Source organism: Rattus norvegicus, chromosome X, assembly GCF_021556685.1.
Source record: "Rattus norvegicus strain SHRSP/BbbUtx chromosome X, alternate assembly SHRSP_T2T, whole genome shotgun sequence".
Taxonomy (NCBI): domain Eukaryota; kingdom Metazoa; phylum Chordata; class Mammalia; order Rodentia; family Muridae; genus Rattus; species Rattus norvegicus.
The window spans coordinates 20,837,120-21,070,208 of NC_141554.1; the positions used below are offsets into that span (position 1 = coordinate 20,837,120).

General features: G+C 45.9%; 11 protein-coding genes, 3 long non-coding RNA genes, 1 other non-coding gene and 3 pseudogenes across 43 annotated transcripts; 9 read left to right on the forward strand and 9 right to left on the reverse strand.

Moving 5' to 3' along the window:
• Positions 1–14,453: 14,453 nt before the first annotated feature.
• Was (WASP actin nucleation promoting factor) lies at positions 14,454–23,203 on the forward strand. The gene is given in 12 exon segments (NM_001398747.1): positions 14,454–14,647; positions 14,957–15,097; positions 15,626–15,712; positions 15,801–15,903; positions 16,036–16,077; positions 16,171–16,224; positions 17,129–17,303; positions 18,143–18,185; positions 18,387–18,540; positions 18,990–19,399; positions 19,618–19,732; positions 22,963–23,203. Coding segments are annotated over 12 exon segments (1,512 nt in total). The 5' UTR covers positions 14,454–14,515; the 3' UTR covers positions 23,019–23,203.
• LOC120099411 (U6 spliceosomal RNA) lies at positions 21,478–21,582 on the reverse strand. The gene has a single exon (XR_015647271.1). It is a non-coding gene; the product is annotated as a U6 spliceosomal RNA (small nuclear RNA).
• A 7,244-nt stretch (positions 23,204–30,447) lies between the features above and the next one.
• Suv39h1 (SUV39H1 histone lysine methyltransferase) lies at positions 30,448–43,341 on the forward strand. 2 transcript variants are annotated; one of them, NM_001402447.1, is made up of 6 exons: positions 30,448–30,633; positions 32,730–32,875; positions 34,044–34,706; positions 40,693–40,839; positions 40,925–41,054; positions 41,786–43,341. In NM_001402447.1, the coding sequence occupies exons 1-6, from the start codon at positions 30,615–30,617 to the stop codon at positions 41,917–41,919; spliced, it is 1,239 nt and encodes a 412-aa protein (NP_001389376.1). In that variant the 5' UTR covers positions 30,448–30,614; the 3' UTR covers positions 41,920–43,341. The 2 variants fall into 2 exon arrangements, with proteins under 2 accessions (NP_001389376.1, NP_001100426.1); NM_001106956.2 differs by having other exon boundaries at positions 30,565–31,057.
• A 12,418-nt stretch (positions 43,342–55,759) lies between these two features.
• Positions 55,760–140,793, reverse strand: LOC102554502 (uncharacterized). 4 transcript variants are annotated; one of them, XR_015646923.1, is made up of 4 exons: positions 140,716–140,793; positions 133,141–133,209; positions 58,689–58,954; positions 55,760–55,925 (listed from the first exon to the last, which is right to left on the reverse strand). It is a non-coding gene; the product is annotated as an uncharacterized LOC102554502 (long non-coding RNA). The 4 variants fall into 4 exon arrangements; XR_015646922.1 differs by lacking the exon at positions 55,760–55,925 and adding an exon at positions 126,359–126,498 and having other exon boundaries at positions 58,425–58,954; XR_015646921.1 differs by lacking the exon at positions 55,760–55,925 and having other exon boundaries at positions 58,425–58,954.
• Glod5 (glyoxalase domain containing 5) lies at positions 83,567–98,244 on the forward strand. 2 transcript variants are annotated; one of them, NM_001106957.1, is given in 4 exon segments: positions 83,581–83,669; positions 86,163–86,300; positions 95,751–95,906; positions 97,929–98,244. In NM_001106957.1, coding segments are annotated over 4 exon segments (447 nt in total). In that variant the 5' UTR covers positions 83,581–83,642; the 3' UTR covers positions 98,055–98,244.
• LOC147998153 (uncharacterized) lies at positions 95,684–97,449 on the reverse strand. Its single transcript, XR_015646926.1, has 2 exons — positions 96,357–97,449; positions 95,684–96,244 (listed from the first exon to the last, which is right to left on the reverse strand). It is a non-coding gene; the product is annotated as an uncharacterized LOC147998153 (long non-coding RNA).
• On the forward strand, positions 119,409–120,797 carry LOC147998154 (annexin A7 pseudogene; annotated as a pseudogene).
• Positions 131,041–149,269, forward strand: Gata1 (GATA binding protein 1). 4 transcript variants are annotated; one of them, XM_087599148.1, is made up of 7 exons: positions 131,061–131,161; positions 143,465–143,703; positions 144,167–144,544; positions 144,642–144,787; positions 145,820–145,945; positions 146,390–146,594; positions 148,425–149,269. In XM_087599148.1, exons 2-7 carry the CDS (start codon positions 143,484–143,486, stop codon positions 148,451–148,453), a joined length of 1,104 nt encoding a protein of 367 aa, XP_087455274.1. In that variant the 5' UTR covers positions 131,061–131,161; positions 143,465–143,483; the 3' UTR covers positions 148,454–149,269. The 4 variants fall into 4 exon arrangements, with proteins under 4 accessions (XP_087455272.1, XP_087455274.1, XP_087455273.1 ...); XM_087599147.1 differs by lacking the exon at positions 131,061–131,161 and adding an exon at positions 138,548–139,537; XM_087599146.1 differs by lacking the exon at positions 148,425–149,269 and having other exon boundaries at positions 131,041–131,161; positions 146,390–147,270.
• LOC120099530 (U2 spliceosomal RNA) lies at positions 147,784–147,967 on the reverse strand (annotated as a pseudogene).
• An 11,106-nt stretch (positions 149,270–160,375) lies between the features above and the next one.
• Positions 160,376–182,156, forward strand: Hdac6 (histone deacetylase 6). 5 transcript variants are annotated; one of them, XM_087598921.1, is made up of 29 exons: positions 160,376–160,469; positions 161,537–161,656; positions 161,747–161,875; positions 161,997–162,085; positions 164,069–164,153; positions 164,247–164,287; positions 165,112–165,208; positions 165,362–165,459; positions 166,647–166,751; positions 166,863–166,931; positions 172,369–172,495; positions 172,589–172,654; positions 172,747–172,806; positions 172,884–172,973; positions 174,091–174,197; positions 174,287–174,354; positions 174,548–174,716; positions 174,804–174,932; positions 175,095–175,263; positions 175,478–175,611; positions 176,182–176,250; positions 176,366–176,558; positions 178,157–178,306; positions 180,038–180,212; positions 180,312–180,814; positions 180,899–181,000; positions 181,119–181,265; positions 181,361–181,489; positions 181,744–182,156. In XM_087598921.1, the coding sequence occupies exons 2-29, from the start codon at positions 161,567–161,569 to the stop codon at positions 181,810–181,812; spliced, it is 3,459 nt and encodes a 1,152-aa protein (XP_087455047.1). In that variant the 5' UTR covers positions 160,376–160,469; positions 161,537–161,566; the 3' UTR covers positions 181,813–182,156.
• Positions 182,157–183,691: 1,535 nt separating this feature from the next.
• Eras (ES cell expressed Ras) lies at positions 183,692–188,079 on the forward strand. 2 transcript variants are annotated; one of them, NM_001109375.1, is made up of 2 exons: positions 183,692–183,830; positions 187,153–188,079. In NM_001109375.1, exon 2 carries the CDS (start codon positions 187,191–187,193, stop codon positions 187,872–187,874), a length of 684 nt encoding a protein of 227 aa, NP_001102845.1. In that variant the 5' UTR covers positions 183,692–183,830; positions 187,153–187,190; the 3' UTR covers positions 187,875–188,079. The 2 variants fall into 2 exon arrangements, with proteins under 2 accessions (NP_001102845.1, NP_001421311.1); NM_001434382.1 differs by having other exon boundaries at positions 183,698–183,830; positions 187,119–188,072.
• A 1,660-nt stretch (positions 188,080–189,739) lies between these two features.
• Positions 189,740–193,167, reverse strand: Pcsk1n (proprotein convertase subtilisin/kexin type 1 inhibitor). The gene is given in 3 exon segments (NM_019279.1): positions 189,740–190,072; positions 190,461–190,933; positions 193,033–193,167. Coding segments are annotated over 3 exon segments (783 nt in total). The 5' UTR covers positions 193,147–193,167; the 3' UTR covers positions 189,740–189,876.
• A 2,077-nt stretch (positions 193,168–195,244) lies between these two features.
• Positions 195,245–199,328, reverse strand: LOC147998155 (uncharacterized). The gene is made up of 2 exons (XR_015646927.1): positions 196,585–199,328; positions 195,245–196,005 (listed from the first exon to the last, which is right to left on the reverse strand). It is a non-coding gene; the product is annotated as an uncharacterized LOC147998155 (long non-coding RNA).
• Positions 199,329–202,840: 3,512 nt separating this feature from the next.
• Positions 202,841–203,294, forward strand: Rps19-ps7 (ribosomal protein S19, pseudogene 7; annotated as a pseudogene).
• Positions 203,295–206,022: 2,728 nt separating this feature from the next.
• On the reverse strand, positions 206,023–213,106 carry Timm17b (translocase of inner mitochondrial membrane 17b). Its single transcript, NM_001108249.1, has 6 exons — positions 213,032–213,106; positions 211,540–211,639; positions 208,959–209,022; positions 206,682–206,810; positions 206,490–206,600; positions 206,023–206,393 (listed from the first exon to the last, which is right to left on the reverse strand). Exons 1-6 carry the CDS (start codon positions 213,055–213,057, stop codon positions 206,305–206,307), a joined length of 519 nt encoding a protein of 172 aa, NP_001101719.1. The 5' UTR covers positions 213,058–213,106; the 3' UTR covers positions 206,023–206,304.
• A 151-nt stretch (positions 213,107–213,257) lies between these two features.
• On the forward strand, positions 213,258–217,787 carry Pqbp1 (polyglutamine binding protein 1). 8 transcript variants are annotated; one of them, NM_001434005.1, is given in 7 exon segments: positions 213,258–213,349; positions 213,816–213,908; positions 216,251–216,362; positions 216,537–216,649; positions 216,756–217,034; positions 217,219–217,282; positions 217,438–217,787. In NM_001434005.1, coding segments are annotated over 6 exon segments (792 nt in total). In that variant the 5' UTR covers positions 213,258–213,349; positions 213,816–213,841; the 3' UTR covers positions 217,595–217,787.
• A 53-nt stretch (positions 217,788–217,840) lies between these two features.
• On the reverse strand, positions 217,841–226,378 carry Slc35a2 (solute carrier family 35 member A2). 8 transcript variants are annotated; one of them, XR_015646101.1, is made up of 6 exons: positions 226,261–226,361; positions 224,776–224,958; positions 222,212–222,363; positions 219,427–220,160; positions 218,876–219,157; positions 217,841–218,122 (listed from the first exon to the last, which is right to left on the reverse strand). XR_015646101.1 is itself a non-coding variant. In XM_087598805.1 (5 exons), the coding sequence occupies exons 1-5, from the start codon at positions 226,349–226,351 to the stop codon at positions 218,095–218,097; spliced, it is 1,272 nt and encodes a 423-aa protein (XP_087454931.1). In that variant the 5' UTR covers positions 226,352–226,361; the 3' UTR covers positions 217,841–218,094.
• Positions 226,379–227,273: 895 nt separating this feature from the next.
• Pim2 (Pim-2 proto-oncogene, serine/threonine kinase) lies at positions 227,274–232,555 on the reverse strand. Of its 2 annotated transcripts, NM_001172103.1 has the most exons (6): positions 232,305–232,544; positions 232,068–232,177; positions 231,202–231,252; positions 229,184–229,556; positions 228,446–228,622; positions 227,274–228,348 (listed from the first exon to the last, which is right to left on the reverse strand). In NM_001172103.1, the coding sequence occupies exons 1-6, from the start codon at positions 232,363–232,365 to the stop codon at positions 228,185–228,187; spliced, it is 936 nt and encodes a 311-aa protein (NP_001165574.1). In that variant the 5' UTR covers positions 232,366–232,544; the 3' UTR covers positions 227,274–228,184. The 2 variants fall into 2 exon arrangements, with proteins under 2 accessions (NP_001165574.1, XP_087456162.1); XM_087600036.1 differs by lacking the exons at positions 231,202–231,252; positions 232,068–232,177 and having other exon boundaries at positions 232,305–232,555.
• Positions 232,556–233,089: the final 534 nt, after the last annotated feature.

Genomic DNA, 233,089 nt, shown 5'->3' on the forward strand with positions numbered 1-233,089 from the left:
TGTATGTGTGTGTGTCTGTGTGCGTGTGTGTGTATATATATATAATATATATATTATATATATATATACACTCTGTGTGTGTGTGCGTGTATGCATGCCACAGCACACATGTGGAGGTCAAGCAAGGTAGCAAACATTAAACGATCAGGCTGGTCCCTTTGTCCCATCTTTAATCTTCAAATTGACTTCTGAGCCTGCCTTCTTTCTTCTCCCTCCCTTCTTTCCTCCTTCCTCCCCCTTCCTTTTTTCTTTTTTTTTTTTTAATATTTATTTTATGTACAGCATTCTGCCTGCATATGTGACTGCAGGCCAGAAGAGGGCACCAGATCTCATTACAGATGGTTGTGAGCCACCATGTGGTTGCTGGGAATTGAACTCATGACCTCTGGAAGAGCAGTCGGTGCTCTTAACCACTGAGCCATCTCTCCAGTCCTCCTTTTTTCTTTTCATTTCCTCCTTTTTTTTTTAAAGAAAAGATCACATCATGTGTTGCTTCTGATATTTGGGCACAAGCAATCCTCCAGTGTCAGTCTCGAGTGGCTGAGATTACAGGCAACACACACACACACACACACACACACACACACGCATCCATACCCACACACATGCACACACATCCATATCCACACACATGCGCACATGCACACACACACACACACAGACACACAGACACACACAGACACAGACACAGACACAGACACACACACACACACAGACACACACACACACACACACACACACACACACACACACACACACACACACACACACACACACACACACCCCTGTGGCTTCTGCATCCCTTTTCATTGTTGCTGGATCCTTCTCATGACTCTAGAAATGGCTGACAGCAGTTTCACAGCCAGGTTTTGCAGTTTCTTCTTGTTTAACTTCACCGCTTGCGATGCCTCACAGCTTACTCTTGGTGGCAGTGTTGCCCTAGAAACCAGAAAAGCTTTGTAATCCTTCACCCACTCCCCAAATTGATGTTCTCTTTTCCCACCCTTTGGGTCTGAAAAAAATGCTAGGGAAGCAAGCAGGCTGAGAGTTGGGAGATAGGCTGCCTGCCAGTAGGAGGGCAGCTACCCTGTGGGTAGCAGCTGTGTTCCTTTAAATTGGAAATCATTACAGATCCAAGCTGCAGATCCTAAGATGTCTTTTGTAGAATTGCATTGCCCTTTGTGAGAGCTCCTCTCAGTTCCATGATCAGGTGGTCAGGCTAAAGAGGCTGCTCTCGGTGCAGAAACCTGCGAACACTCACCTCAAGGCCTGCGAGAAGTTATCACTGACCATGGAGCCACATGGTCCAGGGCCTCCATGCCTTCTAACTTCCACTGCTATTTCATGACGCCTGGCAATAAGACAGGGGTCCTCAAAGTGGGGTCTTCAAAGGCTGCATCTGCATTATTGGGGAAGTTTTTACTGACAGTTTCCCAGACCCTAGCTCCTACTTTCTAAATAAACAATATGAAGATGGATGGATATACATCCCTGCCCAGCAAGGGACTGTGATGGCTGCTAGAGTTTGAAGATTACTCTGTTGGCACAGGTGTACTCAAATAAGCACAAACCCCCATGGGTGAGACAGGGTCGCACTGTGTAGCCCTGGCTGTCCAGGAGCTCATAGAGGTCCGCCTGCATCTCCTTCCTGAGTGCTTGTTTATGTTATATAACACCACATCCAGCCTACCTTTAAGTTTTTAGAAAAGAAAGTATACCCTGGGAATATAGCTCTCTCAGGTGCTCTCTCTGTCTCTGTGTGTCTGTCTCTGTGGCTCTGTGGCTCCGTGGCTCCGTGGCTCTGTGGCTCTGTGGCTCTGTGGCTCTGTGGCTCTGTGGCTCTGTGGCTCTGTGGCTCTGTGGCACTCTCTCTCTCTCTCTCTCTCTCTCTCTCTCTCTCTCTCTCTCTCTCTCTCTCTCGGGAAGTTGTAGAGTATCCCAGGGCCTTACACACAGAAGGTAAGCAGCCACTAAAGTGAGAAGATACACCTTTAATCCAGACAAGCTGTTATAGTTGCTACAACTGTTGTCCTTATGCCCTGCCACCAAAATGCCCACCTCTTACTTTATTGTCTTGTCACCCAGTATAAAGAGGACATGATGTCCTCATGATTATGTTAAACACCTGGAGGCCGTCTATATAGTCCTATAGAGTGGGTCCAAATTGATACTGAAAGTTTCAAATCATGGATTTAAGAAATCCAGTGGAACGGGGTTGGGGATTTAGCTCAGTGGTAGAGCGCTTGCCTAGCAAGCGCAAGGCCCTGGGTTCGGTCCCCAGCTCCAAAAAAAAGAAAAGAAAAAAAAAAAAGAAATCCAGTGGAGGCTGGAGAGATAACTCAGTGGTAAGAGCACTGACAGCTCTTCCAGCAGGCCATGAGTTCAATTCCCAGTAACCACATAGTGGCTCACAACCATCTGTAATGAGATCTGATGCCGTCTTCTGGTGCGTCTGAAGACAGCAAGAGTGTACTCATATACATAAAATAAATAATTCTTTAAAAAAAAAAAGAACTCAGTAGGCCTCTCTCCACAAGTCCTGGGAAATGGATGGCTGACAGTTCTTTGGCCAGTTCAGTTATCAGCTCCTGCCACAGCTGCCGGCTCCGAGTTGCACTAAGAGGACAGATTTGGTGTTTAGTCTGCTAAAAGTCCAATCAGACCAAAGCAGGCCCACGCTCACCTCTATCTAAAACCAAGTCACCTGTTAATGCTGAGAACCCAAAAGACAACACTGTTATCTAGCGCTCTGTTAAAACAGCTACTATGATATATGGGGGTTGGGGGAGGGCAAATTCCATATCTAGGGGATTTCTGTGTCTCTGTAAGAGTAAGCTGTATTCCTCACTCCTTCATAATTAAAAAAAATTAGCCTGGGCTGGAGAGATGGCTCAGCGGTTAAGAGCACCCGACTACTCTTCCAGAGGTCCTGAGTTCAATTCCCAGCAACCACATGGTGGCTCACAACCATCTGTAAAGAGATCTGATGCCCTCTTCTGGTGTATCTGAAAACAGCTACAGTGTACTTATATATAATAAATGAATAAATCTTTAAAAAAAAAAATTAGCCTACCAGGGTCAGTGGGTAAAATTCGCCTACTGCCAAGCCTGACCACTTGAATTCAAGCTCGCAAAAGCACAAAAGTAAAAAAGAAAGGTTAGCTTTTTTTATAAAAGGAGAGCTGCCCTGGCTACTGCGTATCAACAAGGTGCTGAGGTGTGAGTGTCCGTGCATGCGTGCATGCACGTATGTGTGTGTGTGTGTGTGTGTGTGTGTGTGTGTGTGTGTGTGACATAGGGTGGGTATGCATTCATATGCAGGTGCAGCTGAGACTACACTGAGGGGACTCATGATGTTACAAAAGCATTCTACCAGTCACATTCCTAGACTCTACAACTTAGTTTAAATGTTTTACATTTATTTATTATTTTTTCATTTCTTTTTGTGTATTTGTGTGTGTGCATATGTGTGTACACTTACCAAACTTTGTGTGTGTGGAGGCGAAAGAACAACTTGCAGGAGTCACTTCTTTCCATCATGTGGGTTTCAGAAATTTAAGTCATACCATCAAGCTAGACAAAAAGCATTTTTTTACCGTCATAACTATATTACTGGAAGTTGTTTTTCTCTCCTCTTTCTTTCTTTCTTTCCTTCTGTTTTTTTAAGACAGACTTTTCTGTGTATCTGTGCCTGTCAGGAACCTGCTGTGTAGCCCAGGCTGGCCTCAAACTCTAGGAGATCCACCTGTCTCTACCTCCTGAGTACTGGGATTAAAGGCATGAACCACCACTACCCAGATGCTGGACCAAATTTTAATATTACCAGTTTGATTCTGAAACCAACTAAAAATTTTGAGCCCTCTTTGGAAGTGGAGAGAGTTTTATAATAGAATGGACAGATACACTAAAATAGCAATTAAAATGTTTTAAGTTTTCTTCTATGGGAATGTTTTATCTACATGTATGTCTGTGTGCATACATGTTGCCTGCAGTGGCCATTAGAGGGTTTCTGATACCCTAGAACTGCAGTTACAGATGGTTGTGAACCACCATGTAGTGGCTGGGAATTGAACTCAGGACCATTGGAAGTCAATGCTCTTAACTGCCGAGCCATCTCTCCAGCCCCAGGTTTTTTTAAATCAATAAATGCAAACTGTACTAATTATGTACATGCAAGGGAGATGCATGCAATATGACATAGGCATGAAGGTCAGAGACTGTGTGCTGACCTGTTCTCTCCTTTCATCTTGGGATCCAGGAACTGAATGAAGCCATCTCACCAGCTCCACATAAGCAATTTAAATGTCCTTTTCTCCCTACACCATCAAAGGTGCTGTTTTCATTTTTAATAATTAGTTCTGCCTGTTCATTTTTTTCTTAAGATTTATTTAATGTATATGAGTACACCATAGTTGTCTTCAGACACACCAGAAGAGGGCATCGGATCCCATTACAGATGGTTGGGAGCCACCATGTAGTTGCTGGGATTTGAACTCAGGACCTCCGGAAGAGCAGTCAGTGCTCTTAACCGCTGAGCCATCTCTCCAGCCCTGTTTTCACTTTTAAAGTCAGGCCGCACCTTCCATTTGGTTGTTTAGACCAATAATTACGTATTTAACCTAGATAGCAAATTATACCATGTCTTGTCCATTAGTATGCCCTGTAGATACTCCTTTGGTGAAAGTTTGTCTTTTTTTACTATTTTTTTCTGGTGTTAGGGACCAAACCAGGGCACTGTAAATTCAGTCTACTACTGAGCTATATCCACACCCCTCATATCAGCTGAATGGTGGTCTCCTGCAACTTTAATCTTAGCACTCAGGGGGCAGAGACAAGCAGATCTCTTAGTTCAAGGTTACCCTGGTCTACATACAGAGCAAGTTCCAGGGCAGCCAAGACCACACAGAGAAACCCTGTCTTAAAAAAACAAAAACAATAACAAAAAAATTTAAAAACACTTTACAGCCCAGCCCTGTGGCTTTTAACCCCAGATGTCCAGTGGCAGAGAAAGGCAGATCTCTAAGTTCAAGGCCAGCCTTCGCTACAAGTTCTAGGACAGCCAGGGGCAACACAGAGAATTTCTGTGTAAGGATTTTTTTTAAAAAAGACAAAAAATAGGACCCAGGATGTACCTCTGTTGCAGGATACTTTCCTAGCATGAAAAAGGTTCTGGCTTCATTCTGTAGTACTTAGAGAAAATGAAGAAAAAAAAAACAGTATTTTTCAGTAAAAAAAAAAATCAAAGAAAATTCACAAGTAAAGTGCTTCAAAATGTTTTCTGTTGTCAGTTGTAGTGACCCACATTTAATCTCAACATGGTAGACAGAAGCAGGTGAAATTTTTGAGTTAGAGTTAACTTGGCCTCCACAGTCAGTTTCAGACAAGCCAGGACCAGAGAGAATCTGTCTCAAAAAGAAACAAACAAAACCCAAATATTGTGTCAGCTGTACAAGAAGATAATTGCTGGCAATAAGTAAGATTTTAAAGCTTTGTAAAGAAAATACTTTTTTAAATAAAATTTAAGTTTTGAAGGAAAACGTTGCTTTAATAACTGTACTTTCAGAATGGGTACCAGACAACTCTTACTTTCAAAGTGCACAGAGAAGACATATCTGAAGTCCATATTTCAATTCTTTTCAGGGGTTGGGGATTTAGCTCAGTGGTAGAGCGCTTGCCTACCAAGCGCAAGGCCCTGGGTTCGGTCCCCAGCTCCGAAAAATAGAAAAGGAAAAAAAAAAAAAGAAAACCTCAATTCTTTTCAGATTCATCCAGACTACACAGAATTTTTAGTATTGAGAAATGTTTTCCTTGTGCTTCCAATCCCTGAGGAGCAGATGTGTGCTGACTGTTTTGATATAGGTGTTCTGAACACCAAGCCGGGTCTGTGGAACTAGACTGATCACGACTTCAGTTGGTAGACCCTGGAGTCTCCCTTTGGTGTCTTTTGTTTGCAGGAGTAGCAAGATTGCTCTTTTGTGCTCAGAGGAAGATTTTACTATTACCATAAACGTTCACTCTCCTGTGGCATGTCTTTTTTTTTTTGTTTGTTTGTTTGTTGTTTGTTGTTTGAGACAGTTTCTTTGTGTAGCCCTGACTGTCCTGAAACCCTGGGACATGCTCTGTAGACCAGGATGGCTTCAAACTCAGAGATCCACTTGCCTGTGCCACCAAAGCTTAGCTTCTGCTACACATGATCAAGGATCACTAAGAAATTACCCTGTTTGAAGAACAAAATTTACACTGAGCCCTGTCCTCAAAAGAACCAAACAACAAAACGCAATTTTAAAAAATTGACTTGGGCTGGAGGATGGCTCAGTGGTTAAGAGCACTGACTGCTCTTCCATAGGTCCTGAGTTCAATTCCCAGCATCCACATGGTGGCTCGCAACCATCTGTAATGATATCTGTCGCCCTCTTCTGGTGTGTCTGAAGACAACTACAGTGTGTGTATATATATAAAATAAATCTTTATATGACCCAGGTTGGCTACTAAAGTATTCATTGCAGAAGTCCTAAGCCCCATAGTGCGAGCTCCCTAACCTTCCAGAGTAAACAAGTGCCCTCCGTTAGCTTTTTACCCACGACTAATTTTACAGACTGAGGTGGTATTTGAATCCACTACACAAGGTCCCTAAACCTAAAGCCCGACTTTGGCAGGATGCCGAGTCACAGGCTACAACCATTGCGCATGCACCGAGGCTGTCAACAGGAACTGGTGCAAACGTGGAGGCGGAGCTACGCTATTCCTAGGGCCGCAGCCTGAGAAAGGAAAAGTCCCGCCTCCATCTGACTAGAAACCAATCAGAGATCACTATGGCAGCCTCGAACCAATCAGAAGTCACCAGGATAGCTCCCGAGCCAATGGCCTGCGCGAATGCCTTGGGAACAGGTTCCAAACGGAAGGATAGGGGGTCAGAGGAAAGCTGGTGAACGTGGAGGGTGGGACAGAGTCCTTCCGCCGACTCGATCCTGCCATCCGCCAGAGTCAAACGGCAAACGGCAGGCCAGGACGGGGTCGTGTGGCGAGCGGACCGGTGGTCGTTTGGGGCCAGGCGCCGCTTCCTCGCTCCTCCCCCATCAACAAGTGGACCGTTCCAAGATGGCCGCCCTCCGTAGTGGCGCGAGCCCCGGCTGCGGCTCCGCTCCCGATCTCCCCCCCACACCCGACACCCCTGTGGTTCAGTCCGGGCGGCCGTGCTTGTGCCGGGCCGCAGGGGCTGAGACGTGGGCGCCCCTCGGGCCACGCGCAGTGGTTTGATCCATGCTAGCGTCACAGGCTTTGAAGTGGATACTTCCCTTGAACACAAATTCTCAGGGTGTTTTCAGTCCTGAGACCACAGACGTTTGTGACAGGGAAGACTTGCTGGGAGCGACCTGGCTTTTAATTTTGAGGCAGGGTCGCATACTATGTGTGTCCAAGCTGGCCTCGAACATACCATGCTGGCCACATTCGCCTCAAACTCAAGGATATCCTCCTGCCTAACCCGCTGAGCACTGAGATATAGGAGCGACCGAGGAGGGCGGGGAGAAGCTTGGAGTAATACTGAACATTACTCGATGTTTTATAAAAATGACAAATAATAACTCACCCAGGCTTGTTGACTGACACACACTGTGACCCCAGCACTCAGGAGATGGTACCCATCTTCAACTATATAGCCAGTCTGGGCTACATAAAACTGCCTCAAATAATAATGATGATAATATAAAACTAAAATAATATAATTATTTTTTTTTTTTGGTTCTTTTTTTCGGAGCTGGGGACCGAACCCAGGGCCTTGCGCTTCCTAGGCAAGTGCTCTACCACTGAGCTAAATCCCCAACCCCATAATATAATTATTTTAAAAAATAATTATAACCTGACAGATTTCGCCCGCATCTTCATCACATTACACCAATGGTCTTAGTCATCTTAATGGCCTTAACGACTATTATTTTCTTTGCTGTGGAAGAGGGAACTGAGGTACTCAGAGCTCACCAGAAAGGACAGGGATGACAAGAGGACAAGAGCCAGAGCCCAAACTGTATAGCTCCAAATTTAGCTTCTAGCCCATTAGCTACCGAGCTGTGTGTGTACGTGTGTGTGTGTGTGTGTGTGTGTGTGTGTGTGTGTGTGTGTGTGTGTACGGTGTTGCTCAAGATGGACTTTAAAGCCTCTGAAACACAAGGCAGCACAGAGTTCAGCCCTCAGCACAGCACAAGTGACTCTTATCTCTACAGATATTCTCTGTGCACACCCGGTTCCTCACTCACCGTGCCAGGACTTGAGGCTTCTAAACCACTCACTTACTCCTGGCCTCAGGAAACACCTCAGGAGTAAAATTTGCCATCTCACTCTCATCTAGTTCTTAAGAAACAGTAGTTGGCCCATCCCCATGTGTAAGTAAATTTTCAGGGTGGACTCAGTTGTATGGTGGGAACCAGAATGTAAAGATACCCAATTCAGGGCTTGAGGTATGCAATTGGGATCTTTTAGGCAACATCTTTACAAATTATAATCATTCGTTGTTTTTCTTTTGACACAGTCTTTGTAGCCTTGGCTGGTTTAAAACATACTACATAGATCGGATGGTCTCAAGCTCCTTGCAATCCTCCTGTCTCAGTCTCCTGAATGCTAGGTTTTTGGCCATGCCAGCATACTTGACTCCCCCATTGTCATTTGTTAGGGGTTAGGTCCATCCTCCTGCTCCAGCAGATACCCTGTTCCTCCAATGACTCTCTCTTTTGTATAAAATGATGTAGCTTTTACATATACCTTCCTATGTAATGCAGTATGACTCAAATCCTACAATGTAATGCTCTGTAGAGAGTTGCTATTCTTATTTTTTTTAGTTTTTTTAATTTTTAAATTTTATTTACGTTATGTATGAGTGATCTGCTGCACGTACACCTGCATGCCAGAAGAGGGCATCGGATCCTTTTATAGATGGTTGTGAGCCACCACATGAGTGCTGGGACTTGAACTCAGGACTTCTGGAAGAGAACAGTCAGTGCTCTTAACCACTGAGCTATCTCTATAGCCCTTAGTCTTGTCTTCCTTTTGGAGCAATGTCAATAAAATAACTGCCCATTATTACCACACCTACAGCACTCATCTTCAAGAGAATAGGAGATTATTCTGAAGACATTCTGAGTGACCATGGTTTGGGAACACAGATTTAGTTGGCCCCAAATGTCAGGTTCCTACGTGGAAGCAGTTTCATCCAATTTTGTAGTTTCACAGAACAAAGAGTGTCATAAATCAAGACAAGTTTAAAACACACTGGTGGGTACATCAGAGATGGCAGAAGCTTTTTATCAGCCCAAGGTGCTATCTGATAGCATTCCTAGCTTTTAGGTGGAAACCAAGAAGTCTGCTACATCAATAGATTCCCAACGGTTTTATCTTTTACTAACAGGATGTTAGTTCTGACACAAAGGTGGGCAAGAAATGGCTGGCTGCTCTAGGAGTTAAACCAGCCCAAGGATAAGGTAATATCCAACCTCTCCCTGTCTGTGCAATTTTATCCAGTCAAACAGGTTCTGGATTCACATCTTCTTTCCAGGAATTCTCGAATATTCAGACCATATTTAATACAGAAGCAAGGAGGGTTTTTTCATTTATTTATTTATTTATTTTTCAGATATTTTTAAATCCTTTATTGATTAAAGTCACAGACATGGAAGGCCAATCGTAAAGCAGAGTAAGTACTAGCTAACACTATAAACAGGAAACAAGCTGGCCACGGTGATACACATCTGTAATTCCAGCTATTGGGAAGCTGAGAACCATGAGTTTGAGGCTACTGGAGTTATAGCTCAAGTATTTTACAAAATAAAAGACAAAACAACAGCCACAATAACAACATCATCTAGCTGGGCTGTGGTGACACACACTTTGATCCCAGCACTTCGGGGTCAGAGGCAGGAGGATCTCTGAGTTCAAGGTCTACAGAGCAAGATCCAGGACAGCCAGAACTACACAAAGAAACCCTGTCTGGAGCATGGTGGGGTGGGAAACAAACAAGCAAGACCAAAACTGGAAGCAGTTCCCCACCTGAGGGCCCTGGGGGCTGGGAAGAAGAGCTGATCATGGAGTCATGGAGCCTCTGGTGGTGTATCTGCACACACACACACACACACACACACACAGAGGTAATGGGATCCGATGCCCCCTCTTCTGGTATGTCTGAAGACAGTGACAGTGTACATTAAATAACTAAATAAATAAATCTTAAACAAATATATGATTTAGGTTTTCTTTTCTGTTGGTGGTGGTGGTGGTGGTTTTTTTTTTTTTTTGTGGTTCTTTTTTTCGGAGCTGGGGACCGAACCCAGGGCCTTGAGCTTCCTAGGCAAGCGCTCTACCACTGAGCTAAATCCCCAACCCCCCCCTTTTTTTTAGAGAAAAAGTATAAATTTTAATTCTGTCTGCTACTTACAAATAAAAGCAGAAACACAGCCATAGTTAATTTTCTCTTTTTTGAGACAGGGTTTCACCAAATAGCCTAAACTGGTCTAAAATTTACTATGTTGACCAGCCCAGCATTGAGCTCATAGAGATCTTCTCTGCCTCTGCCTCTGCCTCTGCCTCTGCCTCTGCCTCTGCCTCTGCCTCTGCCTCTGCCTCTGCCTCTGCCTCTGCCTCTGCCTCTGCCTCTGCCTCTGCCTCTGCCTCTGCCTCTGCCTCTGCCTCTGCCTCTGCCTCCCAATTAAAGGCACACACCCAGACAGAATCACAACTATGCAATGTTAATTTTAAAAATCCCAACTAGCAGAAGCATGGACGTTTGACGTCATGTCTATAGAGTAATGGGGGCAGCTCTTGTGCTTCTTATTACAGAAGCAGTAAGAAGATGAAGAAGAAAAACCCATAGGAGCGGGGCAGTTGATTTTAATCTCATGCATGTGAGTGTTGTGCTTGCATCTATGCCTATGCTCTATGTGTGTGCCTAGTGTCCATAGAAGCCAGAAGAGGGTGTTGGAGCCCCGAAAACTGGAATTTAAACAAGCCTAAGAGCTCACACTCCACGAATTTTATCATATCCTGGGGGTGCCTCCTAAGAGTTTAGGAACCATTTCTTACAGAGCTGGCATCAGCTTCATGACCACAGACAGTTTGTGCTGCAATCTCCCTACCAGGAAAATTGTTGCATAAGAACTGTGCCTTTTCCATAGGGTTACCTGGGAATACTGAGTGAGTTAACAGACAGTACTTTTTTTCCTTTTTTCTTTTTATTTATTTATTTTTAAATATTTATTTACTTATTTTATGTATGTGAGTACACTATAACTGTCTTCAGACACACCAGAAGAGGGCATCAGATCTCATGACAGATCGTTGTGAGCCACCATGTGGTTGCTGGGAATTGAACTCAGGACCTCTGGAAGAGCAGTCGGTGCTCTTTAACCTCTGAGCCATCTGTCTAGCCCCAAATCAAAGACTATTAGTCCTCCCATTTATTCCTTCAACACATTTTCTTTTTGAGACAGGGTCTCATGCAGCCCAGGCCAACCTCTAATTCACTATGTAGTTTTGGCTGACCATGAATACCTGATCCTCCTGCCTCTCTTTTCCAAAATTTTGGATTGCATGTGTGTGCCACCATCCCCAATAAACATATTTCTTGAGTGTTTACGTTTGGCTAGTTTCTAGAAATTCTTAGTAGACAACATTCAGTACTGTTAAAATGAGAGAACTCTAGCCAGTACAGCTGTTGCTTGGCACAGGATGCCCTGGGTTTGACTCTCAGCATCCCAAAAATCATAGTGGTACATGCTTATAATCTCAGTACTTGGGAAGTTGGGGCTTCAGGATCAGAAGTTCAAGGTCAGCTTCAGCTACATGGAAAGTTAGAAATCAGTCTGTAATACATTTCTTGTAGAAACAGTTTAATTAATTGAGATGTTTACCTAGAAATGTACACACATACAATACAGGAAATGTAAACCACAGCTCTAACACACTGGGCCACTCGCAGCCTGGAATGTCTTTTTCTTTCTCTTCTTCTTCTTCTTCTTCTTCTTCTTCTTCTTCTTCTTCTTCTTCTTCTTCTTCTTCTTCTTCTTCTTCTTCCTTCTTCTTCTCCTCCTCCTCCTCCTCTTCTTCTTCTCCTCCTCCTCCTCCTCCCCCTTCAGCCCTCTTCCTCCTCCTCCCCCTCCCCTCTACCTCCTCTTCTTCCTCTTTCTCCTCCTCCTCCTCCCCCTCCCCCTTTCCCCCTCTTTCTCCCCCTCCCCCTCCTCCTCCTCATCTTCTTCTTCTCCTCCTCCTCCTCCCCCCTCCCCTCTCCCTCCCCCATCTTCCTCCTCCTCCTCCTCCTCCTCCTCCTCTTCTTCTTCTTCTTCTTCTTCTTCTTCTTCCTCTCTCTCTCTCTCTCCCCCTCCCTCTCTCTCAAGAAACGGTCTCACTGTGTAGCTCTGGCTCTTCTTGAATTCACTATGTAGACCCCCTGGTCTTAAAATCAAAGTGATCTTCCTGCCTCTGCCTCCCAAATTCTGGAGATAAAAGTATGTGTCACCATACCCAGCATCCTACAATGGCTTTTTAAAGACAAATATGGGGGTTGGGGATTTAGCTCAGTGGTAGAGCGCTTGCCTAGCAAGCGCAAGGCCCTGGGTTCGGTCCCCAGCTCCGAAAAAAGAAAAAAGAAAAAAAAAGACAAATATGTACTTGGAAAAGGCAAGGATAATGGTATCTATAATCCCAGCATATGAGATGAGGTAAAGACGGCTCAGCAGTTAAGAGCACTAACTGCTCTTCCAGAGGTTCAATTCCCAGAATGGTCAGAAGTTTAATATCACCCACAATGACACAAGTTCAAGGCCATCCTGGACTAAGTGAGACTCTATAGGTCCCACTCTCTCCCCCCAAATGAAAGACAATAAATATCAGGTTGTAAGGTGCTTCAGATCCGGAGATGTCAGTATTTCTGTGTGTTGTGGGCTCCATAAACTATTAGGAGACTAGGTGAGAGGGTGGAGGAAGTTGGAGGACTCATCTCAACAGTCATTTGAAGCCTGAGTCCAGGAGCTAAGACCTTGTGCCTGCAGGCATAGAGAGTCAAGTTCCAGGCAGCCCTGGGGACATCCAATTCAAAGGTCTTTACCCACACCTGAGACCTGTTCAGCGTGTCAAACTGCTGTCCCTACACCCGAGATCCCCCTCCCTGGCCTCATCCCTGAGGCAATGGAATGAGAAGACATGAGGGTATGGCTCACTGTTACAGCATGTACTTAACCTGGTCAAGGCCCTGTAGCCAATCCTCATCACTAAAAGATGGAGAAATTTAAGCCTTCAAAGGTTACATACTTTCAAAAAGTCCCAATATAATAAAAAAAATCAATCATGATGTTGTTTTAGTATTTATTTATACTGTGAAGTCCTTCCTTCCAGAATAAGGTTAAAAAGAAAGTAATTAGGGCCAGGGGCCAGGCATAGTGGCACATGCTTTTTTATTTTATTTTATTTTATTTGGTTCTTTTTTTTTTTTTTTTTTTTTTGGAGCTGGGGACCAAACCCAGGGCCTTGCGCTTGCTAGGCAAGCGCTCTACCACTGAGCTAAATCCCCAACCCCTGTGGCACATGCTTTTAATCCTAGCACTCAGATGGCAGGGGCAGGTGGATCTGTGTGAGTTCCAGGCCAGCCTGGTCTATAGAGTGAGTTCTAGGACAGCCAGGGCTTTACACAGTGAAACCTGCCTCAAAAAACAAAATAAAACAAAACAAAAACCAAACAAAATGAAAACAAAAAAGGGTAGGGGGTCTGAATTTGGGCTGGAGAGAATGCTCAGTGGTTAAGAGCACTGACTGCTCTTCTAGAGGACCCAGGTTCAAATCCCAGCACCTGCATGGCAGCTTACGACTGTGACTCCAAGATCTGACACTCTCACACAAACGTACACACAGGCAAAATACAAATGCACATAAAGTATAAATAAATTTTTAAAAAGAAAGTAATTAGGGAGCTACAGGAGGCAAGTGTAAAAGATGGGGAAGTGAGTCAAGGCCTTATATTATTGGCAATGTCCAAAGCTAGAGATTGGTTCAATATGCCTTTAAAAGGAAAAGCTGTAATGCAATGACCTGTTAGCACCTGGAGCCTTAGACACAACCTCAGGCCAACTCAGTGCTTTTGGAAGACGGAAGGAGGCTACACAGACTTGTGACTATGCTCTGTGTAGCTACCCTGCAGTAGAAGCACTACAGATGGCTTAACTCTCTCTCATTGTTGACTAGAGCAAGGTTGATCTGAGCTTGTCAGAAGGAAATGGCCCCACACAGAGAGGGTTAGAGGGTTGGGAAGAAAGACGAAAGGAAGAAACCCTGAGCTCATTACACACAGGATCTAGCCAGGCAAATGGAGGAGGGCCCAAGCCAGTCCTAGAGAGGAGGACAAGCCCTCTGGGGGCCCCTGGAGGACTTATTTCCCTTGTGGTTTATTGTACTTCCTGTTCCCTTGCTCACTGCGGAAGTTCCTCTTCTTACCCTGCACCCAGAGCTTTCTTAGCTGGAGAGGACTAAGGCAGAAGGCACCATCATGAGTAGTGGCCCTGTAGGAGGCAGGTCTGGGGGCCGAGGGGGACCAGCAGTTCAGCAGAACATTCCTTCCAACCTCCTCCAGGACCATGAGAACCAGAGACTCTTCGAGCTTCTCGGCCGAAAATGCTGGGTGAGTTCGGAGATGCCCTGATCCTCCCAGTCTCCCTCCCTTTTCTCCTCTTCCTCTATACCTCTGTTTCCCCTTCTGCCTCCTCCTCCTCTTACCCATACTTCCCTGCTCCTTCTCCTTCCCATCATCCCTCTTTTCCCCTTCTCCCCATCTCCTCTCCCAGGATTCACCCCCCCATTATCTTGCTGTCTACTCACCTTCCTCCTAGCTATATCTCTTTTCCCAAGCTCATGACAGCCACAAGCAATCAAGGACCAGGCCTTGTTACCCATGAACAGACTCCACTGATCCCGGGCTCTCCCCTCCTAGACACTGGCAACTGCAGTTGTTCAGCTGTACCTGGCACTGCCCCCTGGAGCTGAGCACTGGACCATGGAACACTGCGGGGCTGTGTGCTTCGTGAAGGATAACCCTCAGAAGTCGTACTTCATCCGCCTTTATGGCCTACAGGTGACCCCCATGCTCCCTTGGACAGTAAAGCTAGTTCCCAACTCGAAAAACCAGTTTGTTTTTTGTCCCCAAGCCCTCATTCATATCAATGACCCTCAGAGCTCCAGAACCAAAGACCAATACAGATCCCAAGTTGTGTTTTTCTCATTCTGAAGACTGACCTCGTTATCAAGACCCTCATCTGCGTCACAAACTTCCCCAAAGCACCATATTTATACCTGAGCCTCAACTTCAACTCTGTTTCAATCCAACTCTTAGAACTAGAATCTTAAATTCACAATTTAGAGCCCTCAACTCCTACATGTAGGCTTTGAATCCCAAACCTAAATCTCTCACATGGGTATCTGATTCTCAGAGTGTACCCCAATCCTCCATATCAGACACCTAGACCCCAAACTCTAATATTGAGCCAAAGAGCTCTAAATAAAACCCTGGGACACCAAATCTGGGCACCATGCTTCCTGGTCAGAAAGCAGAGGTTTGCTACCCAGGATTCATGGATGCCAGCATGTTCTCCATCCTCTCCAGGCTGGTCGACTACTCTGGGAACAGGAGCTATACTCACAGCTGGTTTACCTTACTCCTACCCCATTCTTCCACACCTTTGCTGGAGATGTAAGTGAGCAGTCTGTACATCCTTGTGGGGGAATGGGGGGTTGGGGGAGGGAGTGCTAGAAGTTTGCTGACCTCAAGGTATGTATAGGACTGTCAAGTAGGACTGAACTTTTCGGATGAGAGTGAAGCCCAGGCCTTCCGGGCCTTGGTGCAGGAGAAGATACAAAAAAGGAATCAGAGGCAAAGTGGAGGTAAGGAGGCCTTGGTGGGAATTGGCTCGAGGAGGGAGGGGGGCTGGGTTAGACAGAGGTGGCTTCATGGGTGTGAGGCTGGATAAACCCCTCTCATGGTTTTGGCTCTCAGTCCACCCTGTTTCACTACAGAAAGACGCCAGCTACCACTGACACCAGCACCAACCAATGAGGGTGAGTCCTCTAGTTCAAGTAGAGGTTATGAAGAACTAACCCAGAATCCTGGGGCAAGATTGGGACAGATATGAACTCATTCCATTTTACCAGAGAGAAGAGGAGGGCTCCCACCTGTGCCCCCACATCCCGGTGGAGATCATGGGGGTGAGTGGTGATTCTCATGTCTCTGGAGAGATGGTGGGGGGGTTAGTAGATGAATGAGGGCTTGGGTGCATCTGTATATGCCTAGAGAGGTAGATGGATGGCTAGGTGGATGGAGGAGCACATTGATGGATTGGTGGCAGGCGTGACTATTGAGAGATGAACTGATGATGACTTACAGAGAAATAGGGGAGTGAGTATTTGGGTAAAATGAATATTTACTTGTATTTAAGTAATGAATAGATGGTTCAGAGAATTAATGGATGGGCACGTAAACAGATGAATAAGGAATAAAGAGGGCTTGCCGCCAAGCCTAGAGACCAGAGTTCTAGCCCTCGAATCCACATAAAGATAGGAGAGAAACGGAGTTGGGGATTTAGCTCAGTGGTAGAGTGCTTGCCTAGGAAGCACAAGGCCCTGGGTTCGGTCCCCAGCTCCGGAAAAAAAAAAAGATAGGAGAGAAACAATTCCACAAAGTTGTCCTCTGACGTCCACACATGTGATTTGTATGCATGCATGCAGACAGACAGACAGACAGACAGAAACACACACACACATAATAATACATTTAAAGAATTAAATCACAAAAATGAGATGAGGTAATATTCTACCCAGGGAAGATTAAATGATTAAGTGAATGAATGAGTAACTTAATAAGCCTTTGAGCCAACGAGCCAGAGAATGAATAAGTACTTGAATGAGAAAGATACATGAATTGGTGACTCCGTCAGTGTTTCTTGGGGATCCATCCACCATTCTATAGGCCTTGCATAGACCTCTCTCATCCCTGTCCTCCACGACCATTGAACAGATCCACAAACTTTGCCAATGGTCTTTCTATGTCTTGCCCCTGTGCTTTGGTTAGTAGGTGAGTTGGTCAGTGGTTCATTCACCATGTTTTCCACAGGCCCATCAGGTGGTCCACTATCTCTGGGACTTGTGACAGTTGACATTCAGAATCCTGACATCACAAGTTCACGTTACCGTGGGCTCCCTGCACCTGGCCCTGGCCCAACTGATAAGAAACGCTCAGGAAAAAAGAAGATCAGTAAAGCTGATATTGGTGCACCAAGTGGATTCAAGTGAGAACTTCTTCCCCTAGGATCCCGGTGGGTGGGGACGCATCTGAGCAGGTGGATAGCTGAGCAGAGGGAAGGATGGGCAGATGGCTGAGTGGGTAGCATTAATTAATTCATGGGTCGAAGAATGAATGGGTAGGGGATTGGTAGGAGTGGGCAGGTAGCTGGATGGGTGAGTGAATGAGGATGCAGACAGTTATGCAGATTCATTGTTTCACCCACATAGCGGACAGGGATAGAAAACTAGACAGTCAAGAGAATGAGGATAGTGTATAATGAGTGAACACACGTGTGGAGAGAACATGTAAAACAGCAAATGGATTGATTGCCAAGTGCGGTGGGGCACTTCTGTACTCCGGCACTTTTGAGATAGAAGCATTAAGGACAAGGGTTCACGGTGCCTCACAACCGTTCAGAATGGGATCCAATGCCCTCTTCTGGTGCGCAAGCGTAAGGTGCACATGCAGATGGAGTACTCATATACACAAACTAAATAAATCTTTTTTAAAAGTAGATGGAAGAAAACAACAACCCGTAGACAAGAAAGTGGGAGAAGGGAAGAGGAAGAGGAGGGAAGAGCAGTAGGAAGGAAGGAAAAGTAAATGTAGGAGTAGATGGGTAGGAAAAGAAGAGAGGAGAGACTGGTGGGCAAATCCGGAAACAGGTATGTGTAGGCAGATGGAAGGAGGGACAGAGGCATGGTCCAGCCAATGGTCTGACGGATGAATGTGAACCAAAGTATTTGCTCACTTGTTCTGGCCTTTTGGACTCCCTCTGGGAAGGAGAGGGCAAGAGGTAAAGAAGACCCTGGGGCTTGATTGACATCCCCTTCCCTTCCCTAGACACGTCAGCCACGTGGGCTGGGATCCACAGAACGGATTTGATGTGAGTAGCTCCAAACACCCCCTGACTCCACCCAGTTTCCACATACTTTCCCATTGCCCAAGGCTCGGAGCGCACGCCCAGCCCCTGCCCTTCCACAGCCCTCTTGGGTTCTTCGTTTTTATGGTTATGGTGATAATCTGTGCCCCTTCCTAATTCTCTTTCTGCTTTTAACCCCGCTCTGCTCTTTTCCCACTTGAACAGGTGAACAACCTCGACCCGGATCTGCGCAGTTTGTTCTCTAGGGCAGGGATCAGTGAGGCCCAACTCACTGACGCAGAGACCTCCAAGCTCATCTATGACTTTATTGAGGACCAGGGTGGTCTAGAGGCAGTCCGGCAGGAGATGAGGCGCCAGGGTAAGCTTTCTTTTCTCTGGTCCTGGGGGTTGTTACCCTAGAAATATATAAGAAAAAAAGAAATGAAGGGCTGGAGAGATGGCTCAGCGGTTAAGAGCACTGATTGCCCTTCTAGAGGTCCTGAGTTCAATTCCCAGCAACCACATGGTGGCTCACAACCATCTGTAATGGGATCTGGCGCCCTCTTCTGGTGCGTCTGAAGACAGTTACAGTGTACCTCTATACACAAAGTAAAAAAAAAAAATTTTTTTTCCGGAGCTGGGGACCGAACCCAGGGCCTTGTGCTTGCTAGGCAAGCGCTCTACCACTGAGCTAAATCCCCAACCCCAAATTTTTTTTAAAAAGAGACTTTGTTTAAAAGAAAGAAAGAAAGAAAGAAAGAAAGAAAGAAAGAAAGAAAATGAAGCTCAAAACTTATCAAACTTACGTGTTATTTTACCCCTGTGCAGAGCCACCACCACCACCACCATGCCGAGGAGGAGGAGGAAGCCAGCCCCTAAGACCCCCTGTTGGGAGTAATAAGGGTCGCTGTGGTCCACTGCCCCCTGTACCTATGGGGGGTGCTCCGCCCCCACCAACACCCCGAGGGCCCCCACCCCCGGGCCGAGGGGGTCCTCCACCACCACCCCCTCCAGCCACTGGAAGATCTGGACCACCACCTCCTCCACTCCCTGGAGCTGGGGGACCACTAGCGCCACCGCCACCTCCACCACCACCACCACCACCTCCAGTCTGCCCTGGAAGTGGGCCAGCCCCTCCCCCGCTCCCTCCTACTCCAGTGTCTGGGGTGGGGCCAGCACCTGGTGGGGGCCGGGGCGCACTTTTGGATCAAATCCGGCAAGGAATTCAGCTGAACAAGGTAAAGACGGGCAGGATAGATAACGGGGGTCTGTGTAAGTCGGAACATTGTGGGCCGTGGTTGAGATGCCGGCTTTGGGGGACCCGGTGATAAATTGGAGATTGGTGTGGTCCCTTGAAAGAGACTGGAGTGTGTGAGAGAAGAAATGAGGAAAGGGCAGGAGAAATGCTCTTCTCACAGTCCTGAGCCCGCCTCTCTGCTCCAACCTCTCGCTGCAGACCCCTGGAGCTATGGAGAACTCAGTACCGCAAGCACTCCCTCAGCAGTCAGAAGGCCTAGTGGGTGCCCTGATGCATGTCATGCAGAAGAGGAGTAAAGTCATCCACTCCTCAGGTGAGCCCACTCTGCCAGAACTGTGACCTGACCCCCGGAGCTAGTTAGAACTGGCTTGAAAACAGCTCCAGATGTCACTCTTACTGGTGACACTAGAGGCCCGTGCATATGGTGATATATGTGATGCATATGTGTAACCCAGTGCTGGAAAAGTTAAGGACGATCTTGCATTCAAGGCCAACCCGAATCAGAAAAATAACAACGGACAGAGGCTGGTGTTAAGAGCTAAGTGGTCCAGCAGTTGTCTAGCTCAAAGCCTTAGGCTCATGTCTATTTGCAGCAATGAAAGCTGACAGTCACCATCTGTGGATAACCGTAGAAACATGGATTTTGAAGGCCCTTCTCAGCATGTTGGCATCAAGTCGTCAGGCAGCAGTAATATAATTAAGTGCATCTTTGGCAATAATATTAACATTTGCCAGGGTATGCCCACAGTATGAACATTAACCGCATGTGTTCAGTGATACTAACTTTAGTTGTGTGACAAGACTTTTCTCACCCTAGATAGGGAACCCATGACAGACTGAAGGACAGATAACACCAAAGTCCAACATGGTGAATCAATGGATTTTATTAGGGTTACTTACAGGAATATGGATGAGGGGTCACTTACAGGAGCAGATATGATTCAAGACAGCTGTATCACCAGATCCCATCCCAGCATGGGTGACAGCTCATAAAAGTTGGGAGCCTGGAGCCTGCAGGCTGATAACAGGCTGGGAAGTGTCTTTCCCAAGTGACTCTGGTCTAAACCTTTTCCAGGCAGCGGGTCTGGTCTTCTTTGTGGTTGGCATGTCTTGAGAGTGACTCACGGTAGCCTGTATTGCTTGTTCTGAGAGGAAGGGGCCTGGTGAATCTGGCCACTTTCAGGGACTTGCTGAAGCTATTTTGAGTTGTTTACCTTCGGGCTTAAGCAGATGAAATACTTCAATGTTCATCTCAGAGGAAACTGTCAGACAGCATTAGCTCACCATGTGAAAATGCTGTTATAAAGAACGCCATCTTTGGTTAAGAGATAGCGGCTGTTCCAAAGGACCTGGGTTCAATTCCCACAGCCCAGATGGCAGCTCAAAACTATCTATAAACTCTAGTTCCAAGGGATCCAGAAGAGTCTTCTGGCCCCCACAGCCACCAGGCACATACTCGAGGCACAAATGTACATGCAGGCAAACACACATGCGTAAAATAATAAACTTTAAAAAAAATGAAGACTCCATCTTTCCTGAGCTTGTGTACGTGCCTTTAGCCCTGCCACTTGGGAGGCAGAAACAGATGAGTCTCTGTGAGTTCAAGGCCAGCTTCATCTACTTAGAGTGTTCCAGAGCTAGCTAAGGCTACATATGAAAACCCTGTCTCAAAACAAAAGCAAGTGGGGTTGGGGATTTAGCTCAGTGGTAGAGCGCTTGCCTAGCAACCGCAAGGCCCTGGGTTCGGTCCCCAGCTCCGAAAAAAAGAACAAAAAAAAAAAAAAACCAAAAAACAAAAGCAAGGCGTTTAAAGGTTGGCTAAAAGGCACCTGCTGCCAAGCCTGATGACGTGAGTTTGAGTGACATCCACCATTCATTTGGTTCCTGCAAGTTATTCTCTGACTTCTACACTCATACATGGGCCCACACACAAATGAGGAACGACATAATTTAAAAAAGAGAAACCTCCGTCTTTGGCAGTCACATTAACATTAAATCCAATAATTCACAGAAACACATCAACTTATGGCGTGCTAATATAACTAGACATTTTGGGCAAAAAATATGGAATGATGCATCATAGATGTCTGTGTCATCGTTCCACAGGGGCCATGCTAATCTTCTCTGTATCCTTCCATATGCTCTGTGTGTGTGCTGTCAGACATTAGCCTAGCCTCTCTACAATGTTAAGAACTGGATGTGCCAAATTATATTGTCATTAATCCAGAATGTGGGGGTGATACTGATCTCGCTCTAGTTCCAATAGGTTGAAAGCAGGTTCCCAATAATGTCATTAATTCTGACTCCACAATAATATTAATATTAACCTAAGTTTGTCCACAAGACTAATGTGAATTCATTCTGTGATGATATTTTAACAAATGTCATTTGACAATAGTCTCATTAGCTTCATTCTGAATCAGCAATATTAGCATTAATGCACCAAGAATTAATAATAAATTACTCCACTTTTGTTAATGTTTAAACCTGACAAAGGCATTAGCACGAATATTCAGACTAAGAACATGTTTGAGGCAAGGTCTCCTGCAGCACAAACTATATGATATTGAGCTTCTGATCTTCCGGCTTCCCCCTCCCTGGGGCTGGGATAACAGGTGTGCACCACGACTCAAGTTTATGTGATGCTGGGACTCGAACCTAATGCTTCTCAAGTACTAGACAAGCTGTCTAAGAACTGGGCCACATTTCTAGCATGCGTACTTTTGCATTCGTTTCTGTTTGTTTCTTTAGTGTCTGTGTGTGTATGCTGGTGCATATGTGCATCTCATGTGTGTAGGGTTTCTCCTTCCACCTTATGAGTTCTGGGGATCAAACTACGGCTGTTAGGCTCAGAGGCAGGTGCCTTTATTTTTATTTTTAAAGATTTATTTGTTTACTTTATGTATGAGTGCTCTGCTGCATGGCCTACACCCCTGAAGAGGGCATCCAACCCCTTTACAGATGATCGTGAGCCACCATGTGGTTGCTGGGATTTGAACTCAGGACCTCTGGAAGAGCAGTCAGTGCTCTTAACCACTGAGCCCTTTTTCTTTTTAAGACAGAGTCTGACTATGTAGCCCAGGCTAGCCTGGAACTCATTATGCATAAGCTAGCCTGGTCTCAAATTTATGATCCTCTTGCCTCAAGCTCCTGCATGCTGAAGTTATACAAATGCACCAGTGTTTGCAGCTCCATTAACATTTTTTGTTGTTGGTTTAAGATGGGGTCTCACTATTATATAGATAGCCCTGGCTATCCTGGAACTCTAGGCTGGATCCACTTGCCTCTGCCTCCAGAATGCTGGGATTAAAGGCATGTGCTACCAAACTCAGCCTGACCATTTTTTTTCAGTACTGCATGGACTTGAAATCCACTGCCTCAACATAATCCCTATTTTGCCCAAGGTGTGCCTTTAGCAGAAAACTTTAGTCTCTCCGCACCCACCTGGGCCAAGGCTTTATCTCCTAGGTTGTAGGACCTTTCTCACGGCCTTCGAACCTCCCTTCCTATCCTGAGTAATACTCTGAATCTTTCTTCCTCCAGATGAAGGGGAGGATCAGACCGGTGAGGATGAAGAGGATGATGAATGGGACGACTGAACTCATCTTCCTTCCTGCAGGCCAGTTCCTCTCACTCCACACTCACTCTGCCATCGAGATTCCTCTTCACTGTCAGCTTCCAAATTCATCTGTGGTGAATTCATTCAACCTTATACCCACTCTAAACTCAACACCGCGTCAACCTTTACTTCTTCCCACGCAGGGATTAAACAGGATGAAAATGAGTCTTTGTGTCCGAGTGTGTGTTTGTTCCCATCCTAAATGAGTGGTTTGGGTTTCTTCCCCTCACAGTCCTTTCCGGACTTTGATCTCGCTTTGTGTGTTGTTTATCAAGCCTTTTGTGTGTTTATTCATTTATTCCTTTAAGCTTTCAGCCACTTAGCCTGTATTTCTTTTCTTCTCCCTTCTCCCCCCTTTTAAAGAAGCTTTAAAATTTGTTATGATTTTGGGGAAAGGGGCTACAGTAGTCTCAGTACGTGTTTCCTAGGCTTTTCCTCAAACTATTGGAGTTATGTAACCCTCCTGCTTCAGTCTTCCAAGGGTTGGAGCTCCAGACATCACATCCTTTGTGTGTGTGTGTGTGTGTGTGTGTGTGTGTGTGTGTGTGTGTGTAAAACATAGAAAGTATGTGTGGTGTGTGTATGCATATCTGTATAAGAGAGAGAGTGTAGTGTGTATGTGTGAAGATATAGTAGGGTGTGTGTGTGTGTGTGTGTGTGTGTGTGTGTGTGTGTGTGACAGAGAGGGGGAAGGGGGAGAGGGACAGGGACAGGGACAGGGAGAGGGACAGGGAGGAGAGAAATTCATAAGCGAAAGGTTGGTGTTGAATATTGTACTGGTTGGTTTTCTTTCAATTTGATACAAGCTAGAGTCATCAGAGGGACTGTGGGCACCTCAGTTGAGGAAATGCCTTCATGACATCCAGCTGTAAGACATTTTCTCAGTTAATACTCAGTGTGGAGGACCCAACCCATTGTGGGTGGTGCCATCTCTGGGCTGGTGGTCCTGAGTGCTATAAGAAAGCAGACTGAGCAAGCCAGTAAGCAGCACCTCACCGTGGTCTCTGCATCAGCTCCTGCCTCCAGGTTCCTGCCCTGTGTGAGTTTCAGTCCTGACTTCCTCTGGTGATGAACAGTGATGTGGACGTGTAAGCTGAACAAACCCTTTCTCCCCAACTTGCTTTTTGGTCACAGTGTTTTGTTGCAGCTCTAGAAACTCTAAGTAGGACAGATATATTCCTCAATTACTCTTTATTGTGTAAGACATTTTCTTGGTTATTTGTTTGTTTTATTTTATTTTGTCGTTGTTGAGACAGTCTCTCTATGTAGCTCTAGTTGTCCTGGAATTTGCTGTATAGATCAACTGGGCTTGAACTTACAGAGATCTGTCTGCCTCTGTCTCTCGAGTGCCACCATACCTGGCTACATTCATTCATTCATTCATCTGCTTGTTTCCTTTTAGTTCTTTTTTTTTTTGTCCTTTTTTTTCCGGAGCTGGGGACCGAACCCAGGGCCTTGCGCTTCCTAGGCAAGCGCTCTACCACTGAGCTAAATCCCCAACCCCTTGCTTGTTTCCTTTTGTATGAGTGCTGTGCTGCATGGTCTACATGCCAGAAGAGAGCATCAGATCCCTTTATGGTTGTGAGCCACCATGTGGTTGCTGGGATTTGAACTCAGGACCATCTGGAAGAGCAGTCAGTGCTCTAAACTGCTGAGCCATCTGTCCAGCCCTTTTTCTTTTTCTTTTCTTTTTTTTTTTTTTTTTGGTTCTTTTTTTCCGGAAGCTGGGGACCGAACCCAGGGCCTTGCGCTTCCTAAGCAAGCGCTCTACCACTGAGCTAAATCCCCAACCCCTTTCTTTTCTTTTTAAGACAGGGTCTGACTCTCCAGCCCTTTTTTAAATCTATTTACTTTTATTGATTTATTGATTGATTGATTGATTGATTGAAGAGGGCTTCCTGGCTGTCCTGGCACTCACTTTTGTAGACCAGGCTGACCTTGGCCTCTGGGATAAAAGGAATACACCACCACTGTCTGCTGACCCCTTTTTTTTTTTAATGTGTGGGTTTCCATATTAGACCTAAAATCTTCACTTAATGGGCCCGTATCAATAAACTCAGCCTAATACAATTTTTATGTTCCCTCCACATGTATCCCATACCAATAAAATCTATTCCCACATATATCCCCCAGATTCTATTTGAATGAATTAGCAAACTCATTAAGCTCCTTAGTAGTGGAGCACAGTTCCTCAGAGACTACACTTTCCACCTCTCCTCCAGGACCCTGCTTAACCTTTAGTCTGGTATAGGTCTAGAGGCAACTGTTGGTGGGTCCTGAGGGACGTCAGCATTGTCTTGCCTGGCATCAGAGAAATTATCTATTGGTTTAGCAGACAATGAAGGATTAATTTCCTCAATCAAAGCTGAAAAGGCTTTGTGGGTGTGGGATGGGGTTCATCTTCTGATGAGTGTGGAGAGAGACTACTGCCCCAGGTGAGGTAAACTCTTGAGAATCTGAGAGTTCTGGCTGGAGAGATGGCTCAGAGGTTAAGAGCACTGGCCGTTCTTCCAGAGGTCCTGAGTTTGATTCCCAGAAACCACATCTGTAAAGAGAGCCGATGCCCTCTTCTATGTGTCTGAAGACAGTGACAATGTATTCACATACATTAAAAAAAGTGGGGGGAGAATCTAAGGGTACAACGTTCTCAGCTCCAATAGGGTCCTCCCACCACATATCCCCATCTCAAGGTACAAGATCCCATTCTCTACCAATCAATGCCCTACTTTAACTGCCAACACCCTCCAAGGTTGGGATTTGAATTTTCACTGTAATTTTCGTACTGAAGACTTCAGTTTGACTTCCCACAACTTGAGCTCTGTGGCTGCTGGAGAGAAGATTCTCTTCCAGCGCACACTCGGGAACCTTTAGACTGTTTGTGAGCATCTGGAACAGGTCAGTTTCTATCACTGAGTTCACTGTCACCATATCCGGAGATGCTAGAATGCTGGTTGGTTAATTTTTATCATGGAACGCACTCCTTTGTCAGTTTATCCAGAGATGCTAGGAGCAACCAACCGGCAGCAGCATCTTCCTTATTTTTCCACAAATTGTCAAAAGTGTTATATCCAGACTCACCACTTGTGGATCAGGATAATCAGGCACATTTTTCTCCTTAAGTTTGTAAAATAGTTCATACCAGGAGCTTTCAGTAGTCTCCAACCTTCCAAGGGAAGCTTTAGTAACTGGAGGAGCTTTGGTTACTATACGTGCTGGCAAACTGGAAAGCCTATTTCAGACATTTAAGAAATTAATCCAGGGTTGGGGATTTAGCTCAGTGGTAGAGCGCTTGCCTAGCAAGCGCAAGGCCCTGGGTTCAGTCCCCAGCTCCGAAAAAAAAAAAAAAGAAAAAAGAAAAAAAAAAGAAATTAATCCTTGGGCTGGAGAGATGGTTCTCCAGCACTGACTGCTCTTCCAGAGGTCCTGAGTTCAAATCCCAGCAACCACATGGTGGCTCACAACCATCTATAATGAGATCTGATGCCCTCTTCTGGTGTGTCTGAAGACAGCAACAGTATACTTATAAGTAAATAAATCTTTAAAATAAAAAAATTAATCCTTGCAGGAAAGTGGTCGTACATACCTTTAATCCCAGCATTCAGAAAGCAGGTGGATTTCTGTGAGTTTGAGGCCAGCCTGGTTTACAGAGAGAGTTCCAGAACAGCCAGAGCTACACAGAGAAATCCTGTCTGGAGAAAACAAACTGAAACCGCATCATATACTTTCATTTCTCTAGAACCACTTGATGAACAGAATTTACATTTAATTATATATGTGTATGCATGCATTTATTGTTATATATGGGGTTTATTGGAATGGTTTATAGGCTGTGTTCCTGGTAGTTCCACAGTGCCTATATGGCAGAATCCTGAAGAAGTAACCTTTGAAGCCAATGAAGGAGCAGGGAGAGAGAGAGAGAGAGAGAGAGAGAGAGAGAGAGAGAGAGAGAGAGAGAACAAGCTTCCTTCTTTTATGTCCTTCTTGTAGGCTGCCCATAAAAGTAGTGGCCCAGGGGCTGGGGATTTAGCTCAGTGGTAGAGCGCTTACCTAGGAAGCGCAAGGCCCTGGGTTCGGTCCCCAGCTCTGAAAAAAAGAACCAAAAAAAAAAAAAAAAAAAGTAGTGGCCCAGATTAAAGGCGGATTGTCCTACCTCAAAAGATCCAAATTAAAAGTGGATCTTCTTGCTTCAGATAATTAAGAAAAATATTCCCTCACCAGTGTACCTAGTCACTTGGGTTTCAGTCGTTTGGATGTAGTCAAGTTGACAACAGAGAATATAGCCTTTGGAACCTTAAAACCCACGGAGCAACAGCAAGAGGGGAGTGTGGGGTAGCGATGCTGCACTTTTCTGATGTCGTGAGAGGGTGAACATGCAGGTTGTATGACAAGCCTGCCTGCACTGGTTGGGTTGCCAGCTTTACTGGCTGATTCACTGACAATCCATGGCACTGCTGTCGACCGGGCTATCAGATGCTGTGAACGGCTAAAGAACCAATCTGGCTTCTAAGAACCACATCTGGCCTGAGAGAATGTCTGGATGTGATACTGTGAAAGAAAGTAGAGTCAAGGAAACACTGAAAGAAACTCCATAGCTTCATTTGCTTCCAAAAAAATCCCTAATTTTGGAGGTCTCGAGGGCAAACAATTTAGAATTAGTCTCTCACTGGCTTTGCTAAAGATATCGTCTCTGAGTAGGGCTGCCAGATCACTTAAATTGTTGTCTGGCAAAGGTGCTTTGAAACTCCTGTCCCCTGCCCCATTTGGTATCTCAAATCACAAGGGCAAGCAACTTCCTGACATAAAGAAATGAGTCAGAAAACTTGCTAATCAGTAACTTTTCTTGAGATTTACAGACTCCAGCACACCAAAGAACCTTTAGTCAGTAACAGTTTACATGGAAAAACAGGCCACTGTGGAATTTATGACCATCCCAGCCCTCCTCAAACCAGAAAGATAACTTTCCTCAAATCTCTTAGTTGCCTTATACCTGCAGACACTAAGCAAAATGGTCTCCATTCGTGATAGTATCCTATCTTCTTTTGTTTGCTGACTTCCCAAATAGAGCTTTTTTCTTTGTTCCCAACCTGACTCTTTCCAGTCACGGGTAAATGAATGTGGGTGTTCTAATAGCAGAGGTAATCTTGGCAATTTCAGGCTGGCCGATCAAAGGGTATGGAGTCTCCAGCTAGGCAGCTATTTCTGGTGGCTGGTTGTCTACCTGGGCTTAAGCACATGATACTGAGCATTCCGACTCAATCCCTCAGGTAGTATTGTCAGTGGGATACTGAGACTGACTACCTGTTTATCTGACAAGCTGAGAGGAAGAATGAATGAGTCCCAGGTCAGCTGACACCAGCTAAGCTCCCTGACTCCTCAGATACCTATAAGGCTACAGACTATAGACCGATAGAATCCCAGTCTCTTTGAAGATTCCCAAAGAAGATCAGAAGATCTTGACTGCTTGACTCTTAGTGGGAATGAAAAAAGATAGACTTGTTATAGGAACCCAGCTTGACATGACCACAGCCATTTTAGGTATAACTTCATTGATAAAGCACAGGGCCTCAGCTTACTTTCCAAACCTATGGGATAAACAAAGCCATTAAGATAAGTCAGGCTCCAGCTGCATTTGAAGCAGAGGATGTTCTTATCTGGCATCAGTGGGAGGGGAGGCACTTGGTCCTGTGAAAGCTAGATGCCCCTGTGTAGGGGAATGCTAGGGTAATGAGGTGAGAGTGGGTGGGTAGGTGGGGGAGCACCCTCATAGAAGAAGCAGGGGAGAAGGGGTGGGATAGGGGATTTGTGGAGGGGAAACCAGGAGGGAGGATAACATTTGAAATGTAAATAAATAAAATAACCAATAAAAATTAAAAAAGAAAATCTGAAAAAAATCGTGAGCATTTCATGATAAGTACTGATGCCCAAATTATTTTAGACTGATATTTAATGAAATATATTTAGAAAAATAATTGATGTGCCGTACTGAAGTTAGTATAGAATGTAAACCCCCTCCTCCTGCTATACAGTGTAGTATCTCTTGCCATGCTAACACTAGAGTACAATGAAGTCTGGAAATCTGTAATAAATTGCACTTTGAGAAATCCTAGATCTTCCTAACTTTTCTGGTATATGTACATGTTACTGTGGGCTGTGTACATGTGCATGCACACGTGTATGCTAGAGGTCAATGTCGGGCATCTCCCTTGATTGTGATCCATTTTATTTTTAATTTTATTACATTTATTGTGCGTGTGTGTGAGCATATAGATATGTAGGCCAGAGTTGAGCATCTTCCTTGATTGATTTCGTAGTATTTAAATTTTTTTACTACATTTATTTGGGCTATGTGTGTACACACATCTACCAAGGTGCAGGTGTGGAGAACAGAAGACAGCTTACAGGAATGGGTTCTGTCTTATAAAAGCAAGTTCAGGCCTCCTGACACAACTCCAGCACTTTGTTGCTGGATGTGGCTTTTACATGGATGCCGAGAATGAGAATCTGAATTCAAGCCTTTACGCTAGCATAGCCGACACTTTACTGAGCCATCTCCACAGCCCCTTGCCCAATTCTTTGGTCTTTCCGCATTTTCTGCCTTTAGCAGCCAGTTCTCACACGCGGAGTTTTCCCTTTAAATCGGGGATCCACTGATAAGTAGCCCCAAGGTTTCATCATTCTGCTCCCTATTGTGAGGGCCTAGCTAGATGCTATGGCTGATGAATCATGATGTAAACGAGGAGCAACCAAATTGAACCACAGTAATCAAGTGACAGTGTGAGTGTCTAGAGAGAGCTATTGGGAGCTGACAATTTGTTCTCATCTAATCTCAGTCTACCTTAGGACATGGGTGGACATTGTCATTTATGAGACATTTCCTTCAGAGGTAGATGGAGAAAAGGGCTGACTGGCTGACAGCGTGATGGGGACAGCTTGAGGGAATAGTAGGCTGCCTAACGGCACAAGGGCTGTGTTTCAGTGAACTCAAACGGCTGCAGGGCACAGACGGATGCTACTATTGACTGACGTAGTGCGAATGAAGAAGCGAGTGATCTGAACGGACACCTGATGGCAGCGACCGACTTATTTTTTATTTGAATCAGATGACTGACTGAACACCTATATATGGCTCTAGATCCACCCTGGAAGTGAATGCTTGCTCTAGGTTAAAATATGACGGGCAGAATTGGGGTCGGACAAAACAATCCCTTTATGACTGGCTGACGACATGATTGGCTAGCACTATGACTGACAGGAGGTAGAGCCTGGAGCAAAGTCAACCATTGCTCCTGCGCAGGCGCAGCACATTGAATAAAAGCAGCGGGCACGGGCGCTCGAGACCACTCCTGGTGACGGGAGGTGCTGCTGCGCAGGCGCATGCTGAATAAAAGCAGCGAGCACCGGCGCTCGAGACCACTCCTGGTGACGGGAGGAGTCCAGTCACAGCTCCCCGGTTGGTCTGAGCGGGAGCTGCGGGCGGTGAGGAACGGCCAATAGACTGCGCGTCCCCGGCCACGCCCGCGCGCGCTCTCTTCTCGCGAGGCCTTTTAGGCCCGAATGTCGTTAGCTGTGGAGAAAGATGGCGGAAAATTTAAAAGGTGAAGCTGTGGTGGTAGAGACGCAAGCTACTGGCCCGGCCGAGTAGAATGGAGGGAAGGTGTCCAGGGTTCCGAGCCGGGCGTCCGGAGCCACGGAACCTGGAGCTAGAAGGCCGGCGCGGAAAACGTGGGGCCCGAGAGCGCGGGCCGGGCGCGCGGGCAGGGCGGGGCTGAGGGGAGGGGGCGCGTGCTTCGGCCGCGGGGGGCGCGGGGCTGCGCAGACTGCGCGCGGGGTTTCTCGGCCGCGCGCGGCTGGCCGGCGCGCCTACGCGCGTGAGAGAGTCCTGAAGAGAAGGTTGCGGCCACGCGCGGGAAAAGCGGCTCTCAGTGACCGTTACCCTTTCGGTTTCCACGGGAGACGCCGGAAGGGGAGGAAGAAGTGGAACGGACCCCCTTCTCAAAATGGGGGAACCGGCGACTCTAGGTGGGAAAGGGATCTCGGCCAGATGGGGGCAGGGTTTAGGGGTGGACGATTCTCCCCAGAAAGCGGGATTGGGGGCCTCGGTGAGGAGGGCAGGGCTCCTCCATGTGCAGGAAAAGAGGGGTGACTGTGCGTGTTGGGCGGGCTCCTCGGCAGTGAGTAAAGCTGTGAGCATAGATTCCACAAGTGTGAGCAGGAGCTCGGATGGGTAGGAGTGCGGCTGCGGTTAGTGCGCAGCCAGATGCTGGAGATGTTATTTTCAGGCCACTTCTCAGGGGTTTCAAAGGCTTTTCCAACACGGGTTAGAGGCTTTGGGCAAGGAAAGGCCTTGGGTAAAAGGATGAGTGTACACGCAATGAGTTTTTTGAAACTGTTTTGTATGTTCTTAGATTACAATCTAGAGTATCTTATTAGGATCGTTTTAGGTTTGAGTAGAAAGATGGAGTTGGTTATTGACAGCATACCCCTAGCATCAAGTGGTTTTGTGACATATTTGATTTTTAAAAATGGCTTCTAAAATTACGTTGAAGGGATGTGCTCTGAAGCAAAAAAAAATGTGTATATTTTAAATCTGTTTCGCTTGAACAATTTTGGTGACCCTCAAGAGTGTCAGCGACTTACCACATGTATTGTTTGCATGTTACCGAATTAAGAGCAGATCCCTTTAGATTGAGTTGTACTTTTAAGAGAAACGTGGGATGAGACAGCAAGTGATAATGCAGCCTGGAAAAATAGGCCTTGGGTATATAAAGTGGTCTAGAATAAGTCCAAGAAGCTTCCAGTAATGTAGTACCCCTCCACCCCCCGGACAGACTGGCTGTTCTGGAACTCAGATTGACTTGCCTCTGCCTTTCAAGTGCCCAGTCTAAAGCACCACTATGTCCACCTTAATGTAATGTCTTTCTACAGTCTTTATAATTCAAGAATCTAAAAAAAACATTGAACTAGAAGTCTTTCTGAAATTTGTCACTAATCATGGCAAGAGATTTTTACAAGTGGGATTATTCAGTGAGAATATTTATTTTAATATGAATAATCAAGGCTTTTGCTATAGATGTGTTTGCTATTAATGTGTTTTGATTATAGATGGCTTAACGTCCTAGACCCTGCCAGGAATTCGCCTAAAATTACTTGTGTAAAATTCCCAAATGTTTGATCCAAAATCCAGTGGCCCAGAAGTTTCAAGATAAGTGAAGACTTTACAGCAACACCTCTGGTGCCCTAGTGATTTTCGCCCTACCCTGCCTCCCTTAGTCAACGCACCCCACTGAGCTAGGAAGCTATTGTCTTTTCTTTTGCAAAGTGCAATGAGCATTGATTAAGGCTCTGACCTCAGGTAAGTTTGCTGGGAGCTTAAGGCCTTGGATGTTCTGGGAGTGGATCCCTTTATGGACTTGACAATTGCTACAAGCTCCACATCATCCTTGCTATTTCAGAGTTAGGGGGGTAGGGTTTGGAGTTGAAGATTCCCCCAGAAGAGGGCGTAGGTCCTCTGATCGGAGAACTGGACTCTTCCATGTGCACAGAAAGACAGGTTGGGTAACTTTTTCTGGTGTTGCCCTGAGATTTGAACATTAGGTTTCAAGGAATTGTCATTTCTTGTTACAGAGGATTTTAGCTTTGAGTAAGACCTGTGATTACATTTTTTTGTGGGTCTTTGGCCTTCTCATTCCAGGTTGCAGTGTGTGCTGTAAATCTTCCTGGAATCAGCTGCAGGATCTGTGCCGACTAGCCAAGCTTTCTTGTCCTGCCCTTGGTGTTTCTAAGAAGAATCTGTATGACTTTGAAGTTGAATACCTGTGTGATTATAAGAAGATCCGTGTAAGTCTGGGGTGTGTGTGATACTACACTGGAGGGGACCCTCTTTTCTACCCAACCCTCACATCTGTTTGCAAAGAGGATTTTTCTCTGATTCATCCTGGGGGAGAATGGGATGAATTGACCCTCTTATTTCTATTTTACAGGGAGGGAAATTAAGTGACTTTCTTAGAGAACAAGAGGCAGAATGAATCGTCAAATGCATGTCTATTTCCACCTAGAAATAGAATAGTTACAAAATTGAAATTCTATGCCTAAGAGTGGAAGATGACAACAGGTAGTAGAAACAGTTACTGATGCCACAGAAGTAGTAGCAGGTTAGAGGAGCCCACTGAAAGCAGCATGTTTAGTTGAAATGTAGCCTTCAGTTTCTTGTCTGTAAAATGGGAAGGACTAGAGTTGTGAGAATTAGTTATAGGGTGTGCCAGCTGCTCGGGACAATACCTGCTGCATAGTGAATGCTACAAAAATGTTAGCTGTTTTTTCCTTTCTTTTCATCTTTAGTTTTAGGCAGAGTTTTGCTATATTATGAGAGTTGGCCCCAAATTCAGAATCCTTCCTCAGTTTACTGAGTGATGGGGGTTACACAGATATATTCTCTTCTCCTTACTTGTATTCACTTTCGTGAATAGTTTAATAGTTTTCCAAAAACAACATAGCCAGGGAGCTACAGAGTGACATTTTAAACTGTCTTTTTTTTTTTCTTTTCTTTTTTTTCCGGAGCTGGGGACCGAACCCAGGGCCTTGTGCTTGCTAGGCAAGCGCTCTACCGCTGAGCTAAATCCCCAACCCCCATTTTAAACTGTCTTAAGGCTGACTCCCAGCAATTAAAGCCCCCCCCTAGCCCTGGGCAATATACTGCCTGGAAGAGTGAGAAGGGGACCAGACTGGTCAGCAGTGAATGGTTTCTGATGTGAATGGTTCAGATTCTGAATGTATTTAGTAGGGAGTGTGAGCAAAGGAGGAACCAAGAATAACAGCAGGAGTTTGGACCTGAGCAGCTAGGAAGAAGGAACAGAAGATAGAGCAGGAAGTAGTTTGGGGAGTTGAAATGAAGAGTAGGAATTTTAACAAATATTAAGGGAAGGGTAGAAATTGAACTTTGTAATCCTTGTGGTAGAGGGAGGGTGTCAGCATTTATGGTACCCTCGTGTCCCTGTCTGCCTAACAGGAGCAGGAGTATTACCTGGTTAAATGGCGTGGGTATCCTGACTCAGAGAACACCTGGGAGCCACGGCAGAATCTCAAATGTGTGCGCATTCTTAAGCAGTTCCACAAGGACTTAGAAAGAGAGCTTGTCCGGCGACACCGCCGGTCAAAGCCACCCAGGCATCTGGACCCAAACTTAGCCAATTACCTGGTGCAGAAGGCCAAGCAGAGGCGGGCACTGCAGCGTTGGGAACAAGAGCTCAATGCCAAGCGCAGCCATCTGGGGCGGATCACTGTGGAGAATGAGGTAGACCTGGATGGCCCTCCAAGGTCCTTTGTCTATATCAATGAGTATCGAGTTGGTGAGGGCATCACCCTCAACCAGGTAGCTGTTGGCTGTGAGTGCCAGGACTGTCTGTTGGCACCCACTGGAGGCTGTTGCCCTGGAGCATCCCTGCACAAGTTTGCCTACAATGACCAAGGCCAGGTGCGACTGAAAGCTGGGCAGCCCATCTACGAGTGCAACTCTCGCTGTTGCTGTGGCTATGACTGCCCAAACCGTGTAGTCCAGAAAGGCATCCGCTACAACCTCTGCATCTTCCGCACTGATGATGGCCGAGGCTGGGGTGTCCGCACGCTGGAAAAGATCCGCAAAAATAGCTTTGTTATGGAGTATGTGGGAGAGGTGAGGAGATGGGTCTGGGTATGTGTGTAGCTTTTCCCACTCCCTGTTTGTAATATGTGTGTCCCTAACTATGTACCTAAAACTCTTCTGCTTTCTTGTAAGAAAAGCCTAGGGTGTTGGTCTGAGTGCTATAGGGACATTGTTAATGGGGGCTGATGTTTGTACTGGGCACACATCAGCAGGACCATGCTGCCAGTTAAAAGAACACAGAAGTACTTCTGACCTAAGCTGGTTTCATAAGGGTGTATAGCAAAGCAAGTAGGAACTGAGCTCCAGGCAATTGTGGTCTGGGCATAAGGTTGCAGAACCTAGAAAGGCAAGTTCTCTCCTCATTTGTGAGTATTACAAACTGTGAATCTAAGGGAGCATGTAGGCTTCACTTGGATGGAGGTTGGGCAATATCCTCTAGGCCATTGGTTCTCAACTTGTGGGTTACTACAACCCTTTTGGGGATAGGATGATCCTTAGATAGGGTTTACCTAAGACCACTGGAAAATAGATATTCACATATTCTGATACCTATCAGTAGCAAAGAAAATAATTTTATGGTGGAGGGGAGTCACTACAATATGGAGAGCTGTTAAAGGGTCACAGCATTAGGAAAGCTTAAGAACTGACTTCCAGGTTACTCCGGGGAAAGGCTGGGTGGTACATGATGCAGGCTAGCTTTTGTAATTAACTATCCCCAGATCTTTGTAGTTTAACATGTTAGGAGTTAGTCTGCAGTGTTTTAAGGCAGTCTCCTCTTGGTAGCCCAGGTTGGCCTTGAGCTCACAGTCCTCCTGCTCTCCCCTCTTGAGTACTGGGCAAACATGTGCCCACCATCCCTAGTCTGGGAGTTGGTTTGCCTGGTTTGTGAACACTCTGATGTGGGTGTTTCAATGGATATACTGTTCACATAGTGACTCAAGCCCACTACTATTTTTACGCCCAACCCCTTGTGCCTTTCTTCTACCTTAGGGCCTTCTGGTCACCATCGACCTCAGCTTTTTGTAGTAAGGGACTGAAGGGGAAGGTGCTAAGGAGTCAAGACTACTTGTGGCTACTATCTATTGCCTGGAAGTTAGTCACTTTGGTGCCAGGGAGATGGATGGGTGGGTGTGTGGGTGTGGGTGTGGGTGTGTGTACATGTGTGTGTACATGTGTGTACACACGTGTACTTTAACTTTATGACCAGGTGTTAAAAAGGGTTCTGGATGAGCAACTAGCAGGTGTATGCAGCAGAAAATACCACATCATAAGGTGAGACACTGGGCATTTTTAGGATTGGACAGTTCTTTTATATATAGACAAATCTCATGTTCATCCTTGGACCTTTACTGTCTAAATGTGTGTTCTGTCATAATGACGTTGTTCATGTGTTTCCATAGGTCCCTCCTGGGTGTTATATGCTTGGACAGTGACAGCACTGGCCTGAGGATACATCTGAGGATGTCCACTTATATCAGTGACTGATGACTAGGAGAGGCTTCCATGAAACTAGAATAAAGGGTCAGGCCCTAGCAGGAAAGAGATTGTCTCAAGGTAGAACAGTCTACAATATAGTAGAGAAGAGTCTGGACAAGGGGATGGCGATTGTCTGCTAGAGAAAATCCACATGCCGGAAAGCCAGGCAGTTTAGAGCAAGAGGAAGGTGTAGATAGGAAGGGTTCCTGACAGAAAGTAGCGGGATCCTGAGCATCTGCAAGATCCTAAGAGATGTCTATATTCCATAGTGGCCCAGTGAGCTGGAGGAAGCATGAGGTCTCCATACTCTAGGTTTCTTCACCCCTGAATGATTTTGGACAGTTTAGTATGTAGACCTCTTTCTAGAAGAAGATGCTCTTAACCTGGGACCCCTGACAGTCTGAAAGGGGAGATGTCCAGACCCTCTGAGGGCTGATATTCCTAGAGGTCATCCCGAAGCCAGGCAGTATAATTGTATTGATCAAGGTAGAAGTAAAGCCTCTTACAGGAAGGCTCGGTCCCCTAGATTTAGGGTCCTTGTTCCTCCACTCTGAACATAGCAGAGTTCCCAGGAGCTCTCTGACCTTCCCATTCTCACCCATTCTCTGTTACTTCTTGACTTCTGTCTTGCCATGACCTTCTTAGGTCCAGACCTTCTCCTAGTACCCATAAACCTATGGATCCTCTTTCCATGTGGCCTCTGAAAGGCAGTAAGTACAAGTACCACCCCTCAGCAGCACTTTGTCTCTCTTGGTGGTTTAGGTTATTCTTCCTGTGAAGTACTTGAAAGCAGCCTTGTCAATGGTACTTGTGTTAGTATTTTAGTCCAAAATTTAGACAATCCAGATGTTCAAAAAGTAAAAGATCTTGAGACATGGTTTCTCTGTGTAGACCAGGCTGGTCTTGAATTCAGAGATCCGCCTGCTTTTGCCTCTCCAGTGCTGGGAATAAAGATGTGTGCCACCACTACTGGACTCTTTTGTTTTGGATAACCTGACCTGATTTATTGTCTTTGTACTTGGGGTTAGTGTTTATAGTTATGTGGCACTGTCTAGATGCTCCTAAGGTGCTATTATAATGAATCTACCGCTCTTCCCACCTAAGGAAGAACAGAGGGCCTCCTTTATGCTAAGCAGTACTCCTCCACTGAGCCACATCCTAACATGAAAGGTGCTGTGTAATTCAGAGTATCATTCCCAGTCTTGGATGCCAGTCTTTGAAGCCACTGATAGTTTGTATCAATAGTTTGTGACCTTTTGGACCTTTCTATGTTCTAGACTTTCTGTTTTCAAATTATTTCTAGCTTTACCAGTTAGGAAATACTAGAGAATACTAGAACATGCATTCTGTATATATTTTATCATCTCTGTAATGGAGGCAAGTTTTAATTGATTAAGTAATAGCATTTCATTACCAGCTTTTTGGGGGGGACACAGATAAAAGGGTGAAACTTAGATTTCAACAGGAAAAATGGTACTCCTTATAAAATCAACCCAAAATATTATTTCACACATAGCCTCTTTAGGTTTGAGAAAATAAAGGTCCAAAGAGGTGTCACGTAAAAAGTGGTCCAAGTTAACAAAGCTAGTAAAGTGGATGGTGGGAAATGCCTGTTGTTTAAACCCAGGCCTGCTGGCTTCTTCCCCCATGAGAAAGGAGGCACAGGGTAGGCTGAGTAGCACTGACTCATTTCATATCAACAGCCTTTTTTGTTTTAAAGTATATGAGTGTTTTGCCTGCATGCCTGGTGTTCAAGACCAGGAGTGGCCATAGATCTTAGGACTGGAGTTAAGAGTATTGAGTCAAAACTAGGTCCTCTAGAAGAACAGCAAGTGCTCTTAACCAGTGAGCCATCTCTCTAGCCCCTTGACAGCCTTTAAAAGAAAAAAAAAAAACCTGACAGCCTTTAAAAAAAAAAAAAAGACTTACTTCCTTAATATACATGAGTGCCCTGAGCATCAGATCCCATTACAGATGGTTGTGAGCCATCATGTAGTTGGCCGGGAATCGAACTCGGGACCTCTGAAAGAGCAGCCGGTGCTTTTAACCGCTAGGCTATCTCTCTAGTTCCCTCAACAGCCCTTTTAAACTGCCCAACTCCTAGACTGGCTTCCTTGACACTCTAAAGAGCCGCTAGAATGGAAACAGGGATGGGACATCACAGGAGACAAAGGAGAGCAGGTTAAGCCTGGAGGGTATGACTCATCCTTGTGAGACTGGAGCAGCAGGTAGGGACAACAGACAGAAAGATGGAGTGGGGGAGGATGTGGACATTCCTTCTGGTGGCTCAGAGAAGAGCTAGTATGCTGGTAAACTAGAGACTGGCTGGGTTCTGAGGGGCCGAAAAAAGACAGGCTCCAAGTGGTCATAGGGTTCTCAGGGAGATAGGAGGCCTACCTTAGCATACTTTGCCATACTATTAATAAGTATTTTGCTGTTGTTTCAGGAGAAAAAGCTTCACTGGTAGTGATGCCTTATTATGACCTGGGGCCCACTTTACAGGATGAATTTTGAGACCTATTTTACCTTACTTGTATGTATGAGCTCTCAAGCACATGAGCATGAAGGTGCTCATGTAATCTAGAAAAGGGGTTATCGTATCCCTTGAGCTTGAGTTCTAGTATTTGGGCTGTGTTTTGGTGACAGGATCTCAATTTTGCCCTGGCTGTCCTGGAACTGACTATGTAGACCGGGCTGATCTCAGACTCAGGGATCCACTTGCTTCTATCTCTTGAGTAATTGGATTAAAGGTTGTGTGTGAACAGGTCTGGCCAGGTTATAGGAATTTGTGAGCAGCCTGATGTGGGTACTCAGATCTAAACTCCGGTCCTCTGATAAGGCACTAAGTACTTTTAATCATTCCTGTAGCCCCAGCCCATATTTCTTAATTACTCCAGTGAGGTTGCCCTGAACACTGTTTTCCTAAACTATGTCTTACAGTGTACTGTGGGTGTCAAGATTCTAAGCTGCCTCTGTGGCCTGTGAGGGTCAGGAGTAGGCCTAAATTGTTAAACTTCCCCTATCAGACTGTGGCCTTTGTAAGCCCCGTGAACAATAACCTGGTATGCTAAGGGTATGTATTGCATGAGTAGAATGTGTGTGCAAGGTCCTGAGTTTGTCTACACTACCAAAACAAAGGACCTGAATGAGTGGAGAAATAAATTGCAGATGGGGAGGCCAGGTCCTTCAGGAATGAGCTAGAGTAGGGGGTAGTATGTAGTGTGGTCTGGAGAGGCAGAAGAGGCAGGTAGGTAGGGCGCTAATATAGCCTTCCTTGCTAGAAAACAGAAGTCATACCCAGAGGAGGGTAGATTTATAACAAGAACATGGTCACCAAACTCATAAGGTGCTAGGAAGGTCTGGGTCTGGTGTCATCTGGGAGGTGGACAGTGTCTTTGAGGAAGAGAGGGAAGGAAGAAGACAGGAACGGAGTGAATGTTGGAACTACGTAGAAGACTGCCTCTTGGGTCTTCTGCAAGACTGCAGAGGGTTTTCTGGGCCATAGAACAGAAGGAAAAATAGCAGTCAGCATGTATCTGCTGGGGTGTGCTCTGTTTGGGGCACTTGTCTGTCAAGAGTAGACATATGGAAGAAACCAAGGAGTGAGGGTACCCTGGGCTGAGGAGATGGCAGTACAGTATATGGGACCCAAGGAGAGGACTGTCAGGTGAAGGTGAGGATTAAGAAAAACCCATATCAACAGCATTTGGGAGGCATGTGCAGATCAGAGCTGAGAGGATGGTGGCAGTGGAGAGGAAATGTGGGAAGAAGTGCCTGCTGGGTCCAGCCTCATGTGTTAGTACCACAGTGTTGGGGCCTTCTCTCAGCTCTAGTTTGCTCTCATTTCCTCTCATGTTCTTCCTTTTTACTCTCACTTTATCTGCATTTTATCATTAGGTTTATTCTCAGCCTCTTTCTGGTTCTCAGGATTTGAGGATCTTGGCCTGGATTTTCTCTGAGGGCCTTGGTCTTCTCCAACCTGGATCTTTCAAACTAAGATTCTGTGTTTTTGTTTCTGCCTGTAGCTCTCTTGTCTGAGTCCCCTTTTCCATTCATTTAAGCCCATGTCCTCATTGTCCAGGGCCTCTTTTTTTCCCACGTCCTCTATGTCCTTGCCATCTGCATGACCTGCACTGGTCTCACTTCCTTGTCTTTGCTTTGTGCTGTCTCTTGCTGTCCTGCCCCGGGTCAGTCAGTTTCTCCTTGTCTCTTCCTTGCTCACTTTCTTGCCTGTTCTGGGTCTGTCTGTGTCTCTGTCCCATCTTGCTCTGTCCCAAGTATACATGTGAGGCTCTGGGACATCTCAGTGAACAGAAAGTGGAGGTCCTTACTTCCTTTCACAAACTGCACCTTGAAGTCACCTCTCCCCCTACCATTGGAAGCAAGATAGCTCCTGCCATCTCAGCTGGAGAAGGGGTGGGTGGTGGGCAGCCCTCTGCATCGCTCCTGTTCACTGTTCTCTTCCCAGAGGCCAGGTCAACATCTAGTTGGGGCTGGCTTTCCTGAACCTTCATGACCAAATCTTACCCCCCTTCTTCAGATTATTACCTCAGAGGAGGCAGAGCGGAGGGGCCAGATCTACGACCGCCAGGGCGCCACCTACCTCTTTGACCTGGACTACGTGGAGGACGTATATACCGTGGATGCCGCCTATTATGGCAACATCTCTCACTTTGTCAACCATAGTGTGGGTGCCTCCAGCAAGCGGGCAGGGGGTTGGGAGGGGCAGGCCAGGGCTCCTCCTTACCTTCCCACTGTTCTTTCTTGCCCAGTGTGATCCCAACCTGCAGGTGTACAACGTATTCATAGACAACCTTGATGAGCGACTACCCCGCATCGCATTCTTTGCCACAAGAACCATCTGGGCGGGCGAGGAGCTCACCTTTGATTACAACATGCAAGGTGGGGGTGGTAAGGGCCCCAGGGGCAGGGGCAGTGACATGGGGATGTGAGGACCCCACCCCAAGGCATATATGGGTCAGAGTAGACCAAAGGAAATTCTTTTGCTGGAGTTTTAAGATGTTCTTCCTGATTTCCAGCCTCCTTTTGGACCCTGCCCATGGCTTATGGGTTCCCATATTTGTGCCCCCTGAACCCCAAACCTGATACACTTATGCCACCTTCTTTCAGTAGTACTTGTGGGAGAGGATGTTTGGCTGAAGTGTTAAGGCATACCTCACTTCCGTCTTGAATGAATTCCCCTACCCCTCCTGACTCTAATCCTCCTTCACCTTACTTGTTCTGAGCCTCTGGATACCCTTGCGGTTTCTAGCCTGACCTCTTCTTGACTAAACTAGTCATCTCTGAGACACTTGGCAGATAGTGGGCAAGAGTTCAGGTACCTTTTTAATGCCCAGGTTGACCTCTATTCCGCAACCCTGCCTGACGTGACACTTCTGTTTCCATGTCAGCCTTCGTCCTCGCCAGACATCCCTCAAAGCCACTCATGAACAAATCCCTCTAGTGTTGTGCTCTAGTTCTAACCCCAATCCACCATCCCAAAGATCCTCTCCTAACTCAAATCTCAGACCTGCTCCAAACCTCAAGATCCCTGGGTCTTCTGATATAAGGGGTAGCAGGACCATTCATGCAGGTCTTCTAACAACCCCCCTTCCCTGGCTGTGACTTCACAGTGGACCCCGTGGACATGGAGAGTACCCGAATGGACTCCAACTTTGGCCTGGCAGGGCTCCCCGGCTCCCCCAAGAAACGGGTCCGTATTGAATGCAAATGTGGGACAACAGCTTGCCGAAAATACCTCTTCTAGCCCTGAGAAGTCTGAGGCCAGACTAACTGAAGGGGCCTGAAGCCACCTTCCTCTTCTCTACTGCTACCCTCTTGTCAAGAATGACCATCAATCAGAGCCTTGTCTGCCTCCACTTGTCCTCACCTGCCCCAACCTGCTCCAGGGTCAGGGCTGTTGTGAGGACTAACTCCCGGTACCCTTTCCCTGTTCCTTTCCCCTATCCAGGCCCATCAGGCATTGCACTTAAAACTCCCAGCCCCATTTTCAGAAGCATATTTTTCACATCAGGATTCCCTAGATTTGGAATTCATGTCAATGGAGGTCCAAAGACTGAAAAGACTGAGCAACTCAGCCCCAAAGCAGATTTTTTTCTCTGCAGCTCTATGTAGTTAGTTCAGGCTGGCGTTGGACCTTTAATCCTCCTGTCTCAGCTTTCCTCATGATGAAATTATAGGTGTAAACCCAGCTAATTGTATCTGCTAATTTTCTAATTGTATCTGCTTCAGCTCTGAGCCCGAGTGACCTGTTGCAGGCCTCTTCACTGCTCTATGAGGAAGCAACCCCTAGGCAGACAGACATCAGAGCTGAGATACCAGCCCAACATCAAACTGGATCAGCAACCACGGGGCCTTTGTACTCATGAAAGAAAAGGCAATCTCCAGAAAGGCTGATTCTGCTCATTGTGCTTTTAATGCTGGCTAATACTAACCTTAAGACGCATAGGGTTGCAAAGAGAGTTGCAGGTCTGAAAAGTAGTTGCCCAAATCCCATCAGAATGGGAATGAAGTAAATACCTCTTTGAAAGCCCCTCAGAAGGGTTAGAACTAAGTTTTACCATCAGGAAGTAGAGTGCTGGGCTTACTGGAAACCCAGCCATGGCATTTGATGGCCACTAGAATTAGAAGCTGGAACCAAGATCTAGGTATTCTGTAGAAAGCACTTAAAAAGACAATAACGTGCATCGATTAGAAGGTGATGTGATGCCAGGCACTTGGTAGAGCACCTGGTCCATATGGATTGTCTCAGGGAAGCCTTGAAAACCACAGAGGTGGAGCCCAGGAAAAAGCCCATGTGACAGAAGGCAATGTCTAGGCCTAAAATACTTGTCAGCTCCAAGTATTCACCTGGGTCCACTTGTCTCAAAGTTAACTGCCTAGAGTTGTACAAAAGGCAAAGATTCTGATGGCTGCCTTGTCCCCTGCTTCCCCACCTCCAGGAAGCTTTTCCTGAGTTCCTATACCCAGAGTACCCCTTTGTGAAACTCTGTACCCTGCTACCAGATGCCAGGTCTGTGTGTGTATTTTGTATATATGTGTCCTGCCCACACTCCCCAGGCTGACCTTCAGGCATGGACTGAATCTGGTTTTCTGTGTACCCTCCTCAGCCCTCTCTAGCCTGGAGTGCACACCAATAAACTTTGTTGTTGAATTAATAAGCTGGAGATATGAGAGTTGAGGTCTTGATAACTAGGAAGTGAGAGAGGTTAACTGGGGTTGCTCTAGAATGTGGTCAGAGAGGCTTGAGTCATCTGACTGTCATGATCTTCCTACTTGGGGCCCCTTATAAAGTGGTCTAAACACTTGAACAAATAGTCCAGCCTTTTCTAAATTTATTAGTTGCCACAAACAAAAATAACTACCTGAAGAAATAGATAAAGTGGAGTTCAATATGCTAAATTCAAGCTGGGCCCTTAGTAAATTTTCAACTTAAAGCCTACCTGGTGCATTTGAAAAGGAAATACTACACAAAATTTTTCTGCCAATATTTACTGAGCAACTATATATGCTAAACACACTGCCTCATGTTTGGTTTTATCATGTGATCCACTGCTTGTGTTGTGCTCAGAGATTCTGTTCTGTAGGTGACAGTCTCAAACAGCCTTATACCATATGACAAAAGACATTCAAAACCCAGATCTTAGACCCTGCATTCACACTCAGATATACACCTCTGTATAGTTCATAGCCCTTATGCCTGGATAGTACATTCAAACTTTGCTGTATTCAGACTCCCAAACAGTTCCCAGACCTCACATGCTGCTAGGGATTTGGTCCTCAAATAGAACTTGGCTTCTGTCTTCTGTGAGAAGTTATATAGACATTTCTTTACAACTCTTCAGCAAACTCACAATCTGGGCAGTAGACCCTCAAATGACACACTGAAAATAGGAGTTAACAAACTGATTTCCAGGACACAGATCCTCAAAACACCCCAGAAATAGCAAAAACTTGGGAAGAAACTTCATACTGGTCAGAAACCTCAGTCCTTAGAAACAGACTTCTAATAAGCAAACCTCATACTCTGACCAAAATTCCCCCAAATCAGAAGTGCTTTAACACTGGAAACAACAGCTGAGGGATGTCAACAGCAGGTGTTACAGGGAACTGCAGGTTTATGCTTGGAACATAGGTAAAGCACCTGGGAGGCTTTACACAGTAGGTGGACGATAGTGGAAAACTATCAAACTATCAAGTGCCAGGAACAGATTCTGCAACTGCTCGGAAAAAAAGACAGCTTGTATTACGACAAAAAACTTACTCACTGATACTGGCTCAAAACTTTATAAAGACTCGTGAGAGTCTCATATTTCACAGAATTAAGACTTACATACTAAGTACAGAGGGTCAATCACCTCGGGAAATGCACCCACTGTTGCCTATGCACCCATTAAAAGCTCAGATAGCTGACTACATGAAACCCCTACTAGATCAAGTATTTCATGGGACTGAGACCACCCAAAAACATATATCTCATCTGGCAACATATCCTGAGTGGTCAAGAAACTCGAATCAGCAAGCTTAGGGGCCATATACCTAAGACACTAGCCATTAGATAGCTTAGAGACCTCAATTTAAGTACAATCATCCTAATAGGTCATTGAACAAACCGAATATTATGTCAATTCAAATCCCTCAAAACCATCCAGGGGTTAAGAAGTAAGTTTTAGAACATGGACTTCAAAATAGAATTCAGAGACCACACTGGATGTATATATAGAACACAAAATTCAGATACTTTAAATGGTAAGATGCATCATTTGAGACCTTACAGCTAGAACATGAACATACTGGTAGGGATCTTACTCCTGGTGACATACTAAAACAGCTCAAAGAACTCAAATTCTAGGAAATACTCCAAAGGACCTCACAGCCTGTGGTATACAAATCAAAAACCACTGAAAACGGGATGCAAATGCACAAACATTTCAGAGGAATAACATCCAGGGCCACATAGCAACAAATTAACCATAGATGCCAATACCTGGAACAAAGAGCCATAGTCAACCAGGCATGGTGGCACATGCTTTTGTAATCACAGTACTTGAGAGACTGAGGCAGGAGGACTGTAAATTCCAGAGCAGCCTGAGCTACATAGACCAGGTCTCATTAAAAAAGGAAAAAAGAATAAAAAGAATGGTCTTTTAACTCTGAAACATATTCCCAGACTTTAAAATCTCTGATAAGACATTTTTGCTTATGTTACAGAGTGTTAGTAATCTGGTATGTGAGGTATCTAATGCTTTAAATCTTTATTAGAGATATATAGGGCCAGGAATATCAGAAACCGTTCCTATGCTATATAAAACACAGCCTCAAAGAGGCGATAAAGCTCACTCGTCACGTCATACTACAACCCAGAGTTGAGAGACTGCTATCATCACACATGATCATGGAGCTCCCAACCAGGGGCAGACATGCCTTAAGCTACAATAGTGTATTTACAGAAACAAAATTTTATATTTCTCCAGGTCAGAAAAGTGATAAAGTGGGGCTGGAGAGATGACTCAGTGGTTAAGAGCACTGAGTGCTCTTCCAGAGGTCCTGAGTTCAAATCCCAGCAACCACATGGTGGCTCACAATGGGATCCGATACCCTCTTCTGGTGTGTCTGAAGACAACTACAATGTACTTATATATGATAAATAAATAAATCTTAAAAGAGTGATACGCGGGGTTGGGGATTTAGCTCAGTGGTAGAGCACTTGCCTAGGAAGCGCAAGGCCCTGGGTTCGGTCCCCAGCTCTGAAAAAAAGAACCAAAAAAAAAAAAAAAGAAAGAAAAAAAAGAGTGATACGCTTTAGTAGATATCATGGAAATCAAAATGTAGGGTAGGCTCTGTGATACACACCTGTAGTCATCTAGTCAGGAAACTGAGGCAGTAACATTGCTCGAGATTTTAAATCCAGCATGGGCAACATAGCAAGACACTGTCCATAGCAAGAACAGAATACACTGCATGGTCTTGTTTATGTATAAATGACTTGGATATAGGCATGAAAACTATAATTTTGCTTTTTTAAGTCAACTTGACTAAGTGCCTTAGGGATAATTTACCCCTGTAGGAGGCCTACATTCAGTGCCTTAACTGTTCCTTCTTCCTCTACCTTTGAAATGGATGGCATTCCATCAGTCACTATCTTTTTCCTCCCTTAGCATCTTCCTATATCCATCTTTCTACATCCATCTATTTCTGTCTCTAGCCTCTTGGATTTGTTACCTTTTCCCTTTTTTTCTTAAGATTTATTTATTATGTACACTGTGGCTGTCTTCAGACATACCAGAAGAGGGCATCAGATCTCATTACAGATGGTTGGGAGCCACCATGTAGTTGCTGGGAATTGAACTCAGGACCTCGGGAAGAGCACTCAGTACTCTTAGCTGCTGAGCCATCTCTCTAGCCCTTGTTACCTTTTCTTGTTCTGCTTCCACCACTCTATCACCTCTGACTCTCACCTTTATGCTTCCCTCATATGTGATCATGCTGGGCCACCCAGATACTCTAGGATAATTATCCCTTCTCAGGATACTTAATCATATCTACAAAATCCCCTTGCCATGTCATTTGGTGTAGCTACAGGTTCTGGGTGACTGTGCATGCTACTCTAGCCTGTCTCTGTTCTTCTTCTGTGCTGTGTCCCAGAGTTTTCAATCACTTAGAACTAAGCTCTCTTATGTGCTAGTGAGTTTAGTTCTAAGTGATTAAAGACCCTAAGGATGTTTTGGTATATGTCCCAGGATGTGTATGTGTGTGTGCATTCTTTTTGTATGTCTGTGAGTAGGGAAGTATGCGACTTGGAAAAATCATTGCTTCATGTGAGGTCTGCAAGCTGTTTGTGTGTGTGTGTCTCTGGTGGCCAGGTAGCAGTAGCATGAAGATTTCCCAATCTCTGGAACCTGCAGCTATGCTAATTGACATGGTTAGGGCAACAGGAACAAAGATATCAAAGATATTAGAATGCTGCAGCCTGGGAACTTCACACCTTGGCACATCAATCCTATAAGCCCAGAACACACACACACACACACACACACACACACACACACACACACACAGAGAGAGAGAGAGAGAGAGAGAGAGAGAGAGAGAGAGAGAGAGAGAGAGAGCGCAAAGGGAAACACATTATTAGACATAAAGCCACAAGCAAGTCAAGTTCTTACAAATGGACACATAACACCACTGAACAAGACCTGACCCCCTTGACAAATGCATACAAAGAGATAAGATACTCGGCTATGATTCTATACTCACAGACTACAAACTTCAGGGAGAAAGGAGAATTTAAAAAGAGACTCAAATTCTACAACATGGAGAGACAAAGAAGTTGAGATTTTACATGAAGGATATTCACCCTGAATAAATAGAGACTTGACAATCTGGGATAGATATAAGCATGTCAGAATCCTTACCACCTGACATAGATACTTACAAAGCAGAGATTTCAAATCCATAACCAAGTCACAGACCTCACATGCAAGAAAAGGAGCCAGAAACATTGTAAATCTGAGGGTTTTTTTTTTTTTTGGTTGTTTTTTATTTTCCAAGTCAGTTTCTCTGTGTAGCCTTAGCTGCTCTGAAACTCACTCTGTTGACCAGGCTGACCTCCAACTCAGAAATCTGCCTGCCTCTGCCTCCTGAGTGCTGGAAATAAAGGCATGTGTCACCACTGCCCCCATGATCTGAGATCTTATAAAATACAGCTATACCGAGATTAGAGAGGAGCTGGGAAATAGCTCGGTAGTTAAGAGTGCATGCTGCTCTTTTTTACAAAGAACTTTAGTCCCAGCACTGACATGGGAATAACACCTGTAACTTCCAGTTCCTATGTCTTCTGGCCTTTCCAGCACATACAGACATGTGAACATACACACAGGCAAGACCTATAGATCTTCATGTATGTATATGCGTGTGTATACACACACACACACCAGTGTTTGCCTGTGTCTTAGGATTTTATTGCTGTGAAGAGAGACCATGACCACAACTCTTTATAAAGGAAACATTTAATTGAGGCTGGCTTACAGTTTCAAGGTTTAATCCATTATCATGGCAGGAAGCATGCAGGCGGACATGGGGCTGGAGAAGATTCTGAGAGTTCCACATCTGGATTGGCAGGCAGCAGGAAGTGAACCGGCTTGAGCTTCTGAGACCTCAAAGCCACCCCTAGTGATACACCAGTCCTCTAACAAAGCCACACCTATTCCAACAAGGTCACACCTCCTATAACCAACCATTTATACAGGAGTCTATGGTTGTTATACCTATTCAAACCAGCACAGCCTATATGTATATGTCTGTGTACCACATGCATGCTTTGCCCACAGAAGTCAGAAGAGGGTATTAGATCTCCAGGAACTGCAGTTACAGATGGTTATGAGCTGCCATGTGGATTCTGGGAACAGGGGTCCTCTAGAAGAGCAGCCAGTGCTCCTAACCACTCTCTCTGATCCATCTGCCCAGCCCATAAATCTTTTCTTAAAGATTTATTTTATTTATATGAGTACACTGTAGCTTTTTTCAGACACACCAGAAGGGGGCATCGGATCCCCATTACGGATGGTTGTGAACCACCATGTGGTTGTTGGAATTTGAACTCAGGACCTCTGGAAGACCAGTCAGTGCTCTTAACTGCTGAGCCATCTCTCCAGCCCTAAATAAATCTTTTTAAAACAAAGAGCCTGCCTTCAGAGATAAATCCCCAGTTCTCAAAATGGTCAGAAGTCTTCAAAAGTCAAGGTAAAGGGGCTGGGGATTTAGCTCAGTGGTAGAGCGCTTACCTAGGAAGCGCAAGGCCCTGGGTTCGGTCCCCAGCTCCGAAAAAAAGAACCAAAAAAAAAAGTCAAGGTAAATAAACCACAAAGACCCTAAATGACTTCACAGCCTAGACACTTCCATACCAACATGTGCCTGGTACAAAAGTTTATCATTTATCAATATACTTAAAGATACATTCCCAAGCCTCAGAGATCTGACAACATGAACTACACATGTCCCAATAGTTCAGGGGACATCCATGAAGAGCTTAGGAGACCAAACTGGTATGTGTGGGATTAGGTCTGATACCCAAAAGTGCAGGAAAAAGCTTTAGAGAACATGTACCTAGGTCAGACTTTCATGACTACATGCTCAAGTGGTGTGAAAATACCCTCAACACAGAGAAAAGGCACCACAATTTATTGTCCTTTCACCAGTGAATACATCGGACATTAACATTATCCAACATCCCTAACAAGTAGTTCAGGAAATTCACATTTTGGAATCCATATCAACAGAGGAATGTCCAATTTGTTTATTTTAGGGGGCAGTTTTTCCTATTATTTATTTATTTTTTGATTTTTCAAAACAGGAGTTCTCTGTGTAGCTCCAGCTGTCCTGGGAACTCACTCTGTAGACCAAGCTGGCCTCGAACTCACAGGGATCTGCCTGCAGAGACCAAAACCAGCAAAGATACATGCCCTGTACACCCAACCAACTTAATCAGTGACCATACTCCCCTAATGTATGGACCCAAAAACACCAGGGACTTTATATTCTAGGATATAGCCTTAAAGATCTGACAGATGTCTCACACTCTCATTTATCTGCAAATGGATCCAAGAATATACAGTATCCAGTACATTCCTATGTGTGAATCAGAACTCATACCCTGAGATATGGACCAACAAAGAAGTTATAGGTTTCACAGCTTGAACATATGTGTCAAGAACCTCAGAGGCTACAGACAGTTCAGAGTCCAAATATTATTTGATATCCTGGCATCAGATTGGTTAGGGAACTAAAGTCCTAGAATATGTGACTACAGACAGATTGGGGGTCTGCTCATAGGCCCACGAAGAAAGCAGACTTCAAAGTCAAGGTTCTGAGAAATAGATCAAAAGTTCACATCCAGGGATTCATTGTACAATGCAGAGCTATATAACCCCTGAAATACCCACAAACAGAACAGGTCTCCTGGAATGTACAACCATAGTCATGTCAGAGACCTCCCCAACCAGGAAAATGCCAGAAACAGATCCTAGATCTGCCACCTTGTAATCTAGATCCATAAACAAATAAATCATGAAGTTCATGCACTGAGACACTTTCCAGGAAACAGGAGAGGCCTCAGAACAGAAATCATTTCCCTCTAGCAAGGCAGTAGTGGTGCACAGAGACCTTTCATCTCAATACTCAGGAGGGCAGATGTAGGTGGATCTCTGTGAGTTCGAGGCCAGCCTGGTCTACAAAGGAGGTTCCAGGACAGCTGGAGCTATACAGAGAAATCCTGTCTTGAAAAATCAAAAATAAATAAACAAATAATAAAAGGAATAAGGGCTGGAGAGATGGCTCAGCGGTTAAGAGCACCCGACTGCTCTTCCAGAGGTCATGAGTTCAATTCCCAGCAACCACATGGTGGCTCACAACCATCTGTAAAGAGATCCGATGCCCTCTTCTGGTGTATCTGAAGACAGCTACAGTGTACTTATATATAATAAATAAATAAATCTTTAAAAAAAATAAAAGGAATAAAATGTCCCCCCTAAATGAGACTAAACAATTTGGACATAATCCCCAAAATTCAAATAGCTCAGGTACTGTACTATTACCCACACACATAGCTCATCTTAGAAGCTTTACATACTATGATACATGCGTAGCAGTCGTTTAGAGATCACAAATTCTGGGGTACCCACCAAACATTCAAAACCCTCTCAGTCTAGTCCACATCAATGCACAGAGAGTGGAGCTTCACCCCAGGGAATACACGCGTGTAATTGAGCTCACATCCTGAGATGTACACTAGCAGTCATGCAGAGACATTAATACCTAGAATGGCGTATTCATTTCCTACTTCTGCAATAAGAAGCCACAACCTTAGAGCCACAGAACACGAATTTCCTTACCTTTCTATCATCAGAAGCCAGAAGGTGTCAAGATCAAAATATTAGCAGGACTTCATTTATCCTAGAGGCCTGTTGGGAGGGTTTTCCCCTGGCCTTCTTGATTCAGAGTTCATCATGGAGAATCCAGTTCCCCAAACATACCCCCTATACTCCCAGCTCACTGTCTATCCTCCATTCTCAAGGCAGCAGCATTTCATCTTCAGATCTCTGTTTCCTCTCCAGTCCCTTTCTCTGCCTGCTTCTTTCTGTCTGGATGACCCTACTTATCTTTTCTCACTTGACTCACAGACCTTCTCCTGGTCCTCCTGTTGATACCTTCCTCTTATAATATTTGTATTCATGTTGGACCACCCAGAGGATCTAGGATCATTTTCCCTTCCCAGTGGGTTCCAGGTAAGATTAGGAAGTAGGTGTCTTTAGAGTACTGTTTTCTGACCACCAAGAGCGCACGCGCGCGCACACACACACACACACACACACACACACACACACACACACACACACAGAGCCTAGCACAGATTTTACATTGTGATACATCAAGGTCACCTTGGAAATCCAGGATCATTTCCCGTCTCAAGATTATCTCACTTTGTCAAACTGGGCGGTACTGGTCTACCCCTCTAATCCCAGCATTCCAGAGGCAGGCAGATTTCTTTGAGGAAGCCAGCCTGATCTACAGAGCAAATTCTAGGACACCCAGTGTTACACAGAGAAACCCAGTCCTTGTCTTGAAAAAAAAACAAAAACAAAAACAACAAAAAAAAAGAAGTAATATTGCTTTGTCATATCTCCAAGAGACCTTCTGATATAAAAAGGTCACATATCCACACATTCCAGAATATTAGAAGATGGTCAGTCATTTTTCAGGGGACATTGTTCTACCAACTGTAGATATATGTGCACAAGCAATTAAGAATATATACCTTACAGGGGTGAAACCTCCTTCACCCCCAAATAAATTGTCACATTCAGAAGCTATTAAAAAAAAGAATATATACCTTAGGTGGGTGGTGGTGGCACCTGCCTTTAATCCAAGCACTCCAGATACAGAGGCAGGTTGATCGACAGCTTGTAGACAGCTTGGTCTACAAAGGACAACTGGGACTGTTACAAAGAGAAATCCTGTCTTGAAAAACAAAAGAAGAGAATATCATTCTGGATATGGTGGATCATGTCTATAAATCTCAAAACCCAATAAGCTGAGAGAAAGTTCCAGGATAGCCAGGGCTACCATGTAAGAGCCTGTCTTAAAACAACAGCAAACAAACAGGCACAAACCTTTTATCCCAGGACTTGGGAGGCAGAGGCAACCAGATCCTGAGCTCAAGGCCAGCATGGTATACAAAGTGAAACTTGTCTCAAAAAGAAAACCCAAACAACTAAGGGGGAAAATATGTAAGAAATTATATATATATATATATATATATATATATATATATATATATATATATATATATATATACCAAAACACACCCATAAGTAACACAAAACTCCCACAGATGTAACGTCCCAAAAGACCCTTGGACACCTATCTCAGAGAGGAGTGAGGTACGTATTCTTTGTCATTTCTACACGAATAATAGGGCAAATATTTTGCAAGGGCAATTAAGGGTACCTCACCCCCTTGATAAATGCATGCAATGTCTTGCTTTTGTAACAAAATATTGGAGGCAGGGTACTTCATACAGAAAACAGGTCTTTTCTGCTTATGATTCTGACTGCCGGAGGTTACTAACAGTACAGGACACTGGCATTCTGGTAAAGGTTCCTGGCTGTCAAAACACAGCAGCAGAAAAGTACGAGGGAACGCCTGTAATGCCTGTGTCTAGAAAGTTTTATAATAGCCTGCTTCTACGATAGGGATATATCTCAGATGTAGAGTTGGTCCATAGAATGTTTTAGGTCCTGCGTTCAGTCTGTAGAGCTACGAAAAGGGGGGAAAAAGGCAAAGAAGAAAACGTCAAAATAATCCAGTCAGAGGAGAAACAGGACCCACTCCTACAAGAGAGTGTTCAGGAGGGTGGAGTCCTGTGTTACTCCGGAGTTCTCTACAGGAACTGAATGAATATACAGTAAAATGGGATTCACTGGGGCTGTTCGGGAGGCAGGGACAGGCAGATCTCTGTAGGTTTGAGGCTAACCTAGTCTACATGTCTACATAGCCTATTGGAGGTCAGCCGGGGCTGTATAGAGAGACCCTGCCCACAAAACAACCAAATTAGATCAGCTTACAATTTGGTCTGATAATGGCTGTATCACTCCGGAGAGACAGAGAATCCAGCAGTTGCTCAGTCCACGAGGCCGAGTGTCTCAGTAGTCCCAGTTTGGCACCGAAGGTCTGGGAGATTCTCTGGAGAGCTGCTGGTCTTCAGTCCATACTGGAAATTTGAAAAGGCTGGGGTTCTACCCATCAGTAAAGTCAACAGCAGGGGCAGAGGAGGAGATAGGATAAACCAGCAAGACTGGAGATCAAGTTGGGGATTTAGCTCAGTGGTAGAGTGCTTGCCTAGCGAGCACAAGGCCCTGGGTTCGATCCTCAGCTCTTGACCTTCAGTCAAGCAGCAAAAGCAAAACCAAAGTTTGCCTCCGTAAGCCATTTTACTGCCATTTTACTGCCACCAGACAGTGCTGTGTGTGTGTGTGTGTGTGTGTGTGAGAGAGAGAGAGAGAGAGAGCGAGAGAGAGAGAGAGAGAGAGAGCGAGAGAGAGAGCGAGAGAGAGAGAGCGAGAGAGAGAGAGAGAGAGAGAGAGAGAGAGAGAGAGAGAGAGAGAGAGAGAGAGAGATATGCATGCTAAGACGATTACGACAATCCCTTTTAAAATACAGATTCATTCTGTTGGTTCCATTCCATAGAGAAGCCCTGAAACATCAGATTTCAGTACCAGAAGTGGTTCTGGAGAAACAGAAACACAAGGATGAATTTCTCTAATGGGTGGGGTGGTATGGTATCTAGAGCTGTTTCTCCAACTCAAGGAACCTTCCCTCAGGAGGGCTGAGAGGGCGTGGCTATGCAAAGTAAATGCCTTTGATATTCCTGATAGACCTCTCCAGAGCGAAGCCTTTGTAGGAAGCCAAGCAATGGTAATGCGGGCATCCCTGGATGAAATGCTGAGGGGAAGAATGAGCTCACTGATACAAGTAGCCAACACAAGCTGCACAGAAACGATCTAAAGTGTCCTGGAAGTAAATCTCTCCAGTAGCCAGAGCCCAAGCTGATGTCACGTGACTGGCTGATTTACAATGTAAATTTAAGCCTTAGCCTCAAAGGTTTCTGTGGTTCAAGTGAGAGGGTGGATAGACAAAGAGTGGGTGGGATCCTATAACTTATCTTGGAGACAGAAGAGTGGGCCCGAAAGAGCTTGAGGGTGTTGGACTCAGTTTCACAGGGTTCATTCAAGCAGAGCCTGTAACACCTTCCTCTCCCCAGCCCCCTGTAGTATATTACCCTCCCCTCCCAATTGTCCCTGGAGCCAGCAGTGACTTTCCCTGAAGGAGACAACAGGGCAGAGAGAAGTCTCTGCTTTCTCCACCACTGCCTCTAGACCTGTAACAAGACCCTAGTTGTGAGAAAGTGAGGTCCCCAGGAAGGGACATTACACCATCAAAGAACGTAATAAATTTGCTAATTCATTCAAGCGCAGACTGGGCCTAGGTAATGGCAGACCACATGAACCTGGATCAGGCTGAGTTTACCAATATGGACCGTCTGAGCAGAGATTCTAGGTTTAATATTGAAGCTCAGTTTTAAAAGGTACCAAGAATTTGATTGGTTGACCACAGTCTTTGCCAAGTGATAGCCTACCAAGGAGAAGCTGGAGATGCCTGGTATCTTTAGACTTAGTGTTGATGAAGGGATTCTAGGGCTCGAATAAATTGGAGTGCTAGAAGTGGACTTGTTTAAAACCTAGTCCTCTGCCAGGTGTGGTGGCGTGGTTATACAGAGAAGCCCTGTCTCGAAAACAAACAAACAAAACCAAAAAACCAGCCTTGTCTTCCCTGAAGACACACTGTTAATATCATTTGAAGTGGTTTTAACTTTTCTCTTTGTGCCACACTAGAGTAAATCTAGTTAGACTCCAGGAGTAGCAATGGCCAAATGGACAGCATCACATCACTGAAGGCAAGGTGAGCAGCTACTAGAATGCAAAGTTCACGTGACAAACTTGTTTGACTGGTGTAGAACTTTGGCACTGGCTAAAGAACATGCCATTACAATGTCCTCCGTCCCCGAGAGTATGTGCCTATGGCCTCATGGAGTGTGCCTTATGATAGGTTGACTAAGAAAAGATCAAAGCCTGGCAGGAGGGATGGCTTCAAAGGCTAAAAGTATTTGCTGCTCTCGCAGAGGACCTGGATTTAGTTCCCAGTACCTCATAACCACGCTGGAGTCCAGCTCTGACATCAAGGGCTACCAGCCATCACCTGGTCTATGTACTTACACACATGCAAGCATTTACATATACACATAAAATAAAGATAAATAAAAACAAGTAAGAAAAAGTGCTCCTGTATTATCATGCAGGTACTTCCCAGAAATGGACAACCACCATGCCAGCCATTTTTGTAACAGCCCTAGACACTGAAGAAAGGGATCTTCACAATGGGTGGAACTCCATTTAGTACATGAATTAGTCAGGGTTCCCTAGAGTCACAGAAGGGTATGTCTCTATATAGTAAGGGAGTTTTTTATGATGACTTACAGTCTGGAGTCCAATGTCCCAACAATGGTCAGCTGTGAATGGAAATCCAAGGATCGAGTTGTTCAGTCCCACAAGGCAAGCAGGTGAAAAAGAGTGAATCGTCCATTGTCCTTATATAGCTCTCCAGCAGAAGGTGTGGCCAAATTAAAGCTGTGTTCCACCAAGCCTAGATCAAGAACTTGCTTTGTTCCAGATGACTTTGACTGAATTCAGAGACACATCTATCTGTACTGTGAGGCAGTCTCATAATATGGGACACACACCCAAACGCAGAACAGATTTTATGCCCTCGAAAAACACATATAGGGTTTGTTTGGTTTTGTTTGGTTTTCTTTCCGGATGTTGTTTGCTGTTTTCTAGTATAGGGATTGTATTAGTTAAGGTTTCTGTTGCTGCAGACAGACACCAGAACCACAGCAAGTTTTTAAAGATTTATTTAATGTATGTGAAAGTATATTACCACTGTCCTCAGTTTCACCACATCAGATCCCATTACACATGGTTGTGAGCCACCATGTGGTTGCTGGGGATTGAACTCAGGACCTCTGGAAGAGCAGTCAGTGCTCTTAACCGCTGAGCCATCTCTCCAGCCCCTACTTTTATAAAGGAAAAGCTATAATTGGGGCTGACTTACAGTTTCAAGAGGTTTAGGCCCGGCTGCTGCTAGCAGCACAAAGAAAAAGAAAAAGTCGCGGAAGGCAGTAGGATTAGAGTGGACCTGCTTCGTGGGAGGGGCATACTTTATGGTGGCAGTTCCTCCTGCCCATAATAAACCCCAATAAAAACGCAAAACCAGGGGTTGGGGATTTGGCTCACTGGCAGAGCGCTTGCCTAGGAAGCGCAAGGCCCTGGGTTTGGTCCCCAGCTCCGAAAAAAAGAACCAAAAAAAAAACAAAAAACAAAAAACAAAACAAAAAAAAACCCCGCAAAACCAGAAAAAAAAAGAGGTTTAGGCCCTATGGCAGGAAGCAGGATGGCATTCTGGCAGACATGGTGCTGGAGAAGGAGCTGAGGAGAGAGTTCTACAAACAGGTCAAAGTTTGAGCAGTTGAGACTTCAAAGCCTGCCCATAGGGCATCATTTCCACCAATGATGCCACACTTATGTTGCAGGATAGTTTTGGGCACTGTGTATTCAAATGCTGATTGCTGAGTTCAGAGGTCAGGCTGCAGGCTGAAGGCTGCAGGCTGCAGGCTGCAGGGGTTAGCATTGTCGTGATATTTGGAGCATCTCTCCTGTCTCAGTGATGTGTAAAGATTCCTTTCCACCACCTCTGAATGATTAATAAAGCTTAACTCAGCGGACAGCTGGGCAGAAGAGAACAGGGCAGGGCAGCGCATCCCAGTCTGGGGGTTCCAAGCAAAAGAGAGCAGCAGGAAGGAGAATGAGAAAGGAAGAAGAGGACGAGGGACCAGGAGGATTTACCTTGAGGTGCAATGAGAAAGCAGCCATGAGGATACACAGGGTTGCTGGGGATTGAAACAAGCTGGGGGGAAAGATTCAGATGCAGGTACAGGGCCATGTGGTTGGGAAGTTGGCAGCCTCAGAAGTTAGCCCAGTGGGTTGGAAAATATGCCTCAGGGGTTAAAAGCACGGATTATTCTTCCAGAGGTCCTGAGTTCAAATCTCAGCAACCACATGGTGGCTCACAACCATCTGTAATGGGATCTGATGCCCTCTTCTGGTGTGTCTGAAGACCACAGTACAGTGTACTCACATAAAATAAATATATCATTTTTTTTCTTTTTTTTTCTTTTTTCGGAGCTGGGGACCGAACCCAGGGCCTTGCGCTTGCTAATCAAGCGCTCTACCACTGAGCTAAATCCCCAACCCCAAATATATCATTTTTAAAAAGAGTATCTGCCCAGCAGAGTGACTGCAGCTTGTTAATAAGCTTTATTAAGGGGTTGGGGAGTTAGCTCAGTGGTAGAGCGCTTGCCTAGCAAGCGCAAGGCCCTGGGTTCGGTCCCCAGCTCCGAAAAAAAAAAAAGGAAAAAGAAAAAAATAAGTTTTATTAGGTTCCCATGTCATTTATTCAGGAGCTAACATGGGATAGAGCAGGTGCACAAACACCCCATCATTACTTTGGAGGAAAAGTGGGGACGAAAAGCCTCCAGAATGACTACATTTACACATTTCCCCCTCAATAAGGCCATACCTCTTAGTAGTGCCACTCCCTATGGGTCTATGGGGGCTATTTTATTCAAATTACCACAAAGAATAACCCCACAGCCGAGATTCCCTATCCCCCTCCCCCAAAATTTAACAAACCTCAAGTAGTATGATATACCCCATTGCCAGGAAACAAAACCCCACAACATATTACACCCAGAATAGTAAAGCCACTTAAAATCGTGGGATATATACCCATAAGGAGCCAAGAGTCCCCAAATCCTAGGATATCATCTTAGTTAGGGTTACTATTATTAACTTTCACGAAACACCATGATCAAAAGCAGCTTTGGGAGGAAAGGATTTGGGTTAAATTTCCACATCACTGTTCATCATTGAAGGAAGTCAGGACAGGAACTCAAACAGGGCAAGAACTGAGGTAGAAGCCATGGAGGTTGCTTACTGGCTTGCTCCCCAGTAAGCTCCTTGCTGCTATTCCTCACTCAGAATGCTTTCTTATAGAACCCAGGACCACCAGCCCCACCCACAGCGAGCTGGGCCCTCCCCACATCAGTCATTAATTAAGAAAGTGCCCTATCGATTTACTTCCACTCTGGTCTTCTGCAGGCATTTTCTCAAATGTGTAACTTTAACTTTTTCAACCCTTATTTTTAATGATGGTTCTTAGACCCTACAACCTTCCTTGTAGCCCACCAACTCCCAGAGGTAGTGGAAAAGAAAGGATATGGGGGAAGTGGACCTGTTTAGAAAGGTTCTTTGGGGGGTTGGGGATTTGGCTCAGTGGTAGAGCGCTTGCCTAGGAAGTGCAAGGTCCTGGGTTTGATCCCCAGCCCCGGGGGGGGGGGGGGGGGGGGAAGGTTCTTTGGAGCGACTCCCATCTGTGTCGTCTGGAAATCAGCAGCTTAGTTCACAGGTCAGCAGCAGCAGCTCCATCCACTCAAGACCACTCACAGATACACCAGCAGGCCAGTTCGGTAGAGTCAGGACAGCAAACAGGAATCAGCAGCCATGGCACTACGGAGCACAGACAGCCAGGCCTCAGCACACGTCAGCAAGAGGAACCTGGAGGAACACAGAAGAAGTTCTGAGCTCTACCTGTCTCAGAGAAGCGAAGAGCAGCAGAGAGAAAACAAGTATTGCACAGCTCGCTCTATAAGCAAGCCTGGTTCAGCCTCTGTCACAGTCTTTGGAGTCCTTTTTAGCCTTCCTCCAAACATCACGTGTCCTCCACGGGGCCTGCCTCAGCACGAGTCCGAGTCTGTCTCAGCTGACGTCACTCTGCCAATCAGCCGAGGAAACACAACAACCTTAAATTCCTATCACTGTACAATGAACAAAAAGAAAATCCCTAAATATGTATCAATATATAATAATTCAAACAAAACAACTTTACATTTCCATTAATATATAATAATTAAACAAAACTTAAATTTATAGATTAAACAAAAACCTTAAATATCAATATAGAATAATGTAAAAAAGAAATATAAATTATTTTTGTATATGAGCACACTGTAGCGGTCTTCAGACACACCAGAAGAGGGCATCAGATCTCATTACAGATGGTTGTGAGCCACCATGTGGTTGCTGGGATTTGAACTCAGGACCTCAGGAAGAACAGTCGGTGCTCCTAACCACTGAGCCATCTCTCCAGCCCTATATTTCTATCAATATAGAATATAGTTAAACAAAAACCTTAAATTTATATTAATATACAATAATTTTAAAACTTAAATTTTTAACCAATATACAGTAATTGAAGCAAAACAACTTCAAACCCATAACATATCATGCACCTGAAAGCATCCACTCCAACAGAAGGGATCGGGATATATATTCGTTTCCTGATGAATTGGGGCAAAGAATTCCTGTTTGGGGGCCCCAAAGAAAAAAATGGTTAGTCCGCAAAAACCCTAACTGTAGCATTTATTGACCAGTCTCTGTATTTAGCCGGTCTCCACACTGTCTCTCTTTGTGATGGATCACTTGGGCTAGCCCTTTTTTGAAGTTGATTTGCATGTGCTTTTTGGAGAAATCAGTGACTGAGACAGCCTGTGAACCATTTAGGCTATTTGCTTTGTGAAGACATCCATGTCTCAGGTAGTAAGAGGTTTTCCTTGGTCAGATCTGATTTTTTAAAATTAATTAATTAACTAATTTTATTTATTTATTTTTACACTGCAGATTTTATTCTACTCTCAGTCCACCGTCTGACTGTTCCACATCTAATACCTCCCCCCACCTCTGTCTCCACAAGGATGTTCCCACCCCACCCACCCCACCAGACCTCTAAACTCCCTGGGGCCTCCAGTCTCTTGAGGGTTAGGTGCATCTTCTCTGACTGAACCCAGACCCGGGAGTCCTCTGCTGTATATGTGTCGGGGCCTCATCTCAGCTGGTGAATGCTGCCTGGTTGGAAGTCCAGGTTAATTGAGACTGCTGGTCCTCCTACTCTCCTACTGGGTTGCCCTCCTCCTCAGCTTCTTCCAGCTTTTCCCTAATTCAACCAGAGGAGTCAGCAGCTGCTGTCCATTGGCTGATGCACATATCTGCATCTGACTCTTTCAGCTGCTTGTTGGGTCTTTTAGAGGGCAGTCATGATAGGGTCCTTTCTGTGAGTGCCCCATAGCCTCAGTAATGGTGTCAGGTCTTGGGGCCTCCCCTTGAGCTGGATCCCACTTTGGACCTGTCGATGGACCTTCTTTTCCTCAGGCTCTTCTCCATTTCCATCCCTGCAGTTCTTCCGGACAGGAACAATTATGGGTCAGAGTTTTGACTATGGGATGGCAACCCCACCCCGCACTTGATGCCCTGTCTTCCTGCTGGAAGTGGGCTCAAAATGTTCCCTCTTCCCACTGTAGGGCATTTCATTTAGGGCCCCCCTTTGAGTCCTGAGAGTCTCTCACTTCCCAGGTCTCTGATACATTCTGTAGAGTCCTCCCAACCTCCTTCTTCCCAAGGCTGCCTGTTTGCATTCTTTCTGCTGGCCCTTGGGGCTTCATTCCCTTTTCCCACTCAATACCAGATCATGTTCCCCTCTCCTCCCACTCCCACCCCTGTCCCCTTTTCCTCAGATCTAGTCTTTATAAGTTTTGTTGGTAACCATATTTTTTCATTCCCTGTAGATACATAAGCATAACCACTTCTCATCTTAAAACTATTGCTTGTTTCCACTCTAATGTCAACGCATCTTATAATATATTGGTTAGTCTAGTTCCTCAGTTTACCATACAAGATCTACCTATGAGACAGCAATCAATACCATGAGGGTGGAGCTCCAGGAGTCAAGTTCCTTCTGTAAGGCTTCAGAGCCTAAAGTTTCCATCACTTCATGTGACAAACCACATCCAAACCATAGAAGGAACATCAACCTGTAGGTCAGACTGTAATTTACTGACTCTAACCATTCTCATAAAATCTTAGCAAGTCAGGTGTGGAGAGATAATCTGAAATGTTAGACCCCTCTGCATCCAAGCTTTGAAAAAGGACCTGCCAGGCCCCCAAACTTATGGTGGTAGGAACCACATTATCAATACAAAATCCTGTCCATGGAGATTGTAGCCTGAGTTTTTAAATTTAAAAATATTTAGAAAAAATGTTCTCTTGCAAATTTATGGCCTCTGGCTTCTTTTTCTTAATTTGTTCATACTTTTCTTTTTTTTTTTTTTTTTTCGGAGCTGGGGATCGAACCCAGGGCCTTGCGCTTGCTAGGCAAGCGCTCTACCACTGAGCTAAATCCCCAACCCCTTGTTCATACTTTTCAAAGGGGGAGGTAGATAATTCTCTTCTTGATTCCCATCTCAATCCTGGTTTCATATCTATTTGTTTGAGGGTATAAATTAGAGAAATTATTACTCTGCTCCAGAATACTACTTTCCAATTAGATAACTACTGTCTACTAAGATATCTGCTAAACTCGTTATTGCAAAGATTCAGAGGGTGACCTATCTGTGGTTTTACATATGATTTGTATTTGTACATGCATGTAAACATACGGATTTTTTAACGTTTTTTTTTTTTTTTTTTTTTTTTTTTGGAGCTGGGGACCGAACCCAGGGCCTTGCGCTTCCTGGGTAAGCGCTCTACCACTGAGCTAAATCCCCAGCCCCAAACATACGGATTTTAAACCCATTTTTTTAAACCTATTTTTTAAAGATTTATTTATTATATAAGTACACTGTAGCTGTCTTCAGACACACCAGAAAAGGGCATCAGATCCCATTACAGATGGCTGTGAGCCACCATGTGGTTGTTGGGATTTGAACTCAGGACCTGTAGAAGAGCAGTCAGTGTCCTTAACCACTGAGCCATCTCTACAGCCCCTAAAGCTATTGTTTTGTTTTGTTTTACCACTATTGCCCCTTTAAAATTAAAAAACAAACAAACAAACAGGTTTTTCAGAATTTTTAATTTAATCTATGGTAAGAAACAATTCTAAAAATTTCTTTCTTAAGATCATCTTTTCTGTTTTTTGTTTGTTTTGCTTTGTTTTGTTTTTCAAGAGGAGGGTTCTCTGTGTAGCTCTGACTGTCCTAGAACTCACTATGTAGACCAAGCTAGCCTCGAATTCACAGAGATCTGCCTTCCTCTGTCACCCAAGTACCAGAGTCAAGGGTATGTGCTGCCACTGCCCAGCTAAACTTCTGACTTCTAGCAGGTCTGATCTTTGTTTCTCATCAATTATTACCACTTGGTACCCAATAAGACAATCTGGTTAAAAGAAATATTATATTGTTTTCTAATGTCTTCCACATTGTGGCTTTCCACTTTTGCAAGCCAAATCTTATATAATGTCAAAATAATAAAAGAGAGCCAAGCTGGTATCCACATATAAAAGCTACGGTGACGTGGATACTGAGGACCAACTTTTCCTAGAATTAGAGCCAGCCACTCCACTGAGGTTATAGTTAAGGAACCAAGCTGGCCAAAAGAAAAACTTAAGATGTATTTAAGTATTCCAAATATAAGTAAGACAGTTCAGAGAATACAAGTAACTAGAAGATGGGGCAAGCACATAGTCAAAATATATAAAAAAATTTTAAATATATATTATATAATTTAAACACACACACACACACACACACACACACACACACACACACACACACACATTGCCTTCCAGTCTCTCTAGTGATAGTCCTTGCCACTCATTGGCTCCTAGGACCAGCCCATCCTTTCGTGGTTAGCTCCATACTGCCTGTAAGCCATGGCCTCCCAGATTGGTCAGACTTATTCCAGGAAAAGTAGAAGCCACTTTGACCTCCTGGTCAACTTGCACTTTGTCGCCTCCTACACCCACCTCAATCTGGGCTCTGGAGAACACTTCTTCCAGCAACGAACCAGAAGCATAAGGGTCCTAAGCTACGGAGTGGAGTATTCTTCTAGGACGTGCAGAAGCCATCTCAGGAGGAGTAGGATAAAATTCAGGAACCCATGGAAGTTGCCTTGGTCTTAGAGAAGAACCCAAGCTAGGCCCTTCTTGAACATTCATGCTCTGGGTTCTGCCTGCATGGTTTCTCATCTCTATGACTTTCTTTTAAAAAAAGATTTATTTATTTATTTATTATCACCGAACCCAGGGCTTTGCGCTTCCTAGGCAAGTGTTCTACCACTGAGCTAAATCCCCAACCCCTTGAAGAGGAATCTTAACCACTGAGCTATCTCTCTACCCCGTGCACGCATGCATGCACACACACAAAAATTCAGAAAAATGTCTACATGTGTTCATTTCTTTTTTTATATTTTACTATATATTTTATATATAGTCATTTTATATTATATATGTATATATGTGTATATATATATGTATATATATGTGTGTGTATATATATGTGTGTGTGTATATATATATCTCCAGCCCCCTATGGCTCGCTTTTCTATTAGAGAGAAAGTGCTGGCCAGCAGGCATGGTGACACACACCTTTAATCCCAGTGCTTGGGAAGCAGAGACAAGCAGATCTCTGAGATCAAGGCTGGCGCAATCTACAGAATCAGTTCTAGGACAGTCAGGGCTACACAGCAAAACTCTGTGTGGACAAACCAAAGAATATTTTTTTTTTGGTTCTTTTTTTCGGAGCTGGGGACCGAACCCAGGGCCTTGCGCTTCCTAGGCAAGCGCTCTACCACTGAGCTAAATCCCCAGCCCCAAGAATATTTATTATTATAGTATGTATGGTAAGGGGAGCACACATGCCGCAGGGACTGTGTGGAGGTCGGACACAAGTCTTATAGAGCCAATTTTCTTTCTCTACCTTTACATGGTCCTAGAGCTATGGACTCAGATCATCAGGCTTGTACAGCAAACACTTGGCTGGCTGAGTCATTTTGCCAGCCAGTGTGCTTACCGTTAGTCAGAGCAGGAGACAGGGAGATCATTGAAGCTGTGTATTGTGCTACAGCCCTGGAATGTCAGTATTTGGTGGAGGATCACTCGTTCAGTTAGGTAGAGATTTTGAGGTAAGCCTGGGCTACAAAAGACACCGTTGAGGGATAGAGGAAGAAGGGAGGGGGAAAGAAGAGAAGAGAGACTGAAGGACATTGAAAGCATACATTTTTTGCTACTCAGTTTCCTGTCTTTAAAATGGGTCATCCCAAAGTGCCAGTTAAGAGATTCTGTGAACAGGACCTCCATTGGTGGGGTGTTCTTTCCTATACATGTGACAAAGAGTCATAGTAGGGTGTCCCTCAGGTGAGAAGGGCCTTCATCTTTCTATTGCCAGAACAGTTGGAGTGGACAACTGAAGCTTTGAAAGCTTCGTCCTTTCATCTTGACCATCTTTAAGAATGAACATATGGGTCTGGAGAGATGGCTCGGCGGTTAAGAGCACTGACTGTTCTTCCAGGGGTCCTGAGTTCAATTCCCAGCAACCACACACGGTGGCTCACAAGCATCTAAAAGAGGGTTTGGTGCCCTCTGCTGGCACGTGGGTGTACATGCAACAGAAAAGAATGACTACCTGAGGCTAGAGAAGATGGCTTAGAAGTTAAAAGCACTAGCTGTTCTCTTTGACTAGGGTTGGATTTCTAGCACCAACATAGTGGCTCACAACACTTTATGATTTCATTCCTAGGAGGGTAAGGGAATCCCTTTTGGACTCCATGGGCACAAACACACATGCAGGCAAAACACTCACTCATACATGTAAAATTCATATTAAGTTTGTTTCTATTTTAAAAGAGCTTTAGAGGTTGGGGATTTAGCTCAGTGGTAGAGCGCTTGCCTAGCAAGCGCAAGGCCCTGGGTTCGGTCCCCAGCTCCGGGAAAAAAAAAAAAGTAAAAGAGCTAGAAGCTCTTGGGTGGATACACATTCAGGACTCGGGGTGCTGCTCAGTGCTGGGGCACTTGCTTAGCATGCACAAGACCCAGCATTCTATTCTTCCAAACCCCAAGAAAAGATTTTTGTTTTCATAATTGGTACTTTATATAGTCCAAGACAAACTTTACATATTACATCCTGACTGCAGTTTCCCGTCCCTCCCCTCCCCTAACCTCCTCCCTCTGCCCCAACTTCCCCTCACTGCTAGATCCACCTCCTCTCAGAAAAGAGCAGGCCTTCCAGGGGCATTGGCCAAATATGGCATAACAAAGTACAGTAAGAGCAGGCAGGCGTATATTCTCACGTCAAGGCTGGACTGGGCAACTTAATAGGAGGAAAAGTTCCCACGAGTAGGAAAAAGAGTCAGAGATAGCCTCTGCTCCCACTCTTAGGATTCCCACACGACACCAAGCTACACAACTATAACATATATACACAGGACTTAGGTCAGACCCCAGAGGCTCCCTGATCTCTGTGAGCTCCCATGAGCCGTGGTCAGTTGATTCTGTGCGCCATGTTCTCCTGGTGTCCTGACCCCTCTGGCTCCTCAGATCCTTCCTTCCCCAGCCATGCAGGACTCCTCAAGCTCCACCTAGTGTTTGGCTGTGGGACTCTGTATCTGCTCGCACCAGTTGCTTCATGGAGTCTCTCTGGTCTCTCCCATGATGATTATGCTCAGCTCCATTCCCAAAACACTCTGCAGGCGGGACAAACTATAGGTTGGCGGTTTTGTGACTGGGTTGGTGTCCTAATCCGTCCACTCAGACCTCGCATCTTTATATAATAGTAGGAAAAGGAAAGATCTCAGGACAAAGGCTTTCTCCCAACAAGGCCTACAGATTACTCCCTCTATCAGGTTGAGAAAAAGCATATCAAATGTTCCCCTCCAAAGGTGAATAGCTAGTCACAGGAAGCAAATTTCTTATGTTTGGTTTAGAATGATCATAATATCTGTGCAGTCATGGTGTACACCTTTTTAAAAAAAATTCATTTATTTCATGTATGAATACACTGTAGCTGTCTTCAGACACACCAGAAGAGGGCATCAGATCCCATTGCAGATGGTTCTGAGCCACCATGTGGTTGTTGGGATTTGAACTCAGGACCTCTGGAAGCGCAGTCAGTGCTCTTAACCTCTGAGCCATCTCTCCAGCCATGGTGCATACCTTTAATCCCAGCACTTGGGAGGCAAAGGCAGGCAGATCTCTGTGAGTTTGAGGCAAGCCTGGTCTACACGGTGAGTTCCAGAACAGCCAGGAGGTAGTTTTGGGGTTGGTGATTTAGCTCAGTGGTAGAGTGCTTGCCTAGCAAGCGCAAGGCCCTGGGTTCGGTCCCCAGCTCCGAAAAAGAAGAAAAGAAAAAGACAAGTGCCACCAGAACAGCCAGGACTGTTATACAGAGAAACCCTGTCTTTTTTTTTTTGTTGTTCTTTTTTTTTTTTTTTTTCGGAGCTGGGGACCAAACCCAGGGCCTTGCGCTTCCTAGGTAAGCGCTCTACCACTGAGCTAAATCCCCAGCCCCTGAAACCCTGTCTTAAAACACCCATAGCCAACCAAACAAAAGAATAATCTACCTCTTTTGGAGAACTGGGTAATGGCTTCGGGGGACAATAGTGCAAGGCCCCTTATGCAGAACTGAGCACTTCAACAATCTGTTCTGCAAGAGAACCCAACGCACAGACAACTCCCAGTCAGCTGCCCAAGAGGGTCTTGGAGTCTTCCTGGACCCAAGTCATCCTTCTGACTCAGCTTCCCAAACAGCTAGAATTACAAGTGTGCACCACCATGCCTGGCTTCTTCCTGTTTAAACAGTATTTACTGGCGATCTATTGTGTGTGAAGGTTGGTAACAGATGATACTGGGAAAACATCAGATAGCTGTTCTCTCACAGTTATGGTTTTAAGGGGGTGGGAAAGGGCAGAAGCAAAATGCTGGGCGAGTGCTGGACTGCAAGGCGAGCCTCATTCTAGCCCAGGGGAACTGTACTGCAGTTGTATGGCTTAGGTTCTATCTTTGCTCCCTCCAGGTTGTGTTTCCTTCTTTTGAACTAAAAAGAGTTGACATCAGCAATCTCAAAAGACACAGCATGCCTGTCTGAGGCTGTAGACTGAGGCCAAGGATAGAATTTATGGCAGAGAGGGCCATACAAACGGAAGACCTAGAGGCCTTGTGGCTTCTGCTTCCTCTTACTCATCAAAAGCAAGAAGGGTCAATGAAGGGATCAGGCAGGGTCTTTGCTGGAATTTAGCTCATAAACTGCTGGAACCAAGAGGCTTAAAGGACAGATAAGAAAGAAAAAAATGGTGCTCCTGGGAACTTGCGAGGCCTGGTGTGAGGGATGAGAGGAGGTGGCAGAGAAAGGAAGCAGAGCCTCCCTTTCCCAGGGAGCAGGGACTGCCTTCCAGGCTGATGCTTTGAGTGCAGCTGCTTAGAAATCCCACCCTGCCTGTCCTGGGACTCCAGGGGAAAAGGTGCCACCCTGTCTATGCCACCCGCAAGTCGAGTCTTCTCCAGCAAAGTCAATGCACAGAATCACACCCAATGCAAGGGGACCCAATGCACAGACAACTCCCAGTCAGCTGCCCAAGAGCATCTCGGACTCTTCCTGTTCCCAAGTCATCCTTCTGACTCAGCTTCCCAAGCAGTTAAGATTAGAGTGCGCACCACCATGCCTGGCTCCTTCCTGTTTAAACAGTATTTACTGGCGATCTATTGTATGTGCAGATTGGTGCCAGATGGTTCTGGGAAAACATCGGATAGCTGTTCTCTCACAGTTAGAGGTTTGGAGGGGGTGGGAAACGGCAGAAGCAAAAGGCTGGGCGAGATAGCTTGATGGCCATTCCCAGGATTTACAGGGGACTTCATTTCCTGGTTCTTCTTGTTCTGGTGACTACCAGTCTTCCTTAGTGTGTAAATTTGAGTGTTCTGTCTGTATCAGGTGCCATTCTACCTTCCTCTTATAAGAACACTGTAGGGGCCAGGCTTTGGTGGCACACACCTTTTTTTAAAAAAAGATTTATTTATTTTATGTATATGAGCACACTGTAGCGGTCTTCAGACACACCAGAGGAGGGCATCAGATCTCTTTACAGATGGTTGTGAGCCACCATGCGGTTGCTGGGATTTGAACTCAGGACCTCAGGAAGAGCAGCCAGTGCTCCTAACCACTGAGTCATCTCTCCAGCCCCAGTGGCACACACCTTTAACCCCAGCACTTGGGAGCAGAAGCAAATGGATCTCTGTGAGTTTGAGGCCAGCCTGGTGTACAGAGTTCCAGGACAACTAGGACTACACAGAGAAACTTCCAAAACTAACCAACCAAACAAACAACCAACCAACAACAACAACAATAAAACAAACATTGTACTGTAGTGGGGCTGGAGAAAAGGTTCAGTGAATTAATGGTTAAGAGAATTTGCTGTTCTCAAAGAGGATCTAAGTTCCCAATACCCACATGAGTGCCCAGAACTGTCTATAACCCTGTTCTAGGGGGTCCAATGCCATTGTTTGACTTCTGTGGGCACTAAGCATGTGGGTAGCATAATACACAGTGCACATACATACATGCAGGCAAACACACATAAAAATAAATTTTAAAAATGAAAAAAGGGGGGGGCTGGAGAGATGGCTCAGCGGTTAAGAGCACTGGCTGCTCTTCCAGAGATCCTGAGTTCAATTCCCAGCAACCACATGGTGGCTCCCAACCATCTGTAATGGGATCTGATGCCCTCTTCTGGTGTGTCTGAAGACAGTGACAGTGTACTCATCTATAATAAATAAATAAATCTTTTAAAAAATGAAAAAAAAAAGCAAACACTGTAGTGGCTGCTCTAAAGCTTGGTGCTAGAGTACTTGGCTAACATACTCGAGGTCCTGGGTGTCACCTCCAGCATACATACATAGTAAAACCAAAAGAATACTTATGATTGCCTTTAGGATCCATCCAGATGTTATTTCCAGATATGTAACTTTGGGGGGAAAAAGTAAATTTTAATGTGTGAAAGTGTTGTGCCTGCATGTATGTCTGTGCGCTACATGTATGTCTGGTGCCAGTAGAGGCCAGAAAGAGGCTGAGGCAGGAGGCTTGCGAATTTGAGGAGAGCGGATGATATATAGAGTGAGTTCTAAATTAGATAGCTTGGGTCACAGAGACTCTGTCTTCAAAATGAAACAAAAATACTTCTGTATGGGATACACTGTGAGCTTTAGCTATGCTATACAGTGATCATGGGGAGGCCAGGGAGCATGCCCTAGAATGTCCTTGTACTGCCAAGAATTCATGTTTTTACTAACATATGGTTTACACATGTTTATTGTGACATTATGAATGTGATATGTGCCATTCAGCTATAAAGAGGACTGAAATGAAATACTATTCAGCTATAAAGAGGACTGGAATGGAATACTATTCAGCTATAAAGAAGAATGAAATCATGTAATTTGTAGCAAAATGCCTAGAATTGGAGGCTAGTGTGCTGAGTAAAAAGAATTAAGTACCACATCCCCTTTCCATATGAGAAAGCTGGACTTAAGGCAGGCTTGATTTTTTTGTTTTTTGTTTTGTTGAGACAGGGTTTCTTGGTGTCACCCTGGCTGTCCTAGAACTAGCTCCCGTGTATCAGAGATCCACCTTCATCTGCCTCTTGAGTACCAGGATTAAAGGCATGTGCTACCACCACCCAGGAAAATTCTTATTATTATGAAAGTGTGGCTCCATTCTTTTGGGTAGGGTATTTGTTTTTTGAGGCAGGGTGAGGTCTCGCTATGTAGTCTTGGCTGTCCTGGAACTTACTCTGTAAAGCAGGCTGGCCTCAGATGCATAGACATTGACCTGCCTCTGCCTCCCAGGTGCTGAAGGAATATACCGCCATGTCTGGTCTAAATATGACCCAACTGTTACATGGGAGCTGTTAATACTATCATTTATAACTTTAAATATTATTTATTACTATGGATGTATGCATGATATATGGGTGTAGACACACATGTCATGTCACATTTGTGGCTGTCAGAGGACTATGGCATGGTTTCTCCTCTTCCACCTTTAACTGGGTTTTAGATGTAGAACTCAGGTCAGCACGCTTACACAGCAAGGGTTTTGACCTATGGTGTCGTTTTCTCTGTCTTACCGTTCAGAATGTGGAGTCGAGAAAATATTAACCAGGCATACTCAATTAGGTGAGGTCAGGTGGCAAACAGGGCTCTGAGTGCTCAGGTAGTATGAAGTAGCTGGGAGTTTCGGGGGCACGGAAGAGCCATGAGACCATGCACAGTACAAAGAACGTAGGTGTGATTTCTGAACCTCTGGGCGGAATTACAGAAACATCTGCCTGCCCACAGTCCTCTCTGGGCCTTCCAGGCATGCAGAGAGATCAGTCTGTAGAAGATAGAGAGGCAGAGATAGAGTCGGGTGGCTGTAGAGCCCCGTGCTCTCACGAACAAGCCCAGCTAGCAGTGGGAGAGCCCAGGACCTATCCAGAGGGGCAGCTATACCAGCTGCACTGTCCGCCACTGTCACTGCCTGGAGGCAGCTGTCTCGTAGCAAAGCAGAAACCATGGACACTCAACAGAGAATTGTTTACTCTCTTCTTCTTACGATACTAGAGCCTGAACCCAGGGCCTCAAGCATGATAGCAAGTTTAAAACTTTTCTACATTTAAAATCGTGTTTTTTAAAAATGTGTCTGGATGTTTTACCTGCCTGTATATCTGTGTACCACCTATGTGCTCTTAACTACTTAGCCATCCTCTCTCCAGCCCTTTCTGAGATGATTTTTTTTTGAGACAAGGTTTCATGTAGCAGAGACTAGCTTTAAACTGCATCTGTTGGAGAAGACAGTCTTGAATTCTTTTTTTTTATTTTTATTTATTTATTATATATAAGTACACTGTAGATGTCTTCAGATACACCAGAAGAGGGCATCAGATCTCTTTACAGATGGTTGTGAGCCACCATGTGGTTGCTGGGAATTGAACTCAGGACCTCTGGAAGAGCAGTCAGTGCTCTTAACCACTGAGCCATCTCTCCAGCCCGACAGTCTTGAATTCTTGATCCTGCCTCTCTACCTCTCAAGTTATGGCCATATGCCACCCCACCTGGAGTTGAGGATATGTTTAATGACTGGCCAGTATTAAATATTTTATCTATCTATCTATCTATCTATCTATCTATCTATCTATCTATCTATCTATCTATCTTTGAGATGAACAAATAGGGTCTTGCTACACAGGTCTGGCTAGCCCAGAATTCACTTTGTAGACCAGGATGACACATTTCTGTCTCCCAATTGCTGGGATTAAAGGCATGTGCCACTATGCCAGCTATTTTGGTTTTTACATTGGGTCTTTCTGTGTATTCCAGGTTAGACTTGAACTCAAAGTCCTTGTACCTCAGCCTTGTAAGCGCTGAGATTCCAAGCATGTACCACCGCCTCCTCACCTGGATCTCCTCTGTTTTGTTTTGAGACAGACTTCTCTGTAGCCCAGGTTAGATGCTCCACCATGCTCGAGTGTATGAAGTGCTAGGTTTTAAACTCAGGGCTTCCTACACACTAGACAAGCATTCTACCAACTGAGGTATAGCCCTAGCCCTTGTTTTAAGGCTGCCCTTGATCTTTCTGCTCTCGCTTCAGCCTCCTGAGTGCCAGGATGATAGATGTGCACCACCATGCCGGGCTTCTAATTAAATGCTTTTGAAAAATCTCTTGCAGCCAGCAGACAGGTGAGCAAATAATTGGAACACGCACATCACAGAAGAACATATCCAAATGCCCAGTAAACGTGTGAGAGGTCTTCGCCCTCAGTCCTCATTAAGGAAAAGAGAAGTCAAATTACAAAGGAGGAAGTGCAGAGACTACTAGACGGGTAAACAGTTGAAGATGATTATCTTTAAGTGCACACCTTCCATCAGTGGTCTCAGGAAGGAGCCTGTTTCAAGGAGGGAATCAGCCTCAAGGTGTTGGGTAGTCTCGAGTCTCCCAGTGAACAAATGTAACGATACATGCCTTGTAACCCCGATAGTTAGGAAGCAGAGGAAGGAGGATCAAGATTTGAGGTCAGTCTGGGTCATACAAGGCCCTCTGATAAATAATAATAGCCACCACCAACAACAAGAGGTGTTATCAGGCTGGTGGGACGGTCTGTTGAAGGAAGTGGGTGGGGCAAGTGTGAGGACTACATTAAAGTTTGTGTTCGAACCATAAGCAGAATAATTCAGGTACTGCCCAGCCATTTCTAGCTAACATGCACCAGGGAAGTGGGTGTGTGGGTGGGAATGAAGTCTGTCAGCGGCAAGATGGGAACATAATACCGCAGGACATGGATGAGGAAAGTACCATCAGTGAGAGAGGTCACATACTGTGAAAAATGCCAACGTGGTGCTTGGAGCCACTGACATGGAGAAAAGTTGGCATTCCGTGACCCAGGGCTAACCCCACCATCCATCTGTCTGGAGTCTCGAACCTAGAAGCCATTGTCACCATGACCTCCTAGATGTTTGCCAGGGACTGCTACTTGGACTTTAACTGGTAGAGTTTGAGCAGAATGGGAAGAAACCCATCTGTGAGTTCTCGTTTGCTATCGTGAGATTGCCTACCCAAAGCTCTTCCCAGGTACCGAGGTTTTTCCTGCACTTTAAACTGCACCAAGACCTTCCAGATTCCTATAGGCTGCTGGTTCTGCACCTGCACACTGGCTCTAAGGTTGGCAGTGTTTCCAAGGCAGTACTTTCTCGTAGCTATTTGAATCTTGCCTAGCAAGTCCAAGTTGCAGACTTGGTAAAGAAGCTGACGTTACTGACTTGTATTCAAGATTTGGTACACTGTGCATCAGACAACCCTTTTCAGTCTCTCTCTGTACCCTTTCATTTTAAATCATGGGCATTGTATTTCAGACACACCTGTCTCAGCAGTATTAAGAAACTCTTGGGGCTGGGGATTTAGCTCAGTGGTAGAGCGCTTGCCTAGGAAGCGCAAGGCCCTGGGTTTGGTCCCCAGCTCCGAAAAAAAAAAAAAAAAAAAGAACCAAAAAAAAAAGAAAGAAAGAAACTCTTGCAGGGCAGTGGGAGTGCCTGCCTTTAAACCCAGCACTTGGGAGTCAGAGGCAGGTGGATTTCTGTGAGTTCCAGACCAGCTTGGTCTACAGAGTGAATTCCAGGACAGCCAAGGCTACACAGAGAAACTTTGTCTCTAAAACAAAACAAAACAAAACAAACAAAACAAACAAAAGCAGGCTGAGCAAGCCATGGGGAGGACATATGATGGCTGACATTTTTAGTTCCAATACTTGGGAGGCAGAGGCAGGGGGGTCTCTGAGTTTGAGGCCTGTCTCAGAAACTGTGAGGGGTAGGGAAAGATAATGATTTATACTCTCCTGCTTCCATTACCAAATTCTGGAATTACAGATTTGCTAGGAGACTATGGTTTTTTGTTTTTTTTTTTTTGGTTCTTTTTTTCGGAGCTGGGGACCGAACCCAGGGCCTTGCGCTTCCTAGGTAAGCGCTCCCTAGGTAAGCGCTCTAACCACTGAGCTAAATCCCCAGCCGAGACTATGTTTTTTTAAAGATTTATTTCATGTATGTGAGTACACTGTCACTTTCTTCAGACACACCAGAAGAGGGCATCAGATCCCATTACAGATGGTTGTGAGCTGCCATGTGATTGCTGGGATTTGAACTCAGGACCTCTGGAAGAGCAGTCAGTGCTCTTAACCGCTGAGCCATCTCTCCAGCCCTACTATCTTTTTTAAAAAAGTGTGTGTGTGTGTGTGTGTGTGTGTGTGTGTGTGTGTGTGTGTGTGCACTCTTGTGGAGATCAAAGAGCAACTATGGTTGGTTTCTGTCACTGAGAATTCAGGGGATCAGACTGAAGTTATCCAGCTTGCATGACAAGCATCTTTATCTCACTTGTCCAAAATTACACTTTTAAAATTATCTACTTATTTTATGTGTGCTCATAATTTTGACTGAAGCTTGCCTGGTACCCTTGGAAGCCAACAAGAGAGGGCATTGGATCACCTGGGGCTGCAGTTACAAGTGGTTGTGAGCCACCATATGGGTACTAGGAATTGAACCCAGGTACTCTGGAAGAGCAGTCACATCTCTTAACTTCTGAGCCATCTCTCCAGCCCAAGATTGGTTTTTTTTTTTTTTTTTCGGAGCTGGGGACCGAACCCAGGGCCTTGTGGTTGCTAGGCAAGCGCTCTACCACTGAGCTAAATCCCCAACCCCCCAAGATTGTATTTTTAATGATCAAATTTTGAGTGTAGGATGTTTGGCTAGGAGGAAAGTAGTGGTCAAGTCAACTCATAAGGTTATTATTGCACTGTGAGTGTAACCTAGAGAATTGTATTGAGGACATTGTGAAGGACAGGTTCTACCTCTAGGTGGAGATGAGCCATTGTGTCCTCTCTTAAGGATTAGTTGATCTAGTGGGACAGACAGGTCAGAGGACCTTGGTAAGGTTACCACCCCTAGGGAGGAGGTTCACGTTAGGATTATACTTTTCCTTCCCAGAATTCCCACCCTTAATTCAGTCCCAGTGATCCACCATGAGGTTCAGATGGATCTGCCTGCCTTTGCCATTATCTATTTCTTTTTCTTTTGGATGTTGGCCGCAACCCAAATTTGTTTTTAAGCTCCCTTCATTTATGCTTTTGGCTTTTGCTCCTCTCCCCTCATCCCTTTAAAAATGTTTTTTTTTTTTTTCCGGAGCTGAGGACCGAACCCAGGGCCTTGTGCTTGCTAGGCAAGTGCTCTACCACTGAGCTAAATCCCCAACCCCATGTTTTTTTTTTTTAACACAGGGTTTCTCTTTGTAACAGATCCCTGGCTGTCTTGGAACTTGTTCTGAAGGCCAGGCTGGGCTCAGACTCACAGAGATCCTCCTGCCTCTACCTCCTGTGTGCTGGGGTTACAGGTGTGTGCCACTGCACTTGACCCTTGCTCTTTTTCTAAAGCTCCTTTCCCAGCCAAGTATGTATGTGCGACTGTACCACATGTGTACCTGCTATGCTCGAAGGGGCCAGAAGAAGGTTTCAGATCCTCGAACTGGAGTTACAGATAATTGTTAGGCACCATGTAGGTGTGAGGAATTGAACCTGGGTCCCCTGAAAGAGCAGCTAAATCTTCTAACTGCTGAGCCACCTCTCCAACCCCAAGTCCTTTTAAAATTATTTTATTATTTTATTATTTTAAAAGATTTATTCATTTATTATATATAAGTACACTGTAGCTGTCTTCAGACACACCAGAAGAGGGCATCAGATCTCTTTACAGATGGTTGTGAGCCACCATGTGGTTGCTGAGAATTGAACTCAGGACCTCTGGAAGAGCAGTTGGGGCTCTTAACCGCTGAACCATCTCTCCAGCCCCTTAAAATTATTTTATTAATGAAATTGAGAAGTCCACAAGAGGACCCTGACTTCCCTTGTATTATCTGTTGGCATCCTAAGATGTTCTGCTGGGAGTCTCTAAGATTTCTAGTAATACTTCTTTCCTGTCTTTTAATTCTGTAATTGGCAGAGAAAACAAAGTCTATTCCTGTACACCTATATGGTATTAATGTGAAAAGTCATTTCAGGGTATATATAACAGTCTGGGAAATATCTTCAAACTCTATGTCTTCGGAGCCAGAGCTATGGCTCTACTTGTTCTTCCAGAGGGCCCAGGTTCAGTTCCCAGCACCCACATGGAGGCTCGCCAGCCCTCTATCACTCCAGCTCCAGGGGATCCAGCACACTCTTCTGGTCTCCACGCATATATGTGATACACGGACATACAAATCACAAGGGTGGGGGGTGGATATGGAAGGACTGGGAAGTGTGATTGGGGTACATGATGTGAAATTCCCAAAGAATCAATAAAAAGTATTTTGAGAGTTAAAAAAAGAGATACTCTTCATGCCCATTGTTAGGAGTCCCGCAAGAACACCAAGCTACATGACCATAACATATATGCAGAGAAGCTAGCTCAGACCCATACAGGCTCCCTGATTGTGTCTGTGAGCCACTGTGGGCCCTGATTAGCTGATTGTGTGAGCCCCTCTGACTCCTACAATCCTTCCTCCCCCCTCTTCTGTGGGATTCCCCTGAGTCTGCCTACTGTTTGAATGTGGGTCTCTGCATCTGTTCCCATCAGTTGCCGGATGGTGCCCCTCTGGTAACAGTTGGGTTAGGCACTGAGCTATGAGTCATTAGGAATCATTTCACCAACTTTTTTGCCAGTCATGTTTGATTCTACCCTGGGTCTCTGGGCTATCTAGCCTCTACATCCAGGCAGTGGCAGGCATTTTCTCCCTCTTATGGTGTGGGCCTTATGTTGGATCAGTCATTGGTTGGCCACACCCACAATTACCCCAGCACATCCTGCAGGCAGGATAGATTGTAGGTTGAAAGTTGTATGGCTGGGTTAATATAGCAACCCCACTGCTAGGAGCCTTGCCTGGTTATAGAACATGGCCAGTCTGGCCTCCGTATCCCTCCTTACTAAGAGACTTCCCTAGGTTCACTTGTCAATTCCAGGGAGGTTGGTTGCATTAACACTAGCTTTCTGCATTCCTCCCCAAATGCCCGCTAACTCCAGTTGCCTCTGCCAGCATTTTCTCCCGCCATCTTCCCCGCACCCAGTCCCTCCTGTTCCACCTTCGCCTGTCCCTGGTCCATCTGTTTCTTCTTCCCAAGGAGATCCATGCATCCCCCACCTCTTGAGCCCTCCTTGTTATTTAGCCTCTCACAGTCTGTGGATTTTAGTATGATTATCATTTACTTAACAGCTAATGTCCACTAAAAAGTGAATATTACTCAGCTGTTAAAACAAAGACATGAAGTTTGCAGGCAAATGGATGGAACTAGAAAAGATCATCCTGAGTGAGTTAACCCAGACCTAGAAAAGCAAATCCTTACACTCTTTTTTTTTAAGAAGACAGTGTCTCACTGTGTAGTCCTGGAACTCACTGTGTAGAGTAGACTGGCACTAAACTCACAGAGATCCACCTGCCTCTGCCTCCTGAGGGCTGGGATTAAATGCATGCACCACCACGCCATATATATCCTAGAGGTCAGAAGCATCCCACAGAGGTCAGAAGCATCCCTTAGAACTGGAGTGAGTATGGTTGTGGGCTACCATGTGGGTCCTGGGAACTGAATTAACCTGGATCCTTTACAAGAGCAACAAGTGCTCTTAACTCCTGAGCAAACATTCTACTCTCCCCATATCAGATTTCTTTTTTTTTTCTCCAGAGCTGGGGACTGAACCCAGGGCCTTGCGCTTGCTAGGCAAGCACTCTACCGCTGAGCTAAATCCCCAACCCCCCCACATCAGATTTCTTATCAAACAACACCAGATTCAGGGAAGATAACAAACAAGGTATTTCCTCCTGAGTGTTGGGATTAAAAGCAAGCATTACCACACCTTGCCTGGAGTTCTGCATTTAATCAAACTTTCCCGGGTGGAGAAGACAGTGTTGAGAGCATTTCTTGCTCTTGTAGAACATGATCAGGGTTCAAGTTCCAACACAGTGCTTCACAACTATATGCAACTCCAGTTCCAGGGGAATCTATGTCCTGCTCTTCTGGCCTCTGCAGTCCCCATGCATGCATGTGGTGCACAGACATACACGCAGGCAAAACACCTATACACATAAATTAAAAAATATCTCAAAAATTAATCCATGCAAAAATGGTTTTAGGGGTTGGGGATTTAGCTCAGTGGTAGAGCGCTTGCCTAGGAACCGCAAGGCCCTGGGTTCGGTCCCCAGCTCCGAAAAAAAGAACCAAAAAAAAAAATGGTTTTATATGTTAGTCACTAGATGTTAGGTTAGGTTAGACACAGAGAGGTGGGCAAGAAGTGGCTATTTAGGGGGCTAAAAATGACCAAGATAAGTTGTAATTCAGCTCTGGACTTAGAATATTTGACCCTTACAACAGTAGTTGAAATTCTAATCAGTTAATCAGCCTTGTAGCAAGGGCATTTGAGGGTGAATTTTGTTTTGTTTTACAAAAGAGGACCAACCTCTTCTCTTTTTCAAGATTTATTTATTTATTATATAAGTACATTGTAGCTGTCTTCAGACACACAGCAGAAGAGGGTATCCGATCCCATTACAGATGGTTGTGAGCCACCATGTGGTTGCTGGAAATTAAACTCAGGACCTCTGGAAGAGCAGTCAGTGCTCTTAACCGCTGAGTCATCTCTCCAGCTTGTTTCATTATTTTAAAGATTTGTTTATTTATTTTATGTGAGTACACTGTTGCTCCCCTCAGACATATCAGAAGAGGGCATCAGATCCCATTATAGAAGGCTGGGAGCCTTCACGTGGTTGCTGGGATTTGAACTCAGGACTTCTGAAAGAGCAGCCAGTGTTCTTAAGCACTGAGCCATCTCTTTCAGCCCTCTGAATTGTTTAAGTATCTGTGTTTGAAATAGTATCAAGAACATTCCTTTTTTTTTTTTTTTTGGTTCTTTTTTTCGGAGCTGGGGACCGAACCCAGGGCCTTGCACTTCCTAGGCAAGCGCTCTACCACTGAGCTAAATCCCCAGCCCGAGAACATTCCTAATGGAGTGAAGGAGACAAGCATTTGAGACAACTAAAACGTATACCTTTTTTCCCTTCTTATTTGTCTGAGACAAGAATTCACTGTGTAGTCCTAGCTCATCTGGAACGCACTCTGTCAACCAGACTGGCCAGGAACTCACAGAATCTGCCTGCCTCTGCCTCCCAAGTGCTAGAATTATAAGTGTGGGATAGCATACCTGACCAAAATTTATATACTTTTTTCCTTTCAAAGGGCTTTATTTTTGGTCCAATGCTTTGTATGGGCTTTGAGGTGGCCACAAAGCTGCCTAGTGGCTGGAGAGGCTCATTTCTGAGGCTCTGCACAGCAGAGGCAGGAGCCACCTGGGAAGCTAGAAGACCCTGTAATCTGTCTGAGGGCGAGCAACTTGAGGAGACACCCTGAGATAGCTGGGGTACTCCAATCTGCAGTGGCTGTGGCCCCTCCAGCCTGAGAAAGTTGGTCAGATGCTTGCCCATTTTCTTAATAAGCTTCTGCTCATTCAGGAAGTGACTCTAGAAAGTCATAGAGGGGCTGGAGAGATGGCTCAGTGGTTCAGAGCACTGACTGCTCTTCTGGAGGTCCTGAGTTCAATTCCCAGCAACCACATGGTGGCTCACAACCATCTGTAATGGGATCTGATGTCCTCTTCCGGTGTGTCTGAAGACAGCTACAGCGTACTTACATATAATAAATAAATAAATCTTTTTTAAAAGAAAGTCATAGAGATGAGAAACCATGCAGGCAGAACCCAGAGCATGAATGTTCAAGAAGGGCCTAGCTTGGGTTCTTCTCTAAGACCAAGGCAACTTCCATGGGTTCCTGAATTTTATCCTACTCCTCCTGAGATGGCTTCTGCACGTCCTAGAAGAATACTCCACTCCGTAGCTTAGGACCTTTATGCTTCTTGGTTCGTTGCTGGAAGAAGTGTTCTCCAGAGCCCAGATTGAGGTGGGTGTAGGAGGCGACAAAGTGCAAGTTGACCAGGAGGTCAAAGTGGCTTCTACTTTTCCTGGAATAAGTCTGACCAATCTGGGAGGCCATGGCTTACAGGCAGTATGGAGCTAACCACGAAAGGACAGGCTGGTCCTAGGAGCCAATGAGTGGCAAGGACTATCACTAGAGAGACTAGAAGGCAATGTGTGTGTGTGTGTGTGTGTGTGTGTGTGTGTGTGTGTGTGTTTAAATTATATATGTTTAAAATTTTTTTATATATTTTGACTATGTGCTTGCCCCATCTTCTAGTTACTTGTATTCTCTGAACTGTCTTACTTATATTTGGAATACTTAAATACATCTTAAGTTTTTCTTTTGGCCAGCTTGGTTCCTTAACTATAACCTCAGTGGAGTGGCTGGCTCTAATTCTAGGAAAAGTTGGTCCTCAGTATCCACGTCACCGTAGCTTTTATATGTGGATACCAGCTTGGCTCTCTTTTATTATTTTGACATTATATAAGATTTGGCTTGCAAAAGTGGAAAGCCACAATGTGGAAGACATTAGATAACAATATAATATTTCTTTTAACCAGATTGTCTTATTGGGTACCAAGTGGTAATAATTGATGAGAAACAAAGATCAGACCTGCTAGAAGTCAGAAGTTTAGCTGGGCAGTGGCAGCACATACCCTTGACTCTGGTACTTGGGTGACAGAGGAAGGCAGATCTCTGTGAGTTCGAGGCAGCTTGGTCTACATAGTGAGTTCTAGGACAGTCAGAGCTACACAGAGAACCCTCCTCTTGAAAAACAAAACAAAGCAAAACAAACAAAAAACAGAAAAGATGATCTTAAGAAAGAAATTTTTAGCTGGGGATTTAGCTCAGTGGTAGAGCGCTTACCTAGGAAGCGCAAGGCCCTGGGTTCGGTCCCCAGCTCCGGAAAAAAAAAAAAAGTGCTTGCAGTCAAGAAAGAAATTTTTAGAATTGTTTCTTACCATAGATTAAAGATTCTGAAAAATCTGTTTGTTTGTTTTTTTTTTAATTTTAAAAGGGCAATAGTGGTAAAACAAAACAAAACAAAACAATAGCTTTAGGGGCTGGAGAGATGGCTCAGTGGTTAAGAGCACTGACTGCTCTTCCAGAGGTCCTGAGTTCAAATCCCAACAACCACATGGTGGCTCCCAACCATCTGTAAAGAGATCTGATGCCCTCTTCTGGTGTGTCTGAAGACAGCTACAGTGCACTCACATCAATAAATACATTTTTTAAAAATGTCTATAACTTATAAACAGCAACTTTTGACATGTAGTAAGTGTGCCCTAATCTTCAGTGTGCTTAGCTGGGTCATAACGACTCTTACCCTTTGTTATATTAAATGTCTATAACTTATAAACAATAAATACATTTTTAAAAAAATGGCCATTCATAGCCAATGAGTGTTGCTAAGTGTTATGGATAGTGTTGGGTTCCTATTGGACACCGAGCATCCACTAAGTACAATGCAAAATACATGGCTCTGTGCATCTACTTGCAGAGTGAGGCGCCCTTTACCAGACAAGCAAAGCAGAGCCAGTTGTGGTAACCCAGAGTGCATGCTTGCACACACTCATGAACCACAGAGAAGCATCTAAAATGAAACAGCTCGAATGGACTCCAATGATGGTCATTTTTAAAAAGATTTATTTATTTTATGTATTTGTATGCTCCATCTGCATGTACACCTGCATGCCAGAAGAGGGCACCAGATCATACTACAGACGGTTGTGAGTCAGCATGTGGTAGCTGGGATTTGAACTCAGGACCTCTGGAAGAGCAGTCAGTACCCTTAACCACTGAGCCATCTCTCCAGCCGCTTAAACAATGGTCATTGGTCATTTTGTAGGGCAGGGATGGCCTGTGTAGTCCATATGTGAATACATGGCATTCACCTGCATCTTTTATTTTTCAATGCTGGGGATCAAGCCCAGAGTCTGGCACTGCTAGGGCAGTCTACCCCCGAGTCATTGCGCTATATCCCCAGCTGTCTTTTGGAGATAGGATTTCACTATAGAATTTACTCTGTAGCCCAGGCTGGTCTGGGATTCACAGACTTCCTCTGCCTTGGCTTCCTGGAGGCTGGGATTACAGATCTGTACCAGCGGCCTGGCTCTACAAACCTCTTTTTTTGTTATGTTGGCAGCTGAACCTGAAGCCAGACCAACATGCTAGCATTTTTTATTTTTAGAGATGATCTTGACAATCTGTCCAGGTTGTCTTAAACAATTTTAAAACATTTTATGGGTATGCATGATTTGCTAGCATGTATGTCTTTGCACCACTTGTGTGCATGACGTCCCAGGATGCCTGAAGAGAGTGTTAGATCCCTGGGGACTAGAATCTTAGACAGTTGTGAGTCACTATGTTGGTGCTGAAGATTGAACTGTAGTCCTCTGTAAGAGTAGCCATTCTTCTTAACCACTAAGCCTAAAACTTAACCCTGGCCTAAAACTGTTGGTCCTTTGGTTCCAGCCTTTTTTTTTTTAAGATTTATTCATAGGGGTTGGGGATTTAGCTCAGTGGTAGAGCGCTTGCCTAGCAAGCGCAAGGCCCTGGTTCGGTCCCCAGCTCCGGAAAAAAAAAAGATTTATTCATTTATAATATATAAGTACACCGTAGCTGTCTTCAGACACACCAGAAGAGGGCATCGGATCTCTTTACAGATGGTTGTGAGCCACCATGTGGTTGTTGGGATTTGAACTCAGGACCTCTGGAAGAGCAGTCAGTGCTCTTAACCGCTGAGCCACCTCTCCAGCCCCAGCCTTTTTAAGTAGGTAGAATTATAAGCCTCTGTGACCAGACCTATCTGGCAACAATTTTTAAAGGAAAACAATATGTTTAACAATACCCAGAGCACACAGTATTTATGTTTGGGGTAACCAGGTGTGTGCACAGAAGCAAAAAACTCAGACTCAACTAACCCTGGTCCTGATAGGTAACCCACAAGAGAGAAGAGTACTTGTTGAAAGCGAGACAAATAGTGGTGGGGTGGGGAGACCAAGAGTGGTAGGAATTGTGAGACTCCTAATACAGCGAGACCCTTTCAAAGAAATCCTAGCTCAGGACTAGAGAGGACTAGGTCAGCAGTTGAAAGCATTCGCTGCTCTTCCGGAGAACCTAGAGTCAACTCCCAGTATGCATGTGGTAGATAGCTTGCAACCCTGCGGTCTGTTAACTCCATTCCAGGGCAACCAATGCCATCTTCTGTCCTCTGGGAATGGGAAGCAGGGATGTGGTATACAGACACGGCATTTAAAACAAACCTTCGCGGTTGGGGATTTAGCTCAGTGGTAGAGCGCTTGCTTAGGAAGCGCAAGGCCCTGGGTTCGGTCCCCAGCTCCGAAAAAAAGAACCAAAAAAAAAAAAAAAAAAAAAAAAACAAACCTTCGCTCAGAAGCAGGCCCATGAGCAATTCTCTAACTCAGACACTAAAGCACTTCACATCCTAGTCACAGACTGTGAGGAAGAGCTGAGCTCTCTCACATGGTGATGCTACTCTCAACACTTGGGATGGGCACTTTTCTGATGTTCTGTATGATTATGAATGAATGCTTAGCAGGACTTGACACATCTCATGGTTGGCAGAGAAGGACCATTAGGGACCAGTGTCAACAACCTATCAAGACCCTCTCCTCAAAAGAGGAAGCCCTCATTGTACTTTTATTTTCAAGGCCATCAGGGGTTGGCTTGGTTTTGCACTGCTAGGGGTAGAATCCAGGGTTTCTTGAGCACTGTTCTACTGAGGATCCACACCCCAAGCTTCGGTTAAAGTCTTCCTGCTTTTCACCTCCTGCTTCTGTCCCCACCCAGTGTCCTCAGCTGGCTCCTCCCATTCCTGCCCCTTGATCTCCAGGCACAGAGCCAGCCCCAGCTACCCGCCATGTAGCATTATCTGCCTTCCAGTCTAGCAGTCAGGATGTGGGGTCCAACATCTGAGAGTCCGGTAAGGGGGGCAAGGGAGGGGAGCTGGAGGCTTTGGGACATGGGCGTTGACCAGGGTGGATGCACTCAACCTGGATCTGCTGTCTTGCTTTCCTTCTCAGGGACACCCTTGTGGCTTTAACTTCCCTTAATCCCCTTCCCTGGGCCTTCTCTTAAAGCTAACCAGAGGGCAGCAGAAGTCCTGCTTGGGCTTGTGCAGTGCCCAGGTTTAAGAGTTTGCTGCTTCCTCTGTTTACTGGGGAGTCAGTTAAGCTTCAGACTTGTGGAGAGACCCAAAGGTAGCTCCTGGGGAATGCCCATGAGACTCTCGTGACAGAAGGGCCCTGAGAAACAATGACCTTGAAGCTTGTCCGAAGAGTCAGAGGCCCTGAGAGCCTGAAGAGAACTTTTAAGAGGACTCTGGAGCAGACCAAAGGAGGAAGACATGGTGTTCTGGGCACTGACTACTGTGAGGAATGGGTGAACTTATTTTCTAGACCCTCAGTATTAGGGGTGCCCTGAAGGTCACATTTCAGGGGTACCATCCAGATAGAAATGCATAGATTGCAATAGCAAAAAAACGGAAAGTCAGTGACTGGAGTTGGGAAGTGGCCAGTTTTTCTTTAACCATTAAAAAAAAATAGGAGGGAAAAAGATGAGAACAGAGACAGAAATAGAATACAAACGTGCAAAAAAGATCGGCTATGTTCAAGGGTGGTTCGTCAACCAATTCAGAAAATACTAGTAATTTCTCTTTACATCATAGACACGAGGAGAAAAACAAATTAGTTATATCAGGAACAAAACATGGTGCTCATACAGATTCAACAAGCATTAAAAGGTTCAACAGGGTATGTTAGTGCAGGTACCTATAGGGGCCAGAAGAGGGCACCAAGTCCCGTGGAGTCGGGGGTTCTAAGCCTTTGTAAGCTGCCCAGCATGAGTACTAGGAATCAAATTCTGGTCCTTTGGACGAGCAATAAGCATCTCAAGCCCCAAATAGGATTGGAAAACTAAAACATTGAACCTTTCTTTTCCATGAGGCCTGAATGCCAGTGATTTACTTCTATGGTTAGTTGGTTGGTTTCCAGTTTTGAGACAGTTTCTGAATGGTTCACATGCTCAGATATTTTTCCTTTAAAAAAATAATTTTATGGGCTGGAGAGATGACTCAGTGGTTAAGAGCACTGACTGCTCTTCCAGAGGTCCTGAGTTCAATTCCCAGCAACCACATGGTGGCTCCCAACCATCTGTAATGGGATCTGATGCCCTCTTCTGGTGTGTCTGAAGACAGCTACAGTGTACTTATATATAATAAATAAATATTTAAAAATAATAATTTTAGGCTGGGCAGTGGTGACACATGCCTTTAATCTCAGCACTTGGGAGGCAGAGGCAGGGCGGATCTCCACAGTCAGATCCTGGACAGCCAGAGTTACACTGAGAAACCCTGGCTCAAAAACGGGACAAACAAAAACCTAATTTTTTATGCTATGTGTAGGAGTATCTTGTCTGCATGCCTACATGCGTGCCACATGTATGCAGTGACTATAGTGGGTAGCACAGTTACAGCTGTGGACCACCACGTGGGTGTGGGAAACTGAACCCAGGTCCAGCAATAGATCCTTAACTCCTTTCTGTTGCTTTACTTTGTTTTTCAAAAAATGTCTGACTGGAAAGATGGCTCAGCCATTAAAGGCTAGGCTCACAACCAAAGACACAAGAGAAAAGATCTCACCGCAGTGCTTAGTTGATCTTGAACTTGTCATTCTCCTGCCTCAGCTTCCCAAGTGTCCAGGCACAGGAGCACAGTTGGCTTCAATTTTTTTTTTTCATCTCGGATGCTCTTCCTTTTCTTGTGACGTGTGTATGGGTATTTTGCCTGCGTGTGTGTCTGTGCACCGCATTCCCTGGAACTGCCCCCACACAGGCACTGGGAAATTGAACCCCAGTCCTTTGCAAGAGCAGCCATTCCTCTCACCACTGCCTCAGCTCCCGAGCCCTACACTGTCCAAGGTCCTCCTTTCCCAGCTCCCGCCCTTAGAGCTGCAGATCAGAAAAGCAGGGAGCTGGGGGGAAATGGGCCTGCTCTGAGTCTTGTTCTATCTTCAAACAGACAGAAGTCCCACTTTCCTGGTCTTCTCCTTGGTCTCTCTAGTAGATGGAAAAGGAAGGAAACGCCAAGGGTTGGCATGGCAACCATATTTGCCTCTTGGAGGAATCCATACAAGAGCAATGGCTTCACAGAGATTTTCTTGAAGGACTCACCCTTGAAATAGGGGTGAGGGGATTGGGGATTTAGCTCAGTGGTAGAGCGCTTGCCTAGCAAGCACAAGGCCCTGGGTTCGGTCCCCAGCTCCGAAAAAAAGAAAAGAAAAGAAAAAAAAAAGAAATTGGGGTGAGGAAGATCATGGTGCTTGGGGAGGTGATGGAAAAGAGAACAGCACTTGGAAACGGCTGGTGGCTATTTGGCTTTTTTTCTGAGTTTTGGTGTTCGTTTTTGTTTACTTTTTAGTTATGGAGGACCAGCAGCCAGACCCCTTCCCCGTGTCTTATCTGTAGACTTGACCACATTGTGATGACCGTAAAGAACATTGAAGACACCACCATGTTCTATTCCAAGATCCTGGGCATGGAGGTCACTACTTTCAAGGTAACCATGTCCCCATATTCAAAACTTCGAGTGCATTAAAGGGTCTGTGCGTGTTGTGTGTACATATGTGTAGCTGGGTATCTGCTGCATATGTGTGTATAGGCCAGCGCTCTGATTTAACTAGATTAAATGGCTAGCAAGCCCCAGGAAAACTCCTGTTTCAGCCTTCCCTGCACTAGGAATCTATGTGCCTAACCTTTTTACACGGGTGCTGGGGATCTGAATTCAGGTCCTCTTGCCTGTGTAGCAAGCATTTTACCAACTTAGCCATCTCCCCAGCTTCCTCCGCTAAAATCCGATAACATTTTATGACAGAGCGTATCACTCTGTCAGTAGACAGCCTTATACACACAAAGCCCTTGGTTCAATCCCTAGTACCCTGTAAGCCAAGTATGCAGGTACTCCTAACTGGAGAGATGGACACAGGACAATGAAAGGTCCAAGATCATCCTCGGCTACTTAGCAAGATCAAGCCCAGCCTGGTATGCATGCAAGGCTATTTCTTTGTTTACTTGATTGGTTTTTGAGACAGGTTTTTTTCCTGGACAGCCCTGGTTGTTCTTGAATTGTGAGACCTCCTGTCTCGACCTCCTAATGCTGGGATTAATAAATTAATTGTTAATTAATTATTAATTCATAATAAATACTATAAATGTAATTTAAGGGCTGTGGGTATTTTTGTGTGTGTGACAGTTTCTTTGTGCATAGGCCTGGCTGTCCTAGAACTCGCTTTGTATTAGACTAGTCTGGTCTCGAACTCAGAGATTTGCTAGCTTATGTCTCCTAAGTGGGAAGAATCTTTTTTTGGCTGCACCACTGCCAAGCTCTGAGGGGACTTTTCTTTTCTTTCTTTCTTTCTTTCTTTCTTTCTTTCTTTCTTTCTTTCTTTCTTTCTTTCTTTTTTTTTTTCCGGAGCTGGGGACCGAACCCAGCGCCTTGCGCTTCCTAGGCAAGCGCTCTACCCTACCTCTGAGCTAAATCCCCAACCCCCCCCCCCCTTTTTTTAAAAAAAAAAAAAACATAGGTGCTGTATTGCATATTTGTGATTGATATTTGCCTAGCATGCATCAAATCCTAAGCCTGGCCCAAAACGTTTTATTTATAACTTCAAGCCCTCAGACACAGGAAATATGAGAGAAAGAGTAAAAGGATCAATGGAAGAGATTCCAAAATACAAACAAGGAGACATTCGGAGAGAGGGTCGAGAAAATGGAAGGAGCAAAGCACCGGAGAACTAAAGCAAGAGAGAGGCCTTGTTAGTTCAAGGTCCCTGCTCTCAAAAAAAAAAAAAAAGTACAAGAGAACTTAACACACAAAGAGTTAACATGTAGTCAGCATATCAGCACTCAGACATGCCCCGCGGGAACTGGAGAACTGCGCACTGAAAAATTGAATCTACCGAGTTTGCTAAGAGATTAAAAAGTGGCTCATCTGCAAAAGAAAAAGAAAGATGCAAATGTTAGGGTTCTTGAGGCTGGGAAACAATGGGACCATACTTTTAAGATTCTGGGAAAGCACTCCCGCCCCGCCTCCAGTTCTGCTTCAGCATCTCTCCATGTGGTCCCTACTCCCAGAACAAAAGCAGTTTCCCAGCCTTAATCAGAGAAGCCTCCCTACAAAGAAAGGCGATGAATACACTCAGGCTCCCTAAGATGCAGAGAATAACAGCGGTGCTGGGCCAAGCCCTGCACAAGACATTCCTGCTCCCCCACTCCATCCCCACGAGGCAGGCTTGGGAACATTGTGGGAAAGGGGATGGGAATTTGCAAGCGTCTGAAGGGCTGTGAGGTACCACTCTCTAGACGCTATGCAATTACTGCTAGTATTAATTCTCAGTTGAAGCTACCTGGACGGGGCCCTTAGGAGACTGGCACTGCCAACCGGAAATCAATGAAGGGGGAAGGGTTCATGGTACCGCTGAGCTATTGGCTACCGATAGACTCTGGGGGGAAGGGGCCATTGTCTTTAATTGTGTACCCCCGACTGGGCCCACCAGGCCCCAAATGGATAGCTCTAAACCGGTGATTATAGAGACACCCCTGGTTAATCTCAGTGGGGCACTAAACAAAGTAGTCATGAAAGTGAGAGAGAGATTTGTGAAGACGAGGAGGTATTCAGGGGTGGCAGGGAGGTGGGGGTGAGAGTGGCTGGTATGCATTGTAAAATGGAAATTGTCTAAAAACAAATTGAAAAATAATTCGGGGGGGGGGGGGCGGAATCAACCTAAAATTCTATGTCCAATTGAACTGCAAATCCAAGGTAAGTTGGGAATAATGCATAAAATTGTGCTCTGAAGAGTGGGAGGTGTAGCTTAGTAGTAGTAGAGCAAGCAAGAGAATGGAGCTTTCATTGCCGGATTCAAGATAAACAGAGAAAAACAAGTCATGAAGGCTGTCAAGGTGGCCCATCTGAGGCCCTGGGTTGACCCAGGCCAAAGGAGAAAGGCAACTCCCAAGACTTGTCTTCTGACCTCCACACATGTGCCATGGCACATGCACATGCATGTAGGCATATGCATGTGTGTGCGCATATGTGCACACACACAACATTGAATAAATAGGAAGTAGGGAGCAACAGCTGATGTTTTCCTCTGCCGTGCCCATCCTAATAATTCTTAAGATAGCTGGGAACAAGAAATACACTCGTTGCAATGGAGTGGTTCCCAAGAAGAAAATCCCAGCTATCTATGTAGTGTCAACTAAGCATGGGCTAAGGAAAGGTCCCAGGGAAAAGCAGAGGGAAAAGAGGAGGTGTCCCAGATTTAACGCTGTCTTGAGAATGTGGAACAGCCTCAGAAGTAGTAAATGCAGAGGGAAAAAATCTTATAAAGATGTCCGGAAGCAGGGTTGGGGAGTTAGCTCAGTGGTAGAGCACTTCCTAGCAAGCGCAAGGCCCTGGGTTCTGTCCCCAGCTCCGGAAAAAAAAAAAAAAAGAAAAGAAAAGAAAAGAAAAAAGAAAAAAAAAGATGTCCGGAAGCAGGTAACAGATAAAGTTTGGTATGGCCATATCGTGGATTACAGTTTTAAACAGAAACAAGGTCTGACTGCTCTTCCACTGGGGTAGGCCCACCGGCACTCTTGACAACGTATATTACCCATTCTGCTTTAAATAAAACATCTATGCTACTTCTTGCAGGGACAGGACACACATACACAGGCACACACACACACACACACACACACACACAGAGAGACAGACAGACAGAGAGCTGGAGAAACAGATTATACAGATAGAGACACAGAGACAAAGGAAGAAAAGAGAGACACACAGACAAAAGCAGAGGAGGGAGAAAACCAAGCTATAAGAAATGGAAAAAAATCTTACATAGATCAGTAAGTGAATGAACCAGTGTAAAAAAAAAAGCTGCATATTGCCATAATATATGCAAGAAAAGACAAAAATATAAAAACAACAAAATGATAGGTGGTGACCAGCCCTTGAAGGGAGAGGGGAATGAACAGAGGGAAGACTGAGGAATTTTCTGACCTTGACATTATTCTGTGAGAGTAGTGGTGACTACGTGTCCTTACAGAACCGTGCAAGCACATGGAAGGTCCGCCACCTTCTCAGGGGTGAACCATGATCAAAACAACGGAGTGGTGGGTGATATATCAGAGGTGGTTACAGGAATCGCAACATATGTATCTCACTGCTCGGAAGGTGCTAACAGGGACCTCTGTGTAAATCCCGGCATGTGGGAACACGGGGGAAATCTCTGTACCTTCTTCTGTTTTGCCGGGAATGTAAACCGGCTCTAAAAATTAGCATATAAATTGAAAAGGGTCACAAAGTGGCAGACTATAAAAATTTAAAATCTAGAGAGGACACTATTCAGAAAGAAGGAGCATCACACAAGAACAGGTTGGATGTAAATCAGGTCCTAAAAGGATAACATGGAGTTAGAAAAGAAAGAAAGAAAGAAAGAAAGAAAGAAAGAAAGAAAGAAAGAAAGAAAGAAAGAAAGAGAGGGAAGAAAGGAAGGAAGGAAGGAAGGAAGGAAGGAAGGAAAAGAAAAACCTAAAAAGTACACCATGATACACTTACATTACCCCATAATCACAGACATTTCACGACCAAGAAGCTGCACACAAAATACATTATGGCTTGCAGCATACGCTATTAAAATCTGGTTTACTCCAAAAAAGAGCAAATACAGGCAGCCTATTAGAATACAGACCCAGTCAGTGCTTCAGTGAGGGAAAAAAAGTATAACGGCATCTAGGGTGGAGATAGGAATGGAGAGAATAGGGAAAAAGAATAAATGCATCAATCAGTTAAACAAGATTGGGTTTGCATGGGTCCATGATAAGTAACATGTCACCGTTCCCTGCACTTAGACATGCTGAAGTGAACCTTTAGAGCATCTAAGGCCAAGGGAAATTCTAGTTTATAGAATGAAAGGCAGCTGTGGTACCAATACTAGACCATAAAAGCAAATGGCTGGGAAAGACAGCTCGGCAGGTAAGATACTTGCTGGGTAAGCATGAAGGCCAGAGTTCAAATCCCCAGCACACACAGGAGAAGCCAAGCACACATATATAACCCCAGCGCTATGGAGCATTGTGTGTAGAGACAGGAGGACTGCTAGGGTTTGCTGGCCACCAGCCTGGCTCTGAGTTCCAAGAGAGACTCTGTCTTAAGGGCATAAGCTGGAGAGCGATTGCTAGTGCAGACCAGCTGACCTCCTCCGCCCCTGTATACATACCTGTGTGTACATGTGCGTGCCACACACACACAATATAATATATAAACAAAAACTATGAAAACTAACATTTCTTTTGTTTTTTTTTTTTGTTTTGTTTTTTGTTTTTTGGTTCTTTTTTTCAGAGCTGGGGACCGAACCCAGGGCCTTGCGCTTCATAGGCAAGCGCTCTACCACTGAGCTAAATCCCCAACCCCCATTTCTTTTGTTTTAAATGATTTATTTAATTTATTTGGCAGGGGGATTGAGACCCAGTCTTACTATGTAGCTCTGGCTGTCCTGGAACTCACTCTATAGACCAGGCTAGCACCCAACTCACAGAGACCCACCTCCCTCTGCCTCCTGAGGACTGGGATTAAAGGCATGTGCCACCATACCTTTTATATATTTTTTCATACAAATAAAGGTTTATTTTTATTTTATGTATATGAGTGTTTCCCTGCATGTATGCATATATACACGTGTGTACACTGCCCACAGAGGTCAGAAGAAGTCATCAGTTCCCTTAGAACTGGAGTTAGGATGGTTATGAGCTACCGTGTGGGTGCTGAGAACTGAACTTAGGTCCTCTGCAAAAGCAACGAGTGCTCTTAACTCCTGAGCCAACTCTTTAGTCCTCCCACATCAGATTTCTCATCGAGCAACACCAGATTCACGGAAGATAATGAACAAGCTATTTCCTTCTTTCTTTCTGATGGTCTTGGGACTAGAACACAGGGCATCATGTATGCTAGGCAGATCTACAGCGCTGGGAAACACCCCTAGTTTTGAAGCAGAGATTGAAGAGCAACGGCCTTGACAGAACTGTCCACTGGGCCAAACTGTCCTTCGGGTGTTAAAGGACAATGAAGTCTTTTACTGACTGTCTGGACTGGATGTGGTGCCCACTTTAGGAACGGAGAAAGACATGGTGAACTTATAAAAATGCTAGGAGGGAAGAAGGAGGAAGGGACATAAGAACACAGGTGACAGGGTTTATCTAGAAAACTAAGCCTTATATTATTCCCTAGCACCCTAAAAACACACATGGAATCAAGTTATTTAAAAATTATAAAGAAGGGCTGGAGAGATGGCTCAGCAGTTAAGAGCACTGACTGCTCTTCCAGAGGTCCTGAGTTCAAATCCCAGCAACCACATGGTGGCTCACAACCATCTGTAATGGGATCCGATGCCCTCTTCTGGTGTGTCTGAAGATAGTGACAGTGTAATCATAATATATAATAAATAAATAAAATATTAAATTGATATATCATATAATTTTAAAAAATTATAAAGAAGCTAACAGGAACTAAAATTAAGAGAGACTGGTACTATGGGCGGTGGTAGTAGTACTACTGAGCGAAACTGTCCTCTGTCTTGGCAGAAAGAGGACAGAAGTACACGGCAGTGGTGAATGAAGAGACGGCTGGAGCAATGGCTCGGCATGGAAGAGCAGTTCTGCCACAGGACCTGGTTCAGTTTCAGGCACCTCCATGGTAGCTCACGGTCGTTAACTCTAGTTCCATGAACTCAACATCCTCTTCTGACCTCCATGAGTACCAGGCACACATGCAGTCCACACACATCCGTGTAGACAAAACACCCTCACACGGGGGCTGGAGAGATGGCTCAGCGGTTAAGAGCACTGACTGCTCTTCCAGAGGTCCTGAGTTCAAATCCCAGCAACCACATGGTGGCTCACAACCATCTGTAATGGGATCTGATGCCCTCTTCTGGTGTGTCTGAAGACAGCTACAGTGTACTCATATATAATAAATGAATAAATCTTAAAAAAAAAACACCCCCACACATAACACAAAAAAAAAAACCCATCTTTTAAACTAGAAGAAATAGTGGTGAGTCAGTCAGAGCCTGCGCAAGCTGAGGAGAGAACTACCTTGGGGTTAAAGGAGACCGAGGTCTTCTTCTCTCAATTGAAGAAGCAGTCAGATGAGTGTGTCATTGGGAGAAAATGAATAGGCACAAAGTCCTAGCTCAGTGGGGGCAGGGAGATTCCTAGAAGCCCCACCAGCAACCACCTTTCTGCTGAGGGCCACTAATAAGATCTCTCTTACACAATGGCCTCCTGGGGGGGAATGGGGGTAGGGTGACAAGGATGTAAGGAGTGTGTTTTCTTTGTTTGATTTGGTTTGATTTTGTTTTGTTTTGGGGAGAGGGTCTTTCTGTGGAGCCCAAGGTGAAGTCAAACTTCCTATCGTCATGACTCAGCGTCCTCAATGCTGAAGTTCTAAGTGTGTCCCCACCCTGGCTTGAGATGAACCTTTTAGACAGCTGGGGACATACCTTTGGCTGGCCAGAATTTTGAGTTATTCTCACAAGAAAAGAAAAGAAAATGGTGAGAGAAGGCATGTAGTGGGTTGAGGCACATCACTTGAAGCCAAGAGTTGGGGAGAGTCTAGGCAATCCCAAAGAAAGGAAAGAGACGGGTTGGGGATTTAGCTCAGTGGTAGAGCGCTTGCTAGCAAGCGCAAGGCCCTGGGTTTGGTCCCCAGCTCCAAAAAAAAAAAAAAAAAAGAGAAAGGAAAGAGGGAAGGAAGGAGGAAGGAAGGAAGAAAGGTATATATTGGGCAGACAAATTGCTTTCTCTGCCACGGGTAGGTTTTAATCATTTCATGATATGGACACTCTAATAAGAAGCAAACACCCACTGCCCCCGCCCCCAGATGTCTCGAATGAGCATGGTAATTGACACACACTGCTAATACCAGTGCTCAGGAACCTAAGCAGAAAAGTAATAAGTTTGAGGGTTTGAGACCAGCCTGGGACTGCATAGTGAGATGATGTCTCAGGAAAAGGAAAAAAGAGAAAAAGACAAGATAAAGACAATGGGGTGGTAAAGAGTTGCTACTGTAGTTAGGAACTTGCTGTTTTTCCAGAGGACCCAAATTCCAATCTCCACCCACCACGTTGTTTGTTTGTTTCCAAGACATGGTTTCTCTGTGTAGCCCTGGCTGTCCTCAAACTCACAGATCTGCCTTGCCTCTGACTCCCAACTGCTGGGGTTAAAGGTGTGCACCACAATGGCCAGCTTAATATACATACATACATACATACATACACACATATATTTGTTTTTTCTTTTTTAAAAAAGATTTATTTATTTAATGTGTATGAGTACACTGTAGCTGTCCTCAGACACACCAGAAGAGGGCACCAGGTCTCATTACAGATGGTTGTGAGCCACCATGTGGTTGCTGGGAATTGAACTCAGGACCTCCAGAAGAGCAGTCAGTGCTCTTAGCTGCTGAGCCATCTCTCCAGCCCTTGTTTTGTTTTGTTTTTTTCCAAGACAGGGTTTCTCTGTATAGCCCTGATTGTCCTGGCACTCCTTGTGTAGACCAGGCTGGCTTCAAACTCACAAAGATCCACCTGCTTCGAGAGTGTTGGGGTTAAACACATGTACCACCACTGCCGTCAGCTCCCACATTAGGAGCATCTATCTCCCAGTTCTAGGAGGTATTTGATCTCGTTTTCTGGCTTCTATGAGCTCTGCACACATGTAGGCATGTGCATACAATCAGATATATGCACTAAGTAAATCTTAAACAACATTAAAAAATGAACCTGAGGGGTTGGGGATTTAGCTCAGTGGTAGAGCGCTTGCCTAGGAAGTGCAAGGCCCTGGGTTCGGTCCCCAGCTCCGAAAAAAAGAACCAAAAAAGAAAAAAATGAACCAAAAAAAAAATGAACCTGAACGTTGTCATGGAACATAATACAGCAAGGGGAGGGTACCGTTGGTGGGCCTGTGCCAAGGTGTACCCCTAAGAAATTATGCCATGCAACAGATCTGCTATAAAAAAGGTTTATTGGGAAAGGAAACGAAGTGGGGACCTAGGGAAGGGACAGAGGCAGACAATTGGACATGTAGACAGACAGATGGACAGGGAACAGAGAGAGCCATGCTATGAGGGCAGAAAGAGGGGGCAGGAGAGGGCTGAGGTGGTTTTAATCCCCAGCATATTGGCAGCAGTGGTGACATAAGCAGTTGGTAGTAGGTCCCCAAGAGCAGACCAGTGGAATTGCCTGTACACTAACAGGCATGACATAGATTTCTGTGATCTTAGTATATGGAGATTGGAAGCAAGAAGAGCAGGACTTTAAGGCCAGTCTCTGATACACAGTGAGTTTAAGGTTAGCTGGAATCCCAGCAGACTTCTCTGAGCACATGGTGTTGTTGATGGTGGGTAAGGCATTCAGCAGCAAGCCTGGCTACCTACTTCCCTGAATTACATCCCTGGAACTCACATGGTGGGAGGAGAAAATGGATCCTGAAAGAGGTCCTCTAGCTTCTGCATGTATGCATGGCACACAGCATCCACCCTAACACAAATAACTGTAAAAAAATTTTTTTGAAACACAGTCACACTATGTGGTCCTAGATGACCTGGAACTCTCTCTTCATAGACATCTACAAGAGAGATGGCTTAGACTTTGAAAGCACTTACTGCTCAATTATGAAGATTGGATGGAGTTCAGACCCTAGTACTCAGGTAAGAAGTCAGGCATTCACAAACACAGTAAACTGCAGTCCGGAGGAATTGGATGCCTTCCTTTGGCCTCTGCATGTGCACACAGGCACGCACAGACCAACATAAGCTAATAAGTTTTTTTTTAAAACCGCGGTCTGCTAGGTGGAGCAAGGGCTATGGCGTAGCAGTCCTTCGTCCTTTTTTGCAGTGGGTAGAGGCGCTTTAGTTCAAACTCATTTTGGCAGCTCAGCTCCCGGTTGCTTTCTCTCTCCTAAACAGGGGGACCGGAAAGCACTGTGTTTCGGAGACCAAAAATTTAACCTGCACGAGGTGGGAAAGGAATTTGATCCCAAAGCAGCCCACCCCATTCCAGGCTCCTTGGACGTTTGTTTGATCACAGAGACGCCCCTGGAGGAGGTGATGAAGCGCCTTAAGGTGAGCGCAGTGCCCTGCTTATTGAGAGCAAATACTCTGGGGATAGGAGTACAGACCCAGAGAACCAGGTCTTCCTCAAACCTCAGACCTGACAGATCCTATCACATCCACATCCTGCCTGCACACAACTATCTACTTGTCCCTTTGATTGATGTCACTTTCATGTAACTGACTAGATTTTAAAAGGAAACACAACTCAGTGAACACCCATACAGTTAGAATTTTACACATAAATAATAATAAATCAGTACTGAATATATTTTATACACTTACCTACCACCAAAACTAAAACAACAACAAGAAAATCCAATACATACTTAGAAGTAGAAATACAGGGGCTGGGGATTTAGCTCAGTGGTAGAGCGCTTACCTAGGAAGCGCAAGGCCCTGGGTTCGGTCCCCAGCTCCGGAAAAAAAAGAACCAAAAAAAAAAAAAAGAAGTAGAAATACAGTAGGAGGGGCTGGGGATTTAGTTCAGTGGTAGAGCGCTTACCTAGGAAGCGAAGGCCCTGGGTTCGGTCCCCAGCTCCGAAAAAAAAAGAACCAAAAAAAAAAAAAAAAAAAAAGAAATACAGTAGGGTCTGGTTAATTTGGGTGCTTGAAATTTAATTTATTTGCAGTTCTTCTAATATAATAAATTAAGAGTATTTGTAAATAATGTTCTGACATACTCAATCTTTTGTCATGTTAATATCTGAGACAAGATATATTAAAATATGATCAGAGCTAAACAGTGAGGTGGTGCATGCCTTTAATCCTAGCACTCTGGAGGCAAAGGTAAAACACACACACACACACACACACACACATGCACACACGCACACACGCACACACACACAAAATCAATATTGCTTTGCTATGTAAAAATGTGGGAAGAAAAAAATGCCAAGGAGGAAACAAGAAAATACAGTCATCCTTGAATACTGAGGGGAAAAGAAAACACTCGGTGGAATAGCTCAGTGGCAGAGTTCTTACCCAGCATGCACAAGCCCCAGGTTTCATACCTCAGAACTAACAAAAATCTATCATTCTCATCCTTATAAGAAATTATGTCTGAAGCTTGGTGTGGTGGCACACACCTTTAATCCCAGCACTCAGAAGGCAGAGGCAGGCAGATCTCTGTGAATAAGAGATCAGCCTGGTCTACAGAGTGAGTTCCAGGACAGCCAGAGCTATATAGGAAGATCCTGTCTCAAAAAACAAACAAACAAACGAACAAAAACAAAAACAAAAAACAAAACAACCAAAACTTATGTGGGCTGACAAGATGGGTCAGTAGTAGGCAGAAGCACTTACCACCCAAGTTGACAGCCTGCGTTATCACTGGAATCCACATAAAAGGAAGGATAAAATTGACTCTGGAATATTGCCCTCAGACCTCTACACACACACACACACACACACACACACACACACCACACACATACAGACCATATACATACTCCCACACCATACACACCCCTGCACCATAAACACATATACACACCATCCAAGTGCATACTATAGACACATATACATGCCGAATAATAAAGAATATTATATATGACTTCTTTGATCTCTTTTTGTATGAAGAGGGAATGAGATTTCCACCAAATATTTGAAAGACCCTTTTGATCTAGCTTCGGGCTGGAATGTAGCTCACTGGTAGAATGCTTGCTGGGCCAACAGGAAGCTGTGGGTTCAATCCCCAGCACTATTAAGGGGAAACAAAGAATGTAAACTTTGCCCCAAGCCCTGTGTGTAAATGCTTTCTCATTAGCACTACTGTTGCCCCCATTTTACAGATGAGGAAACTGAGGTTCATGGCAATTACACCTTCTTCCCAAGGCCTGCCATCTGGAGTAGAATGAGGTCACTACTAGGAATGAGATTTTGGCTGTGGTTGTAGCATGTGTGAGGCCCTGAGTTCAAACCTTAGAACCCGGGGGAAGGAAAGAAGCAAGAAGGAAATTTTAAAGAATTAAGTTTTGCTTTTGAGTATCTGTGACAATGACTTTTGTCTTTTCTGTTCACTTCATTCAGGCTTTTGATGTCCCCATTGAAGAGGGCCCAGTCTCCAGAACAGGAGCAAAGGGGCCTATTCTGTCCATCTACTTCCGAGATCCTGACAGAAATCTCATTGAGGTGTCTAACTATGTCACCGCATGATTGAGACTGGCCTCCCTCCATTCTGTTCTACAAAATGTCATCTTACTCCTAATTTCTTACAAATCCCCAGAGACTTCTAAAAACTGAGAACTTGGACAAAGGGGACCTAAGACAGGTTTATGTGCAAACTTTTGTGTCTGGAGATCCTCCATTCAAGCTACTCCAATACATGACAAATCTCTCTTGTCTCAGTTCAGTGTCTGGGGACTTGTCTAGGGCATGAGTTCTCTGAGACTTTTGGAGGTCTGGGCTAGAGTTTGGTGTCTCTAGAGATTAAATTGGGGGCCATCCTTTTGAAATTCAAGGCCCTTGAAAGATTTTTCCTTGCCAACGATCCCTCATTCCTCTTCCCACTTTCAACCCATCCATTTTTGTAGCTGCTTTCTGATGCTTCCTTCACCCCACGGATGTCACTTGTGTTACTCAGGGTTTCTATTCCTGCACAAACACCATGACCAAGAAGCAAGTTGGGGAGGGAAGGGTTTATTCAGCTTACACTTCCACATTGCTGTTCATCACCAAAGGAAGTCAGGACTGGAACTCAAGCAGGTCAGGAAGCAGGAGCTGATGCAGAGGCCATGGAGGGATGTTTCTTACTGGCTTGCTTCCCCTGGCTTGCTCAGCTTGCTCTCTTATAGAACCCAGGACCACCAGCCCAGGGACGGCACCACCCACAATGGGCGGGGCCCTCTTCCCTTGATCACTAATTGAGAAAACACCTTACAGCTGAGTCTCATGGAGGCATTTCCTCAAGGGAGGCTCCTTTTCTGTGATAACTCTAGCTTGTGTCAAGTTGACATAAAACCAGCCAGTATGTCACTGAAACTTGGGATCTCTACAGTTCCTATCAGAATATCCATGTTCGTACCAAACAACACCACCTCCTTCAGGAGCCCTTTCTCTGGAATCACTTCAGAGTATCCAGCACTTTCTCTCTAGATTCTTTTTAAACCAGGGTTTCTCTGTATATCCATGGCTGTCCTGGAACTTGCTATGTATTGGCTTCTCTTTAGATTTTCTTTTAATTTAAAAAAAATTTAAATTTCATGTGCATTGGTGTTTTACCTCCATGCATGTCTGTGTGTGGGTGTTGGAGCCTCTGGAACTGGAGTTACAGACCGTTGTGAGCTTCTGTGTGGGTGCTGGGAATTGAATCTAGGCCCTCTGGAAGAGCAGCCAATGCTTTTTTTTTTTTTTTTTTCGGAGCTGGGGACCGAACCCAGGGCCTTGCGCTTCCTAGGCAAGCGCTCTACCACTCTTTTTTTTTTTTTAGATTGATTTATTAGGTTGGGGATTTAGCTCAGTGGTAGAGCGCTTGCCTAGCATGCACAAGGCCCTGGGTTCGGTCCCCAGCTCCAAAAAAAAGAAAAGAAAAAAAAGATTGATTTATTATATATAAGTACACTGTAGCTGTCCTCAGACACACCAGAAGAGGGCATCAGATCCCATTACAGATGGTTGTGAGCCACCATGTGGTTGCTGGGAATTGAACTCAGGACCTCTGGAAGAGCAGCCAGTGCTCTTAACCGCTGAGCCATATCTCCAACCAGCGTATCTTTAGATCTCACCTGAAGCCCAGCTCCCAAAATAGAACAAAGTAAACTAGCCTGCCTCACTCTTCTGCTTCTCTCTCCCTCCTTCTGTCCCTCTCCCCCTTTTTCTACCCACTACTTATTTTTGTTTTCTTCCTTCTAGACAGGGATATATGAGTCATGTTGGCTTTAAACTCAAGGCAACCCTCCTGTCTCAGCCTCTTTATGTATATGAGCCACCACACCTGGCAAGTTTCTTCTGGTTCTTGCTTTCATCATTACTCCTCCATCTACTCATCTGACTGACAAAAAGCATATCTTAAGCCCACAGTATGTGCTAGGCCCAGTTCCAGGCAGAGGTGGACAGTGCTGAACAGATGAGCCCATCTAGCCAGGCATGGTGGTACTTTTGTAATCCCAGCACTTGGGATGGAGAAGTTGGAGCGCCCCGTGTTCTAAGCCAGTCTGGTCTACATAGCAAGTTCCAGGCCAGTTAGGGCTATATAGTGAGACCCTGTCTCACGACAAAACAAAATCCTAACTATGTATAGGGAGGTGCTACTCAAGTAAGAGATAGAAAATGAATAAGATTAGAACAGAGACAAGTAACGTAGCTGCTTCTACTGGGCTTGACATAACCATGGCCATTATGAAGCTGAGTAGCTAATATGGTAACGCACAGGAGATCCTGCTCAATGAAATAAACAGGACTACACCACAGGTAACTATTCCTTCTTGCAGAGAGAGGGAGAGGGAGAGGGAGGGTCACAAGGTGTTCATAAGATCCTCCCCAGGGATTCCAAGATCTACTTTCTTCCCTAGCCCCAGGTACAAGCACTCTTAGAAAAGCTAATGTATGTAAGAGGTAAAAAGTGACTTATGTGGTGGGCCCTTTAGTGGCATAGCTGCCCCACACACCATCTTTGTTCCTACTTAGTCACCAAGCTGGACTTGACAGAATCTTTGGTCTATCAGTTCCTTCCCTACTTGGGGTACATAGCCATTTATTTTACATTCTCTCCAGAAATGACACAAACTGTGACCAAGCAAGGGACATAACTGAAGCAAAGATGTGCGGGCCATCCACAGAGAGCCTTGGGTGACCATCTTCCTCAGGGAGGAGGAGATAGTGTATCTCCCTGGTCAATGTGGCCTGACACATAAGGATGCTGATGACCTGGAAAGAGCCTTACACTACAATCCCTGAGAGTGTGAGGAAGATGTGGGACAAGACTAGAGTGGAGCTGTCTTTCTGGAAACCTACCTGAGTGAGGAGGAAGAGCTTTGGGAAGAGGATTCTAGGATGCCATCCTACATACCCATCCCTAATTTGGGAGGAAAATGGGGGGAGGATAATGAAATAGAGGGGTTAGTTTGTGATTTCTTTTTTTTTTTTTAATTTTTTAAAGGTTTATTTATTTATTATATACATTGTAGCAATCTTCAGACATACCAGAAGAGGGCATCAGATCTTATTACAGATGGCTGTAAGCCACCATGTGGTTGCTGGGATTTGAACTCAGGACCTTTGGAAGAGCAGTCGGTGCTCTTAACCACTGAGCCATCTCTCCGGCCCTAGTTTGTGATTTCTTACAGCTGGCATTAGAGCACAAAGTAAAATGCATTGAGAAACCCCTCCCGGGCTGGAAAAGGGGGCCCAGAGGGAAGAGCACTCACAAGTCTTCTTACATTTCCACATTGCTATCCATCACCAAAAACTCAGAGCAGGACTCAAACAGGACAGGAACCTGGAGCCAGGAGCTGATGCAGAGGTCCGCTTATATGACCCAGGACCACCAGGCCACAATAGGCTGGGCCCTCCCACGCCAACCACTAATTAAGAAAGTAAATGCCTACTGAACCCCCAGTGAACGTGATTGTTGGGGGCAGGGCGGTAATGGGGGGAGGATGGGGAGGGGAACACCCATAGAGACGGGGAGGGGGAGGTGTTAGGGGGATGTTGGCCTGGAAACAGGGAAAGGGAATAACATTCGAAATGTAAATAAGAAATACTCAAGTTAATAAAAAAAAAGAAAGAAAGAAAGAAAGAAAGAAAGAAAGAAAGAAAGAAAGAAAGAAAGAAAGGAAGGAAGAAAGGAAGAAAGAAAGTAAATGCTTTACAGCCAGATCCGATGAAGGCATTTTCTCACTTAACACTCCTTTCTCTCTGATGACTCTAGCTTGTGTCAAGTTGACACAAAATCAGCCAGTACAGCATGCAGGCCTGAGTTTGATCTACAAATCCATGGTGACCTGTACCCCTCTGTGGAGAAAGGACAGCTCATATGTTATTAAACTTAAGAGTCTTATGGTCTGGTAAGAGGCACATGATATCTGACAAGGTTACGGAGAGAATTCCAAAACAGCTTAAGCTGGTTAAACAGCAAAAGGTGTTTGGCAGTCTCCTAGAACACTGGTTAATCTTCAGACCCTACCTTGCCCATGTTACCTGTTCCCAATATAATTTGGTTAAGGGGTTGGGGTATGGGATTGGGAAAGCAAGGCTCAAGAAACTTTTTTTCTGTTCAGTTGTAGGGGTTTATTTATTTTAAAGAACCTACAGTTGATTAAAACAGAACTTACGATAAAAGTAGAAAACACTCGAGGACAGAGCAGGAAAACGGACTCCGTCTGTGCACACTAACAAAGTCTCTAAAATGAACGATTACAGCAAAAAAGGTCTTCACCTTGCATTTTACCATTTATGCTTAATTACAGGGGGAAAAACGCCCTAAAATCTGATTTTTCTTTTTTTCTTTTGGACCAAATGCCATTTTCTGCTAAATTTATTAACCTACGGATGTTTTTACATGATAAAATCTTTCAATGAAAGACTGCAGTTTGCAAAGGAAAAGATCCCTTAAAGGGCACAGAAAAGGGGCTGGAGAGATGGCTCAGTGGTTAAGAGCACCCGACTACTCTTCCAGAGGTACTGAGTTCAATTTCCAGCAACCACATGGTGGCTCACAACCGTCTGATCGATGCCCTCTTCTGGTGTGTCTGAAGACAGCTACAGTGTACTTGTATATAATAAATGAATAAATCTTTTTTAAAAAGGGGGCACAGAGAATATTCAAAACAAAGGATACTGGGAAAGTGGTTTCAGTCCCTGCTTATTTCATTATTCCTAGACCCACTCGCCTTCCTCCACCCCAACCCCAAGAACTATTTTCCCATCATGCATTTCTTGTGTTTTTGGTTGTGAGCCTATCCTCTCCCACCAAACACCCAGGTTAGACCAGGATGCACATCCTGCACACTAACCTACTCTCCTTTGTTCACCCAATTTTATCCTACCTAAGCCACATTCATTGTTTAGGCCCAACCTGAACCACACATTCTTTGTTCTGCCCCAACTTAATCTGTCCATATCAGACAGAACTAACAAAAGAAGTCCTCACAGCAAAAATACCACCAACATGAAGGATCAAGGCAGTATCCACCCCTAACACCAATCCACCCAGTTTGTACAACTCTTCTTCAATAAGAATTATCTACACGAGGGGTTGGGGATTTAGCTCAGTGGTAGAGCGATTGCCTAGGAAGCGCAAGGCCCTGGGTTCAGTCCTCAGCTCCTGAAAAAAAAAGAATTACCTACAGGAACACCAGGACACAGGGTTTAAAAAGAACAATGATAAGTTTAAGGAAAACAGATTGTTCAAAGAAAGTTTAAGGAAAACAACAAAGAAACAGCTCAATGAACTTAAAGAGAATGAATTGAAAGAGAATAAACATCTGCTTGATGCTCAAGAAAGCACAGCGTAGGCCAATGGTAATGGTGTAGATATTACAGGATTTCAAATGGAATTCAATAAAGAAACACTGAAGAAGATTGGAGCTGAACTGAAGATGGAAATGAAAAACTCGATAACCCAACTTGAAAACTTCAGGAAAAGCCTTATGAGTAGAATGAACCTGGCAGAAAAGAGATTAGCAGGACTTTAGGACAAAGTAGAGGTTCTAGATATGCAAAGAATATGAGAAAAAGAAAACCTCAGGAAAGGAACATAAGAGGAAAAGCGGGACACCATAATAAAGCCAAACCTTCAAATTACAGGCATCCAGGAGGGAGAAGGGCAAGTCTTCTTCTCATTGACCAGAGCAGCAAGATCATAGAAGAAAACTATCCTAACTTAGGAAAAACCCACACAAATTTTAAAAAAGCACACAGAACACCAAATACACAAAGCCAGAAAAAGGAAATCTCTAGGGGATATCATAGTTAAAACATTGAGTATACAGAACAAAGCATATTGAAAGCTGAACGAGGGCTGGGGATTTAGCTCAGTGGTAGAGCGCTTACCTAGGAAGCGCAAGGCCCTGGGTTCGGTCCCCAGCTCCGAAAAAAAGAACCAAATAAATAAATAAATAAATAAATAGCCTAAAAGCATTCATATTCCACAAACCAAATCCAAGAAAAATATGGGAAGCATTATTTTGAGCCAAAAGGAGGAGTGAGCTTAGCAGAGGGATTATAAAAGTAATACAAAAACATAATTACTAAAGCACAAAATATCATTGAGAAAACAAACACCACCAAAAATCAACAACATGATAACTGCAACCAACATACACATTTCAATAATAACTTTAAATATCAATGGCTTTGATTCTTCAGTCAAAACAAGGGACTCCGGGAATGAATCAAGAAACAAAATCCATCTATCTGTTTCTATAAGAAACATATCTTTGGGGGTTGGGGATTTAGCTCAGTGGTAGAGCGCTTGCCTAGCAAGCACAAGGCCCTGGGTTCGGTCCCCAGCTCCAGAAAAAAAAAAGAAACATATCTTTGCTTTAGTGAATGAGTGAATGGATGGGCAAAAGTACTCAAATGGAACCAGAGAGCACGTAGGTTTTACTATAGTAAAATCTAACAAAATAGACCTCAAACTAAAACTAATCAAAAGATAAGTTTTTTTTTTAAAAGACACTGCATTCTAATAATGGAGAAATTAACCAAGAAGACATTGCTACACTATACATATAAACACCAAATTCTGTTACACCCAATTTCATAAAAATTGTATTAGTGGAATCAAAGACACAATACAACATCAACCTACCATGGATGTTCGAATGAGAACAGCCCACATTGGCTCATATATTTGAATACTTGGTCCCCAGGTGATGGGACTGACTGGCAAGGATTAGGAGGTGTGGTCTTATTGGGGGAGGTGTGTCACTGAGAGTGGGTTTTGAAGTTTCAAAAGACTCACATAATTCCCAGTGCTCTTTCTCTGCCTCATAGTTTTGGATGAAGACCTCAGCTGTTTCTTTGCCCCACCACCATGAACTCTAACCTTCTGTAAGCCAAACTAAATGCTTTCTTTTAGCAGTTAGTATGGTCATGGTGTTTTATGACAGCAATAGAAAAGTAACTAAGATGTTCATTAGTAGTTGATGATTTTGATACACATGAAAAACTATGCTCCAAGTGCCTACATTAAAATACAAGAAAGACCAGGGTGTGAGAGCATAGAGGAAAACAGATCTCTGAGTTCAAGGTCAGCCTGGTCTATGTAGCTAGTTTCAGGACATCCAGGGCTACACCGAGAAACCCTATCTCAAACAAACAAACAAACAAACGAACAAAAAAGAGCAAAACTAAATGACTTCATGATGAACTCAAAAATTTAAGAAAACAAGACCAAACCAAATCCAAACTTATTAGATGGCAAGAAATAATAAAAATCAGAGCATAGGTCTGGAGAGATGGTTCAGTGGTTAAGAGCACTGGCTGCGGGGTTGGGGATTTAGCTCAGCGGTAGAGCGCTTGCCTAGCAAGCACAAGGCCCTGGGTTCGGTCCCCAGCTCCGAAAAAAAGAAAAAAAAAAAAGAGCACTGGCTGCTCTTCCAGAGGTCATGAGTTCAATTCCCAGCAACCACACGGTGGCTCACAACCATCTGTAATGGCATCTGACGCCCTATAGCTGATGACAGCTATAGTGTAATTTATATACAATAAATAAATAAATTAAAAAAAAAAGAAACATAGAAAAATAAAATGAATCTAAAGTCTGGCTCTTTGAGAAGATAAAAAAATTGACAGATCCTTGGCCCACCTCACCAAAATAAAGAATGAGAGGACTCAAATGAACAGAATCACAAATGAACAAGGAACCCTTACTATAATAGACAGTAAAGAAATTCAGAATATTATAAAATAACACTTTAAAAACCTGTGCTCCCATTAAGCTAATCTAAAAGAAATGGACAAATTTCTAGATTCTACCAAACTACCAAAATCACAGATGACATGATCAAGAGCCTAAACAGATGTACAACAAATGCGTGTATTTAAATAGTAATAAAGGGGGCTGGAGAGATGGCTCAGTGGTTAAGAGCACTGACTGCTCTTCCGGAGGTTCTGAGTTCAATTCCCAGCAACCACATGGTGGCTCACAACCATCTGTAATGGGATCTGATGCCCTCTTCTGGTGTGTCTGAAGACAGCTACAGTGTACTCATATATAATAATAATAATAATAATAATAATAATAATAATAATAATAATAATAATAATAATAAAAAGAAATAGTAAATAGTAATAAAAAGCCTTTCAACAAAATGTAAGTCTAGATCCAGCTGGAAACACAATAGTATTTTAGTAAGAGTTTCAAAAGATCTACAGCCCATCCTTAAACTATTCAAAAAGAAAAAGAAGGGGTTGGGGATTTGGCTCAGTGGGGTTGGGGATTTGGCTCAGTGGTAGAGCGCTTGCCTAGGAAGCACAAGGTCCTGGGTTCGATCCCCAGCCCCGGAAAAAAAAAAGAAAAGAAAAAGAAGGGGAAGAGGAAAGGGAAAGAAAAGAGGGAGGGGAAGGAGAGGGAGAGGGAGAGGGAAAATGAAAGGGAGAGGGAGAGGGAGAGGGAGAAGGAGAGGGAGAGGGAGAGGGAGAGGGAGAGAGGAAGAGGGAGAGGGGGAGGGGGAGAGGGAGAGGGAGAGGGAGAGGGAGAGGGAGAGGGAGAGGGAGAGGGAGAGGGAAAGAAGCACTTTCAAATTCTCTACATTCTTTTTAGTATTGTGCTTGAAATAAGGCAAGGGGAAAAATCAAAGGGATACAAATAAGGAAAAATGTACTACTGACACAGTATCATATATAAGAGAACTCAAAAATCCTAACAGAAACTTCTAGAAACAATCAACAATTTCAGCAATTAGCAGAGTACAACATCAGCTTACACAAATCCATAGCTTTCTACATATTAACAACAAACATACAGAGAAAAAGATCCCATTTATAACAGTCTCAACGAAAATAAGGTATGTAGAACGAAATCTAAACAAGGAGCTGAAGGACCTCTACTGTAAAAACATATCCCAGAAAATAGAGATAAAGACAGACATTAGACGATGGAACGGCATCCCATGCTCATGGGTTGGTAGAATTAATAGTGTGAAAATAACCATCCTATCAAAACCGTTTATAGATTTATTACAATCCCAACCTGAATCTTCATTTCATTCTTCACAGAAATAGGAAAGAACCACTAAAATTCATATGGAACCAGAAGACTTCAAATAGTCAATAATCCTGAGCAAAGAGACATGTGCTGGCAGTTACGACGTCACATCAAGTCATATTAATAGAGCCACAGAAATAAAAACAATATGGCACTGGCACAAACCAGACATATAGACCAGTGGAACATAATAGATACAAAAATGATTATGTATAATTGCAACCATTTAATATTTGATAAATATATAAAAAAACATATATTGGAACAAAGACAGCATCTTCATCAAATAATGCTGGGACAAAAATATGGGATGTCCATAGGTAGAAGAATGAAATTAGAGCCTATATCATTCTGGAAAAAAAACTAATTCCATGTAACTCAAAAACCTACATGTAAAACCTGGAACACCGAGACTGCTAGAAGACAATAGTAGTCCACCTGCTAAACTTTCTATGATACAGGTATAGGAAAGGACCTTCTGAACAGGATGCTATTTGCCCAAGAATTATGGACAACTGACAGTTGGGACCTCAAAAACGTCTGTATAGCTAAAGAATAACCAGGTAAAGAGGAAGCCCACAGAATGGGAGAGAATCTTTCCTATCTATCCATCTAAAAGAAGAATGTATAAAGAACTAAAAAACCCAACAAAATAAAAAACAAGGAGTCAAAAACAAAAGCAAAAAAACCACACAAAATTCTCAAAGGAATTAAAAATGTCTAAGAAACATCTCAAAAAATGTTCATCATCGGGGTTGGGGATTTAGCTCAGTGGTAGAGCGCTTGCCTAGCAAGCACAAGGCCTGGGTTCAGTCCCCAGCTCCGAAAAAAAGAAAAGAAAAAAAAAGTTCATCATCTCTAGTAAATAAAGAAAATGCAAATCAAAATAATTTTTCAATTTCATCTTTCTCCAGTCAGGATAGAAAGACCAACAAAACAACAGACAACAGATGCTTTTTTTTTTTTTGGTTCTTTTTTTCTGGAGCTGGGGACCGAACCCAGGGCCTTGCGCTTCCTAGGTAAGCGCTCTACCACTGAGCTAAATCCCCAACCCCAACAGATGTTTTTTTTAAATATATAATTTATTTTTATTTTATGTGCATTGGTATTTTGCCTGCTTGTACATCTGTGTGAGGGGGGCGTCAGAAGCCCTAGAACCGGACAATTGTAAGGTGCCATGTGGGTGCTGGGAAATTGAACTTAGGTCCTTGGAAGAACAGATAATGCTTTTAACTGCTGAGTTCTCTCTCTACCCGCCCCCCCACCAAAAGATTTTTAATTTGCAAAACTAAAAGAAGGGACAGGAAAAAAACTATAAGAACTCCTACAAACAGCGGCTAGGGAGATAGCTCAAAGGTTAAAACACTTGCTGCACAAGTATGAGGACCCATGTTCAGATCCCAAGAGAACACATAAAGCCGAGCATGGTAGCAGGAATCTGCAATCCCAGTGTTCCTACAGCAAAATGGTAAGTAGACCCAGGAGAACTCCAAGAAACTTATGCACAGTCCAACCTAGCATACACAACAACCTGTCTTGACCAAGGTAGAAGGCAAAGGACTCGCTGCATAGGGGCTGTTTTTTGACTTCTAATACGTACTATACAGCACATATGTGCCCAAACTCACATGAAAATATACAAACTTACCACAAACTACACACAGAGACAGACAGACAGAGAATATGCTTGGTCCAAGGAGTGGCATTATTAGGAGGTATAGCCTTGCTGGACTAGATGTGTCACTGTGGGAGTAGGCTTTAAGACCCTTGTCATAGGTGCCTGGAAGTCAGTCTTCTAGTGGCCTTCAGATGAAGAGGTGGAACTCTCAGCTCCTTCAGCACCATGTCTGCTTGAACGCTGCCATGCTCCTGCATTAATAATAATGGTCTGAACCTCTGAACCTGTAAACCAGCTCCAATTAAATGTTGTCCCTTATAAGAGTTGCCTTGGTCATGGTGTCCGTTCACAGCAATAAAACCCTAACTACGAAGTTGGTACAAGGGGCTGGGGTATTGCTGTGATAGGCCTGACCATGCTTTTGTTTGGAAGAATGTGAATTTGGGGTTTTGGATTTGGATTAAACAGAGCTTAATGGGCTATCCTTGTAGGAATATGGAAGGCTTTGTTGCTGAGAGTGACTTTAACTGTACAGACATGGCCCAAGAGGTTTTAATGGAGAATAATGTCAGTATGTGGCCTAGAGACTGTTTCTGTGGTATTTTGCTGATGAATGTGGCTGCTTTATGCCCTTGTCTGAAGAGTCTACCTGAGGCTAAGGTAAAGAGATTAATATTAATTGCATTGACAAAGGAAGTCTCAAAAAAGCCCAGCAGAGACTTTGTTCTCTGGTTAAGTCTCATGACAAGCATTTTGAAAAAGCATAGCAAGCTTAGAAAGAAAAAAATAAATAAAATATATGGTTTGGGTATTATAGGGCCACCAGGAAATGAAATGGAGCTGAATTCTGTGTTCAAGGATATTAATTAAATTAAGGGAGTGGTAACCTTTGAGCAAGATACCACCCAGCTAATTTTAGGTCCAGGCAAGGTAGTACAATCCTTTAATTCCAAGAGGCTAAAGCAAGCAGATCTCTAAATTCAAGGCCAGCCTGTTACAGAGCAAGTTCTAAGTAGAGAAAAATTTAAATCCTTTAATCCCATCGCTATGATACAGGCATAGAGATCTCTGAGTTCAAAGTCAGTCTAGAGAGCAAGGTTCCAGGACAGCCAAGCTTAGACACTGAAGGAGTCAGAAAACAGAAAGCTGGTGATAAAGTACTAGAAAAGGGTGCTGTGTTCCAGATCCTGCAAGCAGCAGAATTTGGCAGCTTCGGCCATGTGGCTTTGACTTTAGAGTCCAAAATAGAAGGGACTACCGGGACAATTGATGCTGGCCAGCTGGAGCTAAGAAATTAGCAGTGTTTAAGAAGAGACCAGCATCAGGGTTGGGGATTTAGCTCAGTGGTAGAGCACTTGCCTAGGAAGCGCAAGGCCCTGGGTTCGGTCCCCAGCTATAAAAAAAAGAACCAAAAAAAAAAAAAAAAAAAGAGACCAGCATCACTGAGGTGAAGTCTTCTGCTGAGAAGTATTTTCTGAGAGTACAAAGAAGCTGTGTTCAGAGATTGCCAAGGTTGTGCCTCATGCTGCAGCTGCACTTGGTAATGTGTCAGAGTCACCCAGGTGGTCCTGGTTTTGAAGACATGACGGGGACATGGAGACCAGCTGAGGCTTGGCACTGTGAGAGGCCATGGAAGGCCATTGGTGAAGGTGTAGCCTCAGCTGTGGCCTAGGACTGAAGTTGAGGCTTGGCACCATGAAGAGAGCCTATGAGAGGCAATTGGCGAAGCCTAGTTGCAGTGTGAAGACCCCAGTGAAGATGCCAGTGTCATGGGATGATCACCAAGAGCAGCAGCAGCAGTGGACTGGATCAACCTGAGCTTAGAGTGCTACAGAGGGCAAAGCTGGAGAAGTGACACCAGCCCTTTAGAGGAGCCCAGAAGATAATATGTGGATCCCAGACATTTAAACAAGCCTTAGAGACCCCAAGGTGTTTGAGGTGCCAGAGCTGTGGGATATCTGCTGAGGAAAGCTGCTAACAGTGAATGGAACCAGCCCAGGAGAAAGAAGTTTGTTGTAGTCACCAAGAATGAAAAAGGCATTGGGGATCTGAAGATCGCTTTGACATCAGCCATGGAGATCAGAGTTTGGAGTTGCCCAGCTGCTTTCCTGTCTTGCTTTGGGGATTACAGTTAAGTGATTTGATGAATCTCAGAAGAGACTTTGATCTTTGAACTTCTAACACTGTTGAGACTGCTATAGGCTATAGGGATTTTAGAAGTTGGACTAAATGTACTTTTTTATTATGCTATGGTTAGGTATGGCCCCCATAGACTCATGTGTTTGAACAAGCCTATGGGAGCCAGGGAGTGGAATGTGACGGTTTATATATGCTTGGCCCTAATAGTAGTAACAGTAGCAGAAGGTGTGGCCCTGTTGGAGTAGGTGTGTCACTGTGTGTGTGTGTGTGTTTTTTTTTTTTAAGATTTATTTATTTATTTTATGTACAGCATTCTGCCTGCATATGTGACTGCAGGCCAGAAGAGGGCACCAGATCTCATTACAGATGGTTGTGAGCCACCATGTGGTTGTTGGAAATTGAACTCATGACCTCTGGAAGAGCAGTCAGTGCTCTTAACCACTGAGCCATTTCTCCAACCCGTGTATGGGCTTTAAGACCCTCACCCTAGCTGCCTGGAAGCCAGTATTCTGCTAGCAGCCTTCAGATGAAGATGTAGAACTCTCAGCTCCTCTTGCACCGTGCCTGCCTAGATGCTGCCATGCTCCTGCCTTGATGATAATGGACTAAACCTCTGAACCGGTAAGCCAGCCCCAATTAAATGTTGTCCTTATAAAAGTTGCCTGAAAAAAAAAGAGTTGCCTTGGTCATGGTGTCTGTTCACAGCAGCAAAACCCTAACTAAGACATGACCAAGACAATTCTTATAAAGGAAAGTATTTAATTGGGGGTTTGCTTATAGTTTCCGAGGCTGAGTCCGTTGTTATTGTGGTGAGTGGCATAGCAGAAGGAAGACAGGAGTTGGAGCAGTATCTGACACCTTTATATTCTGGTCCACAGAATATAAAGATATCTCTCTCTCTCTCTGTCTGTGTGTGTGTGTGTGTGTGTGTGTGTGTGTGTGTGTGTGTGTCTGTGGCGCGCGCGCCTCAGCAGTGTCCACTGAGGCCCGAAAAGAGAGACATCGATTCCCTGGAACTGGAATAACATGCAGTTGTGTGCCGCCTTATGTCGGTGCTAGGAACTAAACCCAGGTCCTCTGTAAGAACAGAAAGTGCCTCTTTTTTCTTTAATATTTTTTTAAAGATTTTTTATTCATTTATTACATATAAGTACACTGTAACTGTGTTCAGACACACCAGAAAAGGGCATCGGATCTCTTTACAGATGGTTGTGAGCCACCATGTGGTTGCTGGGAATTGAACTCAGGACCTCTGGAAGAGTAGTCGGGTGCTCTTAACCGCTGAGCCATCTCTCCAGCCCCAGAAAGTGCCTCTTAATGGCTGAGTCTTCTCTCAAGAGTCTTTCTCTCAAGCGTTCACACCCTCCACTCAAACCTTAGTTTCATGTTTTTTTGTTTTTTTTTTTGTTCTTTTTTTTTTTTTTTCGGAGCTGGGGACCGAACCCAGGGCCTTGCGCTTCCTAGGCAAGCGCTCTACCACTGAGCTAAATCCCCAACCCCTAGTTTCATGTTTTAAACACAGGGTCTCACTATGTGGCCCTGGCTGGTCTGGAACTAACCATGGACAGAGCCAAGTCTTGTCTGTAACTTGAAGATAGCTGCCCGTGTCTGCATGTAGAGTTCTAAGATTAAAGTCTGGTACCATCATGTGTGCACAGCCTGCATGCATTTCCCTAACAGCTACTATGAGCCACCTATATCTTGAGGCCAGCACATTCAGTAAAGGGATGGAGGGAGGAGCAAGCTCGCTCAGCAGTTAAGAGCATTATTTGTTCGGAAGACTCTGGTTCAGTTCCCAGCACCTACATAGTGGCCCACAACCATCCTTAACTCCAGTTCCAGTGATCTGACCCCCTCTTCTGACCTCCATGGCACCCAGCCAAAGCACTCATACACATTAAAAAAAAAAAGAGTTGGGTGGTGATGGAGCAGGCTTTTAACCCCGGCACTTAGGAGGTAGAGGCAAGAGGAACTCTGAGTTCGAGGCCAGCCTGGTCTACACAGCAGGTTCCAGGACGGCCAGGGGTGTTGTACAGAGTAACCCTGCCTTGAAAACAAAACAAAACAAAACAAATAAAAAAACCAATAATAATAAATCTCCAAAAACAAAAGCACGGTACTAATCATCCTGTGTGACACCGGTCTGGTGTCAGCACCACTCCTCACTCCTGTCTCCCTGAACCCACCTCCCTCCCTGCAGTCCATGTGCTCTCTGCTTGCCCCTTCTTCCTGTCTGGCTTTATTTAATTTCTATTATCTTTAAGTTGGAAGATCCGAAGTGCAAAGTAATATGTAGCCAGCTGGGCAGAGCACTCAGGGTAAACTCGTGGTGCATTTTGAACTAAAGAGTTGAGATGCTGTCCACTGCCAGCTGCCAGAGCTTTTTCTTCTACTGAGGACTGAGTTGTCACCCGTCCTCTCCCTTCCCTTCCTGTCCTCTCCCCTCTGCCTCTCTCGCTCTCTCTTCTAACTATCCTTTACTGATAGTTCACATCAGGGAACAGGACTTTGACCCTCTTTGCAATCTGGGTAACAAATAGACCATGAAGTCTCCATAGCTACAACACGGTCAAGTTGAGAGGCCCAGAAGGTCCTCTGGAGGCCAGGCCATCCTGGGTGAAAATCATGGCAAACAAGTGATTCACACATCATGCCATGTGGAAGGGGTTTTTAGAAGTTGCCTGGTTGGTTGTGCCTCATTATGTACCCTCTGTTCTCTTTCCTCTGACCCCCTTCTCGGGTAGCCTCTGGGAATGACCTCTGCTTGCTCCCCTTGCTGCTTCTGCAGTTGTCCCCATTCTCCCCACTTAAGGTCTCTCCCTTGTTCTTCTAAGACACACTTTGCTGTGTTAGGAGCGGGATTTCTCACAACTCAGACCTCGAATTAGCTCCCTAAGGCCCATCCCTTAGCTACTCACAACCTGTCCTGGCAGATTCTCTGTATGATTACATGAAACGAGAGATTTCATATTCATGGAATGCTTATTCCTGGACTTTATGTCACTCTTCTGGACGGCCATGAATTGTAGACTACCAAATTTACAGAGACCCTGAACATGTGAGGCCCTGGAAATGTCCCAAAGAATTATGGCAAAGCCCAAGAAATCACTCAGAAAGGGAAGGGTGCAATACACTCATATTTTAGACATACTGATGAAGTTTTAGAAACACACCGACACAGCCCCTAACTCAGCAGAGAAGAAAGCCCCCGTTACTGTGCAGTCCACTGCCTAACAACAGGCCGCCGACATCAGAAGAAAATTACAAATTAGGCCAGGGCGTTAAACTCCTACAGCAAGTCTGGTTAATGAACTCTTTAAGAGTATTTACTAATAAAGGCAAGACAGAGGAAGCTAATCAAGAGAAAAGGTTGGCTAAAACATTCCCGGCTTTATCTTCCTTAATCTATGTGCCCCTCTAAGTTAACCTACCCAAAAGCCTTCACTAAAGCTTAGAAATTGCCTACAGTCCCTGAAGCCCAATCAGTGGACCTTTTGTTCCAGGGAGGGTTATTAGCAATGGGAATGCCCTGACCTTTCCAGTCAGGTGCAACCCCAGGGCAACCTGAACCAAAGGCCCCTCAGGGCCACATGGAGAGACGTTCTGCATTGGAATAAAGGGGCCAGAGCATCACACGGTCCCAGGAATTGAAGTTGACATCACATATAAAGAGCCTTGCTCATCCTAAACGCAACATGGAAAAAGGTAATTCTTTTAAACAGGGGATGAATAGAGAGGCTTTCTCCCTCTAGAATTGTCACTTTTCTCTTTCGTTAAAAACCAAACCAAGGGGTTGGGGATTTAGCTCAGTGGTAGAGCGCTTGCCTAGGAAGCGCAAGGCCCTGGGTTCGGTCCCCAGCTCCGAAAAAAAAGAACCAAAAAAAAAAAAAAAAACCAAACCAGGGCTGGGGATTTAGCTCAGTGGTAGAGCGCTTGCCTAGCAAACGCAAGGCCCTGGGTTCGGTCCCCAGCTCCGAAAAATAGAAAAAAGAAAAACCAAACCAAATCAAAGAACAATAACAAAAAACCCAAGCCAGCATGGTGGTGTATGGGTTTAATCCTAGCACGCTGGAGTCAGAGGCAGGCTGATCTCGTGTTCAAGGCCAGCCTGGTCTAACAAGGGTGTTCCAGGACAGCCAGAGCAACAGACAGAAACCGTGTCTTGAAAAATCAAAACAAACAAACCAATTTTTAAAAAAGCAAATGAACAAAAATTCCATATACTCCAAGTGATTCTCTGTGCTATTGCAAGTTAATTTTTAGTCATCACTCAAGGGGGGCGGAGGTCATTTTAAAGCCAAGCTGCTAGTAGGAACACCACAAGTTACATAAAATTTACAGCATAATTCTGTAAATATACCTTTGTAATTCATGCTAGATAGTAGTAAGTTTTTGAAGTTCTTTAAGTGTGTATGGGTACTGTATGTTTGTGTGCTGTATACATAGGGGCATGCAAATGTATGAATCTGTATGCATGGACATAGATGTTGGAATTGCCTTCTTGCCTTGAGGCAGGGTCTCTCCCTGACATTTAGGCTTGGCTGGTTGATTGAACAAACTCCTAGGATCCACCTGTTTCCATCCAGCCTTGTGCTTGTGGGTGTGGGGATTTGAACTCAGGTCCTCATGCTTGCACAGCAAGTACTCTCACCCACTAATCCATCTCCCAGCCTTGAACTCCTGATCCTTCTGCCTCTACTTCCCAAGTGCTGGGATTCCAGGAGTGCACCACCATCTCCAGTTGCCTTTCAGTTTGCAAGACTTAAGTTGTTTTATTGTTTGGTTTGGTTTTTTAAAGATTTTTAGAGACAGGGTCTCATTCTATAGCTCTTACTGGCCTAGAACTCATGACAACTCTGCCTTGGCCCGTCACATGCTGGATTACAGGCATGATCCATTAAACCCAGTCTAAATAAATATTTGCCAAATTATATTTACTTATTTATTTCATGCATGTGAGTACACTGTACTGTTGCTGTCTTCAGACACACCAGAAGAGGGCAATCTGATCCCATTACAAATGGTTGTGAGCCATCATGTGGTTGCTGGGATTTGAACTCAGGACCTCTGGAAAAGCAGCCAGTGCTCTTTTTTTTAAAAAAGATTTATTCATTTATTATATATATATAAGTACACTGTAGCTGTCTTCAGATACACCAGAAGAGGGCATCAGATCTCTTTACAGATGGTTGTGAGCCACCATGTGGTTGCTGGGAATTGAACTCAGGACCTCTGGAAGAGTAGTCGGGTGCTCTTAACCACTGAGCCATCTCTCCAGCCCTTTTATATGAATTTTGAGGCTAGAAGTCAGGTTATCAGACCTGGGAGCAAGAGTCTTTACTTACTGAACCGTCCTCACTGGCTAATTCCTTAGATGTTTAAGTTACAATATTTAATACGTTCTTTTTATGTGCATTGGTGTTTTGCCTGCATGCGTGTGAGAGCCACTGGAACAGGAGTTACAGATGGTTATGAGTTGCCATGTGGGTGCTGGGAATTGAACCCGGTTCTGATGGAAGAGCAGTCAGTGCTCTTAACTGCCGAACCACCTCCCAGCCCCACAATATTCAATGCTTTCTACATTTCACATATAACAACTTTTTGTTAGATTTTAATTCAGTGTTTCCCTCTAACTCAGTAGCGTAACAAACTATCATGCAACTAGATAAAAATCAAATTCCTTATGTTCAAGACATTCAGGTTGTTTTTAAAAAAAATTTGATCCACTTTTAGGAACATTTACAAAAGCCTTGCTTGAAACAAACAAAGATTCAAGCCAGGCATGATGGCCCATTCCTTTAATTCCAATACTCCAATGTGCAGAGGCAGGCGCATCTCTGAGTTCAAGGTCAGCCTGGTCTACAGAGCAAATTTCAGGACAGCCAGGGCTACACAGAGATACTCTGTCTCAAAAAAATTAAAAAGGGGCTGGGGATTTAGCTCAGTGGTAGAGTGCTTACCTAGGAAGCGCAAGGCCCTGGGTTCGGTCCCCAGCTCCGAAAAAAAAAATTAAAAATTTAAAAAGTATATATACAAGATTTTTAGCTTAGCTGGGTGCAGTGCTGGATAGCTACAATCTTTTTTTCTTTTTCTTTTTCTTTCTTTTCGGAGCTGGGGACTGAACCCAGGGCCTTGCGCTTGCTAGGCAAGCGCTCTACCACTGAACTAAATCCCCAACCCCTACAATCTTTTTTTTTTAAAGATTTATTTATTTTATTTATATGAGTACACTGTCGCTGTCTTCAGACACACCAGAAGAGGGCGTCGGATTCCATTACAGATGGTTGTGAGCCACCATGTGGTTGCTCGGATTTGAACTCAGGACCTCTGGAAGAGCAGTTGGTGCTCTTAACCGCTGGGCCATCTCTCCAGTCCCAACCCCTACAATCTTAATCTCAGTACTCGGAGGCCAAGGTAGGGAGGCTGCACTGTTGAGGTCAGTCTAGGGTACATTGGAAACCCCGTCTCAAAAAATTAAAATGATTTTGTGCTTTGTTAAGATAATTGCTTATGCTGTGGTGGTTTTGATTTGTTTTTGTTTTTTGAGACAAGATTTCTCTGTGCAGCCCTGGCTATGGTGGAACTCACTCTGTAGATGGGGCTTGGCCTTGAACTCATAGATTTGCTTGCTCCGCCTCGGCTTCCACCTCTGCCTCTGCCTGGAATTAAAGGTGCTGGAATTAAAAGCATGCACCCTCACCTCCTGACCTTGTTTTGAGAGCTTCCCTCTACAGCCTGGCCTTGAACTCAAGGTAATCCTGTCTTGTCTCAGCTTCCCAAATACTAGGATAACAGGCATGAGTGGTATGCCCAGGTTTCTGCTGCTTTCTGTGTGCATTTACAAGAACGCGTGAGTGTGTTCACAGGGAAGGCCAAAACTGACGTCAGATGTCTTCTCCAATCATTCTCCACTTTACTGAGGAAGTTTCTCAGGGAACCTGGAGCCTGTCCATTCAGACTAGTCTAGCCAGCCATCTTGTTCCAAGGATTGTGTTCCCATCCTTCTACTGCTGGCATGATAGGTGGCCAATATGTCTGCACCACTCTGCTCTTGATGACTAGGGAATGGAATCTTATGAAAGTCTAGGTTATGGGGTGTTGTGGTACACACTTTAAATCCCACTTCAGGCAGCTCACGATGCCTCTGTAATCCTAGTTCAAGGGAATCTAGTTCTTTCTTCTGGCCTACACACGCAGACACACAGACACACAGACACACAGACACACAGATGCACAAATAAAAAATGGATCTTTTTAAAAACCAAAATCAGTTGCACGTGCCTTTAATCCCAGGGCTTGAGAGGCAGAGGTAGGAGAATCTGTGACTTTGAGGCCAGTCCGGTAAGCTCCAGGACAGCCCCTGTCTCCAAAAAGTTAATTAAAAAATAAATCATAAAACCAAAGTAAAACATTTATTTAAGTACACAATTTTTTTTAAAGTTTTGAGAGCAATTCCTTTACAACTGTAGTTAAAGAAGCAACTATTATCTTAGGGTACTCTGGTATATTTGAAATTCTATATATCTGTTGCCACACACACACACACACAAACACACACATCTTGAAGCTAAATTATGTGTCTAAGTTTTTCCAAGTGGTAGGCAAAAGTTCATGTGTTAAAAGTTATGTAGGTTTAATACATATAAGGCAGTTCATAATATTCTCCTTTATACATAATGCATTGTCAAAATCTTAAACATAATTACTAAATCACCTGGCATTTCGGAGATACACACACACACACACACACACACACACACACACACAGAGAGAGAGAGAGAGAGAGAGAGAGAGAGAGAGAGAGAGAGAGAGAGAGATATGTATGTACCTGTGTACGAGCATTGTGTATATGAGTACAGGTATCTTGGAAGCCAGATCCCTCAGCTAAGCCATCTCTCCAGCTCCTTGTTTTGTTTTATGAGACAGGGTCGTGTTACATAGTACTGGCTGATCTAGAACTTGCTATATAGATCATGCTTGACTAAAATTCACCACATAGCAAAAGCTGGCCTTGAATTTCTGGCTCTTCTGCCTCTACCTCCAGTATATCATCATGCCCCAGTCATATGGTTTTCTTTGTGCCATTTGTATACTTCTCATCCTTAAAATCTGGCCCACAGCAAGATGTGGTAGTTGACATCTATTACTCTAGCGCATGTACCCCCAAGGCTGACACAAGAGGATCACCAGGAGCTGGGGGCCAGCTTGGACTATACGGTGAGTTTCAGGCCAGCTTGGAGTGCACTGTAGTGTATGACTCTGTCTCAAAAGAGAAAAAGGAGGGGTTGGGGATTTAGCTCAGTGGTAGAGCACTTGCCTAGCAAGCGCAAGGCCCTGGGTTCGGTCCCCAGCTCCGAAAAAAAAAAGAGAGAGAGAGAGAAAAAGGAGGAGAAAAGGAATAAATAAAGTGTAAGAAGCTTTGGGCTGGGGGTATAGACAGCTCAGTTGGTAGATCGCTTGTGCCTGGCTTGTGCAAGGCCGAACTTGGGGGGGGGTCACAACATGTGCCCCAACTCAGGTCTGGCCATCTGTCCTCAATAAGAGGCAAATTAAAAGTGGAAAGCGTGGCAGAAAAGTGGGCTGGGGTGTGATGCTACTTTCTTGTTCAGAATGTCATACCCAGGCTACCCACCTTTCCCTGGATATCCTCCTGCAGGTCAGGAGTTATCTTTCCTCACTGAGGGTCAGTATCCATACCCTAGTGGCTTTCCACCAATGGGAGGAGGTGCTTACCCACCAGCACCAAGTTGTGGCTATCCAGTAGCTGGAGGCTACCCCACACCTGGAGGTTATCTAGCCCCTGGAGGCTATCCTGGAACCTTAGATCCAGGGGATGCTCCAGCCTATCCTGGAGGCCAAGGCTTTGGGGCCCCACCTGGTGGAGCAGGCTTTTCTGGCAATCCACAGCCACCTGCATGTCTTATGGTGGTGGACCAGCACAGGTTCCAGTCCCAGATAGCTTTCCTGGAGGACAGATGCTGTCTCAGTATCCTGGAGGACAAGCTCCCTACCCTGGCCAGCCCGCTGCAATGACCCAGGGCACCGAAGGAACAATCCGCCCAGCCTCCAACTTTGATGCTATGAGAGATGCCAAAATTCTCTGCAAAGCAATGAAGGGGTTTGGGACAGACGAGCAAGCAAGCAATTGTGCATGTTGTGTCTAACATGTGTCTAACATTGACCAGAGGCAACAAATTAAAGCAGCTTTTAAGACCATGTATGACAAGGATTTAATTCAAGATCTCGAGTCAGAGTTGAGTGGAAATATGGAAGAATTAATCCCAGCCTTGTTCATGCCTTCTATATACTACGATGCCTGGAGTTTACGGAAGGCAATGCAGGGAGCAGGAACTCAAGAATGTGTATTGAAAGAGATTTTGTGCACAAGAACAAATCAAGAAATCCGAGACATTGTTAGATGTTATCAATTAGAATCTGGACGAGAGCTTGAGAAGGACACTAGGTCGGATACCTCGGGATATTTAGGAGAGGTAGAATGTAAACCACAGATAGCTCAGAAGCTGCTCAGCGTCTCTGTCAGGCTTCGGAGGGGAGGCTAGGGACAGATGGATCCTGTTTCAACACGATCCTCACCCTCAGATGAAAGCCACCTGAAGGCTAATTCCAAGCTGGCTAATGGAGATTTGCTCAGCAGTGGAAGCCGAGAATTTTCTGGATATGTTGAAAGTGGTTTGAAGACCATCTTGTGTGTGCCCTCAACCACCCTGCCTTCTTCACTGAGCGACTCTACTACTCCACGAAAGGCGCTGGAATGGATGACTCCACCCTGGTCAGGATTGTGGTCACTCGAAGGGACATTGACCTTATTCAGAGAAAACAGATGTTCACTCAGATGTATCAGAAGACCCTAAGCACAATGATCACAAGTGACACGAGTGGAGATTACAGGAAGCTGCTCCTGGCCATTGTTGGCCAGTGAGAGGGATTTTTTTTTCCCTTTAAGGAATGAAGCTCCTTCCGAGCAATGAGACCTGCATGCAGCCACGTCAGACAGCAACTGACCAGAGTGGTTTTCCACTGAGGCCTGTCAGGGCGTGTGCTGTGTTTGCACATGTTGTTACTGCATTAATTCTAATGTTAGTTTTTTTTCTTTCTCTATCCAATCAGTGTAAAAGCCATATCAATGACATAGTAATGTAATATTTGTAAAGCTTCACATCCACTGCTTTTATTTTAATCCAGATTTCAAATTAAATAAAAGTCACAGCAATCTCTAGGGGAAAAAAGTGATTTAGTCAATCAGACCACACTGGGAGGAGGGACAAACACCCCAATACGAGTGTCTCCTTAGAATATCTTCATTTCTGCCAGACTGGTCCCAAGTTCCATGTTCTATTTTAACAGCACAAGTTCGAGCTGGCACATGTCTATGTCTGAAACAAAAGGCTGAATACATTGAGCCAAGGGATGGAGGCTACAATATAGTGTGGGTTACCACACCTAAGAATCATTTTCCATAGCTCTTAGTTACTTTTGGGAGGGGTGGCACAAACAACTCCATCTCCCTGGTTTGAGACATGAGGCCTATGTTGGCCTCAAACTTGGGATCCTCTTGTGTCAGCTTCCTAGCTACCAGGCCTCCTGTGACTTGATTTTCAGTCTGACCATCTCCCCACCCCCATCTCTGAACAAATATTGTCTAAAGACATGGCTAATTGACCATCTGGTGGTTAGCTCTCCATAGTCCCATGATGCCAGGCAGATTCCCTCTGGTTGGTCTGATTTGATCCACCTTGGGAGGGTCAATGACAGATGTCAAGGAGCCTTTCAGGCCTGGCTTAAACAGCTGAGGTACATGGAAGGCTCGGATCTTAGGTCAGATATGTCTGACGTCCATTCACTTGTCCTGTGGGTAATGTCCTAGTGTCTCAAAAATGCTGTTCCGGTTCGCTTGTCAAAAGCTGTGCTTCTGTAGAACGTTAACAGACAGTTCACTTCTAACGCTTGACAAAGCCCAGTGAGCAGCATTATGCAACAGGTAACTATAATGCTGTACAAAAAACGCCAGCAGGCACTGGAGAGCTGGCTCGGGGCTTAAAAGCACTGGCTGGACATTCGCATCCACTTTAAGCCAAGTGCACTTGGCTTCAGGAGTCAATCATTAGAGGACCCAGGTTCGGTTTCTAGCACCTACATGCCGATCACACCCATAGGTAGTTCCAGTCACCGCCTGGGCATCCAGTCCTTCGGATTTCCAAGGGCACCAGGCAGGCATCAAAAACAAACAAACTAACTAACTAACTAACTAACTAACTAACTAACTAACTAACCTAAAACAGTAGTAAAGCTACTTTGAAATTTAAGCAATCAAACCATAAACAAATTTATAAATCCCTAATACCTGTCAAGTTTTAGAGGGCTGGCCTAGAGAGGCATTTATGTGCAGAACCAGCAACAGTTAGCATTGTAGCACAAAAGAACTATATAGAAGTTATTCCTTTGATGTTGTTTTGGTTTGGTTTAGTTTTGAGACAAGGATTCTCTGTGTCTCCTTGGCTATTCTTGAATTTGCTCTGTAGACCAGGCTGGCCTTGAACTCAAGACATGCACCTGCCTCTGCCTCCTGAGCGCTAGGATTAAAGGAATGGGCCGTGATCACCTCTTCTAAAGTGATATTTAAAACTGTTGGTTTAGTAGGATAAACAAGAATGTAGATTTTTGAATGCCATTTTTCAAGTCTGTAAGACAAATCATTTTACATAGAGTTGGGTGGGGGAGAATTTTTAAGATGCTAGAACATTATCCAGAGGGCATTCTAACCCATCTTAAGCAAAGTGCAACTGATTTCAGAAGCCAATTACTAGAGGAACTAAAGTAAAAAATTATCCAAGGTTCAATACCGCGTGAAAAATGCCATTGGTTTGTATTAGTTGCTCATTTAAAGGGGGACAGAGTTCCCTCTAGCTGTGTGAATGGGAGGACTCTCTCTCTTTTTAAAAGATTTATTTATTTATTTCATGTATGTGAGTACACTGTAGCTGTCTTCAGACACACCAGAAGAGGGCATCAGATCTCACTACAGATAGTTGTGGTCACCATGTGGTTGCTGGGAACTGAACTCAGGACCTCTGGAAGAGCAGTCAGTGCTCTTAACCACTGAGCCATCTCTCCAGCTCTGGGAGGACTCTCCTTGCTAGGACTCCATAATCCATGATCTCCAGGAGTTGGCTCCCTTTCTCATACAAGTGCATCTTTTTGTCTCCTGTGCAGTTAGCTATTCAGCCTGACACAGGGTCAAAGGGAAGCACGGCATGTTCTGGGCTGCTGGACCCATTGCTCAGGCTGGCCCTGGCTGGCCAAAGTCCCTCTTTGTGCTGAACAATAGCAATTGCTGGTCATTGTGCATAATATATACAGTTTAGATACACATCTCTACATGTGTCCAGTCAGATCCATAAGGCTCAACTCAAAACAGTTGACTTCAAAGCCATCATTCGAAGACCATAACACAAACGGATTCTTAAATGAAGCTGTACTTTAAGACAGTTTCCCAGGGCTGGGGATTTAGCTCAGTGGTAGAGCGCTTACCTAGGAAGCGCAAGGCCCTGGGTTCGGTCCCCAGCTCCGAAAAAAAAAACCAAAAAAAAAAAAAAAAAGACAGTTTCCCAAGCAACCATAGATTTGAAACACAAACCGCAGAAAATATTTTTTAAAAATGTTTTTTAGGGGTTGGGGATTTAGCTCAGTGGTAGAGCGCTTGCCTAGGAAGCGCAAGGCCCTGGGTTCGGTCCCCAGCTCCGAAAAAAAAGAACCAAAAAAAAATGTTTTTTAATGGGGACATCCTTGTGGAGACGGGGGGGGGGGGGTGGGGGGGGTGGGGGGGGTGGGGGGGGTGGGGGGTGGGATTGGAGCAGAGGTATGGGATGTGGAACCCTGTGGGGGGTGGACAGGGAGGGGAATAAAATCTGGAGTATAAAATTAATTAATTAATTAATTAAAAATATAAAGAAAAATGTTTCTTAACAAAAAATAAAATCTTGTTTTATGTTTACTACATAGAACAAAACAAATCCTTTCAGAAGGTGGCAGCAGCCGTGTACAGGATGTATTTATTGTCTCCAATAGATAAACACCACACAAATCACAGAGTCTTTGCAAAGCAACCACATTCATCTATCCGCTATCATCTAAGGGCTAAATAACTAATGGTAAAGGAGGTGCTCTCCTAGCAAGAATTAGATGAAATTTCAGAGTTTGGAAAAATGATAACTTTCAACATAGCTTGACTGTGGTCTCCAAAATCACACACACATCTCAATGTGTGCTCAAGATGGCAGACACGGTCCACATTTTAAAACCAATTAACTGGTTCTAAATCAGTTTTTAAAGCAGTACTTAATTAAAATATTGCAAGGTTAGTTCTGAGGGAAGAGCGATTAGAAGTAGACGGTATGACGCACAGAAAAAGCTTTTGCAGAAACTGGATTTTACCAGAAAGCTTGCGATCAATTTAAACTAGGCTGTTAGACCATGTTCACCTTTGCTCACCTGTAGGGCTCTCTCCCCCTCAGAAATGCTACAAAGGAAGATGGTAAGAACCACAGATGGTCTCCCATTTGCTGATTTTTCTAAACACACCTTCCTGTAACCTTAATGAGGGGAGCACTCTGCTTGGTGGCTGCATTAACTGAGGAGAGCCTTTCTTGTTTTGTAGTAAGACCATCCTTGGAGGAGCTGTCATTGGAGAAAGAAGAACTCATCGAAACATGGAGCGTTCCCCATCTATTCTTGCCATAAAAACCCATGAGATTATCAAAAGGGGCTGCATATGGTTTCTACTTCATTTTCCCAAGCCAGGATTCAATAAGCCCATCTCCTGCAGGGACCAATAAGAACCCTGCTTTGGAACACTCCACCTTTCTTTTTTTTTTCAAACTAATTGGTCCTCAGAGTTTCTTCTGAGCCTTGTCGTCATATCCCCCCACCAGAGAGATTAAGAACCAGGGATACGGGCTGGGGATTTAGCTCAGTGGTAGAGCGCTTACCTAGGAAGCGCAAGGCCCTGGGTTCGGTCCCCAGCTCCGAAAAAAAGAACCAAAAAAAAAAAAAAAAGAACCAGGGATACAGAACACTTAACAACACATTTACATACTAAAGCACATTATTTACAACACGTTTATTAGTTTATTATCTCTTAGTAATTCTTTCAAAGTGAAAGTTAGCCCCCTAGACATTGTCAATACATTTGAAACAAATGGAGGCAAAGCATCTCTGGGTACAGGTCAACCCTGAAATCGATCTTTTCACTGTACACTTTTAAGTTTCTCTAGTAAACGCTCTTCAGATATGTTCAATATCCAATAAAAGTATGTTTAGCTCTCTTTCATAAATGTCATAATCAGATTTTTTCTCAACCTCATAATTAATAATTGAAAGCACCAGGCCCAAATCATTTTATAATGAAAGCTTAAAATTAATGTTTCTGGGGCTGGAGAGATGGCTCAGAGGTTAAGAGCACTGACTGCTCTTCCAGAGGTCCTGAGTTCAATTCCCAGCAACCACATGGTGGCTCACAATCACTTGTAATGGAATCTGATGTCCTCTTCTTGTGTGTCTGAAGACAGCAGCAGTGTACTCATATAAATTAAATAAATTAATTTTTTAAAAAATTAATGTTTCTGCCAGATGTAGTGGCACACATCTTTGATGCCAGTACTTCAGAGGCCAAAATGGGTGGATCTTTGTAATTTCAAGGCTAATCTGGTCTACATAGCAAGTTCTAAGTCAGCTCTGTCTCAAATCCAAGCCCAAACCAAAACAATAATATTTTATTATGATTGCCCAGGTAAAGTCTAGAAATGAACTCCCTTTTCTTTATGTTTTTTTAAAAGATTTATTTATATACACTGGTGTTTTGCCTGTATGTATGTCTGTGTGTCAGATCCCCTGGAACAGGCATTATAGACAGTTGTGAGCTGCAATGTGGGTGCTGGGAATTGAACCCAGGTCCTCTGGAAGAGCAGCCAGTGCTCTTAACCACTGAGCCATTTCTCCAGACCTTCTTTGTGTTTTCTGAATCCTTGGAGTTTAGCTTTAAGAAATAGAGCCAGAATCAGTTGCTTTTATGACGTATAAAATGACCCTAAACACATTCACATGAACAAATATTCAAACTTTTGGAAGGCACGCCAACCATGATTATCCAGGCACAGTGAGTTTAAAACAAAAAAGCAAAACCGAAGTGGCCAGGGTTTTCTTCAGAAGCTCCAGGGGCAGAGATTGTTGTCCCTCCACCCCATCGCTGTCTTAGGAATTGTTTATAAAAAAACCAGTCAGTTTTGATTCTCTCTAGGCTACCAAAGTAGTACAGATAATATTTTCATGGTTATATAAGCCATGATATTCATATCTATCCATTCCCAATGGTTCCACTGAACCCCAGTGGCTCAAGATCACCCCAATCTTTCCTGTTACCTGACAAATGCCCCCAGATAGTTCAACTTTTTGGGCCTCTCTCTTTAAGACACTCATAACTCTAAAAAGTCAAGCCCCCTTCTCTCCTCCAGTTGACAGAGAGGAAACATAATGTACCTCTGAGAAGATTCCGGTCACAGGAATTTGTGCCTTGACTTTGAATTCTGCTCAGGTCTCCATTGCATTTGAGAGCTCTCTGTTCTGCCACCATTCTCTGTGTTATAACAATAACCCAACGGTCTTCAACAGAAGAGCATCTAAAACAAAGTCAGTCACCAAATGGCAGCACAGAATGAATGAAAAGAACTCCAAACTTCTCCAAGGATCCCAAAGGCAAACAGGAAGAGCTTTCCAAGGAGAGACTTTCCAAGAGTCAGATTTGGGGGAGAATCTAAGACTAAGTCCAAACTCATTTGCCTGCTTCACTGGGTAGGGGTAGGAAGCAGCTGATGTTGCCGAGGTAGAAGGAGAAAAATGTCCTTGGAGTAAAGGACTTCAGTACATCTGGAAACTTCCATTTTTCCTTTCTTCTCTCCCTGGGGTCATGACAATATTAGTAGACACCCCCAAAATGTGTCTTCATCCACGAATGCCATTTTGTTACCAAACTTGGGTTTCACAATCTGTGCCCCAAGTCGGATCCAGCCACTCATCTTCAAAAACCAATTCAAAGAGCCAAATTAAAAGTTGAAAGCAAAGGGCTGGAGAGATGGCTCAGTGGTTAAGAGCACTGACTGCTCTTCCACAGGTCCTGAGTTCAATTCCCAGCAACCACATGGTGACTCACAACCATCTCTAATGGGATCCGATGCCTTCTTCTGGTGTGTCTGAAGACAGGGACAGAGTACTCATATGGATTAAAATAAATGAATAAATTTAAAGAAGTTGAAAACAAGCAGGATAGTGGTGTATGCATTCCAGGGACAGGTGGTTCTCTGAGTCCAAGGTCAGCCTGGTCTACAAAGCAAGTCCAAGACAGTCAGGGCTGGTTACACTGAAAAACATCATCTCAGGAAAAAAAAGTTGAACATAGGCCAGGGATGGTGTCAACACTTGGGAGACAGGGGCAGGAGGATCTCTGTGAGTTCAAGGCCAGCCTGATCTACATACCAAATTCCAGGCCAACCTGGACTTACACGTAGACCTTATTTCAACAGCAATCCCGCCCCCCCCCCCCAAAGTGGAAAGCAAAAAAGGGAGATTTATTCAATGTGACCACACTGGGAAGAGGGTCAAAGTCATCTAACAAATTCCTCAGCTCTGTCTTTGGAGTCCTGAATGTTTAAATGAAGGCCATGGCTGTGTACATCTAAAGCAGTCTGGGTCAAGGCTGTGTCCCACCCAGCGAGCATTATCCTGATCACTTGTTAGAACTATGGCAAATCTCTCTGGGAGACAGGAGACAAGGTCCCCTTATGTTTGGTGTCCTTCTAAATGAGATTTCTGGGGGAGATCATCATTTTAGGGGGCCCATTGTTTCAACAGCCTGATCATCAGACTAAAAGACACAATGTCTGGAGCATAGCTTCGTCTCTGCCAGAGTCCTGCATTACCGGTTCAGTGCCCAGAAACACAACAAAATAACATACAGCTAAGATTTGTCAAATGTCCAAAACTCACCTTCGAGAAGGCTCCTCCCATCTATCTCCTTTCTCGCTCCCTGTTAGGATGAGCCACTAATCAATCTAAAATTATGTCCACCTATAAATTCTGCTCAAAAGAATACATTTTTGGGGGGGTTGGGGGTTTAGCTCAGTGGTAGAGCGCTTGCCTAGCAAGCGCAAGGCCCTGGGTTCGGTCCCCAGCTCCAAAAAAAAGAAAAAAAAAAAGAATACATTTTTTTGTACTAAAATAAGTGTTTTCTTTTTTTTTCTTTTCTTTTTCTTTTTTTTTTCTTTTTTCCGGAGCTGAGAACCGAACCCAGGGCCTTGCGCTTACTAGGCAAGCGCTCTACCACTGAGCTAAATCCCCAACCCCAAAATAAGTGTTTTCTAATGAGAGCTATGGTATAGAAAATGGGTCTTTCTAGGTCAAAGTATCCCTGACACAAAGAAATGACAAAGTTAGCCCCAATTCTCTCACTTCAAGAATAGTGGAATTGGGACTGGAGAGATGGCTCAGCGGTTAAGAGCACTGACTGTTCTTCCAGAGGTCCTGAGTTCAAATCCCAGCAGCCACATGGTGGCTCACAACCATCTGTAATGAGATCTGATGCCCTCTTCTGGTGTGTCTGAAGACAGCGACAGTGTACTCATATACATTAAATAAATAAATCTTTAAAAAAAAAAAAGGATACTGGGATTGCTCTCAGCGTCCCACAGCCAAGCCTTAAGGGCCAAAACCAGAAAAGATAAAAGGGCTGCAAAGACAGCCACTCTTCATGCTCAGCTAGAGTCCAGAGGATATCAGCGGCCCTTCTAAAAGGACCAGGCAACTCAGGGGAGCCACTCTTTTAGAGACAAGAGACTAAAAAGAATAATAAAAAAGCAGAATCTGCCGCCCAGTAATCAACCCTTGACTGCTTGAAGCCTGGATTAGTGACTCGTGTGTGCTTTTTTTTTTTTTTTTAAGATTTATTTTATTTAGGGGGGAATAAGAGATGACAAGTTAAGTGCATTTATTGTTCTTACAAAGGACCCACTACTCATATAGGGACTCACAACCGTCTGTAGCTCCAGTTCTAAGGCATCCAGGGACTTCTGCTTTTGAGGGCACCAGACAGGTATTGAACACAGTATATACATACGCATATGTAGGCCAAGCGCTCTCATACGAGTAAACTAAAGATTAAGATGCTGGCAACCAGATTCAGGTCCTCTGCAAGATGAGTATGAAGGCTCTTAACTCGGAGCCCTCTCTCCTGCCCCTGACTTGTCACGTCGTCTATAAAGCCGAACTCTAATAGACCCTTGGTGCCTCAGCCCAACTGGCCATAATTAAGAAAGGCAAATGGTATTTAAATCTACCTAATAAGGCCTAGTCATATATGATCCCAAATAAATGACCCATGGACACAATGCTGGGAAATTTAACTGTTACAAAAGGACCTCGTTTCCTCTTGGTGTGTAATTCTGAGAATTTCCCTATTGTGTTTCTATGGTATATTGTGCTTCTTTTTTCTTTTCCCCTTTCATCCCTTTCTTTAAGACAGAATATCACGTAACCCAGGCTGATCTTCAACTCACTGTTTAAAATCAGGTGATGCTGAGAATAAGTTTTATGCCTGGAACGTACAACAATCTGACTGCCCCATTTCCAATACACTGCTACCGGAGGTGTGTGCTACCCGGAAGTTTCTTCTGAGCTTATTTGGTTCTGAGAAGTGCCATCATCAGTCGCAAGTATAAAGACGTATGAACGCGACAGAATGACCAAGGTCTGCTCAGCAACCAGGACATGCGTAGAGTGCCTTCTGGATGCTCCTCCCTTCTTTCCTCCATTTTGCTCTGGACGATGGATATCAGACCTCTCCTGGAGACCTTCGCACCACGTTTGACTTTAATGGCTTCTGTGAGGCACACTACGGAGAACAGCTAGAGAGAAAGTACGCGGCACCCACACTCCTGGAGGGAAACCCTTCTCAAAAAGCAAAGAATGGGACCAAGAAGTGGCTCGGTGGGTAGGAGACCCCAGATGCCGCTTCGTCTTCCTTTTCCTGGTCTTTGCCTTCTCCTGGGTTTTCAACCTTGCCTTTAGCACTTAATGGAAGAAAAAGGGGTTGCGGGAGGGGGAGAGGAACCAGCCCAAGAAACCTGCCCTTCTTGACATTTGGGAGGCAAAGACAGGTAGATCTCTGAGTTTGTGGCCAGCCTGCTCTATGAAGCGAGTCTGGGACAGCCAGAGCTATTTACACTGAGAAACCCTGTCTGGGCTCCCCCTAGAAGAAAAACTTTAAATGTATTTTATGTCTGGGGGTGTTTCACCCGCATGTACATCTGTTTGGTCGGTGCTTGACCAGTGTCTATGGAGATCAGAAGAAGGGGCAGGATACCCCGGATCTGGGGTTCCCAATGGTTGTGAGCCACCATGTGCTATCTGGGAACCAAACCAAACTTCTCTGCAAGAACAGTAGGTGTCCTTAACCGCTGAGCCACCTCTCCAATATGTTTTAATAAGGAAGGCTGGTGAGTAGAGTCTGAGTATTTGAGCTCAATGCGTAGGATCGACTTGGCAGAACCAACCTCTGAAAGGTGTCCTCTAATCTCCATACTAACACCATATACAACACAGAGGAAATAAAAAATTTAAAAGTTTATACTTGGCTGGGTGGTGGTGCCACACGCCTTAATCCCAGGGAAGCAGAAGGAGACAGATCTGAGCTCAAGGCCAACTTGGTTTACAGAGTGAATTCCAGGATGGCCAGGAGTACATAGAGAGAACCTGTCTCTACCACACCCCCCACCACCAAAAAAAAAAAAGATGTAAAAAGTTTCTACTTTTTATACACTATGGGGGCTAGTGTCAACACTTGAAATTGCATAAAAACTGACCACGATGGTGTAAGACTACAATCCCAGCTCTCCGAAAGCCGACAAGGATCTAGAATCCAACGTCAGCTACAAAGCAGATTTGAAGGCAACCTGGACTCCTAGTTTGTCTGAAAATATCACGCATTCCTTTCCCACCACAAACCGGGCTCTTTGAATTTGTCATTTTTTTAAAGCATGTTCTAGACCATCCTTTTTCATGCATTTTAAAAAAGTTATCTGGGGCCACCCTTATCTCAAGGTCAGCATGTTCAATCAGGAATGCCAACAACTCCTGGGAAAATAGTCCACTCCTCCCAGCTCAAAATGCTTCTGCAGAAAAAACTGCAGAGGCTGGGTGTAGTGAAGCACAACCGCAATTCGTGTGCTCAGAAGGCAGAGGCAGGAGGATCACTGCAAGTTCTCCTTGCGATACATCAGCCTGGTATCTAAGGTAAGTTCCATGCTAGTCAGGGCTACATGTCAAGACCTTTTCTGAAAGGGGGGCCGGGGAAGTAGATAGGAAGGAAGGAAGGAAAAACAGGGGCCTGTAGCTAATAAAAAAACGTAGATTGTAACCTTTCTTCTGAATGAGAAAAAAAGGGTGTCTGGTGTGGTGACACGGGCTAAAACTCTAATGAGTGTGGTGGGAAGATTTTTAAGATCAGGACCAGCAGGGGGTTGGGGATTTAGCTCAGCGGTAGAGCGCTTGCCTAGCAACCGCAAGGCCCTGGGTTCGGTCCCCAGCTCTGAAAAAAAGAAAAAAAAAATAAAAAAACTCAAGATCAGGACCAGCCTGTACTGTGTATGCAGATAGTCTCCCGAACCCCCAAGGGTGGCATATGCGCTGATCCTGTCGATCTGATCTTAGGACTTGCAGGATGAGGCAGGATTGAGTTCACAGCTAGTGTGGCCCATGGAGTGAGTTTCACCTTTACTTGAGCTACAGTGAGACCTCTCTATTTACAGACCTAGTCGTGTGTCGAATTCAGAACTGCTCTCCATTCATGCTTCCCCCAACCCATTCCACCTCCTTGTTCAATTCGGATTTGCTTAAAGTGTCCCCTTTTGTGGCTTGATTTCATTGTCATTAAGTTGGAAGAGCCCCTACTCCCTACCCCCATGCCTAATAACAGCTACTTTACTAGATTTTTGAACTCCTCTAGTATAGCACATGTTTTGGAAAATGAGTTGCTGTACTGTCTGGCTATAAAAGGTGACTTGTGTCAGGTATGGTGGTTGTACTTCTAGCAGGGAGGGGCAGACAGAAGCACCACTTGGCCTGTCTGTGTTAGAAGAGACACTCTTAAAAGGAACATCTAAATTGCAGGACAGACTACGATAATACGAAAAAGTCTGTTTATTTTTAGCCTTACTGATTTCTCGAACCTTAATGGCAGTTTGAAGCTCCCCGTGAACATGCTTCAGTTTAAGGATGAAGAACTTTGGTTCCCAAAGCTATTTCTAGCTAAGAAGCTTTGACAGAAAGGCATAAATTTACATATTCCTGATTTGAATATCTTTCTCAATTGTCTGCTCACCTGATTAAGAGCCAGACACGGTCATTGGTACTTGAATTGTGACACTGGAGGTCTTAACATGTTGAGATTGGGGCAGGATTGGGGTTGTTGAGGGTCAAGCACCATTAGTATTATATTCTGTACTGCGCTTGGCAATTCAGAAAGCAACATCAAAAGCTGAAGGTAAGGGGTAAGCCGGACCGTGGTGCTGCACACCTTAATCCCAGGGGAAATAGTAGAGGCAGGTAGATCTCTGTTAGTTCAAGCTCAGCCTGGTTTACAGAGTGAGTTCTGGAACAGCCAGGGCTACACAGAGAAACCCTATCTTGAAAAACCAAAAATAGGGCTGGAGAGATGGCTCAGTGGTTAAGAGCACTGACTGCTCTTCCAGAGGTCCTGAGTTCAATTCCCAGCAACCACATGGTGGCTCACAACCATCTGTAATGGGATCCGATGCCCTCTTCTGGTGTGTCTGAAGACAGCGACAGTGTACTCACATACATAAGATTAAAAAAAAAAACCAAAAATAAATAAATAATAAGAGAATAGAACAGGCCCATGATACAAAAATACGTATTAAAAATAAAAATCTGAGGCTGAAGAAATGGTTCGTCTGTCTTCTAGGGTCCTGCAAGAGGTTTGGGTTTAAAGAGAGTGCAAGATTACCCAAAACTGGGTTGGGGATTTAGCTCAGTGGTAGAGCGCTTGCCTAGCAAGCACAAGGCCCTGGGTTCGGTCCCCAGCTCTGAAAAAAAGAAAAAAAAAAGATTACCCATAACTAAGCAGTTCTGGTCAAAGGTGCGGGACTGCCATCTTTGACATATGACTATAGGCTCTGGGCTCTGATCTCTTTGGTGGTCTGATAAACTTTCAGAATTATGTGAAACTCTTCCCCTTGGCATTGGAATCCTACCTTTTCCCTTCTCCTGGGGTGAGAAGCCTGGGAAGATTCCAGTTTCTTTCACTCAGGTCTCTCAATAGCCTGGTGGTAGAAGAAAGGGACAGTTACAGTGAGAGCTGGGCGTGGTGGGCAGACCTGTGGGCCCAGCACTTGGCGGTCAGTGGCAGGAAAATGTTGTGTTTGAGGCCAAGTGGAGTCCACTGAGATCTTGTCTCAAAGTAATAATAGCAATAATCATAATGGCTTCTCTTCGTTATTGTTTGCTTCTTACCGAAATAAAAGCCACACAAAACCAAAGGGAACAAAAATTGATTACTGCGCAGAATTAAAGTTGCTGTCTGTGTGTGTGTGTGTGTGTGTGTGTGTGTGTGTGTGTGTGTGTGTGTGTGTGTGTGTTTTGAGGCTTGATCCTCACAAATTCTAAGCAACAGCTCTATTCCTGAGCTGCACCCCTAGTCCTTCAGTTCTGTGTGCAAGTTTATTCTTAATTAATTTGTTAAACTCTAAAGAGTTTAACACCCTTTACCTACTATTTGTAGCCACCTAGTTTCATTTTGTTTTTTTCCTTAAAAAATTACATATTTTTGTAATTTAGATTCTAAATGTAAAATGAGCTCAAAAATGGAAAAGTTTAGAGTTAAGAGAGAGGGCTCAGAGGTTAAGAGCACTGACTGCTCTTCCAGAGGTCCCGAGTTCAATTCCCAGCATCCACATGATGGCTCACAACCATCTGCAACTCCAGTTTGAGGGGGACCCAATGTCTTTTTATGACCTTTGTAGATACCAGACATAAAATAAACCTAAAATAGCCCTTTAAGAAGATGAAGAAGAGCCAAGCAAGGTGGCTCATGTCTTTAATCCTAGCAGTAGGTGAAGCAGGGGAAGGCGGATTTCTGTGAGTTCAAGGCCAGCCTTGGTCACATAATTAAGTTCAAGGTCTGCTAGAGCCACACAGTGAAAACCTTGTTTCAAAAACAAAAGAAAGCAGAAAATTAGCAAAAGGAAGAATTCCAAGAGCTATGAGAAGCACTGGTGGCTTTATGGGGTTGGATGACTTGGATCTGAAAGAAATATTAGAAAGGACTAGAGCAAACAGTATAGACCACTGGGAACTCACTTTATTAGTTACTTTATTCGTTGTTATTGCTGCTTTAATTTAAAGTTTCTTTTCCACGTATATGAATGTTTTGCCTACGTGAATGTATATGGACCTTGTGGGTGCCCATGAAGGTGAGGTAGGGCATTCGCTCTCTGAGAACTGGAGTTATAGATGTTTGTGAGCCCCTATGTGAGTACTGGGAATTAAACCACATCCCCACTTTTATTTTTTTTTCAAACAAGGTCTCAAAACAAGGTTGGTCTCAAACTCACTATATAACTTAAGGATGACATTGAAATAGTCCATCCTCCTGCCTCCATCTCCAGGATTGAGATTTTACCATGTCCATTGTGTGTTATTTTCTTTCATCATTAAGTAATAACAAATATCACATTTGGCTGGGTGTTACAAACTAGTTACCCTACTGGGCTATAAGGCACTAGAACACATTTGACTTCCCTTCCCAGCCTCTAATGACTACTATCCTAGTCTGCCTTCTTTTTTTTCTTTCTTTTTTTTTTTCAGAGCTGGGGACCGAACCCAGGGCCTTGCGCTTGCTAGGCAAGCGCTCTACCACTGAGCCAAATCCCCAACCCCCCTAGTCTGCCTTTATGTGACCAACTTTTCCATTTCTAAGAAATGTTTGGCATTTACGGAAGTGGGTCTGCTAATTACTCCAATCTAACCATTATGTATTGTGTGCACGCATCACATGATCGAGCTATGCCATAAACGTAGTATTGCTACGTCTTGATTAAAAGTAATTCTTGAGATAATAAGCAACACTTTTTACTCCAAAGTCAGACACATGACTCCCTGGTCAGGTTTTGGTTGCTGCTGCTTTCTGTATAGTGCTACTGAAGTGAGTCTTATTCTAGCCCACTCTGATGAACTCTGGTCTCAAAGACACCTAGATAGATAACCTAGTGCTGTGGCTTGAATCAAATAGAGGCTCCTGAACCTCAAAAAGAGGTTGAGAAGAACAGTCAAGGAAGGATCTGAGTAAGAGAGGACATTAGCATAGGTCTCAAATGGAAGCCTGACAGAGAAGATGCTTCAAGCCGGACACCCCACCCCCGCTGGCTCTGGGCTCCCCCAAGCCTAGCCTGGTCCCCGCTGATTCCCTTATCTATGTCTTCCCAGCTGCCTCCCTGCTGGCTCAACTGTGGCCACAGACTTCTGGGCCTTGTACCCCCTCCACAGGGATGGGGGAGGGAATGGGGTGAGGCCTGGCCTCAGAGGCACCCTACTCCCCACCCTTCATTTCCTTTACTGAGCCCTTTGTCACCTCCGGGAATGAAGAAATGGGATGTGAGTCTAGCACTGCACCATTTTATTGGACATGCCTCTAGCCTTCCCCTCCCAATGAGGCTGTCCCCATACTTCACCCCCAGACTCACCACTTCTGCCACTAAGAGTATGAAATAGTGATGAGAACCATTGTTTACATAGCATAACATTTATGATGTGCCCAGCAAGGCACTGTGGAGATTAGCTACATCTGGGTAAGGACGGTCTATGATTATAACCATTTTCTAAGCCAGCAACTGAAGCACAGTGGATGACTTGCTTGCCCAGAAATTAGGCAGTCAATCACTGAGTTGAAGGGAGTTGCTGAGGCCTTGGAGAGTCTCATTTCTGTGGCCCGACTCTAGTCTGACAGGGAGAGTGGTGATAGACTACAAAGACCTGATGAGAATGTAGTAAAACCACGCCTGGAAAAAAAGGACTTAGCATAGCACCTGGGTCCTGCCAACTAATACCGCTTCTCTTGGTACTCCATTAGTTCCTGCAGGTCAAACCTCTGGCTGGATCAGGAGCTGGGAGTGTAGGGTGGTTGGCAAAGCACACGCCTACTGGATGTATGCAAGGCCCTGAGTTCATTCCTAGTGTGGGGCAAGGACGAGAATTGGAGGTTGTTGCTCTGAGTTAGAAGGAAGAAGAATTAGCATTAAGGGTGTGGACGTAGGGGTTGGGGATTTAGCTCAGTGGTAGAGCGCTTGCCTAGCAAGCACAAGGCCCTGGGTTCGGTCCCCAGCTCCGGAAAAAAAGAAAAGGAAAAAAAAAAGGGTGTGGACGTAGCTTACTAGTAAAGCTCTTGGCCAGCATGCAAGAAGCACTAGGTTCCATTCCTAGCACTACAAAAATAATAGTAGTCTTAGACTAGAATTCAGATAGTGTTAGCTATTAGTGTTGGAATCAGCATTAACGTTCACATCAGCTTAGAGTTAATATTAGCATGGCTATTGGTGGGTGCCCATTGTTAGCTTTCCAGCTCGAATTCATCCATAGCCATGCTACTTGGGAGGGAAGAGCGACTAACACATGCAATAAGCACCCAGTAGACAAATCAGAATACTCGGCTCTCAGCTTCCCATGAGTACTCAAATAAAAAAAAACAACAGAATATTTGATATATCGAGAACTCAGATTCACTCAGTCAGACCACTTAACATGGATTCAAATTCGTGCATTGTCCCCAATACAGAAGTAGTTGTCCTTGTTACCCCATTACAGGAGGGAGAATGGTAACTCATACATGACTCCATCTAGGTCTCCCCACTATATCTGGATGGCTCGCTGGCTTGCTGCAGATCTTGAATCTGTGTCCTTACAAAGGAAGACACCATAGAGCCACTCTCACACAGTTTAAACAAGCCTCCCATTCTTATTCTCCTGTACTCACTGTGGCTCCTCGTTTGTTTCATCGAAGAATTGGCAACTACATTACAGCGTGTATCTGATGTTGGCAACTGGCTTTCTGATAGAGGAGAGGGTAGAAACATGCCCACGGCTCTCGTGCATCGCTCGTGAGGCTCTCGTGTCCCCTCAGCAGTGCTCATGTGCTCTCTACAGTTTAGTAAGGGGGCCACTATGAAGGGGACTGCAATCACAGGTGTGAAGTTTTAAATTCATCCCATGGAGGTTAGGAAATCTTTATGCTACAGAAACGAATGGGATGCTATGGACTTTAATGAGGTCGAAAGAGAGGATAGAATGAATTAGCTATTAATAAGTAAGAAATAGCTAGAGGCTAAAAGTTTCACAATCAGGAAGCTAAAAGTCCAGTCTGATGTGGTTGCTGGTTCTTGCCTCTGTTTTCAGTAAGTGGACAAAGCCTCCCATTTTTCAAGCCCGTGGGGACAATGGTTCTGAAGGAACCACGATGAGAAGATGAACTCCTCTGGAATGGGCTGGGAGGCAGGCTGACGGACCATACTGACTCAGAACTTCCTCCCTGCCTCTCCCCAAGTGGCTCTCAGTCTCCCCAGCTGTAGAACGGATAGATGAATAATGAGGCTTATCTGAGGGATTTCCAGGGTTATTGACAGAAAGTCTTGTGAGGATCCAAGTTCAGTGCCGTGTGTGTGTCTGTCTGTCTCTGTGTGTGCGTATGTCTGTGTGTGCGTGTGTGTCTGTATGTATATATGTGTGCCTATGTGTGTGTGTGTGTGCCTGTATGTATATATGTGTGCCTGTGTGTGTGTGTGTGTGTGTCTGTCTGTCTGTCTCTGTGTGTGCGTATGTCTGTGTGTGCGTGTGTGTCTGTATGTATATATGTGTGCCTATGTGTGTGTGTGTGCCTGTGTGTATATATGTGTGCCTGTGTGTGTGTGTGTTCGATCATTTTAGGCAGGAGCAGTGCTCAAAATCTACTGCTGAGGGTTTGTTCGTCAGAGTGAGGCACCAGTGGGCCAAGAGACAAAAGTAGGGATGGGTTGTAAGCATGCAGTTACTAGGGTTGGGGTATCACTTCAACATGGCTGACAGCAGAGCTATGCAGATCACAACGGCCACATCCTCATACCAATGGCGCCAACTTCTCACACACACAGAGATGCGCGCGTGCACACACACATAGATGCGCGCGCGCACACACACACACACACGCACACACAGAGATGCGTGCACACACACGCGCGCACACACACACACACGCACACACACACACACACACACACACACACACACACAGCTCACTGTCTCAGACTCTGGCTCTGAATCGCTCTCCCTGTCTCCATCGTTTCTGTCTTCATGCCTCCACCTGTGCCCTAGCCCTTTGTAATTTCTAGTTTTTTCCTTCACCTTCTGTCCATCTCTGCTTCTATTGTGTCTTTTACTTTTCTATGCTCATCTTATCATCTCGGGCTCTCTCTTCTCCCTCTCTCCTTCTCTCCTCCCTCCCTCCCTGTCTCTCCCTCCCAGGTGTCCTCCTTCTGCCTCCTCCTACTTCTCTGTGTCTGCCTCCTCACCTCTATCTCGGTTTGTCTATCTTTGTCCCTGCCTCTTTTTTTTTTCTTTTTTTTTTTTTCGGAGCTAGGGACCGAACCCAGGGCCTTGCGCTTGCTAGGCAAGCGCTCTACCACTGAGCTAAATCCCCAACCCCTGTCCCTGCCTCTTTCGTTTACTTAACCATCCTTGTTTTCCATCTTACCCCAATCCTCTGGGACTCACAGGGAGTCCACTCTGGGTGTCACCTCAATTTCCCGCCTCTAACGTATGGCGGGCAAGGAGTTGAGGCACTGTCCCTGTGTGCATCCCCCACCCTGCCCCCTAACCCCAAGACAGCCTGTTACTGCGGCACCAACAGCCACAGTCGCCTCCATCTGATAAGACTTATCTGCTGCCCCAGAGCAGGCCAGAGCTGGCGTAAGCCCCAGGCACAAGCCCAAGCACTAAACAAGTGTATGTACCCTTATTCCACCAGTCCTGGCCTAGTACCCCAGACTGGATCATAGAGGTGGCCCACAGGCTCTGGTTGAAATGCTCCCAAAACTCTCAGCCTCATTTTTCTCACCTGCAAAATGGGTACAGCTATATCCACCCCCCTACCCCCACCCCCACTTCTCCCAACATTCAGGAAGGGATCATACATATACAGGTCTAGCCCATACATAGCCTGGTACACAGTAGGGGTTTTCCTCACTGAAAAACCTAATAGAGCATGAAATATATCTTGATGAAGAGCTCATAGACTTGACTGGACACTGGACTCCACAGAAGCAAAAGGCAAGGGGGATCCAACAATGTACAGGATAGAGAGGAGGGAAAGAGGGACTAGTACCTAAGAGGTCCTCCACAAGGAGGCGGCACACCCCCTCCCCTGTGCTGCCCCACCCACTGGGGCACCAGCCACTCCCTGGGGAGGAAAGAGGAGGGAGAAGGTGGGTGGGAGGGAGGGAGGGCGGGCTGGCAAGAGGGAGGGAGGAAGGGAGACTCAAAGGCCAAGGCCAGCGAGGACTCCCCTTGGGATCACATTGACCTCACCACACCACTAAGGTGCTGAACCTTCTGCATCAACAAGCGCAGGTCAGTCTCAATTCCCAAAGACCCTCCAGCAAGGCAACACCCAGCCTGCTCCCCAAGCCTGCTCCAGCCTCTCTGACCCACAGCTTGCCCCTAAAACCTAGGTCATCCCCCAATTCTTCCACAGCTCCCCAGACTTCTGTTTCCAACCTCCATCTCTCCTTGCCAAAACTTCGACTTTTATCTGCCCCAACTTCTTCCTGTTCTTCCATTTCTTCTAAGATATCTATGCCTTCTGACCCCTTAGCTCTCTCTTCATCCTCGCAGGCCTTTATATACCACTGCTTAGAAACCCTATGCCTTCATCCCCAACATTCCTATCTCATCAAATCGGAATTCTACTAATTGAAACATGTCTCTACCTCTCTGTTCTCCCAAACAAGAAAAAAAAACTTTCAATTCCACAAGACTTGTATTCCTGCTCCCAAGTGATTACCTCTGTTTCTACCCCATTCTTTCTTGCTGACCACACCTGTCTCCAATGTGTCAAACCCTAACTTTAATCCCCGTTCCCATTGTGGCCTGTCAGACCTCATGCTTGTTCCCGGCATCGTCCCTCTGACCTCCCCAAACTGTCTCCTTCCCCCTATCTATTGGCCAAAATGTGTTCGTTACTTTAAACACTAAGTTTGCTCCCCACAACTATTCTGTCACAATGCCTCCTCCGCCCTGTGCCCGTCTTCCCTAGGGCTGACTGCCCACTGGAGCCCATTCTTTCCACACTTTCTCTACCCCAACTCTTGGCTTGACTCTTGCCACTCTTCCTGTCTTCCCAGAATTTGTGTCTAGATAACAGGCACGGTCTTGACTACCCAGGTCCATTTTGCTCCTACACCCAATTACTGCCCAGGAAAAAGAACAAAACTTCTCTCCCAAATTTTCCCATGACCACCAGAATCCACTTCTAACCTTTAAACTCCGTCTTTAAGTTGGCAGCTGGCAAACTGCACCTCTGGTTTCCTAACCCATTTCTGAACTCAAGGAACTTCTAAACTCAATTGTTTCCTTACTTCTTAAATGCAATTATTTCCTTCCCTTAAACTCCATAGCATATACCCAAACTTCTGAATCTCAAACTCTACCTCAAACTAACCCCCTGAGTACCACATCTGCTCCCCGGGTCCTGCTTCTGCCCCTTTGTCCCCATGGGTGCCTTGTAGAGAGCTGGGTAGGGCTGTTACCTGGGGTGAGGGGCTGGGCCCAGGGAGAGTTGTAGGTGCAGCTGCTGTGCCTCCTGTTAGGGCAGCACTTTCTCTACTGAGGCAGCTGATAAGCAGCTTTCATATCCCCCAGCCTTGAGATAAACTTTATCTCTGTCGGGGGAGTGATAACTGAGGTCGAGGGTGGGCCTTTGCTTCAGGAGGGGTGGGCAACTGTGCACCCACCAAAGGTGAGAAGTCCAGGGGCAGGCCATGGGGCTGGATGGATAATCTGAGGGTGAGTGAGGAGATGAGGAATTGGTGACAGGAAGCCAACACGAGACAGAGAGAGAAGAGGTACAAAAAGAGAACTGGGGAGCAGGAGACAGAGACACTGAGAGAGAAAGTAAGAGGCATAAAACACAAGAAGATAAAACAGACTCAGAGACAGAGAGATAGGGGGAGAAAAAGAAAGAGAGAGAGAGAGAGAGAGAGAGAGAGAGAGAGAGAGAGAACAGAATGATCACATGAGAAGGAGGAGAGCCATGGACAGAAAACAAGGAGGAGGCAGAGACAGAAAGGCAAGAAGGAAAACTAGACAGAGGGAGAATGAATCATGGGAAAACAGAGACAAAGAATTAGAGAGAGGAAAGGGGGGAAGGTAGGTGAACTGAGGAGAGAGAGAGAGAGAGAGAGAGAGAGAGAGAGAGAGAGAGAGAGCAGCCACTGCCCAAATAGGTGGGGACTCTGAGCTGATGGTGGACACAGACACAATCAGGAGCTGTCTTATCCCCAGCACTGTCCCCCACCCTGGGCCCAGACCTTTCCAATCTACGCATAGGTAGGAAAGATGGCATTCTACTTCCACTGCTCCCTACAAGGCCATCAATCTGTCAGGGCAGAGGCACAGGCTTTGACTCCTTTTCCTGTGCCGCAAACTGTGTGTAGTAAGGCACATTGATGGATATAAGAATAGTAAGAATTCATGGTTCAGAAAAAGAAATTGGAAGAGGCACTGGGAGGCAGAAAGAGCTACAGGCTTGGAAAGATTGAGAGACGTTCAGGAATACATAGTCTAGGAGGAAGCAAGAGAAACAACACAGAAGGCAAGCTGAGAAAGACACAAGAGACAAACAAATATGAATAAAGATGGAAAGATATTAGAGAAAGATAGACATGGATGGCCAAAGAAGAGGGGAGGGCATGACACAAATTCATAAAAGCATAGAAAGAGGGCAAGATATACCCAAGAAGTGTGGGAGGGGCTTCCGAGGCTAAATTGCTTGCTGACTAAGATCCTGATGTCCAGCTCCTATATTGGCACAGTAGCACGCACGTCTGTGGTTTCAGCATAGTTTTGGGAAAAGGGACATAGAAGAGAATCACGGGAAGCTTACAGGCTTATTCTGGTACACACAGTGGAAATAGAGGAGACCCTCTAAAAAAGGAGGTGGACGGTGAGAACCAACACCCATGTTTGTCCTCTGTCATATGAGGGGGGGAGGGAGGGAGAGAGAGGGAGAGAGAGAGAGAGAGAGAGAGAGAGAGAGGGAGAGAGAGGGAGAGAGAGAGAGAGAGCTGTATAAGCACACAAAGTCAGCCCTGAAAGGAAACAGAGAGAGAGAGAGAGAGAGAGAGAGAGAGAGAGAGAGAGAGAGAGAGAGACCAACCGACAACTGACCCAGGCAGACAGAGCTAAAGAAACAGCCATGCAATATAGACAGAGGGAAAGGGGAAAGGATCAGCACTCCATGCTTCAGGTATCACCTCCAATATAGCAGGTGGGGAAACTGAGGTCTGGGAGTGGTGAGACTTGAAGGTTCCTGAAAACAGACCCTTCTCCCCACCCACCTGTCACTCTTCTCAGAGGAAGCCAGTAGCTTTGGGGTGATTTCAAAAGTTGGGCGGGGATGGCAGAGATAAGCTGTGGGGGCAGGAGTACTGACCCCCCCCCCATAGAGCAGGGAGGAACTAATGGGGCCTTCTGTCTGCAGACACAACTGAGGTGGGGGAGGGGAGAAAGCCGGAAACCATGGGGTTTCTGAGAAAGTCAGATGGCAAGATACAACAGATAGGGATGAAGTTGGGGAGCACAGAAGGGTGAACCCCAACCTCCTAAGGGAGCTGTCAAGGGCTCCAAGCCATCTTGGTCCTGCAGTCTGCCTCTATAGGCGAGAAAGGAAGGGGAAGAGAGAAAAGAAGAGGAAATAGAGGAGGTGGCCTTGAAGAATGGGAGAAAGAGAGTTGAAGGCTCACAGTAGGAGGAGAAAGAGGAAGGTTAGAAGGAAAGGAAAGGAGGAAGGAAAGAGACACAGAAAGAGGAAGAGAAATGTGGTACATGAAAAGGAGGGACAGGAGGAAAGGGGCGCGAGGGAAGGGAAGAACAGAGAAAGGAAGAGGACACAAGACAGCGGAAAGAGGAAAGGGGGAAGGAAAAAGGAGGGAAGAAGGAAGGAAGACATGGGGATGAGGGGGACGGGAGGCGGGATAGAACTTGAGGAAGAGGATGGACTCTGGCAGCCAGCTGAGGGAATAGTTGAGGGTGGAGGGAAGGGACAGATGAGTGAGGCAATGAGAGGATGGGGAAGAGCCCACAGGAAGAGAGGTAGAAAAGGACAATGGGGAAAGAGACAGGAGAGATGGCAGCCTAGGGAGGGAGCAAAGGGAAGACAGGAAAAGAATCTGAGATCCAGAAAGGAGACATAAAGTTTCAGGTGACAGACTTGGAGGAAGAGAAAGAAAGGAGGGAAGAGAGGATTTCTGTGTCTCACAACCCTTCCTGTCCTCACAGGTTAAACCCCAGTGTCCACATGGATTTTCCTGGTCTAGGGGCCCTGGGAACCTCAGAACCCTTGCCCCAGTTTGTGGATTCTGCCCTGGTGTCCTCGACATCAGACTCAGCGGGTTTCTTTTCCTCTGGGCCTGAGAGTTTGGATACAGCATCTTCCTCCACTTCTCCAAATGCAGCCACGGCAGCAGCCACGGCACTGGCCTACTACAGAGAAGCTGAGGCCTACAGACACTCCCCAGGTAACTGCTGGGTGGCTGTCTTGGCAAAAGCTGTCAGGGTTGCCATGGAGAAGATTAGCTGGTCACAGTTCTTTGAGGAGGTCATCCTCAGAAGTTAGCTCTGTGGATGGATGTACTGCCCCTGTTTGTCTGGGAACACCAGTCCTCCCTCTCGGTCCACCATACTGGAGTGAGCACACTGAGAAGCCAGGCTGAAACTGTGTACGAAGCTGCCTTCTTTGTCACTTGACCTGCAGCCTCCCACTCTCAATAGATCAAAAAGGGATGGAGGGGATTGTCCTTGCTAAAGTGACCAGAGGGACATAGAACTCAGGAGTCACCCAGAGAAGAGACTGTTGTAGGAAGACCGGAAAAACTAGCCGCCATGTTGGGACTGATGAACACCACCATTTCACTGTAAGAGTAGGATTGCCTATAGGTTTATTGCTGTTCTTTTCTTTCCCTATCTGTACCCTTTCAACAGTCTTTCAGGTGTACCCGCTGCTCAACAGTATGGAGGGAATCCCAGGGAGCTCACCTTATGCTAGCTGGGCCTATAGCAAGACGGCGCTCTACCCTGCCTCAACTGTATGTCCCAGTCATGAGGATGCCCCTTCCCAGACCCTGGAAGACCCAGATGGGAAGAACAACAATACATTCTTGGAAACCTTGAAGACGGAGCGGCTGAGTCCAGACCTCCTGACCCTGGGGACTGCACTGCCTACATCACTCCCTGTCACCAGCAGTGCTTATGGGGGAGCTGACTTTCCCAGTCCTTTCTTCTCTCCCACTGGGAGCCCTCTCAGCTCAGCAGCCTATTCTTCCCCCAAGTTTCATGGAAGCCTACCATTGGCTCCTTGTGGTAAGGCTCTCAAAAAGGGACCAGGAGGTTGAGTTGGGCTAGGTGACTCACAACGAAGCTAAGCTGAGCCTTGCTTCCTTTTCTCTCCATCTACCAGAGGCCAGAGAGTGTGTGAACTGTGGAGCAACGGCTACTCCACTGTGGCGGAGGGACAGGACAGGTCACTACCTGTGCAATGCTTGTGGCTTGTATCACAAGATGAATGGTCAGAACCGGCCTCTCATCCGGCCCAAGAAGCGAATGGTAAGACTACAGGTTGCCTGATAGGACAGGAGACTTGTTCTTGCCCAAGATAAGAACCCCATCCAACTCATACTTGTCTCCACACATAGCATACTTGCCCTCAGCCTTTCGCCATAGGGGACCATGCATCCCTTTCCTGTGCAGGAACCCTGCTACCTACCTAGAACTGGAGCCCCCATCTGAGGCTTCAAACAGAAACCCTGTCCTCAACTTGCCTGGAAGCCTTCACCTTCACTCTTAACAGAGGGGTGTTTACTTAGGGTTCATATTGTAAACTCCCAGGGTCCCTTCTTCCAGAAGTGATTACTTCATTGAACTGGGCAACAGGAGTTCATTTTTGTGTTAGGGATGGAGCCCAAGGCCTCATGCACTACTAGGCAGGCACTCTACTGCAGTGTTATACCCCCAGCTCCAGGAATTTTTATAGCTTCTCAAAAGATTCTTGTGTTTTTGTTTTGGTGGGGTTTTTTTCTGATTTATTTGTTTGTTTGTTGGTTGGTTGGTTTGGTTTTTGTTTGAAATGGGGCCTTGCTATATAGTCCTGGGTGGTCTGGTTGCTATGTATACTCCACTGGGTTTTAATTTGTTATGGTCCTCCTGTCTCTTGAGTGCCAGGGTTACACCTCTGTCTTCTTCCAAGATATGTAGTCAAAGTCGAAAACTAGAGATAGAAGAAATCTCACATAGATTATAAAATAAACGCCCTGCTGGGCAGTGCTGGTGCACGCCTTTAATGCCAGCATTTAGGAGGCAGAGGTTGGTGGATCCCTTATGAGCTTAAGGCCAGCCTGGTCTACAGAGCAAGTTCCAGGATAGCCAGGGCTACACAGTAAAACCCTGTCTCAACAGATAGATACATAGATATATACATACATAGATACATAAACAGATGGATATATTTCTAATCCCAGATGGAAACCCTTGCCTTCCATATGCCTCTCACCCCTTCAACTCTTTTCTCAGGCCCTGTAAGGCCCTGTCCCTGACTTCTACCTCCCCCAAGCACTCATGTCCTGTGTTTTTATCTCTCAGATTGTCAGCAAGCGAGCAGGCACCCAATGCACTAACTGTCAAACAACAACCACGACCCTCTGGCGGAGGAATGCCAGTGGAGACCCGGTGTGCAATGCCTGCGGCCTCTACTACAAGCTGCACCAGGTGTGCTGGCCTTTGTGCTCTTCCGCCTTCACAGCGCACTCCCAGCTCCTCACCCAGCCCTCATCTACCTTGAGCTATCTTCCTCTGCCTTTGCTTCCTCCCTCTTTGCTCCTTTTTCTCTTCTCAGAACTTGTGTTTGCTTCTCCTCCCCCTTTCCACGGCTGACACCTCAAGCTTCCTTCCATCTGTCCTCTCTCTCCTTGTCACCTCCACTACCTTTCACTCCCATGCTCTAAGCCTCTTACCAGTACAGCAGGATATTCTGAGCTGTGATCAGGGCCATACAACCCCAGGTTTCACTTCCCCATCCCACACTGGGGATGTTACTCTAGCCATTGAACCAATTCCCTGTTGTTAAAAAGTGGCGTTAAGAGGCTGTCCCTAGCCCAGATATATTAGCACAAAGGGTTGGATTTGGTAACCCTGTCGTCTCCCTTTCTACAGGTGAACCGCCCACTGACCATGAGGAAAGATGGAATCCAGACGAGGAACCGCAAGGCATCTGGAAAAGGGAAAAAGAAGCGGGGCTCAAGTCTGGCCGGAGCAGGAGCGGCTGAAGGACCAGCTGGTGGATTCATGGTGGTAGCTGGTGGCAGCAGTAGTGGGAATTGCGGAGAGGTGGCCCCAGGCTTGACACTGGGCACTGCAGGTACTGCCCATCTCTACCAGGGCCTGGGACCTGTGGTGCTGTCAGGGCCTGTCAGCCATCTTATGTCTTTCCCTGGACCTCTGCTGGGATCGCCTACGGCCTCCTTCCCCACAGGTCCTGTGCCTACCACCACCAGCACTAGCGTAGTGTCTCCACTCAGTTCTTGAAGGTACACAAAATGGCCTTTGGCCTTGTGGCAGAGGAGATGCTCCCCTCCTCCCCCACCTTTATTTTTTGGAGACAGGATCTTGTGTAGCTCAGGCTGCCTGTGAACTATGTAGCTAAGGGTGACCCCAAATTTCCCATTCTCCTGCCTCTACCTCCTGAGATTAAAGGCATATATCACCATGCTTGACATTTTCCTTTGTTTCAGTTTTGTTTTTGTTTTGAGACAGGGTTTCACTATGCAGCCGAGGCTGGCTTTGAATTCCCTATGTAGTCCAGACTAACCTCAAACTTGAGATTCTCCTGCCTCAGTTCCCGAGTGCTGGAATCACAGGCATCTGCTACCACTCCTGTTTCTCCCTCCTCTTAGAGCCACCAGCCTTTACAGCCCAACCATCTCCTTGCCCTGTACCCTCAAAGATTTTGTAAAATAAAACCACCAAAGACCTGAACCTGGAGACTGTGAGCTGGTATTTGGCTAAATAAATGTCAGTGTCAAGTGGTGTCCAGAGCGGTGTCTATGGTTCTTTGATGATAGCATCCAACTGACATACATGACTACTGGATGAGATAGCAGGGATAATACTTCATGAGCAAAAATCAGGACGCACAAACAGAACTGTGTATTTGAAGTCTTGTAGCTGGCATCCAGGTGGCTCCATATGTCATTCTAAGATGGTGAATGACTGGCTACTTGTGGGTGAGGTAATATGAGATGGCAAGGGTGTCACCAAGCTGCAGGTTAACAGCATGTGGAGCTGTTTGTGCAGTTAACAGGTGAGGAGACATGTAAGGCTGTAGAGGTGTGGTTGTACAGGACTCTGGGCCATCGTGGACACAGTGTGACAACGTTTATACTAGACACAAAGTCTGATGACTTGTCACCTTTGAAAAACTGAGCAAGAACTCAAGTGGTAGGATTGTCATGAATCCAAGGCCATCAAGGGCTACATAGTGGAAGAGGGGAGGGGAAGTGAGGCAGGGAGAGATCTGATCTCAAAAATAAAAATAATTGTATTCCTTTTAGAGATAATCTAGAATGGCTATGGCTCTATAAAAGCCATATATATATATATATATATATATATATATACACACACACACATACACATACATATATATACCTGGCCCCAAAAGAAGCTCAGCTCTCACACCTTGCAGATACCCCTTATCTGCACTTGATCTTAGCCAAAAGGCCGAGAAGCGATGACATCCCTTATCAGAATAGCAAGTCTACTCAGAACTGCTGTCATATAGGTTCCTGGTCTTGTTTTGCTAAGAGATCCCAGGTTTACACCCTCATAGAAACAGCTGCCCTGATTGGTGAAGGAAGCACAGGCTAGCTCTGAGACCCTATGGAACTAGACCTCTTCTTCACTCCCTGTAAACTCCCTCTCTCTCCCCCCTCCCTTATTCCCTCTCTGTCTCCTCTCTTCCTTTCCCTGTGTCCCTCCATCTCCCAGTTTTTCCTTATCTCCCTCTCCTGTGGTCTCATGCAGCCCAGGCTGGCCTCAAACTTGGCAGTTCAAGCTTCTGTCTAGTTGTTTTGTTTTTCTCGATTTTTCTGAGTCAGTGTCTCAACTCTGTATGTGACCCAGGTTGTCTTTCTGCTCAGGAAGTATCCCAAATTCTAGCCTTGAACTCATGGCAATCCTCCTGCTTCAGCCTTGCAGATGCCGGGACTTCAGGCATGAGCCACTGCACCTGGAAGGGGGCCCTTTCTCGAATAATTCACAGGGAGCCTATCCTGATCTGGATAAGAGCAGCAGTCCCTACCTTTGCCCATTCAGGAATCTCTGACCACAGGCAGTAATCGCTGATCCGCCATATCACCCACCCATGAAAGGGATGCCCGTCCTGACCCCAGCGAGCCTCAATCTCTCTGATTATGTCTGGACCTCCATACCACTGGACTGCCTCTCTGCCCTCCATGAAGCATTTTAAATACAGCTCACTCGTGATAAACCGATTTCTGACTTTTACAGATCTGATTTTTCTCTATAGAAATTTCCATTCTCAGCTGCTCCAGGAACTCTGGTCACGTGTAAAGGTTTTTGCTTTCATTGTCAGTGATAAGACCACTACCTGGACAGCAACGCAGACTTCCCACCTTCCAGTACTGCAGAACCCAGGATTCAACTTGTAACACAGACTTTTGTTTAGAACTTATTCAAAAAAGGCCTTTCTGAGCTGGGCATAGTGACACTTGACTGTAATCCCAGCACAGTCTCCTGCAGAGGCAGGTGGATGTCTATGGATACAAAGCCAGCCTGGTCTGGGCCAGCTAGGGCTACATACTGAGACCCTGTCTCAAAACGAAACGGCAGAGGGTGTTGGAGAGATGTCTCAGCAGTTCAGAACACTGGTTACTCTTCCTGAAGACCCAGGTTGGATTCCCAGCACTCACAAGCACCCTTAACACCATTTCTAGGGGATTTGAGGCCCTCTCCTTCAATACCAGGCATGCACATACAGACAGGCAAAACACCATGTAGATAAAATGAATTAATCTGTTGCTTGCAAAAAGCCAGCTTGGCCTACATAGCAAGATCCTGTCAGAAATAATAGCGGGGATAGCTGTGTTGAGTCTCTCCTGTGAGCCCTGCCAATCTTCATTAAGAACCGGTGGCTTCGGGGTTGGGGATTTAGCCCAGTGGTAGAGCGCTTGCCTAACAAGCGCAAGGCCCTGGGTTCAGTCCCCAGCTCCAAAAAAGAAAAAAAAAAAAAAAGAACCGTGGCTTCACTGCTTACTGCATAGCTGCCCTGTGATGGTACCTCACAAGGCTCCCTGTCCTGGCCGTTACAAGAAGCTGTCTCAGGACAGCTGACCAGACTGTGTAGCAAATCCTTTTTCTGAACCTCAACAGAAACTTTTTCTTTTTTCAAAAGAAACTCGTCTCTCCTTTACAGCAATGTGAGCTCTCACGTTTTCTAGGAACTTGAGTCTCTCTAGAAATGGTCTCCTATCGAGAATGCAGCTCACTGAAAGAGCACTTGCCAAGAATGTGCAAGGCTATGTATGGGTTACACTTATGTGGTAAAGAAAAGCCGGGGCTGGGGATTTAGCTCAGTGGTAGAGCACTTACCTAGGAAGCGCAAGGCCCTGGGTTTGGTCCCCAGCTCCGAAAAAAAGAACCAAAAAAAAAAAAGAAAGAAAGAAAAGAAAAGCCACGGGACTGGTTAGCAGCGTTAACTACTAGAATCAACAGTATAGACATTTAAGCAAGAAGCCTTTGAAAGGCCTGGGGATGTATCTCTGTTGACAAGGCGTTTGCTTAAGCCCTGAGTTCAACCCCCAGCACCGCACATGCACATACAAACACAGAAAGGCACGGTGGCAAATACCTGTAATTCCAGCACTTGGAGACAGAAGAAGCAAGAGGATCAGAAACAGGACCTTTGCGTTCTCCGAAGCAAGCCTGGCCAGGCCTTACCCTGGAAGGCTTGCTTTAATCTGTATGAGATTCCACTGTATTGTTTCATTTTGTGTTTTGAAAGGGTTTCTCTGTGTCCTGGAACTCTATCAGTAGACCAAGCTGGCCTCAAAACTCAGAGAATCTGTCTGCCTCCGCCTCCTGGTGCTGGCATTGAAGGCACGCAGCACGGCTATAGTCCCGTGGGCCCACTGTTTTGAACTGAAATGAGAAACAGTCTTGGAAGTAACCACAGTGCAAGCTCCTCACAGGACTGTATGATTCCAAGAAGCTCCACCCGGAGCTGTAGAGAAACTCTGCCTTTAAGCTCAATAGGAACCTTCAATTAATCTTTTTAGATGGACCTAAGGAGTGAATCAATATGAAAACACCAAAACTGTCTTGTTCTTGTTAAGTAATCCAGATTCCAATCTGGACGTGAGGGCACACACTTGAAGTCCAAACCACTTGGCTTCTGGGTTTTGTTGTTATTGTTTATAGTACCAGAGATGCGACCTGGGGCCTCACATGTCCTAGGTAAAACACTAGCAGTAACTACATCCCCAGGTGTAAAATGTCTTGTGTTTTCTCTCCCTCCCTCTATCCCTTCCTCCGTCTCTCCCATTCTTCCTTCTAGTATATGCTAAGTAAATTACATGCTAAGCTATATCCCTGGTATATGCCCTAGCTACTCAGAAGGCTGAGGCAGAAGGATCCCTGAGGCTGAGAATTTGGGGCTAGCCTGGACAACATGGTGAGATTTCACTAAGACCAAGACCTCAATTTGATCCCCAGAACTCTGGTAAAACAGGTCATCCTGGGGGAGCCTACTTATAATCCCAGTACTGATGGAAACAGGCAAACCCCTGGAGCTTCCTGGTAAATTCACTTAGCCTATTTGCGGGGGTTCCAACCAGTGAGAGAGACTATCATAAAAATGTGCTGTGTCTGACAAACAATACCTGAAGTTATGCCCTGGGCTTTACACCCATGCACATTCCCCTCTACACACAGTAACACACGTACACAGACACATATGCATGCATGCCAGGAAAAGAAGCCACGTAAGCCACAATCTGAATTGCCATAGACATTTGTCTGGAACTTGCATTAGAACCTTCAACTTGACACATACAGGATTTCATAATCTGTTTATTTCCGGGAACTTTGTTCCAATACTATACAGAAACACCAGGATTTTTGAAAATAGATCGGTGAATCTTTGGGATATTTTTACACTAGGTGGTTCCTGTGGGTTGTAAGGAATGCCCATATTGTGAACTATTTTATGTTGGGCACCAAGGTTTTTAAATGCAGAAGAGTTAAAGCAAGAGCATTGCTTGTCTTGTGGCACCATGATGGTCCACGGAAGCAAGTGGCAGTGTGCAATACTATGGTTTTAGAAGCATCGCCTGTAAAAACGGACGCATAAATAAAATGGGAACAGACATTAACAGAAACATGCGCAGATCTCATTCTCCTAAAAGAGTAGACATGAGGAACATCCATGTGGCAAAAGGCATTGGTCCATCACCTTCAGGGCTAAAGTTGTCATACGTGACACCTGGCTTATTATATTGTAATCCTCTGGCTTAACCAATCACTGAAAGCCACTGTTCTGGCTTTAAAGATTTATTTATTCTATATAAGTACACTGTAGCTGTCTTCAGACACACCAGAAGAGGGCATCAGATCCCATTACAGATGGTTGTGAGCCACCATGTGGTTGCTGGTATTTGAACTCAGGACCTCTGGAAGAACAGTCAGTGCTCTTACCCACTGAACCATCTCTCCAGCTTGGGATTTTTATTTTTTTTTATTTATTTTACGTATATGAATACACTGTAGCTGTCTTCGTGACACCAGAAGAGGGCATCGGATCTCATTGCAGATGGTTGTGAGCCACCATGTGGTTGCTGGGATTTGAACTCAGGACCTCTGAAAGAGCAGTCAGTGCTCTTAACCACTGAGACATCCCTCCAGGCCATAATCACATATCTTAATATGTATAGAAAAATAGAAAAGTAGTTCCTTCACATCCTTCCCTCTTCCTCCGCGATGCCTCAAACATCTTTTGTTTGTTTTGTTTTCTTCTAGACCAGGTTTTTCTATGTAACAGCCCTGGCTGTTCTGGAATTCGCTCTACAGACCAGGCTGGATTCGAACTGGTCTCTGCCTGAGTGCTGCATGTCTCTAATTTACCAGCTAAGATAGTCATTCTCCTGAGACCAGACAGGAAACACACACTTGAACCTACAGAGAAAATCCTGTCCCAGGGCTGCGGGTGCAGCTTAGGGGCAGAGAACTTGTTTAGCATGCTTGAGTCCCTGGGTCCCATCCCTATCCCTGCAAAAGGAAACAAATGTCAGCCACTGTGATTTGTAAATCAATAGAATTATTTTTCAAGAATTATTTTGAATTATGTGCAGAGTGTCGCCTACCACTTCTAAGTCTGTGCCACAAAAGCTTCTTATGCGAACTTCTGCCACCAACTTAACAGTGATGAAAGTTATCATAAAATGAAATTTTTCTGGGTCCATGAATTACCAACAGTCAACATTCTGATTGGGTTTTAGGTGAGAAAGAAATATTTACTTGTACTGACTGTTCTTCCCCATAATTTCTTTTTAATCACATTACATTCCAATCATAGCCCTAGCTCCCACCTTTCCTCCTAGCCCTCCCCCTGGTTTTGTGTCTACTTGACACAAACTAGAGACATCACAGAGAAAAGAGCTTCAGTTGAGGAAATGCCTGTGTGATCCAGCTGTAAGGCATTTTCTCAATTAGTGATCAGTGGGAAAGGACCCAGCCCATTGTGGGCAGTGCCATCCCTGGGCTCGTGTCCTGGATTCTATAAAAAAGCAGGCTGAGCAAGCCAGGGGAAGCAAGTCAGTGAGCAGCACCCCTCCATGGCCTCTGCATCAGCTCCGGCCTCCAGGTTCCAGACCTGTTTGAGTTCCCGTCCTGACTTCCTTCAATGATGAAGTATGATTTGGCAATATACGCCAAATAAATCCTTTCCTCCCCAGCTTGCTTTTTGGTCATAGTGTTTCATCACAGCAATAGAAACACTAAGACACTTGTTAAGCCCCTGAGTTTCTTTTAGCAATTAGCATAGCATAATACTTAGCTCAATTAATAACAATCCTTGATCAGGAATTGCACGAACCCCGCTCTTATTTAAGATCAAGCTAACCTTGATCTTACATGTAGCCAAGGCTGATGTTGAACCTTTTGCCTCTACCTCTCAAGGGATTCCAGGCATATAAAGCTCTGGCTTCTGAAAATGCTAGGCAAGCACTCTATCAACTGAGCCACATCCCGCAGCCCAATGTCTCTGTGAACATAAGCATGGAGTGTATACAGACTAGGGTAATAGGGTAACCACCTGAGTTCTTTCTAGCAATCTGGAGCTAGAGATGGCTCACGATGCACTAAAATGCCTGTGGTGAAAGCATGAAAATTTGAGTTGGATCCCCAGAACTTAACATTTGTTTGTTTAAAGCCAGGATCTAGGGAGCATGGCATACTCATAAAGGTACATATATATATAACAAAAATGACTAAAATGCCATGTTAAAAGTCAGTATACTGGGTTGGGGATTTAGCTCAGTGGTAGAGCGCTTGCCTAGCAAGCGCAAGGCCCTGGGTTCGGTCCCCAGCTCCGGAAAAAAGAAAAAAAAAGTCAGTATAGCATGCACCTGTAATCCCCATACCAGAGAGGCAAAAACAGAAGGATTTCTGGGGCCTGCTGGCCAGCAATCTAGATAAGTTAGAAAGCTCAAGTTCAGACTCTATCTTACCAGGGGCTGGTGGCACACGGCTTTAATCTCAGCACTTGGGAGGCAGATGAGAACAGATCTCTGAGTTCAAAGCCAGCCTGGTCTACAGAGAGACCTAGGAGTTCTGGGACAGCCAGCGCTACATAGTTACCTTGATGAGAAAAGAAAAAAGATTTAAAAATAAAGTGGAGGGGATGGGGGACTGGAGAGACAGCTTCATGGTTAAGAGTACTTGCTGCAAAACCATAGGGGGCCTGGGTTCAGATACAAGCACTCATATGACAAGGGGTTCTGGTTTCATGGATGCCTGTAACTTGAGTGCTGGGGTAGGGGATGGGGCTTGCTGGTGTTAGCCTAGCCTATGTATATGTGTATATATGTATATGTATATTAGATAGATAGATAGATAGATAGATAGATAGATAGATAGATAGATAGAGATACATATGACTTCCATATTCAGGGAGAATCCATCTCAAAGGAATAGAGTAGATTGTGAGACATATAACAAACATCTGACAACCTCCTCTGGCCTCTGCACATGAGCATACAGTGCACCAACATACCGCACTCAGAGATACACACACAAAGAGAAAAGGAGTTTGAAAAAAATAAGGTAGAGACTGATTGAAGGCATCTAAAGTTGACATCTGGCCTTCTCCACTTGCATACACAGACACACATATGAATCGTCATTCTGAATTTTCAAAGGAACCAATAGTCTAGAACATTCTAGAAACCATGGACTTGTCCTTCTCTGCAGAAGCAAGAGTACAAGAAGACCCCCTGACTTTGCTCTTCCCAGGAGCATGTTTGGCTCCATAGAGAGATGGCCTAGTGGTTAAGAGCACTGACTCTTCCAGAGGTCCTGAGCTCAATTCCTAGCAACCACATGGTGGCTCACAACCATCTGTGATAGGATCTGATGCCCTCTTCTGGTGTGTCCGAAGTCAGCTACAGTGTACTCACATATATAAAATAAATCAATCTTTAAAAAAAAAATAGCAGCTTGATGTGACCCTATCCATAAGCCCCTGTCCTCACAAAAGGAATACTTGTCCTCAAGGAGAAGTGGGACCTTTGCTGTCTGAGTTAGGGTTTCTATTGTTGTGATAAACACTATGACCAAAAGCAACTTGGGGAGGAAAGGGATTATTTCACTCACAGCCCCATATCATCATCAAAAGCAGAGAGGGCAGAACTCAAGCAGGGCAGGAACCTGGAAACAGAAGCAGAGATCATGGAGGGCTGCCGCTCATCAGAGCTTGTTCAGTCTGCTTTCAAGTTGTACCAAGGACCACCAGTCCATGGATGGCACCACCCACAATGACCTGGTCCCTCCCCATCAATCACTAATTAAGAAAATACCTTACAAGGTTCCTTACAACCTGCTTTGTTTTTTTATTTAGTTTATGTATATAAGTGCTCTATCTGCATGATAGTTAATACCTGGTAGGCTGGCCTACAACCTCTGTTGTTTTTGTTTTTTATTTAATTTATGTATGTGCATGCTCTATCTGCATGATACCCTCATGCCAGAAGAGGGCATCAGATCTCATTACAGATGGTTGTGAGCCACCCTGTGGTTGTCGGGATCTGAACTTAGGACCTCTGGAAGAGCAGTCAGTGCTCTTAACCTCTGAGCCGTCTCTCCAGCTTGATTCTTTTGGTTTGTTTGTTTGTCTGTTTGTTTCTTAGTTTTTGGAGACAGGGTATTCTCTGTGTAGCTCTAGTTACCCTGAAACTTGCTTTGTAGAGCAGGCTGGCCCTTGAACTCAGAGATCTGCCTGTCTCTGCCTCCCCAGTGCTGGGATTAAATACGTGTGCCAGCACACTGGCTTACAACCTGATCTTATGGAGGCGTTTTCCTAATTGAAGTTCCCTCCTCTCAGAGGACTTTAGCTTGTGTCAAGTTAACATAAAACTATCGAGCACAATTGACCATCTGTCAACTGACCATGCAAGCACATCACTATTCACAGCCTTTCCTTTCTCACTCGTCCCCAAGATCTCACAGTAAAAATATGAAGAACTTTTGAAAAACAACAATCTTTACAAATGCAAACACATTACAAATTCAGTCTCTTTAAAATAGGCATCGCTTCTCGGCCTTTTGGCTAAGATCAAGTGTAAAATAGCCAATCTCTCGTAAAGTCCAACATCTTTTAAAATGCAAAGTCTCTCAATTGTGGATCCCTGTAAAATCAAAAATAAATTAATACTTTCTTACTTCGAGAGGGAAGAACCAGGGCACAGTTGCAATTAAACCAAAACAAACCTAAATCCCATAAAGAATTCAATGTCCACTGTCTGGCATTCACTCACGTTCTCCTGGGTCCCTCCGAGGCTTGGGTCTCCTCTGGCTCTGCTCTCTGCAGCACACACTGTTCTTGGTGGTCATCCCGAGGTCCCGGCGTCTCCAAAAATGCAGGGGTCTCTGCTACAACTGGGCTGCACGGTCACCAATAGCCTCTCACAGGCTCTCTTCATGGTGCCAAGCCTCAACTTCTCTCCATGACCCCATCAATCTTAGGGCTTCATTTGCTACTGAGGCTGCCCTTTCAACAATGGCCTCTCCTGGCCTCTCCCAGTGCCCAGCCTCAGCTGCTCTCCATGACCCCTTCATGTCTTCAAAACCAGTACCACCTGGGTGACTCTGACACTGCCAAGTTCAGCTGATAGCACAAGGTACAAATGTAGCTGCCTCTGGAACATAGCTTTTCTTCCTTCCTTCCTTCCTTCCTCTCTCTCTCTCTCTCTCTCTCTCTCTCTCTCTCTCTTTCTTTCTTTCTTTCTTTCTTTCCCTGGCTGTCCTGGAACTCACTCTGTGAGTCAGGCTGGCCTCAAACTAGAGAGATCTAAATGTATGTACCACTTCCACCCGGCATTAAGATTCATTTTATATTTTGTCTGTTGGTCTCTTATTTTAAGATTTATTTATTTATTATACATAAGTACACTGTTGCTCCCCTCAGACACACCAGAAGAGGGCATCAGATCCCTTTACAGATGTTTGTGAGCCACCATGTGGTTGCTGGGATTTGAACTCAGGACCTCTGGAGGAGCAGTCAGTGCTCTTAACCGCTGAGCCATCTCTCCAGCCCTGATCTCCTCTTAATCACCATTAATTTCTCATCTCCACCTGAGCAGCACTGGAAATCCCAGCAAGGCAAAGGGCTTGCTTAAGCAGTTCTGCTATCTTGTTAAATCTTCAGCCCCAACTGACCAGAACCATAGAATATTAATTCAAAATAACAAATGGCCCCAGTTGTGTCTTTAAACTTCTGTCACTTCACAAGCCAGACCTCTATCATCCACATTGCCCTCAAAAGTCTCATCTTCCAACCTTTTACACAATGGCTCATCAAACACTGATGAACACCCTCCCCCAAACGACATTGTCAGGGTTGCCGCAGCAATGCCCCTAAGACCAACTTGTCTCAGGGTTACTATTGCTGTTATGAAACACCATGACCAAAAGGAACTTGGGGAAAAAAGGGTTTATTTCGCTCACAGTTCCACATAATAGCTTATCAAAAGCAGTGAGAACAGGAATTCACAGGGCAGGACCCAGAAGGCAGGTGCTGATGTAGAGGTCATGAAGGGTGCTAATTGCTGCCTTGTTCAGCTTCCTTTCTTATAGAACCCAGGACCGCCAGCCCAGGAGTGGCACCACCCACAATGCACTGGGCCCCTCCTCAACAATCACTTATTAAGAAAATGCCTCAGGAGAGGCGACCTGCAATACTAGCCAAAACAATAGATCATTGCCTATCCCATCCTCAGAGGCTTCATTTAGCACCTGATGGAAGCAGATAGAGACTTGCAGCCAAGAATTAGCCAGTTCTGGAAATCCCAAGGAAGCAGGAGGAGGAAGGGTTGCAGGAGCCGGAAGGGTCAAAGACACCATGAGAACACTTCCCTCAAAAACAACTAAGCAGGGCTCATAGGGGCTCAAAGTCACTGAACCAACAACCAGGGAGCCCGCATGGGACTTCCCTAGGTTCTCTGCACATATGTTACGGTTGTCCAGCTTGGTATTCTTGTAGGAATTCTAACAATTAGAGTAGGGGCTGTCGCTGACATTTTTGCCTGCTTCAGGGATCCTTTTCCTCTTACTAGGTTGCCTTGTCCAGCCTTGATGTGAGGGCTGTGCCTGGTCCTATTGCATCTTGTGCGGGTTTGGTAGATGTCCCTGGAAGGCCTATTCTTTTTCTGAAGGGAAAATGGAGGAAAAGTGGACCTAGGGGAGAGTGGATTGGGAAGGGGTGAAGGGAGGGCAAACTGCTATTGAGATGAAGAAAAAACTGAGAAGAAGAAAAAAGATTGATACAAATAAGCATCTTCAAGGTATCTAAGAATAGAAATGTAACCATTTAGGGAGGGAGAAAGCCCTTAAAGGCCTGCCTACGACCTGTCCTTACAGAGGCATTTTCTTTTCTCTGGGATTTTAGAGACAAGGTTTCTCTATATAGCCCTGGCTGTCCTGGAATCCATTCTGTAGACCAGGCTGGCCTCCAATCAGAGACCCAACTGCCTCTGCCTCCTGAGAGATGGGATTAAAGGCAAATGCCAGTATCGCTTGGCAATCTTATGTTTTTAAAGCAGAGGTTCTCAAACCTTCTTAATGCTGTGACCCTTTAATACAGTTCTTCATGGTGTGGCGACCCCTCCCACCATAAAACTGTTTTTTTTTGTTTTTTTTTTTTTTTGGTTCTTTTTTTCGGAGCTGGGGACCGAACCCAGGGCCTTGCGCTTCCGAGGCAAGCGCTCTACCACTGAGCTAAATCCCCAGCCCCCACCATAAAACTGTTTTAGTTGCTACTTCATAACTGTAATTTTGCTACTGTTATGAATGGTAAGGTAAGTATTTTTGGAGATAAAGGTTTGTCAAGGGGGTCACAACCCACAGGCTGAGAAGCACTGTTTTAAATTGTTGGACTAGAGAATGGCTCAGTGCTAGATTCCTTGCACTCACATCAAAGGATTCATGAACACTTCTTACTCCTCCTCCTGGAGGATCCCATGTCCTTTCTTGGCCTCCTTAGGCTCTGACATATACACACAGGCATAATATGTCAACTCTGCTCTGCATGGTGACACGTGTCTTTCATCCAGAACTCAGGGGACAGAGGCAGGTGGATCTCTAAATTTGAGGCCAGCCTGGTCTACAGAGTTCTAGGACAGGTGGGACTTAATGGAGAGACCCTGTCTCAAAAACTTAGCAAAAAATAATTTTTGGAACAAATGGTTGTTGCTTGATTTTTTTAAAGATTTATTTATTTATTACATATGAGTACACTGTAGCTGTCTTCAGACACACCAGAAGAGAGCATCAGACCTCATTACAGACAGTTGTGAGCCACCATGTGGTTGCTGGGATTTGAACTCGGGACCTCTGGAAGAGCAGACTGCTCTTAACCGCTGAGCCATCTCTCCAGCCCATGATTTTTTTTTTTAAGAAAGAAAGGAAGTGTATCAAAGATTAAATGTGGCTGCAAAGCCTAAACTATTTGAAATCTGAGCTTTTTTAAAGTTTACTGGGCCCTGTTGTACAGGGACCTTTTCTGACTCTACAAGAACATGGGACTTCATGTTCTACAGTGATCTTCAATCTCTCCCAGCATGTTTTATGTAGTATTATTTTCTTTCGTGTGTGTAGATTTAGATTGCCCTTAAGACAAAAGTTGTGCTGAGAACGTGGAGGGCTGAAACTGGCATCTGCAAGAGGTTCCAAGGGTCTGGCTATTGGATTATGGGACTGTCACTCTACTTGCTAGTCAGTGATGCAGAACCCCAGATGGTTTCTTTCTGGTCACAGCCAGAAAGCTCCTTAGGAAATGGTGTCCTCAAGAGGGGGAAGATCAGGACAACTCGGTCACCTGTGGGACTGATACTTAGATACTTAGACACAGGATGGGCATCTCAAAGAGTCACAGGGACAATTTTCCCTTCTCAGTCTACCACTTGCTATTAGTTTGATTACTCAGAGGGGGACAGGTAGGTTGAGCTCCCATTCAGGAGAAACAGTCCTTTGCAAATCCATTCTGATCTTGGTACTAGCATCTCAATTTTCCAGGAGAGGAAGCTGAGGACAGAGCTGTGACCTGCCAAGATCTAAATCTAAGTCCCTCTGTGTGTTGTCTACAGAGCAGCCTTAACAATGCAAACTGCCTCACAGAAGTCAGGCTTTCTGACACACTGAGCCACTTAGGCCCCACCCCTGCACCAGCTCGCAGAGACTCCTTCTAGTCTTAATAGCTAACATTTGGGGCTGCTTCTTGAATACCATCGGAGTGACTAGTAGCTCAGGAAATTATCAACATTTACCATCACACTCATTTGGGTTGCCACCAGCCAAAGTCTATTATTAGCGTTTATCTCGAACTAGTCACCCGCTGGCGCGAGCTACGTCATCGCCAAACGCAGCTCAGGAATCTTGGGAGCAGACGTCTCTTCCAAACATCCTAGCTTCTTTGATTTGCTCCACACAACACAACTGATGCGAATCCGTAGGTCTTCTAGGATGACTAGCCTGGAATTGAGAATGGCGGCAGCAGCAATCCGAACCACAGCAGCGGTGGATGCGGGGGTGGGGAGTGGGGAGCGTGTTAGCGCTAGGGGCAGATCCGGGTCTCGAACCTGGGAGTAGAACACCACGCAGGCGCAGTAGGACCGGTTCCACGGGCATGCTCGCGAGAGGTGTGGTTTGCACCCGAAGCGTTGTGGGCGGACTAGATCAGTTTTGTGGGCTGGAGGTGGGCGGGTAAATTAAAACGCTCAGCCCAATGGAAAAGAAGGGATGAGGGCCCGGGGCCACACAGGTCGCCGGGAATTTGGCGGCGCGAGTCAAGGGCGGAGTTTGGAAAGGGGGCAGTGCTCAGTAAGTAGGGACAAAACGATTGGCCGGCGTGGATGGCTGGGCGGGAGTTGGGCGGAGGCTTGCCACCGGCTGAGGGAGCTTGGTTAAACGGTAGGCGTCTGGGAAGGGGGTGGGGTCTGAAGGATTCTGCTCGAAAGGGGCAGTCCTCTGAGCAGCGGGGCAAAGGGGAAAGCTGGGGGCGAGATCTGTGAGAGAGGAAGGTGCGGGCTCGGCCCTACAGGAGGTGGAGTTGAGTGAGTCTTTGAGGGTGCTGCCGAGGCCGCGGCAGCCTGGTCTGGCGGACGAGAAAGGTGGGTGATTTATCTGGGGAGCTAGGCTGAAGCGGGCAGGTTGCAGAAGCCAAGCGTTCCGAGCGCAGATTAGAGGTATGAAAGGATGTGGGAAGTGGAGGGGTGGGGGGCGGTGACTGGACAGGGCAGGCCTTAGAAGAGCCTGGCTGAGCCTGGGCTTACCTCGTTTAGTGAATAGGCAAAATGAGGAAAGAATCGGGTAAAAGCAGCGAGGTCCAGGGGGAATGGACCGGACCAGGTTTCCTCTAGGAGAAGATGGCCTTGGGGGGGGCGGGGTTTAGAAGGCTCGGGAATGGAACGGGGTGAAGGCTGCGCTCTAGAATAGGGGGCGGGGCCTGGAAAGGAGCTGTGATGTGGGGTCCTCTGGACACTGCAGCCGCCTCACCACCAACGACACCTTTGCTAGAGCCGTTCCAGGAGCAAAGGCTCTTCAGCCATGACCTCCACCGGCCAAGATTCTTCTACCAGGCAGCGAAAGAGTAGGCACAATCCCCAATCGCCCCTTCAGGACTCCAGCGCCACCTTGGTGAGGCCCCAGACCAGCCCTGCTGGGGAGTGGAAGGGGGGGTGGGAAGCCAGCCATCCATGTCTTCTGATTCTTCTCTCTGATTGGCAGAAGCGTGGTGGGAAGAAGGGTGCTGTACCCCACTCCAGCCCCAATCTAGCGGAGGTAAAGAAGAAAGGCAAAATGAAGAAGCTCAGCCAACCAGCTGAAGAAGACCTAATCGTTGGGCTTCAAGGGCTGGTAAGCGAGGCCTGGCTGAAGTTTGGCCTTCTTTACCAAACAAAACAGTGATTTTCCCCATCATGGACGGTGTGAGGTGTTTCCTCTGATTGGATCTGTGTTTCATTTCTTTCCCCTGCAGGATCTGAACTCTGAGACAAGAGTACCAGTTGGTACTGGATTGGTATTTGATGAACAGCTAAATGACTTCCACTGCCTTTGGGATGACAGGTGAGCCTGGGATCACCAAATTGTCCCCAAACTATAAAATTTACACAATTGCCCCCTTCTTCCCACAAACAAGAGTGAATCTTTTGTTATTCGAGCCTGTAGTCTGGAAGCAGGTGATTTAGGGAGTGGGGATCATTCTGGAAAGGGTTTTCTTTTAAGCCAATAAACGGAGTGTATACTGTGTGCCAAGAGTTACTGATATATGTGACCAACATAGAAAAGACCTTTCTCAGCTCACTGGTGAGTATGAGGGGAGATCATTAAACACCCAACAGTGGTATAAACTGTTCAATGAAGACGAAATGACTGGGAAATCCACGTGCAAAATTTTGCTTTGAGATAGAATCTGACGCTGTACCCTGGGCTATCCTGGAACTCATTATGTAGTCATCGGCCTCAAACCTCCCATGAGCCTCCTGTCTTAGCCACTTGAGTGCTGATATTTGTAGGCATAAACTACTACACTTGGCTAGAAATGATTGTTAGAGGGCCCTGGCCTCTAGCTAGCATGAGCCTTCTTTAAGAATGAGACATTTGGGGCTGGGGATTTAGCTCAGTGGTAGAGCGCTTACCTAGGAAGCGCAAGGCCCTGGGTTCGGTCCCCAGCTCCGAAAAAAAAAAAAAACCAAAAAAAAAAAAAAAGAATGAGACATTTATGCTGAAATACACTTCTCGAAAGAATCTATTTATTCTTTTTGGCTCTGTCTTCAAAATATATTCACTATCTGATTTCTTTCCACTTGTTCCCTGCTTCTAGCCTCCACATTGAAACCTAAAAAAAAATACATTTGAGATATTTCCTTTCTTAAAATACTTCAAGGCCAGAGCATTGCTCTTAAGGTAAAATTGGAATTCTTTATCTTGGCCTCTAAGGTTCCACGTGATTTGGCTCCCTGTCACCTTTTGTGACCTGTTCAGCCAGGCCTTTCCTTGTGTGCTTCAGTTCACTTCACTCACACTGGCCGCCTTCTCTTCTTTCAATATGCCAGGCGCCCTCTAGCCTTGGGTCTTTACCCTTGACTGATTCCTCTTTCAACTTTCACAGCTATGGAGACTCGCAGAAGCCTTTGACTGGCCACTACCTTTCTCACATCTGATCTTAGCTGTTTTACTAGCCTCCGTCATCGTTTGTTAATCATTACACTGATATTTACAAATATAGTAGCCGTCTCCCCTATCCTAACCTGAAACTAACTCACGATGTCAAGAGGCTCTCTTTATGGTACATTTGTTGAGGATACAGCCGTAAACAAAGTTGCCTTCAGAAGTAGTCAAGAGGTGACCTCTACAGTGTTAGAGCAGAGGAATTCAGGTGGGAGGGAGAGGAAAGTTTGAGTAGAAGGGGTGCTTCCCTTTGGAATACAATAGCTAGGGGAGGTAGTGCTAACATTTGAGTAAAGATACAAGGGGCGGAGGGGGGAGGCTAAGGGACTGAGCCATGAGTCATCGCTGAAAAGAGTATTCCAGACATGTAAGACAGTTGAAGTCCTCAGGTCTAGCTGAAGGGAATGTGATTTAATTGCAGACCAAGGACCATAGCCCAGGAAACAAGGTGAAAGAGGAGGGGTGTGGTTAGAAAGAACCAGAATAGGGATGGGGCTAGCTTTATTTTTTAGGGCCTTCTAGGTGTGATGCAAAGTTTGGCTTTACTGGGAACAGAGTCAGAGCTACAAAAGGGTGTTGAGGAGTAAAATCCTAACCACTGGCTGGCTGCAGTGTAAAGGAGGGGCTATTGGGGGAATCCGTGTAGAAGCAGGGGGCGGTTCGGGTAAAGGTGATGGAGCAGACAGCTCAGACTGCAGTTTCCCACTACCCGCATGAATGCTAGCAGGGAGGAAAGTAGTGGAAGACGTAAGGAAATGCTAATGTTGCAGGTAAGAGGTGAGCAGCTATGGGAGGGTGGGTAGGAGATGGGACAAGAGCAGACGTGCTCCCTAGCATTTTGTCTGTGTATCTGTGTGATCCCCCTCTCCACCTCCCCAGCTTCCCTGAAAACCCTGAGCGGCTCCATGCCATCAAAGAGCAGCTGATCCTGGAGGGCCTCCTGGGCCGCTGTGTGTCCTTTCAGGTGACTCCTCCACAGCCTTCAAAGGGTGGGTGGGGAACTGGCAGGACCTACGCATGGCCTGCACTTTAGCCTGTTTGCCTTGTGTCTCCCCAGGCCCGGTTCGCCGAGAAGGAGGAGCTGATGTTGGTTCACAGGTGAAAACATAGTTGATAGAACAGGGAGGAGGATCCCCGTGCCCAACCTGGATAGACTGAATGCTTAGGAGAGAATCCCATAGACTCTGTGGCCAGCCTTGAGCAAGTCCCTGAGCCTCTCTGAATCTGCGTCATGGCTAAAATACCCAAGTTCCAGCCAAGTGTGTTGATACATGCCTATAATCAATCCATCACTTGGGATGTGAAGACAAGAGAATCAGGAAATCAAGATAGCCTCAGCTACATAGCAGGTTTAACTTGGGTTTATGAGACCCTGTCTAAAAAAAGCCTCCTAGCCCCTAAAGAAAAGAAATCTAAGTCCTTCAGGGGGATCAGTGTGTATCAGGTACCTGACAGCATCTTAAACCTGTGAAGGGCTGGTGTCATTATAATCTGGTTCATTGGCTGATGCTAGATACTTGTCAAAGTGACCAGGAGGGTCCTGGGGACTAAAGAAGCTCAAAGGAAGGAGCCTGGTACAGTGTGGCTCACAGAAGAACCAGTTTGGCAGAGAGAATATATGAGCTGAGATCCAAGAGGCAAAAAAGTGGGTGAGTCTAGGGAAGAGAAGGACTGAGGAAAGGAAGATTCAACAGAACTGTAACTATATAGCCAGAGGCCTTGAAGTACAAGTTGATGTCTTTCAACAGGGAACTAAATACATAACTGGGGATGGGGGAGGCTAGAAAGGAAGCAGGGACTGCAGCCTAAATCCCAGCTGAACCCCTCGGCTGACTGGAAGCCTGATTTGACAAGAGTTCTGGTTGTAGAAGGTATGGCTGGAAAGGGACCAGGGCTGTAAAACCTCTATCTTGTGTCTCCAGCCTGGAATACATTGATCTGATGGAGACAACCCAGTACATGAATGAAGGAGAACTTCGAGTTCTTGCAGGCACCTATGATTCCGTTTATCTGCATCCGGTATGGAGAGAACTGTGGGGTCAGGGCGTGGCAGCATCTCTGGGGTATCTCCCGTATCCATGCCAACCTCACTGTGGGAATGAGAAGCTAAATGAATAGGGCAATGCTTTCCCTCTCTCTAACTCTTTCTCTCTGGTTTCCCATGGTCTCCAGAACTCATATTCATGTGCCTGCCTAGCTACAGGCTCTGTCCTCAGGCTGGTAGATGCAGTCATGGGGGCTGAGATTCGGAATGGCATGGCCGTCATCAGGTAGGACTCTTAAGCATTTGGCTTCTTACATGTTTTCAAAAGTATATCCGGGGCAGGGATTAAAAAAAAAGTATTTCCACATAGTGGTATATAGAGGTGCATATCTGTAATACCCGGATTTTGGAGGTGGATGTCAAAGGAAGGCTTGGGAGTTCAGGGCTAGCGTCAGTTATATAAATTTGAGGCCAGCCTGGGCTATATTAAAAAAAAAGTCTTCCAAATGTAAAATGTATTAACTCGGGTACTGTGTCTTCCTGTGGTTGAAGAGTCAAGTGACACGAAGGGGGTTCAATAAAACTCTCTTTCCTCTGTGTTGGTGGATTCCTGAAAGGTGCCCATTGTCACCAGTAACTTCTGTGTCCTCTCAGCAGTAGTTTTACTCAATTAGTAAGTAATAAGTCCCACAGTTCATTGATTCAGGGGGCTATATCTGGAACATCTTGAAATCCAGATGCACCCAGCATTGCATGACATCTGAAGCTTCAGCCGGTGGCATTTTCTGTTTCGTTGTTGCCCATGGAAGGTCAGAACATCTTGCTGCAGCTGACTTCCTAGAACTGATAAAAACGTAGAAGATAGCCTTTGTCCCCTGCAGTCCCTTTTTAACCACCACGGGCAGTAAAAAAAAAAACACCCATTTGGACATCTTTGAAAGCTGTCTCTTAACAGTACTTGGCTTATACCTGAGTAAGATGCCATCGTGCATACTTTTAAGTTAGTCACTCCCATGCTGGTGGGGAGTTTGGTTTTCTTCTATCTTTGCTGCTTCAAATACCATAGCAAATACCAGTGGCACATTTCTAAGGATAGCACTTTTTATTATATAGGTCTCAGCTAAGCCTATGTAGCAAAATGACTGGCTATGAAAGAGTATGCACAGATAGCTTCTTTTTTTTTTTAATTTTTGAGACTGGAGCTTGCTATACATTCTAGGCAGGCCTTGAACTATAGATCCTCCTACTTCAAATTCTTTCTTTGAGTGTTAGTATTACAGGCATATGTCACAATGCCAAATGGGTGTGCAGGCACCTTTTGGTGGTTCTGTTTAGCTCTCCTTTGATGAGAGAGCGTTGTTACTCAGTTGCTAGCAGTCTTAGAGACTCTCTACTAGAAGAATTGGGAACATGGGAGAGTCCGTCTCTGTGGAGGAAGCCTCCCGAGTCTGTAGCCTTCCGTTTCCTGCCTAGGCCTCCTGGACACCATGCTCAGCGCAGTCTTATGGATGGGTATTGCATGTTCAACCACCTGGCTGTGGCTGCCCGCTATGCACAAAAGAAGCACCGCATTCAGAGGTCAGTAGCAAACGACACATGGAATGTGGGTAGCATCGAATGGGGAGGTGCTGGGGTTAGGGTGTTCCTCTGTATTTTACTCAGTCCCCTGCTCCTCTCGCCGGCTCACAGGATTCTCATCGTGGACTGGGATGTGCACCATGGTCAAGGAACACAGTTCATCTTCGACCAGGACCCCAGGTATATATCCCATGTCCCACCCTAAGTACTGGATTCTTAAGTACTGCTAACCATCAGGCCCAGCCATAGGGGCTAGGAAGCCATTCATACTCAGTTGTCCTGGAACCTGGAAGTGTACTATTTCCTTGTCATCTGCTGTCTATTAATTTCACTCTGAAGCAGGAACTGTGGTGTTCCCATTTCACAGATGGTCAAACTGAACTTTACAAGTTACAGTGTCAGGCAGTGAACGACATGGGGTTTGACTTAATATTCGGATATCTTGTTCAGCAATTTACCCCTGAGCTGGAGGGGACCTCAGATTAGTGCTTTGTTTTTTCAATTATGACAACACTTCAAACTATTCTTAAAAATTAGTCAATATACATATTGACATATGAACATACCCCCAACAACAGTTTAGGTTATAGACTCAGTTGGTATGCATATATAAATACTCATTATTATTATTAATAACATACTACCAATAGGATATTCTTTCACATGTTCACTGGCAACTAGCTCATAGAACAGTGTACTGGAGACACAGTTACTACGTTGGTGCTAGAAAAGCATTTTATCCTTTGTAAACCCTGTGAAGAGAGGTACACACCTTTCATCCCAGAACTTGAGAGGCAGAGGCAGGTGGATTCCTGTGATGAGGCCAGCGTGGGCTACAGAGAGAGTTCAGGGGCAGCCAAGGCTACACAGAGAAACCCTATCTCAAAAACCAAGCAAATAAAAAGGGTTATAGAGTATTTCATTACTATTCCTGGAATACTTAAGATACCTCCTAGTTTTTGCTATTATAGACAATTCTACTGTAAATATTGATATAAGTAAGTATATATAATTTTCATCTCTGGTTATGTCTGTGCAATGAATTTCTTTGTTGTTGTATTTGTTTTTTTCTGAGATAAGAGTTTTCTCTATGTAGCCTTGGCTCTACTGGAATTTGCTCTGTAGACCAGGCTGACCTAGAACTCACAGAGCTCTGCCTGCCTCTGCCTCTTGAGTCCTGGGATTAAGAGCGTGTTCCACCTCCGCCCGCATCTACAATGAATTTCTAATCGGAGCTTGCTGAGTCGGACAGATCAACATACTATAAGGGCTGGTACATGCTGCCCAATTTTACTCCAGAAGGGCACCAGTGTACCCTTCCTCCAGAAGAAGAGGCCTTGCCACTAGGCGGCCTTCTGTCATAAGGAGTAGTTGTTGTATTTGGCCTTTCACCCAATTGATTAGGTAGACTCTCCTTTTCCCCAGTAGATCTTTCCACTCTTGTGGCCGTATTTTCCAGCCCTTGGTACATGACACTTGTCTTTTCTCCTTGTGTCAGGGTTGTCTGTCTTGCTCTCTGAAAGGCTGTCAGTTCTTTTTCTCCTATTTGCTATCCCATGTCAACTCTAGATTCGGTTAGCTTCTCTTTAGCAGTGGCGTGACATTTTATATCTGCTGCCTTATACCTCTCTTCGGTCTTTGCAGAAGTCCTTATGTTAGAGCTTTGATAGTTATTTTCTCTGCTCTCTTGGACTCCTGTTAAATGTTACACTTCCTAGGTTGATCTTTTATGATTTTTTTTTTTGAGACTCTCTGGCTCCGGCTACCCTCTAACTCTGGTGACCTATTGTTTTTAAGTGGGGGACAGGAGGTATTTCTCTTTGACACTCCAGGGCCAGGAAATGTATACAACTGTCTGGGATGACAGTTCCTTCCCTTCTGCCCATGGAGTCTACATGCTGGAGGTTCAGTCAATAGGGTCTCAACTCTGCCTCTCCCACTTGGGTGCCAGGGAGCCTAAGAGCTTTTCCACGTCTGCCTCCTCTAAATGGGCCTTTTGTTTCTTTGCTACACATTTTGTAAGGTGAACACTCATCTAGTCCACTTTATTCTTACAGTTTTAAGTTAATTTTTATTTCCCTTCTCTCTTTTCAGTTCTGACATTCTGCTCTAAACCCTCAGTCCAAAGGGCTGGTCTAGGTTTTCTGGTTGTTTGTTTGTTTTTTACTGTGAACTTCTTCCTGCTCCTACTGACTCTACCTTCTATGTTCTGGGATTAGCCCACATGTCACCAGACCTTCTTTTTAGGACACTAGAGATAAAACCTAGGGCCACATGCATTCTACCAACTGAGCTACATCCCCAGCCCTGCATGACTTTTTTTTTCCAGAGCTGGGGACCGAACCCAGGGCCTTGCGCTTGCTAGGCAAGCGCTGTACCACTGAGCTAAATCCCCAACCCCCTGCGTGCCTTTTTACAAATAAGTCTTTATTTTAAAAAAAAAGTCTATACTATTTTGCTTGCCTATATGTCTGCATCATGTGCATGATTAGTGTCCTCGGGAACCAAAAACGGGCATCAGATTCCTTAGAACTTGACTTAACAGACAATTTCGAGCTGTCCTGTATGTCCTGAGAATCAAACTCAGGTCCTCTGGAGAACTAAACTATCCTCTTAACTGTTGATATCTCTCCAGGTACCTGCCCGTGGCTTATTTTATATTTTGTATCACGTTTTTACATGTGCTCAGTTTCCCGAGAGGTGGCTATAATTCTGTTTGAATTCTGTACTCTGACATTTTTTGTTTGTTTGTTTGAGATACAGCCTTACTGGTATAGAGTAAGCTGGCTCTGATAGTCCTCTCTGTAGTCCAGGTTCGCCTCTAACTTGAGATCCTCTTCCCTTAGGCACCTTCCCTAGCTGACATTATTTTTTTTATCAGCACAAGCATCTTCATTTTTGTTTTTATATTCGCTCTCATTCCTGACCTTGCTTTTATAGAGTAAGAATTAGAAGCACCTTATCCTGGTGGCGATGATTCAAGCCTTTAATCGCAGCACTCTGGAGGCAGAGACAGGTGTATCTTTCTGAGTTTAAGGCTAGCCTGTTCTACTCAGTAAGTTCTAGAACAGCCAAGTCTCCACAAAGAAACCCTGTCTAGGGAAAAAAAAGTTCCACATTAAAGTCTCTTCATTCTGAGGCTGATTGTCTTCTTCGGTCTTCATTTTATACTGGTGCTTTTCCTCAAATGTCTTCCTTTGGCTGGTTATACCTCAAACTGAAGGGCTATGCTTAGGGCATACCTATACATCTATTAATCTGTGTAAGGCCCTCAATTCAGTACATAGCACTACAAAAAATTATCAATAAAAGTAAAATCCTCTTCTGTGGGCTCTATAGACCTAGTTTCCTTGGGAGCTAGGTGTTTGTTGTTTGTTTGTTTGTTTGTTTGTTTTTAAGACAAGGGTTTTTGTGTAGCCCAAGCTGTCCTGGAACTTGCTCTGTAGACCAAGCTGGCTTCAAACTCACAGAGATCCATCCACCTGCCTCTGCCTCTCAAATGCATGCCATTAAAGTGCTAGCTTTTCTGTTTCTGACTGAGAGCTCTTGTGGGATTGGGTTTCTTCAAGTCTTTGCTTAGTTATTCCCTCAAGAAAATTGCAGACTGGCTATGGTGGTTCTTTACGAGTTCAAGGCCAGCCTAGTCTACATAGAAAGTTCCAGAACAGGCAGAGCTACATAATAGAGAGACCCCATATCAAAACCAAAACAGAAAAATCAGACTTTATCCATTCAAGACTCGAGCTTTGTACAGGAATTTCATTCCCCAATTCCAAGACTTTTAATATTTATTTTATGTATATAAGTACACTGTAGCTGTCTTCAGACACACCAGAAGAGGGCATCGGATCCCATTACAGATGGTTATGAGCCACCATGTGGTTGCTGGGATTTGAACTCAGGACCTCTGGAAGAGCAGTCAGTGCTCTTAACCACTGAGCCACCTCTCTAGCCCCAATTCCAAGACTTTTAAGAATCTTTTTTGTATCTTTTAAATTTCACAGGTATATTATCAACATATATGAAGATGTCTCTGTTGAATTAGTCTAGAGTCTCTGCTTACGACTACTTTTTCATTTCCCACAGAAAGGAGAGGGGATCCTTAGAGTATTGGAACAAGCAGGGTATAGTTGATCAGCAAGATGTTAACTGGATAGATAGATGGACAAACAAGTGAAAGATTTTTTTTCACTCAAAACAGAATTACCTACCACTGCCCAAAACTGTCTCCTGTGCTTTCTTTTTTTTTTTTTTTTTTTTGGTTCTTTTTTTCGGAGCTGGGGACCGAACCCAGGGCCTTGTGCTTCCTAGGTAAGCGCTCTACCACTGAGCTAAATCCCCAGCCCCTCTCCTGTGCTTTCTGTTGGAGTCTGTACATCTTGCCTTTTAGACTCAATATGAAGACCACGCCTTCTTAGCTAGGACCTATTCATCATGACTCTTTACCCAGAACGATGTGTGTGTGTGTGTGTGTCTGTGTGTCTGTGTGTCTGTGTATCTCCTCTCAGTTTGAACCTGCCAGAACCTGCCCATTATGTCATTTCAATTTCAGTTTCGTATGTTGGTCCCTCTCACTGCTGTGGACATTTTCTCATCTATGAAATAGAAGTAGTAGAGGTGGCTTTGTGACGTATTAAGGAAGAAGGACTGTCATAACTGAGTCATAGCAGCCTTAGACAAGATCCTTTCCTTTAGCACCACACACAAAACTGAGTCCTATCTTTCCTCACTTCTAGCCTCTGCATCTGTCCATTTCTTTCAGTGGAATCACTAGGTTCCCTATCATGGCCTCGAGACTCTTACAGCTCTCACTGGCTTCTGCATTTACGTTCCCCCAGGACCTCTGTGGACGCCCAGGAGCCAATATTGTTATTACCCTGGGATAATAGCACTTGGGGGGTGGATATGAGAAGACATTACCTAAGAGTTTTTCACAAGGTCAGCATTGCCCAAGTCCTTGGGTGGACTCAGTAGCTCTTGAGACCTTAGACTTGAGTCTGAAATTGGGTAGATACTAACAGAAGGGCTCTGGTGGGAGATCAGTGAAAATGTAGAAAAAATGGGAGAATTAATGAGAAAATGAAGAAGTTGGTAAGTGAATGGAAGGGTAAACTAATGGAAAAATTATGAGTATAGATTGAGAATTAGAAAAAATGTATGCGATGGGGCTGGAGAGATGGCTCAGTGGTTAAGAAGACTGACTGCGGGGTTGGGGATTTAGCTCAGTGGTAGAGCGCTTGCCTAGCAAGCGCAAGGCCCTGGGTCCCCAGCTCCAAAAAAAGAAAAAAAAAAGAAGACTGACTGCTCTTCCAGAGGTCCTGAGTTCAATTCCAGGCAACCACAACCATCTGTAATGGGATCTGATGCCCTCTTCTGGTGTGTCTGAAGACAGCTACAGTGTACTCATATAAATAAAATAAATAATTCCTTTTAAAAAAAGAAAAACTTATAAGAGAATGAATTGAGTAGCTGTAAAAGCAACTTGTTGAACCAGTCCCTGCAGCTGTAGGTCAAGAGTCCTACACTTGACCCTTCAATTTTCATGTTCTTTTCTGTGCTGGGGATTGGGTTAACACAAGCTAGTTGATCCCTCAATGTTTCTTTTCTCTGCCTCTAGTGTACTCTATTTCTCCATCCACCGCTATGAGCATGGTCGGTTCTGGCCCCACCTTAAGGCTTCTAACTGGTCCACTACAGGCTTTGGCCAAGGCCAAGGATATACCATCAATGTACCTTGGAACCAAGTAAGTTTCTGCTCCCATAAACTGAGCCTAGCCTGCTTTCCCAGAGGCTCCAGAGAGATGACTGACTATTACATCGCGTTTCTGTGTCTGCAGGTGGGGATGCGGGATGCCGACTACATTGCTGCTTTCCTGCACATCCTGCTGCCAGTTGCCTTTGAGGTCCGGGAGATTTGGGGGATTTGGGGTAGGGGTAACACTGAGGGTTGATCCATGAAGGCAGCTGTTCTCACTTAGTTTGACCCCTTCCTCAGTTTCAGCCTCAACTGGTCCTGGTGGCCGCTGGATTTGATGCCCTCCATGGAGACCCCAAGGTAAGGCAGGTTCTCTGGGGTGTTAGGCAGACAAAGGGGGGTACACTGAGCTTCATGTCATTCTTATGTCCCCTTAGGGAGAGATGTCTGCCACTCCAGCAGGATTTGCCCACCTGACCCATTTCCTTATGGGTTTGGCAGGAGGCAAGTTGATTCTGTCTCTGGAGGTGAGTAACTCACCTTTATCTAACCCCGAGATACCAAAGAGCTTGGGGCTTTTGTATTTGTTTATTTCTTGTATATATGTGTGCGTGGGCACACTCTGGTGTGGTCAGAAGACAACATGGAGGGGTTGGTTCTCTCCTTTTACCATGTAGATTCTTTTGGGGGATTGAACTCAGGCTTGGTGGCAAGCCCTCTGATCCTCTGATTCATCTCACTGGCCCACATGAAGGCTTTTTTTTTTTTTTTTTTTGCTTTTTTTTTTCCGGAGCTGGGGACCGAACCCAGGGCCTTGTGCTCGCTAGGCAAGTGCTCTACCGCTGAGCTAAATCCCCAACCCCCACATGAAGGCTTAAGAACAGATCTTTGGGGCCTAGGGGATGGAGTTAAAAGGTAGAATACTTAGCTACTATATTATAAGGGTTCCATTCTCGGGACCACTAAAAACAAGAGCTTTCATGTATGTAAGGAGTTCCTCAGGACTGAAAAGATAGCTCACTTGTTGACAGCACTTGCTCTTGCAGAGGACCTGGGTTTGTTTCCTAGCATGGTGGCTCACAGCTACCCATAACTCCAGTGTCAGGAGATCCCTCAGGCTCAAACATATATACACATATACATATATATTACATGGAGGTAAAAACTTCATAAAGTAAATAATTAACGTGATTTTTTTTTAGGATTTATTTATTTATGTATGTGAGTACACTATAACTGTCTTCAGACACATCAGAAGAGGGCATCAGATCTCATTACAGATGGCTGTGAGCCACCATGTGGTTGCTGGGAATTGAACTCAGGACCTCTGGAAGAGCAGTCAGTGCTCTTAACCACTGAACCATCTCTCCAGCTCCAGCCTGGGATTTTTTTTTTAAAACTGATTTCTTGGTTCAGCCTTACCACTTCATAAACTCTTTGTGCCTCTGCTCCCCTTATGTCAAGTCAGCAACATGATAATAGTAATAATCACTTTCCATTCATTTATCATGAATTAAATGAAGTCATTCTCTAAATTTCTTATTGATTGACATAGGATGCACCCAAATATTGTTACTATTCTCAGTATCTCTCCCTGGTAATATCTGGCCCTCTGCTTGCCTCCCCCAACAACTCCTTCCCTAGGGTGGCTATAACCTCCATGCCTTGGCTAAGGGCGTCAGTGGCTCACTCCACACCCTTCTTGGAGATCCTTGCCCCATGTTGGAGTCCCCTGTTGCACCTTGTGCAAGGTGAGCCTCGGGGGAGCAGGGGAAAGGGAAGCCCTTTCTGCCTGCTGGGAGGGGTAGTTTAGTCATATTTCTGCTTCCTTCATCCCCAGCGCCCAGACTTCTATCTCCTGCACTCTAGAAGCCCTTGAACCCTTCTGGGAAGTCCTTGAGAGATCAGGTAAGTGGTGGATGGCCGTGATCACCATTAGAATGAGCTATTGGAGGGTATTGTCTTTCAGATCTCCTCTTGTTGCCTTGTTGGAAAGGGCTGTGTGAATTTCAGGGCTTTTGTCCTGGCCACTTTTTGTCTCAGAGTGTGGTGCCGGGATCCAGGTTCAGGAAGTAGGGTGATCTGAGTCCCCTCTTTATAGTTGAGCCCCAGGATGAAGATGAAGTGGAAGGAGACATGCTAGAGGATGAAGAGGAGGAAGGCCACTGGGAGGCCACTGCTCTACCAATGGATACATGGCCACTGCTCCAGAACCGCACTGGGCTGGTCTATGACGAAAGAATGATGAGTCACTGCAACCTGTGGGACAAGTATGTGCTCAGAAGGCTGGGTTAAGTGGTGCTTGACTCGCTCTCCTCAGTCCCTAAACCCTTGGTTCTGCTTTCTCCCACTACTAGTCATCATCCTGAGACACCTCAGCGCATCCTACGCATCATGTGTCACCTGGAGGAGGTGGGCCTTGCAGCACGCTGTCTCATCCTACCTGCTCGGCCTGCCCTGGATTCTGAACTCCTTACGTGCCACAGGTCAGACCCCATGCTAGCAGCGGGCCAGCTGTAGGACTCGAGGGAAGTGCTAGGAGTAGAGCCTAGGACTCTCCAAGATGGGAGACCCTGTTACCTAGGTAACAGGGTCCCCACCGTTCTTCTGTGGGGACGAGCCAGTAACTCTTGTTCCTCTATCTTCAGTGCGGAGTATGTGGAACGTCTTCGGGCCACAGAAAAGATGAAAACTCGGGATCTGCACCGTGAAGGTGCCAACTTTGAGTCCATCTACATCTGCCCCAGCACCTTTGCCTGCGCACAGCTTGCCACAGGCGCTGCCTGCCGCCTGGTGGAAGCCGTGCTTTCAGGAGAGGTGCGTCCATCTGTCTTCTCTGCCTGCCGGTGCAGTTTAGTTGAGGAAATGAGGTCCTGAGACAATAGAAAGAGGGACCACCTGCTGCCACTTAGGAGAGCACAGGCAGTAGGAGAGTCTGCTGAGAGGGTGAATGGCCTAGTGACTGGTAGTCAGGAGAAAGAGAAGAAGAGAGTGAGGGCCAGAGATACAGTCTCCCTGCTCCTCTCTACAGGTTTTGAATGGCATTGCAATAGTGCGCCCTCCAGGACACCATGCGGAGCCAGATGCTGCTTGTGGTTTCTGCTTTTTCAATTCTGTAGCTGTAGCTGCTCGCCATGCCCAAGTCATTGCTGGACGTGCCCTGAGGTAAGGCCCGCCCCCCAGACACCCTAAAACCTGATCTTTACAGTGACCTGGCTACTCCTTAGTCTTCCTTGGTAGACCTATGGTCACCCCTGGGAACTTAGACAGAAGCAAGCAAGGGTCCACTCAGCAGCGCTTGACTACAAAAGAGCCAGGATGGGTGTGTTAAGGCATCAATCATGGCATCTAGGTGCTTAATAAACTGGGATCCAGGCTATCACACCAGCATTCCTGTTCCCTAACAGGTTATCCCAACAGAACCCAGGCCTGGGCTCCTAGTACTTACTCCAAAAGGCCTAGGATTTGCCATGTGACCCTTAGCCAACCAGGCCTGGGACCCTATTCCCTATTCAGTCCCTAGAAAAATCTAGGGCCTAACCTCAATTCTTGTTCAGCCCCATAGGTTCAGGAAACCAAGGTTGGACCTTCATTCTTACAATAATAGCAATGCTTTCTCATTATCTCCATGGTCCTGTTACCCAGCAACAAATGCTTCTGAGGACCCTAGCCAGCAGTGGTCCACTCCTAGGCCTAAGTGTCCCAAGCTGCTAAAAGAGCTCTCTCCCTCCCCAGGATCCTAATCGTGGATTGGGATGTTCACCATGGGAATGGAACTCAGCACATATTTGAGGAAGACCCCAGGTGAGTGATGGAGCTGTGGGCAAGAGGATGGTACCAGAGGGTGAGGCATCCTGCGACCATGCTCGTAGCCCTAACCTGCTGTGGCCCCTTTCTCCTCCCACCCTCTCCCTGGCAGTGTATTATACGTGTCCCTGCACCGGTATGACCGTGGTACTTTCTTCCCCATGGGGGATGAGGGTGCCAGTAGCCAAGTAGGGCGAGCTGCAGGTACAGGCTTCACTGTCAATGTGCCCTGGAATGGGCCCCGCATGGGGGATGCTGATTACCTGGCTACGTGGCATCGGCTGGTACTTCCCATCGCCTATGAGGTAAGGCTCGGCTCATTATATGACAAGGCTGTAAGTGGCAGCACACATCTGCCTCCTTGACATTTGTGTTTGACTACCAGGTGACTAATCATATGATGGCTGTTGAGACAGGGGACAGGGGTGATGGCCTTATGTATATGTCTGCCCATGCACATGCTTGTAAATGGCCTTTCTCTGACATTTTATATGTGACCAACTGTCTTGGCTATGTGTATATATGCATGTGTGTGCCTTCTGAATCTGTCTGCTATCCTGAGTGCATGGCTGTAAGAGTATCCCTAAAAGATGCCCTTGTGGAACCGTGTCAAAGACATACACGTGTACAATGTTACATAGTTGCTGTCATCTCCTTTCTGTGTGTGATATTCTCTGTCATTGAATGCATCTGTCTTGTGATAGCCTGAGAAAGATTCTCTGAATGTGGGAAGTAGGTGTCATCTTCATCTGTCTCCGTCTAACCAGGTCTGCATGTCTGTATATGGGTCTCTCTGGCTGCTTTGACTCAGGGGTGACCTGGTGTGACCTGAGGACAAGGCAATGGCATGTGTGTGACTGATACTGCAGTGAGGACACAACTCTGTCCACCCTTTCTGTGTCAGTGTAACTGCTTATAAGTGATTGGGCATGCCCTCCTGTGGGTGTGAACAGCGTGTCTGTAACCATTGGCACTGTGGTCATAGTAAGTGTATCATTGCCCTGTGCAGGGGTGGCTGTGTATTATTGTCCCCGTGAGAAACCAAGTGCACATATGTGTAAGTGGTGGGATTTGCAGCCCTGTCAGTATGGAACTGTGTGGTTGGGAGTGGAGGTATACGACACTTTTATTAGTCTATAGTCTGTGTGTATAAAAGCCTGTATCATGTGCATGTGTGTCCCATATTTACTCTTGTATGTGAGAGAGGTTATGTCTCTGTCTCTGTTTCTCTTGGCACTATCTCCTGCCTTCTGAGTCTCCATGTCTCTTTCTCTCTGTGAGCCATATCTATCTCATGATTCTGTATCATGCCCTCTTCTGTCAATTTATAGTGTCTCCCAAGAGATTTTAACATTTATTTATGTTATATGTATGCATGTTTTGCCTGCATATATATTTGTATCACATGTGTGCTTCATGCCTATGGAAGCCAGAAAAGCCAGAAAAGGGGTTGGGGATTTAGCTCAGTGGTAGAGCGCTTGCCTAGCAAGTGCAAGGCCCTGGGTTCGGTCCCTAGCTCCGGGAAAAAAAAAAAGAAAAGCCAGAAAAGGGCATCTGATCCCCTGGAGACTGGAGTAAGACAGTTGTCAACTACCATGTGGGTGCTGGGAGTTGAACTCAGGACCTCTGGAAGACCAGCCAGTGCTCTTAACCACCGAGCCATCTCTCCAGCCTCTCCCAGGGTCTTGAGTTTCTGGCAGGTATACTCTTGTCTCTTCCCAGGCTGGCGATGTCTGTTTCTCCTTGTGACCTTGTCTTCTGCAGCTGCTTTTCAGATCTCTGGTCTCGAACCCTCTGGGTTTTGTCTTGCATTCCGATGTGTCAATGTGTCATGTGCCTTTGTTCTCATCACTTATTGCTTCCCCAAGCCTTCAGGCCATCTTCTCTTTTTTCCTTACTGCAGTTTAACCCAGAGCTGGTGCTGATATCAGCTGGCTTTGATGCTGCCCAAGGGGACCCACTGGGAGGCTGCCAAGTGACACCTGAGGGTTATGCCCACCTCACCCACCTGCTGATGGGCCTTGCTGGTGGCCGTATTATTCTTATTCTGGAGGTAACTCTCTTGAGGTCCCTTCCCATGGCGGGAGGGCAGTTTGGAAGAGTTTGTCACTCAGACAGTTTCTAACATCTCCTTTGAATACAGATGTAGCTGGGATGGTTGTCCCAAATGAGATTTTAATTAGGAACTTGGCTGAGCATCCACCTATATGCAAAGTAGGCTTCTCTGGACTTTGTGTCTTACAAGTGTGCTTGACAAAACAGCACTGCGAGGTGAAGTCTGTTTAACTCTTCTTCCTCTCATCATCAACTAGCTGGTTGCAGTGACACATACCTATCATTCCAGCACTTGGGAGGAGGAAGAGGAAGAGGAAGAGGCAGGAGGATCAGGGTCATCCTCAGCTACCTATCAAGTTTGAGATCAGCCTGGGCTACATGAAACCCTGTTTCAAAAAGCCTTCCCCATCAAGACAAATCAGTAACTAGCCTGAGGTCACCCATTTGTAATGGCAGAGCTGAGACTTGAACATCTGTCTCTGGTGCTCTGGTTTTCACCATCATCCGAATTGTTCCTAACATGTTAGAGAGACCAAGTAAATTCAGTGAGCTTTTGTGACGGGTACCCCTCCCCTTATGCATGGTTCCTGATCCTACAGATGGCACTAGCTAATGGTGGCGCCATTCCTGTAAAGACGCCCTATCTTCCACCGTTACATCTTTCAGACATCAACTTAACACTCAGCAAGCTTGGGTGCTGTTTTCATAGATGAGGACAGTAAGTCACAGAGCAGCTCAGTGGCTTACAAGAAGTCCTACTTCCAGTTTGCCCAGGACTGCTTATGAAAGGCTCAGGTGGTGGTTGAGAAGTTCAGCTAGTGTGAGGAACCAGTCATTCAGTGGTGGAACTTGTATGGCATGTACCAAGGGCCTAGGATCAGTTCCATGGTGATGCTAGCAACAACATGGACTATTTTGTCAGCCCAGCACTGCTTCCTCAACTGTTGTGACCTTCATGCAAGTCATCTCCCTTCTCTGACTGAGCCTTGGTTTCTTTTTTTTTTTTAAAAAGATTTCTTTATTTATTATGTATAGAGTTCTGCCTGCATATACACTTACACACCAGAAGAGGGCATCAGATCCCATTACAGATGGTTGTGAGCCACCATGTGGTTGCTGGGAGTTGAACTCAGGACCTCTGGAAGAACACAGAGCTCTTAACCGCTGAGCCATCTCTCCAGCCCGAGCCTTGATTTCCTTACGTGTAAAATGAGTAGAAACAGGTTTCTAATGAGTACAAAGAAATTCAAGATAGGGGATCATAAAGAGAGAAGATTAGTTGTTTTATCCCAGGTCACAACAGGGCCTTTTTGAGATCTGCCCTTAGCTTTGGTGTGGGTCAATTATGTGCTTTCTATGCTGTGAGGCCAGCAGTTCTTGGACATGGGAGGACAGCCACACACATTGATCACCGGCACTGTGAGGACTGGGTTACCATGCATAAAGGACTTAAAATAGGGTCTAGCTCAGAGCAAACAATAAATGTGAGCTCTTATCTATCAATACTCTGATCTCATTGTCATCTTGCACATGACAGCCACCATTTACATCCCCCGCAAGCCACCTCACACAGTAAATTCTGCCCTTCTACAAATGCGTTACACTCATGTGTTCCTGGTACTAGCCTACATTCTAGAAACAGGAAGAGAGCTAATTGAAGAGTCAGGATATCTAACCCTCCAAGTTCCCTGATGAGCCATCATGGAACCCTTTGCTCTACTTTACAAAGGGTGGCTACAACTTGACATCCATCTCTGAATCTATGGCTGCCTGCACCCATTCCCTCCTTGGAGACCCACCACCCCAGCTTACTTCGCTCCGACCTCCCCAGTCAGGAGCCCTGGCTTCAATCAGTGAGGTCATCCAAGTGCATCGCAAATACTGGCGCAGTTTGCGGTTAATGAGTAAGTGGACCTGAGAACGAGGGAACTCAAAGAGCAGGGGAAGAGTAGCGGTCAGAAGGGAGTGGCAGCCACACTTATGTGTCCTCTCCATTGTTTCAGAGATGGAAGACAAGGAAGAACGCTCTAGTTCTAGGCTTGTCATCAAGAAGCTGCCCCAGTCAGCTAGTCCTGTGTCCGCTAAGGGAATGACCACACCAAAAGGAAAGGTTCTCGAAGCAGGCATGAGGAAGCCCACAGCGGCATTACCTACAAAAGAGTCGACTCTAGGCCAGGCTAAAGCAAAGACAGCTAAGGCATTGCTCGCCCAGGGCCAGTCCTCAGAACAAGCTGCTAAGGGAACTACACTGGATCTGGCCACCTCAAAGGACACTGTGGGAGGTGCCACAACTGACCAGTGTGCTTCAGTAGCAGCTACAGAAAACTCAGCTAACCAGACCACGTCAGGGGAGGAGGCTTCAGGAGAAACTGAGTCATTCGGAACTTCTCCATCCTCAAATGCCAGCAAGCAGACCACAGGAGCTTCACCTCTGCACGGAGCCGCAGCCCAGCAGTCCCCCGAGCTTGGGCTTTCCAGCACTTTGGAGCTAAGCAGTGAAGCTCAGGTAAAGCCCACCAAACCTGGGAAGCTGCTAGAAGGGCTGAGCACTGAGCTTTCTCAGATACATCTTTTCCTTCTGTGTTTCCAGGAAGTCCAAGAATCCGAGGAGGGCCTACTAGGAGAAGCAGCTGGAGGTCAGGACATGAACAGCTTGATGCTGACACAAGGATTTGGGGACTTTAATACCCAGGTGAGCTCAGGGAGAGCCTGCTACTACTGCTCGTCCATTCATGCCTCCACATAGGAGTGAGTATATATGTAATGGGGAGGGAGACTCCTTGCCTTACTCATCTCCCTACCTACTCTAGGATGTATTTTATGCCGTGACTCCACTATCCTGGTGTCCCCACTTGATGGCGGTGTGCCCCATTCCTGCAGCAGGCCTAGATGTGTCCCAACCTTGTAAGACCTGTGGATCGTTTCAGGAGAACTGGGTGTGTCTGACTTGTTATCAGGTATGGAACAAAAGAAGGGTATTGGGTAGAGGTTGGCCCAGCAGCAAACTTCAGCTGGTACCAAGCAACCTGTGACAATCCCTTTCCAACCTCAGGTGTACTGCAGTCGCTATGTCAATGCCCATATGGTCTGCCACCATGAAGCCTCTGAACACCCTCTGGTCCTCAGCTGTGTTGACCTGTCTACCTGGTGTTACCTCTGTCAGGCCTATGTCCACCACGAGGTGAGCCTGGGCCAGGTTTTTAAGCCATGCACAGTGAGCCTGGCCTCCTCCGTCCATATCCCTTCTATTATTTGGTGAGAGGAGAACACAGAATCCTTTGCTCGGCTGCCCCGTGGATATTTGTAGGAGGGGATAGGGTGGTCTAGGAGAAGCAGTAGTAGAAAGCTACTGCTACCACCATAGTGACAGCCTCTTTGTGGCTGAAATAGAGCCATCCTCACTTTGACCTACCTTGTCCTTGCTTCTTCCCTCAGGATCTCCAAGATGTGAAGAACGCTGCCCACCAGAACAAGTTTGGGGAGGGCATGCCGCACTTGCAGTAAATCCCAGACCACGCTGCCTGTTTACCTTCTGAGGCCCCACACAGAGCAGCTTAGCTCACTGCAGTCTGTACCTTGGATGGGGTGGCCTCACTTTGACCCGTCTTGAATATCCTTTGCAAGGTGCTTATTTAAGTGCAAATCCTTTTCAGAGGACTCTAATGTTTGGTTTTAGATGTGCCCCTGCCCACTGCCTGCATGACCGTTCTACCCAGATGGGAAGAGGGACAACTTAGTAGCCCTAGGAAGGAGCTGAGATCACAAGGATGATGTTGAAGGAGACAAGTGGCAGTGGTGGCAGGCCTGCATATTTAATAAAGTTGAAGTTGTTACAAAACCTGAAGAAAGCCTTTTATTTTGAAAACCCTGTCATTCCAGCACAACTGGGGGAGGGAGGGCAGGAGAGAAGAAAGCAGAGGTCTTCATCAACTGAACTCTCTGGCTATCCATGCCTTCTCCCCCCGCCCAACAAAAAATTAACTAAAATTGAAGCAAGCAGCCAGATTGGCTGTGCTGGAGATTAAATAGAATTTGTGAGAAAATGAGGAAAAGGAGTGCCCACCAAAGAAATAGGAGTCTCACTAGGCATGGTGGGTGGTGCATGCCTTTTATCCCCAAACTTGGAAGGCAAAGGCCATCAGAATTCTTGAGTTCTAGCGGGCCTAGTCTACATAGTAGAGTTCTAGGCCAGTCAGAAGTACTGGGCAAGAAATGAAAACTGTCAGGAAGTGGGCTCCCTGGGCCTGTTTCCCCATGGACCTCGTTGATTTGTTTCGGGAGGGGAAGATGGGTTCAATTTTAACTTCAAGGTATAGTGGTTACGGGTGGCATCCTGAGGGAAAGTACCAATAACCAGAGTTGGATAATTGGAGGGCTTTTCTGGAATTTAGTCCACATCATGAAAATTGCCTTGGCTGATTAGGGATTTTGTTGATTACCACTTTCTCATCCCACAGACTCACTTAATCAAAAGGAGGGCATCTCCCCCCCCCCCACTCTTTTAGATATGGTCTCATATAAATCAGGCCAACCTCAAACTCTGACCTTGTACCTCTTTTTTTTTACACAAGACAATTTGTGTTTTGTCTGCATGTATGTATTTGCACCATATACATGTCTAATGACACAGAGGCCAGAAGAGAATGACAGATCTCTTGAACTGGAGTAGAAATCTAACCTGGGTCCTGTGGATAAATAAGCAAGTGCTCTTGACCATTGGACCATCTTTCCTCTCCATCCCTGACCTTGCACTTTTGATCCACTTCCCTATTGCGGGGATTGCAGGAGGGTGCTACTTCATATATTTTAGGCAGTGCCTGTGGGCCTAGCAAGCACTACCAATGTCTAAACCCAGTCCAGTCCCTTTGGGGAATCATTACAGATGCTCCACCTTACATGTCATTGCTCAGAATTCTAGCCTGTGATTGTTATAGCTGCAAGAGAGTCAGGGACTTATAATTTGCTCTTCTGTCTCAGATAAGTACTTTCTGTCCTAATAAAGTAGCCCTTCCTTTGCAACTGTTTTCCTTCAGGATGCACCCAACCCAGCCTACCCCATAGATACCCAGAAACCCAGCTGAAGTTTTATAAACTCCTCGGATCAAAAAACCCTCACGAAATGGTTTCCAAAATGTGGTCTTCCGGGTCAAATCCTGACACAGTACTATACACTCCATACTGGAGTCTTCCAGGTCAAATCCTGACACAATGCCTTACATATAAATGGCCCAAACTGAACCAACCCTACAGCAGTTCAGGGGAAGGAGGGGCGGGGCAGAGGAGGGTGTGCTGTGTAGAGAGGGGCAGGTGGAGGTCCCGCCCACATTTGCCCTTACATTGTGAGATGGGTGAGGGGAAAGGCGAGAGGGTGGGGGTTGGGGGTCAGGGGTCGGGCAGGTGGGAGGGGGCAAGCCCACATCTCCGCCCCTTGCTGCCGCTGGGGGTAGGGAGCATCCTAACCCCCAACTGTCCGGTCAGATCCGCCTGCTGCCCCTCAGCCGACTGCTACTCCGGGAACACAGGTAAGCAGGGCTCTGGCATTCCTAGGCCAGACATCTTTCTCAGCGTGGGATTCCAGGGCCTTCTTCCCCATCCTTGCCTTGGGCGGAGAGTGAGCTTCACACGTAGTAGAGTGCTAGCGCTGAGTAAGAAGCAGACTTTCACGAGGTGGGAAGAGGAGAAAGGAGCACCCGGACCACCGATGTCACTTGAGTCCGAACACGGGAACAAATTAGGGTTACCTTTCCCCTTCTCCAATCCTGAGCTTTACACCTCACCTGACTCTGACACGGAAAAGCACAGAGACAAGGTGAGTTGTCCAAACTAACCTCAAAAAGGAGGCTACCGGTCTCTTAACTTGGAGAGACTCCGGGCCCTTCCCTCTCTCTTCTACCCTATATGCACAGCCTGTTTCTGCCTGCCTTCCTGGGGCTCCTGCCTTCCTGGGTCGGAGATGTAAGTCCAGAAGACTGATTCAAGCCAAAAGCCGCTCAAAACCACAAGGTTCCCTGAGCTCTTTGGGGTCGCTCCAGCTGTACTCCACATAGGGGCTCTTGAAGTTGAGCAGAAAGCTGAGGTACCGTCTTGTGTCTGTATCGAGCCCGCACGGAACCAGTCTCCTCTCTCTTTTCTCTATTCCTTGTGAAATAAAGGACATGAGACAGACTAGAGCCCCAGCCTTCCTCGGGTGTTACAAAGATGAGGTTTAGCGTGGCCATATTGAGGGCTTACTCGGCCTCTCCCAGGCTACTGTAACCGCCTCTCCCAGGCTACTGTAACCGCCAGCACCTTAGGGAGGTGACCTCATATTTTTTCCCATCTCCGATCATAGTACCCCAAGATTTGCAGCTGCTCCAGTCCCAAATGTAAGAGTCCTTCTTTCTATCTTGAAAGGAAGCTGTTCGGTCCCACTTTCAGTGTTTATCCGAACCTGACCTCTTTCTCCTTTCCATCCCCCACCCACCCCTGGATCCTTCCACTCCCCAGGCCTCCTCCCTGAGGTCATCTTGGTCTTTTCTCTGACCGGGCCTCCACAGCCTTTTCCCTCTCTGTGTCGCCAAACACTGAGGTACTCCAAAGTAATATTCTCTGCCCACTTCTCTCCTCACCCCTTACCCCTTTGTGGGCAAGCACTTTTCTGTGGTTCTTCCCGAGGATCCCGCTACCTGAGACCTTCCCCCAACCCCCACCACGCCTCTCACTATCTAAAACTGCAGAATCGCCTCAGGATCCCTGGGACCCACTACCTGCCTCTGAGCTGTGGCTCCTCCCGCCATTCCTTCCCGTTTCTGGCGAAAACAGGATATGGAGGTGCATTCAGTGACTTAATGACTTGCTATTAATAGCTAACACAAATTGAGCACCTGCTGTGTGCCTAACCCTCTTCTACTATGCAAGATAAGTTGCTTACTTATCATATTTATTGTCTCTGGTTGCAGCCGGAGTCTCTTGAAAGCCCCTGGAGTTGAGTCTGTTTTCTTCTGAGCCACATCACAGTGCTTGGCATACTGGGAGAGTTGTAAGAAAGTTAGCTAAGATTAAATAGTAAAATTCCTAACATTAAGAACTTGTTATCTGGTACCAAACAGTGTGAGATTATAGAGTGTGGAGTAGACCATAAAACTTAGAAAGTGATGTTCGATTCAGGGCAGATAAGATTGGTTTTGTTGGGGATGGGGTTGTTTTTGAGGTTTTAATTGCTGTTGTTGGTTTTGGTGGTTTTTTTGTTTTGTTTTGTTTTGTTTTGTTTTGAGTAAAGGTCTCAATAGTCGCCCTGGTTAGCCTACAACTCGCAGTGATTCGCCTACCTCCGCTCCGTAAGTGCTGGAGTAAACCTGTGTATGACCATGGAATCTAGCAAAAGAACTCAGGTTCTTATAATCGTTATGTATTACTATTATATTTAATATTTAATTAATTTATTTTTATTTATCATTATTACCCATTGAGCCCTCTTGCTGGTCCTGTGCCAGATTTTATATGGTACTGAGTATTGAAACCGAAACTTCACCCATGCTAGAGAAGCATTCTACCTACTGCTTCACATCTCCAGTTTTGCTTTACCTTTGGTGTCTCTCCACGCTCCTCGTAATAGGTGGTTACTAGACCATCTGATTTGGTTGCTGTTTCTGGCTTCTGACTTGTTTATGTAACCAAGGGTGACCTTGAACTTCTGATCTCTCCTCCCCCACCTGACTCCTGGAACTATAGATGTGAACCATGCGATGTTTCTGAGGTGCCGAGGACTGAACTTGGGGTTCCATGCATGCTAAGCAAGATACCAATTGAGCTATAGATCTTCAGCCTTGACCTAGTAGTTTGCTACACCGCTGTGTCATTTAGGACCCCTTGGGCGGGAGCGTTCCAGGCAGCCAATCATCAGACAGGCACTACTGTGCCAAGCTGGAGTTCAAAAACCAAATCCCACCATCCTTGTGCAGTGGAGAGAGAGAGACTGTTAAGGGACATAGAAATCGGGGTTGGGGATTTAGTTCAGTGGTAGAGCGCTTGCCTAGCAAGCACAAGGCCCTGGGTTCGGTCCCCAGCTCCGGAAAAAAAAAAGGGACATAGAAATCCTTTTCCAGGAGATAAAGATGTTCAAAATTTTAAAAACTTCCTCAAGCTCAACTATAGTGATGGTTACACAATTTATGGACATTCCAAAGTCCACTGAATCACACATTTTAACGGGGTGGACTTCATGGTACATGTTAATACCAATAGGAACACTTGAAAAGTCTCGGGACAGGCAGGACGGCTCAGAGAGAAAGGTGCTTGCCACCAAACCTGGCTTTCTTACTACCGTAGAAGAGAGCCTATTCCCATAGGCTGTCCTTTGACCTCCATACAGATGCCATGGCAAACATGCACAGCCCCACCCCTGGAAGGGTTAAGGTGCCTCCATCAACCCAAATCTAACCCTTCCATGTGCAAAATAAATGCAATTTAAAAGTTATTTGTAATTTAAAACATTGTGTGCATCCGTGAAAAAAAAAATAGCCCTGCTTGGTGTCGAAGGAGGAACTTAGTGATCGAGGCTGTGGATTTTTGTCAAAAGAAAAACCCTGCCTTCTGTCCCTCTAAGAACAGGGTAGTGGGGCATGGGTAGCACACACCTGCAATTCTAGCATTGGGAAGGCAGGAGCAGGGGGATTGCTGAAACTTTAAGGTCAGCCTGAACTGCAGGACAAATTCCAAACAAGCCAGAGCTATGGGTTAAGACCTTGTCTTCCCCCACACCAAAATAAGGACAAAACCGTATTTACTTAACCATGTTGATTCAATGACACCTGGGGTCTCCTTTCTTCCAGCCAGTCACACCTGATCCCCATCCGGCTGACTCAGCACCTGCTGTTCACACCTCTTCCTTGAGCTGCTTGGGAATGGCCTTGCCAACAAAGTCTAGCATCTTGGACCTGAGCCCCGGCACACAGTGCAGCAGATCGCCAGAGGAGAGCCACGAGGCTTGGGCACAATGCAAAGATGCTGGCAGGCAGCTACCGGAGTACAAGGCAGTGGTGGTGGGTGCGAGCGGTGTGGGTAAAAGTGCTCTCACGATCCAGATGACCCACCACTGCTTTGTGAAAGACCATGACCCCACTATCCAGGATTCCTACTGGAAGGAAGTGGCCCTGGACAACGGAGGCTACATTCTAAATGTGCTAGATACAGCTGGCCAGGATAGTCACCGGGCCCTGCGTGACCAGTGTTTGGCAGCTGGTGATGGTGTGCTGGGTGTCTTTGCTCTTGATGACCCGTCGTCTCTGGACCAACTGCAGCAGATATGCTCCACCTGGAACCCTCACCACAAGCAACCTCTGGTACTCGTGGGCAACAAGTCTGACCTGGTGAGCAGTGCTGGAGACGCCCACACCGCTGCAGCTGTCCTTGCTCACAAGTTGGGAGCCCCCTTAGTGAAGACTTCCGCCAAGACACGGCAAGGTGTAGAGGAAGCTTTTGCTCTGCTCGTCCATGAGATTCAGAGGGCCCAGGAGGCTGTTGCTGAGTCAAGCAAGAAGACCCGACACCACAAGGCCGTGTGTAGCTGTGGCTGCTCTGTAGCCTGAAGACCTTAGTCTAGCAAACTGACCCGTCTCATGTCAAGGTGACAGTTCTCTCTTGTCACGATTCCCCTCCCCGACCAATACCTTTTTATTGCCATTTGGTGTGAGGAGTTAGGTGGTAACATGGGGTGTCCCTTGTTGGCTGTGTTCAGTGAAACTCTATGCAAAATTAAATAAATGTTCTCAGGATTCAAAGCTTCCTCTATAGTAAGTCTTTCTTTCTTTTTTCTTTTTTTCTTTTTTTTCAGAGCTGGGGACCAAACCCGGGGCCTTGGGCTTGCTAGGCAAGCTCTTTTTTTTTTTTAAGATTTATTCATTTATTATATATAAGTACACTGTCAGTGTCTTCAGACACACCAGAAGAGGGCGTCAGATCCCATTACAGATGGTTGTGAGCCACCATGTGGTTGCTGGGATTTGAACTCAGGACCTCTGGAAGAGCAGTCAGCGCTCTTAACCGCTGGGCCATCTCTCCAGCCCCCATTCCTTTTTTGAGACAGGTTCTTACTAGGTACTGATGTAGCCCTGCCTGGAAGTCGAGATCTGCCTGCCCCTGTCTCCTAAGTCCTGGAATAAAAAGCATGTGCCGCCACTGCCAAGTTTGGTTTGCTTTGACACAGGCTCTCCCTTAGCCCAGGCTGACACTGAACTCCTCCTACCTGATTGAGCCTCTGTCTACCTGATACTACAGGTGTGTGCGCTACACACAGCTTTCATATTGCTGTGTGGGTGGGAGGACGTTTTGAGAATTCTTTCATTTCAGGAGTTGGGGGGGGGGGGCTGAGCATATTAGCCGCACACAGCTTTAATAGCAGCACCAGAGAGGTGGAGACCGGAAGATCAAACAGGAGTTCAGTGTCAGCCTGGTCTATAGAGTGAGTCTCAGGATAACCAGAGCTACATAGTGAAAACTGTCTCCAAAGGGAGAACGAAGTTGAAGCCTCGGCACTTAGGGTTTTTTTGAAACAGGATTTCTCTGTGTAACTCTCCTGGAACTCACCTTGTAGACCAGTCTGGCCTTCAGTGCAGAGAGAGAGTCATTTGCCACTGCCTCCCCTAGTGCTGGGATTAAAAAGGCCCAAGGCCTGTGCCACCACGCCCAGCAACAGTTAAGGATATTTTAAAAAGAAAGAACCGGGTGTGGCAGTCACCTTTAATCTCAGCTCTCAGGGAAGCAGGCAGGTGGATCTCTGATTTTTGAGGCTAGCCTGGTCTACAGAGTGAGTTTAGGGACAGCCAGGATTATATAGTAACACTGGGTATCAAAATTTTTTTTAAAAAAATAGAAAGGAAAAGAAAAACCTTGAGAAACTGCCCAACCACGTTTTGGATACATGGAGTGTAAAAGAAGACACCTAAAAACAAAACAACCTCCATCCCTGTGCGACAGAAGACAGTGACAGGAAGGTTAAGACTGAAGTGACATTTGTGCAAAAACGTGCACACATTGAGGACAGAACAAGTAGCCAGGGCAAAGCCCATGGTTGGAGTGAATATTCAAAGCCTTGTGTGAGAAGTACTTGGCAGTTACTGATGCAGTCAGTGCTGGATGTCTGGTCTAAGCTGTCTGTGATCCGCCCTCACAACAAGCCTGGTCCTAGTGGGGAACAAGTGTAGTTCATAGCCCCTTGGCCTTTTTGGTGCCCTAGACCCCCGGCAGACGCTGAAAGTGACCTCAGAGCCTCCCAGGAAACCCACCTCAGTGAAACCTAGAAGGGTAGCCCAGGCACCTGGTGAGTCCTGCACAGAATAGGCAGGCCTGTGCTCCTTGTCAGTACAGGACCCAAACAGCTACTGTGCTCCGAGGATAGCCACTATCGTTGTAACCCAGTCCACCGGCCCCTAGTGCTCGCCGATCAGACAAACTGTTGCTACAGATTGCATTTATTGAGGGAGGGCTCAGGGGATGGGAGGTTGCCGGGGTAAGCAGCCGTGGACGTGCTGGCAGGGAGTCAGGGTTGCTGGGGCGCTCCTGGGTTCCAGGGCGTGCAGAATGTAGTAGCGCTCAGGGAGGCAGGAGGCGGCGTGCCGGTGCCTGGGGCGAGGAGTTCTCGAGACGTTTGACGCGTAGCAGAGCCCCCAGTACGTTCTCAGGAGGCACCTCGGGACCCAAATCCTGGTCCACAGCTCGGCGGAGGCGGCGCGGGGCCGGAGCAGCCTCTGGCTCCGAACTTCCGGTGAGGATCCGCCCTAGCAAGTACCTGCAAAGAGAGGCCTAGTGAGGAGGCGTTGTCACCGTTGTGGTACAGAAGCCGGACAACGCGACTTTGTAAGCCCGGATGGCTTGCAACTCTTCCTTACTGGAGCCTGAGGATCTCACCACTACTTTCCGAGGAAGTCAGAAGCCCTGGCCTTCCATTCCACAAACTGCCTGCCACAGCGACCACTCCCTGCAGAAACCTACCTACCTGGGGAGCCCTACTCCTGCATTGTCCCACCAGTCAGGGGTCCATGGGGGTCCCCTGTTCTCAGGACCCACGACCTCACTTCTCAGGCTCCAGCGCAGCGTTTTGGTTATCTTACTCCCAGTGCGTGAAGCAGGTCCTGCAGCCCTCCGCCCTTGCCCTCCCTCCCCCTGGGTCCCCGCACCTCAGCAGCTCAGGGTCCACATCAGGAGTCTCGTCAGCGGCATCCTCGACGTCTGGGCCGGTGGGGCCATCGTCATACACTGGGGGCCGGGGTCGCAGCGCAGCGGCAGGGGCAGGGGCGGGGACAAGCTGAGCCGCCAGGGCGGCCGGGTCTAGGCGAGCTCGGAGCAGAGCACGGGCGAGCTGTGCAGCGGGAGCGTCCGGGTCGTCATCCGGGGCCAAGGGCGGGTCCGAGGCACGCGGGGAGCCCCAGGCGCGCAGCAGCTGTGCCAGGACCCGTGCCTGCTGATCCTCCGCCTCCTGCGCCTCAGCACGCGCGCGCTCCTGTCTCTCGGCCTCCAGCAGGTGCGCCAGCGCCCGCGCCAGCTCCTGCACCGCACCCGCCGCCTCTCCTCGGGGCACGGCCCGACGCAAGCGGAGGGGAGTGCTCGTCTCAGCCAAGGGCGCGGATGCTGCGCTCAGACTGCGGGGTTCCTGCGAGGAGATGAGATGGAGGAAAAAAATAATCGTCATTGTCCCTCTGGCCAGAGATGCTCAACTAGGGGTGGGGCTCCAAGGATTTTCACCTCATGGATGACCACCTCATTCACTGGACCCCTTCAAAGCTCCTATCATGTCTAAGGTCCCGAGAAAACCCTAAATATCTCCAAGGGCACTTCAGACGCTAGAACACCTCTAGGATTCACACAATCTCAGAATTTGTCCTGAGTCCTCTGGATGTCACGTTGTTAGTTTCTTTTCTCCATCTTTTTTTGGGGGTAGGGCGGATGCCAGGTTTGGAATAACACTGTAACATTTCGCTGTTGGATATTAAACTTGCAAAAATAAACCAGGTGTGTGTGTGGGGGGGTGTTTCACCCTTAATCCCAGTCTAGTCTACAAAGCAAGTTCTAGAACAGCCTGGACAACACAGAAATCCTACCTCGAGAAACAAAACAAAAATTTTTTTTTGCAAAAATCATTTTGAAAGGGAAATTGCCTGTATCTCGAAAGAAGAATGGGTTGTATGACCAACTCCTAGGGTTTTCCACTCAGCCTGTAGGACGTAAATCCCTGAACCATCCATCAGAGCAGCATTTTATAATAGCATAAAAGTAGGGGGATGAAGGAAAGAACATCATGGAAATAAACAATGACATACTAGGATACTTATACACACACATAGGAGATGCTATTGTGTACCAATAAATAAACGTACAGCCATACACTTCAGTATAAACGAATCTCCCACTGAAGCAAAACCAAGGGAGGTTCTAAAGACTGACACGCAGAAAGGCCTCGATTCAAAACCACATGCACCCCCAACACACACACACACATACACACACACACAAAGGCAAATTCTAGAATCCCACTGCAGATGGCCTAAATCTGTCAAAGCCAAGGACTTCTTAGTGACCCCTAGTGACCACCAGAAAGCAGGTGCCTAGCTTGAATTCATTTCTCGGATGTTCCAAAAGCAGGAGGAATGAAACAATGGATCGTTTAAAGATAAGCTGCAAATACAAGTCTGGACTCAGTGGGCAGAAAATAGAAGGTAATGTCTATGGAGGGGGTGAGGCTAAAATCCTCCTCTGTGCTTTAGACAGCTTTGAAGAGGTAGAGAAGCAAGCTGCATAGAGAAGCAAGCTGCATGTGTCCTTGATCAGTATCCACCACCCTCAGTGCCAGGGGAAATCACTCACCAGTAACACACACACACACACACACACACACACACACACACACACACACAACACTGCTATATCCGCTGCAAGGAACGGCATAGACGGTCTTTTTCATGCCTGTGTACTCGTTCCCGTTGGTGAAATGATCTTCAGTTACACTCTGAGCCACCCAGGTGCAAGGACACGCATCATCTTTACAAACACAATGCAGAGACATCATGGCTCCTTTCCCTGCAATGACACAGCTCCATAAAGAAGCAAAGAGGAAACTGTCCTGTGGATGCACATAGAAGAACCCGAGCATTCAGTCTACCCAAGCCGCCATGAAATATGTACCCCAAGGTAGAAGGACCACTCCTCCCAAAATGCAAACAAACGAACACAGAAACACATAAGTACACAGAAAGATACGCCCATATACTACGTCATCACCCATAAGAATTCACAAATATACACATGGTACCACTGAGAAAGCAACCAGGCCCGCAAAAAGTAAAACAGAAGCATCTGCAGTATTGTAGGGCGTTCGGGAGCAGTCAAAGCAAAGGACACACGGAAAGAACACAATGTCTATACACCTCGGTCGTCACTTCACAGGCTTAGATAGCTTTTCTGAATATACCCCTGTGCCACCGACAGCTCCACAGGCCACCGGCAGATTGACATCAGACCAGGCCCCGGATGCTGAGGGATGGGCAGGGTGCGTCTGCTGGGCATGCCCTGAGCAACATCATCCTCACACCCTGAAACTGTGCCTGACCTGCGCGGGGGCTTTCAACTGCAGCCCAGACCACCCTTACCAAGTTCTATATGTAAACCTGCAAAAATCCCTCACCAACACTTTCCCCATCTTCCTCCCCACTCCACCCCACCCCCACCTCCACCCCCTGCTGACTGGGGTCGCACCTTCACGGGCCTCGCTGACAGGGTGGGGGGCAGCCTCAGAAGACCCAAGAGCAGCAGCACCAAAAGGCCTACGCCCCCGGCCCTCGGCCCGCAGAGCAGCGGCGACCCCGCCATGCTGCCCCAACGAGCCGGGCTCCGGACGGGCGGACTGGCTGTCAAGTGCGCAGCGATGGGTATTAGGCACAGCCAAGGCGCTCTGCGGCTGCGCACATCAAGGAGACTGGCCCCCTCCTGTTTTCCTACTCTACGCAGGCGCAGAATTTGGGCTCTGGCCTTCTGCGCATCGCCATGGAGATGTCCAAGGGGCAAAGTGGAGAACAGAAGTCTGCACTGGCGGTTGCCATGGCAGTAATAAGGGCAGTTGCTAGGGAAATAGACCTTGCTGTTGAATTACCAGACAGACAAGGGAAATTGACTCAGTGGGCTGAAATAAGGCTCTGGTTTCTGTCCTTGGGGAGACAACAGACTATGTTCTGTTTGATGGATAAACAATTACAGGCTGCAGGCCTTGGACCACGGTGTTCACAGACAGAAATGAATCCAGATGACATGGCCGTGGACAGCTAGCTCAGTTCATATTGCCGATTAGCTATTACTAGCGACTGCACCCTCGAGACGATACTCACAGATCTATAGGCGTGCTGCTCCATAGTTCACTAAATGCTCCGTTCCATTCCCTCCCTGTGTGCTCGCTTGCCACCGCTATGCCTTGGCAATTGTGTACCCCACTCACATACGACAAAGACGTAAATGTGTTTTTAAAAAGTGATGCAACAAAAGGGTGCGAGGACCAGGCCTGGTGGCTCAGGTCGGCCATCCCCAACCACTTGGGAGGCTAAGGGAGAAGGATCTCAAGTTCAAGGCCTGTCTGGACTACATCTAGTTCAACAGTCTAGGGATGTAGCTCACCTGGTACAGTTTTTGCCTAGCATGTGCAAAGTCCTAGGTTTGATTCTGGCCACCCCATTAACTGGGTGTGGCAGTGCTAACCTTATCTATGATGTAGGTTTCTTTCTTCTTTTCTTTCCTTTTTCATTTTCTTTTCTTTTTTCTTTTGACAGGGTTTCACTACAGAGCCCTGGCTGTCCAGGAACTTACTATGTAGTTCAGGCTGGCCTCGAACTCACAGAGATTTGCAGGTCTCTGCCTCCTGAGGGCTGGGATTAAAGGCATAGAACACTATGCCACACACAAAGCAAGTTCTAAACCAGCAAAAACACACAAGTAGTTTAAGGCCAGCCTGTATAATATGAGATCCTATCTCAAAATGAAAAGTAAAAAGGAAAAAAGAAAAATAAAAAAGGAAAAAGGGGGATTTGAGCATGTAGCTCCGTCCTAGGGTTCTTGCCTAGTGTGCATCCCCAGTGTGACAAGAGGGAAGGGGGAACTTGTACAACACAAACAAATGTTCCATGCCACCACCACGGAAAGACACAAAATGTCCCCAACCCAAGTATGGTTGGCACAGTCCTGTATCCATGGACCTGGAAGGCAGAGGCAGGAGGATCATGAGTTTAAGGCCAGCTTGGGCCACACAGGGAGTTTGAGGGCAGCCAAGGATATATAGCACTTAGATATTGTCTCAAACAAATTAGGAGAAGTAGAGGTATATAGATAACTTGTAGAGCACATTCATGCCTGGAGCCCTGGAGTTCACCCCCTAACCAGAGAAACAAAAATAAAACAAAGAAGTAAAATGTATCACGGGGGTTGGGGATTTGGCTCAGTGGTAGAGCGCTTGCCTAGCAAGCGCAAGGCCCTGGGTTCGGTCCCCAGCTCCGAAAAAACAAAAGAAAAAAAATGTATCACAGCTCAGCATGCTATCACAGACCTTTAACCCCAGCACGCAGAAGGCAGAAGCGGGCAGATCCCTATTGCGTTCCTGGTCAATCTAGTCTACACAGAGAGCTCCAAAGCAGTCTAGGTTACAAAGAGAAACTACGTCTTAAAGGACAACCACAAAACCACCAAGCCCTGCAATGACCCATCAGAGGCTGGGAATGTGGCTCACTGGTGGGGCATGTCTACAGCTGGATTTGAACACCAGCACCACGTAAAAGAAGAAAACACAGAAGATTCGGATAGAATCAGCATGTGTTTCCCAGCAGGGGGAAATGGGAGAAAGCACTGACGACTGCTTCTTTCTGGATACAGAGCCAGTGGCTGCCATATTGTCTGGTAAAGTTACAATTAATACACACTGCTGCAATAATCAGAGGGAAACTCTATATTCTCATTTAGAATTGAAACAAAAGAAAAAATTAAAATGAAATTAAAACAAAGTATGATGACATGACATAGATCAAATGTGAAGGAAAGCCAGGCATGGTGGCAAACCCTTTTATCCTAGTACTCGGGAGGCAGAAGCAGAAAGAGTTCTGTTAGTTCAAAGCCAGCCTGGTCTATATAGAGAGTTTCAGGTCAGAGAGACCCTATCTCAAAAAAATTAAAAACAAATAAAATACTAAAAGAGCCAGTCCCATTGGTATACTCCTATAATTCCAGCACTTAGGAAGCTGAGGCTGGAGGATAGTGAGTTTCAGCCTAGCCTAGAATGTGTACAAGATCCTGTCTAAAAGGAAAAAAAAGTGGGCAAAAGAAAGACGCACCTCTGTGGCCGAGGGCATATCTAATCCACTTGTACATTCCCAAGATCACACATGACAGCACAATGCAAATCCTTTCCTGGCTACTTTTCTGCGAGTCTGGCTTGGTGGTGCACATCTGTCACCCCAGCACTGGGAAGGCCGGAGGCAGGAGGACTGCTGCTATTGCAAGTCTATGGCTGGTTAGGACTCCATAAGAACAAGGCCAATCAGAGCTGCACAGGGAGACTCTGCCTCAAATCACATGCAAAAACGTATAGTTCTTTTTTTTTTTTTTTTTTTTTTTGGAGACTGGTTTCTCTGTGTAGCCCTGGCTGTCCTGGAACTTGCTCTGTAGACTAGGCTGGCCTCAAAGTCAGAGATCCACCTGCCTCTGCCTGTGCTGGGACCGTGTAGCATCACAGGCCTGGCGACTTGTAGTTTAAACGGCAAAGTTTAGAAGCTCACTGGATGGACTATAGGAGCTAAGAGGTACCCTTCAGTGGGCATCCAGTAGGAAACTGGAGCTCTCCATTCTATGTTTTATAACTGTAAAGACCTTAGAAATAACTCCTTCCCTGGTCATGCCTCAGATGACACTGCAGTTGCAGCGAACACTGACTTCCTCCCTTTGAGAGAATCTTAGTAGGAAACAGAACTAAAGCAGCCCTGTCTTCTCTTTCTTCCTATCCCCACCCTCGCTGGATGGATGGGAATGGGAGCCAAAGCTTCGCACAAATTAAGCAAATGCTTCCCTATTGAGCCCCAATTTTCCATCCCAGCCCCAAGCCCTTACTCCTGACCAAAGAAACCTGTCCATTTACTTTTAGTGTTGGGGTTGGAACTCAAGATTTCTTCTGACCTGACTACAGTTTGAGATTTGTAGTAATAGAAAACTAGTGGTGCTGGCGTTTAATCCAAGCACTCAGGAGGCAGAGGCAGGCAGATCTCGAGTTAAGAGGCCAACCTGGTCTACAAAAGGAATTCCAGGACAGTCAGGACTACAAACCTTGTCTCAAAAACCAAAGCAAAACAAAACCCCCCAAAATTTACATATGGGAGCTAGAGAGATGACTCCACCGGTAAGAGCGCGTGCAGCTCTTGTACTGGACTCACATGGGGGCTCAGACATTTGTCTCTCCAATTCTAGGGAAGATGGTGCCCTCTTCTGGCCCCACAGGGGCTGAATGCATGTTGTACACATATACACATACATGCAGGCAAAACACTCATACACATAAAATAAAAATGAGCATCTTTAAAATCGACATATTGCACTTATATAAAATGTCTAGGCTAAAGGAAATCTATAGACTGGATTTCTGGTTGGCTAGTTTTTTTTTTTACTTCATTGAAATATTTAAAAATGCTTTGAACACAGACATTTCATTGAAACTTGATGAAACAATTACATATTATGAAAATTGTTTCGAAAGGGTTCTTACAAAAAAGGAATTCTACTATGGATGTGGAGACGTAGATGAGAGTAAAGGAAGAATTGAGGGTGGGACAGGAAGTAGTAGGTGGAACTAGGAAGTTACTGAATAAGGAAATGTCAGAATAAGTTCTTCTCTTCCCACAACTAATACACGCTTATAAAATCTCTTCAAAGGAACCGGAGAGATGGCGCAGTGGCTGATTGGCAGCACTCACTGCTCGTGCACAGAACCCAAGCTCAGTTCCTATGCCAGGAGGCTCTCAATGACAGCCTGTAACTCCAGCTCCAAGAAATTCAACGTCCTCTTCTGGCCTCTGTAGACATACACCTCCCCCACACACTACAAAATATTTTTTTTGGTTCTTTTTTTTGGAGCTGGGGACGGAACCCAGGGCCTTGCGCTTCCTAGGTAAGCGCTCTACCACTGAGCTAAATCCCCAGCCCCTACAAAATATTTTAAAAGTATGTCTGAGTGTTCATGTAGTCTGTCTGGGTGCCACAGTCGTGCCTAGTGCTTGCAAAAGTCAAAAGAGGGTCAGATCCTCTGGAACTGCAGAGACAGGAAGTTGTGAGGTATCCATGTGGGTGCTGGGAACAGAAACCAGGTCCTCTGCAAGAACAAGGACTCGTAAACACTGATCCCATTCTGAGCGGTGTATGGAGTCTCAGGGTTGTTTTGATTGGCATTTCCCTGAGGACTGAGGACTTTGAACATTCTTTAAGTGCTTCTCAACCATTTGAGATTCCTCTGTTGAGAATTCTGTTTAGCTCTGTACCCCATTTTTAAAATTGTGTTATTGGTATCTAACTTCTTGAGTTGTTTATAAATTTTGGATATTAGCCCTCTGTCAGATATAGGGTTGATAAACATCCTTTCCCAATCTGTAGGCTGCTGTTTACCTATTGACAGTGTTCTTTGCCTTACAGAAGCTTTTCAGCTTATTGAAGATGCTTTCTCTTTTTTTATTGTATGGTTTTTGGTTTATCAAAACCAAGTGTCTGTAGGTTGAGTGTCCTCTGTTGAGAATTCTGTTTAGTTCTGTACTCCATTTTTAAATTGAGATTATTTCTGGGTCTTCACTTCTATTCCATTGATCAATGTGTCTGTTTCTGTACCAATACCATGCAGTTTTTATCACTACTGCTCCGTAGTACAGCTTGAGGTCAGGGATGGATTCCTCTCGAAGTTCTTTTATTGTTCAGGACTGTTTGGGGTGTTCTGGGTTTTTTGTTTTTCCATATGAAATTGACAATTGCTCTTTCAAGGTCTATAAAAATTGTGCTGCAATTTTGATGGGATTACATTGAATCTGTAGATTGCTTTTGATAAAATGGCCATTTTCACTATGTTAGCCCTACACCAATCCCTGACACTATTAATGATACTGTTATGCTTTATCATGGCCGTCCTCTGAGAGGCTCTACCCAGCAGCTGATTCAGATACAGACAGCCACAGCCAAGCAGTGGGAACTCTTATGGGAGGAAGGATTGCAGACCCCAAGGGGATAAGAACTCCACAGGAAGACCAACAGAGTCAAGTAACCTGGACTGTTGGGGCTCTCAGAGTGTGAACCACCAACCAAAGAACACACACAGGCTGGACCTAGGCTTCCCTGCTCATATGTAGCAAATGTGCAGCTTGGTCTTCATGTGGGTCCTGAACAACTGGAGAGAGGGCTATCCCAAAAGCTGTTGCCTGCATGTGGGACGTGTTCTAGCTGGGCTGACTTGTCTGGGCCTCGGTGTGGGAGGATGTACCTAGTCTCCCAGAGACTTAATGAGCCAGGTGTGAGGATACCCAGGGGAGCCTCCACCCACTCAGAGGAGAAGGGGAGGATTGTAGCAGGGGGTGACCCAAGGTGGGCAGTGAGCTGACCAGGAGGGGGGCAGTGAGTGGGATGTAAAGTTAATAAAACAAACATAAAACACTGCTCTGTCTCTCCAGCTACTTCCCCGAATAAAACATTTTTAAATCCCTTAAATAATGAAAAGTGTTCTTGCTATTCTGCCCAGGTTGGCCTTAAATTACCAAACTCGAGGAGTGCTCCTTCTGAGCCTAAAGAGTTGGAACTCTAAGTTAGCAACACACCAGACCAGACCACAATACTAAGTTTGTGCATGTAAGAGTAAGCACCCTGGGATCAGACTCATATTCTTGAGGATATTAAAGAAGCACTCTATCACTGAGCTGTGTCTCGTTTTATATCCTCAGCCTGAAATAGTGATTCACACCTGTGATTCTGGAACTTGAGAAATAGAGGCAGAAAGTGCCTTTCTTTAGTAGGCCGGCCAGGGCAACAGAGTTCCAGGCCAACCCGGGCTAGGAAACTGCTGCTTCCTTTCCAAACTGATACACATTATTTTGGGGTGCTAGGGGATCCAACCTAGGCCTCACATTTACTAGGCAAGACCTCAGCACTGTTATACAATTAGAATACAGTCCCAAAGATCAGTTGGTTATTTTTTTTTATTGTGGGAATCCAAACCTGGGGTCTCATGCCTGTAAGATAAGCACCCTACCACTGAGTTACACCTCCAAACCACTAGCTGAATATTTTAAGAAAAAAAATCAATAAATGTATAATTAATGTATGAATTCTTATAAAATATACTTGACTATTCATATTAGCATTATAAATAGCTCACGAAAGGAAGTATGTCCATGGGTAGATAAGGTTCAGACTTAAAGTAGATAAAATTAAGTTTGGGGATTTAACTTAGAGGTAGAGCTTGTGTAGTACTCTTAAGGCCCTGGGCTCCAACACTGCAACAAAAATGATTTAAAATAAGTTTCGGGGGCTTGGGATATAGCGCAGTTGATAGACTGCTTGCCCAACACTCCGGAACTCTTCTGCAGTCGTACCACACAAATGGCTCCCGAGGGGGGTGTGTTGTGATCCCCAGGAGGTAGAGGCAGGAGGATCATCAACAGCTGCATAGAGGGAGAGGTCAGCCTGCACTACAGGAGGTCTGTTTTGAACCGTACACACCGGGCAATGGTGGTGTTGGTTGCTTTTAACAGTGTGAACTTTAGCTCAACTCTAGGCTTTAAAATCACACTCTATGGTTGTGATTTTGTAAAATATATTTTTGGTCTTGGTCTCTGTTTCCCAGAATGCAACTTCTAAAATCCTTGGGATATTCAAAATTTTTACATGCTAATGAGTAAGCTGTTGACTGACTACCTTCAGGGTGGGGGATGGGTGACCAGATACCAGATAGAACTGGAGAGCCGGAACTTGAGGCTTACCCCCAACTTCTCTAAAGGTAATGTTTATAATCCGTGGTTATAATGAATTGTGTTCATAAACTGAGGCCAAAAAAGGACTAGATTCAAAGGGGTTATGCTTAGCTGGACACAGTAATTCCTTGAGTCTGGCACCCCTGGAGAGGGCATGAGATCTTTGTCCCTGCCCCTATCCTACCCATCTCTTCCTTTAGTTTCAATCAGTACCTTTTGTAGCATCTATTATAACACATAGGTAAGTGTAGGTAAAGTGTTGCCCTACCACACTAATCAAACTGAGGAGGGCTTGGGGAGCTTGCTTATAGCATGTCAAGCAAACATCAAGGTAAGGACTTCTGAGAACTCACAGTAGAGTGCTGTCTGACACTATTCCCAGCACTATTCCGCCCATCTTTCCCCAGGGAACCCCTTGCCACTGTGTATGGGGTGGGCAATGAAAAACAAGGAAAACCCCCAGGTCTTTGTGTGTGTGTGTGTGTGTGTGTGTGTGTGTGTGTGTGTGTGTGTGTGTTGGGGTGGGGTCCATTGGCACTGAGGTCACAGGGGCAAGGTAATGAATGCTAGGTCGCAGTATGCTGTACTTGGATAGAATGGATTAGAAGACACCTACCCGGGAACTGGCAGAAGGCATCTGGTTCTAATTGTTCTGCTCTGATAGTTAAGGGGGTGTATATGAATCTGACTAGGACTTTCTCTCTTACAGTCTCAGGAGGACTAACGTTAAATTTTAGTCTATTTTTACTTAGGATAAATTTTAAATGAACACTCTGAACACCTGCTCAGAGCTGGCATGCCACTCAGTTGGTAGGCCATTTGGGACCTGCCTCAGTCTCAGTATCTGTGACTATAGGTGCTCATACCCTCATCTGGTCTCTCGGTTACAATCACTCTCCATGTTCCTCTCCTCCCTCGATACCCTCCTGCTTTTGGTTGTTTTCCCTGTGTCCAGCCCTTCAGTGCCTTTTCCCTGAGCACGTGGACAGTGATTCTCACTCCAGAGACAAGGGGTAGACCCTACTGCTTAGCTCTCTTTAATGACCATAATGATCTTTTTCTAAATATTTGTGTGTCTGCGTGTGCATACACAACACACATGTAGACATGAGAAGACAGCTTGTGGGAGGTGGTCCTTTTGTTCACTATGTGGGTCCTGAGAAATCGAACTTAAGTCTTCAGACATGGAAGCTTCAGAAAGGAATAAACTGAAAGTCGCAGAAATCCTAGATGGAAACTAACGAGCATAAAGGAGACCCAGGAATTAGAGGTGAGGGGCTAGAGTATTGCACAGTGGGCAAACACTTGTCTACTGTAAGGTTTCCTTAACTCTTGAGAGTCTATAGCTCTGACTGGTGGGAAACTGGGTATGTAGATCAAACTGGCTTCACACGCACAGACATCTGCCTGCCACCGCCTTCTTTTTTTTTTTTTTTTTTTTGGTTCTTTTTTTTCGGAGCTGGGGACCGAACCCAGGGCCTTGTGCTTCCTAGGTAAGCGCTCTACCACTGAGCTAAGTCCCCAACCCCTTGCCACCGCCTTCTGAATGCTGGGATAAAAGGCATCTGTCACTATCCTGGTCAGCACGTGAGAGAGGAGGCCTGATGCCACATGAGTCCAGCCCCTGAACCCACAGGGCAGGGGCCACCGACTGGGGTCTCCCCTCCGTTTGCTCTTTTCCTTTAGTTGTATACGTGTAGGTTTTTTCCACAGCTGTCACCAGCATTACACAGAAAAAAATCTGAGAGCCAGGGACACAGCTCAGCTGGCAGTGTTTGCCTCACCGACAGGAAGGCCTGGGTTTCACTCTTGGGCCACATAAATCAGCAGAGCAGTCACACAAACCTTGTAATTCCAGCATTCAGGAAGCAGAAGACAGGACTGAAAGCTCAAGGTCATTGTCCGCTGTGTAATTAGAGGCCAGCCTAGGCTAGGGACTTTTTAAAAATCAAAAGAAAACTTGAAGGAACCAGAAAGACGCAGGTGAGACCTATCTGCTGAGGTTCCTAGCTGCAAAATAAACGGACAGCTGCTGCCTGAGGAGGCCTAAGGCATTCTGAGTGCAGCCCCTGGACACAAGGGGCCAGCAGGCACTTGTGCGCCATCTGCAGTCTCTTCTTCACATGGCTTTCTATTTTCCCAGTGGATATTAACTGCACAAAACGAAACCTCACAGGAATTCCTGCCAACTTTTCAAACATGCACATAGCATGCTTTGATCATGTACCCGTTTATCACTCTTCCTGGCTTACCCCCCTCTCCTCTCCGTCATCTCTATGTTCTTTCCTAATTACATGTCGTCTTTTTGTTCTGCAGTCTACACAAGAGATAAAAGACTGAGGGGCTGGAGAGATGGCTCAGTGGTTAAAAGCACTGACTGGTCTTCCACAGGTCCTGAGTTCAAATCCCAGCAACCACATGATGGCTCACAACCATCTGTAATGAGATCTGATGCCCTCTTCTGGTGTGTCTGAAGACAGCTACAGTGTACTCACATAATAAATTTTAAAAAAAGATTGAAGCCATTTCCCCTGGCTGGCAGAGCGGAGGCCACACGATGCCTGGAGTTACTGTAAAAGACGTTAACCAGCAGGAGTTTGTCAGAGCTCTGGCAGCCTTCCTCAAAAAGTCTGGGAAGCTGAAAGTCCCCGAATGGGTGGACACAGTCAAGCTGGTCAAACATAAAGAGCTTGCCCCATATGATGAGAACTGGTTCTACACATGAGCTGCTTCCACAGCACGGCATCTGTACCTCCGTGGTGGTGCAGGGGTTGGTTCCATGACCAAGCTCTATGGAGGACGGCAGAGAAACGGTGTCAGGCCCAGCCACTTCAGCAGAGGCTGGCTCTAAGAGTGTGGCCCGCCGGGTCCTCCAAGCCCTGGAGGGGCTGAAAATGGTGGAAAAGGACCAAGATGGGGGCCGCAAGCTAACACCTCAGGGACAGAGATCTGGACAGGATCGCTGGACAGGTGGCAGCTGCCAACAAGAAGCATTAGAACAAAAGATGCTGGGTTAATAAATTGCCTCATTCATAAAAAAAAAAGACAATTGAATACTTATCCTGGCGTATTTTGTGTAACAAAATGAGTCTTCAGTTCCTCCAATTTCCTACAAACTGTGTAATTTCATTTGCAGATGACTACTACTGTAGTCGTATTCCTGAATGCGTGCATGTATGTTTTATCTCCTCTTCTGTGCAGATTCATCAGTGCTGACTGACGCTGCAGTAAACATGGATGTGCAGCTATCTCTCTGGTATGTTGCTCCTTTAGGCTTATGCCCAGTAGTAGATCGGGGTCATATGGTACTTACGTACATTTGTTGTGAGTAAAACCAATACTGTATAAGGAGCCCTCGTCTTTTGGCAGCATTTACACTTCAGAAAGATGGACTCCCAGTCTAATTTTGATTTGCTTTTCACTGAGAGCAGAAGACAGTGAACTTTCCCTGCATTTTGCTTTCTTCAGACAGGGTCTCATTATGTAGGCCTTGCAAAATGATCTACTGTCCATGAGCTCATTTGCACTGCAGCTGTCACAGTGAGAAAAACAACCCCAGTTCGCTGGAAATGTCTATGCCTCTATATGGGATTTGAACCCCAGTACAGACAATGTTTATCCCATCTATGTAGGGGTTTGCACAAAATGTCAGAACTTGGGGGCTGTCCATTCAGGATAATCTTTCCTATACTTTCCCTCTCCCAAATGAAAATGCATTTCTGCATACACTGTGGTCACCCTTACAAAACAAACTGCATTGCCAGAGGCTCTGCTGGTCAAGGGACTTGCCACAGAACCTTACTATCTGAACTTGATCCTGGAAACCATCAGAGTGCAAGGAGGGCAGACCCTGCACATTGACATATGACACGTGGACCCCATTCCAATAAAAGTCTTTTTAAAAAGGCTTGGTGGGACAGTGGTGGTGCATGCCTTTAATCCCAGCACTCTGGAGGCAGAGAGAGGTGGCCACGTGGATCTCTGACTTTGAGCTCAGTCTATAGAACAAGTTCCAGGATGGTCAGAGCTACGCAGAGAAACCATGGCTCGAAAAACAAAACAAAACAAAACAAATCTGTAATTCTGGCACTTGGCAGACAGAAGGATGAGGATTGTTGTCAAGACAATAATAGTGAGACCTTGTTTAAAAAAACTGGTGCCCCACAGGACTTAGAAAACTAAGGCAGGAAGATCAGTTCACAGGACAGGCCACTGTTAATACAGCAAGTTGTGGAGGCCAGCCTGGGCTACTTGAGACCCTGTTTTGAAAGACAAACAGGAAGCAAGGTGTGAAAACACACTGCTTTAACCCCAGCACTTATGCATAGCCCATTTGCACTGTAGCAGTCACAGTGGGAACTTCTATGCCTCTATATGGCAACTGGACCCCAGTAGAGACGACGTTTATCCCATCCACTTAAGGGTTTACATTGCACGTCAGATCCTGGGAGCTGTCCATCAGGATAACAGAGAAGGCAGGCTGATCTCTGAGTTCTAGGCCAGTCCAGTCCACGTGAGTTCCAGGACAGCCAGGGCTACATAGTGAGACCTTGTCTTGAAAACAAACAAACAGAAGAACATAAAATTAAGTGGACAGGGGGCTGGGGATTTAGCTCAGTGGTAGAGTGCTTACCTAGGAAGCGCAAGGCCCTGGGTTCGGTCCCCAGCTCCGAAAAAAAGAACCAAAAAAAAAAAATTAAGTGGACAGGGACATGGCAAAGATCTGAGTGGAGGTAGAGAAGGGAAAGATACTATCAAAATCTATATAGAAAAACTAAATAAAATAATTTAAAATCTAACTAGTAACAGTAACAAAAAAACGGCAAACATAAAACGATCTAGACACCAACAAATGAGGAAATGACAAGGACAGTCCTTTTTTGAGAAAGCAGTCTCCCTGATCCCTGGACCTCCACCCTAGAGCTGTTAGAAGGCCATATGGATTGGTTTTTGATCTTTTGTTTGATTTGATTTTGCAAGTGGAACTTTTAAAAACCAAAATACTGCTATTTTCTTTTTTTTTTCCTTTTCTTTTTTTCGGAGATGGGGACTGAACCCAGGGCCTTGTGCTTGCTAGGCAAGCGCTCTACCACTGAGCAAATCCCCAACCCCTGGTATTTCCAAAAGGCTTGTTTTTGCTTTTGTTTTTTTCAAGACAGGGTTCTCTGAGTAACAGCCCTGGCTGTCCTGGAACAACCTTTGTAGACTAGGCTGTCTTTAAACTCACAGAGATCTGTCCACGTTTGCCTCTATGCTGCTCTGTGCTAGGATTAAAGGTGTGCACTACTATACCTGGGGCAAAGGCTTTTCTTACAAGGCCGGTTTCCCATTTTCTCCAAGGGGAGCTTGTACAAGGAAGGTCCGGAGTATGTCTGCACAGCGTACATATGCACCCAGCAATCTTTGGGCTTCTTCCCTATTTGCTAGATGTGTGTCTAGGCCCCTAAGCACATTTCTGCACATGCCAAGTTCATCTTTGTGACTCTTACCTCCCTGGCTGTAAACCTTTACTAGAGGTTGGGTGTGGTAGCATCAGATAAGTTCAAGTCCAGCTTAGACAACACAGTTGAGACCTGCTTCTTTCTCCCACTCCCCCGTACCAAAAAAAAAAAAAAAATCCTTAGAACCCATTCATTGGGGAGCAGTCATTAGAAAGACCTAGACTTTCTAAACCCCTTTTCCTAAGGAGAGGGGTCATCTGGGAGACTAAAGGCATACATACACAGACATTTCCAAACTGGCTTTAAACATTCATCAGGGTGCCACACGAGGGATCTGGGGTGAGAGAATTGTTACATGTGTGGAGCTGTGAAGCCCTGAGACACAAGACGGGAACCCATGTGACAAGGCTGCTGGGGTGCCCCCACCCCTACCACAAGAGAGTAGAATAGAGGCCCTCTGTGAAGGTCTCAGGGCTATGTAGGAGCCAGTCCTCCCTTGGAGGTAGATCATCCGGGAGGGAACTGAGGAGCAGCTCCCACGGTGGCAGGGGCAGACAGCGGCTTCCTCAGTGGTACTGCTGGTAGTTGGGGTAACCTGGGGCCGGAGCTCCCTCTTTAGGGGTTAGCTGGTTGGGGTCCTCCAAGAATGGGGGTGCTGGAGAGGGGAGAATGAGGTAATGCGGTGAGGAAGCGTGGAGAAGGCTGACAGTGCTTCCTGACTCTCCCTGACCATTGCCCACCAGGTCCTCACCATTGCGGAACTGCTGGGCAGTATAGCGGGTGAGAAGTATGCCAACACCCTCAATGAGGGCCAACAGGATGCCCCCCATCATCGCAGAGCCCACCATGGCCAGCGGACCACCTGGGAGGCAGAAAGAGACACAGCTGAGGAAGGGCAGGCAAAACAGGGCAAGGACTGGGGTTAGGGGCTGGAAGCACTCACTGCGGGCAGCCAACACGGCTCCGGTCAATGCTCCACTGGTGATGGAGTTCCAGGGGTCTTCTTTGCCCCGCAGCCGGACCAGGCCACAGTCGATGGTGGAAAACAGGCCACCCCATACTGCAAAGCTACCTGTAGGGGGACAGAGTCCGAATCAGACATTCTGAGACTCCACGTATCTCAACATCTGGAAACTTCCAAGGTCTGAAGGTTGGCCAAGAAAGAGTGCTGGGACTGGAGATATGGCTCAGTGGTAGAGTGCTTGCCTAGGGTGATTCCCCTTGCCCCGCACTAAACAAATAAACACGACCAGGATATGGTATAATCCCAGCACCTGGAAAGCTCAGGGAGGAGGACTGCAAAGTTAGACACCTATACAGTAGAGGCCTGTCTCCAAAGCAGGAAGTGGGTTGGGAGAGTAACTTAGGATAGAAGCCATGGCTTACGACCTCAGCACCAAATACAAGAAGGAAGGAAGTCCGGATGTAGAGACAGGCGTCAGACTGCGGTGGACAGTCCATCTTTCCGACTTGAAAAGCTCCACGTTTGATGGGAGCAGTAGTTATTATCATCAAAATCCTTCCACTTTTCTTTGGAAAATGGACACAAGCAGATTAACCTTTCATACAGCTTTCAATGCAGCAACCTCTACCGTGTAAATAACACGTGGACTTGGAATTCTGGTTTTGATCCAGGGAGAAGGAAAACAGGGCGGGAAAGCCAGAACACAATAGATATTATTAAACGCTCACAATCTAGAAATCCAAAAGGCTTCAAAATCCAAAACTTTTTGAACATGGTCATGATACCAGAAACAGAGAATTCCATAGATGACCTCAGGTGACATTAACTGTGTTTTAATTCAAGAGAACCAACCGAGTTGCTCTAAAATTAGCTGGTGTGGTGGTCTGCAGTGGCAGTCCCAGCTACATGGGAGGCTGAGGAGCTACAGAAGGCAGCGCACTGGGGCCTAAGTTTGACACCATCCTGGACAACATAGAAAGATCCCTCTAACTGCTGTTTTTGTTTTGCTTTTTTGATGGTAGGGAAGGCCCTCAGGGCTTCACATGTTAGTTAAGCGCTTTACCCCTGGGCCACATCCTGACACCCCCTCTTTTTTGAGCCAGTATCTCACTCAAGTCAAGGCTGCCCTCAAACTTGTTATGTAGTCAAGGATAACCTTGAAGTTCTGACTCATCGGCCTCCATCGCTCAAATGCCAAGATTACAAGTGAGCAGTTTTTATGCAGTGCTGGTGACTGAAACCAGGGCTTTGTGCTGCGAGGTGAAGTACTCTACACAGTAAGTTACATTCCCAGTCTCCAGACGCCATTAGGAATCTGTTTGTGTGACAGAGCACTCGTCTACCCTGCTCAATCCACCCCTATTATATAACAATACATGTATTTATACTGTTTAAAATAACACTTTGGCTAGATACAAGACTGACAACAGGTCCAATCCCTGGTATCTCAAAATAAGTTAATTTTTAAAGAGCTGGGCATGGCTCACATCTGTCATCTTAATACTTGAAAGACTGAGGCAGAAGGATTGTGTTCGTGGCCAGCCTGGGCTATAGAGTGAGACCTGTTTCAAAAAGAGAAAGATATATGCAAGTACTGTAAGATCCAAACCATGGAAAACACTTCTAGTCTCAAGCATTTTCGATAGGAATTCTCAACCTGTGGTTAAAATGTTTACTGGGGGTTTACAGTGTTCTAATATGTATTTGAGGTAGTCTGTGTTAGCTGACTTCTGCAACTTTAAATTAGTATGAGCAAAGGCCTTAGCATAGGAACTGGCAGTTAGTATGCACCATGGGAATTCATTTTAAAACTACCAACTGGGTGGCCAATGCTGGCATTATCAGATGAGGTTTGGAGGAAGACTGCTACTAGCATAGGTAGCAGTCACCTAACAGGAAAGAACCAGGATGATCTGCATTTAAACTGCAGAAGACCCCGGGCTTGGTAATGCACCCCTTTAGTCCCAGTACTTGGAAGGAAGAGGTAGAGGCAGGGGTAGGAGAATCTCTGTGAGGACAGCCTGATCTACAGAGTGAGTTCCAGGATAGCCAGGGCTACACAGAGAAACCCTGTCTCACAAACAAATCAACTGCAGAATACACAATTGTGTCCTTAAACTGTTGGGAATTGTCATCACAGTGGGAAGTCGCGGTCAGACTTTGAGTTAGAATCTGGATCTGTAACTTACATTCTTGCCTCAAAGGATCAACTATCCCCAAAGTTCCTAACATGCCTTTATGGTTCCCCAATCTCACCTCCAATCTGGGGTGCTCGGATCCTCACAGCATTGATACTACCTCTGAACCGGTGTCGAATTCCCTGGAGAAAGCAAGGAGAGGTGTTAGGATAGAGGTAAGAGCACTTGCGGGCAGGCAGGCTTCCTAAGGAAGGGGTGCTGGGGTCCTCAGTGGTAGAGCACATGCCTATAACAAGCAAGGCTCGGGGTTCTTCTACACCCAGCACTGCAACAAAGAAGGCATGAGAAAGCTATTAGACACATAGTAGCAGCCAAAGAACCAGGAGGACAGAGAGTAAATCCAACAAAGATATTCTCGGGGTTGGGGATTTAGCTCAGTGGTAGAGCGCTTGCCTAGGAAGCGCAAGGCCCTGGGTTTGGTCCCCAGCTCCGAAAAAAAAGAACCAAAAAAAAAAAAAAAGATATTCTCAGAGTGAGGTGGCTGAGTTGTATCTCTTCGCTCACTTGTTCAGTAGCCAATGAGGAGGTCCTATATGCCAGGCTTCATCCTACACACAGGGGTACAACAAGGAACAAGATCCCTGCCCTCTCAGACTGAGTGCACACAGTAGTGGCAAAGACAAATCCTAGGCAAGTAAGACAGCTTCAGGCAGCAAAATGCAATCCAGAACAGTGGTCTCCACTCATGGCTTCTGACCCCCTTTTCGTGGAATGACCCTTCCACAGGGGTCGCCTAAGACCATCAGAAAACAGATATTTACAGTACGGTTCATAACCGTAGCAAAATTACATGAAATTTATGTAGTAGCAATGAAATAATTTTATGGGTAGGGGTCATCACCACATGAGGAACTAAGTATATTAAAGGGGCACAAAACTCAGACCCTTTAATTGGGTTGAGAACTGTGGTGGTACGCACCTTCAATCCCAGCACTCGGAAGGCAGAGGCAGGTGGATCTCTGTGAGTTCGAGCCAGCCTGGTCTACAGAGGTAGTTCCAGGACAGCCAGGGTTACACAAAGAAATCATGCATCAAAAAATGAGTCCCAGGGTTGGGGATTTAGCTCAGTGGTAGTGCGCTTGCCTAGCAAGCGCAAGGCCCTGGGTTCGGTCCCCAGCTCCGAAAAAAAGAAAAAAGAAAAAAAAAATGAGTCCCAAACAACTGGAGCAGGAGCTATCCCAAAAGCTGTTGCCTGTATGTGGGCTATGTACTTCTAGCTGGGCTGCCTTGCCTGGGCTTAGCAGGAGAGGAAGCGCCTAGCCTTGCAGGGACTTGATGTGCCAGGGCGTATGTGTGTGTGTGTATGTGTAGGGAGATACAAGGATTATGGGAGGGGGTGATGGGGAGGGCAGTCAATGGGATGTAAAGTGAATAAAAAAACACAAATAAATAGGTAAATAAATAAATGAAAGAAAGAAAAAGAAAGGTTAAGATCCACCGCCTTAGGGGAAAGAATAAAGAAGAGTGACAGTGAGTGAGGAGCAAAGCAAAGCCTTATTAGAGATGGAGCAAATGAAGGAAGCTGAGGCAACAGCTTGGCAATCGGGTACATTCTTAGCACACAAGATGGGAGCTTCCATTCCTGACAGCAGCAGAAAAAAAAAGGGAGGGCACAATATGTGTGAAGAATGAAAACTATGGGCAAAGGATACAGGAAAAGAGAGGTCCTGGAGCTGAGGAAGACTCAGAGCGAGACAGAATGGTTACAAACAGACCCAAGCATGGTGCCAGATGCCTGTAATCTCAGCACTTGGAAAGACAGGAGGGTTTGAGGTTCTGTGCCAACCTGTGCTCCATAAAATGGTTGCTGTGTGTCCTGTGTGGTATACATATGTGACTGTGTGGGTGTGTGACCATGTGGAGGTCAGAGGAGCTCACTGAACCAACTTCCAGGTGGGCTGACTGGCCAGCAAGCTCTTGGGATATATACGCCTGTCTTGTGTCCCACCACCTCTACCACTGGGACTATAGGACACAAGCAAGCATGCCTGGCTTTTTACATAGGTATTGGGGACTCAAACTCGGGTCCTCATGCTTGCGAAGCCAATCCACTGAGTCTTCTATCTTCGAGAGGTGGGGCTCAAAGGAAAGGTAAAATCATATTACTCTCCCCTTTGATTTAAAGGTTGTTCTGTCAAACACCTGTCATCATCTTAGATAGAGGATTTTTTATTTATTTATTTTTTTGGAGACAGGATTTCTCTGTGTAGCCCTGGTTGTCTCAGAATTCACTCTGTAGATTAGACTAGCCTCAACTCACAGATCTGACTGCCTCTGCCTCTTGAGGGCTGGGATTTAAGACTGACCTGAGGTAAAGTCTATGCTGCACACACATTTAAAATTTGATGCTAACCTTTTTCTTTTTATTCTGATGCTAAGGCTAGACCCTAAGAGCCCTCCCTTCATCTCTGTTGCTTAAATCAACTGCTCTAGCCCCTAAGACTGTTTCTGACAGCACAGTATTTCTACACGGTTCTAGCTGGATAGTTGAAGAACAGAGTCTCTCAGATCCTAGACCCGGGAGCCAGGCCCAGCATCCGGTAGGTGAACAATCTACAGAATGTCTAGTATACTCAGAGCAGTACCCTACATCAGCAAGACTGCAGATTCCCACACCACTGGGTGAAGACCCAACTCACAACAGGGGCATTGCGGAAGCCCTTGACAGCCTGGAAGACTCCACCACCAATGACACCCATGGTGAAGGCTCCGCCACAATCATCCACAATTCGCCACGGGCTGCAAGCAGGAAGGAAAAGACTGCATTAATGTGAGACCCTGCTCTGCCCAGAGAACCAAACCGGGAAGCTCATGATGGATCCGGAACACCTCAGATAACTACAGATGAGTGCTGACAGTTTTTATACTCCCTATAAAGCCCGAAAGGAAAGCCACTTGTGGTTCTGCATCCCTGTAATCAACACTTGGAAGGCTGAGACAAGAGGATCCTGAGGTGGGATTTCCAACCTGGGCTCTAAATGGAGACCCTGTCCCACAAAGAAAGTTTGTGCACTGGGTGCGGTGGCACATGCCTTTCATACCAGCAGTCTGGAGGCAGAGGAGGGTTGATCTGTGTGTTTGAGGTCAGCCTAGTCTACTCAGATCCAGGCCAGCCAGGGATCTATAGTGAGACCCTGGCTCAAAACAAACAAACAAAACCTAAAAAAGTATTGTAAATCTATCTATGGGACAAGATTAAGGGAAAAAAATTGAGACAGGGGATGTTTTTCTCCACATAGCTTCCAAACCTGGGCTTATTGCTGGCAGAATAGTTCTCTTGGTTACAAGCAAGCATCAATCAAAATTCTTTTTTGTTATTATCAAAAATCAAACGGCTTTGGAACCTAGGACTCCCCCCACCCTTGCTTAAGTCAACTGCTCTACCACTGAGCTATACACCTCTAGCCCCCATGACTGTTTCTGACTGTACAGTATTTTCACAGAGTTCTAGCTGGATAGTTGAAGAACAGAGTCCCTCATATCTCAGACCCAGGAGTCAAAAACAGAATGCTTTTTGTTACTATCAAAAATCAGTACAAAGATTTGTCTTGTCAGGTTTCAACAGTGTTAACTAGCTAACGTTATTTAAGTAAACTATAAACAGGGTGGCTGGCACTCGGTTCTCCGACACAAAAAGCACGTCCAAGGGAGTCCTGGGCCTTGTGTCGTTTTAAAACCTAAAACGGAAAAATCAAAAGGCCGTGCGGAAGACCCGGGTCCCATCTCTTAGCCCACAGTGGGTTCACACATGCCCTATCCGATGTCAGAAACTAGCCTGGGAAAAGCCACGCGAGGAAACCCAGTGGATATTGGCTCCACGTCTCTCCTCCCTCGCTGCCAGAATAGATCTGCCCAGAGTTTCTCTTTTGGCTCACAAAAAGGATCTAGGAGAAGAGCCAGGGCAACAGTGCTGTAATTTGTCCCACACCGCACCTACTGGGACACTCCACTGTGGCGGTTTTCAGACGAAGTCCGAGTGGGAGGGGCCATGCCGGATGCGCTGAGGCAGTGAAGTTTCCAAGCCTCCAGTGTCAGGGACTTGACATTGCAGCCCCTGCCTTCCCCGCCCGCCTCCCGCGGTCCGCCTGAGTGTCGCGCGGACTGTCCTGAAGCCTGTGCCCATCGTCGTACCAAGGTTCGCGAGCGTACTCCTCCATGGCGCCAGCGTCCGGCCTGGAGCAGTCGGTCGCGCGGGAGAGCCACTCCCCCCGCTCCGAAACGCCCCAAGCGCTAAGGCGCCCTGCGTAGACCAGGGAAACAATTGGCTTTTCCCTGCTTACGTAAGGCCAGTGGCGCGCTCTTATTGGATAGCCAGGTGGGTCACATCCGTTCCTGTAAGCCCCCGAGTCGACCAGTTAATTGTAGCTGGGGAGAGTTGAGGAGCATATTGTGCTTTAAAACAAGAGCCCCTCGGTGCTGGTAAGCGTTGTGACAACGAAGGAGAGGAGGGTAAGGTGACAGACTTTGATTAATCGCACAGTTGTACTGATAAGGCCGGGGTGTAAGCTTTCTTTTAAAGCTGGAGATGGCGTTGGCGTTTTGCCTCCCCCATCCTAGCGCATTGGTTTCGCCCACCGTGTGGATTTTGAGAAACGTTGGGTGATCCCATTTCTGGGTTGCGGGTGTGTAGCATTTGGTGTCTTGGGCTGTGGGTGGAGCCTTGATCTAGAGAGGAACTGGGTCTTGGGTCCATCCGGTCTCCGGTGCCTGGGTCCGTAGAGTTCTGGTGAGACTAGATCTGGCCATACTGCTACGTTATCTCTTTCATCTCTTAGCACGCATTTTTGTTCTGCTTTTTCAGCTGCTGGTGCAGTTGGTAGGTAAGGGCTCAAATGAGCACACGCAGTAGGGTGGTGCATGGTTACTGGATATCCAGATTGAACATCAGATTTGCCTTTCAGTACTGTCTTGTCAGTTTCTAGATCCAGTCAGCAACCCACTATGCCTCTCCCTGTTGCGCTGCAGACCCGCTTGGCAAAGAGGGGCATCCTCAAACATCTGGAGCCAGGTGAGAAAACTAAAAGCAAATGCATCTACCATGTGCTATTGTTAAGAGACGTTCTGTTATTCTAGTCTTTATTCCCTCCTCTTCTCCGATCCCTCCCGCCCCCGTGAACCCAGGTGCATGGTAAATAAGTGCTTTACCATCTTCTGCAGTGCAAGCATGCACACCTTCCCCCTCCCCCTAGTACTGCTGGAGTCAAACCAAAGTTCTTGAATGTGCTCTACTATTGAAGTCTGGCTCCTTGACAGGCACCTTGTGTTTGATACTTGATATATTGCCTGGCCTGACAGGCATCTCGTCTATAATTTTTCTGATATACACTACTCCTTCGTGGTTGGTAGGTATTGTGTGAAGTGTAAGGCTGGAAGGATAGATTTAATTTAATTCGTGAATCAAGTGGACACAGTAACCATAGTCTCAGCTACTAAGGAGGCTGAGCTACATAGATGGCTTGAGCCCAGGTGGTCAAGGCCAGATAAGGCAATTTGGCAAGACCCAGTCTTCAAAAATAATAAATAAAGAGTATAAAAAATAATAATTAGGGGCTGGAGAGATGGCTCAGCGGTTAAGAGCACTGACTGCTCTTCCAGAGGTCCTGAGTTCAAATCCCAGCAACCACATGGTGGCTCACAACCATCTGTAATGGGATCTTGATGCCCTCTTCTGGTGTGTCTGAAGACAGTGACAGTGTACTCATTTGTAATAAATAAATAAAGCTAAGTATGGTGGCATTGATCTGTAATCCCAGCGTGGCCGGAAGGAAAAGGGAGTCACAGGAGACAGCCTGGTTTACATAGTGAATTCCAGGCAAGATTTATTAAAAAAAAAAATTAGAAAATAACTCAAATAAATCGATGACTACGTGGCATTTAATTAATTAATTAATTAATGTTTTGGACATGGTCTCACGCTGTAGTTCTGGCAGGCATCAGACTGGCTTCAAATTCACAGAGATCTGCCTGTCTCTGCTTCCCTCATGCTAGGATTAAAGGTGTGCAGTACCACACCAGGCCCGTATTCATGTAATAAAAATGACATCTGATATATCCTGCAGCCTCCTAGGTACCAAATCCAGTGACAAGGTGTTGATAGTCTCTGGTTTAACTCAGCAGAGGTACTGTGGTGATGGGCACCTTAACCTATTAACACTTTTGGGGGCTAAGTGCCTGGCACATATGATATGGTAACAGTCAATAATGATGATGTCAGTTCAATTCACTCTATTACTAGCTGCTAATTCCACATTCTTGCCAATAGTAAATAAAATGGGGCAGGAATTTTGATCTGTATGGTTCCAGGTACTAGAAAGTACATCCTCTTATTGTATGGATAACTGACATCTATTACAAGACTACTTTGCGCCAGATGTAGACTTTGTGCCTAATGGGGCTAATAAATGAGCACTGATATTGTTTGCTTGTTGGTAGTAGGGTATAAATCCAGGGTTTCAGGCAAACCCGGTATCATTAGTGTTTCTTTTAAATCTTTTGAGTACTGAGCCCACTGTTGATAGTGTTTATCTCATTAGCAATGTGGACAGTCATAGCTGACATCTCTTGGTGTCACTATGATGCTGTAGGCACATACATTTTATTGTTAATTATACCTAGAGCTGAAATCTGTTCTGGGTTTACTGATGGTCAGGCATTGGGCTGATAATAAACACCATCTTTATTCTACACATCTGCTGCAGGCTTGTTGTCTGTCAGCCCCTAGGGATAGATTCAGAGCAATTTTTTTTTTTTTTTTTTTGGAGCTGAGGACCAAACCCAGGGCCTTGCGCTTGGTAAGCGCTCTACCACTGAGCTAAATCCCTAACCCCTAGATTAATTTCTTGCTGTCCAATATACATGACCCAGAAACTCATTGCAGTTCAGAAAATGGATAGATTAGCCATTATTTCAGGCAAACCCCCTGCTGTTCAAACCCATCTCGTTGAAATAGGTTGGGATAATACAATGCCACATGGTCTCTGAACTCAGGAATTGATGGGATATCAAATTTTTGAGGGGCTGGACAGATGGCTCAGCGGTTAAGAGCACTGACTGCTCTTCCAGAGGTCCTGAGTTCAAATCCCAGCAACCACATGGTGGCTCACAACCATCTGTAATGAGATCCGGTGCCCTCTTCTGGTGCATCTCAAAACAGCTACACTGTACTCATATAAATAAAAATTAATAATTTTTTTTTAATTTTGAAGATTATCAACCCTGAGCACATGCTCCTGTGTCTCCCCTGCACGGTGGTGTAGATGTGAGTGTATCCAAATCCTGAGTCTAGGAGGAGAAACCCCCCCCAGCACTAGTGGGTAATTAAACTGCTTTTCTCCTTCCCCATTCTTCCAGAGCCAGAGGAAGAGATTATTGCTGAGGATTACGATGATGATCCTGTTGACTATGAGGCCACCAGGATAGAAGGTCTGCCACCAAGCTGGTACAAGGTGTTTGACCCTTCTTGGTGAGCCTACCGTCATGAGGTGGGAGGGACAGCTGGCTTTGCTCTTATGGTGTTCTCTCTTATTGTGGGTTGAGAGAGAAGAGATCTGCATGAAGCAGATCTGGGCACAGGTTGAGGAGACAGTTGGTATAAGGGACACCTCAGCTGACACTCCCTTCCCTTCACTGCTCACAGTGGACTCCCTTACTATTGGAATGTGGAGACAGACCTCGTGTCCTGGCTCTCACCACATGATCCCAACTTTGTGGTTAGCAAATCTGCCAAGAAACTCAGGAACAGTAATGCAGGTGAGTTGGCAAATACAGGCATGTCTCAGTGATTCGTGCAGTTTGGAGAGAGGCTGATGAGACCATAGGTGTAAGAGAAGGGTTTTCAGGACTTCTGTTACCATAGATGCTGAGGACAAGTCGGAGCGGAATCTTGAAAAGGTTGACAGAAATCATGAGAAGTCAGATCGTAGTCACGAGAAGCCAGACAGAAGCCATGAGAAGGCAGACCGAAACCACGAGAAGTCTGACCGAGAACGAGAGCGGAACTATGACAAGGTAGACAGAGAGAGAGATCGGGATAGGGAACGAGAACGGGCATTTGACAAGGCAGACCGGGAAGATGGCAAAGACCGGCGCCACCATCGCAGAGAGGAACTGGCTCCTTACCCCAAGAACAAGAAAGGTAAGCAGATGAGGTTGGGACTTGGATGAGTCAAGTGAGGTACCAGGGCACAGATTGTCTAGTTGATGCCTAGACCTTCTGAAGGATGCTGTGGGCCATCGCAGCCACTGGTAATACTTCTTCCTGTGAGGAGAGGCTCCTTGGGTCTCAAGTGAAAGTCTCGTCCTGCTTCTTATTTTTATAGCGACGAGCCGGAAAGATGAAGAATTAGACCCCATGGACCCCAGCTCATACTCAGATGCACCCCGGTAAGTGAAACCCTTGTTTCAGGATTGCCACCGTGCCACCATGCCTGTAAATAGTACCTTTCTCTTTTGTCTTTTTCTTCCCATGCTTAACTGCTTGGGCAGTTAAGGGACGTCCACTGCACCCTCTTGTTGTACTCTAATTCTGTTGTCCCCAGGGGCACATGGTCAACAGGACTACCCAAGAGGAATGAGGCCAAGACTGGGGCTGACACGACAGCGGCTGGGCCTCTCTTCCAGCAGCGCCCATACCCTTCCCCTGGGGCTGTGCTCCGCGCCAATGCAGAAGCCTCCCGCAGCAAACAGCAGGACTGAATTTGTGTTCCCTGTAGCTTTGGCAGTCATTTCTGTGTTGCTTTCTTGCGGCTCTGGAGTAGGACCCATGGCTTCAGACGTGCTGAATAATTAGTCCACCAGTGAGCTACACTCCCAGCCCCCTTGGTGTTGTTTTATGAACAACAAGCCCTTGTTGGTGTTGTTTAATAAAAGCTTTTTGGGGAACCATCTCCGTGAGACTTGAGTGCTTCCTTTCTTCATTCTTTGCAGGCTTTGCAACCCAACTTCACAAGATGCAAAACACATTTTATTTGCAGAAACTCACCTAAGAAATACTGTAAAGATAGCAGGAGTTGAGGTGGGCCCATTAACAGAGGTTAGTCAGTCATGTCAGCCCTACGTGGGGCAGGGTTGGTGGGGACAGGGAGTTAGTTCCATGTCTACCTCACCCTACCCCTAATACTGATAAGAGTTTAGTCCCAGCTGGGCCAGGGCAAGAAGGGAGAACGAAGGCAGGCCAGCGTCTTCAATTCCAGCAGCTACGAGCCCTTCACCTTGGTGAGCAACCTGTGGTGAAAATGGGAAGGAAAGAGAAACACAGAAAGCTGGGGTGGGCTGTGGGTGAGTCTCCTGAGCAAGCGAGGGTGGCTGGTAGTATGCTAGTAACCCTGGAGTTAGTAATGGAAAGAGCGGGCCCCTGGGTCAGAAAGCTACACGTGGACTAAATAAATACATCATCTTTATTCGGCATTGGGTATCCTGACATTTGTTCATTACAGTTCCTTAAAAAACAAACCAAAAAAAATCAGAGCAAATTAATCAAAAATAAAGATCCAATGGCCCTATTTACATATAGCAAAGACAGCCCAGGCACCTTCCATGTGCGCACTTATGCGTGCATGCACACATTTACACACATCCACACGCACACACATCCACACACATCTGGGGTACAGTTAGGGAGTTAATAAGCTTTGGGGAGTGCAGGGGCGCAGGTTCCATGTTTCACCAATTCTGACACCCACCATGAAATTAGGGTGTTTTAAACGGCCAATGGAGCTGCGAGAGCAGGATTGGCAGCTTTATTTTTCCCCTCTGGATGTTTCTGAAGATAATCCTTCGCCTCTGTCTCTTCAATTACATGAGATACAGCCACTTCAAGGACCTCCCTTCCCCATTTCCCCAACACTCTGGATCATTGATCTGATTTTATCACAAATCCCCAAACTACTGGAAAGCAAATGGCACTTGTCGCACCCTCCCCAAGATGAGCTGATGCGAAATTCTCAGCTTGTGCCTCTCCTCATTCCGGGCACTTACAACAGGCTGATTGATCTTCAAGGGTCTCTGTACCAGGGAAACTGGCCCAAAGCCACATCAGAGACCAAGCTGTTGTCATGATCCAGGGTGATGGTGCAGGAGAGAAGGCCTCATACAATAGGAAATGGAACCCCACGAGTAGTCATTAGTCGTTACTGAAGAGCTGCGGGGCTTTTGTCCAGTCAGCAGGATGGCTGGGATGAACTGTCCCAGGCATGTGAGACAGGACATCTCCAGCAGAGGGTCGTGAGGGAGAGGCCTGAAATAGCAGTACCCCAACCCCTGTTCCCAAAGAGGTTAGCCCGAGGCAGAGGAAGCAGCTCTAAAAAGCTCCTCCAGGAGAGGGGAGTCCATCTATCAGGAAGCGTTCATGTGACATTCAGCCCTAGCTCCATATCCCTTTAGAAGTATGGGAGAAAAAAAACCTCCAACCCCACAAGAGTCAGGCCCTGGTGACAACCTGCAGGACCTGCAGAAGCCCAACCCCCTCCAACCCAACCCCCTGCCCTGTTTCCCCAACCACCACCAGCTCTCACTTCACCAGCACTGACTTTGGCAGAAAGGGCTCCGTGATGAGGTCTCCTCGGGAAGACAGCTGCGGTGGTGGTGGCTGCCCAGGAGGCTGCTGGTGAATGCACGGCCCAGAGGCAGAGGCAGAGGCAGAGGCTATGGCTTTGACTGCACCTCGGGGAAGACTGTAGAGGTAGACGGCACCAATGACGAGCCCTGCACCCAGGGCAAATAATGGGTCCAGGTGGAAGCCAAAGAGGCGAATGGAGGCAACAGTGGACAGCACAATGGACAGGGAGGTGGCAAAGCCCTTGAGGATGTTGTCAGCATACTTGACAACAACAGCCACCAGGAGCCCACCGAAGGCTTGGTTTAGTACGACACCCCAGACAGCAGGTGTGTACCCAAAGAAGAAGCCTTGACTGGCCACGGCAGTGCCCTCAGCCCACCAGAGCCCCACCAGGCCCAGCGCTGTGCCAAAGAGGCCGAGCTGGAGGTTGCGCAGCCACACAGAACCTGAGCTGCCTTTGAGGATCTTCTCAAAGTAGACACCAGCAAAGCCTGAGGAGAGACAGGAGGCCACAACAGCTGCTAAGCCCACCCCCGGGTTCTGATCCAGTGGCCGTGGGCCACTCCCACCAGCTTGCTGTGCCTGGACAATGGCGACACCAGTGAAGAGCAGTAGCAGAGAGGCCCACTGCAGGCGTGAGAGGCTGCGATTCAACATAAGCACCGAGAACAGTGCTGTAGTCAGGATCTTCAGCTGATACGTCACCTGCAAGTTGCATGTGGAAGGCACTGAGGGCTGGTCCCAACTCCCAGAAAGTGCAAGGGGTTTGGGACAGCACCCACTGTGGGCCTTTGGGAACAATGAGAAGGATAAGGTGGGGTACATGAAATTAAAACAAACTAGCCACCGACTAACCTGTGGCTAACTAGTTCCTAAAGACCCTTCTACATGACTGAGGGATGCAGTTCAATTGGTGAAGAGTTTCCAGCACACATAGACTGCTGGCTTCCATCCCCAGCACCATAGAACCCAGGCGCGGTGGCATACACCTGTAATCCCAGCCCTTGGAAAATGGAGGCAGGAGGATCAGAAATTCAAAGTCATCCTTGGTTATATCTGGGCTAGAAATCATCTCAAGAAAAGAACCATCCAGGTTCTACAAAAAGGTAGCTGTGCCAAGAAGCCCCGAGCCACCGGCAAATCTACAACCCAATCTACAAGCCGATCCCATTTTCCTAGCTGTGGGAAGGACAAATCACTTGTCCCTCCTGAGACCTGGCATCATCTCTGCAAAATAAGGCTGGTGTATATAAAACACCTCCAAGGAGGTGATGAAGAAATAAAAACTTTGTGATAAGGGAAGCCTTCATACAAATGGCTCAACCATAATAAAGCCAGAAAATATTCACAGAAGACTATGTATGTGTCCAGCACGCATCTGGGCACTATATCGGGATTTGTTCATTTAACTTTCACAACTACCATGGAACTGGACACCATTCTAATCTACAGTTCCCAGATGAGAAAGCTAGGCATGGTGGTATGACTGAAATCATAGCACGTAAGAGTTAAACCCTAAGTTCAAGGCCAGACTGACCCACATAGCAAGAGGCTGTCTCAAAAAACAAACAAACAAACAAACAAACAAACAAAGAGAAAGGCTGAAGATACAGCTTAGCAGGCACCAAGTGCCTAGCACCTCATAAATAAGGCACAGTGCTACACACACACACAGAAAACCCCAACCCTTGAGTAGTTGAGGCAGAGGACCACAGATGAGCTCGTCATCGGTTACATAACAAGTTCATGGCCAGCCTGGGTTACAGAAGACCCTGTCTCAAAGAAAACAAAGTGAAATAAAATAAAAGGATAAGCAAATTAAGGCACAGAAAGGTAAGTGCCTGACCCCTAAATCACAGAGCTGGAGAGCTGTAGCACTGGGATTTGAACCCAGGCAACCTTGTTATAGCACACAGGCATTTATTTATTTGCTTGTTTGTTTAACACAGGGTTTCTATGTGTAGCCCCAAGTGTCCTGGAACTCTATAGACCAAGGCTGAACACAATCTCAAACACAGAGATCTGCTTGCCTCTGCCTCCCCAGAGTGCTGGGATTAAAGTTGCACACCACCACTCCTGGCTTAGCATCTAGGCTCCTCGCTCATCCTTGAATGAATACAAGACTATCCACAAATGCCTCAAACTTATCAATAAGCATTCAAGGACCCTTTCCAGGGATTTCTTTCCTTTCTTTGAGATAGGGTTTCTTTAATATATATATATACACATATATACATATATATATTATGTGTGTGTATATATATATACATATATATATATATATTTAAAATACACATATAATGCATATGCCACCCACCCAGTTTGTGTATTGGTATTCTGCTCGCATGTCTGTCTGTGCATCACATGTGCACCTGGTGCCTTTAGAGGAAAGAGCCTCTGTAAATGGAGCTACAGATGGTTGTGGGCCGTCATGTGTTGGGAATCAAACCTGGTTCCCGTAGAAGAGCAGCCAGTGTTCTTAACTTCTGAACCCCAAGAAATAGTTTCTTTATGTAGTCCAGTCTGACCTTGAACTCTAAGTCCTTCTCTTTCAGCCTCCTGAGTACTGGATTTGCAGGTTTATGCCAACATCGCTGGCCCCAGGTATATTCTCAGTTATCTAAGTATCTCTCTTTTCAGTTTCGACACATAAACAAATCAAATTTAAGGGAGTTCCAAGACTGCAGGGCCTCCCTCCCTCCATCTATACCCTGCCTCTACTAGATCCCCGGGGCTAGGCCTGGCTGGAGGCTCACCTGGAAAGTGGCAGCTGGCAGGTTGGAGATGGCAACATACTGGAGGTTATTCTGCAAGGTATAGATGAGAGAGGGCACCGCGAGCTTCAGTGTGTCGACATATTGCACCAGGACAGCCTCGTGAAGGAAGAGGACCAGGTGTTTCACATTCCCTAGGTGGGAGGAGGTTCTGCTGAAGGTAGGAGTAGGCATGGCTCCTTTGTCCACCTCCCAGTCTCAACCGACACCCCCACTGAACTGTGTCCCCCTCCTCCTGCCAGCTCTCGTGGTGCAGTTTCTCCTGCACTACAACAAAGCCAAAGCTCCTTCTGAGCCAGGCATGGGGATACAAGCCTTTTATTTTGGCCCTCAGGAGGCAGAGGCAGGTGGACCTTCGTGAGTTTGAAGCCAGCCTGGTTTACATATTGAATTCCAGGATAGCCAGCACTATAGAGTAAGACCTTGTCTTTTTTTTTTTTTTTTAAGCCTTTGTGATACTCAAGTTAATGGCTGCAAAAAGGAAACGGGGCTATAGTTCAGTTTGGTTTTGGTGGTACCTCGGGGTCTGACACACCACTAAGCTACCTTTCCAGTATAAGTCTTTTAGACATCCAGAGTCCTTAATGGTCCATTGCCCACTCAAACATCTTCTCAGTCTTACATACATTAAGAAGCTGCCCCTGCCCTATGGATAAATGATGTCTTTCTTCTCAAAAGGGTCTCTTTGTGGAGCCTAGGCTGGTATCCATGGAAGACGGAGGCTGATGTTGGATGTCTTTGCTATCACTCTCAACCTTAAGGTTTATTTTTATGTAAATGTTTGTGCATGTATGTGTACATGTGTATACATGTATGATTATGTAGCACATATATGCATTGCCCTAAGAGGATGGAGGAGGATGTCAGGTCTCCTGGACCTGGGGCTACAAATGTGAGCCACCCTGTGGTTGCTGGAAATAGACTGAGTCCTCTGGAAGAGCAGCCACTGGTTTTAACAGTTGAACCATCTCTCAAGTCTTACCTTATTTTACAGGTTTTTAAAAATATGTGCATATATGTGTCTGAATACATGTGTGAGCAGTGCCTGTGCAGGCCAGATGTGCTGGATCCCCTGGAACTGGAGTTATAGGAGGTTGTGCTACGTGGTATAGGTACTAAGAACTAGTCTGGAAGAGCAGACCACACTCTTACCAACTGAGCCACCTCTCCAGCTTTCCCCGCCTTGTCTCCACCCCCCCAACCCCGTCCCCGAGACAGGTTTCTCTGGCTGTCCTAGAACTAGCTCTGTACTCCACCTGCCCCTGCCTCTTCTTCCCAAGTGCTAGCATCAAAGGCATGTGCCATCCCTGCCTGGCTCTACCTTTTGTTTGCAACATGGCTGGAACTTTCAGCTAGAGTGGCTGGTTAGTGAGCCCACAGGACTGCCAGTCCCCAGTCACCTGCCTGTCCTCTGCCTCACTGTCCCTGAACTCACAGGATGAGCTGGGATTAGAGGCGCGCCTCCATGCCTGGTTTTGATGGGAGTTCTGGGCTTAAACCAGATCTTCACTCACGCATAGCAAGCATCTTACCCATGAAGCCATCGTCCCAGCCACTACTGGTTTCGTGTGTGTGTGTGTGTGTGTGTGTGTGTGTGTGTGTGTGTGTGTGTACAAGATGGGATTGAACCTACAGCCCTCAACAAGCTAGGCAAGGGCTCTATAGCCCAGCTACACTGCCAGTACTTTGTGCTGTGGATGATGCATGTGTGTGAATGTGGGCATGCACATTCCATGGTGCAAGCATGGAAGTCAAAGGACAACTAGAGGCTGAAGTAATTTCTCTCCTTCCATCACTGGCTCTGATAGAGCTCACGTTCTCAGGCATGGCAAGAGCTTCTATCTGCTGAGCTGTCTTGCACATCCTATGTTTTCTTTTGAGACTGGGTCTTGCACTCACTCTGGTCTACAGAGTGAGTTCCAGGAGAGCCAGGGCTACACAGAGAAACCCTGCCTTGAAAAACAAATACAAAAAGTGTACGCTACTACACCCAGCTGGTACTATAAACGGGCAGATATGTAAAAGATACATAGATTAGCAGTGAGCAGTTATCCACTGATGCTGCTTTAGGACAGTGTGACCAAGAGTTGATAATTGTGAACCTGGGTGATGTATAGAAGCATATTGTTTTTTACTATTTTATTATTCTTTCTGAGTGTGTGTGTGATGGAATTCTCCATATTACAAAGTTTTTTTTTCCTCTCTCCCTCTCTCTTTTTTTTTTTTTTGAGATAATCGCATGTAGCTGAGGCTAACCCTGAACTTCTTATGTTATCTTGAGCTCCTGACTTTCATGTCTCCACCTTCTAAGCACTGGTATTAAATCTCTGAATCCTTGTGAGCAGACTATCTCATTACTGTAGTTCCCAGGTATAAGGGCTATACAAGTGGAGATGCAACTTCACATAGCTGCAGTGGCCAGAAAGCTTCGATGCTCTTACATACTCCCCAAGCATTTTCAGACACACCAGCATATTCTCTCAGCAAACCTTCCAGGTGTGCTTAAAACCTTAACTTAGGGAGTCCCCCCAACCAACCCCTCATACCCCTCTTTTGTGCGAAGAGCAGCAGGAGACAGGTGAGACCTTTGAGCACTTCAGCCATGACCACAGCAGTGGTGGCAAAGAAGCGGTCCCCAGGCAGTGTGCGAGCATAGCGGATGCTGAGGATGAGGGAGGCATTCTGGACCACCAGCACAGCTAAGGATATATACTTGAGGCGCCGGTGAGCTGCAGGGAGTAGAAGGAACATAGGAGAAGGACGGGAGTCAGAGGCTGCTGGGGTATGGCCACCCACCTCATTCCTCTTTTCTCAATCAAAAAACCTTCTGGCCCTTGGGATTTCCTCTGTCTACCCATCAGGACTCAATGAGAGTCTGATCCATATCTGTTTCTACACTGTGAACTACTGGCAAAGGGGGGCAAGATGGAAAGGTGGGCCCCAGTCTGGTTAGGTCTTAATCTGAAATCCTTAGTGTGAGGAAATGACCAGGGCAGGCTCCTGACACACATCATTGCTTATCCCTCCCTGGGGGGAAGCCACTCTTTCCAGATAGCATTCCCAATACTTATGAATATTCACAGCCCGCCTATCACTGCACTAAGGGATTTGCCTGGGTTCTCATCACTTGATCTCTGAAGGTACTAGGAAAAAGTCCATTTTGTGGATGAGCAAATTGAGGATTTCTATGTAGTGATGCTTCTACTTGCAGGACTGTCCCATAAGTGAAATAATGATGCAATAGAATGAATGGGCCAATTGTTTAAGATGTCCACCTCATAAGGTTTTTTCTATTTCCCACCTCTACGATTACCCAGATAGTCACATATGGAAATACTCCCCTACTGCATATGAACCGTCCACCGACTTCTGTATGCCCTCCTTCCAGCCAATGAATTAGTCTTTGTTCTACACATACTCACACTCTGCCATATAGAAGCACTTGGCACCCTCAGAATGTTCGTTCTGACCTACAAGGAAGGAACCCTCCCACCTCAACACAAATAGAACTATTTCCATTCGGAAGGAACATCCCCAGAACATTCTCTCCACGTAATGAAGGACAGCTTCACGCTCAAAATGGATCCACTAGTCATACAAGGATGTGCCCCACCCTGACAATTTATAAGGTCCCTTTATGAGGAAGGAGCCACCACCTTAAGACTCGTATCTCATTCTATAAGGAAAAACTCTCAGCCACAAAATTGTCTCTCCCTTTCACAATTATGGATTTCCACCCCACTCTGAACATTCAATTCTCAATGTTCTTAGCCTCCTCAAAAGGAAATACCCCACACATTCATAATGGTCTTTATTTGCAAATCCAGGACCAGTCACCCAGAGAACGACTAATTCCTCCCCGCAACATACAATGGTCCATCCTCTCCTTCCTCTTTCCCACCACGCACGCACACATTAACACGTAGGTCCGTTCACAGGAGATGAGCTGTCACTTCAGCTAGAGTGGCTGATCCCACCCTCAAGGATTCCGACCTCCGCCCAGCCAACTCTTCTATTTCAGGCCACCTCACCCGCTGTAGCAGATCCAGGTTCCAACGCGCCCGCGGACACAGCCCCTGCCCCGGCCGCAGCGGTAGATCCGCCAACCCCAACCGCTGCCATGTTGGCATCTGCCCGTTCCGTCCCCTCGGCAACAGCAGGCTACTTCCGTATCCATCACGTCCGCTTCCGGACCTCCGGTGTGGTGGGCGGGGCATTAGGTGGGACGTAGGGGGCTGAGCTGGTGGGGGAGCTGTTTTTGGTCAGCTCCCAGCTTGATTCTAAAATGGTGGTTTCGGGTACCCAGATTCCATCAGAACTGGAGACCCAGGGCGCCGCAGAGCGTCTCCTGCAGCCTTCACACAGGTCTTACTTTTGCACTCTCGTGACTCGACACCCGGCCCGCCCCATCTCTCGTCCCCCACACCCCCGCAGCCTCACTGACCCGGACTGTCCATAACCACCTGTCCAAACAGTCCTAGGGTTTCATTGGTTCCCTTGCTCAGTCATCTCGGCTTCTGATTGGAAGCCGCAGATAGCACCACCCTTCTCGCGTCAGAACCAGTTCTATTCCCTTTGGAGCCAGGTCCCGCCCTCTAAGGGTAAGAGGCCATCTGGGAGGAACGGGACTTTCGAGAAGGCGGGACCTTCTTAAAACCAGAGCAGAGACTGCCCATAATAGAAGAGGACGAGGGACAGTCTTTAGGACAATTGTCAGGACTAGAGAAACTAAAGGAGGTGAGTTGAGGAAAATCGTGAAAGGTAGAGAAAATTAAATGGTTAAAAGCTAGACAGAAAGCGCTGGAAAGATTCTAGTTAGAGCCTGGGCTTTAAGCTCGGAATTTCTGTGCAAGCAAGTCCCTGTACTCTAAGTGTCTGAGTTTGGGGTTTAGAATGGGCCTCAAAAGACTCTACCTAAAACAAAACAGTCAGACAGGCGCCACTGTGGGTTTTTTTTTTCCCCAGAGTTTTTCTCCAGCTACCTCCTAAACTCAGCATCTAGTAGATGCTCCACTAACGCCTACCTCTATAAATGGCCATCCACTTGTGACTTCATTATTTATTAAATAGGTTTCCACACATGGCTTTTTAAATAATCCAGGCAGGGGGAGAAGGGACAGGAGGGCACACGCGCCACTCTCCACATCCAGTACACAATTATTTACACTTCAATCACTGGACAATCCTGGCTCAGGAGGAGGCAGCAAAAGTTGGAGAGGGGGGACCCCAGGAGAACAACAGTAAGACTTATTTCCTCCATCTCATCCCCCCAAAACCATCCATCCCATCCTAATCTCTGGTGGTGTCCGGTGATGTCCATCTCCCATTCCTTCCCAAATTATGGAAGTAAGGTTCTTCTCACCAGAATAAGAGCACTTGGGATAACAGTAGGGTCCCCTCACCAAACAAAGGGAAAAAAAGGGGGGGAGCACTGGGATTCTAATTAATGGGGCGTTACCTCCCCAGAATAATCACTTCTGGGCTAAGGCAGGCAAAGCAGCAACTGAATGAGATCCCAGGGTAAGGCCCTTTTGCTAAAGAGCTGCTGGGGGTGGGGGTAATCTTAAGGAAAGCACCCTTGCCCAAGTGAGAGCATTTGAACTAAGTGTCTAAGTTTGTGGTAGTAGTATAGGGGGTGCCAGTGTAGGGACTACAATGTCAGAATAAGAATCTTAGGGACCAGAAGGGAAGGAATCCAACCAAATAAACATCCTTAACAGAACAAGAAACAAGTAACTTCCCCCTCCCAAATTAGGGACCACAGGTTCTGGGAGGAGAGCTCCTTCCCGGGATTGGGATAGGAACTGGGCAGACTTGGCTATCTTCTGACCCTCAATCCCTATTCCCTGACCTTAGTAATACTGGATTTTTAACAACCTGTACAACCAGGTCAACAGATGTCCATCTATCCCTGTATCATGACCATGGGATTCCAACCAGAGAGCCTGGCTGGGCCTAGGGACCCAGAGACCAGGGCAAGGGGGTGGGGCTTCCTTTGGAGGGGTTGATGGGTTTTTCTTCAGCTGGTGTTTGCATCCAGGGGTCCAGCAGTATCTCCTCCAGTGAGGGTCGGGAACAGGGTTTAGGGGCCAGGCACCGTCGGATTAGGGCACAGCAATCTGTGGGGTCAAGAAGCACAGGGGAGATTAGCAGCAAGGGATAACCAGACTGGGAAGAATGAAGCCAGTTGGGCTGGGGTGAGTTAACAGGCCTCACCTGGGGACACGTGAGCAGGGAAGTGAAGCTCAGCCTCCAGAATCTCCTGATCTCTCTCGAAGGGAATGTCCCCACACACCATGTCATAGAGTAGGACACCCAGTGACCAGACAGTAGCTGGAAGGGCATGGTACTGGTGTCTCGAGATCCACTCGGGAGGGCTGTACACCCTTGTCCCTGTACAACAAGCCAAGGGTTAGATTCTCATCTGGTGATGCCCTTCCTCCACCCCTGTGTCCCTAGAAGCACGAACTGTAAATTAAAAGGAGGGTATCCACTGGCAAGAGCAGTAGCACTTCAAGGTTAACAGCAGACTCCTGTCAGCAGCGAGATAGCTTTTAAAGGAGTACTTCACAATTAACGGATTATTTCACCCTCCCAAAAAACAACAACAACAAACAAAACAAACCAACAACAAAACCCAATCCTATCCCCACACTAAAAAATAAGAGCCCAGAAGGTTAAGAACCTCTTTTATTGGGAATCTGGGCTTGAGAATGTAGTGTTAGAAATCAAGAAGTTGGGGTTAGGGGATTTAGCTCAGTGGTAGAGCGCTTGCCTAGCAAGCACAAGGCCCTGGGTTCGGTCCCCAGCTCCGGAAAAAAAAAAAAGAAAAGAAATCAAGAAGCTTAACGTGGTCAAATGTTAAAAGGATAAACCAATTCTAAAGCTCAAAAGCCAGGAGAATTAATGATTACAAACAGCATCCCACCAGAAACTGTAGGGAAAAAGTCTTACCATCAAAGTCCGTGTATGGTTCATCATGAAGCAGCGCACCAGAACCGAAATCAATGAGTTTAACAGAACCCCGGCACAGGTCTATCAGGATGTTCTCATCCTTGATGTCACGATGGACAACGCCACGGGCGTGGCAGTGCTGGACAGCTGCCACTACTTGGGTGAAGAAGCTGCGGCTACAGCTTTCACCCAGCGGACCCTTCTCTGTGATGTAGTCGAAGAGATCCTGGGCAGGCATAGGCCGCTCAAGGACCAGCATGAAGCCTTCTGGTGTCTCAAACCAGTCAAGCAGGCGGATCACACCCGGATGGCCATTACCTTCACCCACCTTCCACAGCAGTGCCACCTCAAGTGGGCAGGTGACTGAGTCTGACTGGGGGTGGGAAGTAAAAAGACAGAAGAAGGCAAGTGTTAAGTCTGTAGCTCTGTGGTGGACAAAGTAAAGTTTATTTTCATTTTCTTTTTTTTTCTTTTTTCCGGAGCTGGGGACCAAACCCAGGACCTTGCGCTTGCTAGGCAAGCGCTCTACCACTGAGCTAAATCCCCAACCCACGTAAAGTTTATTTTCAAAGCACTGATTTTGATTGGGCTCCCCTTCCTAGAGCCTAGTATCCTCTTAAAGGCTCAAGTCCGTCGGAGAATAAAATGAACAGAGACCATACACATCTGGCATGTAGGAGGTCAGTAAATATTTGGATAAATTGAAGTGTTCTGATGGGAGAGGGAGTTTGAGACAGGTTCTCTGTGTAGACGAGGCTGGACTGGAACTCAAACCTCCCTCTACTTCAGAGGATTAAATTGTGCATCACCATGCCTGGCCTTCAAAGTGTTATCTTCAGATGCACCAGAAGAGGGCATCAGATCCCATTACAGATGGTCGTGAGCCACCATTGGTTGCTGGGACTTGAACTCAGGACCTCTGGAAGAGCAGTCAGTGCTCTTAACCACTGAGCCATCTCTCCAGGCCTCCCGCTACATAACTTTACAGCAAAGAGGGGCTAGCATGGAACTAAATAACATTAAGTTAATACTATCAAGATTAAATACTGTTTTTCGTATGTCTTGTCAGTCTTTTCACTAGCACATCTCAAGGATCAATAGTCAGCAACAGGAGAACTCAGAAGGGATCTAGCATATCATGGATTCTAAGAAATGATGTCGTATTTTGCAAAGAGCCTGTAAATTAAACCACTGCAGAGGTGTGTGTCCTCCGGGTTTTAAATTTTTGTCTCACGTTTGAGACAGTGTAGCCCAAGTTGGCTTCAAATTCACTGAAATCCTAGTGAGCCAGCCTCCTGAATGTTGGGATTACAAGTGTGCACCATCAATCCTGGCTTTCATTTGTCCAAAACAGCTTACACTGAGTAATTGCAAAGGACCCGGCACAGAGTAAACATTTAACGAATGCTGTCTTGTCAGTCTCATTAATCAACCAGCACAAGTCAATAACGGCCCCTGCCCCGGACCGGAACGGGCAGCGATTGCCACGAGTCTCGCTGCCTCAGGTGGGGTCCTTTACAGGCCCACTAATTTGCACAGCCGCAGACAGGTTTTCTCACGGAGACGCAAACCCGCTACTGCGCAGGCTCACCCTCCCTCTCAGTCCACGGGCCGGCACAGACTACCTGAAGGGCCCGCCAGGGGGAGCTCTCTTACCTACAATTTGCCCAGACCCGCCCTGATGTCCGTTAGCGTTCTCGGGGTGGCAGGAGAGAAGCAGCCAGCATCACCATGACAACCAGTGACCTAGGCCCCTCCTTCCCCACCCGCATGTCCTGTGAACAGCCCCAAAAGCAGTGAGGATGAAAAAAGGATGAGAAAGGGGAGTTCGAGCGGAGAATCCAGGGCTCTGGGGGAACTGCGGTGAAATCAGAACTATCACACGAAGGCAGGAATCACAGGCTGTTGGGGTTCTCACGGTTTCAGGGCCTAGGGAGTCATATGCCCCCTAGAAAAAAAGCAGTGGGTGCATTCGGTGATGGAGTCTATGGGTCATGACGTACACCAAAGACACTCACCACAGTGGACCAGCCTAGCACACGGTTCCGGGAGATTACTTTGATGGCCACCTAGAAAAAAGGCTGAGATAAGGGGGTGGCAGGTAATCCCAGACTCTTCCCAATCTAGACCCTCTTCCCAATTCCAGTCTCTCCACTGGGGTATTCCTAGTACCCATACATCTCACACCCATTGGAGGTCGGATGCCATCCAGCATTTAAGTCCCCAGAAGCAAGTTCATCTAACATTTTTACGCCTTTCCTCTTGCTAGGAAAGCGTCAAGACCCCCTGAAATCCAGAATGGAATTGTAGATTTTTTTTTCCTTTTGCTTTTTCTTTCTCCCACTGTCACCCTACATGCCCTCCAACCCCCAATGTTGGCTATTGAACTCGGTGTTTGTGAACGGTGGACAAATAATCTACCACTGACCCATATCCCCAGATTCGAATTCCAAGTTTTTTTGACGTCGCAAGCTCTCCTCCATCATCCTATCCATCTCCAGAGCACAACAACTCTGTGTCTGGATTGTTCTCACGACTCCACACTTAACACCTACTTTTAAAACATCCCCACCTTCACAGACACACGCGCACGCACGCCAATTCCTTGGATCTTGGGGTCCAGTCCTAAAGATCTGCCCCCTCCCTAGTAGAAACCGCCAGTCCTCCAGAATTCTTGCCCTGAATCCTGCCCACCCCCATACCCACCTGGACTGCAGACAGACGCGCGCACTCACACTCATAGCAGCAACCCTGCTCCTTGATTCTACTACACATTTTCAGGCACAGGCTCCCCACCGGAGCCACTGGCATCCCGGTGCCCGGAACCCCACCACCACCCTTCGCCAAAACACCTGACCCTCCCAGAACCCCTTGTAGGGGATACCTGACGTCTATCCGTGACGCGGTGTCCCGCGAAGACGGTGCCAAAGCCTCCCTTACCCAGGAGAGGGCCAAGTCGGTATTCGGCCTCGAAAGCTGCCCGATCCTTGCCTCCTACGCAAGCGGAGGCGAGGAAGTCAGGGTGGCGGTGTACTCTGATCCCAGCCGTGACTCGCCCCCACACCAGCACCCATCATTCCAGTCCACCCAACCTGCTTGTGACAGAGGAGGCTGCGCTCACCTGGAGGCTGCGTGGGGGTCACAGGGGGCGAAGGAAGCCCCTGCAGAGGCTTGGTCAACATGGAGGAGGTGCTGCGCAGATTGAGCCCGCTGAATCCGCTGAGCCCGCAGGGCGTGGATGCCCGGGGCAGAGCGGCCGGAGAGCCAGGGCTGGGGGGCGCCAGGGTGGAAGGCAGGGAATCTGGTGGCCCGGAAGCGCCTGCAGACGGCGCAGCGTTAAGATTCGTCGCGCGCGCCAGCCCCAACGCTACTGAGCCGGGGCACGCGCCTCCCGGGAGAGTCGCCCTGCGCGACAGACCCGCCCACCTGGCTTTGATCAATCCGGACGCGGCACCTGCTGTACCCTAGCCAATCCGAGCCAGTCCTTATTTGCATGCCACCCTCAACGTTTCAAGTGCCCCTTATGCAAAATACATGCCAGGTTCTTCCGCGGAGGCAGGGCCTGTATGCAAATGTAGCAGGGTGCGCGCGCGTGCACGCACACACAGACAGACAGACAGACACGACACAGACACAGACAGACAGACACACACACACAGACACGCACGCTCGAACAGGTTCTGGAATCCCTTTGCGACAACTGCGTTTGTTTTGGTTGTTGGTGTGGTGGGGTGTGTACACACTTGGAAAAAAAAAAGCGCAGCCTCCTTTCCTAGGACGCAGGTTTGCTGCCGCCATCGCCTTTGCTGCCTCGGGATCAATAAGGAGGCAACGACAAGCCACCTTTTAAGAGTCAGCCTGGAACTAGACAGGATCCTATCATGGGGGTTTCTCATCCCAAATCAG

Excerpts from the sequence above, each read along its gene's own strand:
- Suv39h1 (NM_001106956.2), top strand. The coding sequence starts at position 31,036 with ATGGGGGAACCGGCGACTCTAG. Across the intron at positions 34,707-40,692 it reads TTATGGAGTATGTGGGAGAG|ATTATTACCTCAGAGGAGGC; the intron begins GTGAGGAGATGG and ends CCCCTTCTTCAG. Across the intron at positions 40,840-40,924 it reads CTCACTTTGTCAACCATAGT|TGTGATCCCAACCTGCAGGT; the intron begins GTGGGTGCCTCC and ends TTTCTTGCCCAG.
- Glod5 (XM_087599523.1), top strand. The coding sequence starts at position 83,643 with ATGTGGGGTCCAACATCTGAGAGTCCG. Across the intron at positions 83,670-86,162 it reads GTCCAACATCTGAGAGTCCG|TTATGGAGGACCAGCAGCCA; the intron begins GTAAGGGGGGCA and ends TTTACTTTTTAG. Across the intron at positions 86,301-95,750 it reads TGGAGGTCACTACTTTCAAG|GGGGACCGGAAAGCACTGTG; the intron begins GTAACCATGTCC and ends TCTCCTAAACAG.
- Gata1 (XM_087599146.1), top strand. The coding sequence starts at position 143,484 with ATGGATTTTCCTGGTCTAGGGGCCCTGGGAACCTCAGAACCCTTGCCC. Across the intron at positions 143,704-144,166 it reads GGCCTACAGACACTCCCCAG|TCTTTCAGGTGTACCCGCTG; the intron begins GTAACTGCTGGG and ends CCCTTTCAACAG. Across the intron at positions 145,946-146,389 it reads TCTACTACAAGCTGCACCAG|GTGAACCGCCCACTGACCAT; the intron begins GTGTGCTGGCCT and ends CCCTTTCTACAG.
- Hdac6 (XM_087598921.1), top strand. The coding sequence starts at position 161,567 with ATGACCTCCACCGGCCAAGATTCTTCTACCAGGCAGCGAAAGAGTAGG. Across the intron at positions 166,752-166,862 it reads AAGAAGCACCGCATTCAGAG|GATTCTCATCGTGGACTGGG; the intron begins GTCAGTAGCAAA and ends GCCGGCTCACAG. Across the intron at positions 180,213-180,311 it reads GCGCAGTTTGCGGTTAATGA|AGATGGAAGACAAGGAAGAA; the intron begins GTAAGTGGACCT and ends CCATTGTTTCAG.
- Eras (NM_001109375.1), top strand. The coding sequence starts at position 187,191 with ATGGCCTTGCCAACAAAGTCTAGCATCTTGGACCTGAGCCCCGGCACA.
- Timm17b (NM_001108249.1), bottom strand. The coding sequence starts at position 213,057 with ATGGAGGAGTACGCTCGCGAACCTTG. Across the intron at positions 206,811-208,958 it reads CCGAGCACCCCAGATTGGAG|GTAGCTTTGCAGTATGGGGT; the intron begins GTGAGATTGGGG and ends GTCCCCCTACAG. Across the intron at positions 206,394-206,489 it reads TGCCCAGCAGTTCCGCAATG|CACCCCCATTCTTGGAGGAC; the intron begins GTGAGGACCTGG and ends TCCCCTCTCCAG.
- Pqbp1 (XM_087599525.1), top strand. The coding sequence starts at position 213,842 with ATGCCTCTCCCTGTTGCGCTGCAGACCCGCTTGGCAAAGAGGGGCATC. Across the intron at positions 216,650-216,755 it reads ACTCAGGAACAGTAATGCAG|ATGCTGAGGACAAGTCGGAG; the intron begins GTGAGTTGGCAA and ends CTGTTACCATAG. Across the intron at positions 217,035-217,218 it reads TTACCCCAAGAACAAGAAAG|CGACGAGCCGGAAAGATGAA; the intron begins GTAAGCAGATGA and ends TTATTTTTATAG.
- Slc35a2 (XM_087598804.1), bottom strand. The coding sequence starts at position 226,351 with ATGGCAGCGGTTGGGGTTGGCGGATCTACCGCTGCGGCCGGGGCAGGG. Across the intron at positions 220,245-222,211 it reads TGCCAGCTGCCACTTTCCAG|GCCCACAGTGGGTGCTGTCC; the intron begins GTGAGCCTCCAG and ends TTGTTCCCAAAG. Across the intron at positions 219,158-219,426 it reads ACGGAGCCCTTTCTGCCAAA|GGGTTGGGGTACTGCTATTT; the intron begins GTCAGTGCTGGT and ends CTTTGGGAACAG.
- Pim2 (NM_001172103.1), bottom strand. The coding sequence starts at position 232,365 with ATGTTGACCAAGCCTCTGCAGGGGCTTCCTTCGCCCCCTGTGACCCCC. Across the intron at positions 231,253-232,067 it reads GCGTCACGGATAGACGTCAG|GTGGCCATCAAAGTAATCTC; the intron begins GTATCCCCTACA and ends CCTTTTTTCTAG. Across the intron at positions 228,349-228,445 it reads CCCTGCTCACGTGTCCCCAG|ATTGCTGTGCCCTAATCCGA; the intron begins GTGAGGCCTGTT and ends TTGACCCCACAG.